At 40.5% G+C, this 252494-nt stretch overlaps 12 protein-coding genes across 16 annotated transcripts; 3 read left to right on the top strand and 9 right to left on the bottom strand.

Moving 5' to 3' along the window:
- Nucleotides 1-1180: 1180 nt before the first annotated feature.
- Nucleotides 1181-18826, bottom strand: LOC114446584 (uncharacterized). The gene is made up of 21 exons (XM_028422238.1): nt 18746-18826; nt 14709-14765; nt 14265-14388; nt 12973-13029; nt 12594-12813; nt 12219-12464; nt 11943-12098; nt 11580-11858; nt 9008-11460; nt 8804-8930; nt 8159-8264; nt 7294-7499; nt 7011-7135; nt 6859-6927; nt 6621-6769; nt 6407-6521; nt 6137-6324; nt 5858-5999; nt 5649-5775; nt 5400-5570; nt 1181-4159 (listed from the first exon to the last, which is right to left on the bottom strand). The coding sequence occupies exons 3-21, from the start codon at nt 14381-14383 to the stop codon at nt 4136-4138; spliced, it is 5079 nt and encodes a 1692-aa protein (XP_028278039.1). The 5' UTR covers nt 14384-14388; nt 14709-14765; nt 18746-18826; the 3' UTR covers nt 1181-4135.
- A 3665-nt stretch (nt 18827-22491) lies between these two features.
- LOC114446347 (endonuclease domain-containing 1 protein) lies at nt 22492-23604 on the top strand. The gene is made up of 2 exons (XM_028421895.1): nt 22492-22789; nt 22996-23604. Exons 1-2 carry the CDS (start codon nt 22496-22498, stop codon nt 23602-23604), a joined length of 903 nt encoding a protein of 300 aa, XP_028277696.1. The 5' UTR covers nt 22492-22495.
- Nucleotides 23605-29423: 5819 nt separating this feature from the next.
- Nucleotides 29424-81480, bottom strand: nlgn2b (neuroligin 2b). 3 transcript variants are annotated; one of them, XM_028420985.1, is made up of 9 exons: nt 81378-81480; nt 62420-63166; nt 55894-55947; nt 51518-51667; nt 36490-36675; nt 33904-34169; nt 33622-33775; nt 32463-32823; nt 29424-31781 (listed from the first exon to the last, which is right to left on the bottom strand). In XM_028420985.1, exons 2-9 carry the CDS (start codon nt 62934-62936, stop codon nt 30851-30853), a joined length of 2619 nt encoding a protein of 872 aa, XP_028276786.1. In that variant the 5' UTR covers nt 62937-63166; nt 81378-81480; the 3' UTR covers nt 29424-30850. The 3 variants fall into 3 exon arrangements, with proteins under 3 accessions (XP_028276786.1, XP_028276785.1, XP_028276784.1); XM_028420983.1 differs by having other exon boundaries at nt 30851-31781; nt 32463-32829; XM_028420984.1 differs by lacking the exon at nt 81378-81480 and having other exon boundaries at nt 32463-32829; nt 62420-62936.
- A 25029-nt stretch (nt 81481-106509) lies between these two features.
- fgf11b (fibroblast growth factor 11b) lies at nt 106510-128507 on the top strand. Of its 2 annotated transcripts, XM_028421363.1 has the most exons (7): nt 106510-106716; nt 108839-108853; nt 118404-118422; nt 118955-119065; nt 120016-120119; nt 128096-128294; nt 128371-128507. In XM_028421363.1, the coding sequence occupies exons 1-7, from the start codon at nt 106510-106512 to the stop codon at nt 128505-128507; spliced, it is 792 nt and encodes a 263-aa protein (XP_028277164.1). The 2 variants fall into 2 exon arrangements, with proteins under 2 accessions (XP_028277164.1, XP_028277165.1); XM_028421364.1 differs by lacking the exons at nt 108839-108853; nt 118404-118422 and having other exon boundaries at nt 106510-106702.
- An 11730-nt stretch (nt 128508-140237) lies between these two features.
- Nucleotides 140238-144029, top strand: LOC114445826 (claudin-7-B-like). The gene is made up of 4 exons (XM_028421074.1): nt 140238-140747; nt 142611-142775; nt 142859-142943; nt 143077-144029. The coding sequence occupies exons 1-4, from the start codon at nt 140525-140527 to the stop codon at nt 143222-143224; spliced, it is 621 nt and encodes a 206-aa protein (XP_028276875.1). The 5' UTR covers nt 140238-140524; the 3' UTR covers nt 143225-144029.
- Nucleotides 144030-145401: 1372 nt separating this feature from the next.
- npm1a (nucleophosmin 1a) lies at nt 145402-151193 on the bottom strand. The gene is made up of 11 exons (XM_028421073.1): nt 151055-151193; nt 150002-150081; nt 149758-149877; nt 149564-149657; nt 149316-149428; nt 149143-149222; nt 148703-148751; nt 148559-148624; nt 148364-148474; nt 148163-148237; nt 145402-146974 (listed from the first exon to the last, which is right to left on the bottom strand). The coding sequence occupies exons 1-11, from the start codon at nt 151101-151103 to the stop codon at nt 146924-146926; spliced, it is 888 nt and encodes a 295-aa protein (XP_028276874.1). The 5' UTR covers nt 151104-151193; the 3' UTR covers nt 145402-146923.
- Nucleotides 151194-152004: 811 nt separating this feature from the next.
- On the bottom strand, nt 152005-159191 carry kcnip1b (Kv channel interacting protein 1 b). The gene is made up of 8 exons (XM_028421191.1): nt 158860-159191; nt 155315-155439; nt 154609-154678; nt 154458-154528; nt 154268-154375; nt 154093-154197; nt 153662-153724; nt 152005-153416 (listed from the first exon to the last, which is right to left on the bottom strand). Exons 1-8 carry the CDS (start codon nt 158915-158917, stop codon nt 153369-153371), a joined length of 648 nt encoding a protein of 215 aa, XP_028276992.1. The 5' UTR covers nt 158918-159191; the 3' UTR covers nt 152005-153368.
- A 17197-nt stretch (nt 159192-176388) lies between these two features.
- hrh2b (histamine receptor H2b) lies at nt 176389-177508 on the bottom strand. Its single transcript, XM_028421901.1, has 2 exons — nt 176888-177508; nt 176389-176802 (listed from the first exon to the last, which is right to left on the bottom strand). The coding sequence occupies exons 1-2, from the start codon at nt 177506-177508 to the stop codon at nt 176389-176391; spliced, it is 1035 nt and encodes a 344-aa protein (XP_028277702.1).
- A 13878-nt stretch (nt 177509-191386) lies between these two features.
- On the bottom strand, nt 191387-199948 carry LOC114446558 (mucin-5AC). The gene is made up of 4 exons (XM_028422208.1): nt 199522-199948; nt 195261-198467; nt 193619-193693; nt 191387-191686 (listed from the first exon to the last, which is right to left on the bottom strand). Exons 2-4 carry the CDS (start codon nt 198401-198403, stop codon nt 191467-191469), a joined length of 3438 nt encoding a protein of 1145 aa, XP_028278009.1. The 5' UTR covers nt 198404-198467; nt 199522-199948; the 3' UTR covers nt 191387-191466.
- A 6522-nt stretch (nt 199949-206470) lies between these two features.
- LOC114445776 (protocadherin alpha-C2-like) lies at nt 206471-221096 on the bottom strand. Its single transcript, XM_028420981.1, has 4 exons — nt 218313-221096; nt 216210-216268; nt 213498-213583; nt 206471-208600 (listed from the first exon to the last, which is right to left on the bottom strand). Exons 1-4 carry the CDS (start codon nt 220851-220853, stop codon nt 208293-208295), a joined length of 2994 nt encoding a protein of 997 aa, XP_028276782.1. The 5' UTR covers nt 220854-221096; the 3' UTR covers nt 206471-208292.
- Nucleotides 221097-227269: 6173 nt separating this feature from the next.
- Nucleotides 227270-234546, bottom strand: LOC114446330 (protocadherin alpha-C2-like). Of its 2 annotated transcripts, XM_028421865.1 has the most exons (3): nt 231995-234546; nt 230742-230778; nt 227270-229933 (listed from the first exon to the last, which is right to left on the bottom strand). In XM_028421865.1, the coding sequence occupies exons 1-2, from the start codon at nt 234425-234427 to the stop codon at nt 230767-230769; spliced, it is 2445 nt and encodes an 814-aa protein (XP_028277666.1). In that variant the 5' UTR covers nt 234428-234546; the 3' UTR covers nt 227270-229933; nt 230742-230766. The 2 variants fall into 2 exon arrangements, with proteins under 2 accessions (XP_028277666.1, XP_028277665.1); XM_028421864.1 differs by lacking the exon at nt 230742-230778.
- Nucleotides 234547-238849: 4303 nt separating this feature from the next.
- Nucleotides 238850-242955, bottom strand: LOC114445924 (protocadherin beta-15-like). The gene is made up of 4 exons (XM_028421246.1): nt 240427-242955; nt 239637-239698; nt 239430-239542; nt 238850-239124 (listed from the first exon to the last, which is right to left on the bottom strand). The coding sequence occupies exons 1-4, from the start codon at nt 242953-242955 to the stop codon at nt 238850-238852; spliced, it is 2979 nt and encodes a 992-aa protein (XP_028277047.1).
- Nucleotides 242956-252494: the final 9539 nt, after the last annotated feature.

Raw genomic sequence — 252494 nt, 5'->3', positions numbered from 1 at the left:
ACAGAAATGCAGCTGGCACATGTAAACACTGAGTGAGGTCAGTCTGACTCACCTTGTATACATGCAGCTACTATTAAACAAACAGATTTATGTGACAATAAGGATAATTACAAAACTGCAAACACTGTCCTTCTGTAACACAATAAATACTAAGATGACACATATTTAAGCCTGGTAGAAACTAATGTAGGCTATACACAGAGCCCTTTTTGACCCAGCAGGTAACATTTACACAGACCCTCCCTCCTCCTGCCCCTCCTACAACATTTTAAACCATCACATCAAAGCACAAGATGAATCTGTGGGCATGCAAGCAGCTCTGTGAGGCAGATATGCACATAACTGTGAGCTACATGCTAATGTAAACACCCTAACCCATGCATGCACGGTGACGCTAAACAGGTATTGACCATTAAAATCACTGTAGTTTGTGGTAGTTTATGCACACACTGACATTTTGAACATGTGGTTTTCAATGATCTTTATAGCCTTTTAAAGGCTTTTTCTTGGAGCATCATACAAATGTAATGTTTAGCAAAGTGATTCATAAAACAGATGCTTTAATATTTACAAAAAAAAAACACTTTAACATGAAGTGAAGCTATATTTCAGTTTTCTTTTCTAGGCTAATTTGGAAAATGTGAAAAAAGTTTTACAATTATTTTTAGATTTCTGCATAATTATGACCCAAAACATCAGACAAGCTTCACACAAATCCTCAAAGTAGAAAAAAAAAGAATCTTAATAACAGCATTGTATGTGAAATGCACATGTGCAACGAGCATAGCTAAAAACCAGAAGTACTGGTGCACACTTAACAAGACCTTTCAAAAAATGATCAAGCCTCTAGATGGACACACTTCAAAGTCTTTTTAGAGTGTTTATCCAGGGATCAGAGTCCCTGTCATGCTAATCAGACAGTAGTAATATACTGCACACGTATACATATACACAAAATGAGACAATACAAAGAAAACATTCAGCTTGTAGTGAGTCTATTATTTTCTGTTCTTTCCATTCATGCATGTGTAAAACCAGAGCAGCAGTAAAAAAGACTACAAATAGGAAAACAAAGACAAAAAGTCACTGTTAAATAATTTATCAAAACATTTTATTTGTTTGAACAACAATACAATATGTCACAGAAAAATCACAGAGGGATTTAAGACAGGTCTGGCTCAGGTTTTTCTTCTATGTGAGTTCTTTTTGAAACAATAAGTGCAGCATAAATCAAACAAGAGGGGGGGGCATTATTACATCCTCAAATGATACTAATAATGAGGACAAGACACAAAAAAACCTCGACGCCATCAAAAGTCACATCCCTAAAAGTCTCTGCAAAAGTGTCAAGAATTACAACTACTGCTAATGCTCATCATAAAACCACTAATGCCTCACGAGATTATGAATTTCATACAATGGAAAAAAAAGGTTACAAAAGATCTGGTATTTATTATCTGTTAGATACAGTACAAAGACATCATTCCATTTCTGTTACCAGTAAACTGTGGTGAAATGGTTCTAAGCACCCAAAACGGTTGGTGTAAAATGTACCACTGCCTTATGTTCATACATCGTTATATGCTGTTTAATGAGGGGGCACTGAGGCAAGGAGGGGTCTAGCACCATGAAAATTACACCGCCCCCCTGATTGCACTTCCCCTGTCCACATATTGTGATCATACTACATTTTTTTTAAATACCTTGTAGCCCCTTATCAAGTGAAGTATCCTTTGATATGCAATAAATATATAAGAAAAACAACAATTTACAGTATAAATAATGTCACAATTTACAATTTTCTCTGTAATTCAAAAAACAGAAACTGACAACAAAAAGAGGTATAAAAGTGGGAGGAAACTCCCATTGCAGTATTTTAAAGTAGAGTGAAACGGGATATTTTATTAAGGGCGTGTTATAATATAGTAGCAATAAAAAAAAGTGAGGTGGGCAATTTTTTTTTACCATATACAAATTAGATTTCTGATTGAGAAAAAAAACTACATAAGTCTTCTATTAAACCTTCAAACAGATACAGTATGTACATGACATGGTGTGCACAGACTAATGAGGGCAGAGCTGCGATCGGACACACGCTTTTGATTTGACTGAAATGCTTGTTAACAGCAGTGACGCTGACCTGCTGTCTGAATTCCAGAACAGGCCCATGCCTGTTCAATACAGTGCAGTGAGTCACCAAGAGGAGCTACGCTGATGCAACTTAGCTGCAGTGGAGAACGACATGTGAGGTAACATAGAAACAGTGTCGCTATTACAGAGTTTGAAAGCACCGAGTTTTACAGTACAATGTCACACTTTATAAAAAAAAACAAAAAAAAACACAGACTTTGGGGAAATGACTAAATTGTTTTGTTTGTAGTGTATTTGATGAATTGCTCCTAGTTGATATGGTGATATTAATTTGGCCATATCACATGATGATGTCATGTCAGGGAGTGAGACTTCTAGTGTAGACAGCAGATCAGGGTGCAGCTCGGTGTTTGAGCTGACAGGAGACATCTATGACTGGATAATTGTACCGGTTTTAAACCACTTGGACAGCTTTCTTATTCTACCTGCTGGTTTGCCTGCAGACAGGGTATGTCAGGTGATCTGGCTCTATTGCTCACAGCACAGACGTTTGTTTTTGCTTTCATGCAACAAAGCTCAAAGGTGGTACTCAGACTAACAACCAGACATCCTCTCCCTTCTGCATATATTTACACAAATCTGTATCAACCTAAAAGAGTCCTGTGGAGCTGCAACTAATTGTCGTCATTACAAATAAATAAAAGGTGAATGCAATTTTTTTTTATGAAGAGAGGGACAGTTAATGTCATAAATTTATAAAATGACACCTGGGCCTTTTTTGTGACATTTGAGTTCATGTGCTCTTCATCATGTTAATCTGTAAATAGACTATGTGGCAGTGCGTGCAGCTGAACCTCATCAGGACGGATGTTTGGAGGAAAAATGGCAACAGAGAGGTGCCCTGCAGATTTCTTGCTGTTTTTGCATTATAAGATCATGATTGTATTGTCTCTTTGGACATTGTGGGCACTTCACTGAAACAAACATCAGTAGTGACTACCCCCTCCCTGTCTCTCTCTCTCTCTGTGTGTGCACACCACTGTGTATCCAATAAATTCATTCACAATTTACAATTCTTTATTTTCTCTGTCTAGAAACAAAAGAGGTATAAAACTGGAACTGTTTTCCCATTTCAAAAATAAAAAAGGACACCATGTCTGTTTCCTCAGTGTATTATAGAAACCACAGCAACCGCCATTTTTAGCTGGACTTGTGAAAAAGCAAAGACGCACTTAATTCCTATCTAAGGATGAAACTATATTAGTCCTCTAGTAAACCCGTATTTTAGAGAAACTAATTTTTTTGTTTTTTTAAACACGTAAAACCTTATTTGTGTCTTCTAATTACCTCTGCTCTAAATACAGTTCACAAGGCCAATGTGGTGTACTTCTAGGCTGGTAAAACATTTTTTTTTTAAAGTATCTAACGAGAATAAATAAGATTGGAATAGCACCTCAAAGAGATTACAGACAGGAATTACAAATGTCAGCGTTTACCTGAATACCAAACAAAAACAGGAACCAATATGATGCCAAATGTGACAATCAGCTACTTCTCCTGTGAAGCGATTCCCCTGCTGGTACAATAGAATCACAGCAAATTCGTGGACATGTAGAATAACTAGATTGGTGTAAAAAAGTTCTACTGAATTTGCATAAAAGTACCTGAATCAATACACAGAACTGGCTACTTGATGCTTTTGAATCACAGCAGTGTCCGTTGAACATATATAACCTGATTTTCAGTGCTAGCAGTGCTCACATTGTGTTTTTTTTTCTTTTTCATCTGAAATACTTTTCATGAGAAGTACCAGTCTAGTCATTCTATTTCAAACACACGTCCAATCAGCAGCTTGTGTGGGGAAGACAGTGAGCTATTGTTGGACTGGCTGAGTATCCATACCTTATTGTGTGATGTAAACAATACTGAGTAAACGTGGTTGGCTGATTGAGAAAGTGTTTGCAGGAACAATCTTGCCTTGAAGACAACGTTTGTGCTGCCGTTAGAGTTTTGGTTATGGCTGAAAGACACCGTCGAGGAGTCGTCACTTTGAGAAAGGTGATGGAGTCTGAAGGAGGGGAAAAGAAGAGGAAGAGACAGAGCTGAGCACAATGTCCTAACACAAAGCATGCAGCAAACACAAATATTTAGTCATATTTTCAGAGGCAGTCATGATTATTTGATTATTTGAAGTCTTTGTTTATTCATTCTTTTGAACCGTGTTTGAGACTGGTTGTGCTAACAATATTACAATATCAGCTTTTCATTACACAATTATTCTTTCTCAAAGAAAAAAAAGATATTGACCACCTAAAAAAAATCAACAAAAGGAGATATTTGTGTAATTTGTCCTTAACTGTAGTTTGTTTTTTTGCCAGAGGAATTACACTAAAAAAATACAAGAGTACATGTTGCTGAGTTGTGTCAACCAGATATGCTGGTGATGGATTATTTAAGATACTATTGTGTGTGTGGGTTGAAAGTATTTTCTTTTAGATGCAGGACAATGATAAGTGTTTGTGCTAATGTGGAATGACTGTGGATCACCTTTAAAGGCAGATGTTAAAATATAAATCATGCAGTGAATGTCTGTAGCAGATTTTGCTGCAGACACTACATCAAGCATTCAACCTTGTTGCCTAGACAGGACACATATTTCTATAATAACTGACCTTTTCCCAGAGAAAAGTGTATTTTTTTATATTCTCAATATTCAGGTAGTTTTGCCTGAGATGTGCCATGAGAAATGTAAACAGTGGACAATTAGCAGTGCCTTCTGAATGTCATATTATTATTTCCCTGTACTGAGCAGAGACGGTCTCAGAGCGGAACATAAGGGCTTTTAACAAGTCTGGCAGATGACAGGAAATGAGGGGAGAGAAAAACACGTCTTACGAAGGACACTGCAATTCATGGTGCAATTGAAAAGAAAGGCTGTTTAGAAAATTCTTTCACAGTGTTTTTTGTTTGTTGCTGAAACTCAGGCAATAATAAGTTTGTTTTACCACTGTAACTATGGTAAAAAGCCATATAAACAGGAAGCAAGTGTCTTATCATAACTTAACTTATTCTTAACCTAGAAAATCTGAGCAGGTCCAACTAAAAAGAAGTAATGTAAACACATTCTCCTTTTATATTGTGTTGCTATTAAGATTAGGATTAAGAAACCCTTTCTTTGTCTCACAATAGGGAAGTTGCTTTGAAGACTAAAATATGATCTGAGAAAGTAAGTGTGTTGTTTCCTGTCTAAGAAGAACTGTGAACTGTGCCTCTTAAGTGATTGTAATAGGTTAAAAAATGATACTCACTAGCACAAAACTGTCAAAAATTCTCATTAGCTCCTCTATTCGATACTGTTCCAGCACCACCACTCCTGCCAGTGATGGGGTCTTAGCCCGGGCACAATCCTCACAGTGCACCACGTAGGTCTTCTTACTGCTGTTCTCACTTGTCACGAAGAGCAGGTTAAACACCTCCACCTGCACAAACACAGTTAGTCCTGCAGTCATCTGGCATTAAAATGGATCTACAACAGGAGAGAACGAGGAGGGACTCACATCACATTCGTTGCAGTAGTAGGCTGGCTCGTCCTTCACACGGCTCTGGTAACAGATTTTTTTCCCTGCAGCCACCAGCTGGTCTCTCAGAATCTGGATGTGCTTGATGGACTGCAACAGGCAGTGTCTGAGAGAGACAGGGGAGCAGACAGTGAAAGAATTAAACGAACACTCACTCAAACACAGATTGGTGCAGATAGATGTCTTACTTGATCATCTTGAAGGTATCCTGATCGGTGATCTTGATGGTACGTGCCACGTTCCAGGAAACATGGATCATGGGAACAATTGACTTAACCTTCTTCACTTTGTTCCACTCGAAGCGCTCCAGGGCGAGCTGATACTGGTACGCTGGGAGAATGAAAACACCAAAAGTGGCGTGGCACAGTTAACAGCATATTTAGTTTGTAATTTGAGACAAAGAACAACAATGTCAATCAAATTTACTCTACTGACGTGGGTCTTTTTGGGTCTTTGTTGTTACTTACAGTTGAGTGGTCCCACATTCCAGGCGATGTTGTTGCACCAGCCCACTGCTTGGACCCAGTGCACAGTCCCTGCATTGATCCACACCAGATCTCCCGGCCTCTGAATGAAACGGTACACTGGGATGTTGGAGCTGTAGAGGTCTTCCAGGACAGGCCACCAGGACCCCGTAAGGTAGTCTACTCCATGCCTGTGGGAGGCAATTTGCAGCTTAGTTTACACAGATAGCTCATTGGTACAAACGTCTTTAAAGATGCTCACTCTTCACTCACTTCTCACAGAATGTGTTGATAGCTTCCCAGTAGTTCTCATGGACAGCAAACCACTCACAGTCACCAGGGCCGATATTGATGTTGACTGAAGAGAAATTGTTGTTCTCTTGATGACCTGGTGAGAAAAATATTCCAAAACTGTTTCATGTGAAACACTAAAACAGACATGCTCCCACTTCTGAGCATCGCCAGCTACAAAATCGAACACACTGACCTGGCGTGCGGCTGCCTGGAACCTTCATGTAGAGCTGGACAGTGTTCATGCCGAGGATGGTGTGGCCGACTTGACTGAGCATGTTGTTGTTGGATTCCACTCTCATGAAAGCTGGCAGCTTCAGCAACTCCTGCAGCTGGGGCTTCCACCTGGTAAAAAAGAAGCAGGTAATGTGAAACTGTGAGGCACCTTCAGTGAGTTCACCTCAAGTTGGTGGAATTCAGAAACATAATCTCACCTTTTAGGGTCAGACAGATCGATGTTGGTCCCAAATTTGATGACCTTTCCAACAATTTTTTGTTCTGGGCTATAGGAAAAAAAATCACACCTGTTGTTTATACAGTAAAACTGATTTTTTTCACACAAACAAATCATGATTTTTGTGCTGACCTAGTCGTGCTGGTGGAGTGAACAGGGTGGCCTTTACTGTTGGCGAACGTCAGACTGGCTTTTATGTTGGGTGATGGATCTGAGGTCTGCTCTTCTTCCTCCTCATTTTCACTCTCCTTCTCCTCCTATAACACATCTACATGAGCTTAGCTGACAGCTAAGAACAATCGCATCATCAGATAGTTAACATTTTAAGTCTTGGCGACTGGGATTTCCTTAGACCAGATTGATAAAAGCAACATACACACTTTAAAATGTGTGTGATATGAGAGAAAATGTCTACCTGCAGGCTCTCCTGGAAGCTGGAGGCCTGGTACTGGGCATATTTGGCAATGGTGGTGTGTGATCGGCTGCTTTCACAGGGCCACGTCTGCGACGAGCCGCTTAAATCCCAGTTCTCATCAGCAGGCTGCTGAACCTGTGTCCTCACTTCCACTGCATGGTCTGAATTGGCCTCCACTAGAGACTTGGTGGAGAACAGACCAAGATCTTACATAGGAAAAAAGACAGCAGAGACCAAGGGTATATATTAGACAAATACAAATCCACAAACTCATTTGGAATTTGAAAAAACTCAAAAGGTGTTTAAAAACAAATAATATATCTCTGTAAACAAACATACTGAAATATGTAAATGCTTTAAAAGCAACAATCCTTCATCAGTGAACTGCTTTCCAGTTGCCAAGATTATGACAATTATGTCAGCCTACATGATCTGCACTCAAATGTGGAAGTTGAAGAGTGATATGACTGACACCGAAAATGTGACACCGAGTGCTGCCTTATTTTTTTTATTTTTTAGTTTCATGACACAGCACTTCTCTTTTGTTAACTTTTTCTCACTTTTTGCCTAGTTTGTGGAATTTTCCTCGCAGCCCTCTCACTGTGTTTGTGTAAGGGAATGTAGGATATTATACAAATATACAAATTTCATTTTCAAATAGCCCACTTTTATAATAAGCTATAGTTGTATGTGAATAATATATGCTTCTTTCCCTTTTCCTGCTGCTTGCATGATATTTTTCACAAAATAGTTACGGTTAAAAGCTTTAATTAATGGTATATTATTAATCTCATTTAGAATAAAGGGGAAGTGGAATGGATGGGTTTCCATTTGAATAAATAAACTGTGCGGTGTATAAACTTACTAAGGCGCAGAGATCCAGCAAGGCCTCTGATGACTGTAACAGCATTTTTGGGATCGGTACAGAACTGAAGCAGAACAGGTGAGAAAGCGTCCCTCTTGCTCTCCAACTGCCGAAACAGCATAATGCATTTATGAATAACTCAACACAGCAAAATGATAAATGTGTCATGAAGGCAAACAAAAATACTGACAGTGGGTTGTAAATAAGTGAGGATAAGAGGTCTAAAAACAGAGTTCAAGAGTTGATGATTATATGTTTGGCACAGTGGTGCCTACGGGAAACGTCATCATGACAATCCTGATGTTATATTAACATTTTACAATGCTACAACTACACTTACCATTTATTCACAAATCAAAACACTGTATGTTCAAATTTACATTTGGCGTCATAAAATTTCTGAGGGGCCATCACACCAACTTGTCAAGTTGTTTATACACTTATGAACTAGTCAGTGAATCAGCTAACACAGTGGTAACTATGTGGGTCTGGTTAAATTCATCTAATAGTTTAGACTGGATGAGTGCTGTGCATTGACTTAATTAGGTGAGACTCCACATTCCTGCTTTAGAACTGTGATTCTAAGCTCCTGCACCTGATGATAATTTTATGTTGAGTTTGACTGAATACTTTGTGTGCACTCACATAGATGCTTGGTGTGGGAGGGTTCAGCTTTTCCCGAGGAATTGGTGTCTCAACGGACAAGGCCGGTTTAACAGAGAGGGTGGGAAGCAAGTATGACTCCTTGAATTTTCCTTTAATTTTTATCCCCCTGAAATAACAGATCAATTAAAGTCATTACCAGATGTGAATGAAGCACAGACTAGCAGCATCTTTGTCAGTACCCACTTGCATGCTCTGATCACTTCAGTGGCCGTGTTGTTGATGCTGATCTTGGAAAGTGGTATTCTCTGCTCCTCCAGCTCTGATATGTTGAATGTTTGCCTTCCGTCACTCTCCATTTTAATCAAGAGGATCCTCAGCTCTTTTGACAAGCCCATGGACAATGCTTTCAGTTTCAAAGGGTCCACTGGAGCTAATGAGCAGCGAGGTTTACTTGCTGGTGTTTGAGCCCCTGATCTGGATGCACTGATTGTTAGAGCTGACTCTGAGTTTGAGGTGCTGGTATCCGAATTTCCAGCTGCTGATGTTGCCTTATTTTCTAGCTTATTGATCTCTTCTTGCTTCTCTTTTTCTGTCTTTACATCAGCGTCCATTTTTTCTGCCTCAATGTCTTTGCCATGTGGAGGTTGATTTTCCTGAGGAATCTGGCCCTTCGTACTATCTTTGAGAGGTCTGGGTGAGTTTCTGGACATGACTGGCACAGAGGATGGAACATCCCGCTCTTTCAAATCCTTTAATGTATTTGATTTATTTTTAGAACACACAACTTTGCTTTCCTCTGTCTTTATCTTAGTCTTGATTTCTCCCTCTCCGCTCCCATCCTTTGTCTTGTGTCTTCTCTTTCTGTCTGTACCTGTGTGTTCAGTTCCTCTCTCTTCCATTGTAGAGACAGTAATGAGGCTGGTGTAAGAGGTTGTATGTGTTGTGGTCAGTCTCAGCTCTGCACTCAGTGATTCATCCAAAAGAGATGACTCCATTTTCTCTGGGAGGATCTCTGTCTCCATGCCCTCGTGTTTCACTTTTTTGTCATTCTCAATTTCTTGCTGCTTTTCCTGCCCTGGAGAATCTGTGAAAGGCTCAGTCACATCTGTCAAACTGGGGGATTTTAAAAGTGTGTCTGAGGTAGTGTGAGTTGGTGATTGATTACCAGGTTCAGACGTTGCTGCAGGGGGGGATTCGAGGGAGAAATCCTGATTTGACTGGATGTCTGGCCCTAACGCAAGAGAAGAAGAGTACTTCACCCCTTTTGTGGCACTAGTAGGAGGCCTGCCGAACGGACCGCCTCGACACGTTACCCTCTGACCTCCGAGGAAAGTGGCCAGGCTCTTGAAGACATCATCCAAACCTGTGTTGTGGTGATGGAGCTCATGAAGAAGAGACTCAGATGTTTCCTCCTCTTCTTTTTCTTCCTCAGCAACTTGTTTGGTTGTACACGGTTGATCACAGAGATCAGACACACCACTGTGAGAAAAATCCCCCAGAGTACTTTCACAAGGTCTCTTAATAATGTCATCATTACTTTCACTGTCTAGAGCAGAAGGTGAGAAGCACTGAGTAGGGCTGGGCTGAAGGACAGGTCTACTTATCACTCCCTTTTCCAGCTCCTCCTCATCCTCTCCCACTGATACTGGGGAGCCCTGCCAGCTGAGAACGGGAGGAGTGTTGGCAATATTGTCTCCAATTTCTCTCAGATTTCCCAGCACAGCCACAGGCTGAAGGTCTGGGGCACTGAGAACTCCACCCTGCCCACATTCTTTACCATGGACAGGCTGTTCAAAGCTAACAGAGCATGCTGTACTGAGAGGGGCTAAGGCTTTAAATAAGAGGGAATGGAGTGTGTCATTAGCGTTTGTATTTGGTCCGTCTTTTGATTGGGATGGGTTGATGGTGGGCTTCTTAGGGCTGGTGTTTTTGGAGAGAGGTGCCTTAACAGGGTGTTTTGGGGTGTTGTGGTTCTTTTTGGGCATTTTGTGGTGTGATTTTGATGACATCTGTTGTGATGTCCTCTCTCCTTTTTCACTCCTCTTCCTGTGCTTGTTTTTTGGTAGTGAATGGCCTTGACTTTTTGGGGTAAAAGTAGTTTTGACGTCTTCTAAGTTGGAAGAAGTAGAAATGGAAGGAAACTTTTCTATTTGTGTGACTTTAGTTTGCAAGCCTAATTTTCTGTCCTTTTTAACTGTCTTATCTCTTTTCCCTTTCTTTTCTCCTAACCTTTTTTCCTCTTTCTTCTTCCGCCTTTTTCTGTCCTCACACTTTGTCTTTTGAACTCCACCTTTTCTCTCTTTTTTCACCAGCTTATCTTTTTGTATGTACTCAGATTTTTTGTTTTCTTCTAGCTCCTTCTCAGCTCTCGGCCTGCCATGAGGGGACTGTCGTGATGAGTGGGGCTGTGAGGTCTTTCTGTGTTTAATGTCTGAAAACCTGCATTTTGAACCAGAGTGTAGTTTGGGAGAAATGGTAAGTCTTAGGGAGTCATTGGGGCTTTCATGGAGTTTGATAGATGGATCTTTTCTGCCACTGGCTGCTGTGTGTAAAGAGGGACTGGAAGGAGCAACTGGACTGCTGGAAGTACAACCTCCATCTTTAGGACTGCAGAGGACAGATGGATAGGAGGGAGATTCTACAGCAGGTGTCTTGGAGAGGACCGGATCCCTTGAAGTTCCTCTGTGATGAGTTTCCTGCAGATTTAAAGATTTATCTCTTTGGACTTTTTTTTAAGGGGATAATATAATAATGTTTAATAAAAAAAATAACATAAAAAAATCTTATCTTCAAATTATAAAAGTTTATTTCTTACTGTGCTTGGTTTGTGGTGATGGCTCCGTGAATCCTTCTCCTCCAGAGCGCGTAGCTGGACATTGTGCTGTGGGGCTCTAGGGTGGCCTGTGTGCCGCTGATGGTGGTAATGATGATTTTGGTGGCTGTAAGGCACACGGGTGTGGTCTGCTGGTGAAGACGAGATTTTCCGGTCCACCTTCCCTCTGCTTCCATGATGTGGTAGCCTGTTGCCGCAGCTCTGGTTTGGGCTTGGTAGATGACTAAAGCCATGTCCTCCAGCTCGCAGTTTAGAGGTTTCCTGCAAAGTCCAATAAAGGAAAAGCAGTGATGTTTTTGACAGTTTTTAGAAACCATAATTAACTGAATACACAGCCTACACTACCTGTTGCTGTGGTGTTGAGGTCCTGTGGTCAGAGTGGTGGCAAGGACCTGCCCTGTCATTAAGATGTTTCCAGTCTTCTTGATTGCAGCGGTGGTGGCGAGGTGGTGATGGGGCATGGGCAACTAATTGTAAATGCCTTGAACCAGGATGAGATGACTGAACACAGAAAGGAGACCATCAGTCGTACTACACCTGTCAATAGGTGGTGCTGTTGCACAACAATAAAAAAAACGCATTTACAGATTGATAAATTCAAAGTTTGCAGAACATAATCACCTGATCCGGGCCTGAGTCCCTCCTTCTCTTGATTGGACACTCATCCCTGGAGGATAAAGGGTGCTGTGGGGGTGGACTGTGCTGGTGCAGTTGCTCTCGCCTTTGGTGAATGGCTGGTCGCTTCCAGGGTCCAGGTCTGTTGTTTATCATCCTGCCTGGGAAGCTCCTGCGGCAGTCTGAGGGGGCCCATCTTTCTGGTGGGGACTGGAGTTCCCTGTTGTTGCGATGCAAGCGAGGAACCCCATGCTTAACAGAGAGAGAGAAGAGAGAGTTATGTTAAAAACATCAAATGCTAAGAATGCTAAGACACTTTCAGATTTAATTATGATATAATGACCTTTGAAAATATTAGTGTTCCAAATGAGCGAGTCTCACCAAAGAGTTGCTGACACTGTTGTCCCAGTCTGTGTAGCGCTCTCCTGGTCCCGTCGGATAACCGCTGTTAGTGCCAGCTCGGTTGTGGAATGAGCGTGTGGAATTGTGATGCCAGTTCTGGGACTCAAACGGCTGCTCTTTACCATCCCAAATTCTTAGCAGCTGTCGATGCCCCATTGCGATATTCTTGTCCTGAACATGACTGACTGTTCTTTCCCCCCTAAAAAACAAGTATCAGGTTGCTAATAAGGAACACAGTTATGACATTAAACATTACAATAAATTAATGTTCATTCTAATAATGGCATCAGGTGTTTGGTGTTGCTCAACAACATTTGCAATGAATACTGTAACTGTAAATATGTACTATTTTACTCACCTATTATAAAGACGACTAGTGAGTGGGTTATGTGATTGATTGCGCCCTCCTTGGCATCTGCTGGAATGGAAGATACACAAAAACTCTATATTGGGCCAAGAGTACAGCACAGTTCATGCGGAAATATCGCAAATCCAGGGATATTTGCCAGTGGCTGGAAGTTGTGTCGAAACCAAACCAACTTCATTTTCTTCATTGACTGAACCTGCCATAATTTTTCCCTTTTCAAATGTCTCCTTTTCCCCCTAAATGTCGTAATGAAGAATATACCTCACTGCTAAAAGTGACATTGTATACTCATAAATGACATGTTACTTGCTTAATAGTAGTTCTGATGATCTATGACATTTTTATAAGAAACACATCCACATCTGCAGCAATAAAGCTACAAAGTGATCTTCAGCAAGGATCCTTTCAGCCACTGAAGGAGAGTTATCAGTGACCCAGCAGAACTTAAGGAAACTGCATATCAGCAATATTATTACATATGTTTGTTAGTTTTCCTCACTTTCCTCATGCACAGTGAAGTTGGACTAAATCAGCCTTGTTGGAATAATGTTGTTATCAGACACATTTCACTGTGACACGTTTGCTCAATAAAGTATTTAAAAGTGTTTATGTCCCACAATGAGGGTTGTAGTTGTTTGTCGTTGGTTCTGAGCCAAAGTCAAAGACAAACTGTTGCAGTTAAATTCAGCAGTGCTTCAACTGCTGCAACTGAATATTTATACTGGGGCTTCTGTCAGCTGAAGATGTTACAGTTTCATTCAGTCCTGCTTGTTTAAACTGCAGATGGGTTAATTCTCACAGCTGCAGCTGAAATAACAGCATTTCATTAATATTCTCACCAGAGTTTCAGTTAATCAGTCCCCCTCATAAAGTGGTGCTTATCTTCAATCAACAACCAGACAACAAAAGCTGAGGTGCCACCTGCTGGACTGAACCTCGTTGAGGAAGTCCAAGTCTCAAGTTGTTCAACTATCAGCTCCCACTGAGTTTAAAATCTTTGCAGCAGTGCTGTATTTATGTCTGCTTTCTTAACTGTTGCAGCCAACAATCTCCCCTTTGATAATGAAGGTTGCTGTAGTGGGAGTTTTGGCTGACGTTCATGGCATGTGTTTATATCAGCACAATGAGCACCGAATGAGAAATACTACAGCACAGAACAGTCTACATCCACTGCATGATCCAAGATCATATGTGTGCCCTCTGTTAATGGAAAACTGTCTTTTTGACTAAGAAAAGGTTAAAGGGCAGAAGGAGTATATCATTTTGTGTGTTGTGCTGCTGACCTTTGTGTGTGGCTCCAGGGGCGGTTGTTTGCAGGAGCCCATTGTCCTCGGTTAGGTCCTCCAGCTGGATAGGAGTCCCATGTGTTGCGGCCAGAATAGAGCTCTGCTGGGTGATACATGCAGCCTGGAACACAGACGATGAATACGCAACATTCATTGTCTAATCAGAAGAAGCTGATTAATGGAATAACATACAAAGTGCTAGCATTAACTCAACTCATCGAAACAACATCTATCTCTCTAAATCATACAGTTGCTTAAATTTGCAATTATTTATAAAGGTAAACTTTCCTAGCTTCATCCCTGTACCATAGGTTTATTAGCTAATTACTGTAAACCTTTAATGCACCAATCACCTTTATGAACAGTAATAAAATAGCCTGGACTGGTGCACATGTGTATAGTGTTTGCATTTGTGCAAAGTACAAATGTTTTTGTGCTTACCACTCTTGATCTGTGTTTGGGAGGCCCTCCACTTCACACCTGAGAGCAAAAAGCAATCTGTGGACAAAACACACAGCAGGGTGATAGATTCTGTTAAACAGAGAAACAGGCCAACACAATGGTTGCATTTGTTGAGGATTAATATAAAATAAGCTTGTTCGTATGGATGACTGATCATCACCACACTGTCACTTTGTGTGTCTCCAGTAGATTCCTCATCCCTCCTGCTGTATTTTCAGCTGCACTGTATCTGTTCAGCAGTCATATCATCAGTCAGCCAGAGCTGCATTGTGCACTCTGCCTCTCTCTAACCACTGCTACCCAGCAGACACCACAGCCAGTGGCCATCCAGAGAAAAAATGGCATCTGCAGTTTAAAAAGACCAAAGACCATGGCATCCCTCCCCTTAAGAACAGAAAATTATGGCGGACTCATGTAGGTTTGCTCCCATTCTCCTTTTTAAGATACAGTATCAGTTCATAAATTACTGACTGAAGTGGTGGTAGATGTGGCTCAGCTCAAGAGACCATTATGCACACCCAGTCTCATCCAGGGGCTTGTTCAGATGATTTATAAATCCAAGTATGTACTGAACCATCACTGTATACCTGTACCAGTAGTGGCGGGTTGTGTTTCTGCAAAATTTTAATTTACATATATATATATATAAAGCTTTTTCCTGTCTAAACCAAATTGTCTTATTTGTCTCTACATATTTAACACACTGGCATTTCTAACCTTGCATACTAGCATTGCACTGTACTAGTGAGAATTTGCACTTCTATATGCATTCATCTCCCACAGTTATTTATACATACATACGTATGAAGAACCACTGTGCAACATTTTACCACTTCGCTAGTGGTACTACACATTTTTTCCACAGGCTTGTTTGTAGTGAGGCTGTTGCAGCTGTGCTATCTTAACCTTACTGTGTGTGCTGAATGAGCAAAGTAAAAGTAAGGAGCCTCTATGAGAGTCCATTTCCAACCAGTTGCTAGAGCAACTGAAGCCAGACAGTTCTTTCTGCTGTGGCTTTAGGCTTTTTTAGACACACGTTCATGTATTTTTAGAGCAACAGGGGTACACAACAGGACTTTATGCATATGATGTTATACTGCTTACAATACAGCACTGTATGCCATCAGTTGCTGCATGGAGCTGTATAGCAGATATGTCTGAAATATGCTGCTTTAGATACCACATTTTACCATCATTAATGCAGCATTAAAAGTTTCTTTACTAGGGCCCTTGTGCGGGTATGTTCATTATTTTGAGACTTACCTACCTGTTGTGTTATACATTGTTGTTATAACATTCATGTGCATTAGCTGTTGGGGGGAGGGGGTGTCTGTCAGTCAACAGCAGCTTACATTTAGCTCTATACAACAATGGCTCTGTGCTTCAAGTATTAAACCCATGTGTGCAGGGTTAATTCAAGACATCTGGATCTTAGCTTGGAGGCCAAATGATGTCACAGCGTTGCTTTTGGGTAAACTCTTTCTTTCACACTGACATAACCTTAAAGACAGAATGCAAATAGTGCAGTATGTCAAAGTATTATACTAAACTGCAGTTTTATAAATAAGTGCTTTACTCTTAAGCAGTTTTGTTCCTGATACGTAAACTGCAAAATATTTGTGCACATATAGCCAACTGTCTGCACAGCCTGCATCCCTGGTCCTTCTCACAACATAGCATAGCAACATAGCACCACGTTAATCAAAATGGTAAGTGTCCAATGCAGACATTTATTCGAGACCTTATTCAGAGACTATGTGTGAATGTGTGTGCTCCCCTGTAACTAATCTTACCTTGCAAAGAGTACTAAGAGGAAAGGGGCAGACAGACTTTCTGGTCCAATTTTGATGAAGCTGTCAGTCAGGAATAGAAATACAGCAGACCCGTGCTGTCTCAGATCTCTTTAAATAGACATGCTCACCCTCTGCTAGCTGGCAAAAACACACACAGACACACATAGTAGAACTGAGGAAATACCATGGCCAGTTGGTGCACAGATGTACAAGACAGGAAGATTTTATTGTTTTAAGGCCAGGATCTCTCCTCCAGCCCACAGGTTTAACTGCCATTCACTTTCTTTCTATTCTTGTCTCTTACTTCCTACAACATCTGCACGCTGCAAATCTGACTCTCTCTAGACAAAGAAAGAGTGAAATGAGATGTAGGAAGGGATAGAGAGGAAACATAGGCCAGCAACCTTTGACAAGCTTGGAGGATTCTTTTCTCTTCTTTTCCTCCTCATGGCCCTGCCCTATAGCCTTTGCTATCTTCACTACTTGCTTCAACAAGGCTCTTTCTCTCCTGATATCCAATATCCCAGCCTCCTGCTTTCTCTTTCAGGCTATGTGTATGGCTTTGCCTATGCCTCACCCTCCCTTTTCTCTGCACGCTGTGTCCTTGTATCCCTGGCAACCGATGATATCATTTAGTCCAGAGCTAGGAGGAAGGCCCCAAGCAAGGAGGGGAGTGTTTGCATTTGTGTGTGATTTTGGCACTGAGAGAGTGGGGTGGGGGTGGAGACGGTCCATAGGATTTAATGTATACATCCACATTTCCAATGTCTGCAGTGTTGAATAAAAGCAGCTCTGAATAAAAAAACTGTATCAGCTGCACTGTACCACTGCAGATGTGCATTTCTTGTGTGGCATTATCTCTGCATGTGTGTGTGCATGTAGGAGAGATGCTGCTCCTATACCATAAAAGGAAGGATGGGCTGCAACAGAACCGGCCTGTCTCTGGTGACTCCTAAGCTAGCTAACACAAGAAGCAGAGACTTGGGGTGAACAGATGGAGGGGAATGGAGAGGTAACAATGTACAGATAGACACAAGATGGACAGGCAACCCATCCTTAACACATACATGTGTATAATTTTACTGGACAAGGCCCTGAAATAGCATCACAATTACAGAGAAAGAACATACAGTACGAGCCGAATATCAATCACATTTCTAAAAATAACATCCCTGCAGCCCCGCTTCCCTCTGCTCTATCCCCTTTCTCCCTTTCTATAATAGCAGCTTCTCCCGGTGTATGCTCCATAAAGCACAGCCCTCTGAGGGGTGCTGGAATGTACCAAGGCAAGGTCAAGAACAAGAAAGAGGGGTGTCTTTGGCAAACAATACAAAATGTACTGCTTGTTGTGAACAAAGACAATAAGGCAGTTTAACAGGTTTGAAAACACTGGATGCATGTGTGTATGTGTGTACGTGCACGTCAGACAGCTGCGCTGAGTGGGGAATGGTAACCTAGAAATGCACATCCAGGTGGTTGCCTAGACTAACAATCATATCAACTGAAAGAATTCACTGGGTTCATGCTGTAAATTAGTAGCAGTAACCTGAAATGTCATTTCATGAGTCTAGTTATATATAAATATATGTGTGAATTGTATGCAAATGTATTAAATATGAGCCACCTATAATATTAAAACTGCTGCATGCATTCGTGTAAAACGTGCTTATCAAACTAAACTTAACTTTCGGTGGAGCCAAGTGCGGTACAGTGAGTGACACACTTCAGGCATTACTTTAAATGAAGGTTAATTATGCCACTTGGTCACACTGTAGCTTCTTACTACTCTACACCGCACACACACACACACACACACACACACACACAAACAGATATTCAACAGTTAAATTTTCCACAAAGCATAAATCTAACCACAACACAAGTGAGACTGCAACACTTCTTCCTCACTACATTCATCATTTCCCATTTGTGCTCTTGCTCTCGCTGTGTCTGCACGTGAGCATTGCATGTGTGCATTAGTGTGTATGTGTGTGTGTGAGAGCTTCATGCATGAATGTGCAGCAGTCAGTCTGCAGACACACACTGCAGCATGTTCATCCAAGACAGATCATTCATAAACAACTGAAGAGAAAATACATGCATAAAAATGAACAAGTGGAACACCAAAAAGAATACAAACAACACACACATATGCGTTCAGTGCATGCAGTATATTTCTATTCAGCCATTATAGCAAATCATTTTGCTGTAGTCTTGCTTTACCTCTTTTTTGTGTTGGTCCTCTTTGGTCCACACGCCCCTCTGCTCCCCTTTTCCTCCCTTTCACTCCTCGCCACCTTGTCTCACCCGATCCTCTCCTCTGTCTCCTTTCTTCCCCTCTCCAGCTCTTCCTGTTTCCACTCCACTCTCTGATGCTCGGGCTCTCATAGCAGACCGATCCACGTGCAGAGACCGACAGGGCGGGCTGACAAGCTGCCAATCACAAGGCAGGGGCCAATGAGAAACAAGAATTCTCTTATCTATTATATTTTGCAGCGAACAAGAGGAGGCAGGGGGAGGGTCAAACAGCAGACAGAAAGAAATAAAGAGGGCTTCTTTATTTCTCTTCCTCAGTGTGTGTGTATACAGTACATGTCTGTGTGTGTGTGTGTGCTGGAACACAGCCAGTACAGTAGAGGAGATATTTTAAATCTCCCCACAGCTGTAAAAGAATCTTTGGGAGCTGATACAGACATATTTGTGTCGAGTATCACTGCATGTAGAGACTTGTTTTACTTACTAAAAAGATAGATACACATAATAATTTCACTATCTTGTTACTTTTTTTTACAAATGAAAAAATAATGTTTAATGACTTAAAGATAGAAAAGAGAATATCAACACAAAACCGAATATCATGTATAAACGGTGGACAGGTTTCTCCCATTTGTGCAGCTCTTGGTGTATCTGAACACTCTGGTGTGTTTTTGGATGAAGTGGGGCAGTGAAATGGTGACAGAGGGGCTGCCAGTGCTGGCTGAGCTCAAATGTCAAGTGACAGGATAACTGGGGGGAGGTGGGGCTTACAGCTCTTGCTTCGTGAGGGAGGGTCTAATAGTCTTTGTGGCTCACAATGCAAAACAACCATTCACCCCCTCTGCTCATTTCACCAATCACTGGCCAATAAAAAGCATGCAGAGGCTTTGGCTCTGAGAGCTCATGCAGTGAGCGGTGGAGACAGAGGAAGAGCTGATGAGGAGCCAGACGAGTGTAAGAGTGAAATGGTGGCAGCTGACTTTTTTTCTACCCCTAAAATGCCTTAGCAACAGCCCCTGATCAGCACAAACTCCATTGGTCAGGACTCAACCACATGTGGGTATTCGGACCAATCAGCAAGCTTTGGTGCAGAACTAAGTAGGTACAGCTTGATAGGCCAGTATAATCTGCTAAATTATGCCCCCTGGTGGCTCAGAGAAGGCCTACAATCTGTCCTCGTAGTTTACATGTAAAAGGAAGCATCTGTTATGTGCTGGGGGATCAAATCCTTAAAGCTTCCATGCTAGGGATCAACTGGTACAGTAAAGATACAGTGTTCTGCAGTGTGGCCTTTGAGCCATTCAGAGGCAATTATTAATATTATATTAATATGAATTTATGGAAAGATTGTCCTAATGTATTATGTATTAACCTGTGGCCTAATGACTCAATTAAAGAAGAGTTTACATGTGGAGCTCATTCCACTGAACACAAATACAACTAAGACTAATTCACAATCCATGTTATACTGTGACAAACTTAAGCCTGCATGAGCAGGAAGTGGTAGCAAGCAGCAAACAAGTTCTACACTGGCACCATGTGGACGATGTATAACACTGCATGCATGGTATACTGTGTGCATCTTCTGTCAGGTACAATGTGATACCCACAAAGTAAATTTGGTCACATGTATTTTTAAGAACACAGTGATTTTCATAATGCATTATATTTTTTAATTTTTTTTAATTTTAGATACTGTATTAATCCCAGAGGGAAATTCCTTACGGCTGCTGCCAAGCAGTGTCATACAATGACTAGCAAGGCGCGTGTCTTGCCCAAGAACACACAACAGTGACTAGGGAGGAGTTGGGATCGAACCACCAACCTTTACTAGACAACCCTGCTATACCACAACGCCACTGTTGTCCCCCTATATTATACATTAATAATATGAGTGTCCTGTACTCATTACTCCTCATCTCTCCTCTTTAGTGATGACCATTATGTAAAAAAACATTCTCTTGCATGGACTATCTTGACAAGAAGGCAAATAACAGGCTATCGTTAAGTGCAACAGCAGTAAAACTAGCAGCAGAGGGCAGCTAAGCTGGGTTTTTACTTTGTGTAAATTTATAATTATAATTGGTAAAAATGCTGACAGCTGAAAAATGTCTGTTCACATAACTGCATCATCAGCCCCAGCTACATAAGTTATGATTGTCATAACTCAAGATTAGATCGGAGAGGCAAGCTGGCTCCTCGATGAATAACAACACTCAGTCACTCAAACTGACTTATTAGGGCAGTGAAAGATTGTAGCTCCAGCTAATCTGACAGCCTCCATTTACATAAGGCAGACTTTAGCAGAGGGCAGTATAGGACAGCTCCAGCCATTGATACTGCAGCACATTTTATGTGCATTTCTTAAATATTTTTTACATGTTTTTGTAATTAGATAGGCATAGATGTCATTTTAACCACACATTAAGTTTTTATCTACACATTTCTAAAGACTGTTCATCACTTTCAGCAATATTAATCAATCAATAACTTAAGCTATTATAAGCTATTCATACATACCTATTACAAATAGTATAGTTATCACACCTGATGCTTATGTACAGCTACTATTTTTACATTGCCTAGGAAGCGCAGATGTATCATATATATATATATATATATTGAGATCAACATTTAGCCACTGTTCCCAACACTGCAAGTTGCAGAGTAGGGTGAGTCCAGTGCCAGAAAAAATGCTCAACTCGATCATCAGATATTGTTGGGTAATGAGTATAATGAGAAAAATGGAGAACTTGTAATTTAACACTCCAAAAGAGTTATGAAACGCTGGGGAGAAAAAAACACTCAGGAAGATGGTTTCAGATGGAATAATTGCTCTGTACACAGTGAGCAGCCAAATTAGGTCAAGAACCCATTTTGGCAGAACAGTGAGCCATTTGGTAGGAAATACTTTACTTCAGTGCAAATGAAGTTACTTCATTCGCTGAGTTATTTCTACTGGTTTATGTTGTTACTTAATATTCATCTGTATCATGCTTCATAACATCAGGAAACATGAGTGTGTATTAATGCACTGACCTTGCCTTTAAAATACACTCTTTGTCACTACGTAGTTAAATTTTTTGCTTTATCTCTCCTTTGCTTACTGGCTTATCCACCATACTATTCACACTGAGTGGAATAGTATCTCCGAACCACACTGGTCACTGTGGGCCTTCTGTTCATCACTCAGACAGATTAGTGAGTTTTGCATTTTACAATTACACTGGCAGCACATTCCTGATTATGACATCCTAAAGTACTGTATTTCATCCTCACATCAACACTCAGCGAAACTAAATTTGAAAAACATAGCAGGTTAAAAATATAACACAAGGTAAGGTAAAATAGCAAGTGAATAAAATAAGATAAAAATTCCAAACTATAAAAAATACTCAAGTCACAAATTGTAGTCATATATAATATAACTGGAACATTGCAAGCAGGTAAAGTATAACAGTACTATAATAACATCCAATATGGATATACTAGCTTAAATGGCTGTTTGACTGTATCAAATTATTCAAGATGAGCCACGCTGCAACAACCTGCACATTAACGCCCACACATGTTAGGAGGCCTGTCTTTTAGTCACACACTCCTCACTTTGCATATCTGCTATGTGACATTTAAATTATAACTGCATTACATTCTCTGTCATTGTTTCACAGAAGGTGCAGTTTGACACACTGAGCAGACTGAGGAGACGTTTTGACCATGATCATATTTAGGACTTTAGTTTTTGCTCTTATAATCAATTTTTTTACATCAGCAACAGTTGTTCTAGATTTTAATCATGTAGAGAGGTGCAAGGACTCACTGTATATGGGAACTCCACCCCGAGGGTTCATCGATACCAAGCTGAAGAAGATCTGCCAACGCTATGCGGACAAACCTCGGTATGTGACCCTATACGACCCTCAGAAGAGAATCCCTGTTTACTCAGCTTACACTTTCAAGAAAACAGAGGGTGACAGACGCGTGGACTACCCATGGATGTATGAACCACAGGTCAGACTCTTTCACTGGTTATTACATTCATTTATTCTCTAATTTTTTCTAAAGTAATTCACACTGAAATAAAGCTGAAAGAAGCCAAGATATATGACATGTTTGCACCATGCAGAAGGCCTGGAAGATGATATTGATATTTTTTATCGTGTTGCATTGTTGGTGTTTAAAAACAATACTCTGGGTTTTCCTTTGTGTCTCTGTAGCTGGCAGAAATCGATGGAAATGGAAACATGATGCCCTTCCCCACAGGTTACCTGCATATGAAGTTCGAGGACAGCCAGGCAGTGCTGAATGACTATTCTGATGTAGTTCTTTATGAAAGAGGTCACCTGAACCCAGACCAGCACCAGTCCACCCCACACGACCGTGCTGCCACTTACACACTGACCAACGTGGTCCCAGAGATACGGGAATTCAACATCGGGCCTTGGCGTGAGTATGAGGAGCAGATTCGAATCCGCCTCAACAACTTTTGCCGCGGCACTGCCTACATTGTCACTGGTGTGACCACCAGGGGTAACATGATCCGTCGCAACAACCAGGACCGCGTGGCCATCCCTGAAGACGTGTGGTCTGCATACTGCTGCACCGAATATGACCGCAACGCGCCCCACGATGTGCGCATTCGCTTCCCAACTTACGCAGCTCTGGCCAAAAATTCCAAAGATGGAAACCGTGTTCATGAGATGTCTGTGCAAGAGCTTGAAATCTTTCTAAAAAACAACATGGATGTGGATCAGAACCTGCAGCTTTTCTATGACAACTGCATCTCTCCCTCACCCCTTCCTCTTTACCTGCAGCACACCATCTGAAAGCGCTTTCAGTTTCACCTTTTGTGTGAATTTTCTGTCATCAATAATATAACATATTTATGCTTGTTTGGCAAAACCCTGATAAAATTATCTAATTAAAAAGAAAATAGCTGACAATGCTAAACTAACTTTTCCAAAAATATTGTCCAGATGCTGTTCTCTGTGGTCTTTCCCTATATTTTACAGTAGAACTGGAGTTCTTTGGGATAATATTACTTGGAATACTTTGGGAATTGGTTCATTTAATAAAATATTCTAATTTACTTGCCTGCATTGTGTTTGTTATTTATATGAAAGCATTTGTATGCAAAATACTGAGCGTCATCTTTGCAGTAAATGAAGAAAAGTTTTATACTTACGGAAACAAAAACACCTAAAACAGACACCTCCTCCAGTCATTTTCTTCTTAAAAATGTCAATAAAAAAGCTGTGTGGACATGAGACATAGCTTCTAATAATTATAGTTTCAATGTTTAGCCAGTTGCAAAATTTGAATGAATGTGACTTTTATTGCTGCATAATGGGTGCTAGTGTCTTGAATCATTTAGTCAATCAACAAGTAATAAAAAACATTTGTATATCATAGAAATTCAGATAGTCGCACTTCCTTTTAAACAGAACAAGATTTGAGAAAATGCTGAAACATCTAATCAAACAAAAATGATACCTGAGTGAATTAATTTTATGTGATGGCAAAGGCATCTACCATATATTTGCAAAGGGCTTTTTAAAGCAGGTTTTTAACAGAAGGTTAACTTTACACTATTAAGTAGCAGCAGTCATTTTGTGATCCTGCAGTCCTGCTTCTTATGAACAGTTTCACTCTGCCACCTAGTGGAGGAAAGATACTGAAGCCAACATCCAGTATCATTTCTCTGCAGAGGTAATTGCGTTGAGCACAAAAGAAAAGCGCTATGACATTACAATGTGCATCAGTCATCTGAACAACTGTGGTATCTATTCAGGATGAATCTTATTATACCTAGCACACTCTAATAACCTGAATTTTATTGCAGCAATAACTCAATGCAGTTATTCTGAACCAAGAATAAGGATTTGCTATTTCAGATAAGAAGTATAAAAAGTAATAAAAATGGATGTACCATAAACCTGTTAGAAACTACTGCAAACTGTACTACACTACATATTTTTAAAGGAAATCCTCAAATATTAAAATAATCTATCTATATTGTTTTCCTGCCCTGTCCACCTGCATTATTTATAGTGCTAAATGTGTAATTGACTTAATGATCGCTGCAGGAAGAGCAATGCAGTCTAAAAATAGTTAGATAGCGCAGGAATAAATGTATCTGCAGCTCCATTATGTCCACACCGGAGCTTAAATGTTAAGGTCGTTAGCAGAAATGCTCCAACAGAACCAGTGCATCAGTATATTTGCTGTAATAATAATTTACTGTGTACAACAGCTGAACAAACACAGATCAGAGGATGGGTCCCCTCATAAAACGTACTGCCAAGTTATTTTAGGCTTCGAAATGAAAACTGTTTGTACATGAATTATGGGAAAGGCAATCAGAGCATAGGTTGTGAAGCTTTCTATGTAATTTAATGTAATGGCTACAGCCAACTACTCTGCTGCAAGTGAGCTGCATTTACTGTAGACTGGCAGAGAGTATGGAGGCATTTGCAGCTAAACAGAAATGACTTTTTTTTTTTACATTATTGTAACTTTTACTTGATGATCAGGATATCACCGAAGCCAGTATTGCTCTGTGATGAGCACAAGAACAAGCCTACAACATGCAATGTTTTTACTTGCCCGTGTGTGCTGGACAAATATTTGTCTTCCCTCTGAATACATGGAATTGACTGAAACCAAATAAACCATCAGCCACCTCCACAGCTCAGATCCTGTAGCTCTGTCCTGCATTCTGTTTGTTCATGTGGTCGACACAAGTCACAAGCTTGACAGAGCCAAAGCAGCACACAAACCTTTTTTAACCAAGTCAGAAACCAATTGTTGTTTTATCGTTTCATTACTTGCTAAGCTAAAGGGTCCGATATCAGACTCAACTGTGAGCTTTCACCGCCTATCGTTGTGTATAAATGTTTTCTCAGGCTGATGCTAGGCAAGTACGCCTGCCATTTAATCAATCCAACTATTAAGATTATATGTAATTAGGGAAAAACATCATCTAGTTATCTATTTAAAGCAAATGCCATTACAGCAAAATAAGTCTAAAGTACAAGCTCTGTCAGGTATAGAGATAAGATAAATGGGCACCAGTGGAGAGGCACAGCAGTATAGAGAAAGTGACATCCTATACAATACCAAACATTCCCAGAGGACTAAAAGTGCTGCAGTGCCATCTAAGGTGCCCCCACAATGGAGCAAAATAACAAAAAAAGCTCTTCATGAAGCAAAACAAGAAGAAAAACAAAGCTTGGACTGGGACTGTGAAAATCATCATTACACAGTCTGCCTATATGCAGTATGTTATGATTGCTGGTTTGCTCAGCCACACTGTTTAAAACCTGTTTTCAAATTTAACATATTTTAATATTACAAAATCCAAATCAGCCCTGCTGTGCCCTCTCCTGCCCGAAACACTGCACTGACCTCTGCTTTGCACCTTTATGGCATCAGGACCATACAGCCCCTCCTCTCAACATCACTTCCCCTCACAAGGGACCATGAGACGTGTGTGCTTCTGCAATGGGCTGTAGCAAGAAGAAGCTGAGCCATAAAGCAAGAATCCCCTAAAGACCGGCACCTCGGTGGCCCTGACCTATGGGCAATGCTCAATAGAACAAGATTGTGAATATAAGCGGCTAAAATGAGCTTCCTCTATTTCAGAAAAACGCTCTTAATATACCTGCTGTTGTTCAGTGAGAGGAGCCAGTTTGGGCACCAGGTGAGGATGTGACACTTTAGCAGTCAGTCAGGCGAGGCCAGCAGGGTGGAGGCCATGGGTCTGGGGTCATAGAGAGACTAGAAAGAAAATTAAATGTGTAACATCTGTAAAAAAAAAAAAAAAGAAAAAGAAAAAGAAAAAAAAAGCCGGAAACAGCGCCGCTCAGTACTGTGTAGGTCACTGTCGCAGTTATCGCTGTATGGCTAGTCATAGAGTGTTTAAAACACACCTAACACACCTTGTTAGCTCTATCAGCTTAACTTTCTCCATTGTCTAAATTTTTTACATCTGCAGTTGTTTTTGCTATAAACAAACTCCACCAAACAACAAAGTTAGCAACTAAGCTAGCTAGCTAGCTAACGAGCTAGGTGGAGGACAGTTTATCACACAGATAACTCACAAAAACCGTGCATTTACACAAAACGACAATATTAAAAACGTACATAAATATACGACTTACATTCAGCCAGAGGCCTTTTTTTGGAAAGTAAAGCTAAATTTACTATCTCGACGACATCGTCCTGATTATTAGTTAGCTTACAGCTACAGGTGCCGTCTGGCTTCTTTTTGGGCCTTCTTCTGCCCCCCAGTGGCCAACCTGTGTCCTACAGGACATACCTGTTGTGTAATACAAATAATAGGAAATCATTTGTTTAAGAATGTCTTTTAATGTTTTCCAGTTCAGATACACAACATACAGTGTGTAATAGCCTCTATTTGAAATAGAAATATTAACTTTAATTCTTTCAACCCCTTCTGATCATTATGCTCTCTCACAGTATCTTGAGCCTCAAGCAGGTTACTGAATCAAGACTAAATGAAACAGACAAACAGGTGCAAGCCTTCACTTTACCATTAAATGTTAGAAGAAGAATATTTGGATCTGCGTTTTTTTTTTCTCCCTCTCTCCCCCCACTTTAACCTTAAGCCAACATCAAAACTGTAGTGTAAACATGTAAACTTGGTGAGTGTGCTTCCATTGTCTGTTGGCTGGTCCAAACCCTTGTTTCAAAAATAATAAAAAAAAATGTAATGCTGCTTTTGGAAACATGGGCAACTGAATCTCACATCAAACAGCTGAGTCAATGAACCCATAAACAGAATGTGCAGATAGAATTTAAAAATATAGCAACCATCAAGAGTAATCAAAGTACAGAGGATTTCTCAGCCTCCTGGTTGTACTGTATGATAATGCTCAAGACAATGTGAGACACTAACAATAAAAAACCCAACAGCATCACAAGTATAAATTCCTTGATTTGTGGTTTACTTTGAGCACATGTGAAACATCCACCTGATCAGTTGTTTCCCTCCTCGCCTCCCCTCCTCTTCCCACTTGTCTCTTCTCCTTCTCTGCAGCTGTTCTTTGTTTTTTAGCCAATGAAAAGACTCATTTCAATCAAAAGCTGCCTCTATCATTGATGGGATAGTGCCAGGTGAGTACGGTATGCTTTAGACAACCATATATGCAGTAAGAAGAACATCATTGTATCACAATATCTAGGCTAACCTGAGCTGTAAGCATTCCTTCTCATGTTTATGGTGACCTCAACCATGCTGTGACTTTTTTTTTTATCATTCATATATGTTGACAGATGTACTCATGTGCCCCATAATCCTATTGGGATTTTAACCCTTGAGATCAAGGAAATAAAGAAAACATACTGTACGCATGAGTGCTTAAAAAAATCACTGAAGTCTTCTAAACTTGCACCTGCTGTCAACAAATAAAAGATCCGGCCAATTCACTCAAACCAAACGACAAACATAATATTTACAAATTTCCAGTTTGTTCTCTTACACTTAAAAAATGTACAGTTTGTTGTTTTAATGTTGTTTCTTTTGTCCTCGCAGCTCGCTCCAGGTCCAGCGTGAGGGATGGCAGTCTGGCTCCGGAAGTGTCCTCATCCTCACAGCAGACAGGAGAAACAGGACAGGTAGGACCTTGCCTTTTTGTTTGTGGTGTATGGTGTGTGAGTAATGTCTGCTTTTTTTTTTATAGAATGCATCCTCTGTGCATTGACAGATCATACCGTTGACGAGTTAATTCGCCATCACCACAGTGGTGGCGTTGTTGTCCAGTGTTGTCCTAATGTCACTGGGAATTCTTTTTCTTTTTTTTTTTTGTCCAAGAGTGTGTGTGACCCGTCTCTGTGTTCAAATTGTGCGAAAGATGTGAAACGCAAGGCTCTCCCACCTTTTTTTTTTTGACCATAAATATATCTCATCCTTTAATCCCACTTTTGCAGAAGCAGGAATCATGAAACAAAAAAAAAGATAACCGTCAGGCAGTCTTCAAACACTTGAAGCATGTGGTTAATGTCAGTCACAGACAAAAACCTTATTTAGACTATTCATGTAGTCATCTGTTTTTTTTTGTAAAAAGTGCTATCTTCAGGTGAGCTTGAGAGACAGTGACTGTGCAAAAGATAAAGAGAAACAGCAAAAAGCAAAAAGAGGAGGGGGGGGGGGGCGGAGAAATAATAACAAAAAAGGCTTTCATCAGTCTTTCTGGTAGTTTTTGCGGCACAGCCTCAGTGTTAGGAAATGAAAAAAAAATAAAGAGGAAATATTTACTCTCTTTGTTATAATCATAGTTTTACACAATATTCATCTCTTAATACTTTAATACTTTCCGAAGTACCACAAAGTGCAGATGATTTTAAAATAGATGATTTTTAAAATGAAAAAAAAGTGAACAAGGCAAATCATTAAATCAAAACTTGCTTTAGAAAATAAAATAAAATAAAAAAACATCATGCAGATATCCCACACAGCGAAATAGTTAATAAAACGTTATATTCTTTTTTTTTATATGAGGATATATTGAATCTGATTTCCCTTTTAAAGAAGAGACCAGCCACAGTGCAACATTGAATGTAATAATAATAATAATATTAAAAGAAAAGTGTGAGGTTTAAAAAGAAAGATGAAGGGGTTGGCACTTTTTTTTTATGAATGGTAATTCCTTTTGTAAGATACAGTCAGGATGGACCTCTCCCGGCAGTCCACTGGATGCCGGCAAAAAGAGGAACTTTATCACAGTACTTGGCACCAAGAATGCTGGTAAAAACGAGATATCAGAATATCTTTTTTTTTTCATTCATATCCTTACAATTTATTAATAATACATCATTTACATTTGTGTTTTTGTATAAAAGACTCCAAAAGGAAAAAAGAGTCTAGAAGTGATTTGCGGAGAAAGAAGTGGAGATGGAAAATGCTTTATGTCAATGGTTTAATAAAAAGAGCTACAAGGGCAGATGAGGCGCCAGAGAAAGAGTGTGAGTGTGTGTGTGTGTGTGTGTGTGTGTGTGAGGCAGCGAGAAGACAGAAGCGGTTAAATGAGCTGAGATATGGGGATACAGACAGAGAGATAATGAGCGAGAAACAAATAAAGAAATGGACGTGATTAGAGTCTGTGAGGCAGAGATGCAGCAATTTCTAATGGGCAGCCTGGATTCCAGGTTGCATCCCACAGACTGTGTAGGATTTGATTATTTCCTGTCAGTAGGAGCCCCCAATCTGGAAATGTTGTTGAAAGCAGCAGTGAGTTTACAGGTTGGATGATGTGTTTAGGTAGTGTCATAACTGGAAAACAGGTACATACACGTGTAAATAGAAGAAAATTAGACTTTTAAAATGAAAAACTCATGCTTTTGCCTTCCAATAGTAGCTCCGTCAACACATATCACGCTAAACGGTAACCTCCGAAATCACAATGCAGAGACAGCTGTTGGGACATGGTGCTCAACATGGGGTGCCAAATTTCACTTCCAGATTGGGCCTTTAAAGCTGCAATTTGTAAGTTTCCAGAAATCAGCGCTTTATGACAGACAGCTTGCCGGGACATATGTTGCCTCACAAAGCTGCTCACTACTGAGTTATCCTCTCACTAAATGAATGCGAATGAATATTTGTATTCTATGTTAAACATAGTTATACACTGACACAACAACACATGCGCAAAAACAACCAATCTACACTTCTAAATGTCTTGAATGATTGTGTTTAGCTGGATCCCTTTTGGAGAGAGCTACGAGCTTAAAGCTGCGTGTTTTGGTGGCTGTCCTAAGCACCAGATATTGAAAGAGCTTTAACAAGGAGAAGCAGTATGTATATAAGATGGCAGGCTTTTGGCAAAAGGAGCTTTTCAGTCAAGTCCCCCTCCTTATGTTATGATTATAGTTTAGAGGTATTTCACTGCTTCAAATCTTACAAACTGCAGCTTTAATTGAGGGCTTAATGAGAAAAGACAAAAAAGACAGTAAAGAAGAAGAGACGGTGGTGAGGGTGAAGTTTGTATGGAGCAGTTTGTGTGGTGCATCTCTGTAAGCCCAGAGTGGGGGTAGCAGAGCTTGTGCCTGGTCCTATACACGGGTGGTGGAGTGTTGGTGCGGCAGCGCATTGTTGCTGTGGCTGGGGACAGGTGTAGTAGAAGGGGCCGGGACAGGGGGATAAGTGTTGAAGGGGTGGAGGGGCTGCATGCTGCTGATGGTGCTGGGGATCATGGTTATGGTGTTGGCTGTCATCAGTGGCACATCCTCCGGTGCCCGCCGTAGGGCCAGCGTGTAGTCAGGTGGGCACACGGGAGGCCGCAGTGGTTCCAGATCACCATGGACACCACGGGAAGGGAGGGGTGTCCCGTGCTCTAGCTCCACCCTCTGCTGCTTCATCTGCAGTGACATCAGCTCCTCCTCCTGACTCAGCGCCAGGTCATTGTGCGGCGGGGCCCCTACGACACCCATGCCTACGCCCATGCCCATTGTTGTGCCTCGCTGCGGGGAGAGTCGGCGGTGTCGCCTCTGCATGAGTTCATGCCGCTTGTCGCGTTTGTAGTAGAGCGCGGCAAAGGCTAGCACGTTCAAGAAAAGAAGGGAGGCGCCGACAGCTACGGTGACACTCAGCTCGGTAGAGTAGTCCCTGGTCTCGGTGGGGAAGGGAGAATAGCGTGGCCTCTCTGAACTCTCGGGGTCAGGATCTGGTGGAGAGGTGGAGATCACCGGGTGTCGTGTGGAACGGGTGCCAGGATTAGGGCCCTTCCAGCGACCGGTACCTCCGGGTGGCAGTCGAGTGGTGATGGAGCTAATGATTTCCTCGTGTAGACTGTGCAGATGTGGCACCAGCTCCAGCCAAAAGGCCACCTTGTTAGCACGGTAGTTATCTCTGACACGAGGCTTCAGGCCAATATGCAAGTACTGCTTGTCTTTGGAGCTGAACTTGGTCCAGATGACTTCCTCAAACCGGTTAGGCTTAGTGTGAATGAAAGTGGTGTCCTGAGGAACAGGCAGGTTAGGATCCCTGAGGGAGAGAAAGAGTTGTGTTTTAATGGTGTAAATACACAAACAGATGCCTTTAGCCTGTAGGTTGTGTGATTACTCAGACTTTTTGCACCATTCTGAGTAAACTCTATGGACCACCGTGCAATAATGAATCCCATGGGATCCTATGGGATCAGCAGTTTCAGAAACACTCCAACCAGCCTGTCATGTTTGAAGTGAACATTAAATGAAACCTGCATCTGCATGATTTCCTGCAGTGCACCACTGCCACATGACTGGCTGATTGGATGTCTGCATGAATAAGCAGGTGCACACGTTCTCACAATCAAACCATTTCTATCCACTGAGAAATGATCCATAACGCTGCATTCACACAGAAAACATCCCAGCTGCACTTTTTACTCATTCGCCTCACATGCGCCTGATGCAACAAATACACACCTATTTTAGGCTGATGCTCACATTTTACCTGCGCAATAGGCCTTTTTGCAGTCTACATATTCCCACATTCACATGCGACTAGAATCATCAGGCTGTAATGATACTGTGTAGACACCAGAGCTTACTATTTGTGGATGTGAAGGCATTTCAGGCTTTTCAGAATACATTGACATTTCTAACTAGGAAAATAGACAGGCAATGACGGGGTTTAATATGCACACAGTGCCTAAACGTGCTTGAAATTCTTCTTTACACTCACCCAGTCTTGGCAAAGTTGGTCCAGTATGTCATGACGACAGCACTCAGCATCACATCGTTCTTGGAGAAGTTGCAGGGAAACAGGTCAGTGGCTCCCACCATGGGAATCCCAAAAACATAGGGGATCTCATCTCCATGGGCAGCGTCGGCCCAGTCCGGCCTTGCCTCGGTCTGACAGTGGTGGTGGAAGGTATAGAAGTAGACAGGTGACTGGAACTCAGCGTGCAGTTTGGCAGTGGCAACGGCCGGGGCCACCCACTGATGATCTGTGAACAGGGCCAGGAGGGTCTTCCTACGCATGTCACTGTTGTCTCTGTCAGCCCAGTCAGTGTACATGAACTTTATGGTTTCCCTCAGGATATCTTTACCTTAGAAGAAGCACAGAGGAATGTGAATGTGCACGTTTATCTGCGACATTAAGTGGAATAAAGTGGAAGGATTTAAAGCTGAAATCTGAACCTCGTTACACAGGAAGAATTATTAACATAATTAGCATGAGCATTGACTTTATACTGCGAAATCTATTTAAACTTATTCTGCTTTGGTGTATAAAATAGAAGTCACCTGTTTCTGTGCTAGACCGCTGTTAACAGAGGTGATACAATGTTACAAGCTACAGACTTAATCGAGAAAGACAGGCAAAGACATCAGCAGGGTAGTTTTGAGTAGCTGGTCTACTTACAGCTAAGTTGCTGCATTGCTTTATTCATTCACCTCTATTTATTTTTGACCGAGCAGTCAAATCAGATCAGATTTTAAAAGCTTTTGTGGATTACAGTTCTATTATCACAGGATTTTGCCTCAAATTCTTTAATACTTGTCACCCAACAAAAGACTTCCACTAACTCTAGTTCAGATGACTCTGATTGAAAAAGGGAGAGAAAAGAGATTCCTCCTAAAATGTATCTGTTGTAACGAGAAAGAGGAGCCCTCTGCATGTGATACCTACAAGATAAAATTGTAACGATGGCAAGGGAACAATATGTCAAGCGATTAGCTTGTCAGCCCTGACCCTTGCCTTTATAGGCTGCCGTTTCCAGATTAGAGTCTCCAGTCACAAGCACATATTCTGTCATCATTGTCTACAGCATGAGGCGATGTACAGATTTCAGCTTTAATTCAGTGAGTAATAATCTTAAGGTATAAGGTTAGGATCTGACCATCTGGGTATCCATACAGATTGTCCACAAAGTTGGAGATAGTGTAATCAAATGTGGCGGCTGATATTCCATCTTCCCCTTCGCTGTCATCCACAAACTTCAGGCCCTCTCCCTGGTTGACACCCAGCAGTATGTCATAGTTGAGGAACTCGCCCTGACATGACAAAACACACAAACAGCATGACATCCTCCTTATGACGTTTTTTAAAGTGTGAGATCTTTTAGATGTGACTTTACAGCTTAATTATTCACTGCATGGTGGCCAAGAAAATGAACGCTAACCTGCTGCATGAGGATCTCGGGGTCGTCCGGCACCACGTCCCCATCTACCACAGGCCCAAAAGCTATGTGGTAGCGCGCAGGCTGGATGTCTTGGTCCACCAGCTCCCGAAAACTTTTCCTCCGCAGGCAGTCCACCAGCTCCGCCATGTCCCCCAGAGTGCAGCCGACCTTCTTCGCCAGGATCTTGGTGTACATCAAAGGTCGATAGTTGACGGACCAGCTGGAGATGGCCGAGCCACTCTGAGCTATGGCCCTCTGGAACAGGCCTACGCAAAGCAGATAGCAGAAATGTTCTATTCTCGTCTGGCACTGTGTTTTTTTTTCTTATTCTTCTGACACACTTTTGCTAGCAGCTGATGGGGCCTTCAAGGCCTTACAGTGTGAGTGCTTTAAATAATGCATATGCTGGAGGAGGAGCAATTGTAGTGTGTCACATGAAGAAGCAGGACCAAGTAGATATTCAGTTGCTTTTCATAGCTGGAGAAAAATCTTAAATGGACATTAGGGTAAGAAAATCAAGTGCTCCCATTACATACAGGGAGAGACAGCAGCAAGAAAGATGGTGACAACTGTGCACGCAGCAGTGGGCTAGTTGGAGAGAGACAGAAAGAGACAGAAAAAGAAAGAAAACTGTTCGCACTGTTGCACCGCAGCACTGTTATGTAAAGTGGCTTGCTGTCCCTCTGTTTTATCTGCAGATTCTGTCATTAATAATTAAGCCCCCCCATATTCTGCATGTGCCCCACCCCCGCTCCTCTCCCTGTGAAATCAATTAAGAAGCCTCTCAGCTGCAGCTCCAGCTCTACTCTTCATCTCATCTCTCCTCAGCACACACACACACACACACACACATATGCATACCCACACACAGCACCTTAAAAAGCAGCTCATCCTCTAACTTTTTCAGCACTTTGTGCTGTTACACCCTGTCTTCAAAATGGAGTGCCTGTTTCATACACTAGCTGCAAAAACCTAATAATCATGACTGAAATAATCCAGCAGTTCACAAATTAAAGATCTAAACAATACTACACAATCAGTAAATTGAAAGTTGTTCTGCCTTCTGACAGACTAACATGTGTGTGTTTCTCATCCAGTTTTTCATATGACCAAGGTCAGTCAGACAGTGTGAAGGTTAACAGTTTAGTAATAACATAATCTGAATTCTTGGTAAAGTTTAAAATGCCAGTCACCTTCTCAGCTCTACCAAATAAGATCAGAGGATTTGCAATAAAGCATCTGCTGGGTATTTTAGACATCTGCCATTCAAAATCATGCACAAAAAACAACAGCATGCTGCACTTGTCCCCAAGAAGACAGACCGAGATGTAGCTTTATTATTTACTGTACCTTTTTAGTGTCCTTTCATAACGTAAAATAATCATATAATGTTTTTTATTCCCATCAAACTAAGGAATAACATCAAAAAATGCTGTATTAAAAATCGGGTTAAATGTGATGTAAGGACCTCTCATGAATGCCAGTTGTCATAGAAACATGACACCTAACTTCAGCTTTTCAGGTGCCCAGCCTGCAGAAATAATGGCTGATAAAGTTGTTACCGAATACAGCTTATAGCCATTGGTCAGTCCCCCATCTGAATCCCTTATCTGCAGAGAAAAACTGTCAAATGCAGAAGGCGTGCCAGAGAAGCCTCCTGAGACAAAACCCTCTCTTTTGCCAGCATAGATACTGAATACATCAAGTCGCTTAGTCACATCAGGGGATTAAGAGCCATAAATAAGCAACAGAATCAGTGCATGATGTCATATCTGTTTTTCTTGGCTATAAATAGAGGCACATTTAGCTCATCAGAACATCTGAATGAGAAAAGAATAATAATAATAGACTTTTAAAAAGAATGTTCTCCACATGCTGCTGTAATGTAACTTTGAAGTAGTGGCACCTGGCTGTGACAAAAACACCTGACATGTGACCCTGTAATATAGCTTTTAGGAGCCTAAATTGTATTGTATTGTAAGATTAAAAGACCAAAAGAGCCAGCGCTCATCTGTTTAAAGGAAAAACAGCAAAGCCACCTAATACATCTGCAAACATCTGCACAATAATACATATGTATATGCTTATCTTTGTCTGCGGTCTGATATTAAAACAACATATACACTGCATCTGTTCCTAATGCCTTGCCCAGACAGGATTATTGGAGAAGTGTGATATTGTCAGTGCAGTTGAGTGATCTTAGCCCCATGTGGAATGACGTTATTTTGAGATTATTACAGGCTTTGCATCCCAAGGTGAGTAATGGTTTTACAGCAAAAAAAAAATCCTACTGTTTTCATCCATCTGTCCACTCAATTGACATTCTGGGTTTCTTTCAAATTATGCAATCTTTGGAGAAATACTATAATACTCAAATAGTGACTGACTCATTTCTGAATATTGCATCCCTACCCTTGGGGGAAAAATAATATTGCTATATGTCTTTATCTGGTTTAGGATGTTCATTGAAATTACCAACATGCTCTGTAAAGGCATACACTACCCCACACCGTCCTGAATTGTTAATCCCCCCTTTGAGCAGGGTATATGACTACTAATGTGGCGATGACAGTGAAAGAACCTTACCCTCAGAGTGGTGGGAGAGGATGAGAAGGTTCACACAGGCGGCACCGGCTCCCGAGCCAAAGATGGTGATTCTTTCTGGGTCCCCTCCAAAGTGGCCAATGTTTTCATTGAGCCAGCGCAGGGCCTGGATCTGGTCCAACAAGCCATAGTTCCCCTTAGCAGACTGGTCCCCTGTGCTCAGAAACCCTGCGGGGTAAAATAGAACAAACACAAAGAGGAAAGTGAAATAAAAATACAGATAATGTGCACAGGAGCGGGGTAAAAATTCAGGTGCACAGGATAACAGTCTGTTTTTAAAAAATGTCCCACACAAACAGGAGATGGCATGCTGTCTTTGTCAGGAACTTCTCAGCCTCCAACTCTCTGCAAGTCTGAGGAGATTTCACACCAAAAGCTTGCCAAATTACTCATTTTTTAATACCCACGCTGAAAATACAGCACAGTTAAGAGAACTTGTCAGCAGAGAGAGGAGGAGAGCAACAGAAGGCATGTTTCACCTACTTCCAGGACACACATTTACACAGTAGGTGCACACCCACAACAAGACAAAATAAATTGAACAAAATGCCACACACACACACACAAAGCTTTGTTCTTATGAGAGTGAATTACAGTACTTGACGTGTTTCAAGCAGCACCGAGCTATTTCACCCTGCAGCAAATTTTACAATTTTTTCCACTGTTTGGATGACTTCAAAAGTCGCAAAACATCTAAAATGATTTCAGTAAGCCGCACACTCCTCAGAGCAGTGGCTGGAGGGGTGGTGAGGATGTGATGGAAAATAAAATCGCGTTCAAGCATGTTGGCCCATCTTTGATTTTGGCCAGCTCACCTCTTGATTTTCTTATATTGACAGGGCTGCCGCACCTCTTGTGTCACTTCCTGTGAGTGAAGAGAATTTCGCAGTCTTATTGTATCTAATAACCGTTAGTTTAGAAGTAGTAGGTCAGAAGTACAAAGCTGTTTTATTCTCAGTCGTGTCCAGTAGGGCCAATTTGACATGAATTCTGAGTGAAATAATGGCTGACCATGCAAGTCAGAATCCTGTAACAAGTGCCTCTGCTGTCCAGGTCCACCAGGTTACCATGGTACATCTCTTTCAGAACTGATGAAGCTGCTTGAATGAGCAGCGACACGTGTTCAAGAAAACTACATGTCCAGGTGCCTTGCTTCAACCATCTAAATGAAAATGACCTGGATGACTGAGAATCTTAATCAACACTCTGTTCCTATTGTTTCCACATTGTTATCAAACTATAGATTTGTTTCAATCCATACACTAGTATCTGTAAATCTAATCATATGACATGAACATCAGGTATATATCAAAAAATATATAAACAAAAAAATGTTTAGCAAATGAATCAGTGCTTCCTAATATAAGATTAGAATAATATTTATGTAATAGCACAGGTCAGCGCTGGCTTACATAATGTGTATTGTTTAAAGATTGCACACATTATTTCAAGAAGTAAACCTCAGACTGTTGAATTAGCTTCCAGCTCATCTGCATGGACTTCATGAAGGCAGGTGGATGTTTTTTTTTTTGTGCTAAAACTGGAGCATGAATGTTCAATTCATGGTAGAAGAGCTGACCTGTTCATCAGACTGCTCAGTGAGGCAATGAGAAGCAACAGTACTCATCTTTAATAGGCTATAGCATAACACATATGGCATACTAAGAGAAAACAGCCGGATTTTAACTATATATATATATATATATATATATATATATATATATCAAAAAAATGTAGTCATCAATAAAAAGTTTCTGGGTGGATGAAGGTCTTCTTCTAAATACTGTTAATATTCATTATTAAGCACCGATGACATTGTAGCAGTGTGTTCTTTTCCTCCCTGCTGCACACGTATCCTTTATTGTTTGTACACTACGTCGCCTAAATGTGCATTGGTTGAATAAATGTTTACTTCTGCAGGGCTGTGCACCATATAACCTTGTGTATGCGGCACAGACCACTATACACAAGGTCATGGCCACAGTGTTGTCAGCACAAGTTGTTATTGTTTCCCTACAAAGACACATTTTTTGAGTGGAGAAAGTAGTTTGGAATAATGCTGGAATGTAAAAAACACACATAAATGAATAAGGGAATTATGCATTGTTTTTTTTTAAAGGGCAGTTAGACACATGTGAGGCAGCTGCAAAGCACAGTACACAGATGGTGGGTCAGACAGTCAGCATGTTTTCTGAGTGTGCCGAACAGCAAATTAAGTTTTATTGATGACACTGTTAAGTGATTGTGATGACAGTGATGATAGAAACAGTAGCGGTGATGATGGTGGTGATGATAACCTGCCAAATTGACCTTTCTACAACAGTCAGTGTAACACAACACGCGTCTCATTCCACACTCTTCACTGTACTTACACTACAGTTAACAGCACTCGAAGCCTGGAGTGTTTTGATGGGTTAACCTGGCCTAATATGATTCACAGGACAGAGATTCCAAATATTTTGCTGCATTTTTTTTTTGGCTAAATGCTTTATCCCACATATGGACAAAATGACATGCTGTCTGAGTCTGGTACGTGCAAAATATGCAACCATAAACTTTGTCTTGGGGTTAAATTGTGATCTGGACATAAATTGGATGGATATTAAAAACAGAAATCTTGTTACTTGTAATCAGATCAATGCTGTGGCAGAAACATTCCCCTGAAAGGATTACTCCTCGTAATCAAGATACAGTTAGCATGTTACCATGTAATTGTGTTATCCCCCCAGATCATCCCAGCAATTGACTGGCTCTTAGCCTGATATGACTCTGACCTGGTAACATATCAGCGCTGACCTGCGCCTGCTTATCAAAACCACGGGCATGTGGAAATGTCTGCTGCCCAGTGGAGTGCTGAGCTGCCTGCCACAGTTGCCTGGCAACTGTCCAGGGCTTCAGGCAAAAATCATATGGACGGACACTCATGAAAGCACTTGCATTCACACATGCAGGCTGCTTCCAGTATTTCAAGTGCACAAACAGGCAGAACACATGTGCACGTGAACTCAAAAGTCAATGCACACATGCAGCCGAGCTGAGAGTATATGCACTAGCATGCTAGCTTGAGCTAGCGCCTCCTGCAGCTCTCTTTACAAGGACAACATGAAGAGAGAAAATCTGGTTTATCTTTCACTATTGAAGATAAGTCAAACTGCTTCCTCACCTCCTCTCTTCTCTTCCACTAAGTTTTCTCCACCCCCTCCTCATCTGCTGAGTTGGGCTTCCTACTGACTTTAGCGCTGAGAACAGCAGTTTATGAGGCTGAACTCATGCATATTCAACACTTGCTTTAGGTAACGGCCAAGGAACTGTGAGGAGAGTCATCAACCTCTAAGTAAAGATGCAGGATGAAGTCAGTGGAATGGATGGATGAGAGAGTAGTGAGCAACTAATGGAGGGAAATTTAAACCAGCATATGGCATCCATCGAGAAAGCACTGTAATCTTAACTGCAGCATTTACTGTTATCGTTAGAAGCATATTTCTAAAAGTTGTCTTTATGAAATCAAAAAAATCATAATGGCTGCTCCCACAGAGTGAAAAAGGCAGCAGATCGCACTTCCAGTAGTCTTTCTAATGTACACTGATGAGTAAAGGCACTGCAAAAGCCATTATCCCCTATTGATATTGTATTGCATCCACAAAAAGATGATATATGTGTGTGTGTGTGTGTGTGTGTGTGTGGCCCACATGAACAGTATATTTAGTTTCCTATAATAAACAGCTTTATTCAGTGCATGCTCTGTTGCAATAATCGCTGTTCACAAATTCAAAACTAAATTGCGGCCAGTCATCTGTCTGCTTGACAACTGAGACAGGAACACACGTCTGCAGAGTAATTTTTAGGACTGAACAGAATGGCTGTATTGGGTCACTGAACATATTTCTGTGAACAGACAAGAAAGAACAAGAGAAGAGGGAGGGGTATGGAGTCGAGGGTAGAGGATTAAAAAAAAAAAAAAAATCAGAGACATCAAACTGGTATTAAACTGAATATTGCCCAAAGCTTTTTGTCAGATCTTAACTGACAGAGAGGTGAAAGGAATATAGTGAAGGACATATTATATAATTTCACTGTGACATCACACAGGAGATAATGAGAGATGTCAAGATTCTGTGAAAAGATGGTGATTGGAGAAGCTTTCCCCTTTTCTGTATGTGTAAATCGGTACATGTAAATTAATCAAGCACAGGTGGAGGCCCTGTTATAAAAAAAAAGAGAGAGAAAAAACCTTAGCAGATGGTTGCTGTCTCCTGCACGCTGAAGATGATTGGAATAGAGTGGATTTGATCATTCAATACTGGGCGGCAAAGTTGGGGATTATCTGCTGTGTGTGAATGTAACGCTGGATGAATATGACAGGAGGAAATCACAATGACTCAAAGATCTGCTGTTAGACTTCACCTCTTGCACATTCTTTTTGGATTATTAATTTTTTTTCCCCATACAAATCTGTTAAGTCCCCTTGTTGGCACTGCAGGTTCAATCCAAGGACCTGCTGGCAGGTCCATTTCAATTATGTATCATTCTGTATGTCAAGTATACCCCGAAATGAAATTATACTGTAATTGAGCTTCCTCCTGCTGAACTAATGTGATTTTAGTACATCGCCCATAGGCCTCTGATGTCATTGTATTTAGTACCTTACTTATCACATCTAGTTTTTATGTCCAATCGCATGGCAGCAAACTGTGCAATAAAACCAGGGACGCAATGAAAATTAAAAAAAAAAAAGCAATGCTTCAAACGTCACACTGACACAGAGACACCTCAAAGACAGTTCTGATCAATGATGAAAAGCACAGCCTGCCAGAACAAGGAAGCAGATCATAGCAATGCATACATTTAATCTCTACACAAAATGCAATTTTAATCCCTCTTTAATCCCAATTTTAATTAATGGACATAAAATTTTAATTAATCATATATACCCATTAATTGGACTTGTAGTCACATGTATCCATTTCAAACAGTAGTTAAGTGTGTAATTGTACATGTACACATCAGCAGCTCATTTAAAAACACACACAGATATTAGGGCAATCAGTGGTTACACTTAAGTTGGTCATATTAGGAATTTAACCGTGTGTGGCAGAGCCATGACTGATGTTTGAATAGATTATCATCTTATTTAGTCAACTAAGGTTCTGGCATTAAGCAGATATCACAGGTTGAAAAAAATAAAATGTGTTCAACGGTTAAATTGATCAGTCCATCAAACAAAGATGGACGACAACTTACAGTACCTTGATCTATTTGAAACAGGTGAACTTTGAAATATGCAATTCACTAGTAATATCAAAATATGAGCATCATGTCTTTTGATGCTCTCTGAGTTATGAATCCCAGAAGACTTAATTTTACTCAATTTGCCTCACCTTCCTCCCACTGTATGTCTCCCCCCCTGGGGAGATGCGCCGCACAGTTTGAAAACCGCTGATCTAAATTAACCACAGTAGACAAAGACTTTTATCAGATCTTATATACAAAATAATAGTAATAAACAGACACTTTTAGGGACTTGGTTCATACGGCTGATATTTGAGCGAGACACTTTATGTGATGTGTATAAGAATTGTGGCATCAGTTATTAGAAGCTGCATAAATTATGCTGTGTATTTGGCTGTCAGCCTAGAAGGCAGGGTGGTGTCTGATTTGCTCAATATGCCTATAAGTCATTGCTTCTCTATTTGAACAGTGCCTACATAAAGAAAGCAACTGTTCTGGCTACTGCATCAAACACACAATAATAACCGAGGCCCAGACAGCAGGTTTAAGTATTAAACATGCTGCGGCTACACTTTATTTCTGCAAAGGAAACAGCTCCTGTCTAATATGTGGGGGGAAAAAGAAGGGTGTGAGGACTGTGTCTCTACACAAAGAGTGGGAGGTGTGTTTTATCTGTATTTAGAGACAGCTGAGTTGTGAAAAGGCAGCTGACTGAAATTAATTGACAGCACCAGCTAAAAATACTGTTTATGTCATATTTTAAAAGGATGATTTTGAGAACAACAGGCAACACAATGCGAGCTGCTTCCCAAGCCTGACTGAGCTAAGAAGTATTTGTGGATGCACCGACATTGTTCGACTTACTGTATGCAAAGAATGATGTTTCCATGCATGACACTGTCAAATTATATGTATTAAAAAATGGATAAAACACTGTTTGGTAGAGTGTTACAAAGTAAATGATTGGCTACATCATTTTGTTAATCTCATCTCTCATGTCAGGCACAATAACATTCTACATACTGTTGGGTGAAAGAATTTATTCTGCATGGTGTTAACATGCAGTGTGTTCAGATATATAAGTATTCATGTTTATATGTGTTTATCGCTTAATAATGTGATTTTCATTTTCAAGTGATTTTCAAGTGTTTATGTGTTAGGAAGTTTTATAGAAAATCAAAGTAATTTGCGGATACTGAATGTATTAATAAGTAATTTCATAGTATGTCATATAACGTTGTTTTCTGCAGTTCAGGCTGTGGCAGATGAGATCAGTTGTTTTTCTGTTCTCTGGAGAGAGCTCCGGTTGGTACGAGATGGTCATAAATTTAGACTAAGGACAGCAGCACCTTTGACCTGATAAAAGCCAGATTCTAAAGGAATGTGTTTTTCTCCTGAGTACCCAGTTTTATGGTCACCCCCAGATCGGACTCACAACCTATGAGATTTGAGGAATTGAAGTTTTACCTTATTTGGCAGTAAACACTAATGGTCTAGTTGCTGTATGAACCAGGGTCTGCAGGGGGGCGGTAGATGCCCCTGTGGGCCGGCAGGCAGGAACGCCCATGGGGTATATCAATGTGTGAATCCCATGTCCAGTTGTTGTTGCATTGTTCGTTGTTGCTGTGTGGTTGTTTGTTCTTGTTGGTTGTCCTGTTCTTGTGTTGTTCTTGTTTGGTTCTGTGTGTGCAACAACCCAGAGCTCTGCGACTCAGAATTTGCCTCATTGTTTAATAAATTATAATTTTGAGACCAGAATTTATCCGCTCCTTCCTTACAAACTAATTCAGGGGGTGATCAGAAGGAAACAAGGGGATTTTCACCCCGACAATACTGCTTAAGAATAGTAGAAGTAAGTAATAATTCATGTCCTCTACCTGACTTCAGAGTGCTTTGCTTAGGTTTAGAGAGTAAAACCACATGGCTAGGTGTAGTAAGAGGTCATTTTTTGAGACAGATTCACTCACAAAACATTTCCAATTTGCAGCAAGCCTCTTTTGTTCTTTTTGGTGATGAGCGCCACCATGCAGTTTTGACATGCACTGCATTCACATGATCACAGGAGGGCATCAGTTATGCAATGTCAGTGACTCCAACCCGCTCTCGGCCCCTTTGGTCACAGTGGATTAAATCATAACAAGAGGTTGCAGTTATGAATTACCACACAACACTGCAGTGACACAACATTCTACATTTAGCATCTTTCAGCTCCTTATTTTGGTTTTACAGTACAGCCTGTACACTGACTACATTCAGGTACTGCAAAAATCTGGGAGACAACGTTTAGGTAACTGAAATACTATCAAAGTTGCATCCAGCAAAACTGTAATATAATATACATCAAAATAAGCAGATTTTAGAATAATATAATGTGGTTGTTCAACTTGGTGGCATTTACTCCTACACAGGTTTCTTGCTAAAAAGCAGAAAATGTGAAGAAAGTGCAGAGAAACGTTTCCAGAAGAAGCGTTTCATCTCTCTTCCTGAGGTGAAAAATGTTCTCTCACTCTCAGAGACCACGATGGTAGGCCTTTCCCCAGAGTTCATTAATTAGTTAATTAGTTAATTAGTCTGAACAGATGGCTATGCAACACAAATCAGAAGGCTCTCTCTGGGCCTGGAGCAGGAGGAAGGTAGAAGAAGGTGAGCAGAGAAGCGATCTGAAATCACAACTGTCACCAAACCTCTGAACCGGGGCCGTGTGCAGCAGACATTTTCTCCTCATTCACCCCTTTTACTCCACAACGACAGGGCGTATCATAAATTGATGAGAAAATTCTATAAAGTGTGTCATTTGCTGGAAAATTACACGTGTATGTGTCGTAGTGGAGTGAAGGCATGAAGCGTTAAGCCATATGCGAGGGTGCTGCGGTCACACTGCAGGAGCATTTATTCGAATGAATACTTTGCATCACTGCAGATTTAAAAAAGCATTTCTGAGGGTTTATTTTTAGACTGCTCCCATCTCCCCCCCTTCTGTTTCCTTTTTCCCTCACTGTCTCTCTTCGATTCCCCCTCGCTCATCTGTCTCTATTCCCCACTCTCTCTTCCTCCCTTATTCCCGACTTCCTATCACTCTCTTAAAGGCGCACGCATTGTATGAAATGAGGTTGGCGTGCGTAAGCTCCTGTGTGTGTAAGTACAGGATAATACTAAAGATTAGAACATAAAACTATTAAAATTTGGTTTGCCTCTATTTCTCACTTTGACTAAGATTCACAGTGTCAGAGAGGAGCGCTATTAAAAATTCACACAGATGGTGCATTATTCATATATATATATTTTACGCACGGCACGCAACCAATTACTGCGCACACACACTTTATCACATGCACAAGAAGGAATTGGTGTGTGCATGCATGTGACACACAGAACATGCAAACACACACACATGGATAATCGCCTTAGTACAGTAACCCATTTAAAGCACATCTGAGAGTGAGAGTGTGAGAGAACACGTTCGCCCACATACCAAAATTTCCAACAATGTTAAAGGAATCGAGGACACTGCGTCATCCCTCATAATCACTCAGTGGGATCTATCTCCATCTCAATGTATGTGTACCTAGTGTGCGTTACAATGACTGTGTGTGTGTGTGTGTGTGTGTGTGTAGGTTCAGGGTTATAAACATACTGTACGATGCATGAGTGCACTTCAAACATCTCTTACATGAATCACACAGTTGATGTTGATGTAAATCCGCCACCTTCAGCGTCTAGGAACAAGGTCGAGGTGAGTGTGGAGGGAGCAAACAAAGACGCCATTCAGCAGCGTTTGGAGCAGAGTGATCAATCTTTTAAATTTGTGAGCTAAAATATATTGCTTTGGAAATGGTGACGATTTCTCTGACAGCTTTGAAAGAGACCACATACAAATCTGAATGTGAGCCGCATACAGCAGCAGGTCCAGGTCCACACATTTCACTATCTCTCAGTTTGTCCTTGCCCCCCTCCCCCCACCCCCACCCGTGCCTTTGCGCTGACACTGTCAATAAAAGTCTGGATCATGTTACCCTCTGTTAATACTCGCTTGCAACTCTTGGACGCCATCCTAAACTACTCCCATTTCTCTGTTTATCATTATTCTGATATGTTGAAACAGGCGTGATGCAATAAACAAGATCTGATTACCCAACCTGGCAACCACAATGACTGACACAGATAGACTGTGTGCAAACACCTCTGAAAAGATGACGCTGAATGTAAATACTTGACTCCACAGATATCCAGCGGCGCAGAGGCCAGTCACACACACACACACACGTGCCACCGCACAAAAAAACACACACCGCTCACCCCGCACACTCACAGGGCCAGGCAAGCACCGCAAAAGCTCCAACAGAATGAACAAACAGAACACTTCTTAATCCAAAAATACACTGACAGCAACAAACATACATTCCAGGTCTGTTTTCAGTCAAATGTACAGTACACCAAAGGCACTGGGCTGTTAGTGGTGTCTCCAAAGTGTCAGATCCTGCCTCAGGTGTATATTATACAATAAATAATCCATCCATCCATCTTCTACCGCTTATCCGGGGCCGGGTCGCGGGGGCAGCAGTCTAAGCAGGGACACCCAAACTTCCCTCTCACCAGACACTTCTTCCAGCTCCTCTGGGGGAATCCCGAGGCGTTCCCAGGCCAGCCGAGAGACATAGTCTCTCCACCGCGTCCTGGGTCTTCCCCGGGGCCTCCTCCCAGTGGGACATGCCCGGAACACCTCCCCAGGGAGGCGTCCAGGAGGCATCCGAACCAGATGCCCGAGCCACCTCAGCTGGCTCCTCTCGATGTGGAGGAGCAGCGGCTCTACTCCGAGCTCCTCTCGGGTGACTGAGCTTCTCACCCTATCTCTAAGGGAGCGCCCAGCCACCCTTCGAAGGAAACTCATTTCGGCCGCCTGTATTCGCGATCTCATTCTTTCGGTCACTACCCAAAGCTCATGACCATAGGTGAGGGTAGGAACGTAGATTGACCGGTAAATCGAGAGCTTCGCCTTCCGGCTCAGCTCCTTCTTCACCACAACAGACCGGTACAGCGACCGCATTACTGCGGAAGCTGCACCGATCCGTCTGTCAATCTCCCGCTCCATTTTCCCCTCACTCGTGAACGAGACCCCGAGATACACAAACTCCTCCACTTGGGGCAGGAACTCTCCTCCGACCCAGAGAGGACAGACTACCTTTTTCCGGTCGAGAACCATGGCCTCAGACTTGGAGGTGCTGATTCTCATCCCAGCCGCTTCACACTCGGCTGCAAACCGTCCCAGTGCACACTGGAGGTCCCGGCTCGATGAAGCCAACAGGACAACATCATCTGCAAAAAGCAGAGATGAAATCCTATGGTTCCCGAACCAGATCCCCTCCGGTCCCTCGCTGCGCCTAGAAATTCTGTCCATAAAAATTATGAACAGAACCGGTGACAAAGGGCAGCCCTGCCGGAGTCCAACATGCACTGGGAACAGGTCTGACTTACTGCCGGCAATACGAACCAAACTCCTGCTCCGGCCATACAGGGACCTAACGGCCCTCAGCAGAGGGCCACGGACCCCATACTCCCAGAGCACCTCCCACAAGATGCCGCGAGGGACACGGTCGAACGCCTTCTCCAAGTCCACAAAACACATGTGGACTGGTTGGGCGAACTCCCATGAACCCTCCAGCACCCTGCGGAGGGTATAGAGCTGGTCCAGTGTTCCGCGGCCAGGACGAAAACCACATTGCTCCTCCTTAATCCGAGGTTCGACTATAGGCCTAATTCTCCTCTCCAGTACCCTGGCGTAGACCTTCCCAGGGAGGCTGAGGAGTGTGATCCCCCTGTAGTTGGAGCACACCCTCCGGTCCCCCTTTTTAAAAAGAGGGACCACCACCCCGGTCTGCCAGTCCAGCGGCACTGCCCCCGATTGCCACGCGATGTTGCAGAGGCGTGTCAACCAAGACAGCCCCACAACATCCAGAGACTTAAGGTACCCAGGGCGAATCTCATCCACCCCCGGTGCCTTGCCGCCGGGGAGCTTTTTGACTACCTCGGCAACTTCAGCACAGGTGATGAACGAGTCCACCACTGAGTCATCAGCCTCCGCTTCCATAATGGAAGGCGTGTTGGTGGGATTGAGGAGGCCCTCAAAGTACTCTTTCCACCGTCCAACCACCCCCTCAGTCGAGGTCAACAGCTCCCCACCTCCACTGAATACAGTGTTGGCAGAGTACTGCTTCCCCCTCCTGAGGCGCCGGACGGTTTGCCAGAATCTCTTTGAGGCTGACCGATAGTCCTCCTCCATGGCCTCCCCGAACTCCTCCCAGGCCCGAGTTTTTGCCTCTACAACTGCTCTTGCTGCAGCACGCTTGGCCTGCCGATACCCATCAGCTGCTTCAGGAGTCCCACAAGCCAACCAGGCCCGATAGGACTCCTTCTTCAGCTTGACGGCATCCCTGACCTCCGGTGTCCACCACCGGGTCCGGGGATTGCCGCCACGACAGGCACCAGAGGCCTTGCGGCCGCAGCTTCGGACAGCTGCATCGACAATGGAGGTGGAAAACATAGTCCACTCCGACTCAATGTCTCCAGCCTCCCTCGGAATCTGGGTGAAGCTCTCCCGGAGGTGGGAGTTGAAGATCTCCCTAGCGGAGGGTTCGGCCAAACGCTCCCAGCAGACCCGCACAGTACGTTTGGGCCTGCCGGGCCCGTCCAGCCTCTTCCCCCGCCAACGGATCCAACTCACCACCAGGTAGTGATCAGTTGACAGCTCAGCCCCTCTCTTCACCCGAGTGTCCAAAACACAAGGTCGAAGGTCGGCTGACACGATTACAAAATCGATCATCGACCTCCGGCCTAGGGTGTCCTGGTGCCAGGTGCACCGATGGACAACCTTGTGCTCGAACATGGTGTTCGTTATGGACAAACCATGCCCAGCACAGAAGTCCAATAACAAAACACCACTCGGGTTCAGATCGGGGAGGCCGTTCCTCCCAATCACGCCTCTCCAGGTGTTACTGTCACTGCCCACGTGGGCGTTGAAGTCTCCCAGCAAGATGACAGAGTCCCCGGTTGGGGTGCCATCCAGCACCCCTTCCAGAGACTGTAAGAAGGTCAAGTACTCTACACTGCTGTTCGGCGCATACGCCGAAACCACAGTGAGAGACCTCTCCCCAACCCGGAGGCGCAGGGAGGCGACCCTCTCACATACTGGGGAAAACTCCAACACATGGCAGCTAAGCTGTGGGGCTATAAGCAAGCCCACACCAGCCCGCCGCCTCTCACCATGGGCAACTCCAGAATAGAAGAGAGTCCAACCCCTCTCAAGGAGTTGAGTTCCAGAACCCAAGCTGCGCGTGGAGGCGAGCCCGACTATATCTAGTCGGTACCGCTCGGCCTCCCGCACAAGCTCAGGCTCCTTCCCCCCCAGCGAGGTGACATTCCATGTCCCCAGAGCCAGTTTCTGTGTCCGGTGATCAGGTCGCCGAGGCCCCCGCCTTCGACTGCCACCCAATCCACTCTGCACCGGCCCCTTACGGTTCCTCCCACCGGTGGTGGGCCCATGGGAGGTCGGCCCCACGTCGCTGCTTCGGGCTAAGCCCGGCCGGGCCCCGTGGGGAAAGGCCCGGCCACCAGGCGCTCGCATTCGAGCCCCAACCCCGGGCCTGGCTCCAGGGTGGGGCCCCGGCTGCGCCATACCGGGCGACGTCACGGTCCTTGATTTTACTTGCCTCATAAGGGGGTTTTTGGACCGCTCTTAGTCTGGCCCATCACCCAGGACCTGTTTGCCTTGGGAGACCCTGCTGGGGGCATTAAGCCCCCGACAACATAGCTCCTAGGATCATCTGGGCACTCAAACCCCTCCACCACAGTAAGGTGGCGGTCCATGGAGGGGCAATAAATAATGAATGTAAATAAAAAGTAAATACACCTGTTTATGCTTTTTTTGCTGCACACATAACAATGAGTGGACAGATAATGTTGGTGAAATACTACTTAGTAGCAGAAATGATAACTCAACATTAACTAGACCTCATGTGTGTGTGATTTCAAGGCTGGGAGAAAACTCCATAGCATATGACTGTTCAGGGACACAAGCTCCCATATCGGTGATAGCGTAGTCTGGTACAGTATATTAGGTAGGAAGGTCCTGTCAGGGCTGTAGAAAGCAAACAGGTTTAGGTATTTTAAAATAAAATGTATTAAAAAGTGCCTCATCTGCATCTATCCCTGTCATTAGTAGTCACAACATTACATTAGCAATGAAATCTAATCATTAGCAATGGAAGGAATTAAACTTATGTTGTGAGACCTGGATCAGATTCAGACCTGGATCAGATTCAGACCTGGATCAGATTCAGGCCCAACTGGCCCGACACCAAACAACTGGGCAACACTACACTAATAGCTTCACACCCAAGGAACTACAGTTCTATAAATTAGCTTTGGTTTGGATTTCATTGAACTGTTTTGTGTTAGAAGGGGAAACATATGGTTTTTGAGGCTACACATCAACTGTAGGTTCATCCTATCAGCCTCCTTGCGTGTTTCCTTAATGCATCAGAACACTGTTTAAAGGGACTTCAAATTAGCGAGCACCTCCTACACACTCCCAGATGGCTGAGAGCAATTTAAGAAGCTCCAGCACCTGCAGGAGTAACAAAACAGGACGTGTTTTGCTTTTGTTGTTTATAGCTTTTATTTCTTAGTATTTATATGACTGTTAAAAGATATTTCTAAACCTTTTTTTTGTTTTGTTTCTTTGTTATTCTGCCATATCTTGCATCATGTTCTTGCCATTAGTCAAAAAACATCTTCATGTTACATAATTATCTCTGCAGCAATGCAAATAAAATCTGAATAAAACATTTAAAATAACAATCTGAGACTATAAACCTTTAAGCGATGCATAATGTAAAAGCACTTATGATGCTGAAATTATCAAAGACAAAACTAAAACGCACACATACATCGCCTTTTTCTCATTTCAGTGTCAGAAGGAACAATAACATTTGATGTGCATTTTCATAACATTAAAAGGAAACATTGATGCTTTACTTTAGCTCAAATTTGAATTTATATCCTAAAAGAATGCATAAAACATCCTTTTGATCCATTTGGTGATTTGGGGTATTTTTTGCACATAGAGCACTAACTAAAGACACTCTCAGTAATGCAAATGCAGTGTTTATCTCAAGTGTATTCATTACTGCACGCATGTGCACTTCATCATAAGAGTTGTATTGGGAAACGTGTATAGAAAGTTAAGAGTCTTTTTCAGAAGTGGTGTTTGGGTTTCAGCTTCAGTTCCTTTTTCATGATATTATGATATTATCAGAAGACAATATAGGCACAATAACAGATCGAAAATGGTGCTTTAATTCTTTCTGCCTGTCTTTGATGGGACAGTAATTCTCCTGAGATATTCTCCGTTTATAGCCGCCTCTCTTTTATACCTGCTGCTGACACTTTCTCTTACATGTCCTTTCTGCCGTAATCTGTCAACACTGTTGAAATTATTTGAAGAGCTACTTTATCCTGAAAGTCTAATAGCATTTTTTTCCAGTGCTTTTCATTACTGCCATAAACTGACAAGCACACACCTTATGATGTTAGCGTAGAGTAAGTGAGCATCAAAGTTACTTTGGACTCCAGAAGGCTGAAGATGGAGGAGATTTTTCATTCTTGTGTCTTCATACAATAGGCTTTTACATGTGATGTCAAACATTTTGTCATCAGCTCTCAGACACATACTGGGACTGGACAAGATTGCATCTGGCTCAGATATTACATATTATATGCGACTTACCGAGCACACCAAGCCGATAGTTCATGGTGACCACAATAACGTTTCCGTAGGAAGCAAGGACACTGCCGTCAAACATGTTCCCTGAGCCCTCCATGTAGGAGCCTCCGTGGATGAACAGCATCACAGGCTTCTTACGACGATCCCGAATATCTGCATAACACAGATTAACAAATTAACAACATTACCAAAAATGTTTTTATTATTTTGGTAAAATCTATTAACACAAACTCGTGTTTAGAGTTGTGTACACAAGCAACAGGTAGTTTACTGAGTTTGCACTGAGTAGCAACTTTAGGTACAACATTTGGTTTTTATTTTGTCATGTCTGTGTCCCCTGTCCTGTGCAGTTGTCCCAAACTGTTATTCCCCTCCATGTATGAAGCAAATGGTGCAGCCAGTTCTGATGCCCTTTCTGTTATTGGTGTCTTTGTGCCCATCAATGTGTTGCTATGGTTCACTCTGTCAGCACCCCCCCCTTCCATTTCGAACCCCCCCTCCTATGCCAGCGTCTGTGGTATGGTCTGAGTGTCTGAGTGTGGATAAGGCTGAGAGAGCTGCCAGAGCAGCCCAGTTAGGCTGAGCGTCTGCACTGTGCAGGGCCTGTGGATAATTTGTATGAAAGCCAGACCAAGTGGAAACATAAATAACAGCCACAGCATCTGTTTACCCTGATGAGCTTCAGCACTCAGAGATGGGGGAGACGAGGAGATAAGAGGAGAGAAAGAGAGATAAGGGAGGGGGAGAAAAAGGAGAGAGAGGAAGGATATGAAAATAGGGCAGCATGAGAGAACTGACAGGAGTAGAGAGATGGGAGGTTCACACAAACACACACAAACACACACACACATACACACCATGAAAAATATATGAAATGTTACAAAGCAAGTCACATAGCAAGGTACGCTAATGAACACTCAAATTCACACAGGATTCACACCGTATTCACACACACGCACACAGACACACACAAACTCTTGCATAGGCAGCTGCGATGTTGAGTCGCTATGGAAACTGCTTCTTGCTAATAGAACTGCACCAGCCATTCCATTGCACCGAATCACTGAATGCCTGTTGCCGTGGTAACAAATTCTACTCACGTATTTGCACACCCGCCTGCATCACCACCTGAATCTCAGGTTACACATGCACTTGGGTGCGTCACTCACAGTCGCGCATGCACACACACACACACACACACAAGTAAATGTGGAAAAAAGGCGCATATGGCTTCACACATGCAGACATCTTTTATAGATCATATGACACAAGCAGACTGGCTGTAAAAAAAAAATCAGTCGCACACTGGACTGATTTCCCGGAGGATATGTAAACAAGCTCAATTATCTCGGCATTACCAGGACAGTATAGAAGAGTGATGTAACAGCAGGCGTCATCAGCTGCGCTCACAGCGACACACACACACACCAAAATTTAAATCCTCAGAGAGAGGGAACATAAGCCATGACATGTATCTGTACATTTAGAAGCCCAATCAGCGTTTTTCTTTTTGCTGTGAAACTGATGTGCATATAAAGACTCTCTATTTGCTCTCCATCAATGGTCAGACCCACAATGGAAACAAACTGCTGACAGTTCAGTCAGACATTTGGCTGTGTTACATCAGCTTTAAGCCACTAGCCTTGAGTAGCGGTGAGAAGCAGGCTACAGAGTTCTGGGAAACTTCATTGATTTTTTTCTTTCGCTTGAGCAAATCTAACTCATGTGACCTAAGGGGAGGCTAGTTTTTAGAGTTAGATTTCTAGCTATTCAATCTTGTGTTCAGAATCAGAACTCCGAATCCTCCTTGAGGGTAATCAGCTACATAGTGTGATATATAAATACAGTTAAATAGTGACAGGATTGTTAACATGGTTATGGTCACAGACAGCAGCCAATACATACAAGTTTTCCTGATACGGATAACAATATTTTTATTGGAGAGGTCAGTCACCTCTCGATAGTCAAAAATGTTCTACTTCAATTACTGAATAATTGCTATTAAACACATTCGGAAAGATGAGGTGTATTTTTATTAGAAATCTGAGGTTGACAACAATGAGACACTGGAAACATTTACACAGGTATTCATTTTTCACGCAGTAATGGGTTATGATGATTTGAATGGCAATTTTTATTCTCAATTTTTATCACTTTGCTGCTGTTAATTTTCTTTTGCCTTAGGTTGAAACATCTTTCGGAGGGCACACTAAAAATTTCTCTGCGTAAGAAAAATAGTCAAGGATCTGCTGCTGTGGTGCATGTTGCAGTTTCAATTGTTAAAGACCAACAAACAGGTTCAACATGAATGGCTCATTACTGCATACACAGTGTTAGACCTGAAAAAAACACACACACACCACATTCAGAAACGTTTGTAATATTGCACCAAAACAGAACCATTAAACTGAAGTAAAAAATAAAATAAATAAATGCTAAAAATAAAACATTTGCTAATCACAATAAAAAAAGGTCAATGGACTATATTCATTTAGCATAGAAGATAAAAAGCTCATGCATACCTACAATGAGTTAATGTGAAAAGAGTAGATAGGAAATAGTCCCGGTGGTGTGAAAGTAAAAAAAAAAAAAAACTAATTTATAATTCTGACAATATTTGGGGGACATTCTGGAACATTTATCTACTTTAATAACACATGCATGGTGCAGGTGTTTTGCATGATGCACATAAGATTGACTAGTTTAATAAAGACGTTAATAAAGATATGTAGTTAGGGGTACAATGATGGTAAAGGGCTTCAGCACAAACAGAGAGGTGATGGGGGGGGGGGGGGAACAGGGAGCTCACTGTCTCTCCTGCCTGCCTCCAAAAACACTGCCACATTATTCACTCCTCTCATTTCCACCTAACCTGATGCCTATCCTCCACAAAATTCCCCTCCCTCTTGCAAATCCCATTCTCAAAGCAATGTCTCACCTCCCAATAGAAACTTCTGACTTTCTACTCTTCTTGCATCCCTCTGGTCTCTTCTCATTCACCCTCTCATGGAAATCTCCATTGATTTGGGGCGTAAAAAGTTTTCAGCCTGACTCAGCATTTGAATATTTTTCACACCCAAATGATGCACTTCTTCACAAATTGCTTTCCAAAAAAAAAAATAAGATGCTAATGTTGCTGTTTTCCAACAATGTTTCAGAACCCGTGTCCAATTGATACCTGAGCAATTAAGTGAGGAATTCAGCTGTACCCCAGCACCTCCTGATCCTGTCAGGATCCATCAGGTGTCAGCATAAATGTCAAGCTCCACCAGTCTCTCCTCATCCACCCTCTCTTTCTCCACATCTCTCTCTCACTTTCAAAGCTCCATAAATGTCATTTCATCATGCACTTGTCTTCATTATGACTATTTTTCCCCCTCCGCTCTCTGCCCCCCCCCAATCTTTGTTGCCCTCCCCAGTGCTCTCACAGTCTTCAGCTTTTCCCTTTCTTTCATCTCTATTCTAGCATCATTCTGCTCCACTCCTCTACAATCCGGCATGAATCCTTCCTTGTGTTTTCTCCGTTAAGAAACCACACAATTGGATTAGCTACATCTGTCTCTTTTTAAACCATAGCAATTAGAGATGCAAGGAAGAGAGAATTCAATACTCAAATAGCACAGAGCCCAAAATACAAAAAACACACACACACACAGGCACAAATTAGAGCACATGCAATCATGTAGATTTGCACATGCGCTGTGCTCAAGTAGACACATGGACAAATGGAAATGTAACGCACTGTATGTGTGCATAATGTAATGTTGTATACAGTGTGCGTCTGGGCACGTGTACAGGAACAGATGCACAGGTTTTTGGCTGCATCAGTAAAGAGTAGTGAGAGCATCTCCCTTCAGCTGCAGTGTGATCAAGACAATGTATACAGCAGCAGCAGAAATATGCAGAAATACTCCACATAATAAGGTAAAACTAAAGAACTGGGTAAAGCTTGCTAACATTATACAATAGCAGACCATTTTACAAAAAAAAACCTTAGTGGCAGAATAAAAGTGCAGGAGAAAAAAGAGCTGAGTATTGATTTGCAGTGATGCATCACATAGAATAGGCAGAACATCAGCGTGCGGTTGATCAACCACGTAGCAACCAAGAAAGGAAAGTAAATTAGCTCTACCCCCAAAAAGCTGCATGGGTGACAAAGGTGGGCAAATGAGAAACAACTACCTTTTATTTAGCTGAACGTATATATACTGTATATATATGCCTGTGAGAGGAGACTGACAGGTTTGTATGCAGTTAAAAAAACGGACAACATATTGTGCATGTAGAGTGATGGTTATTAATTCGGATGCAAACACCACATTTCCCAACGGAGTTTGAAAAATAGAGCATGAGGAAAGGAAAACATGCAATTAAAATACCTTCATCCCTGGGTCTGTTCATTGTAGACTCGTCCTGTTTTTTTGTGAGCGGACCTGAAGTTGAGAAAAAAAAAGAAGGAGAAAAAATTTTAAAAAGAGCGCAGTTACAGAAAAATGTAAAACAGAAAAACAAGAGAGGATTAAAAGAGAAAAATATTTCCCTTTGATGGCTGTGTACAAGGATTACACATTGTTTCCTAAAAAGATAACCCAAAACATCATCTGTTTTAGCTGCTTAGGATCTAGTCAAGGACTGCCTCATAAATGACCCCAGAGACCAATTCCTCCTCAACCCCTTCTTCCCAATCAGTCCTGACACACTGCTGCTTTGTAAAGGAAAAAAAAATCGATGAGCAGAATCAAGCCATCAGTCTTTTTGGTCAGAAAAAGCAATGCCAAGATACTGTGTGTCCTGCTCTAGCTCAGGACAGTGTGACAGCCGAGGAGCACCACAAACACACACACACACACACACACACACACATTACTAGCATGAGAGGGAGCTGTTTTTGATATTTACACCGACTGTGAAGGCCTGTGACAGGATTTCCCCTCACGAAGGTCAAAGAGGAGCCCCACATTAAGCTTTAATGGTAGTGCCAGTTAAATGCTCCATAGGGCAGAGCCAATAACAAGCTTTTATCACAGTGACCAGCTGACACCCTGCCATGTCAACCTCTGTAAGTCTTAACTGATAAGGATTCTGTTAATTTGTTGGTTTTTTTTCTGGGTTTCCGTCAGTGGAGCTTTCCATCAGCAACAATTATCACTGCACTGGTTTTCTTCTCAGCCATTGTTTCCTTTAGAAAGTCATTAAATACATTCAGCCCCACACACGTTAGTTCACACAGCATACAAAGCACGATAACAGCGTCCTTATCATCTGTTGCCGTCTTCCTCGTACCCACCCAGCAGCACGTGGCCTGCTCTTTGGTGAGGAGGAGTTGCAGTCTTATATTTAAAAAAAAAACAAAACATTGGGTTGCCAAGAGGTTTATCACTCTGCCGGTGCGCTGCTGACATGTCTGTTTCTACCCTGTAAGAAACCTCACGGTGAAGTGATGGCATATACCCTTTTGAAGAAGAAGACACACAGCTTTGCCGCACTCCACCATTATAATGCTGCATTTCCACCCATCCATCTATATAAATATGGTTTCCTGATGTAAAATGTTTATCTTCCGTCTAAAGTGGACAGAATCAATGCAGAATGGATTTGCTGCATCCCTCGGAGTACCAACCACACAGGCGCCTAAACCAGAGAGCACTTAGTGCCATAGCAGGAGATGGTAGAGACTGGAGATGGTTGGTCCTGGGCTACAGAGCAGACAGGTAGTGGACCGGTAATGGATAGAAAGGCACATTAGTTCTCTGTCTTGTCAGCACTTCCTTACTACTTAGCACCACTCTAAAACCACACCTTTTTTTTTAATGGAGACTGCTCTGATTTCAGTTGGGTTCCTAATGCCTAATAAAGATCTAAATTATATGTGAGGATAAACGCCACTCAAACAATCGCACATTGTAACAAGAGCATCACCTTAGAACTTCACACCAGGAACTCGTTTGTCTAAAAAAAACTGAAAATGACATAGAAGCAGTACTTTCTACTGTAATCTTTATTATGAAAATTAAGATAACAGTTTCTAAGACCCTGTGTTTATCAGGTCTATCAGATACACCATTTATATTTTGAAATATGGCACACTATTGTCAGCTCGTTTTTGCCATTAACTTAAATTTCTAAGGGTAAATGTCAGAGCATTACCACAGTAGATATCATTTATTCTCATGAGAACACATCTGAACAACATATGATGGCAATCCATGCTGTAATTGGGACAGTTTTCACAAATGTCAAACACAGACTCAAGACATCACCCAAGACAGTATTGTACAGTGCACGTATTGTAGATGTTATTTTCACAAAGGATTAAAACCAAACACCATGGAAATCCAGCCCACAGTTCTTGAGATACATGCTTGACCACAGCATTGTTTAAAAAAAAAAAGATTTTTACGTTATTGAAACTAATAATCATCTATCCTTCCACCCATTTTGTCCTTATATCTGGAGTCAGGCTACAGTAGCTGCAGGCTGAGCAGGGTATTCCAGACTGTGTGTCTTACTAGCAATGTTTTCTACAGGAGGTGTTTGATGCCAGATGAGATATGAAACTCCCTCCTGGGAGTTTTGGGTCTATCCTGGGACCCAGCTGGGTGTGCCTAGTAAACTAACACATGCAAAGCGTCTCAATCAAATGCTGGAATTACCTTAATTGAGCAGCAGCCGCTCTGCTCTAACTGCGTTATGTCCAGACTTCCAAACACTAAGACTGAGCCCAGCCACCCTACAAACAAAACTCTGATTCTCTAATTCACTGCACAGAGCTCATGACCACAGATGTGGCCTGATCTATTTAATCTTCGCTCATAAACATCATCTCTGGAGGGAGATATTTAATGTTTTTCTGTGATTTGGAGGTGCTTTTCATTCTCTTCACCTGGTGCAAATTGCACAATTTTTTATTTTTAGTTGGTTTACTGATAGACTAACATTGCATTACATAACATATGTTATTATCTAGGTCTTCATGGACGTTTGAAGAAACACTACTATGCATTAGACAGGACAAAATGTAAGATGTAGCCAAAAGGGAAAACACACACTTAAGGGTCATCTTTCCCATCTGCCTCGGCACAAGAAGCAGCCCGGTAGCCTGACTACCACATGAAATGGGCCACTGGTCTCTAAAATGCGATGGCCTATGTGCTTGAGCATTTAGCTCGGGCTGTCCCAGTACTGTTTGACCAAATGCAGCCCCATCTCTCAGTCAACAGCGTTTCTGTTCGGTTCAGTGAGCTAGTGGCCGGAACGCAAGCTGTCTCCCGTCCCTCTCCATTTCCTCAGTGCAGTAAACGGGATGAAGCTGCAGTATGTCATGTCTGTGGTGGCCTGTCTGCTTGACAAGGTGTCAGACACAGCTTCAGTTCAACTGCCTCTCTCCACCCAGGCAGCGGCTGCCCAGCACATGCGGTCCTATCCTTATGCTCTCCATCTCCTCTACTGCGCCCCCAGCCTCCAGCTCCATCCTTGCCTCCACTGTCCTGGCTCCTGAAATATGGTTTTTAATAAAGAGCACTGTAAATGCCTGCTCTAGCGGTAATAAAAATGAAGGATCTGTGGGCCCTTGGCTGAGAGTGTCTTCAGGAAATAGGGATGCAGTGAGACAGTGTCTTTGCTTCACAGTCTGACCACACATGAGAGTAGGGGTGAACACAAGAGAGGGAGGTAGAAGGCACAAAAAGAGCTAAAAGAGGAGTGTAAAAGTTACAGTTCAGTCCAAGGGAACATTTGGGTTATTTACATTTTTTCTAAGTTATTTGAATTCCCTTTGAGTTGAAGAAGTCGTGGGCTACATAGTGGCCTGCTGGGGAAGGGCACTAAGCTCATTAGCATTCGAAACACTGACCATTCTACCGCCATCTGCATAAAGATGGAGGAGTGAGGAGAGTAGAGAGGAGAAGAGGCAGGGATGGTTTCAGGGTGGAGAGAGCAGGAGGGGTGAACAGATGCAGGAAGAAAAGACGACTGTGCATTTCTTTTTGTCCAAAGTATAAGATGGAGAACATGTTCAGTGGGAATATTTGAGAAATGGATTTAGCAGGCAGAGGGTGCATGACTTAGCCTTGTATGGGAATAATACCTAACATCACACTCTGGAGATGAAATGTGTCAAAAGTCGTGCTGGACAAATCTGGCACCAAAACATTCTGATCAAAGCTGTGTACGATTATGTGCTGCCAATTGATTTTGGCCCACTGACATCCGCTGTGAGTGGGAATGTAACTCCACAGTGCCAGAAACGGCACAACACAACTCCCAACATACACCCTTTATGCATGGCAGACTGTCACCTTAGAAAACCTATCTACAAATGCAGCCAAAACAGGGTAGTCTAACTGAAACACCGCTAGTTGATCATTGAGGTTACAGTTTGGCACAGTAGGGCTAAATGTTAAGATTAACATATTCTAAACAAAAAGTCATTTAGCAGGTATGATTTTAGCATGCTAACATTTTCATATATAGTCTGAAGCCATCAAAGAAAATAAGTACATCATCTAGTTATAACAATCAATCCTGGACTTGTTCACACATTTCACATACAAACAAATATCAACTTGTTAGTGACACCATGAACGTAACATACAAATATACTAATAACCAAATGCACAAGAGGGTTTGCTCTTCCAAACATGAAAACATCAGCTGCTAGTGGGTAGACAACTATTAGGTCGAGCTGCCTCGCTTTAACTCTTTGAGGAAGCTGTATTTTTAAATGGTTACCTAACCTTTACCTTTTAAATTTTAATGTCCTAGAGACATGCTTAAGCAAGTGTTCAAGTGCTTTGGAGCCAGCCCATCTGACACAGCCACCAGTTTAACACCATGTAAACAATCTGAGAGATTGTGACAACGATAATATGTGAAAAATGTATTTGATTTCAGGGGCACTTCGCTCTCCTCCCATCTCTATTTCTCTCTCTCTCACACACACACAAGGCAAAACATACCCTTGGGGACAGCATTGGCCTTGTGTAAGCACTGACCCCTGACAGTAAGTGACAGATCCTGACAAGCAGACAGGGCTACATGTAAAATCTGTCTCACTCATTTGCACACCTTTTCCCCTGGGAATAACACAGGAGACTCTACATCATCCTCCCTGTGAGTATCTGACGTGTGGTAGTGTACAGCATGCATACTGTACAAATGTAGACGCCTCATTCTAATCATGTAATCACAATGCATTCTCATGTCTGCCCTGGTTTGTATTTCTATTTGTTAGGAATATAGGCTTTAGCTTCAGCACTAAAATACAACAAAGCTACAGATTGCTGCAGACTACCATTCAACCGAATGTATTTCCACCAGCAGGAATGCATAAACATGTGTTTTCTTACTCCCAGGCAACTCTCAGGTGAGCCTATTAATCATGGGCCTTTTAACATTTTATCATTAGCCTTGCTTACTATCATCAGTAGCATATGCCTTGCCTCCAAAGTTACACTTTGATCCAATGTTCTTTTAACTGTTTTTTTTTTTAAACTAATTTTTCCCCAAGAGGTGTAAACAAGGTTGTGCTAGACAACGTATTGTACTTGTTTTAGGTGCTAATCACCTAAGAAATACCACATTACCTGTCAACACTTACTGTAAATGTTAACTGCTTGAAGCTAATAGTTGAAGGACAAAGTGTTTGCTGCCAGTTACTACATACTCTAAGCATCCATCCATTCTTATAGAGTCACAAGGGGGCTGAAGCCTGTCCCGGCTGTCAATGGGCAAGGAGCAGGGTACGATGCGGACAGATTTTCAGTTTATCATAGGTCTGACTATAAGCAGTCCTATATTTTAAAAGGAGCTTTTTGCTACAATGATATTGAAGTGTGTGATGTAGTATGGATGTCTGCCAGGCAACAGACTGTCCTTTTAATAAATGAATTTGAGGAGAAATTTAGTAATAAAATACAGAAATCAGATTTTTTTATTGCAGGGATTTCTTAAATGTAGTTTTCCTTAAATCTTTTGAGAAAGTTATGTAAAATTCATAAAGGGCATAACGTCATTTACTGAAGGGCAGTTTGTTCTTACCCTCAAAAAGGTCCTGTTTAAGTGCATTGGTTTATCAGAACTAAAACAAGGTGAAAGGAAACATGGCAGATTGATTGTTTCTACTACATTTTTTTTCTTTTATCTTTTTTTCATTGTAATACTTTGAATCTTACTTTAGATGTAAGGAAATAAGGTACAAAACAAATGAAATGCATTTGAGAAAATGTGCTGATTATTTCTATCAATAAATTAACAGATTACAAAATATTGGACAAATATGCAGCAGCCACGTTATTACCTACTGCTTCTATAGCAAGCACTGACTGTTTGACAAAGGTATTAACAGACAATCTACAAACTTGTGTCAGTGATTTATCGAACTGAAGTAACCAAATGTCAAAGGTGTCAGGGGAGAGTTCAGCTACATTACTCATGCAAAAGGTTGATATTAGCAAGCTAAAACATGCTGAAGCTAAAATCAGTAAAAAATAATGTGTTATTTTTTAATGTGAGCAACAAATGAGCATCTATATGTTTAACAGCTATCAAGACTGGATATATATGTACACTTACAAATGATCAGACTCAATAATCAATAGTAATTAGGATGTGCATTAGTGCAAGCTTGCAAAAACTATCAGAATATATTCTTTAGCTATCTCCTGGGTGTCTTTTGGCATCCTTTTTTTTTACAGAATCCTGACTAACTGATCAAAATAACACCATTCCAGTGAGTACTGACACAAATATGTAACATGATTAGAAAAGTACAAGCTGTTCTTACACTGCGAAACAGCTGTGACACAATCAAAATCTCTAAGCCTGATGCAAAATCATCTAAAAACATTCTGAGTGGCCGAGGCAGGATGTCAATCATAGAGCTCCTTTTCACAGATATAGACTTACCGTCTTCAGTAGGTACATAAACGTTGAGGTAAAGGCAGTCCTCGCTCTGATTCTGTACATAGGTCGCGGCAGCGTCCAGGTTGTCTGTGAACCACACTGGCAGCATGATCTCAGGTAAAACCCCGTGCACATTCTGGGGGCACACAGGCGCGAACTGTGTGGCGTTACGGATCTCTTGCCAGGAGCCCGGAGCTTCAGGTGGTTGGAATCGCCGCTCACCGATTGGTGCGGTGGCATATGGCACGCCTAAATACTGTTCCACCGGGCCCAAGATCTCATTATTCAGCTCCTTCCTGATACCACGGACTTTTCCGTAGCCTGTGGACACTATAGGGTGTTTCAGGTCAACTCGTTGACAGGAGGAAAGGGTCAGGTGCAGCACTAGTCCCACAAGCCACACCAGACAGTGATTAGCAACTTGCTGAGAAGTGTAGTGACGCTTTCCACCATAGCCGTGGTGGCTGGCAGCACTGAATGGGAAAAACAACATGTCCAAAATAAAAGCTTTTGTACTCATATCACAGGGACTTAGCTGGGTGCAGAGAGGGATCACAAACTCAGTGGGATATGGGAGATGACAAAGGCAAAAAGAGGACCAGAGGAAGGGGACAGGTTAACAGCGCTCCTAGGGCGACATGGTGAGGCAGAGGGGCAGGTAGCATTCTCAGGTAGACTCTGTAGTCTCATCCGTCTTGTTCCACGGAGCTCCAGATGGGTCCAGAGCTGTGGTCAGGACACCAATTAAACCTGGAAAACACAGACAGGTAGCAGGTTTGAGTAAGTATATGTGAATAGATGACGTACATACTCTGTCAGTCATGTTTTGCATCTTCAGAAGCACACTTTGAATCTATCTATCTATCTGTAGATAACTACTGTATATAGCAAGCAGCTATTTGCTTAAAAATAGGTACCATGAAGCACAGTAGAATGTAGAGTGCATTGTGACAACACAAAATTTCTCAATTTCAGCTTCCACTTTTTTTGGATCCTCACAGAAAATACAAATAATCATGTTCATGACATCTGCAAAAATAAAAACATGACACATATACAGCCAAAAACGTAATGGAAACACTCTGCCAAATTAAAAGCTCAAAAATACATGAAACTGGAAAGTGCAGGGGTTTTTACAATTACTGCTTAACACAGCTTACGAACAGCATGTGAAGGCAGGGGTAAATGTCTAACAACACTGGCTGTGGTTGCACAAATGTTATTTGCAGTCCAAAGGGAAACTTTATCAATCACTGTGGTGTAGTGTTTGTGTGGCCCCTGCTTAATTTTTTATCTTCCAGATAATTACAGAACTTTGAAGTGTGATACAAGTCTTGTCTTGTAATTTAACCTCAGCACAGAAAGAACACAAAATAAATAAATACATGTTCACACATCATTCTGAGAAGTGAACAAACAAAAGCACCACTGGCCCCGCACCCTTGTCCTCCATCCACACTGTGTCAGAGTTAGCCTTTCCCTCTCAACTCAGTTCAGTTGCTTCTTGCTTCCACATCATTACAGATGAATGGGCAGTGCTTATCTCACTCTGGCTTTGGGAGACGGAGCCATTTAGGTGTGATAAAGGCTTTATGTGGTGCTAACTGTTGGTTGAATGCCACCTCATCTCTCCACCCTCAGCCCTGCAGTATCCACATTCCACTGCCAGTCAGCAGACACAAGGAAAGACAGCTGAATACAGCTGGAAGATGGTGTGCAACATCATAGAGGGTTTAAAGTTGGTAATGTGAGCAGTATTCTGCTTCACGAGGACTACATATCCGCTTCATTAAAGGCATCTGAGTGACTCCATCTTATGACAAGTCTACACATTTTAAAGAGGAGATAAGCTGCGCGAGGACACCCCGAATCCTTGTTGCAAAAGTTGCTGTGCCTACATAGCGAAGCTGAAAATCCAACTTAAAAAAGATTAATGTGAATTATACACAGTACATGACTCGAAAACTGTGCTGTGAAGCAGTCATTGTGAGGGGGTAAAACTGTGTGATATGGAGAAGCCCCTAGATTTGTTTGGAATAAAAAGCAAAGAAAGGAAGAAATCGAAGAGTTGGTCATTTTAGAAAGATGGTTAAATTGGATTGATACCTCATATTAGGTGAGAGTTTGCTTAACCTTCCATGAAGACTGAAAAAAAAAGTGGAAAACTGCAATCATGCCTCTGGGCACACATTTCAAAGGCTCAGCTAACACATTTAATCTAGGAAGTCACGACTCCAGGCCAAGGAACGCTTAAAACACCATGAAAGTACAACTTCACCACATTAAACAAATGAGAAGCAGCTCGCTACAGTCTCTTCACTGTAAACCAGAATAACAATGGATGGTTCAAATCAATGCAGGATCACAATTTGGCACATGAGACGCAGAGATACTTTTATATTCCTTGCTTCCTTTTTTTCAGTTAAAACCTGACAACTGCACTAACCAGAGAGCAACAAAAAGTTCAGTTAGAAATGCTGGTGAGCTGGTGGCAGCTAATGTAAACTCAAGCCCCCAAGTAGAGATGAGAGAGGGATACACAAGTCTGCACTCACAGATGTTCCATCTATATATTTTACTTCAGACCCAAATCACACAGATTCACATTCATTTTGTATAGCTCCAGTTGTAGCCATAAAGTGTTTTGTTACTATTTTTGTCATATACAGTACACTGTTGTGGTCACTATGACCTCCAGTCATCTATGTGTAAAAACAGTGTAGTGTTTGTTTAATTTTGGAGCTTTAAAGCAGTGAGAAGGTGGATTTTGTTACTTTAAAACTGTTCAAAACATCAGATTCGTCCTTCAAAAGCACCGCCCCAAATGGGAATATGGAAATAAGCAACAAAGAGTGACAGTGATTAATTATTAAACATTTTCCTTACAAAATACCAAGAGTCAATAGTATTGAAGCACACATACCCAAAAAACTCAATACACACTAAAGGCTATGATTTCAAAGGGTGTTCGATCACAAACCAGCTGCTGTCACTGCTCATTGCTTACATTTGCTGCATTTATGTACACATTTTGATTTTAGAACATCCATCTGTGTTTGTGTTTCTGCTGATAAACGGGACTGAACCTACATCACCAAGCCCAAGGTCAGAGCACCTTTAGTATGCGCAGTACTCGCAGGGATGCACGCATGTATGTATGCATGTATGTCCTCTCTGACTATAGAACAGTATAGGCGTGGGTCAGTTGTTTGTAGCCTGTCAAGATTATTCTCCGCATCCCTCGCCTTCCTGCCCGCACTCGCAATGATGTACACACACATGCGTAAAATCCGATGAGGCATCAGATGTTGCATGTGAGTAGAGACTCTCCTGTAAGCACAAATCGGTCTGTTCTCAACCTCTCACATGTGACTTGCAAATGGTTAGTATCCTAACATCCCTAACATCTGTTCACGTCAACCATCTGTGAGCAGGAACGGCGCTGCGAACGTGCATCTCCACACATAAAATAGGATAAATTGACACACAAATCACCAGGCTGATGTAAGTTGTGTTTTTTTTCTGTTCTGTTTTATTTAATTGGTATTCCTGTCAGCTAAAGCTGTTTAAAAAGGTAATGCCTCCCTGCCAGTGGGAAGCTTTTACGGGTATGTTTAAAGGAAATGGTCAGAGTGGCTTGTGAAAACTTTCACAGAATAGAGAATAGAAGGTGTTTGATGAAAATGCTTAGGTTTTCTTTTACGTGGCTTTATTTCATACTTTGACTGTTAAAACTACACACACTACTTGACTCAGACTGCTCTCCTCTGCTAGTCAACATCTGTGGATGACAAGCAGCTTAGCAAGCCAGAAACAAGAGTGCTGAGTTTTAGACTTGCTCATTTGCTTTTTTTCGTCACTTCACTGGAAAAAAAACAAACCTCTGGTGGCTGCAGTCATTTTGTGTCATAACCAGCAATCCATTGTTTTTATGTATTAGTTAAAACAAACAGCAAACAATCTTAAAACACGAGTGACTTCTGACATCTTAGATTGGATAACACAACTTTATGTACGTGGTTCTGTTGATAAGACAAAAGTTTCTTTATTAAGGGAAGAGAACCTCTCCGTCTCTAAGAAGACAGAAAGTCTCACAGTCCCAGGTCATCACTCAGCGTATGCTAAGATAACTTAATTTGTTGGTACAGTCTGCAAATGTGTTAATCCAATTTCTTGCAAAGTGTCAGATGAGAAGATGGACACCGCTCTGATGTCTTTATGGTGAATTATGACGCCATCAGCCTGTTAGCACGGATTGGTGGCAGTTACTGTGTCTCTATCTTATGGTAGTTTTTTTTCCAGCAAGCAACTTTGACAGTGTGGAGTATTGAATTAAAGTGCTAAATTAACCCAATAAAATCAGTGCTTCTGTTTACCAGTTACGACAGTGATGAAAAAATACATACATCTTTAACATGAAATTTGTATGGTATGTTGTAAGATATTTACAAAATTGCCCAGCTGCAACATTAAATATGAAAAGCTTTGTTGCAAGTGGTGGCAAAAATATCACTCTCAGACTATTTCTGCTTTCTTTTAGCAGGTACAGCAACGATGATTTACACCGTTTTGATTAAAACAGATGATTAGACGCTGTAATGTTTCCTTAAACCTCTAATGGAGCAGGAAAGATGAATAAGTCGTCTTGTTGATGAAGTGAGAGGCTAACAGATTAGACTTGTCAGGCTGCATATGTGGTCTCAGCCAAAGGGCCTCATCCTCTTTTCACATCAGACATTGAAGCATTCCAGAATCCACCCAAGTGCCTCTGTGCACAGCCTGCCAGGGTGCACTGGGCGATTCAGGAATGGAGATGGGAAAGGGGATGGGGAAGGGAGAAATGGCTGCCACTCCTGGAAAGTGCAACATATCACAATTCATTTACTCAAAAGAAACCACTAGAGAGGTCTGTTCTTCTCTTTTGTAATCTGTAACAACCATAATAATGCCGTGATTATGCTGAGGCAACGAGGCAGCTAAACATATTAAAAAGCAGCCCTGACAGGTGAGTTTGAGCTTCGTGTCACTTAGATAAATTAGTGATTCATCTGCTTTGAAACTCCAAGTAATAGAAATTAAAACAATCCCACGTAGTCTTCATTCAATTTTAGATCAGAACCCTTGAATATATTCAGTAAAAATAACATCAGTAACTGCCTATAACTAACTTTAAAAGGGGGTCTTTTAATTAGATAAAGCAGCAAAGCCCCTAAAACATTTTGACTTCAACTACGTGACATATCTTATAATGAAGAATGAAGCCCCTGAAGACGGAGGGAAGGCTACAGAGGGTAACAGGCAGCGATTCTGCAGACTTTATGTCAGTCGAGCTTTTTAAACCACATAAGGATTACTGCAATAGGATCACTGTTGAAACTTCTGAGAAGATACATATTTATTTGTCATATGTGCTTTCAGAGACACAGAGTTAAATGAAAGCTGTAACTGCATATATGAGTGAATATACATCTACAACATGTTTAAAAATAGGATACCTGACTTTGATAGGAAAAAAAATAAATATATAATACAAATCCTATTAAAATACTATATTATTAGAACTTTATGTGCCAGGTAGTTATAATGTGTATTCAAAAAATACAGGTCCATGATTACTGATTTTTTTTTTACACATATACCAGAGATACTTAACAATAAAAACGAGTTGCAGCAACAGGTGTGCTGCGATTTGCACGTTTTTTTTGCTGCTGCTGCTCCTGACATAAGCTGGGTATAGATTGTAGCTTTAGTAAGCTATACCACTGTGAACATCAGTACTAGTGTGTGTTGGTATATTGCGTGTGTCGCATATATTTTGTGTGAGAGATATGTGGAAATATGTTTACTGATGATATCTTCCAGTGTCACATTTGCAGTGCAGAATATTGGTGTTCATTTTACCAACAAGGTACTGGTATTTTGACAGTTCTATTTTAATAATGTAATATAAGATGTCAGTGTTATATATTCAGACAGCTTAGTAAACAAAGTCAAATCCCCACAGTGTTCAGCCTGTGACTTGTGCCTCTTGTGACAACATATTGTCTCATCGACAAACAAAAGCTGAGCATTCAAGTGAGTGTCTTTAGATGTCAGATGATGCACACATTTTACAAAATGCAAAAACTTGATTTTTTTAAAATTAAATTAACAGATTGTCCAACCTCATGTTTGTGATAAATTAAAAATGGATGTCAAATTATCTCTGTTATCTCTGATTCTTTACAATTTAACCAGGCATCAAGGATCTTATGCATGCTCACCTGAGGATAAACTCTTCATTTTGGACTCTACATAAGGTTCACTCTTCATTCACTCTTAAGCCAAATGACAACTCAGAAATCCAGCTAATGGCAAAAGAAATAAACCTTTTCCCTTTCTTCTGAACAAATATTTTAAGGAAAATGCAAATCAACACTGTTGTTATGTTCATTGCAGTAGCCAAAAATGTGTAATAATGTATCAGACTTTTAGTTTTATATATTATTATGACACAGTGATGGAAACAGTAACACATTCTCATGCAAACACCTTCCCTTATTGCTTGTATACACACACATGAATATACATATATTCTCCTGGGCTGTCTGTCTCTAATTCGCTCTGAACCAGTGCATCAGTTCTGCAGAGCAAATTTCAAATAAAGGTTAATCTGTCTAAGAAATATTTTAGGTTGCAAGCTCTTGTCACTGTGTTAATTTTTATGGCGACCCCATAATTACAAAGAACCGCTGCATTGTTAGCGCTGATGAAGCCTTTGAGCTTCATCCCACAATTTATTCTATTTACCATAAGCTCTCCACACTCCAAGAGCAGCTCAATCAGATACCGTAGCCACTCCATCTGCCGCCGCGTTCCCATCCCCTTCACACCGCAGCCAGAAAAATGTGGGAATATCCACAAGGAAATATCACTTTACGCTTATTATAATTGCAATTAACCCAAGAAATGACTGCACACATCTCATTCAAAAGGGGGGATAAAGGGATTTCTGGACAGTTCCTGACCGAGCAGTAGAGGCCATGCTAAATTTATATCGGAGGTCAAAACAAATTAAATGTCATTATTTTTCCTTAGCTCCACTATACTGCATGGTTCATCCACATAATTAAGAACATGAAAACACAAGTTCAGTTGGGGAAAAAAGTTCATAAATGATCAAGTAGTAGTCAATTAAAGGGGCCTTAATGAAGCATCACTGCAGGTTATTAAAGCAGCAGCGGGGATCATAAAGCAGCAGGCAGCGGGAGCAGATAGGAGATGTTAGACAAAAGGCCCTCTGTCACTGCTGGACCAGAAAATCAATACCTTGCTGTTGGTCACCGCTGTTTTTTTCCACTTAACACCTGTGGATCACATGGAAACCCCTTTATCTTACCCCTCTTCACAACCAACACACACGAACAGCGTGATACCCTGACAGCTAGTGGCCGGGCATCCTTTGAAATGCAGTACTGTTGAGCGTTGCTGCCTCTAGGGGTCTGTTACTTTTTATTTACCTGCTTTCTTTAACATGTTTGCTAATTGTGATCAGAAGAGTGTGTCCTAATGAAGCCAAACAGTGTGCACAATCTGGTGACACGCTAATTAGCCGTGATCTAGGTGAAATGCTAGCTGTGTTAGCGTGTGTATAGGTGTCTGTGCACGATATACTCACAGTTTGAGGGAGCCGCCTGACAGCTGCCTCGCCCCAAGCTTGGAGCTAATTTAGGATAAGAATGACCCACTAAGATAAACAGAGAAGTCTGCTTAGCCATGATTGTCCATCCTTAATGATACAGTGCAGTGCGTGTGAACATCTAATAATAATAATAATAATAATAATGGTAATTTTTCTAGAGGTAGGAAAAACTAAATAGAGAAAACAGCTTACTGAATGCAGTACATAAAATAGTGTCTAGAGGGGTACAATTTAAAAAGAGATTTATAGGATAACATTGAATTAACTAGCTTAAGTTCCTTAGGCAGGCACATTCAACACTAAGCATCCCCCCAGCAAAACTACAATCAGCTTCATTCTTGATTCTAGACTGAAGGAGATTCAAGAGCCTGAGAACCGCAGGCTGACAGGAAACTGAAAAATACTCAAACTCTGAATGTCATCGCGTGCCAGACACAGCTTTAGCTAAGACCACGACAGAGTAACCTTCTGCAATCGTGTGTGAGTTTACATTATGAGATATACAAGCATGTTGCTTTACAATCACACATTTAAGTGTTTTCAAAAGGAGGCCTATTCCGTTTGTCTGAGGACTCCACATGCTGTCAATGCACGTCTCATGTTCTTGATGTGGGAGTGTTATGAACATTCTGCTGGCATCGCGCAAGTCTGACTAATTCATTACCTTCTGTGACAGGCACATCCAACTGACGAGCAAATCCCTCTCCCGTCATTTGGTAGAATGTCTGGATAGGATGTGTAGTAAGTTGGTGACATAAAATATCCTTAAACTCACAAAAATAGACCACACAAATCACACATAATCACATGGCATACAATATCATGCACCTCACCCATTCTCGCCATTGAGAGTAATAAATAAAATCCAGTTCATCCTAAAGAGCTACATTAGAATAGCTCTGATGCTATTTCTGCACATGTACATTTTGGCACATGATGTACCACTCAACCTGCATCCAATAAATCTGAAGGAGGAGGAAGAGGGAAAAAAAAAGCACACAATTGCGAGGGTGGAAGGAAGAAAGCAAAGAGCGAGGTCAAAATCAGGAAGAAGAGGAGGACGTTTTTAAAAAAAAAAGCAAGGAGATGAGAGCGATGGCTGGAAACGAGAAGGGAAAAGGGTCATGGCTAAAATAGAGGCAGGTGTGGGCAGCAGGGGCGACATATGTGGTTAAGTGGCTTGCTGGATGTCAAGTTGCAGCTCGTCCTGTAATCCCCTTCCTTAAAGCTCTGCCATGCTGATAGTGTGTGAAGAAGCAGCTGCTGCTAGCGTGTTATGCTAGAGCATAACATATTGTGAGTTAGTAAAACACTTATAGTAATGCTGTAAGATATCTTTTTGCATGTTCAAGACACTTTAAACAGATGGTGTGATTAAGATGATCTAAACTTACCCACTTGTGTTTTTTTGAGGGTTTTTTCGTCGGTAGTGTAGTGGGATGTGGACAAGTCGTTTTTTTTTCTCACATTCACTTACTCTTGCTTTTAGTAGAACATGTATAGCACAAGCCCTGATATGGTGTAAATACCTCAGATACCTCAGTCTACTAAACTCCATCTGTTCTGCTAGCAGATCTCAAAGAAACAACAACAAAAAAGTGAAATGGAGAGGGCTGACATTTTCCAGTAATTCCATGTCTCTGTAAACTGCCCCCGGTCTAATCAAACATACCCCTGCTGGGTGAAATCACTTTAATTTGAACTGTGCATATGCTTAATTGAACTATTACTGCAATCTCTGTTGTCACAGTAACAAGCATGCCCTTGCATTGTTCCTATCATATAATCAAAACAAATCCGGGCCACTTATGTTCTTGAAAATTACATCCATGTGCCTGTTTGAATTTTTTCTCTCTTTAATGTCTACTTGTGTAAATGTGGTCGGCGATATATTGGGCATTTATTTTCCAGTTTTCTCCCTATTCTTGAGAAGAATGTGCAATTCTCTTTAAGGAGCACACTGAGGGGGTGTATGACTGAGAGGCACATGTCAGCCACACCTGCTTGTTTTTTTGTGTGTGTGTAAGCTCATGTTAGGAAAAACTGGTGTGCAGAAAGCACACATGGATGACATTGTATAGCACATTTACACAATAATACTGATTATTACAGAAGTGTGCAGTCAGAGGAGAAAAGAAAGGAAGGGGGTGGGGGTAGGGGGGCAGCTGCAGTCTGGATCCTGCACCAGTGTGGGCAGATAAGGGCTACACACTGGAGAACTGATGCGAGGTTTCAAATGAAGTGACATGGAATGCAACGGAAAAGCGGGAACACAGAGCTGTATTAGAGCAGCAGAGTGATGTGTAGATGTAATGAGACAATAAGACAGTACACTTTGCAGATGTATCTGTAAGGGTGCATGGATACTGACAGATGAGAGGTGGGAATGAGGGGGAGAGGGCCGGTCAGGCTTTTAAAATGATCATTTCAATGGTATCACTCACAGGAGGAATGCTTTGTTGGTTTAAACTGTGGGTAATTCCCTCATGCTTAATGGCATGTTGAACAACAGCAAACTGTCCAGTACTGGGCCCAGCACAGATGTAATGATGTGAGAGCTGAATCTAAAATCAAAGAAGCTACCATAAAGTTTATGCTCTTCTTTGGTAGCTTTAAAACCGGGACATGAGTCCTAATTTTGGTACCATAAACGTGTAAACGTGAGCTGGTATGACAATAAAAGTTCCTTGAATCCTTGAATCTCTGAATAAAGTCACCTTCATATTAAATTAACAGGTCTTGAACATCTTATTGAAGCTTTAGAGACAATAATCAATGGTACAAATAAGTGTTATGAATAAAACATGTAAAATCCAATTACTGACTACGAGCTAGTAGTTAGCTAATAGTGAGCAAGTTAAAAAGTTTTTTTTCTATGGTAATGGTTAAATTAGAACGTGATGTACAGATGTACTAAAGTACAGAAAAAATAAAATCGTGCACTGAACAAGTGTTAGCTGCAACATTTTTATGACATATGCTAAAATCATAAACAGTAATTTGAAAGTGTGTTGCTGTGAAACAAGCAAGACCTTAGCTCCTGCTATGACTGTAGCAGCCACAACCTGGGTTCCTATAATTATCAGCCTTTTCAAACCCAGGAGTTATCAGTAAGGCTTTTCAGTCTGTGCTGAATAATGAGTCCTTCACATCAGAGGTGATGCTTGTTATGTTACGCAGAAAAACACACACAAAAGATTAAGAACTTGAAGAAGACCCCATGTTTTCAATAATATTGCATATGAATATTAAATGGAAGTCTGGCTTATGTAATCCTTTGTCAAATCCATCATTATTATGAGAAGACAATTTGTAAAGTGATGAATGAAAAGCAGATCCCATTATTATCCATTTCAGAGGTGGTCCCATTAACCTTACAGACTTTGTTGTTTCTCAACAATATGAATAATTTGGATAAATATTTTGTATGCTTTCACAGAAAGGTGATCGTTGAGAGAAAGTGTTTCCTTTTTTTCCCCCTATTGTGATCGTATTTCTTTAAGAACATGGCATCAATTTGGGTTGTTTGTTTTTGTTTAGCGCGTGTCCTTCTACCACTGCTGAAACCCAGCTCTTTAACTGTTGTGGTAATGCACTGTAGTCCAGCTGTGTTCTGAGTATCCGAACAAATTAATAATTTAAATGTTTTCAGAAAGGCTGGGATAACCTGCATGGTGTTTTTTTCTCTCTCTAACTCTTTGGCAGCACACCACTCTTTTTTTCTGAAAATAAACCAGAAGAGCTCTATATGTGTAAATGCAGTTACTCCTGCGGTATCGGCAGGGGATCCCAAGAATAACAAATTAACTTTTTTTGTGTTGTTTTTTTTTTCGTTCCATTGTGTATTTAGAAAAGGGAAACAGCCTTGTTGCAGTGAAACATCAGCTCAGACAACAGCAGTCCCTGACATTTTTTTTTCTACAATTGAAACAATTTCTTAAATGAAAGCTTTGATTTGAAACCACCTTTATATCATTACAGTGTGGGATGTTACACAGACAGATTCTGCCTTCACTTGGCAGCTGAAACTAAGTTAGAGCTGCCTTGCTTTTGGATTAAGTTACACAAGCATGTGGAACATTTACCATGTATTATAATAATATATGGTCCTTTTTGAGGGCAGAAGGCTGACAAACTCCTGCACATGGTGGCGTGATCAATTTGCAAATTGTTTTAACCGACTGTATGGGCTGTAAGTTTGTTGACAAAATCATCTGTTGAGTTATAAAATATCCCTTTAAAAGATTGGGAATTACAGATCTTCTTATCATGAGGCAAATTGGTATGTCTACTGATACTGGCCGTATTAAGCGGATTTAACATATGGTATAGGATTATTATCTGCATGATATTCTGAGGATGAATCCAGCTGTGTATCCCTACAAACCACACTGAATGATGGACTTCAATTCAATGCAGAGGAACATAAAAGACACAATACTCCCTTAACTTTGCTTTAGTTGAACAGCCTTAACTGCAACTTAAGTGAAAACGTTAAACAAATGACAACTGCCAACAGAGAAGCTGAACAGACTTTCTTCTTGTTCCATTAAATTCGTTTCGTAAGATGTACTCTGATGAACATAAGCCATCAATGCTAAACTCACTGATTAACATATTGTGTTTTCTGTGGCTTCGACCGGCTGCACTTGTTCTGCAAGTTCATTGCTTGATGTAAATCTTTCCCATAGCCATGTGCAGACTTAAGGGTTTGTCAAGGTTGTGTATCAGTAATGGAAAAGTGAAAAATTGTGAAATTGTTGATCATATGTGTTACTTTCTCTTTTTCATGAAGACCTGCAGCCAGGGAACTCAGCCATACTGTTTGAGATGCAAATGCATACTGTAGATCAAGTGTTATTACACTCTGGCATAAATCAATGCATACACCGGGGCAAATCAATATTATAATAATAATTTGTCCACTGCCATAATAAAGGCCGTTTTAACCTCATATAATATAGTTGGGAACATTGCATAAATGAGATAAGGAGGGAGCTGCCTGTGTCACTTGGTTAATGCTGATGCACACCATACTGGAAGTGTGGCAGATTTTAAAATAGAGGTTCAATCTCAAATGGAAGCTATAAGAAAATCATATGCTATACTGTATGTGTGGGAGAGCAGGTGCACTATGTTTGACCACAAACAATCATAATAATGGGTAATACGATCCTCTGCAAGTCACACAGCTGGTACTGTACTATTGTAGGCTGCCTCCTTTTTCCAGCAACATGGAAAATAAATCCTCATCACTGTCTTACACTGGGGGCCTTTTGACTCGTGATCATCATTCATTTAAGTAAATACATACAGTTTACTTTGTGACAAGAAACAGCTGCTGAAATTCAAATGTCGCCTTAAGAGGACCATCACGTTTGGCGGGACGTGTACCTTGACAGATGGGCTGGCTGCACTGATGATGTGTAAGTTGGCTTAAGTAGAGCACTGAGACCTGCTGTATGTGATGTATTCTGCTGAAATGATTTGTATGCTCACAAGTGCGGAGAGGTTTCCTGTACTCCAAAGGTACTGCTCCGAGGTCAGCTGAATAAAAGATGGTGGCTGTAATTTGGGTTTCAGTGATCATGCTGGCTATATTTTCAATGACTTATCATTCAAAATATAGAGTAGTTACCAAGTAACCATCAATTTTGAATTTATAAATCGCATTTCTGCTACACCTCCATTAGCCAACGCACCTTTACATCCCATATAGGGTCACAGAACAAATATGGTATCTCTTTAATGTAATAACAGTTCATTTCCTATTTGATTTGACAGAACAAAACCAATATGAGGAAGAGTTCAGGTTGAGCACTGGGTTACTGCATATCATCAGCTGATCAGAGTCTTACAATCACCTGTCAGATTAAAAATAAAGTAATTAGTGGTCTTGATAATCAGGCAGATTCACACTTCTACTCCACTGATCCTGTTCTCCTCTTCTGTAGTCTGTCGTGCTGCTCAGACTCACAGAGCACCTTCAAATGCAGAGTGCATCCGGACATCTATTTTCAATACATCGTCCTGAATCCTTTTATGTGAGTGTCTCACTGAACTACCTGACATTTTGCAAGAGTGCTGTGCAGTGTAGAGGGGGTTTCGGTTAGTGGCAGATCACACTGTAGCACATTGGTTGTGTTCATATGACCCTGTGTATCTATTTGGTGTAAAAGACTTCACTATAGCAAATTACATTTCAATTATATTTGCCATCTTAAGGACACTAGGAGATTATATTTCTATTGGACATTTATTTACTATTAAAAGAACATATGTTTACAGCCACGGGTACTTTTACTGAGAGTACTCCCAACTTTGACATGCCAATTTGTTAATTTGATAATTAGCATACTGTCCAAGTGTTGACCACTGAGAACATGAGAACGTTTTTACTTTTTTATGTACAATCAAATTGATTTAAATAAACAAAGAGGGTCATTTGAATGTGTAGGAAAACTGTGTTCTTATTTCTAACATATCTCCATGGCTATTTTCCTTTCTTTTGTCACTGTGATTCATCCTGTTCCTCTGCAATGCCACAACATTAGGTTTTCAAACTAGGTGACTTGGCCTTGTACGGTAACCTCAGTACATCTGGAATGATATGAAATTACTGTAACGCCACAACCATCTATCAGACATTTTTAAACTAGCAAGGATGGGCAATAAAGGTCTACTGAGATGACTGAAAAAACTCAGAGCTCCAATTATCAGAATGTACAGTACAACCTAGTGTAATAAATAAAGGTTTGAACCTTCTGAACAGTTTAGAAACAACACTGTGCCACATTGTGTAATGTAAAGCTGTGCTTACATACAGCATAGCAGACGCTCTACATCTGTATCTACACAGGAGATGTTCAGACACTAAACCGAAAGTGATGCGTCAAGGTCTCAGACTGTCCAAAACCCACCCAGGTCCTCAAAAACGATGTGCGGGTTTGACTTCTACTGCTATATATCTGCTTACAGCGTTTAATGCAAATCCATGCTATAGAATAACCTTGCCGAGTCTGACAGCTGTTCTGACATGGATTGCACTACAGCAGACTGTAATTCTGTCATTAGCAACATAATGAGTATATACAGCACTTCTCCATGGCAATGGTGTTACAAAGGATTACAAAAAAACACAACACACACACACACAGTATGCTGACCATTTCTGATGTCAGATGTTAAGAAAATCTTTCCAGGTACTATTATTTGGAGTATCATTCAGTGCTAGTAGTTGTTGTTTAACTCTTCATTTGAGTTGCAGTGGACTCCCACAATGCACCAGACACAGAACACATATGGAGTGCTCTTTATACTGAGTATAACTTCATAAGGCAACTGACATTTACATAATAGCAAGTAGGCTCCATCCTAATATATCATGAAAGCTACATGTCATACAGGCTGTGTCTCACTCCGGCAAACCTGCTGCCTCCATTGATACATTGCCACTGCTTGAAATAAATACTTTTTCAAGGAATACATGCCATGTTTGAATGCCAGCTCCAGATTTTGCATCACTGACCAAAAAATATCAGAGAATTAAAGGTTACATCTGCTTAATGGATCATGTCTGATGAATTGAAGGGTGCAACTTTGTGATTCAGGAAAGGTCACATGTCCCGCTTTAATGGGCTTGTGCCTCTGCTGCTAATAAAAGACACATTAAATTAGCAGATATTTTAATGGGGCTTGGTGTGATGTTCTTCCCAGACAGCATGAGACAGGATGGCACTTATCCTGGCTTATCTTAAGGATGACTGTTATGTGATATTGTTCAAAAGGAGGTTACACAAGATGGTTACCATGGCATTTACACAGGCGTTTCTCTTGCTTTACTTTACTTGCTTTACTCACGGATAATGGGTCAGGTCAAGCTATTCTATTGCTTCTCTCCTCTGTGGTCGTGACGTGACTGAGAGCTGGGTCATTTTAACCTTCCTTTTCTATGACTTGACATCTTCACACAGAAATTAAAATCTCAGAGCCTCCATTACAGCAGCTACATCATTAACCCAGCAGCATACAGTAAATGTTTTATGCAAAGATGCTGTAAACTGGTGAGAAGCACGGCTAGAACGATGGTGAAAGGATGTATGGAAACTAACAGCTGCCATGTGTCTGACTTACTCGAATGTAAAGAAATGTCAGGATGGGTTTTAAGGCAGATTTGTGCTCGTGATAACGTTACAAACCTTAAAAACCACAGCATGAGAGTGTGAGAGCGCTGTGGGGCACTAGGGGTAACATCCAATTCCAAACCGACCTCTCAGTCCAACAGAAACCACAGATATTTGAAGAATATTTTTGATAGATCTCCGAGTACTCAGGCCAATCCTACTGTTAAGTGCATAAGGGCTCTCTATTCAACTTTCTGAACCCTTGATACACACTTTCTGTAAGTGCACATTCCTGCAGGCTCTCCTTAAGGGACTGACACACAATTCATAGTGCTGCGATATTTTAGAAAATGGTTCTGACAGGGGAACCCCGCAAGCATTTCAGACAAGATAGTTAAAAACAGTTACTCCTCCTGCCCTGAGATGCGTGCATATTCATGCATTTGCTGCACAAATTGCATCAATTAAATTCTTTGGGGGTCAATGCTTTGGCACTTGAGTGCACATTGAGATTGGGTCAGTAAACTACCATATGGCACACCCTTCATTAGGACAGTTTCAAACACGAATGGACTCATAAGGGCTCTCTCTCTAATGATCACACATTGGCTGGCTTAAATACTACATTGACTTCAGCAGTGATACCTGAAAAGATAATGTTTGGCCTGGAAGAGAAAACCCCTCCCACCTCCACTAATGACAGCAACAGCAACAAATTCTATGAGATTCAGCATTGACTGGAGTAAAAGTCTGCAGTGCAAAGTTAAGGACTGTTGAACTTTTGAAATCTCATTAAGCTCATCAACGTCAATTCTCTGTAAGTGACCAATCACATCAACAAATAGGTGGGAATTACGATATCTGCTCTGCACCAGCCACTGATACTCTTCCTGTTCTTTTTTCCGTCTTTTTGCTAAATTTAATGTGGCTACCTCAATCCCAGGATACTATTTTTTCCCATCGTCTTAGCTAATCTTTCTAAAGTAACTATGGAGAGACTTGATGTTCAAAACTAAGGAAAAAGTGCTAGAAGACGAGTTTTGTAACCTAGCAACAAGAGGCGCTTGAGAGGAGTCCTCTGAAAATTAGGTCATGGACGCATCTAATGCAAAAAAAAAGCTGTCTGTGAACACAGACCCTATTTATTAGAAACAGAAGCAATCAAGCTTGAGTAAAACATAGACTTATAATCGACAACCTTGATGCTAGTAGCCTGCATGGTCAGTGAGCCAGTGGGCTGTTGCCTGTAGGTTTTTTATCTGACCCATAATATCCCAGATATCAGATAGCATCATCAGTCTTAATATGTAAAATTGCTTCATTTGTTTTATGTGCTTAGATCCCTAATCACTTTCAAATTTCCATTAAAAAACAAATACAAAAACCAAAACACATTGCCACACAAAGTGAGAGGGTACAATCGTCTTCCTACATGTGCTATTGTATATAGAATTAAGCACACTCATGTGACAGGGTTGTTCTATCTCAAATCAAACAACCAGACATCAGCTGTGTGCTTCTTCTAAAAAAGCCCTGGAGAGCAGAGAAATCCACATTGACCATTTTTCGACACCTCACCTTACTCACCCAAACATAGTTCATTAAACATTAAGAGTTAACGCGCTTTGTTCTGGATTGTAAGCATCCAACTCATGTGGTCATCCAATCCATTAAGCAGCTATTCTTTCCTTTTTTTCCATTTATCTTCACTTATCTTCTATTTTCTGACACTGTCTGACACTGCCCACCACAATAATATCTTTATTGGCCCTTTAGTGTAGTTTATTGGGTAGAGTGCTATGGGAATGGTAGCAATTGCATTCTTCTTCTTGAAGATTAAAAAAAATAGATGAGAACCAGTTTTTTAAGTGGAAGTTGTTTGGTTAATAACAGCAGGTGTGTGATGTCACTGCAAATACATTTGCCACCAAATCTTCTAGGCCCACTTACTAGAGAGTAACTGGAGACAAAATGGATCACTTTCAGAAATCAAATAATTAGTTTGAAAGAAATAAAGGTTACCCTGAGAGCTTTAAATGTGAGGCTCTGGGTCTACTTCTGACAAATACTGGGAGAATACTTGGTCTAAAGTGATTGCTCTACACTGTGTTCTTCTTTTAAAAAGAAAGATATGAACAAGTCTCCAGCCATAATCTGGTAAGTGAACACCAGGCTGACATGATGCCGGCCTTAGAATGCATTTGCAGCTATTTTACCGGCACAACAACACAACAGAAAAATCTGCAAAACTCTAAAAAAAAAAACAAAAAAAACACTTTATTGGTTTTCTGATGGGTTTTAAATGTCACTTCTCCATAGCTACAGGCACTGTATCTGTGAGAGGAAAGAAAACAACACACATCCATTCCCTAAAAATGAAAATATACCATTCCTCATCCATGACCTGTCAGAACAGAGGTCCTGTTGTCTGCCATTAACTGAGCACTGCCCAACCACCACTGAATATTAATGGAGCCTTCCCCTGGATCATCAGAGTGTGTGCATTTAATTCGCAATCCTATCTGCATCTTCTAGGGCACAGGCTGTGTGTGTGTCTGTGTGTGTAGTCTATATGTGACAGAGCTGTTGTGAGTTTGTTCATTAGAGAGGACATCTTCTGAGTTCAAGGCCTGTCACACACTCTGCTTGAGATTAGTTATATTGCACCACAGAAGCATGTGGGTCTAATTAAGCTGTCATCAATAAGGTGTAATAAAAAAAAAGCTTATCAGGATAATCTATAGCTCCACAAGCAGGAGAAATGGGAAAGGAGCAGGGAGTCTGATTGACGGTCTACATGATGAGCTGATTCCAATTAGACCACACTAATATCTTTCTTGTTAGCAGCACTGTTCAAACCGGCTGGATGTTGGACACACAAAAGTAGACTGATCATGTTAAGATGTGATGGCTTATCAACAGGCAAGGCCAATCGAAGGCTCCCACTGAAAGGAAGAAAATATGTGCTATAGCAACAAAGTGGAGCGAGGATTTACATTGAAATCTCATTCCCTAATTGTGACAGTGCGTCAAGATGGGTTAACGTGCGCAATGTGGGAAGTCACCAAAGCGTACATATTGCGCACACATAAAACCCATGATGGACAGAAAATCTCTAGTCACGTTTAGGAGGTGGTGGGGGGGACATATGGCTTACCTAAAAGACGCGATGCAAGCACCGGAATTAAGATGATGATGATGACGATGATGATGGCCCGTCCATCTAAACACGATTCTTCTCTTCAATCCTCTGTCGGTGTGTCGATGGGGGTTTTTAACTAGGCCATTTCTTTCCCGGATCGCAATTTATTTCTCAGGAGGGCAACGCGTCGCAGGCTTTCGCACATCAGTACACCTTCTTGGTGTCCGTCTTTCTCCGGCTTTTCCAAAAAAAGCACACCTCATACTGCCCCCTCCTCCTCTCATCCCCTCTCTGACAACACCCTGCTCTGTTCCTTATCCACAGATATTTGACTTTTACAAGATTGAGATGCAGCAGCGAGTACAAGTCAAACAGAGGGAAAAGAGAGAGAGAGGGGGGGGGATAAAACACTCACAGTAAAATAAATGCGTAACGCTATAGCGTCAAGGCTGTGCGCGCTGCTTCAAAAGTCAACGCAGTGATCTGTCCTCTTTTCTCCATTTGTCCACGCTGATAATAATCCACGGCATCTGCCCCGCTGCACCGACGGGGCCTTTAAAACAGGGCTTGTTTGACTTAAAATGGGAAATAGCGCTCTAAAAGACACCCCACGAAATCAGGTGTCCAATCTCTTCTTTACGCGCTTGCGTGGTGCTTCCTCTCTCTCTCTCTCTCTCTCTCTCTCTCTCTCTTTCACTTGGGTATCTGATGCTCTTCACAGAAAATAGAGGCTTAGCGCAGGGATCTTCCGTTTATCCTTCCTGCTTTTAGAACAGCACCATGATATAAGGGTGGTGCAGTTGTATTAATTTGAAGCCCGATGTCTGCACTGAAAAAAAATCCCACGGTTTGCGCTCTCTCTCTCTCTCTCTCTCTCTCTCTCTCTCTCTCTCTCTCTCTCTCTCTCTCTGTCCCTCACTCAGTGCGGTCTCGCTTATAGGACACCACTTGCAATATTTCAATCTCACGGCTGGTTGTCATGACGAGGAGGCGCGACGCGTAATTCAGTGACCAGGCGCTCACTTTGCAGTTCATGCTGAAAACAAAATGTGCACTTTACACAGGGGGAGTGCTTTGATTTTTTTTATTTTTTTTTTTTAAGTGGGGATCTGCACCATGCTGACGTCAGATTTGTATTATTTATTTACTTATTTATTTACTTGCAAGGGGTCGTGTGTTAGTAAATTCATACTATTAAACACACCAATAATACGCACAATAATACAATTAAAGGGATGTGGTTATGGAGACCGCGTTCAGTTTGTGCACTTTTACTTCACCCTGCATTGATTTGTCCACGTGGGGGCATCATAAACAAGCTGTAAACACAACATGAGTAACACAACCATCAGTCATGTTGGCGATCAATCGTCTGTTGAATCTAAGTTCGATAATTACTCTCTATTAAGCTTTGCTTTGTTCACCAAGGTCCTCTGGGAAATTTCTGACCCTTTAGCTGCTAAATACATTCTCTCTCTCTCATTTGGAGCTTTTTACGTGGAAATGCTTTACGGTTTTCACCATTTCACATGAATATACTGATGCCTGAAAGCCAGATTATGATGGTTTCTGTGTGTCAAAGGATGAATACAGACCAGCTACTGAATGTGCCTGTACTGTATGTTGAATAGACCTAGTTAGGGTAGCTCTACCATCTGATCAAGTTAGACCTAATGATTCCTCCCTCCAGGGTCCTTTGGGCACCTGAACAAGATCTGAGGGAAAAATAAAAACTCACTACAGAGATGGAGTTTCATTTGGCCTGTGAATACCAGAGAAAAGAAGGATGTGGCTAAGGGGAAGGGTGACTGGGATGCTTACCAACCCCAGCCACTGTATGCGGCAGGAAAAGAATGGATGAACGGACAGATAAATACACACTAGACTATGCTTCGATTATTATGGCTATTAGTTTGATTGGATTCACAATGCAGGCGCTGAAGAACTGCACTTTTACCCTGCAATTTATTGTCTAATTTCCTGACGATAATTATGGATTAAAAAGTGTTTTTGAAATTAAAGGCAATCTCTTGTATTATAATATTAACATTATATCATCTGAACTTCCATTTGAAAAACAAAGGGCACAAAACAATGTGAACTCTGAACATATCTAATTTAACTGAGTAATACTAATCTGATTTATCTTGTAGACATATTGAGTTATGTGCATCCTTTTGAGAATGAATGCTTAATCTGGGAATTACTATCATGAGTCTTAATTCAGTTTTTATTGTTTGCATTAGTTTTCAAGCCATGTTCAGAAAAAAATGACTTATTGGCTCTTTCCCTGTTGAGTAGCCACTTATTTTCTTTCTTTAATTACTCAATTGGATCTTCATTGTAAAAAATAAGAAACACAGTTTCTTCTTCCTGTATCTTACTGTATGTGTTTTGAATAATTATGCTATATTCACTAAAGGGGATTAAAGTATTGATTCTTCCAATTAATATGAAGAAGAATCAGTATTTCAGCATGGACATTTTTTTCAAAAGAAAATATGAATAGCAAATGTTTGAGACAGAAGAGTCTGCACAAATCAAATGTGTCATCATCATTTACAAAGCAGGAGGAAATAATAAAAAGGGTGTAACTATTATATTTGCACTTACACAGTTGTGTCGACAGAATAAGCTCCATCATGAAAACTGAAAAACTATAGTGGCTGAATCTGAATTAAAATGAAAGGTGTTTAACATAACAGTGCTGCATACTGCAGAATTTTTACCACAGTGCTCTTGTTTAACAGCATGTGTTTAACATTTTGAAAAGGTCTGTTTTGACCTAAAGCCTGATCTTTTCCTGTCAAGCTGCAACAGTGAGGGAAACTGGGGTCCGTGCAGAGTAACAAAAATCCCTGTGCAGGGGGTGGACCTCAGGTGTCATGTTAAAATCAGAAGGGAGAAAGCTGCAGGTGCTTTGGTCCCTGGGGCTCTAAAAGCAGATCAAAAAGAGACAGCAGATACAGAAGTATCATCTGCATACTGAGTATTATTTATGGCAACAACAACAATGACAATTGGAGCATTTGACCAGACCAATGCTGGAGTGTTTCTGTCTGTGAGTGGAAGTCTCTTTTTCTTGCATTGCATCACTAGACTTTCATGGGAGAATAGTGAAACTTTTCTGCTGAAGCACTGCTGAATTAATTTGTGGGCTGGCTTGGCTGGCATTCAGCTGGTATATAAGCCTGTATTATAGTTTCCTATAGATCAAGTGTGTGGATGCTGTTCGCATCCTGGAAGAGTTGTCATGGAGCAAGAGGTGGACTGAAAGAGTGGGAGAGGTCTTTCTAAACACACACTGTGATTCTTTGGCCCCCTCTTTATTTTAATGCTAATTTTTACATACATGACTGCAGCCCTGAGGCTACTAATTTGTCATCAAAATGCATGCATGCAATAAAGTTACATTAACGCCAGAATAACAGGTATTAGTAAAGGCAGTGTTGCTGCTGTAAATGAAGGCAACACATGTATGCATCAACAGACTGAGCCACAAGATCAGGGTCAGAAATTCAGAAACAGGCAATGTATTTCTAGTATTCAGTTGTTGGAGAACAGCTCCCTCTGCTGGTTAAATGCTGCTGTTGCATTTCCTATCATTAGTAGTCTGCAAGCTATAAGCCACAACATCAACAGAATTTTAATGGATGCTTGCAATTGTATAAGAAAACTCAAACCTTTTGATTTTTTAACCACACCAGCCGCAGAGTAAACTGTGAAGGGAAGCTACAGTAGCAGTGTCCTGCAGCAGTATAGAGTCCATAAAATTCTGGACAGGTTGTTAAATCAACAAGCTAAGTACAGTTAAAGGATTTATACAACTGCACAGTTAAAATATAACCTTCTGTTTTAATATGTACTTTAATTTGCAGTGGCCGTTCTCATTAACCTGACAGCTGTGCTGACCCAGGAAGGATATAGTGACAGAGCTTAACTGAACATATGAAAACATGAACTGCCGCAGAGGTCAGAGCGGTCAGTGAACAAAATTCAGAGCTATCACGACCGTTAAATACAGTGGCAGCAGAAAGAAGGCAAAAGATTTCATCTGTCTCATTATTATTTCCATGTCCTGCTCTGATGTGTATTCACCTATTAGATCACAAATGCTGTATTATAGACCAATGATATTGGATATTTGCTCATTCAGTGTGACATTGCGTTCACATTAGCTGTCCTCTTTCACTGTTTTCACTGTTTGATTTTCCATACCCATCATCTAATGACCTGATTTTTTAGTAGATACCATCAAAGCATAAGCGTGACCAATGACCATGGATGTTGGTAATGTGAATGTATTGTGGCTAGCTACTGTATAAACATGGGCTGTTCAGGTAACAGCTTTCTTCCACTGAAAAACAGTAAAGGAGTTCTATTATCATCATTTTAACAGCCATGTGATATTGTATTCAACTAGGCTCTGTATTCAAATATACATCAAATATGCATGAGTAGGAATGCAATAGTATGTAATACTATAAGCTCACTGCTTATGGTTATAACGCAACTGAAGGCCCTGCAGCGTATTAAATCTAACATATATTAATTAGCTACAGTTTCTGCCCTGTATCTCTCCCCATTTACATCAGTACAGATACACACCTATTGTGTAGTGCAACATTATAGATGCAGAATTTCTGTTCTGGCATCAACTGGTAAAGGATGGTGCACAAGTGACGTCATTTTGCTATCATCCCCATTTGATGTGACCTCAGTTGGTGCACCCACTGATAGTCAGGTCTATGAAGATTTCCTGTCTATCATGACAGTCACCTTGACAGCTGAATATTCTTTAAAAATGTACTCTCGGGCCATTAGAGCTCTATTTGTGGACTCTGCTGTATTCTCCTAAAAAAAAGATTCCAACTGTCACAATGAATCTTGGGATATATTGGGCCACTAAGGATCTACCAATTGGATTCTTCACTAAAAGGGAAAGGAAAGCATATCTGAAGAAGCCTTCCAAATAGAAATGGACTTCAACTGCAGCCAATGAATTAAAATGTAGCTTCTGATCCAAATGGATCACAAATACTATAGCTATTGCATTATTCTGTGCAATAGCACAGGCCAATAGACACAGTCAACACATCCTCATACGTAAATATCAAAGTCCACAAAAGGGTTAAATGGATCCTAACTCCATGTGGTTCATTTTTCGAGTCTTTGTTAGAAACTTCTTCACTTAACAACAAGCTTTGACCACTGCTGTTTCCCTGGTAAGGTCAAGGATATAATTCCTCCTCCCTAAACTGAAATGAATGCATAAAAAATGACAGCCACAAAAAAAAACAAAAAAAATACCACATCCAATTTTTCTACAAGGACGTATAAACTGTGAAATTTCTTCGACACTCTTTTTATTCAGCTGACAGTACTTCAAAAACCTTTCCTTTCCATGTCTTCCAGACCCAAAGCAGCATAAATATTGACATGTTGTCAACCACATGAAGGAGCTTCTTTGTAGACAAAAAGGTTGACATTGCTCTGATCAGAACTCATATTTTTCATGCTTTGCGGTACAGAAAAACCACTGGTGTCTGTACAAAAAGCTAAAGATACATTCAACATATAATCCCTAACCTAAGGAAAAAAAATGACGTCCATGCAAAGAAGAAATGATATTCAAATAGGGCAGATAATTAAAGGTCATCCAACCCAATCTACAAGACTTGATAGGAGAACATTTAGAAGCCTGATTGCAGATAGAGATGGGTCTGGAATGATGATTTGTTCCCTATATTTAATACCCATTTAATCTCTCTCCCTCTCACTTTCCCTTTCTCTCCTTCTCACTCAGTCCCCCTCCCTCCTGTACGCAATACTTTACAGTCTCTCTATCCATAGCTATGTCTTTAATAGGATGAGGGAAATCATGTTAAAGGATTTAAAACCTCTGCAGTGAAACGCTGTAGCTTTGCCAAGCTCACTCTCTGTCGTTCAGCTTCTCATTCTCTGTCTCCCCTCAAACACTCTTCCCTCTCTGAATTACTTAGCAGTGGTTCACACTCTTCACTCCCACAGACTCCTGCCTAATAACAGAGGTCCAGCAAGGACACTGCAATAAAAAATGGAGCAATTTGACTATTTGTGTCAGTGTGCTTTCACGCTGTACAGAACCTGCTCCATGGGAAGCTGAACATTTTAAGAGACCTCTGAGGGCTCTCAGAGAGCATTAAATATTGGAGACAAGCCTCTGCTGTATCAATCTTTGGAGAGCAAAAAAAAAAAAAAAGTCTAGTCTAGTTTTTTAACAGCACGACTTAAGGCTGCTGTTGGAATCCAAATTGTGAAACACAGTGGGTACAGCGTGTGCTGCCGTGTCCCACTTTCTGGTATTGTATCCAAATTTGCCAGAGACCTTTTAAATCAGCTGAAGCCCATTCTGACTGGATTAAACATGGATATTGAAATTACATTACAATATGACGCTCTGGGAGGAACCATGTGTTATATTTAAAGGATGTTTTAAAATAACCGAGATGGGAAACAGGGCATGTCACCTGTCTATTTAGTCTAGTAGATGACACATTTGATTAAAACAATTTGCTGTAGCCAGAAAATCATAATGTGCTCTTTTTATAACAATATTACTTTTATTTTTTTATAGTTGATTCAACATGTGACTAGAAAAGTTAGTCACCACCAAGAGACCACAGTTTAGACAGATATTCTTATAGAGACATGACTGAATGACAAGTATTTTAGTAAATTTTTACTTGATTTTACAATGTAATATTAACAGATTCAACAATTCAAAAGTCCAATTTTCAGGACTCCACAGTCAGATGTGGGTATTTCATAATACTGTGAGGATTATCATAATACAGATGCTAAGCAGGGATATTGTTTATTGTGCACAGTAGATACTGCCAATATAAAATTACAGTAATTACTTCATATTAAATTTTTCTCTGTTTTTCCATCGGCTCTGCACGCTCTCAGGCTTGCGGTCACGTGTCCGACAGTTTATTGTGAAAACCATCTGTGAATGAACGAACCAGCCGGTGCCTGAATGGAGAGATGCCCTTGCTGTGTTTTTCAAGGATGCAGCCAACCCACGAGTCAGTTGCGTTCAGTGTACAGCAGGAGGTGCTGGCTGACTGCGCTTGGCGTTCTCCGTCTTTCTATAATCCTGTAGCAGCTCTGTCAGTGGGAGATAGTCACGGTCTGTGAGTAAGACTATCAAGGAGGAGAGGGAACCCAGGATCGCAAAGGAAGATGGGAGGATACACGGGGACCGGCAAGGCAAATGGTGCTTTAGTAAGGTGTTAAGATGAAAAGTGGGGCTATAGGTGTTGTGAGTACATACACAGGTGTGTGTGTTTCTAGAGCTGGATGGGTGATCCTTAAGGACGTGGTTAGTAGAGCCACTTTACTTCTCAGTGGCTGCCTCTCCTCTTTCAGTCCTCTTTCTCTGTCTTCCCTGACTGGCTTCAGACCTAACCTTGTTCTAATGTTACATCCCCTCCCATACCCCCCTCTGTCCACCTTCTCTCATCCCTACCTCTTGCTCTCTGTTTTCTTCTTATCACTCTGTGAAATACTTCCTTATCCTATTCTCTCCCTCAGGCCTTTGTCTCTCAGAGTTGCAGGTGAAATTAGAGGGTATAATTTCCTACAATCAGCAGAATCTGGTCCACAGAGCCCGCCACCCCCTCCCCTTCCCAGCCGCCCTTCCGCCATCCAACCACCCCCTTCTCACACGAATCCCCACCATGGCCAGGGGCAGAGGAACACCAGTAGTCTCAGTGAGAAACCTCCCTTCGTTCTGCCTTCTACACAGGGTCACTTTCATCTCCTGAACACGGGGAAAGAATCAACCTACGCAGAGGAAAAGAGGCACTAATGAGGATGAAAAAAAAAAATAGATGAGCGCATTTTAGTCCGGTGTGTGTGATGAAATTGAATGAATGTGTAAAGAAGGGCGGAGAAGGTTAGAAAGAAAAAAGAAAGCATGTGAAGGACAAGGAAGAATAAGAGGAGTGGCAGTGACATGGAGGAGGACAAACAAACCTCCCGTGCACAAACACACAGACACATGCATGTGCACATCACATATTCTAACCAATCTGCTACGGATAAGAAGATTATGCCTCTGAGTTTCCTGGAATGTTCTCTGCTGTACCCCCTCAACTACAGCCACCCATCCCCCCCAACCCAACCTAACCCAACCCACCCACACAAAAACACTGTCTGTCTGTCTGTCTCTCTTTTTCAGGCTGTGGCCTGGACTCTGGCACGGATGTCCCGATCTTCCACTGCTGAACTTATATAAGTGCAGCCCCATCCTCCTCCTGTGTCCCCAAAGCCGCTCACGGAGCACACCATCCCGGGTTGCATCATTCAAACACTGTCTGCTGTTACCCAGTCTGCAGGAGAGCATGTCTGAAGTCAATACAGCATCTTAGCTGCTAAACACAATCAGCTTTTCAAGTCAATGTTTTACCTTTTAGCTACTTGTGTTCCCTTTTTTCTAATGTCATCTAAAGCAGAACAATTAGTAAGTTCTCTTATTGTCTGCTGTATGTTGTGTTACACACAGTCCTGATCACCCTCCAACACTAAAGGTGACAGAAAACTGTAATAATGTAATAACAGCGTGCATCCAAAGGTGTTTCTCACCTCAGAACTTCAGTGTTATTTTTTCCTCTACCTAGTAAACTCTATCTATCTTTCAGTCTGTCCTACTCAGAGCACCGTGCACCCCCTCCTCCAGCACTCATGAAGCTTTTTTTCTTTTGCTCTTCCATGCCTGTTTGTTGCCGGTACCCATTAATCTCCATTAACACAGAGAGAATATTAATAGATTCAAGGGGGTAAAAAGCTGCTGGGGCAAATTACAGTGGTCAGTGAACAGCTGATTTACATTTAAGGCATACTTGGTATTCATACGTGTGTCTACACGTGTGATTGTCCTCTTCATTCCTGCCACTTTCTTATTAAAACTGCTGAATTGTAAGGTTATTGCTGCAGCTGCTGCTACTCGCATTATGCGAAATGTTCTACATCGCTGACTTTTTTATTTATTGAATTTTTATTTAATAGTTCTGGTTGTCAAGTCACACATTATAAAAAATAGTGTTGTCTGAGAACTGGTAACAAAAAAGCAGAAAATAACTAGTCAAACTATAGGGTCAGTGTAACATAAAGCTGCTGTCAGCTGGCAATATTTCATATGCTGTCAGAAGAAATGACGAGTGACGAGTGTTTTAAAGGACAGATACGTCAGATTTATGTAGTTGGATACTATATAGTTTAGTTACTGTGTAATGACCTATAACAGTACTTGTGTTGTAAAAATACATGTTGAGCCACTATGTCTCTGAGAAAAACAGACCAAACAAACACTTGGCACTACCCAAAATTAAGGGAGAATAATTTTCTCATGGTTTTGTCTGGGATTTTTCCAGGATGCTTGGCTTCTGCGTGTCTTCTGCATTGTCAAAATATCCAGAATCCTTTGTAAATATACAACTATAGCGCACGATAGAAAAGGGCAGGACCTTTTTTTGAACCATGCACTCACACCAAGACTGATTTGTCATGTGTGTCTTCAATTAATAGGATGATGTCTTGCTGGCATCCAAATGATCTGATTTGGAAGGACGTATCATTGCCGTTGAGTAATTAGCCTGACGTGTCAGATGATTTGTTACACAGAACCATCTGATTCATCCCTCTATAAAAATAGTTGCACCAGTCATACAGTATCTATGACAGGATAACTTCAACTAATCACAAAAGAGAGGGAGGTGAGCAGCAGTGGTAAGACTAATGCTTGGCAGGCAGAAATGAACAAGAGATTCTGATTCAAACGGCTAGAGTTCAGGAAGGCTAACTGGATTCCAAGATGAATGTCAGAGTAACGTGTGTGAGAAGAAGTAATCAAAGCCTTTTCTGTTAAGATTACATAGTAACCCCATCTGTAACCACGGTGACTGTACACAACAGTAATGATGAAAACTCCCCTCAAAATGCATATTACAGAAAATCTGAAATGCATGTTGATAATGAAAAGGCTAAAGGCTTTTATATGTTTTAACTTCACCATTGCATTTATATTAAAAGATAAACACTAGATCAAAATGCCCAGAATGGCATTTTTAAGCATGTTGACTATCAAACTGAATTTTCAAAAAGCCTCAATGGTTTGTAAGGAATAAAACTGAAAAAAGTATGGATTGGATGGTCCCTAGAACAAAGCAACAGCAAAAATCATGACAGTGACCATCCTGTGCAGTGTTTGTGTGAATAAGCTGGACCTGTCCATCCTTTTCAAGGCTGACACTGAATAGCATATATTCAGGTTTGCTAACCAGTTAAAAGATTTATTTTCTGGCTCCGACTTGACTTGTTTAATTAGTATTCTCTTTGACTACATTTTTTTTTCAGTTTGAGAAGGAACTCTTGGATGCAACATAATTGGCCATGGCTCAAAACCTTTGAAGTAAAATTGCCTGGGTGAAGTCGACTATTGTAAACTGGATTAAGAGTCAAGGGGGTAATAAGTAATCAGTTTTTCATTCTCTATCAACTTTCACTCTCTTGCTCCAACTCCATTTTCCCTCTCTTGGCTTGCGTCATCTTTTACTCAGTCACGCTTCTTTACCAATCCTTCCTGCTCAGAGTCTATAGTATAACATATCGCACCACTACATTAACAAAAGTGCACATCCAGAAATAGACAGATGCAAATACCTTGTGTGAGCACTGTTTCAATTTCCCAAACTTACTGGACTGTGATTACCAAATAGTTCTTTATAAGTCGCATCCTTGACTGCAAGATTACAGTAACACACAGACGTAAAGTAAAGTAAATAAGATGCACACAGTGAATGACGCATTGACAGATGAAGAGAGAATAAGAGCGACAGAAAACTTGGGGGGAAAAAAGATGCCTAGTGGGGTGTGACAAATTATTCCTTAAGCCATGACGCACGAAATGGGCTGCAGTCTGGAAACAAGGGCAGTAATTATACGAGAAAAGGCCTCTCCCTCTTTCCCGACATAATCCAGTAAAAGCGCTGTGGTTCTAAATGAGAATTTAGTCAGCAATAGTTAAGAGAAGACAAAAACTGAGGGCATATAGAGTATGCTGCGGCTGTGAAGGAGGCTGTAAAGCAGAGTGGAGAGGGAACAAGCAGACATTTATGTTGTGATTATTCTACAGGTGCACCGAATCACTACATTACGTATTTGTCACACACAGACATGGTTTTTATGGAGAACATCCTTCCTGTCTATAAAGTCCACTGAATAGTTTTCAGTGTAATGAACTTTATGGATTCTCTTTCCTGCAAACCGTCACTTGAGATTCTTCGCAGCTTATAGAATTTATTGCCGAAAGCTTTTTTGCTCTACTTTAGAGACGGATTCAGTATGTTATTAAACCTCAGTGTTGGCAGGATGTACGTTTTCACTGGTCAGTTTTAAAGCAGGAGCAGGTCTCTAAAATAACATCTGCTACACAGACAGCAGGGACAAAGATTCAAGGTATTCATTTTTAACTTGGGCAAAGGTTGGGTGAAATCAGTCTCCAACAAGCCTCAAATACTCTGATATTACAACCATTGTGTAGCATAGAGTAGTTTTACATTGCAGAGATGGAGGTGAGCAAGTATGCTGGAGCTGTAGGCAAGTGGCAGAGGGATGGGTGGAGAGAGAAGCAGGGGCTAATTTGCATATTGAAAGATCTACACATTTTAAATGAAGCAAAGGTGTATAGCCACATCAAAGCCATTTTTTGTAATGGAGGGGGATTCCTTAATGATGAAAAACTGTGCAAATATGTATTCAACAGAGATGAGTTTAAGGGATTAAATCAATGTTATGAGAGGAACTTTAAAATCCAATGATGCGTATTCTGTATGGTTTTAAAAAGGTATTCAAACAACAAAAACAACATGCAATAGCACTGTGGATTCAAGTGTCAATGAGAGATGTTTAGGAGTTGCACATCCACAAAAATAATCCCCTCTGATAAACTGAAATAAAAATCCACTTGATCTGCATGTGTGTGTGTGTGTGTGTGTGTGTGTGGGTGCACAGTAGAACATCTGCACTTTGAAGGCACTCATCACACACCCACTTGCCAGTGTGATAGAGAAGCATCTGTGGGGATATTGCTGCATATCTAATGTCAGTAAAAGGTATCATATTAATATTTTAATTACAGGCAGTGTCGGGGCTTCTGTTGAGAGATGGGCTTAATGTGCTGACAGATGAGGGTTAGGGGTAAACAAGGATTTGGCTGTCCTCCACAGGAATTGAGAGGACAGAGTTGGTAGATTAAACGGTGGTTTTGGCTAGAAAGGCACCTAGCCTGCAGTAGCACGAATGAAAATCCAACAGCTGGGGCATCAGACACCATATACTAAATCATAATGTCAACATATTTTCGTGACATGTTTTTCCATCGGCAGTCTACAGCACAGGTGTTAATTAAGCTGCATTTGAAACTATTTAGACCATCATGGTGGGCCGCTGATTTACTCTGCTGCCTCACAGCATGAAGATGCTGTTTCCTCAGAGGTGAGAATGTGACTGTGCTGGTGTTAATCTGTTTTATCCTTGTGATGAACTGCCAACCTATCAAATGCATGCTGGGATAAGCTCTTACCCTCTGTGAGCTAGAGCAGCCAATTGTCTAATGTGATAAACAGCACAGCAGAAGTTAAAAACAATGACCAGTGTATTCAGCTGTATAAAAGGTATTGCACAACCATAAATCATCATTTGCTACACTGGGCTTTAGGACAATACCCAAGCACACACACCACACACCATATATATATACACTCAACAAAAATATAAACGCAACACTTTTGTTTTTGCTCCCATGTTTCATGAGATGGACTTGAAGATCTAAACTTCATTCCAGATACACAATATTACCATTCCTCTCAAACATTGTTCACAAATCTGTCTAAATGTGTGATAGTGAGCACTTCTGCTTTGCTGAGATAATCCATCCCACCTCACAGGTGTGCCACATCAAGATGCTGATCTGACATCATGATTAGTGCACAGGTGTACCTCAAACTGCCCACAATAAAAGGCCACCCTGAAATGTGCAGTTTTGTCTCACAGCAAAATGCCACAGATGCCACAAGCATTGAGGGAGCGTGCAATTGGCATGCTGACAGCAGGAATGTCAACCAGATCTGTTGCTCGTGCATTGAATGTTCATTTCTCCACCATAAGCCGTCTCCAAAGGCGTTTCAGAGAATATGGCAGTACATCCAACCGGCCTCACAACCGCAGACCACGAGTAACCACACCAGCCCAGGACCTCCACATCCAGCAGGTTCACCTCCGAGATCGTCTGAGACCAGCCACTCAGCTGCTGAAACAATTGGTTTGCATAACCAAACAATTTCTGCACAAACTGTCAGAAACCGTCTCAGGGAAGCTCAACTGCATGCTCGTCGTCCTCATCGGGGTCTTAACCTGACTCCAGATCGTCGCCGTAACAGACTTGAGTGGGCAAATGCTCACATTCGATGGCGTCTAGCACGTTGGAGAGGTGTTCTCTTTACGGATGAATCTCGGTTTACATTGTTCAGGGCAGATGGCAGACAGCGTGTGTGGCGTCGTGTGGGTGAGCGCTTTGCTGATGTCAATGTTGTGGATCGAGTGGCCCATGGTGGTGGTGGGGTCATGGTATGGGCAGGCATCTGTTATGGACGAAGAACACAGGTGCATTTTATTGATGGCATTTTGAATGCACAGAGATGCCGTGATGAGATCCTGAGGCCCATTGTTGTGCCATACATCCATGAACATCACCTCATGTTTCAGCAAGATAATGCACGGCCCCATGTTGCAAGGATCTGTACACAATTCTTGGAAGCTGAAAATGTCCCAGTTCTTGCATGGCCAGCATACTCACCGGACATGTCACCCATTGAACATGTTTGGGATGTGCTTGACCGGCGTATACGACAGCGTGCACCAGTTCCCACTAATATCCAGCAACTTCGCACAGCCATTGAAGAGGAGTGGACCAACATTCCACAGGCCACAATAGACAATCTGATAAACTCTATGCGAAGAAGATGTGTTGCACTGCATGAGGCAAATGGTGGTCACACCAGATACTGACTGGTTCTGAGTCCCCAGACCGCCAATAAAGCAGAAACAAAATGCACATTTCAGGGTGGCCTTTTATTGTGGGCAGTTTAAGGTACACCTGTGCACTAATCATGATGTCAGATCAGCATCTTGATGTGGCACACCTGTGAGGTGGGATGGATTATCTCAGCAAAGCAGAAGTGCTCACTATCACACATTTAGACAGATTTGTGAACAATGTTTGAGAGGAATGGTAATATTGTGTATCTGGAATGAAGTTTAGATCTTCAAGTCCATCTCATGAAACATGGGAGCAAAAACAAAAGTGTTGCGTTTATATTTTTGTTGAGTATATATATATATATATATATATATATATATATATATATATATATATATATATATATATATATATATATATATATATATATATATATATATATATATATATATATATATATATATATATATACACTGCATCAACACACATACAGTCATGTTCAATTTATGCCCTGGCATGTACTTCACTGCACCTAAAGCGGATTTAAAGTTGGTTCACGTGAGATAAACAGGAAGCTCTGACCAGTAAATTAAACTTACCCTACACTACACTGTAGTGCTACAGTGCACATCTCTGAGCTCTGAATTCTTAAACTAAATAAAACCTGGCACTTATTTTATGATCAGAAATATTCCTAGCTAATCTTAAACCATGAAAGCCTAAAAATACCCTCAGTGACACATCTAAACACGCTGAATATGAGACATGTTTCTGAGGTAGAAAACTTTCTACCTTCCTGATATGTAGTGGCACTCATTAGGCTTTGTCTTGCATGTCATTCAATTGTGCTTCACAGGTGGGACAGTCTTTGTTCACTGGCTTGCTCGGTAGATCTGACAGAGCAAACAAAAAAAACTATTTTTACTCTGGATCTGCGTGTGTGTGTGTGTGACAGTGCATGTGTGCTTGTCTTCATATCACAGCAGGTAATTAACTATCATATGCCAGCCAATTTGTTTTTGAAAATCTGACAGTGACTTAAAAAAAGAGAGAAAAAGAGAGACACACAACATGCACGGATGCATTTTCCAAAATGCACGCATATGCACTTCTAGTGCCACATTGTCTATCAATAGTTTGAAAGTAATCTGTATTTTTTTGGTAGCAACTGTCTCCTCAGCACAGACATGTCATGTCACAACCCTTTTTATAACATGGTGAAAAACAAACATCAGGTCCCCTGGTGGTGCCTCTGGCTGGGCCGTATGCAGGACATGACTTGTGATAAGTTGATAATAACACAATAGCGCAAGCAAGCCCCCAGCAAGAGACTTGACGGCAATATCTATTAATCCACTGCAGTTTCCCACTAGTTCAAAGGCTGTCTTGCAGCGGAGCTCTACAACATCAAAGAGTGCTCTCTTATGAAGGGTAGAACTGAAATGTGGAACTCTTAGCTCAGCTATCTACCAAGCTGCAGAGGAGTCTTTGGAATTCACCAAAAGACACAATTACAGCTGGTTTGATTGGAATGACCTCTGAATTGAAGACATGCCAAAGGTGAAGACAGTTATTTGCTTTTTGCTTCGAGCCCTTTGATGATATCACCAGCCATTAACTGTTTTTCATTAAATGCTCTTGTCCCTAAACTCTGTGGTGTATAAAGCTCCCAGTCATTATGAACAGAGATTTCTGTCACAATATGTTGATGAAGATTCTCAGTCACCCAGGTCGTTATTATCCAAGAGCTTGAAGTGATGCAACTGGACCTGTAGAGTTTCTTGAAGCTGTTTCACTGCTTTTGAATTTCTGTCACAACTATTTCTGGATATTTCCGTCTGTCAGTTTGACTTTGTGCTTGATTCTACACACAAAAAAATACTCATAAACACCTGCAGCTACAGAAATTGCCGTGCTTGCAAATTCAAAATCAGTTGCAAGAAAATAAGCAAAACAAAGGGTAAAGTGAGTAAACCTTGTAATAATTGATTTGGTTATTCCCTATAGAATAATCTATAGCTTCCTCCCAGCATGTGCTTCCCTAACACGCATGCAGTCCTATAGCCATTTTTAACAGAGAAAAGTTAATCATTTGTTTTAATGACTCATCTGGGTGTATTATGTATTGTGTAGACTTACTCTACCTGTGAGTCTCTTTCCACATAAGTTGTCTTCCTCGTGAACATTAGTCATATGCCGCTAGAGAAATCTATCTGATAGTGCTGACTTAGACATTTTACAATATTTTGTATGTATATACTGCTGTCTGCTGACTGCTCCTACCTTTCAATGACAGATATCAGTTTTCTTGCTGATTCAGCCCAAAAACTTGAATTCAACAATAGTTTATATTAAACCACAAAAAAAAAAATAAAATTTAAATTTTAAACTGACACCTGAAATTCACTATTCTCCAGATGATTACCGTCTTGGAAAAAGGTCATGCCTGCTCATTAGTCCTCCATTATTCCTCTTAGTTTTATTTCCTCCTAACATTGCCATGACCTTATAGCTGTCCACATGTGTAAAGGTCATGTTTGTTTCACAGAACTTCTTGAGCTTTCAATCTGTTTACAGCTCTCTGCCTTACCATAATCCTTCATCGACCATGTCACTGTGAACACATTATGTTTCCCACTGTAATCTGACTAAACATGTCTGTTGCACTAAGCCTGGCAGCCACTAAGGCTTTTACATAAAGCTCTCAATATATATTTAATTAAAAGAAAAAGTGACTGTGGTTCCTGCATATGCAGAATGTGGTACACAAACTGCCGCTACCTTCAGAGCACTCTTGCTGAAAGGTTTATTATCACTTATTGAGTTAGTGTAGGTGTTTGCTTGTTAAATAAGAGCCACAGAGGAAGAGAGAGTGGAAAAAAACACACTTACCTTTCCTGCTGAAATGGCTTTGAGCAAGGCTCTCCACCCTCATCTTCTCTAAGCTGATCAGTGGTCAGCAGTTAAGACTGGATCAGCCTCCACTGATCTAAGTTTCTTCTAGCGCCATCCTAAACACATCAAAACATCACAATTTATGTGAGTAACTTAATAGTCTCAGACACTCAATCAAAGTTGTATTTTGTTTTGTATTTTCAAAGTACTGATGGAACAAGATGGAATTATTTCCATCAATGCAGGTTCATCAGCAGCTTTCAATGCCTTGGCTGCTGTGACCATCTGAAATAACAGTGACCACAGACTCTAGTGACCATAAACACACATCATTTTTTACAGTCTATAGGTAAAATAGCTTAGCTGTAGTTTAGCTGAATTGCAGCTAAACTGACATACCTCTTTTTCAAAAGCTGGCACCACTCTGGTATATTCTAGTGTGATTTTACATTCACAGAATTTAAAATACCACTGACTGATATTAAAATCCCTTTGGTCATGCAGCTATCAAGTCTAAAACAGCACTTAAAACAAGCATCCCTTCAAATTCATTTAATACTTGTTTCCTGAGGGGTATTGAAAAGAAGGGATCCTCACAGAGGCCAAGGGGATATGACCAAGAGGGAGTGTGACCCACCCTCACATAGATGACACATACTGTAAATAGTACATTAGCAGAACAGCAGCAGCTGCAGTGCTCCATGTGTGTCTGCTCGGGATGTTCAGGAACACTAGGTCACCTGTGTGTTGGTAGACTTCAGGGACCAATACATAATCACTGTGGTCATCTTTGTAAGAAGCAACAAAACTAAGCAGTTGCATAGTTTTGTAGATATCTAGGCTTCTTTCAATATGAGCAAAAACTTTTCCATAATATGTGTGAGACTGAGCACTAAGATGATTTTTTTGTATTTTCTGGCTGTCAGTCTTTCAGCTTGCTGCCTAAGCTCTGGAATTTTGTCATGGATTTGGCATATTTGCACGAAATCTTTGTTTAAAAAATGCTAAGCTAGACTAACACACAAAATTTCAAAACCTTAAGCACTGGAGAAGGTTCAAAAATGAATTGAGCAAAAGCTTTGCTAACCTGACTGTGTAACATAAATCTTTAAACTAAAAAGGCGGCAGCAAAAACATCAATGGAACCAGCTGACTTTACATTGGCACACAAATTTGTAATAATAACAGGAACAATCCAAGAAACTGTGTTAGAAGCAGGTGGGGGTAGTTTTGATGCCAAAAGTTAGTTTTGAGCCTTCCTGAGGTGTTCTGATCCTAATTCAGCAGAACATCTGCGATGGGAGGTACCCATCTGATAACCCCAAGGACATGCCAGCTTTCACATACCTCTTCTCTCCTCCGCCACCAAGCTGGATTTCTGCACCACGCTTTCGTGGCAAAATGGAAAAATCACTGTGTGTGTGTACAGAAGCACAAACAGCCATTTATTTATATTATTTTTTGTGACTCCTAAACAAATCACTTTGAGTGAGTTATTCTGAGAATCTGCAGTAAGTATCAGGAAGTGAAATGCCAAAAAGACTGATGGGACACTTGAGAGACTCCCACACAAAATCAATATTTATATTGAATACACAGCCAATCTCAAAACCCACTTATGTGACCTCATTTTGCTGGCATCGTTTCTGTATTCCTGCTATGCTTTGATTCTCCATGGATGTACTTCATATATACAAGAATCCATCATAAACTGAAAAAAATCTGCAGTATTATAGGTTAATGCACACTGAACACAAACATGTAAACATACTTTTATTTTTACATTTCTGAACTATTTGTACTGAGAAAACTCTTGGATGGATCATGAGTATCTTTTGTAGCTAGATTAGAGTCATTATTTGAATCCCAAACATTTCATTTCCATTGCTAATCCATGGAATGGAAGGTCATTCTAATCTGACATAGACCTATTTCATTTTCATAGAAATGAAGGATGAAGACTGTAGAGCAAAAGGGGGGAAAGAGATTGAAGAGCAGAGATCATCCCTGGTTTGTATTAATCAGACAAAAACATTAATGTTGCATCTGAGTATACAGTTAATCTTGTATTCAACACTTATCCATGGACTTTAAACAAAACAGATGAAAGGATTTGGGAATTTAGAGGCAGTTTTATAAGTGGCATGGCCTAGAAAATAGTTACACAGACTGCATTCACTTGTTAATCCTAAATGACACACAATTACTGTTTGAAAATCAAGAAAACAACAACCACTGGTGGTAGATGCTGGCTGGAGGAATGAATAGACAGTGTGACTTCCATCACGCTGGTGTCAACAGTGTAATATTTTCAAATTACCAGCCTGCATTGTGTTGTAATTTGTAACCCACGAAATGTGAAGATACAACCTTTATAATCCAAATGAGGGAAAACGTTCAAGACACCTGTGAAGATGCGTAAATAAAAAACCAGCAGCTATCACATCAGCCTCTGCTAGGTCAGAATAGAGGGTTGATATGATGATGGTGGGTTGACAGCGGGCTTTAATAGCACCTACACTTCCTGAAATCTGCATTCACCAAGGAATCTTTACTTAACCTGAAAAAAGCAAGTTTAATCTTGCAGATTTACTTGCTAAAACTACACCTCAGGCAAAAGGATGGATAAAAGTGATGAGAAAAAAAATCCTCATTCTTATGGTTTACTGATGCATAGCCCTGGAACTTCAGAAGGGTTGCGTGTCACTAGTTGTATATTAGAACAATTAAAAGTACAATGTACTTGTTTGTGATTAGACTAGATGCATCGTAGCACATTTCAGGAGAACTTCCAGGAGTAACCACCACTCAGTTTGACAAAAAATACTTCACAATGGCCAGGATGTCAGCTACTAAAACAAATTGTGTGGAACCTCTCAGTCACATTTCCTGAACAAGGACCAAATACCAGCAGTTGAGATATAAAGAATATGACTTGCAATGCTCTCAGTGTGTTTGCCTCGATTTTACCTTGACCTAAACTTAACCTTGTTTTCATAAAGTCATAATACATTAAAAATAGTCCAACAGAGGACACAAACTGAGTCTCATGGGTTAAAGTCTGGATCATTTATATCTGTAAATTATAGCTCTAACTCCATTGCCACAGGCTGAAATGTCAGATGGGTTTCCCTGAAAAACCAGACCAAACAACCATGCTAGTGACACTGGCACAGATGGTGCTTTAAACATCACCATGCTAAAAACCCTAAATGTCAAACTTAAAGCATTAAACCCCCAGACTCAGAGACAGTCAAACCCAAGACCTGTTGTATACAGGGTACAAAAAGTACATCTGTCTAAAACATATAGAATAATTTTTACAATTAAAACCTAATTACCAGACTCTGATGTGAACAGGGCTAAATAAAGAATGAAACTGAGTGATATGTGCTGCTCAAAGCTAATGAGCAACTCACCCAAGGGTCATGGACACTGGAAATATTATTTCTGTATGCATGAAGCGGGCCTCTGATTCCACATGGTCGCATAATAGAGGGGGATTAACGAAGAATACCTCCTGTCATCTGTGGACAGTGTGATGAGCTGAGAGGGGATTGAAGGAGAGAGAGAGTGATGAAGAGAGGAGGGGGAAAGAGACAGAACTAGGCCAATTGTTTTGATGTGCTTAACTCTTTCTGGCTTTGTGTGTGCATTTCTGTGTTTACATAAACATGGCTGCAAGTAGCTTCAGTACATCACAGCGCACTGGACAAACACACTCAAGGACACCATGCCGCAAACACACTGCATGCATTATTGAATTTGTTTTTGTTGGTAATATACAGCTTTTCATTATTGATTAATCATTCGATTGTTTTCAGGCAGCGCTTTGGGTGCTTTCACTTCCCTTCTAAATCCAAAGGGACGTTAAAGCGTTAGAGCACAGACAGTGTAACTCAAACATTCATCTTTGAGAAAAATACTGAGACAGAGATGTGCTGAAATTATGGCTATTTTTGCTATTAATAGTCAACATATCCTCATAATTCATACATAGTGAATCACAAAGTATATTAGGGTTAGGCGAGTGGTGCTGAAAAGCCTTTCCTATTCATTAGTCACCTTCTAACTACACTAAACCAGTGATGTTGTGCATCTTTATTATCTATTCACTGCACAAATATATCAGCAATAGACATTTGATGCAATGATCACAGCTGATTGGTTACTTTAAAATAGCGGCCAGCCCTACAGCATGTTGTTGTTCGACTGTCACAGACTGACTATGAAAAACAGACAATGTCCACAAACAGTCATAGTTCAGCTATAGGAGAAGATGGTGATTTTTAGATTATACAACGCAACAAGCTTCTCTGCTATTTTTCTGAGACCCACCTTAACCACCACATTTTACATTTCCTGGGAAAACTACTGCCAGTCAAACAGGAGAATAAATACTATCAGGTCCAGCTCTAATCAACGCAACTTAAAAATATTTGCAATTTGTTTGTGTATGATTTCTGACAGAAGAAATGAGACAGAAGACTCATTTTCCACGCACAGGGCTCGGTTTGTGCCATATACTGTAACCAGCCAGGTGGTGAACAAGATATATTGGCTTTGACTTTTGGGAAACTGCCACATTATTCATCTTTATACATGTAGAACCCATATTTATTAATACGTATTATATGCAAGCCAATCGGGTCAATCCATTCAATGCAAATGAGCTAATTCAACATTTGGACATTGTAAATTTTCTTTATAGTGAATTTTGAATAAATATTGAAACATATTATGAAACAACATATTCAAACATAAATCCTTGGTATTATAATCAAACTGAAGCAAATTCTGGTATACAATGGAAAAGGTACCTCAAAACACAAGCAAAAGCACTTTGCACCTCTTCACCACTAAAGTGAATGAAAAAACAAAATCAACCAGCGTATCTAGTAAAGATTATAAAAGTCTTTGTTAGGTAACACAGAATCCAACAAAGCATGGGAATCATTATCCTGGGGAAAACATTTCGACGTGAGGCCCATTAAAAAAGGATATTCTGTTAATACCCCTGGCTTCCATGTAAATTGATGTGCATGCAGGGATTGTGGAATGAATTGTTTTTAGCAAAAAAAAAACATCTGCCTTTAATCCCCTTTTGTGTATTATACAGATGATGAGAATTCATATAAGGACATGCTTATTTGCTATTTTTATTTTTCTGACTTTTTTATTTATGCTGTATTTTTTTCCTGCATCAAAGAAGTTTCTAATGACACTGGAGCTGAGAGAGCCTACACACTAAATCCTGAATGCAATCAGCTGTGGGTGTCGGAACCATGTTGAAAAGTGAACACAAATTATATCTGAGCAAGACAAAAGTCTATTAATATGGTAATAAATTGAAAAATAAATGTGGGTAACACAGAGTCCTGCCATAATGGGTGTTTTAGTTGTTAGCTGGGGATGTGCTTACTAAGGTGATGGCTCTTGGGATGAAATGTTTGTGGTTTTAGTCTTAATTAGTTGACTTGTTTTTTGTATGGAACTTCATTAGAATGATGGAAACATTTCTTAACCTTCAGCCTGTCTAATGTCCAGAGGACTTGGCTTTCTTTTGGTGTAACTTGGCATGTACTTGTGACTGTAAAAGAAAGAAGCAAAAAGTCAAAGAACCTTTGGCAATGTGTGTAATGCGACGTCCATTAGGAGATTGATTCTTAACCCAAAGTAAGAAGATGGGTGCGGATGGCTGAGGATGGCTTGAGAACACAGGAGGAGTAAATCATTAGAATAGAGAAAAATATCTTTCCTGTTTTTTTTTTTTTTTAATGTCAATACAAATTGCATTATCTCATCTGTGATTCCCTCCTCTCCGCCCCTGCTGTGCCATCTCCAGTCCGTGGGGACCAAACATCTGCTGTCAGCTGTCAATCAAGCCCTGACAGACAGTGACCTTGCTCTGCATTGTTAGAAATGTTTTGAATCGACCTTGCATTTTCAAGTCGCCTCCAGCTGCTGGTTTCCCCGGCAATTGGCTTGTAAAAGAGGTGCCATGCCAAATAAAATTGGATTGATTGGTGCTTGGGTTAGTTGATTTATCAGGTCTGAGTCGAAGGAGGCAAAGATGTTCATAACATTAGTATGTACAGTTGCACGGCTGACTCAGTGATGAGCTTTTAGATTTATGGCCCAGATGAAACACATTTCCTGCAGAGATTTAACAATTTGTTCTTCAAATATCCACTTCAAATGTAGTCAATAGTTTATTTTCCTACAAACATATTACTCAGGATCTCTGGCTGAACGAAAGCAGTAAGCGTAAACATTGTTTTTGTTGCAGCTAAATAAGATGAAAAATGCCTGACTGCAGGGCACTGTCATTTACCAGCATCTGCTATTTTGTGCAAATGTATGTCAGTATGGTTTGTTCTCTCAACAGACAGTTCTAGAAGTTTGTTTTTTCCCACAATATTGGGGAAATCTCAGCAAGTGCATGTTTGTTGTTGTTGTATCAGTATTTTCCAGGTGGTGGGAAGCTGAGGGAGAACAGGGACTATATGAGTTTGTGTTGGCAATGTTGGCTGTCTAACTCAATCTGTCCGAGCTCATGTTTCTGTCAGGGTTAGTGTAAGCCAGCAGCCAGCTCTGTCAGACATTAAATGTCAGTTCAGGGAACCCAGTTACTTTATTTCTTACTCTTTTTTTGAGGTGGCTCTATTTCATATGTGGAGCTCAAGGAAACAAATCACAGTGACTGTGAGGTAACTGGTGCAAAGGAGAGAAATGAAGATGAATACTACATATATGCACACATAATATACAGTTGAAGTGGAGGGGGTACCACTACAAAATATGCTGATTTTCAATGTGTGTGTGTGCATGTGACAGGAAGGTAGTACATGGGGATGCTGTTCCTCTCAAGGAGATGGAGAACTGTCACAATCTGCACCTCAAGCACTCTCTCTCTTTCCAGCCCATCTCTCTCTCTCTCTCTCGCTCTGTGTTTCTGTGAGACAGGCACAATGACTGAGTTTTTGTGGGGACATTTCAGTAAAAATAACAAAATCGTAGCAAGTGGCTCTTACCCATCTCTCTCCCGGATTTTCCCTCCTTTTCCCAGCCAAGCTCATTCTCACACATCACAGCCTCTGCCTCCCCCTCCCTCACTCTTTTTTGCTCTCTCTCTCTCTCTCTTTCTCTGTCTCTGTCTCTCGCTCCCTCTCTCTCTCATGAATGTCACCTCTACTGATGGTGGCTGCTGCTGGAATTCACACACACATACTCTCACAACCACTCGCTGACTTTGGATGGGAGGAGGAGGAAGAGGAGGAAAGGAAGGAGGAGGAGGAGGAGGAGGGAGGGGGAGTTCAGTGAGGACTGTGGGAAAGGAGCGTGCAATTGGAGGCAGAAGAGGAATCTCTGTCTGTCTGTGTCCATGTCTCCGCTCCGTTCCCGGCTTCATTCCGACAAAGACACTCAATGTCCCGCCTGCTGCTCTACCTCTGGATTTAAGTCGGCTGGATTACAGCTCGGACTCTCAGCTCATTATTCCTCGCTGCCACATTTAAATGGGAGGCAAAGTTGGACCTCCGTGGACTGCACAAATGGTGACAAACAGTTTGATTTTTTTTCATGCGCTTTTACGAGCTTCCTAGCATTCAAAATGTCACTGTCACTTTTCTTCAAAGAAAGTGTTTTTATATGTAAAGCAATTTGAGCTTTGTCTCTTTGATAGTGACTATTTAGAGTAGATTTTGCAATATAACACTTTGAACTTTGCTGTTTAGGTGCATTTTGATGCGAAGATGAGTGGGGAGGAGGGATAGATGTATGTTCCCCTCTTCCCCTTTTAAAAAGTCATTCTAACCTTGATCTTAGTTTAAAACTAAAAATGTGACTGTAGCACTTTTTTCCTGTGCTCTGCTAGTGTCAGATTTTTTTATTTTCGGTCAGAGTGGAGGTTTTACCTTGGACTGCAGGTGAACTTGCATCTCTTTTAGTTCCTCCCTCTCTAAGGGAACCCTCAAACTTAACTCTTCCCTGTTAACCCACTTAGACGCTCGATCTCCCCTGAGGGGGCTTCTCTTAAGAGTTTAGCCTACTGTAGTTTTTTTTTAATATTATTGTTATTATTATTTTTGGAAGAAAGCAAAAGCCAAGCCAGCAAAGGGGGTAGTTGTCAGGAAGACACCCCCCTCCCAAAGGTGAGAGGGGGGGAAGATGGCAGCTCTTGCCAGCTCTCTCATTAGACAGAAACGGGCGGTCAAGGACGACCAAGCCAACCGACCGGTAGCCAACAAGCGGAGGCCCTGTCCTAAGAGCAACAAGTCCCTGTGCCAGAAACAGATCCTGGTCCTGATCTCCAAAGTACGACTATGTGGGGGTCGAAAAGGTCGAAACGACAAAAGACCAGGTGAGTCACTGCCAGTTTGTTTTGTATTTTCTGCTTCCTCCTCTCCTTGCTCATATATTTGTACATGTTGGTGGAAATGAAAGCTAAATTACTTACATTAAAGTTAAACATTGGTCCACATGATTCTTAGATTTAACCAAGGTATCACCCAGCAGGACAGTGGTTTTCTATGCACTGTTAATCAGTAACAATCGATTTAAACACTAACAATAAAACCCTAGCAGCTGATTAAACCTAAAACTTTAATTAGCGGATGTTACACTTGATGCTCTAATGTACTTGCTCTTTGAAAACAAAACTTTAACCCTAGAACTTCTTAATGTCACTTCTTAAATTGTCAGAAATTCATATACTATACAATGTTTTCTTTCCAATGTGTATGTTTTTTCTATATTTGCTTTTTTTACCCTGACTGACTGACTTGCTTACTTAATAAGAACAAATAATGTAATTTTCTTCATTTGTTATGTAGCCTTTTCTCCTTTGGTGTGACTGCTAGACTGCTGAATTATTTAATTCATGACTGAGAAATGTTTTGCCTTATTCATGCACAATTAGTGAGAGTAGTATGCTTAGGTTAAATTATGCATATTACAGAAATGTCGCTGAACAAAACATCCTTCATAAAGAGGTCATAGCTGATAGGAAAAGAGAAACCGTGAATTTAGAGTGTTGTCTGCTCCCCGGAGCTGCAGACTGCATCTAAGCAGCTTGAACGTGAGAGTGATGAGCGATGAGCAGAGCTTTGTGCTTGATGAGGACTTTCATTTCATTCTGCAGCACTGTTTACTATGAAACTGAATTGTAATTCTAAAACTCTCAACCTCACTTAATGACCAAATCACTGATGTACTGTAGATATGATGCAGTACAGCATACTGAATTTGCTCTGGCTCGAACTGTTCGTGGTATGCTTAGACATTTTCTGACTTAATGCGTTAAAGTCCTCTCTGTGATTTAGAGAAATGGCTTCCATTATGTTGTTAACACAACATTCTAATCATCAAACATGGCAAACGCGGCGTAAAAAAAGGAATGAGACATGAATAGTGCTGCTGTATTTTGTAGAACAAATGTATTAGGACCAAAGCTTCGTATAGACTAGACAATCCCTGGTTTTTATGAAACTGGCCTTAAGTTGTTTACATAATAACACCAGATGTTCAGCTGATGTTGCAGTGGCAATGGGGGAATGGTCTGTGTGACAAGCATTGGCTTTTGGGGTTTAGAAAGATACTGAAGAATATTTGTGTTCTACTAAAAAGAGCTTGTGGTTGTTGATGTGCTGAACACAGTTATAGGAATTGCATGCCATGACATGTTTTATAATTAAAGCTGCAAAATGGAAAAATGAGAACATTTCATTGCCTGGTGGATCTATTAGACCGTACGAATGCCAATTTTAGCACAAGAAATGCTAACAATTCCAATAAAATTGTTACAATAATATATATATATATATATATATATATATATATATATATATATATATATATATATATATATATATATAACTAAGATAAATGTTAATTAATGTAATATGTACATAAATCATGCTCATCAGACTAATTTTGCTAATCAAACACAAATGAAAGCTGAGGCTGATAGGTATGTCATCAGTTACTAATGTATTTGTATTGAAATCAAACATTGAACAAACTGGATTTTAGAAGGAGTCCTAGGATCACAACAGCCAGTAGAATTTATGAAAGGATGCGCTAATTGTTGGGGTGAACCATTTGGACCAAAATGGCGGAAACACCAACAGAAACAATGCACTTCTGCAACAACAATTATTGAAAATAGACTCTAATGTTGGTATCCACAATGGAGTATGAACTTGTTAGGGTTAGTTGCCACCTATAGAAGGAAAGTAATAACTTCTATAGTTTAAACATATGTAAATAGACAGTAGAGGACAGAAAATAATAACTGCCCTTCATGCCAGAGTGTGAAGAAGGACTGACAGGATATACATATTATAAAAAGTTCTGTGGGTTCAAATCTGGCAAAGACATTAGAGATTATGTTTCCATGTTATGCAACACAAGTGCATATATACATTACAACATAACAGTTTGTCATTTGCACAAGTTAATACCGGAGAAAAAAAAATATTTTTTTCATGCAGTAAAGCCACCACAGGATTCTGTCCAATCTCTACCAGCTGATTTTCGAAAAGTCGAAAGTTTAATGCTGTCACATTAGCATCACACATAAACTATATGTATTACCGCCATAAAGTGATGGGCTACTAAAATGATTGAGATGGACATAATCCCCACTGCTTGCACATGTTGCTGGCACAAATATAAAACAGGATTTATATGTTTTCTGATTTTACCTCTGTCTATCCTCTTCATGTCATTCCTCTTGAACCCCCTGTATGGGCACGTGCTTATACAAGGGACCTGTGCTGATGCCCCTTTTTCAGATCTATTTGGCTAATTAATTTCTAGTGATTAATCAATCTCCCTCTTGGTTTGTTCAAGGTAGAATCTTACTTAAAAATGGAGGATTATTGACTTGCCTGTCATGCATCACCTTTAGTACCTTTCTCTAAGTTAGATAAAATAGGCACAGAAAGTATCATCTTAATAACTATCTAGACTTTGGCAGAAAGAAATGTCACCGTAAAATATACGGATTAAAAATAGCAACACTATTAGCTGAGTCTTTACTAATGCATGCAAATATAGTGCAGACATAGACATCTTCTAGCATTGAGTGTGCTGTTTGGCATGGAGGTGCAGTAGTATGTTGTAAGAGTAAGCATCCGCGAGGCCAGTCGACAGTTGGAGCACAAATGTAGGCCCCGGCTGGCGGGCAGCAGACCGGGTTACAAGGAGAGATCCAGCAGAGGATAGCATTAAGCTGACCCCAAGAGATCAGGGCTGCAAACTCGCTTACTCAACAACACCTGATCAGACAATGCAGTGTTAGGTAGCTTCTCATCAGAACTTTACTGACTGTGACAGGGGTCAGAGAGAGAGAGAAAGAGAGAGACAGAAAGAGAGAGAGAGGGTGAGCCTGCAGAGGTAAACACAAGCTTATAAAGAGAAGTAAAGATATTACTGATGCCAGAGAAAGCTGGATCAAAAGGTGCATGTGGATGGCATTGATGGGGGTGGATGCAGATAAAGAGGTAATCAAACATACAGGAAGAGAAGTAGGGAGCGATAGCAGTGGAGATTAAAGGGAAGGTAGGTGGGACTGCTAAGAGGTGTGAATCAGCCTGTCATAGAGCAGCCTGTGGCGAAGAAGATGAGATGGGGAACTTTGAGGCTGGATATTAAGTGTCACTGCAAAGTAGCTTACCATCATTTAATTTTTTTTGTTAATGTTTGTTGTCAGTAGTTGTAAAAGCGTTTCTTTAGTTGAATCAATGATGCTTGCTTAAACATATCTATATAAACCTGCAGATGCTTAACTACAGTTCAGAGCAACAAAAGATGACAAAAGTCAATATTTGAAAGATGGAGGGAATGGTGACTCAGACACAAGTTTGCTTTCTGTGTGGGACACTACTTTTCAAGGAACTTTTATAAGTTACTTTTTACAGTTAGGTTTTGTTTTCACATACTCTTTAGTTAGCTTTTATTAAAAAGATTTTGTGTTAGGTTAAAATACCACCTTGTTACAATCCTATCCAGCCACTTTTTGAGGTTGCCAGGGTGACAAGTCCGGGCCCAAAATATGCCTTAAAATCTATTACAATCTATGTACCCACATAGCTGTCACACATTTTAGAAAGGACACACAGTGTAATCAAACTATTGTACAAATTAGTATCACACATAGGTAATTTCTATTCAACAGAGCTTTGCACTCCTGTATTGCATACAGTACTAATGTTAATAGAATCTGTTACCAATTCTATATGAACATTGTCAAATGCTGATGTCAAATGTGTCAGATATCTAATCTTATATTATGAATTTAATCAAACTTAAACTAGCAGGACTAGCAGTCATCCAAATTTGATGGTTTTGACTAACAACATCTAGACGAGACAAACAAAAGATTAGTGGTTGATTGCTGTTGAGACCATCCTACCAACATCTGGGGATTTTCAGCTTTGAATAACCCAAAGAGATCTAAAATATCCGGTACCAAATTGTGTTGACGGCGAGACGGTGCAGCTGTTCTTGTGCAGAACTTTGCCCAAGATGCCCTCATCAGATTAACACCACAAAGGAACTGAAAGTTCAGAGCTTTAATCTTTTTTAAAGTGAAACCCACCAGAGATTAAAAAGTATTTGTTATGTATTTATTTTAATTTTGAAGGTTTATCTAACTTCAGGGGATCAGTGGTGTCTTTTGATTTCTGTGAGTATTACTGTAGAGTTTCAAAGTTGGCTAAAAAGTCAACATAATCATTTGCACAGAGCCTTTTGACAATAGCCCCTGAGTCTTATTCAAAATGAGACGAGTGGAAGGAGGAGGTGTGTACACAAGAACACCCTTTTGTTTCCTGTCCTCCCGAATATGCCACCTCAACCTCCAACATACACCTGCTAAATCTGTGCATGCTTTGATTGAAGCTGACAAAGATAGATTGGATTTACCTCTAACAAGGAAAACGCAGTGAGAATGAAGGGCACCTATAGAGGTAATAATGAAAGGACAAGGAGAGGGAACTGTAGAGTGTGAGAGAAATGAAGTCATGAATAGGAGATACAATAAGAGGGAAGCCAAGGTTTAATATTATTCAAATATTGTGCGCTCAAAATAAATAAGCACCCATAACCGTAGATTCTTTAAAACTGAACTTATGCAATCTGGCAAGGTCATCACTTTTTATGCACTGTTTGGGAAGGCAACTGGAATGGACACTAATATAAAAAAGGCACATGTTCAGTACAATACCAGTATATTTTTGATACATCAATACCAGTCAATAAAACCAGCCAACTGAGACTAAATATACAAACTATAAACTGTCATACTTTCCAGACCTGCACAGATTCCACAATGGAAATAGACAAAAGCATAACAATAGCATATAATTCTATGTAGTATGTAGTATGTTTATTTTTTTATTTTTTGCATCCTGCATGATCTAAAAACTTGATCTATTGATAAGCCAGTTTTTATTTTCTCTTCATATCATAAATTTGATTTGATGCTTTTGCTGTAAACTTGTTCGATGAAGCATCTAGTTTGTGATGCTGTCATTCACATGCACATTTGCATATGTGTACTGCTGCATACAAATGTGTACAATTTTTTGTTCTTGCATATTTATGTTGCTACTTCTATAAGTGTCTTTGCATTGCTATTCAAATGCAGATAAATATATGTTTCAAAAGTGTGTCAGCGAAACTTAATCTCAGACATTGTATGACTGAAAACCTACAATGGGTTCCCTCCTCCAGTAAGAAGCTGCCCCTAAGCATCTCTACTCCTTTGTGGGGAAAAGCCCACTGTGTAAGGACTACGTACATCTGAGAGGCTCAGCACGTAAATCAATGCAAGTTCAAATCTGAATCCTTTGTTGTCCGTCATTGTGCCGTTTAGCTTCGTTATGTGCTCACTGGTGTGATCATCACACATTCTGACAGAGGTCTGGACCCCTGTGGGAGTGCAGAGGATGTTTGTCTTTGGATGTTCTGCATATATTAAAGTGCCTATTTGTGTCCTTGCTAGAGGGTCTATGGGATAAAAAGGATAGGTGAGGGGTGTTGGGGTGTGAGGCTTGCCAGTCTTCTGCCTGTTTCTATGTAGCTCATATGAGGGCGGAGTGGAGAAAGAAGAGTGAAGATGAAGCATGGAAACCGCACTATGCTGCTGCCCCACATCACTCTGAATCCCCAGAGCTGACCATGCTGTTAACTGTCACTGATATGTTCTTGTCATAATGCTAATTAAGCACATATGTGACTATTGAATGTGTGTCAGGGAAGCAGTGTGAGTCCTATTTGCTCCTGCTCGTGTTTGACATGCTCTTGTCAGCACCGTTAATAGGCAGCAATAATGCTGCCACACTTATGTGAACTGCTGCCATTGTCACATAAAATGATTTATGAAGCCCTGAATTCAAATTAAGAGGCCACTGTTGAAGCTGCAGGTGATGTGATACACCTCATTCATTTCCATTCTTTCTTTAACCTCTCCCCTCTCCTGCTATCCCTCTTCCTCTCCCTCCTCCTCTACAGCATCCCTCTTCTATGTGTCTTTCCCTATCTCCTCTCCTTGCCTCTCATGCTGGTCATACTCCGTATCTTTGCATCACTCTATCGCTCTATCATTGCCCTTTTCTCTTGCTCCCGCTGTCCTTCCCATTTTGTTTTATTTCTGGAAAAAAAGGGAGAATTCCACAGTCTTGCCTCCAAGTTGTTAGCTACATTTCACAACTTCATTCCTGCCCTGCTCTTCTCCTTCTCTCCCCCTCTATCTTCCCACAAGGTTGATAATTACTAGCAGCACTGTAGAGCTCATGGCCCAGTTTAGAGAAGGAAAAAAAGGAGTAAGAGTGTTCTCCTTTTATTAGACGCAGAATCAAACACTACACAAGAGACAAACTCTTTCATTTTTGCAATATGCCACAGCAATGCCCATATGTGCATGCATGCACACAAACTCACAGACACTATGCATGCACAGAGAAGGAGAGGTAAAGAGAGAGCAGCTGAAATTGATAGAGAGTGCGATGAGATTGGGAGGGGAGAGTCCAGGAGTCCTAAAAATATAAGGCAAGGAAAACCCCTGTTGTTTGGTGCGGTCAAAGCAGAAGAAGAAGAAATGCCCTTGGCTGCTCAGTCATGCAAACCCCCTCTGTAATTACCTCCAACCTTATCAAGAGGAGCTCAACTATAGGGGGATCAGCCAGTGACATACTGAGCTCAAATCAAGCCAGATAAATACATTAGTGTAATGATAATCAACATTGAGCCATACACTACGCTGATTAGCGATAAACCTCAACCACTGCTTTTTTTCCAGACCAATTACATAGCAGTGGAGGGTTTAAGTGTCCTTGATGGCAGCTGTGATGCATGAAGTGATTACCTTGGGTTCTTATGTGCATTGACCTCATTTATTCAGAGACACACATAATTGCTATGTGAATGGTTGTACTGTAGGGTGAGGCTGGAGTCTCCCCCAGGTGATTTTCAAAATGATTATCAGCACTGAATATAAATTGATGAGGGGCATCCCTATGTAAACCTTCTATTGGTTTTTGCTGGGATCACAGAGGCAAACTTACTTTAATAAACAAATTATTTCATAACTATGATCTGTCATCTGGCTTCTACAAATCTTAACACTTAATGATCAATTTATATATAATGACATATATATATAATGAAATAATAATGACATAATCAGAAGTAGCACAGATGTGGGACTACTATTACATTTACATGCATGACAAATGTAATTTTGACATTCAGTACAGTGCATGTACAGTATTTTTTTTTTTACATCATCATCCCTTCAGGCACTGCTTGTCAACTGCTAGTCATATGTCCCTTCATGTGTGGAGAGGTCACTTGAAAATGGGCCTGCTGATGAGTCAACATGTTGTCGAGCGTGCTGACAACACCTGTGTGCTGATGTACATAAACAGACAGGGAGCTCTCTTTGACCCACACTCCACTGACCTGGATCAGCGAATGTTTTCTGTCACTCAAGCCCACACGTGTCCCAAGAGTGATGAATGTAGTCATACACCTCCTCTCTGCGGGAAATACCCAGGACAGAGGGAGCTACACGGTGCTTTTCCTGGCATATTTAGCAAAAATAGTGTGAGGCAGATGTAGGTGCACTCACCCTGAATGGTAATGTGCAGTCCCTGCTGTTCTTGTAACTACAGAACAAGGTTGCACCCTAGATAACTCACAGCACAATGGAGTAATAATAATGATCATAAGTGGATGCAACTGGATCGGGAGTTTTTGTTTTGTTTTTTTCAGTAAGATTAAGAATACCTTTATTAGTCCCATAATGGGGAAATTGCATGATGATACATTTGTTTTAGGTCATGTGATCATGGCTCACATTTTGCCTCAAAAACTGTCCCCTCCACATTATGCTATACTTTTTTTATACAGGGTTCATCACAACTGCTAGCCTTACAGCTAACAAGAGCCAGCCAAACAATAATGCAAACAATGCATGGAAGTGGGCAATCTTTCCTTGGCTGTTTACTATAAAATTCGTTCCTTCATCCAGGGGCACTGCAAAAGTCACCCTCTCACTCACCATCTCATATCGGTTTTAAGCTTGGTAGTCACTGTCAAAGCCGTCACTGTTAGATAGCAAATCCCTACAGCTGTTTGACTTTCACACCATTCAATCACTGACATCTGAGTTTTTGCTAGGACAACATGCCATGACACAAGTTGGAAGAGATCACTCAACTAGTCAGTAGTAAGTCATAATAAATTAATTTAAATAAATTGATAAAGAGGACTGGTGACCTGTCCAGGGTGTACACCACCTCTCACCTGTAGATACAGTAGCTGGGATAGGCTCCAGCCCCCTGTGACCCCCGCGGGTTCAGATAATGGATGGATGGATGGATATTGATAAAGAATAATTATAAGTTGCAGCACTGCCTAAACTGTGGGGGATTATAGAAGTTAGGGCAAACTATTCACATACCGGTACTTTATACACAGAGATACGTAAAATCATCTAAAAATTTAACTTGTAAATAGGATCACAGATATATATGATACGGCAATAACACATTGGTAATACTGATGTAACCATGTGTAAGCAGCACTATGATGCTGGACGCAAAGCTAGTTACAACAATTTGAAATTCAGTTTGGTGTTGGTTAGGTAACTGTGTACGTCACTGTATATATCTGTCTATATGTCCCTGCTTTCCCATTTCCCATGCAAACACAGGTTTTGTTCTTAGATTTCTCTCTAGTCTATACAAAAAGTCAGTGGATTCACTATGCGAGAAGATAGTTTGTCTCCAGTCACTGTGGACAATTCCCTTGGTTCTACATCAACAACAGTTGCTTTCAAACAAGCATTCTTGCCCTGAGTTGTTTTTTTTTTTTTTGCTTCAAGTTAGGCACTTATGGTTTTTCTTTTTAATTTGAATTTCCCTCTTTCCCACTGAACTGTAAGGAGCAAAAAGTAAATAAAGTTTGTCAAATAATGCTATTTCTTACATTGGATTACAAGATGCACCACCTCACCATTAAATCTGTTTTGGTTAAGGTCTCCTCACCCCCTGCCAGATTCAATATTCTCTCACTGTTTGAATACAAGGATGCCCTAACATACCAAAATCACTAAACATGACCTTTGAGTCAGTAGCTCTTCGAGTTATCATCTGCTCTATTTACCCCTGTGGAGCAGTGGAGGCTGCGTGCGTGCACTACGCATCCTTGTGATACAAACACAGGCTTTTTGCTCATGTAAACAACTCTTGTGTGCTTTGCTAATCCAACCAGAGGTAGACTGCTGTCACAGTGTGTCACTATCAGTCAGTGTGCTCCTCTGGGGCTTATAAAGGGAAAAGAAAGTTGACTTGCCTAATAATGTGTGCTCTATGTGCTGTGGCTTGGACACAAACCATTGGGTTTAAAGGTGTACTGCAACAATTTTAATACCTGTATTTTCAGTGGGCTTGGGCCTTAAATATTTAAAGAGAGAGCCTGTGTTCTAAATTAAGGTGGGGTGTGTGGGTGTGTGCGTGTGTATGTAGACACTTATGCTGTCAACGTAGTGAGAGGGGGACCACTTAGCAGAATATGTGTGGGGACGTAGTGTGCATCTCTGTTATTTGATGGAAGCATGAATCAGTGTTATGATTATGCAAAGATTTGTTTATTTGCATGTTTGCTAAGAGCCTTGTTGCTGTGCTGAACTTTTAGAGGCACAAAGAAAAGAGCCTCAGAGTTGCACTAATGTAATACTAATACTACACTAATCAAGTCAAGGCTGCAAATAATGGTTACTGTCATTGATTTTTTTCTCAAATAAATAATGAGAAAAAAGGTGAAAAAATATGTTTGTAAGATCTTTCTTTCCTTGGAGGAAGCTTTTATTCTGCGGTTCAGAATGTATTGTGTGTTGGCGTTGGATGGGGGTTGTGAAGTTATAGTCAGCTCTGCTAAGCAAAACATTTGTTTTAGTACTCAAGCTTGGGAGTTTTGATTGCAGCCATATTGCAGCCATATTGCACTAGCTGTCAACTAAAATTTCTGCCCAAACGTGCTCTTTCTCTAGCACATACAGCCGTCACTCTTAATGAAAGGACAGTGTCATCTCTTTCACTCTGCTCCCCTGCTGTCCCTCTGCTCATTTCTCTCCTCCCCGATCCTCCCATTTCCCTTTCTTTCCCTCTTTCTCATCGTTCCCTTTTGCATCTGTGGGGACGAGTAATGAACGGCTTCCCTGCACTGATTGGCTGATGTATAATGTTATTAGGTGGGATGAAAGCAAACATAACTCAAAGGGTATTAAATGAAAAAGTAGAGAAAGAAAAAAAGGAAGTGGGAGAGTGGAGATACTGAAATGTTTTGACAGGCAGCTTTTTAAAGAGAGAGGACGGTGAGTGCTGCAGATGCACGCGTGTAACAGTAGGAGTAGGTCACAGTTTCACTGATGTTTCAACCCTGGCACACTTCCTTTGGGAAATAGCCGTACAGATCTAATCCCTGTGTCCTTTGCCACTCTCTGGCTCCCTGTGCAGGTCCGAAGAAGACAGGGAGATTGCGCAGTGACCTAGGTTGCCCTCTGGGGAGCATGTGTGAAGGCATGGGAGGAGTTGGGTGGAGGGGAAACTCCCAGATCTCTCCCAGTCCTCTAGAGGCTCTATCATAAACTGCTTCTTCATCCATGTTTCATTTGCTTATTAAAACTGCAAGTAGTAACTTCACTGGGTCTAACCAGACTAAATGAGTAGTGTTTTAAGCTAAGTCAAGGGACCTGCAGGGGTTTATTAAAAAAGGTTTTGAGGTAGCGAGGTGCTAAGCTCTGGAGACAACTTAGATTCTGGCAGCATGGAGACTGGTTCATGTAGCTGAGCAGGGCTACTTGTGATATCTGAGTGCTGCAGCAAAAATTCTGTCTGTTTCTTAAATAAACGCAAAGTAGGCTGCAGGGACTCCTAGCTCATGAAACATTCAACCACTATTCACCCCTCCGTCCTGTCCTCCAGCACCTAGCCTTCTTGATTATATATCTTTTATTTAGCAAGAGACAGGCTAACTCTCTCACTTGACTCCATCCTCTGGTGCCGCTTGCTAAAATGCTAAAAATAACAGAAGGAGAAACACAAAGGACTGAATTTAAGTTATACCTGCATTCAGTAAGTTGAATTATAGCTAACAGAATTGTGTTTTATTATGTGTTAAATATTCCCAGTGTTAGGTGAATTAGTCCAAAGCACTACACTGGATAAACCACTAATTAACACACATGAAATACTGGTACTGAAAACTAAAAGCCTAAACTCTTGTTTCCTATGTTGTTAGCTTTCATATTTCCTTCTCTAGAGACACGTTTTTAAGAAAAAGAAGATAGATATAGCTGAACTGACTGTTTCAATGTTGGATAAATGTTTCTCTGTTCTATTTTCTTTCTGCTAAAACTGCACTGCTGTGCATATGTTCAGGACCATACATTACACTGACAGTGTCTTATTTCTAAACCAGATCACTATATTGTTGGTGTGATACAGTCATGCTGGCAGTTCTAGAAAGGCTGTAGACATGCTAATGTTTAGCAGATGGGTATTAGGATTAGTATGTTCACTCACTTGGCTGATTTAATTCAGCTAAGAAATATTGCAAGTTTTTCTAAACCACTATGTTGTCAAAAAACTTAAATTATTTCAGGTACAATACCAGGATGGTCTATTTGCTGGTCTTACCCAACAATCCAATATTAAAGTATAATCAATGCTGCCAGAATGAGAGGCCCGATTTTAGACAAAAAACTTTTGTGGTTCTTAATGGCTTGGAATTAGGCTACACTGCTAATTCTTTGTCACTTTTTTAATCCTTCACAGCCTCTTAGCTGCACTTTTTAATACACAGTGCAGTACAAGTAAAGAAATCATCAGCTCTGCGTTCTTGAACTAAGCACCAAAACCATGAAATCTGTGGGAAGTTTTAACTGGAAATGGAAACACAGTGACACTCATGTGGTGTGTATTTAAACAAAGCCACAGGAGTTGACTAACCTGCTCTTTTTTCATGTTCTGTAAATCAGTGGATGTGGTTCTGCTAATAATTTCTACTGTCTAATGGTATACTTTTTTGCCCTTCCTCCCAGAGCCACAGCTAAAAGGCATTGTTACCCGGCTATACAGCCAACATGGATACTACCTGCAGATGCAGCCTGATGGAACCATGGACAGCACAAGGGATGAAAACAGCTCTTTCTGTGAGTCTCTAACACAAGCAGTCCTTATCATCATACAGCTTGACAATGGAGCAGCTCATGGCAAAATTGGGAGCCAAACCTCCAAATGTAATGCTGTACTGTTCACACTGAACTAAATAGAAACACATCAGGTGTTGTGCTGTGCTATAGGGACCCTGTAAGTGAGGAGTTGAAAAGATCTGGATTTTGCCAGCTTACCTGTCAAATTTGCTCCAATTTGTTATTTTTGTCTTTCAATAGGAAGAAACATTGTGTCATATAACTATCTTGGAAATTTTGGCAATTTAGTGTCTTTCTTTCCCTTATGTACAGAAACATTTACTTTAAGCTTTACTTGTAGTCATTCTGACTGGATCTCACCATTTGAAGTGAATAAACCACAGAAAACGATTTTAAGATGATGTAAATGTTCTTCCCGACCTTTAGCAAACTAAATTTGGTCTCCAGACTATGCAGTGTTCTTTTCCAAGTATCATTATCTTGTGTTTGCCTATTTGACCTTCAAGACTCAGACATACACAGACCCATTTTTAGAGAGTGGCTTAAATATGCCACTTTATTTACTTGCCAACTTAGATTATTTCTTGGCAGAATTGTTATTGTTTGTTTTTTAGCACTATTTTAATCAACTGTATCAACAATTGCACTTTTGTCTTTGCTCTGAGCTGCAGTTAGTAAGACAGAACATGTCCATTGTCATCCAGGTTTAGAGGCAATCTAAAGCAAGGTGACATGGTGTTTCCATAAACATAAACTCTAAGTCACAGTAGGTCACAGTATTTGGGCTTAATAGAGATATAGCATATATATATGCAGCAGTGAGTCTGCAGCCATTTAGCCTGCAACAATGAAGACTGAAAAGCAGGCTGTGTTGTTGTACAGTATTGCAGGTTGATTTCACAACTATGTTTTTCTTCTCCCTTTCTCTCCTACTTTATTTCCCAATTTAGCACAGTTCAACTTAATTCCAGTGGGACTGCGGATTGTGGCAATTCAGGGAGCAAAGACTGGGTTATACCTTGCCATGAATAGTGAAGGATACCTCTATACCTCGGTATGTACACACTACAGATCAACCAACATACAGTGCATCCAGAAAGTATTCACAGCGCTTTACTTTTTCCACATTTTGTCATGTTACAGCCCTTATTTCAAATTGCATTAAATTAATATCTTACCTCAAAATTATACACACAATACCCCATTAGGACAATGTTACATGACATTTTTTTGAATTTATTAAAAAAAGTACAGCCTTTGCTTAGTACTTTGTTGATCAACCTTTAGCAGCAATTACAGCCTCAAGTCTTTTTCAATATGATGCCACAAGCTTAGCACACCTATCTTTAGGCAGTTTTGCCCATTCTTCTTTGCAGTAATTCTAAAGCTCCATCAGGTCGGATGGGAGACCTCTGTGCACAGCCATTTTCAAGTCTCTCCAGAGATGTTCAATCGGATTCAAGTCTGGACTCCAGCTGGGCCACTCCAGGACATTCAGAGTGGTTCTGAAGCCAATTCTTTGAGATCTTGGCTATGTGCTTCGGGTCGTTGTCCTGCTGAAAAATTATCCTTCGCCCCAGTCTGAGGTCATGAGCGCTCTGGAGCAGGTTTTCATCCAGGATATCTCTGTATATTGCTGAATTCATTTTCCTTCTATTGTGACTAGTCTGCCAGTTCCTGCTGCTGAAAAACATCCCCATAGCATGATGCTGCCACCACCATGCTTCACTGTAGGGATGGTATTGGCCTTGTGATGAGTGGTGCCTGGTTTCCTCCAAACATGACGCCTGGCATTCACACCAAAGATAATTTTGTTCCTCATGGTCTGGGAGTCATTCAGGTGCCTTTTGGCAAATTCCAGACAGGCTGCCATGTTTCTTTTACTAAGGAGTGGCTTTCATCTGGCCACTCTACCATACAGGCCTGATTGGTAGATTGCTGCAGAGATGATTGTCCTTCTGGAAGGCCACAGAGGAACGCTGGAGCTCTGACAGAGTGAGCATCAGGTTCTCAGTCAACTCCCTGACTAAATCCCTTCTCCCACAATTGCTCAGTTTAGATGGCCGGCCAGCTCTAAGAAGAGTGCTAGTGGTTCCAAACGTTTCCATTTATGAATAATGGAGGCCACTGTGCTCATTGGGACATTCAAAGCAGCAGAAATTTTTCTGTGTCCTTCCCCAGATTTGTGCCTCAAGACAATCCTGTCTCGCAGGTCTATAGACAATTCCTTTGACTTCATGCTTGGTGACATGCATGGTCAATCAACTGTGGGACCTTATATAGACAGGTGTGTGCCTTTCCAAATCATGTCCAACCAACTGAATTTACCCCAGGTGGACTCTAATTAATCTGTAGAATTATCTCAAGGATGATCAGTGGAAAAAAGAATGCAACTGAGCTCAATTTTGAGCTTCATTGCAAAGGGTGTGAATACTTATGCAAAAGTGATTTACTAGTTTTCTATTTTTAATAAATTCAAAAAATGTGGAAAAAGTGAAGCGCTGTAAATACTTTCCGGATGCACTGAATGTGACAGAAAACCCCCTGTAAAAACACAAACATTTCTGCTTATAACAATTAGGTTTAGGTATGTTTGTCTTGCTGTGCATGGTTCATATAACTTCTAATCTATAGCCTGGTGACATGGAGGGCTTTGTCACATACTGTCAATTTGGATTTAAAGCTTCAGCTGGCTGTCAGTTAGACTTAATTTTGTCTTTTTAATTGGAGCTAATATGGATGCTATGGATAATGGTACAGTGTGATATAAACTACTAAGGCAGTAATCTAACAAAAGGAGGGAATGAGAAATGAGCTGCTGTAGCTTAAGTAGCAGTAAAGGTTAGCAATTTTGAATAAAAGGGGAAAATGGAAATACACGTAATGTGTGGTAGTGGTGGTGACAACATGTCAAAATGTCGTCAAGAAAGCAGAAATGATGGCAGAAAACCAAGTTTGTTCAGAACCTTAGACAGTGTCAACATCCATGTCAGCACCATAGACAGTTCTGATTGTACTGCTTACACTACCAGTCAAAAGTTTGGGGTCACTTGGAAATGTCTTTTATTTAATTAAAAAAGATGTTTGTTTTTTTTTTAATGAAGATAACATTAAAGTAATTAGACATACAGTCTAGACATTGTTAATGTGGTAAATGACTATTCTAGTTAGAAAAGGCTGATTTTTAATGGAATATATACAAAGGTATACAGAGGCCCTTTTCTAGCAACCATCATTTCTATGTTCTAATGGTACATTGTGTTAGCTAATAGTGTTAAAAACATTAATTGATGATTAGAAAACTCATGTGGAATTATGTTAGCACAGATGAACTGCTGATCAGAAAAGCTAGAATTGGCCTGGTGACCCCAAACTTTTAAACTGTAGTGTAAGATTAGCTCATTTCATCTTAGCTACATGGTATATGTGGTTATAGCATTAGAAGTCTTATTTCATTATTGCTTGTGACAAGCATTGTTTAAAAATGTGATAATGTTGTATGTGCTGCTATAGATGACTATAAATGAGCTCCAAAAGCTGTACCTACAGGTGCACATATTGTGTCATACAAGTATGAAAATGATTCCTGCAGTATGTTGTATAGTTTTCATCTCTAGTGGCCGTGTGGTTTCAACAGAACGCTTGGGAATTTATATGCAAAATCATTTACTGCAAGTGCAGTATTATGCATATAAGGAGGAGTGCATAATACGTGCGTGTGAGAGTTAAATCTTGAATTATGGCATATGGACTACACCCACTCCTATTATCTTCTCAGCCCCTGATTAGCATGCATTAGACTTTGGTGCCTTGCCTCTGTGAACAGAGAAGAGAAGGGATTTCCTCAGCAGCAGTCAATAGCTGTACTGCATTCCACACTGACCTCTTTCAGAGAATTTCCTCTCTCTTGGACATACAAACACAGTTAAAGGAGTGGGTTTAAGAGACCAGCTGTCTTGTTGTGATATTACGCAGGTTTAATTGTATAACCCCTTATTATTCTTCCTCATGTACCAATTTGCTGGTGTAAGAAAGGAGTACAGGTGGCATTATACGGCCATATCTTTGTGTTCTAACAGCACATTCATATTACTTTTACATTTAAAAGCATTCCAAGAGAGTATGTGAACCAGACAAGGAATGGTTTTGTTTATGATAAATAGGCTCATCACTGTCACTTTCAGAGGAGCCAAGATGACTGACAGAGAGACTAGTCTGTTCCCTCTAGCAATTTTCTCTTATTCTTCCATATACTACCCTTTTTTGCTGCTTACTGATGGTTATTATGCCGTTTTCTGATGCAGCTTGCTCACATACTTTGGGCAGGATATTGAGCCGGGCTCTGTAACAAGCAGAAAAGTCCACTGTTGCCTTGTCTTGCACATAAATCTCAGCCTCACTACCTGTAGGTGACAACAGGAAATGGCTGATCCTGATACAAAAATAGAGCTTGGCTTGTTCCTGCCCCATTTTATAATCTATGTGCTCTGGAAAACTCCTCATGGAGAGAGAATGTGAGTGTGTGTGAGGGAGAGAGAGGGAGAAAACTGGTGTTGTGTTCTTGAAGACTAACATGACATGAAGTTTGTTATTTGTGCCACAAGAAGTTACATTTTGATAAATCATTTTGATAAATCTTTGAATGCGACCTGGATCAGGTTTAAACAAAAAATGAGCCATTAAAAAATCAAACCATTTATTGCATTGAATGGTAAATAAAGGTTGAACTGTGTAGTCTGACAGAGAGTAAGAAAGATAGACAGACAGGGGAGGGATAGAGAGAGTGAAAGAGTGTTAAAGGGTATTGATAAAAAGCTATGTCCTTTCTATTCTTTTCATGAAAGGATTACATTGAGATGCAGGACAACACCAGCAGGTAGATAGCATCGCTTTTTATCACGGGACAGGAGAAAATGTGGACATTAGAAAAAGTAGAGGAGAGGATATTTGGCCAGAGCTGGAGAAAAGAGATGAAGTGCAGAAATGCAATGATCAAAAAAGACATTTTGCCAGACAGCCAATTAAAACCGCGTAGGAGAGCCAAAACCTATTGTTTCTGATAGATTGGTGATCTTAGAGCAATTCTCCCCTTCAAAAAATGTCCCAGGGAGAATGTAGCCCTTGTGATTTGCAAAGATATGAAATAGCAATCAACCGCTAATCTCTGCCCTCGATTTTTGATAAAGGCAGCAGGGAGTGTGGAGCCAGTCACCTCTGTCACTGAGGGTTGAAGTGGGGAATGTCAGCTCGAGCTCTGCTCTCAGCTGCATAATATTGACAAGGCCCTTCCAGCTGTCAATCACCACTGTGGAACCACAAGTCCCTGCACAATATCATCCACTCTGTTTGTGTCATATGAGCATCATGCCTCCCTGAACTATCATAAAGCATTAGGGACAGACTATACATGTGTGGTGCTAGACAGTATTAACTGCCAGTCTCATCCTCTGTAAAATCCCTCTTAATAAACACGTCTATGCCCTATTGACTTACGTAACGTGGTGTGTCACAGTGCATCTACATCTGGCTCGACATCAACATCATCAACATGCCCTGCCGGTGGCTTCCTGTGCTGCAAACAGTCCACACACATACACACAGAGGATTGTTGTGAATGAGCTTAACAATTCACGTTCTCATGTGAGTGAGTTGCTGCAGCAGTAATGCAGCACTATGGGAATGTGGTGAGATTACTGCAGCTGGGCAGATTTCACTGCCTCTCATAGATTACCCAAGGAGTAGACGGGGCAGTCAATAGATGCAGGAAGGCTGTATGACACTGTGACCCCTGCTGTCTACACAGGGGACTGCACATCACACTACTTAAACATGTTTTGAATTCCATATGAAGTGCTGTATTTTCAGAGGCATTATTTTTTAATTTAATGCATGTACAAGCATGATGACTTGAAAGCAGAAAATACAGTTCAAGGGTTTGCGATTATGTTAGTCACAACTCTTTTAACTTAATTATATATAGGAAAAAATGTGAGGTAGGGTTAAGGAACTCCAGCCTGTGAGTGTGTGTTATTAGTACTTCACTGTCCTTGTGTGGGGCTAAGTGCACTTCCAGTGTATGGTAGCATGGAGGGTAAAGCTTCTTGAAGCAAGTAGAACAGATCTAATCAGACACCAGGAATGAAGAAGGAGCTGGCGTGTGTGGGCGGGGAGGGTCAGGATGATACTCTGCATCATAAAAAGGTTCTCCCCGAGCTTAGGGATTCTCAGCACAGTAGCTACATATTACCTTTCTCATTTGCTTTCATTTAAATTCCTTTTTGGCTTGAGACACGCGGAAAGGCAGGCTAGCTACACAAGTCAGAATAAATCACAGTTGAAGAAGTTTTTTTTAAATTGCTAATTCCTTCATCACTTTTAAAAATGTGCTACACTCAACACATCGTCAGCAGTTATTTATCTGGTGGTTTGAATGATATTGTCGGTAAGGGCACCTTTCCGTCTAGAGGTTAACTCAAGGTGAGCCACAGAAGGGGGACAATTACAGCAACATATCTGCATCAGGATCCTGGCCATTGTACCTTATCATGAAAAATCACTTTATTATGAGGACATTATTTCCCGGTCTTACCTGCTCTCACACAATGTTTTTGTTAGACCTTAGGAGAGAATGACATACAGATGTAGGTTCTTTTATCATTAGTTGAATTTCCAGGGGAGTTTAATGAATTTAATGAATGTAATTTCATAGGATGACTTGGGAGAGTCATCCTTGGGTCATCATTGGCGTCAATTCAGAGGTTAAGCTGAAGGGTATTGTGTTGGAGGGATGGGTTCTTTTTTCCAGAGGGACATGGCTGTCAGATTGTGGGGTACTAGTGTCTGAAGCCCTTGTCAGCCTGATGTTCCCGCTTAAGGTCCTGAGGGAGAAGCAGGTCTTTCCCTTTTCTGTTTCTAAACTCTGTTATTACCCAGCAACCCCTGTGTCCTCTCTGAGTGATCTTCTGCTCTCTTTCCTGTCTCTCCTACCTTTCCCCTTCTGTCTCCCGCACTTCCCACCCTTCTTGCTCTCTGGCCTGATTAATAATGAATGAAGCGGATCATCTATCGATTCCATCCTCTGTGTTAGCACAGCAGAAGATATCAAACCTGTCAGTGGATCTTAAAATAGCCCTGCAATATGCTGGTGATGGTAGTGGGAGTATTTGTTAAGTTAAGGGTAGGTGCTTTTTTACAGAGAGATGATAGTAGTAAAATGAGAACAAACTGTAGCAGAGCTGAAGGGCAGGAGAGGATGCAGAAAAGTCCTGAATTGCCTGTTCAGCTAAAGGACGACCCCTCCCTGTGAAGGGGAAAGGTGATGATCTGTGATAAGTGTGAAACTAGAGGTCTCTTATACCTTCTCAGTCTATGTCTGGTTCTTTATTAAAACTTGTCTATGCCAAGCTGTGATCCTTTGGCCCTCTTCTGTCGTACCGAGTTGCAGAGAAATTCTCCACTCAGCCATTTCTGCCCTGCTGCTCTCACTTAATCAATCCAGCAGATTGGCTTTGCTCTCTGACAGAGGAAGGACCCTGTCGAGACCCTGATGGAGACTAAGAGAGATGTATATCTGTCGCCACTGGTTAATATCACCAGTCAACATTATGCAGGGTTCAGTAGTCCTTATGTTGAGGACGGAGAGGGAGGGGAAGTGCTACGGGAACATGATCATTTACAACGACTGGTTGAACTGTTGGATTTGATCCAAGTTCCACTAATTTGATTTTGTAACGTGTATTCAGATTCATCCAGTCATGGACAATTCACAGTACAAGAGTGGTTAATATTAAAGCCATAATTCAGGGGAGTTAATAAAATGTTTCTCCAGACAATCCTAACATTTGAAAGTGTCTTATTTTAAGCCGCTAATCACAGGTCACAGTGCATCTTCTGCATGTAGAAAGGTAAGACCAATAAAGTCACTGCAGTTGCAGTGACACAGCCTTGGTGACACACTGGTGAAATCATTTTAAACAATATAAGGAGATCTGTGGTTTCCCAAATCATAGCTGTGCTTGGTTAGTGATGCTTGGATGTAGGCTGAGGTAAGTCAACTAACTGGCAAACCGACTCAACAGACAGCAGAATTCTCCCATTGATTACTTATTGCATCCTAATAACCACTATCTACTCACCAGGTTTGATTAGATGAATCATCTTCCAATCACCATTTATAACAGGCTAACCTTTGGCCATTCAGATAAATTAATTGTAGGTGAGCAAACACAGTAGGTTGGTGAGGATCATTGAAAAAACTGAAAGTAGCAGTTAATATGGTAGTCCTCTTTCTAAGATGGTAGCAGGTCATTGTATCAGGCCAATTGTGTCGACTACACAACCTTTAACCCTTCTATTCATATCTGGCTGTGTAATAGACTTAATCAGCTTGACTTCATGACTCGACATTGGTGTCTTATTAGATGAGGTTGTGAATCTAACGTTCCTGAGCATTGTTAACTGACTCTAATTTCAAGAGTCATTTCAATCTCTTGCAGCCATATATCACAAGATGGTTCAGTTTAAAAAAATTCTAAGGCCAATGAGAGAAAGCTGCATTTGTGTTTTGTATATTATAAGCAATTATTTTTGTAGAATAATTTTGCAGTCATGTGTCAGTTTTGGTGCTAAGCTTTGTCTGAGCAGGTGGTTGATGTGGGTTTGCAAAAATTGACTTATGTAGGACCTTGGTTTAATATCATCGGTTCCACAGGAACAGTATCCATGTATTTGTTGTTGTGTCAATGTCAGAGTTTCAGTTCCTTTCATCTTTTTTCCTATCTCAGCATCTTCCTCTGGGAATTTGTTATGTTTAGAATGAATGTTTTTTTTTTCACTTATAGTATGCATTCTTGTCTTGCTGTTCACCAGGGACCAGGATGTTTATGCTTTCAAAGAAACACAAGTCCAGATATGAAGTTCGTGTTCAAAGGCTCATGAAAATGTTTTTTCATGACATTTGCACATTATTTTTCGATGCTTTGTTTGCTAATATGAATGTGCCTCTGCCCCCTTTTCCATATTTCATTTTAGGAGCACTTCACTCCTGAGTGCAAGTTCAAGGAGAGTGTGTTTGAGAACTACTACGTTACATACTCCTCCATGCTATATCGCCAGACCCAGTCTGGCCGCTCCTGGTATATCGGTATCAACCGTGATGGCCAGGTCATGAAGGGCAACCGGGTAAAAAAGACCAAGGGAGCCGCACACTTCCTGCCTAAAGTTATAGAAGGTTTGTTTTCTATATGTCACTTTTTTAAATGGTTTATTCTTCATTATTAACCAATGCTTCTATTTTTGTCAAACAGTTGCAATGTATAAGGAGCCATCGCTACACGAGCTTGCCAGTGAACCAGTGAGTCCTCCTCGGAAAACAGTGAAGACGTCAGATTCGCCGTCCCTAAAGAATGGACGGAAAGAAGCTCCAAAGGCTGATGCCTCATAGCACAGGAGACTGAGGGTGGGACAAAGGGCAGCAGTGACATTGGGAACACAGTTGTTCCACTACGCACTGAGGGTGGCTGAGGGAATGGCCTTCACTGGTCACCACATTCCAGAAGTGCACTACAAGATGCTGAGGGATAAAGAGTCAGCAGTCTATCAGCAACCAACAAGGCCTGAGAGAGGAGTCCCCCCCTCAACTGAGATCACAGAAGGTTCCAAGCCAGAACTACTACTAACCATCCACCTCCTATAATGTCAGTGTCCCCTCATGACTCCCTAATACACAGACTCCTTCATCTTCTCTGTCAAACTCGAGCTTCTTTGTCCTGCTGACAGTTTCAGCTTTTCTCACATGCCTACCCGCCTTCTGCTCTATTGTACTGTATATTCACCACTCTCGCATTTTCTGGCGCCGACTGCATCATAATCCTAACCCATGGGCCCTCCTCTTGAGCCCTAAAGTTGGTGACAGTGTGGCTCAGCCAGCTTTCCCCCATCATCTGTCTACCAGCTAAGCTAATCACAAAGGTCAACTAAAGCTCAAAGCAAGATGAAACAACTCAGAGAGGAAAGATATCTGCAGGAAGTCTGGGGTCAGGTCAGGTCAACAGGGCAAGGCAAGTGCATGAGAGAGTGTAAGGATAAAATTATTAAAAAGTAGTTTATCACAGTAGTTTCCTTGATAGTATGAATAATTGGCAATATTAATGCTAAAATATCAAAATCAATGGAAATAAAATAAATATCCTTTTAGGGAAGATGAGCCATAAAATAACAGTAATGGAATAATGCATAAATTCCTGAGCAATATAGTTAACAACAAGCCACAACAACACAAATCTTAGTAACAAATATAAAAATGAATGAGTGAGAGAGTGAGCAACACCATGTGATCCATACTAGGTGTTCACTAATTATTGCACTAGCTCATTAAAGGCCCCAAATGAATAACTGGGTTGCCTTTTAAAATCCAGGGTGCATCTAAACTCAGTCACCTGAAAAGAAGCCGTAGTGTACACTTCACTCAGCATCTGCTGTCAGAAAAAAGCCAGGTTTGAAGCCCAACATCAAAGCCAGAGGAGCCTCTGAGCTAGAGCACTTGTTATTCTGAGGATGTCTGGCAGCTTATCCACTCACTAGCTTTATCAAATCACCTTGGAAGAATTGCCCTCAAAAATGTAGTTGTCTGAGTGGATGTGTTTGGTGTGACTGTGTTTTAACCCCGCGCGTGGATGTCTTTTAGAGAATGGATGTACTGTGATTCTGTGTGTGAATGAGAGTCTACACAGAGGATAGACAGAGGTAACCTCTGCTGTGTCCTTCAGACAGACCACGACACTGTGTCTTTGATATATCCGTGTTGGTGAATAGATCCTTCATCTTTTTTTGTGCACCTCTTTTACCAACTTTACTTTTAAAACAGCATGACAAAAGATTTCTGGCCGACCTCATGGTGACATTAATGTAACATTTTATGAAAACAAAAACGTTTTACAAAATATACATTGACCTGATGTACGGTAAGTTAAGGCATCTACATGGAAAGTGTTCGTCCCAGGTGCTGTTGGGTGCTGTCTGCTCTAGTAATGGACTGAGGGAGGTGAACATGTCACCATAATGTTTAGTCAAACTCAATGTATAACATGGAAAGAAGCTATGTCAGGAAGTCTGAAGGTATAAGATGCAGAAGGCAAAGAGTAAAATTGCTGATCATGTGCTGGTTAAAAATCACAGATAAATCTGAGGAAGTTCTGTGCATTGGCAAGTGTGTCAAGATGGGTTAGAGAAAGTGAAATAGGGGCTTTAGGAATGTGCTATTGAGGGTGAAAGTAAGTCTGAAATTGTGTGTGGAATTGTAAAGAGGTCATCACAGGAAGGCAGTTATTTAGAAAGAGTGAAGGATTAGCAGGTGTATTCTTGAGGAATGTTGATAAGGAATTTCGGCAGCAATGTGAGCAAGAATCATGGCAGGGTTGCATGCAGCATGTGGATATGATAATGAATGTTAGACAAAGAGGCACGTAAGGCACTGAGCGCTGTTTATGACGGGGTCTATGGAGGACATTAGTTGGAAGGCTTTGTTTTTTTTCCCATTAAGTCTTTTTAATTTCCTAGGCTTTTCCAGAGGGAATATTACTCAGTTCAAATTTGGATAGTCTGTCCTTGTAGCGGATTTTATATTGTACACCTGTAGAAAAATCTCTATTTTGTCAAATTTTCAGTAAGCCTTGTACGGTTTCCAGCTCTGCATTATATCAAAGTGCTTGCACAGCAGGTTGCATCTGTGTACTGCATTTTGAAGCTGATCACAAGCCCACTTCATGAAAGGAAAGCACTTGAAGGCGCAAAGCAGTGACTGAGTGGTGGAAAAGGATTTTTGCATTACAAGATTTCTCCCCTCATGTCTACAGCATGGCTGCAGCTAAACAGAAAAGGTATCAAATCGTCATAAATGTGTAATTTTGGTGGTAAACTGTGAAAATAGTGTTGTATATTTACAAAATTAACTCTTACCATAATTCCTTTTCCACCATTAACATCAGGGATTGAAATTCCTCCATAGATTTCTTGTCCGAAAGGCAGCCAGTCCTTACTTTTGTAGGAAGTAGAAGGCCAGAGCAAGTTGTTCGATAGCAAAACTGCAAGTAGACAGGCAACAATAGATACAGTTAAGTAGTAAAAAATTTGCAACTGTAAATTGTGAAACCAGTGATGCTGTTAAACGTAAAAGTTAAGGAAGGACAAGCAGCTGAAGGTCTGTGAAGAAGGTCATCCAATTAAGAGGATTTCTATGTGTTCTGTTGGAGAGAATGGGATGTCAGGTCTTGAAAAGCTAATGACGAGGTGGTAACACGGAAAATAAAAACTCAGATATACTTTATGTGCCCACGCATCAAGAGGTTTAAAGTCGTAATCCCTGTCCTACACACACCCTCTTTGTATCTACAGCCCATTAACTTTCTTTTCTACATTATGTTGCTTGTGTAGGTGTACGCTTACAGTGTCTTTATGAGGTCCGTGTGTGTATGTGTGTGTGCGCATCTATGACTAAGAGTAAGGTAAGACAAGACAGAGAAGCAAGGAGAAAAAGAAAGGGCATGAAACAATGATCGATAGACTCAATAAAACACACAGAGAACAGCCACCCTGAGATGGGCGCAAAAAAAAAATCCCCCAAGGTCTGCCAAAGACAGTAAAATCAATTTGTTCATAATGAACTCAGAGGTATGTTGTTTGATTTCTACCTATAACCTCAACAAAGAAGCCACTCAGACAACAGCAGGAGAAAAAGTTTGTATTATTTCCTCAGGGCATGTACACACCGGCCCCACAAATACCGTACTTTCCTTTAAAAACCCGAGCAGTAATCACACATCAACTGCCCACAAAGTCTGGGCACAGAACAAAGTTAACGCACTGTCTAGGTATGGTCTTAAAACATTCAGCAAAGTTAGCAGGACTAACAGGCCGTAATTAATGCTAATTCCATCACGATTGTTTGAGGATGTAAAGTTTTATTGCACTGTATATCAACTACCAACATCCAGGGGAAATCTTTGGAACAAATCCAGGAAACACTTGATCTGAAGTGTGTTTATGAAGAACCAACAAAGCATTTTTGATCACACTGATGGCTGTATAATATTACTGTGTTACACTGGTGTTCACTGGTGCACCAAAATCTGAGCTATGCATCTTTTGATTGGCATGTTATCATATATGTTTAATTAAAACCTTCTATCTTTATTTGGTGGATTATCCACATTAAATTCAATACAACTGAACTGCAGATAGATACTTTTCAGTACATAGCTGCAGCTGTTTGCAGTAAGTATCAATATATCAATTCAAATGCTGCCATGTCCTCAAACTATTAAAATGCGCATTATGCAGGTTGTCAATTTGTAGACACAAATCTATGTATAACTAGCACCCTCTAATGGACGTACTTGGCTGCTAAAAGATACTTGTGTTGATAAGGCGGACACGGTTCAGTTTGAGAGCAGAATTCATTAAGTGCAGTGAAGTGTTCTTACATTTGTGACTGAGAATTTGATAAACAAATACCAAAGTGTTGGGTCCTGTCTGTGGCAAGTAAACATGCCTGTCAAAAATAAATTAAATAAAGGTAATGTACAGCAGATGGACGTGTGCCATGCTCGCTGTTTTAAAATATTCAAAGAAAGACACTTCAACAGAAGCTGCAACGCTGTCTTTGAATATTCCTAATTAAATAAGCATTTGTTTAAAGTGCAGAAGCCATTAATGTTGAACCTGTAGAGTGTTTTTGCTGATATGTGAGTGGCTTCTTTGAGAAATAATGTGAGGGGAAATAATGTGTTTCCAGGCAACAAAATCCATCTGGATGACCAGTTTACATGTATGTCTATAAAACAATTATTGTATATCTGATGTACTATGTCAGGTTTTCTCAGAAATATACTTAAATAATATGTGTTGATGTTTTTTTAATTGATTTTCAGTGTTTCTATCTTGTCATGTTTCCTTTCTGATTCAAATGTCAAATGCCTCAGACAAAGGCAAAACTTCTGTTCCTATTTGGTGTTCTTTTGTTTGTCAGTACTGTTGTATTCACTCTGAAGTGACCCTTGAGTTAAAAAAAAAAAATCACCTAAACTGATTCCCCACTGTGCGACAGAGTTGCGTGATACAAGTGGAGAAGCCTCTCCTACAGCCTACAGTGTGTATTCTGTGTCATGCCCAGCAATGACCCTGGTGGTCCTAAGCATTATGATCATGCAAGTCTTCCGGAGAGTTCCCACAGTCGCTTCCTCTTACTCTTACAGACTATTTGACTTCTCTCGCTGATCACCCTGTCTTCCGAAAACTCACAAAAAAAAACAAAAAAATGTAAAAGAACCAAAAAAAAAAGCCATAAATAAAAACAGGCCTTGGCACTGATAAGCCACAGAGAGCAGGCCTGACTTTCTCAGGCACCTCCTGAGTGTTATGTTTGGATTCTGGACTCCTTACAATAAGAGCCAAAAGAAGAAGCAGCAGGAACATACTGGCTTTTCTAAAGCAGCAAGAAGACCAGCAATATGCAATGAGAAAAACCAACCTGCACTCAAGGAGGGGAAACAAATCCAATGGGCTAACGGCATTCAGGATTTGCAGGCTACAAAGGCAATCAGTGGTCTGCAATAATAACTACTAATCGTCCAGAATGACATGGGATTTGTTCCTCTTTTTTTTTTTGCACAGCATGCATACATCAGTGTTCTTTGGCTCTTTATGGATGACTCCCTCTGAGTATCTACATGACACAAGCCCTCGATTCACCCTCTCTCCATGTTTGCCATCAGACCTGTGTATATTTCTACAATAACTCCTACATGAATTGAAAGGAGATGTCTTATTCTGAAATATTATTCAATAAAATAACATATATTTGTATGATTGTAAGGGGTGCCATTCGATGCTTTGTCTGTCAATTTTGTCTTCCCAGTCCTTTTAAAATACAGTATTGAGTTTCCACTCAAGGTGATGTAGGTTATCTACATTTTTTTTGTTCCCTTTATGTGTCCTTGCAGTCACCTACTATGCTGCGCACTTTTAGAAATCAATAGTCGGGTCAATTTAGCATGACAAAAACATTCAGATAGGGAAAAGTAAATCAGAGATATGTAACGGAAGAAAAAAATGAAATTAATTAAAAGTATATTTGTTTAAAAACTGTCAAATTGTCCAATCCCGGTTTAGCTTTAAGAGAATGTGACATCAAGGGTACGTGAGCGAGCATCCCTCTGTGACACAATACAACACAACTCTGTGTTGAACAGGACTGCAGGTTTGTACGCTGTGTCAGATAAACTGCAACCATACCTGGTTGGTTAGTTATGGTTAGTTTCTGGTCTGGATCTACACCTTAATGAACCAGGATGTTCTTAGGAGCGCACACACAGCACACTGCAGTAGTTTTTCAGGCTGTTGTGACTGCATCTGCTTTATTACATACACCTGTGCAATCTAATTCAACCCAATACCACAGATGTGCCATTCATTCAGCATTAATGAGGCGCACTGTCAGCTCAGACACTGTCAACAATCAATCCTACTTTATTATTATCTTAGGGTGGGAGAGCAAAATGAGCAGCAGAGCTGTTTTTGGATTGCGCCAGACATGCAGTCCTAAAGTGATATACTTCTGTTTTTAAAAATAGCTCTACTGGTGTATTTTGTTTGGGACAAACTCCAAAATTATCTTGTTGAAAATAATCAACATGGCGGTGACTTGGCCACACCTGCAATGTAAACCAGCAGCCTGCTGTCACAGAAAACATAGAGCAGCTTTTCATATGTCATACAAGACGTTAGGTGCAGTAAACGCGCTGTAATGCCTGACACCTTCATGTTACTTCCAAACAAAAATACGTCCATCTTTTTTACGTCTAGTTCTATGTGGCTGATATCAAACTTGAATACACTTACCAGCATCTCATATATATATTAAAGTGCTCACAAAGCGGCAGAAAGAATATAAAAATAAATACCTGTTGTGCAATTAAGAAGTTATACTATTAGAATCCAATAATGTTAGCATAGCATCTGTCTTACCTTAAACTAGCTGTTATTCTGTGGGGAACTCCGGCATGGACGCTCAAACCTTACACTAGCTAAACTATCTAAACAGTTAGCTAATAGTTTGCTAGCTAGTTTCCCCTGTAGAGTTAACCAGCGTGCGTGCCTGCCAGTGCCACCCTCTGGTGGAGAGGAGAAGTGCAAGGAGAGCGCCAGATTAACAAGTCATTAAGTAAGCAAGTAAATTAATTAATTAATTAATAATTAAAAAACAGAAATGCATCTTTACACATCCTTTATTGCTTTTATATTTATAAACATTTGCTTACTTGTAGCTGCTAGTATTGTACACATTACAATAGAAAAACAAAAACTCTTTCTCAAGTTTAATTTTTCTTTATTTGTTATCAATATAAGCAGGCTACGTTGTAGCGAGTATTGTTGTGAGGATCCTAATTTACATTCTGAATATGCAAATATTCAGAATGTGAAACAAAGACACATGTGTCTGTAGTACTACACTGGTCTCAAATGTAAACGGCTGATGTCCGTTTACATTTGTTATTCTGTCCTTCATACACCTTTGCTTCATCATCCCTGCTATCAACTGTACAGCTTTGAAACTACCAATGAAAAGTGACATTATGATAACAGATAATGCATGATATGCTTCCATAATATTGATATGAATCTGCAGAACTGAACAAACCAACCATCAGTCTAAGATGCTGCAAAATTAACAACCTAATCTGACTAATCTACTGAAGAGTGATGTGACTCTTACAACACAAAATGTATCATAATGATAGATGAATATAGCTCCAATTATGGCCGCCGTTTGTAACCCACAGTCAATTAGACATCACAATCGCTCAGTGATTACTGTGTCTCTCAGACTTCCATAATCAAGCTACAAGTCATCGTCCAGAACAAGCTGAACTTGAGCAGCATCTGATCTGTCAGATTACTGTGTGCTCTGTGCTGTCGCTGGCTTTCACAGTTCCCCCTTTGAGACATGACCTCATTCAAGGGTCGGGCAGCCCTCTTTCCTCCTCTGATCCTCCTTGTGCTTTACTGGGGCATCTCAAATCTCATGGAAGCATGACTTGTGCATTTATATAAGATTATTCTGCATAAACCCACACGGAGCAGTGCAGTCAGCTCTCAGACTGAATGGAGCTTTATATTTCTTAATGCAGCAAATAAGGATTAAGGCATTAAACCAAATATAGTTCTCACGATAGCTGGAGGAACCAATTACCCTCAGCATGTGCATGTTTCCATTATAGGAATCTACATGCTAAATTTGAACAAACGTGGGAAAATCTCAACCTTGTCTTACATTTAATTATGTTGTTTTTTTATTTCAGGAAGCATCAAATGCTGATGTTTTTCTGACATACAATTCAGCTGTTCTTTCACTGGTATTAAAATCAATAGCGGAGCATCAAAATCTCAACACGATTAATGAAGTCACCAGAAGTGCATCTGAACAATTTTGTTCATGATGTGCAGCAAAACTGCAGTCCTAAAGAAAAACAGATGTCGGGAAGGGTTAAATAATGGAAATTTAAAAAGCAAATTCTTTGTTGTCAGCGTAGTCTGTTCTCCAGTTAAGTATTAGGCCATAAACCAGTCAGCTGGTTAAAACAGACAATAACACTCATGTGTGTTTGAGGAGAATAAAAGATGCCAGGGCGTCACAGTTGCTGTGCTTTACTCCGAAAATGAGTGAACTTCCTCACAGCTGCAGCTAAAATAAAGCCGTCACAGAATCGAATTCACTTTTAGTTAAGGAACACTGTTACATGTCCAATTGGATACAACACTTCTAACTGTGTAATCACTGTTAATTGCAGTATGTGCTGCAGTCTTTATTACATCATGGCAGCTATTTCATCCACCACTGTCTCAAATATGTAAAACAGGGATGCTGCTGTTTTTGTGCATTATTATTATTATAAATCTTATTTATTTATTTATTGTTTAAACTGGCAATTATTGTTTAATTATACCACATTCATGCAAATAAAATTGAAATGTAATTGAAAGAACAAAAGCCATTCATTTACTGTGTGTAGCCACATGACATGAGTGCTGCAGTTTTTTTTTTAATTATTCCTAATAATGTAACAAAATATTATGGATGAATACAAAAGCAGCTCTTTCTAGATGTGTTTAATATCCACAGTGACCATTAGATGGCAGCATTGCACTTCACAGATCAGTTTGTTTTCCTTGTGTAACCTCATGTCCTCCTTGCTGGGAGTGATGGTACAACATGCATATACTCCTGGTAAAAGGATTACAGTGAGTCATTACGGTCAGGTCAACACAGCAGTGGGGTTCAATCCCAAATGGAAACATGTCATCAAAGCAATTAAAGTGCACAAAATTCATGACTCAAAACATCAAAGGAGGAAGATTTTCAGGCAGGTAATATATTCAACATTTATATCAAAAGAAAAATTTAAACCATGTAATTATAAACTCAAACTAGTAACAGAGATACATTAGCATGAAAAACTCCACCTGCTCCAGGGCAGAGGAAGCCATTATGTCATGAGGACTGAGAAGGCTGAATGAGAGTGGACACACCCTTCCAGGAAGGATAACTCTGTTGTCTGTTTCTGCTGAGATGACTCATTTGACTGGTCAAGAAACATGTGACAGTCAAAAATATTTACTGCATACTTCCTGTGTCTGTTTACCTGTACTGTGACTCAGACAGTGACTGTTAGTATCAACCTGACAAAATCTCAATGTTGCGTAATCATCATGAAACTCACGGTGTATGTTTTTATCCTGCAGCCCAGTAAAAGTGGGACTAAATGGCTTCACACGCCTCTGCCTGAGTGCTGCGGCACATTTAGTGTTTCCTAAGAAAAGCTACCACCGGCAGGTGGGAAGAGAAACCTGTTCAACCTGTGAAGTAGCTAACTGAAGTCAACCCCACTGTAACTTTGAAGTTACAAAAGCCAAACAATAACACGTCTCCTACACAGATGAAAGTAAAATGAGAAACAGGGTTTATCCATCTAAATCCCAGGGGTTTCCATGTCTGCTCCTGTGATGTCATAGTAGTCAGAGTGAAAAACTCCTTCTGTTTCAATCCCTTGTTTAGTTGTCTTGGTTTTCATGGTAACCCTTTATTTCCCTGGCCTTTGCTTTTAATTCCTCATTTATTTTGATGTTCCCTCTTTCCTTGTGTCTTCCTGTTTGTTTTACTTCCTCCTGTGCTCCCTACATTTTTGATTGCCTGCCCCGCCCTGATTGTGTTCACCTGTGTCCTATTAACCCTGTGTTTTCTGAGCCTTGTGTTTCTCTTTGTCGTTGTCGTTCGTCTGCGATGCTACCCCTGTGTCTGTCCTCCGAGCTCCTAGTGTTTCACCTTGGTTTTTTCCAGTTCTTTTGGACTTTGTTTTGAGTGTTTTGGATTCGTTTTTTTCATCGACTTTATTTATTAAAGTTTTTTGAAGTTATCAGTCTGCTAAGTCTGTCTGCATTTGGGTCCACCTTACACACGGCCAGCCTGCACTTCCTGGATTCCATCTTTTAGATGTTCACCTTTTTATGCAAGTGTGTCAGGAAGAAGGCGTATACTGATAAAGGATTCTAGGAAAATGTTTTGAACCAACGGTTGTGACCATACATGCTATAAAGACAGCTTCTGAACTGATATTACACATTGGCATGGGTAATAAAATATCCAAGATGATCATGGGATTTAACAGTCCAACGGAGAGGGGGAAGGAGAAGTTACAGTTAAAAAAAAACACAAAGTGATTATTACTGATTATTACCAAGTCCATATAATATAAAACAAAAACAATTCGTATCACAGCTAGGCCAGACTGCTAGATTCCAGGAATTATCCTGCTTTCTAATAATGGCAATAGACACTGAAAAGCTTTAATGAAAGTTTGGTATAAAATAGATTAAATAGATAATCTGTCATAACTACAGGTTTCATTATTGCATGATTGCATTGTAGGTGTGTACATAATGCTATCTTGATTCTCATTTAGCTTTAGCTGTCAGAGCCAATGAGTCACTTCTTCCCCTCTGGTTTTCCTAGTGTACCTGTTCCACAGCAGCCACTTAGATTTCTCTGCTAACATATATGACAGATATAGAAGCGTACAGTGAGCCACTAATTAATTAGTGTGCTAATGCACCCAACACACACATACATAACACGTAAAACTACAAAAACATTTGACTGTATTATTCTAATAAGGACTGGAGTGTCAGTACAAACACGCAAATAGTGTGATATTTGCATGAAAAATACAAACATTCAAATATTCTATTATACATATATACAGTACAGCAACATAAATTGGATGAAAAACCAATCAAGTAATCAAAATGATTTATAGGAGGCCAAATTAATGCTGGTATTGGATGTAATTTATTTTAATTTTTTTGCATGAGTGTTTTTTAGACACTTAAATTAGTTTAAGGTTAAATCTCTATGAGTCATGTTAGGGAGTAGTTCTATAAATAGATGGTAAAAACATCTTGTAAAAACATAGTGTTACTCATAGCTGTCATTTGTTTTTAAATTGCATTATTATTTCCCCCATGACTATTTTACCTAATTACCTTCTGATTTTAAACATAAAGACCTGGATAATCAGTGATTCTGTCAAAATGTGTATAGGCCTACAACAAATACGATTATCAATAGGCTATTTACATACAGGATGTTTATCTTAGAATTTACTTTAAGACACAAGAACAATTTACATAACAATATAACAATAATAATAACTTACAATAAATATGTTACAAATATATTATGTAACATATTATGACAGCAACTTGTTGTGAAATGTTGTGGTTTTAATTTTTGTAAGCTGTTTTTGCTTACCAGACAACTTGCAGTGGTCACAGGATTGTGACTAACCTACTATCTTTTTTAATAATAAGTCTATTGTGCTTTAGTATTCATATTCAGAAGTAAATAAAACAAAGTATTTTAAATGTTAAAATGTCTGTAGGTTGTCAGTGTTTTTGTTTTTGTTTAGTGTATCAGATGTATCGCCTCTGCCTCAGCACAGGGGTCTGTTTCAGGAAACACTTACATCACGAAACTTTCAAGGTGTGCGCACATACGCCGGATGAGTCGAAACTACGTGCGCGTCCCCGCCCACCTGCCACAGAAACCGCCTAAAAAAGCTCGCTCACGCTACCCCTTTCTCATTGAAGGTGCGGCTGAGGAACAGGTGCGCGAGGAGTCACTCAGAGGATTTCCATTCAAATAGCTTGGTTTTCTGGTTAACTTATTTTCTGAAAAGCAAAGGAATTCGCATATATACAAGAGAGGAACCTGCTTCTAAAGCAAACTTAGCTGAAAAAGGTCTTTAAGTTTTTAGCAGTGGGACTTCTACCTTCGAAGTAGGTGGACTTTTGCAGAGTCTCATCGACAAAGGACAAAGAAGAAGAAAATAAGAGAAGCGAGAAGTGGAAATGGCCAACTCGGGTCTTCAGATTTTGGGGTTCGCCCTGTCTCTTCTGGGCATAATTGGACTGATTGTTGGTACCATTTTGCCTCAGTGGAAGATGTCCGCTTATGTCGGGGACAACATCATCACGGCGATAGCCATGTATGAGGGACTGTGGATGTCCTGTGCGTTCCAGAGCACAGGCCAGATCCAGTGCAAGGTGTACGACTCGATCCTGCAGCTCAACAGTAAGTAACAGACTTGATACTCTGTCTCCTTTGTCTGTGGAGAGTAGAATTTTTTTACGTCGTATTATTGTTGGTTAGAAGCTCTCGAAAAACTGCTTTTATATTTGCCTCTGTCTTACCTGGTCCCCCACCCCCACACCCCGACACCCTTTTTCTTCAAGTGTCACCTGAAATTAAACACTAACAAAAAATTTGAACACTGAAAGCTTTGGAACAAACAGGTTTTATTTATATATATATATATAATCCGGTTATAGTAATCAATTGTTTGACAAAAACTGCAGTTTTGCGAGACAGGAAGTGACGTAACGCTGACTTGCACCTGTGGGAATAAAGACTGGTCTCCCTTCAGGCTTTTTTTTTTTTTTTTTAATGGATGACTTTAGCGCGGTTGGATGCCTGTGGCCTGGCATAACCGGTTTTATCGCCACCTAACTCTCCCTTTATTCTCTCACAATAAGATTAGTAGTAGTAGCTTATTTCTACAGTTGAGTAGTTTGAGATACTTCCCACTTGATAAACAGGAATGTGTGTAGCGCAGTCAGTACACCTGGGCAATCATTATCCTGCAGCCATTGTCCAGCACAGCTTCCCCCTCCCCCAACCTCTTACATGGAAATCTCCATAGTGCCTTTACACTGCATTGGTAGTTAAAGGTTAAAGAACACCTGTATGAGCCACTGTTTAGTCAACAGGCCTGCTTTGTGTTTCAGGCCCAAAAACAACTCAACTGTTGCAGATTGCAGCTGAAGCGCTTCAGGGGAAGTTAATCAGATTGTTTGTCACATAGATCTCAGCTTGAATGAGGAAGTTTAGCACATTTCAGTTTTTTTTTTTAAAGCCTAAAATCCTCCCTATAGATCAAGGTGCCTTAACTGTTGCAACTCTTTATGACACTTATCAGTGATCATAAATCGGTGGCTAAATGGGTCAAATGGTAGCACGGAAGTTACTTCACTTCTGTTTCATCTGATTGCTGAGTGCGCTCGGACGTAATCTGCCTAAATGTCACAGTGAAATGTTCTGTGTAGTTTTACATGGGTCCCTCCCTGTGCATTAACCTAGATTAACATTTGCTGACATGTGGTTAGAGCTTTAGAGTACCTGTTGACATGGCGGAAGAGGGATTCATGACCTGGACATGGCCTATACATTATTTTATTTATTTTTTGTTTCACTTATTAAAACATCTGATAAATTATCTGTAGCACAATATGCCTTATCACCTGATCAAACATGAAACCAGTCCAACTTTGATAAACGGTGTGTGACTGTGGTTAGATATGGAGCAAGTGAATAAATAATGACTCATTGTTCAGAAATATCTGGTCACATTCTACTAACGTCTGTTTTTAGCTGCACCAAAACTGGGAAAAGTTTTACTGTACGACTTTTTCATCAGTATCTTTTCAGACAGCAAAATGTCCACCTGCTGAAAAGCAGGCTCTGAGATTGGGAGTGTCTTCCTGATAATGAAACCTGAAACCTTGTTAGACCTGTTTGAGACTTGGCAGGCACACACACACTCCCCCAACCCCCTCTAGAGTTTGTGCGCCTTCCGTGTATAGTCAGTTTCTGTGGTGCGTTGTTATAGGGAGCGGCACAGGTGACACACAGCAGACAGAGGCTGCTCTGTTGCATGTGATGCATTTGCACAAAAGGGGGAAAAACCCCTTACAACATTATTTTAAAGCTTTTTATTTGTTATCACCACAAATGCTACTAATTGATGTTTAGCTTTACTCCAGTAAAGCCCGCTGCTTCTCCCCACACCCTGAAATACATGTACGTCTATGTTCCATTGTAAAGGTGTCACACTCACAATGAATCGTGTATTAACCCCCATCCTGTCCTCTTATCCAGGTGCCCTCCAGGCAACCCGTGCCCTCATGATTGTGAGCATTCTCGTAACAGCTGCTGGCCTGGGTGTAGCTTGCATGGGAATGAAGTGCACCACCTGTGGGGGAGATGACAAAACACGCAAGTCCCGCATTGCCATGACTGGTGGCATTATCATCTTGATTGGATGTAATGAGTCTTCTCATCTTGTTATTTCCCTTTTTCCCCCCCTTAACAGTTTCAGTAACGTTGTGGTGTTTACTTTTCCACAGCTCTGTGCTCCATTGTTGCCTGCTCTTGGTATGCTCACGACATCATCCGAGCCTTCTACAACCCTTTCACACCAGTCAATACCAAGTAGGTACCTTAAGTGAAAGTATAGAAACGGTAACGTGTTGTTTGCAGTTTTGCTGCTTTGACATGAACGTGTAATGTTACCTCTTTGCAGTCGTTTTCCCCATTCTTAATAACTGTAACTTCTCTTGTTTAGGTATGAGTTTGGCTCTGCTATCTTCATTGCCTGGGCTGGTGCGTTCCTGGCTGTAGTGGGAGGCGGCATGTTGGCAGCATCCTGCCCAAGAGGCAAATCTACACAAAAGTATCCATCCAGACCCCCCACCAGCAAGGAGTACGTTTGAAGAGGACAAGACTTAGAGGCTGAAAGAACTCATGACATTCATTCTAGTTGAACTCAGAGGTTGAGATGTATCAATGGAAGCAATTGGTGTTCGTCTTTTAATGTGTGTTTTAGTTTGTACGGGGCGACCCCTTTAATGTTACTGTAACATTATTTTAACAGGCTTATTAAAGTTTTTAAATTGCAGCTGTTTACTCCAAAGAAAGATCTGATCAATCTTGGCTTGTCTGAAACTAGTCAGTGCTTACTTTGTAATGTATACTATATAGCACACTCAGTCAACACCTGTAAAGTTAAATTAAGGAAGATTAGATAAAGTGTTTTTCTACACACTGCATGGTACAGGCCAGGTGATTGTACAGTGTATTGATTGCATTTGAATGCACTGAGTAGACATGAGGCAGTGGACCACTCTTCACACTGTTTGATTACTCTGTAGGTTGAAGCGCCTCCATTGTTTCCATGTATATGTGCCTTATTTAAACAGCACTAATTATTCAGCAACACCCCAGGCTTTTTCTTTTCTAATCAAATACCGGCATGAGATTGTAACTATATATAAATGATAATACACCGATTCCATCAGCTCAGATTGCCAAAGTTTCTTGCAGACATTACATACAACATGCTGTGACCTACTTGTTGACTTATTCTGTAATAACTGTTTATTTGAATAGGTTTATGCATATTTTTGTAGTCACAATAATGGTTACACTCATAAGATTTTCACTTTTTTTTAAAAAAAACAAAAACTTCTGATTTGCAATGTTTGTGTTGTACATACAATAAATGTTGAAAATTTACTATTTCTGGTTTTGGAAATACTGTGGTTTATGTCACATATCCTTTTTTACAAGAAGCACTAAAAGAAATTTAAACATGCCTGAATTGAGATCAAAATCTGTACAAAAAAGATATACACAAGCAACTTATTACAGTGTTTTCTTGATGTAGCAGTGCAAAAAATGCATCCTACAATACACAGCTGACTTGGAAATGTGGAAAAATGTAATTTCTAACACTTTCCCCTCAAACAGCCATTCAGAAAGCTGCTGAGCAGACATGACAGTTTCTGGTTGCAGATAATTTTCCCACTGAGGCAGAGGCTAAAATCATCAGGGCCACACTCCTCTCCCTCTCTTGCTGGAAGCCATCTTCCTTCAGGTGAATTGAGTACACAGCCTCATAATGGCCAACAAAATGAAAGTTGCTGTACTTTTACTGCCACCTGGTGGTGTACAAGAGTACAAGTACTTTATGTACATACATACAGTATGTGCGATAAACTATATGGATATATGCATTGTATGAATAATGTCACATTGTGTTAGCTGGCTTTGTATACATTTGAATCAGTTATAATGTGTGGTATAGGAGGAATAATATATTTCCATCCTTTTCCTCCTGTGTTTTTTTAGTGTCCTTTTTCTTTTTTAAATGTTAGGACTTCTGAGGTTATAATTCTTTTTCTTTTTTTCTTCTCTCGTTTCATTCATTAACAGCCTGAAGTGTCTTGCTCTACTTTTTGTTCTCATTCCGCCTGCCTTTGTCTAATCATTACTCTTCCCTTCCTCAGGTCTGATCATAAAACTAATAATGATAATGATTTTTGCTTCTAAGCGATTTAAACCCTCTGACCCTAGTCTGCTTCTGTCTAACGAACTCACAAAAAGAAACCTAGAAGAGAGTTTTGTCTGCTCTAAGTGTGGCTTAACATTTAATTATGTCATATATTCTTTTCTCACACTCTATATTTAAAGAGCCATTTCCTTATCTTCTGCAAGGCAACTGAAAAACATGCAATTGTGCATAACTTCTGACCACAATGGCTCTGTGGGCTCCTTAATCTTATCAGCAGTGTGGATGTTTATCAGAGACCACAGGTCATGACATTTCTCAGCTGAATCGGTGAATAACAGCTTGACTGCAAACAAAGCACTATTTAACAAAGAGCATCATTACTGATGCAACAATCTAAACTATTACATCAACACATGCATGTACATCATTTGTTTTAAAAATGTTTGCAATGGAAATATTAGTTACATCCTTACCATATATTTCAACATAATTTTAGAATGTTTACATTTATTTTATAAAGTATGTGTGTTCACGTTGGTCTGAGTGTGAAGAGCTAACAACAAGCTTCCTCGTAGGAACCAGTGTAGTTCTGTCAAATGACTTCTTGGATATACAGTTATTTGATCAAGGATCACAAAATGCAAACAGTGCAATAAATGCTGCTGTCTTTGTTCTACAATGCATTATAGAAAATACCTGATGAGATGGTAACATTAGAAATTAATAAAAGGTCAGAAAAAGCTCTGGAGCCATGGTGCTTTAATTCTCACATATATGCCCAATTTACTCTGCAGTCTGCAGGTATGCGGACCTAAATAAAAAGCTACACTGTTGGACTGCTCATACTTTCTTTTACATTCTGTCCAAAAAGATAGCAACTTACACTTCCACAAAGTGGAACGTTGTCTTGGATTCACAAGTCAGGTCTGTAACTTAGTAAGTTCAAAAGTAAAATGCTACATATAAAAAACAATTTAGGGATATAATTCTATAACTTGGACATTCTAAGTGAAAAACAAAGAAGGGGAAACATCCACTTTTGTTTTTTTATTTAATCCATTTTAGGATTGTTCACTAATCCCCAGAGCATATTCAAAGTCATAAAAAATGATATTTGTATATTGACAACATGGAATGGTCTACTTTAACCGGCCTCATGCACTAACATTTACATTTTCAACAACTTGAACTGGCCAAATGAGCCCAGAGTGTGTGGTGTGTCCAAACCTAACAGGTTGGAATTTCTAAGAAACATTACAACTCATTTGCAAATTCCTTCATGCATAGTCACTCATACAGTACACAACCTTTAGGGCCATCAGTAGTCGTAACACTCTGCTATTAGATCTCCAGCAGATGTGAACTGAAATGTGTCGGGTGCTTTACTTCTTAAAGCTAATACAGCAAACTACATGGGCCCAAGTGACTGAAGCTGATAAATACCAAATGACTTACTTTCTCTGGACGGTAAAAGACAGAAAAAACTATATGAATGCTTGCATTATGATGGGTTTTATGGGGAATCTCACACTGGCATAAACATTCAAAAAAAAACACCAGTCGTGTTTTTTAAAAAAGTGCCAAGTGTTTGTTGTTGATGGTACCACACAAACCAGTACCAAGTGAATTGTGTCAAAAGTACATGTTTACATAAACTGGCAAACAATGTGACCATAGTTAGTATTTAAGTTTTCATGGCTATCAAAAAAAATTGACCTGAAAGTTAAGTTTCTGGATCTGCAACTGGTTATGTGCTTTTAAAGTGAGTAACAGGTTTATTCTTATTGTTCTAAATGAGGCCAAATCAACCTTTACACCTACATTAAAAACCACACATCTATAAATAATCCAATCTGTCTAGCAAGAACATACATACAGCTGTGCAAATATTTGAGTTGTGAAGTTGGTTTCTCCGCCCTTATGAGGGGGTGATGGAGGTGGACTGAGACTAAACCATCACCATTCATCACCACCTCCCCTCATCCAGGAGGGCAGGAGGACTAGATGTAAGACTGATTAAATGGTAAGTGTGAGGCACTGAGTTTGGCTTCAGGGGGCTTTGAGGAGGTGCTATGGGCACAAACATGTCATAAAAATAGATAAAACTACCAAGATGTAATTATTTAGCGTCCTTCAGTGTCTGTCTCCACTTCCACAGCTCTGCAATAGTCTAAAGACAAAAACAAAAGAAGTTTGTTAGTATGGTGAAAGCAGGAAGCAACTCAAGTTCGCTTTTACTGCATGCATGGACATTGGTGCCACCTGGTGGTGACACCAGTACGTGGTTTAACCCCCAGAGACACAAACTTGAGATTTTTTTGGACCATTTAGATGTTGCTGATTTTGTTTTTAACTTTTGATATTTTAGTATGGTTTAGGGAAACATCGTAATATTACGTTAGGCCTGAAGGGGAGCAGGATTTCAGCGATATCGCTGCTCCTCCAAGCAGCTTCATCAGTTCCTGACCAGGACTCTACAACTCCAGCTGCCTTGATTCAGCTTTTAGAACATTAGTTCCAGGCTAAATAATTTTAGTGCACATTTATAACTAATCTTACAACCAGAATCCACACATTCCAGAGGTCGGACGGTACTGTCTGACAGAGCTATTGATCAGTCTATTATCATGCTATGAGCCCTTACACACCTACCTCCCTGAACATCATCACCTCGTTATCAAATGCCATTCAGAGATCAGATATTTGGACAAACAAGTTAAACCCTGAAAATTTTTTTTGAAATTTTTTTGAAAATTTTAAATACAAAAATCCATCAATATCTTCAAATAGATAACTATTGGAACTTACTTTTTAATCACTAGTGTGATATATTATATTATCTATATGCTGTCTAGGTATTTAGATATGTATTTTATATATATTTATATATATATATATTTCTATTTCAATTATCTTTTCTTCTATTTGTCTGTAACAAACCAGAATTTCCCCTTGGGGATAACTAAAGTAATTTCTGATTCTGATCTAGGCATTTTACTAATTACAGAAAAAAAATAATTTTACTTACTTTAGTCTTATTTTATACAGTCACAAAAACCATGGTGCTGAACTTCACGGCAAGTTCATGGCCATGTAACTACACCTACTTACACAATCACTTAACTACATTACAAACCTAAACAATTGAACTCATTGTGGTTTGAGGAAAAAAAAAACTTGTTTAGTTTTTATTTTTGTGAGGTTAAATGTAGTACATGTAGTAGTATACATGTAGTAGTACAACAGTGGGCCACTGAGGGTTAAAAGCAAGTCAAAGCCATGTTTTTCACCCAGCTATTTAATTCCATTTTATAGTTCTATCAGATGAAAAAGTGCAGCCACTGCACATGTACTATACCTTGGCATCTGTGATATTCTGACCGTGCTTCAAAAAGTTCTCAAATTTGGGCTGGGCTTTGGGCATATTCACTCCCTATAAAACAACAAACAGTTACAACAAATGAGCATGCCATATATTTCAAAAAGGAAAGAACAGTGATAATATGAATACATTTATAAAAAAAAAAACAAAAAAAAAAAAAACTTTCAGGACACCAACCTTGCTCACCGCCTCCATCAGCTTGCCTTTAATCTCAGGAAGTGTTAAGTTTCCTTTGGGAGTTGGTGGGGTTTTAGGTGACTTCTCACCTTTTCCTTTAGGGGTCCTTTGCTACATTAAATAAAGTTTGGGTGTTAGAAGTGACATTGACATATTACATGCCGCAACGGTCAACAAGAGTGCCCACAATGTTACCTGGTTAGCAGCTGGAGTGCTAGGCTTAGAACTCTTGCCATTCTGAGCAGAGGCCTTTGGTTTGGTCTGGAACAAAAAGGCAACAATTAGTCACGAGTTTACATTAGTTCAACTTGCAAAAGTGTATGTAGTTTTTTTGCTTGCCTTAACAGGCGATTCCTCTTCCTCGATCTCTTCAACATCATCATCATCCCTGGAGAAAAAAGTTATCGAACAAAAGGTTAAGACATGTTGTGCCATGAAATAAAAAGTTGCCCTTGGCCTCTGTGTATGCCACGTCAGCTGGCAGTAAGCTGAGCAGAAGTGATACACGCACATCCTGTGAAGCTCTCCCTTTAAGTCCAGGGATGTTTTTTCACTTTAACTTTCTCTACTCAGTACAAATGCTGCTACATGAATGCAAAGGCTAATGCTATTATTTCTAGAACTTTTCATACCGTTTTGGTGATATTACTAAACTGAACTTCTCAATTGAGGCTAAATCTGTTTTTATACCATGCTGTAAACATTTATTTCTGCTTTTTTTGTTGCCCATTTTAACATGGGAGCCTAATAACTATTGCAATTTTTAAAATGATACTCACTCATCCTCATCATCATCATCGTCGTCGTCGTCATCATCGTCATCATCATCATCCAATTCCATGTCCATTTTCTGTTTTTTCTATGTAAAAAAAAAAAATAAAACTAAACACATTACATACATGTAACATTACCAAATTTAATTTAAAGAAGTTTTGGGAGGAAATAAACAAACCTGAGCCTTAGCAGCAGGAGAGGAAGCAGGTCTTTTCTTTGATGTTTTCACCTCTTCTTCCTCCTCCTCCTCCTCATCATCATCTTCATCAAAAGACTGGTCAGCCTCCATCACTGTATGAACAAATTTGAAATATTATCCAACAGACACTATGCAGTGGCATCAAAAGATTTGCTCACATAAATGTCAGAGCAATGTTCATCAGAAAGACAAAACCTCATTAATTTCTGTAAACATTAAATACTCACTGACAAGGTGTTGACCACTGAGATGGATCGGACCAGAACCAGCCTTGAGACGGAAAATTGCTGGGGGTGCGATTGTGAAACCTCCGAGACACACCTGCAACAGTACTCCGATTAAAAAACTGCCTGTGATTTATATTGCACAGAGCGAAAAGACTGTTAGTGTGTCTGTACACAGGAGCGAGTGGTTTACTTACACTTGGCAGGGTAGAGGGCTTAAGTGAAACAAGTGCTGCCTTGATTTTCTGACCCTCTGTGTCCTGTCCCTCCACCTCCACCATGTGAAGTTCATCTTTGGTGCTGGGGTCCACACAGGCCTGAGGGAGCAAGAGATTGTATTAGATTTATTTTTTAGGTTAAACTCTGTTCATTAGAACCTGCAAGCTCTCATTATCTCACCCAGTTGTTCTGAAAGTGAAACTTGGATTTCTGTGCACTTACCATCCTGAGATCTAACTGATGCTCCAAATCATCATCATCAGGATTGAACACCACCTCCTTCCCAGCTTCCAGCACACACCCTAAAGACAAGATCACAGTTAAAAATCCAGAAAGCTAAAGCAGTTTGAAGTAATGTATTGTATTAAAAAGCAGAAAGTGACTTCACTAACTTATGCTCCAACAAGATTTGCCTGCTATATTCATTTATGCACAAGAGGGAGCTATACAATCTACTAATATGAGTGTTCTCTCACATGGCACCAGCAGGAATTCCCCCATGAAAGTGATTTTTAAACGTTTGCCGTTTAGTAAGCACGTATTAAGGGTATTTTATTAAATGTCTAACACTTTCTACCAAAAGTATTTATGTGCATTTAAGTAACACTGGTTGTGTTTCACTGGAACCCACATGGATCATTTTACTGATTGATCTGACACAGATAAATGAACAGATTAATGATAACAAGGTTTAAGTGTATGTATGAGTGCCAATAACCGGGCTCTAATTAAAAGTCAATGATTAGAAGTCTGAATTGTTAGCCAAAAACTAGGAGAGGAGCTCGGCGTGCCCCGCGTGTGTGTGTGAACCCACGTTGAGACCACTTCCACAGATGTAAAGCTAAAAATCTGCCAGGTCAACCCCCACCTTTAAATTTGTAGCTCACAGAAACGCGGTGTAAATTAAAATACACAACAGTTTCAGCCTCAAGAGGAGAAAAGCGAACATAGCAACACTGTTCCATTAAAACATGGGCGCCGCCATGTTGATAATGAAACACGTGTATGGCAGACTGGTTCGAAACTGCGCTGCTTATTCAGCCTCTCGCTGCGAAATTATAACAACCAACAACATAGAGAGGTATATTTTCTATCCGTTTTAAAATACTAACAACAACATATTTTTTTCTATTTTAATAACACGCAGCTAAACAGCGAAACATTGCCTTTTGTTTTCTGTTGCTTTTTTGCTGATACTACAAGAAGACGCAGAGAATTAAACAGCTAGGACAGCTGAAACAAAATGCAAGACACAAAACGGAGGAGTTATCTCACCATAAAGAAAGGTTTGTGGGGACAAGGGTTCCTCGCTTAAGCCGTTCATTTTTCAGAAGAGACGCTGACGACCTGCTGCTTGTCTTTAGTGGAAGAAGTACTACTAGTCACCGCCTTTCTCGTGCTACTTTGCTTCCGCTTCTTCTACGTTGAATAAAGAGTCCTATAAGTAACACCGCCCTCTACAGGACGAGTGTGGTAGAGCTCAGGGTTACACAGAGAATTAAAGAAGTATATGTATTTTTTCTACCTTACAATGCTCATAGAATTAAATCAGTTTTACATAAATATCACATAAATTCATACATTTTTGTACATTTGTGCAGGTAAAGAAAAACCTTTTGGACATATAGTTTTGTTTATAAATAAAATTGTTGTACACATAGAATAGAATAGAATAGAATAGAATAGAATAGAATAGAATAGAATAGAATAGAATAGAATAGAATAGAATAGAATATACTTTATTAATCCCTTTGGGAAGGTCCCTCATGGAAATTTGCGTATTTAAATTATTATTACTTAATAATAATTTATTTATTTAAATTTACATATAACCTACATTTAGGATGCTTTCTTTACACATATTATAGTGGAAGCAAAATAGTCTAAGCTGTCATGTCTCAGCCTTAATACACTCATCTCGTATTTTAACTAAATCTATGAGAAGTTTCAGTAGATAAACAATAATATATGTATTTTACTCCTGGATCAAAATAACTTTAGAGGAGATAATGGAGCCTATAGCTGGCTAATCCATGACTTGTTGATTTAATTAATCAGGAAGCTGTGATTTCCATTGGGATAGCTGATCCTAACCTGTATGCATGCATGTACACACACACACACACACACACACACACACACACACACACAAACTTCAGCAGCAATTTCCATTAATTAATTCAATTCAAACCATTGACATAATGTATATGAAACACCACTCAGAGTAAGAATTGACATATTTATTCTCATGGTTTAGAATTAATCTTCTTTTTTGTGAGATTTTACAGCCTTATTTCAAACCTTATCACCCAGGTGCTGTGATGTCACACAGATGTAACATACTGCAAAAAGCTGCTCCACTGACTGCAAAAAGAACAATGATTAATATTTCAGTGCAGCTATAGCCTAGTGGCTTTTCTCTCATGGTGGTGCTTGGTCAAATGCACCAGCACTTGCAGAAAAACAGCCAACAAATCCGGTTTTTTCATCATCAGTGTGATACCACAGTCCTGGTTCGAATGGAGGAGGCAGTGCCAAATGTTAATGAATACAGATGGAGATGTCCTGATGTCAACGAAATATCACATTCCAAAGCTGACATTCAGTGGTATTTCCCTGCAAGATTATAACAAACTTTCTCATACTGAGATTCCATTAGAAAGGCCCAGCAGATCTCAAACTCATGTGCAAATATATTGTGTTTTATGAGCTTACTGTTTATTCAACACCTTAATTTTTGTGGGCACTTTGTAATGATATCCTAAATGTATGCATGTTTTTCCACACTTTTCTTTTTATAGAATTTTTAACAACACACTAATTTGACCACAAGAAGCAAAGCAGCATGTGAAAATAAAAAAGAATGAATCTGTTTTTTTCTTTTCTAAAAACCTAAGTCTCAACACATACACACCAAATAAGACCCATGACTCTCTACTGTAAGCTTTAGACAGACTAACAACAGGCATGTAGACAGACTCTGCACACAAAGGGGCTGCCAGGTCAACACAACAAGTACAGGGGCCACTGCATCACTGAAGCCAAAACATGACATCTGAAATGTTTCACATCCGTCAACCATCAAATGCGTGAGATAAATATATGATGTCCTGATGGCCAAATTCCCATAACAAACTCGCTTGGAGATCAATCAAAAGCTATTGCAAAAAGCATGCAGTTATATTTTGGCAATAAAGGAGCATCTTTTGGCAAAAAATAGTCCAGCTCGTTGAACCTCTTCAGTGGTCGGGAGCAGCCTTGTCATGTAGGAACATCTTTATCTTTAGTGGGCCGATGTGTTAATGTCCAAGTCTGTCACATCAGTCATTTTGTGTTGTCTAGCAGAACTTGGCAGGAAGGCTAAAAGCATTCCAGTCCCAGTCCCTTCGTTCAAAACATTCCAGGGGATTCTTCTTTGCTGTAGCCAGGCCACAGCTGGATACGAGGAATGAAGACAGAAGGGGGAGGAGGAGGAGGAGGAGGAGGAGGAGGAGAGACTGAATGTATTGCAAATATGCATCCACACACACGCACTCACACCAAGCCCTCTGGTTTTTCCATGACTTTGTCTCCGTCTTCTCCACAGGTCCTACATCACGTTTTCAAACAGCTGCATGGATCTCATCATAGTTTCATCCTAGAGACAGAGCATACATGTTTATGGTAGAATGCTGCATTTAACTGTCAGCTTCTGTATTGTGTCACTGTATAACACTGTGTGTGCAGTAACACTAGCTGTATACAGGGATCCCAGTATTTTCTGATGTACTTACTACTCGCATTTACTTATTTATAAAACTGCATGTTCTACAAACAATAAAATGGCCATCTTATTCCATTTATTATTTGACACTTCACTTATTTGTTCCACACAGTACATACCTCTTGACACGCCATAATAAATTCCTCCAGTGTCACTACTCCATCTTTATTCTTATCCATTTTCTGCAGAAAAACATATGTGTTTTATCATTTTATTAGGATATTACTGAATGTTTAACTCAAGTGGTTGGATGCCTTAAAAATAGGCTTGGGGTGGAAAGGGTTAACTTGCTTACTTGCAGAGATTTTCAAAAACAAAGCCCAAAAAAAATCACCCTAGAGTTGCTGCCAGGAATGGCATCACCTCTTATATAAAACTTTATAAGCTTCATCACTAGTATGCAAAGTCACTAGTAAAAGTAGCAGAGAGGTTCATTTAGGATTGTCATAAGATACATTAAAAGCCATCATTTCCCCCTTCATGCTGTGTAAAGTCAATGTGTTTGAAATGATCTTCCACTTCTGACTTACCCCATCATTAAGAAACTGACCTGAAAAAAGGCGTCCACATGCTGCTGTGGGACGTCTCCCTTTAGCGCGGGGTATGTGTATTTCCCCATCATGTCATAAATGGCTCTCACGATCTCTGTCATTTCCTGAAACACACGTATTGTGCTGTCACAGTGTTGTGAGATACTATTTAAAACACTGCGAGCACAATCCCACCTCTCTGTTTATGTATCCATCTCTGTTGATGTCGTAAAGGTGAAACGTCCACTCCAGCTTTTCCCTCAGCGTCCCCCTCAGCAGAATAGACAGCCCCGTTACAAAGTCCTATAAAAATAAAACAGCAAGAAAGTAATACATAACTGCACAAGACAGTGAAGACACAAATGTTTTTTTATGTTTTATTTACCTTAAACTTAATGGAGCCATTATTTGTGGTGTCAAATGCATTGAAAAGATAATGTGCATACATGCTTGCATCTGCAACACAAAAATTAAAGTGTACAGTAACAATGTAAATGTTACAGAGCAATTAATGATATTAAAAGTAGGCACCTTACCTCCATGAGGGAAAAACTGCGCATAAATGTGTTTAAATGTCTCCTCGTTTACGACTCCACTTGGACATTCCTGTAAGGGTGAAATCATTTTAATTTAAATTGTAATCTATTTGTCAGTGGATCATCTGACACAAGCATATTAAAGTTGATCATTAGTTCCTAAGAATTAAGGTAGAAGGAGAAGAGTCATATAGCTACATTTATACAGCATGCATTTTAATAGGTTGACGTTTTTGGGTTGGATAAATAAAAACTTTATACTGTAGAAACTGGATGATGGCCTAGCCATCTGGGCCAAGGACATGGTGGTAACACAGGAGGATGAAGCTTTTAGAAACTCAATTCAAACATGGCAGAGATAGATGAGACAGGTGAGCCCAGTCCTGAAATGCTGGTCACGGTCGTCACTTGAGAGACTGACAAGTAACACAAATGTATGTATGTGTATGTGTAAAATCCCTGCACCGTGACACTCCTTGGATCTCATGAGAAGCAAATTTGGCACAACGTGTCAAGAAACATCATCATTCTCATCATTTAAGCCAACTACTGACAGCAACTACAGATGAAGTCATCCGCCACTGGATCATTCCAGCCCTTTAGTCCAGTTTCACTTTGTGCAGCCTTACACAACACTAGAAACCAATGTGTCACAGCACCTATTACATTTGAGCCATGCGCTTCATTGAAGCTGAAAGTTGCTTACATTCTTAAAACCACGATAGAGAATCTGCAGCTCCTGTTTGGTGAAGTTCGTTTGAGCTTCCAGTTGGTCGAGACCTTCTGGCCTGTGACAAACCATCGTCATCTCAAGCTCATCATCTGTTTTATCTACAGGGAGGGGAAAGGAAAAAGGGGGACAGAAAGAGATCCATGTATTACAGCCAAGATTGCTTTAATGCCTGTGTAACAAAAAAAATGTACAATAGTGCAACACACAGGAAAGACACAAGTCAGCGAAGCTTAAAAATGTTAAGGCAGCAGGAAACCTATCAAAAAATCTGATGAGACAGCAGAAAAGAAGGTAACAAGTGAAGCATAAGGGAATAAGGCAGAACAAGAGAAAAAGATGGATTGGAGAAGACTGACAATTTAGGTTTCCCCTTAGGTGCTGGAAGCATGATAATAATGGAAACGTGGCGCTCAGTATCGGCCGCTGTGGAGACGGATGGTGGTTAATGATGTGAGGAGATGCTTCTGCTGCGGGCGAGTGTTTGTCTCTGTGACTGTCCTCAGCGGCAGGCCAGCGCTAACATCCCAACATCCGACAGTGGGCACAAACTAATGAGTTCGCTAACAAGAACAAACATTCAAAAGGAAACAGCCACTGGCAGCTGCAGACGGCGGTGAAGGGATTAAATCTAAAAGCCTGAAGCCTTATGGCAGGATGGCTTGTTTACACAGGGTGGCCTGTAACTTGTTGATTAAATATCTCAACTGGGGCAGAGATGTGTGCAACGTTTTTGCTCTAATATTAGGTGCTCTGTCCTGGAATGAACACAAAATTGTGCACATTAAAAATGCATGCATGAGTCAGAGAATGAGGAAAGTTGATTAAAAATAATATATTGTTCATTCTTTGCTTTTTGAATGGGAGTGATGACTCATTCATTTCAAACCAAAACTGCATCTATTATTATGTATCATCTGTCATCTTCATATAAATCTTACATCAAACATCCTGTTCCAACACTGCAGTAACAACAAATGCATTTGTTTCTTTGCACATTTGTTACTTATTGATCTTATTATTATTATTTACATACACACAGCATTTGTTATAATTCATGTTTTCTAACATCTGTGGGTGGTGCGGTGTCATCTGAACATGCATGTTTATGTATCATTCCCTCAATCTTCCCTCCATCTTCCTCTGAGCTCCAGTTGCCATCCCACCGACTCTTGTTGTCATGGAGATAGACAGCCATGATAAATGTGAGCAGTGGTTTGGTATACTGGATGAACTGATAAAAAAAAGGCATCAAGTATAATTTGTACATTTATTTTCCTGTCTTGTGTAACATGACAACAAAACAAGGAGGTGTTGTTTTCACACTGTGGCAGCGCTTTGCTCTGCTGCGAACGCAACAGTGTGATAAGGAGCAGATGAAACGAAATGAGGATGTGAAAGGGAAGCAGGCAGGGGGTGTTGATTAGAGGAAGGGGTGAAATATAGAGGGGTGAGGTGAGAGGGAGGACAACACACTATCACACTGCCTCTTCCCTGTTTCAAATCAGTTTTGAGGTGCAAAGCCAACTTTTAAAGCTGTAACATTATGAAATACTTTGGTAAACAACTCAAAAGCTATTGGCTGACTGTCAATGGAAACCGCTGTAACAGATTCAGGCTTGTTTAAACTTCTGTCTTGGCTGTCCTGTTATCACAAAATGTAAGCTCATAGTGTTGTTGGTGATCTCAAAGTCTCACTCTGTCCGCTCTGCTTCACACACCTAGAGTTTAATGGGAAGATTGTCCCTTGTGCTGTAGATATGACAGGCTATAGCATATAGGTCTTGGCTGGTGGTCAATTAAAATCCATTCAAACTTTAACTTTACTTTAAATCTTGTCTCTTGTCTTACACCATCCCTTGTCATATCATTTATCTGGTTGGTCACATCAACAACATAATTACATTTCTTGGAAACAAGGAAACACACCAGCACTTACTTAAGGAGTAATGTGGAGTGACTTTCGACACCCTGAGGGCCGGTGGGTTGGTTTATACATAGCATAGGTGTGATGCTCAGAAATAATCAACAGATTACATAGTGCTGCTCCCGACCAATCACAATCAAGTTAGTCTGTGATTCTCCTTACATTCAACGCCAGCTGATGTTGGTTGAAGTGAGACAGATGAAATTGTATTATTATTAGCCTCCTTATATAGCATGTTGACAAAAAAACGTAAAAATTATGTTTACCGTAGGTGGTATGTCATCGCAAAATGAAGATTGACATAATGAAGCAATTTACCCCCTGAAATAAATAAAGGATTTCTGATTCCTGGCAGAGAAGACAGCACAGATGTATCCACCAATCTGGTAAAACACACACCAGCTGCACTGTTGGCAATGATACAAACAACAGGTTTTCTTGTTCTTGCCTGGTTTTGTATGTATGTATGTATGTATGTATGTATGTATGTATGTGTATGTGTGTGTGTGTAAGCATACAATTTTGTCATATAGAAAATATTTTTGTATCCTGCTGTGAGCTGCCTCAGTGTCCTATTTCTTGTGCTGCTGTTATACTTATGAGAATCTTATCCATCTTATCTCCTCTGCACAGCTGTCACCATGGCACACTTTTAAATGGACAACTTTAACTGAGCTAGAAAAAACACTGAGATGACCTGCTTTGTTACAGTGTTCCTAAAAAGATATAACCAAAACAAGGGTAAATGATTATATCTCATATCTGTGTGAAAACAAATGCCTTGTGGGGTGTTCCATCTGTGTGAGGCAGTAATCGCTTTGTTTGTGGCATTCTCCTCTTTTTTTTTCAATCTTTTTCATTCTGCTATAAATTCATCATTCACCCTGGTGGAGTATGTGTGTGTGTGTGTGTGTGTGTTCACACTCTTCCTTTTTTATGCCCCTACAACCCAGTCTCCATGACAACGGGCTTCTCAAGCATAAGGCCAGGGAGAGGTATGATATGTGAGCTGCGTGTTAATTCACATGCTCCGCCATGTTTCTCTTTCACTCACTCACACATTTGACAAGCATGAACGAAAACACACACACACACACACACATGAACACACATGCACACACACAATTATAGAGTCAGGGGCAGTGATTTTCTTTTCAAGGGCATTCTAATTTAATGCATCCTAATATAGCGTCACCCCATCATTATTACAGTACATGTGTTAGACCTTACAATTAAACATCACCTAAGACTTGAATCACATTTTTGTTGCCACTTTTTGGAGAGAAAATTCAGTTTGCATTTAAGAATTTTATTTTTTTCCCCCACACACAAAAACACATTATAGCATCAGTGTCATTTATTGTTTGTCTAACTTCTTAGTTTCATTATTTATATCCCACTACAGAAAATGGATAAAGTGTTTCACTTGTCTTTGTTGTGCATAAAAAATAACAAATGAAAACAAACAAACTGAATTGGCACAGGTCTAAGTTATTATCATCATCCCCTCCTCTCTGCACACTCTCTTCCTCACTTTAGCCTTCTGTTGCTCATTTGCCTTCTCTCCGTCTCTTTCTGACTAATGTTGACGTACCTCTGGACGGTCTCCTCTGTTTGGTTTGCATGGTCAAAGTGCCCACCACTGCACCCATGTTGTCACCGTGGAAACCAGCCTGGTCAAACAACCCAGAGAGTAATAGTCCTCTTATTTATTTTCGCGATTTTTTTTCTGTCAGCCTGTCGTCCCCGGCTCTGTCTCCCTTCCACAGCTCTGCCTCTTAAAGGGGTTTTGCCCCTGTTATGTCTTCTCACTGATTTCAGATCTGTCACCAAGGGACGACTCTCTCTCTCTCCTTTGAGCTCTTGAATTTCTGATCCCCTCCTTCAAACACATACACACACAGGCACAGAGAAGCTGCTCCTGCCTTTCTGCGCCACTCCCTCTGTTCTGTTCCTCCTCACTACTCATCTGTCAGCCTTTCCCCCCCTCTTTTCGAGCTCCCTGCCTCCTCATTCACCTCGAGTTGTTGTGGAGGGGATGTGATAACACTAACTGACAAGTGAGTGGAGGGAGGTGAAGAACTGTACGTTTTATCCATCTATTTTTTCTTTTTCTATTCTAAATCAGTACATATTTTCCTCTCTGTTGCTCAGCTCAGCTCAGTGGTTAATGATGACTTCCATTTGATACTACTTCAAATTAGCGCTCTGCTCACCGAAGTGTGTACAATAATGAGCATGTAGCTCTGAAGCTGTTGGTTTGTGCTCGCCATAGTGCAGACATGTCTCTGTCTCTCTGGAAACTTAACTGAGTGTTGGATTTTTTTTTGTACTGTGGTACAAACAAGAACATTAGTGTTTAATAGTGTCAATGAATATTCATTAAGCAGACTGTGTGCACCGAGTGATTTCACTCTAAACGCTAAGCATTACGAGGAACCATGGATACACATGTGTTTATAGACAATAGGATTTTTAATTGTGATTAAAAACAGCTAAGAGTAAAATGTCATGATTTTTATGCAGGATCATTCAAATTATTTTTTTTAATACAAAGAAAGACATTTTAAACCTCAGCTGCTGTGTGTAAAGGTGTAAAGGCATGGAGTGGAAACAGAAAATGTGAATGTGAAATATTCCAGTCTCTGCTTCACGCTGACTACACTGCGTGAGTGTACGTATGTGTACACATATATATGTGTATGTGTGTGTGTGTATGTAACTGCTTCAGAAACTGCTCTTAGCTTAAAAAATTCATGGAGTGCCACTTTTTTTTTCAATGCTGCTCCAGCTTTCCTGTTTCTTGAAAGTTTCGTACTACATCCTCTGGACTGAGCATTAAAAAAAAAAGTATAAAATGAAATAAAAACAATAACAAAAACAAGAAACAAGACATCACAGCTTTAACACCAATAAGTGTATAATAACAATATTTAATTTCCTGTCATTATGCAGACTTAAAAACCTATCCTTGCTAGACTACAATATATTTGCAGGCATTTAAATGAGTTGCATGTGTCTGTGTGGCCCAGGTGGAGCTGTGGTAAGAGCACATGCACTAATAAATTCAAACATAAAGTTCTAATACATTTACACTCCTCTCATGCTACATTTTTATTTTACAATCCCTTGTTAGCAACAGTGTTGCATTTCCTGCCATGTTTTTTTATTCAAACATGCACCACTTTTACTTACTTTACTTACTCAGGAAGCCTAAATAAACATTGTAAGTGATCTCACAGATGCTTTTAATTTGCCCCTTGTCATTGCAAATAGAAGCAAGCCCCCTGATGCACAACGATATACACACACACAAGCACACACACACTTGCAGATGGGAAATTAAGTATTCCTTAACCCTAAGTAATCCTAGTGACAGATGTTTGCCATCTGGAGCTGTATTTCTGCACCACATCACCCTACACTGTGTCAAGCACCAAGGACACACGCGCTGCAGTTTCGCTTAATCTCTTCATTGTCGCCTCACCAGTTCATTCATACGCCGCGCAAGCCAGACAGGCCCCACAGGCAGCAGAAAGGACTCACATCAACATACCATGCTTGAGGAAAATATAAAAAAAAACAAATGACAGAACAAATACATCTTAATATCACAGACACTTAAGTTTTCTCACTCAAAAATATTCAAACAAAGATCCACAAATGACCTCAGACAGTCTGAAGAAAATTACTTTCCCTTCAGATGGCCAGCATCAGATGGCCGGTTCAGACCTGATGGAGTATCTCTCTCTCGCTCTCTATCTCTCTCTCTCTGCTCTGGTTATGCGTCATTAAAATATTCCATCTCTGCTTCTGTCTGTTCTTCACCTTAACATTACCCCGCCAATGACATAGTCCGCATTAGATATTGCTGAGCTTCATGAGATCACTTAGCTGTGAAGGAATCTCAGAGTTACATGACCTTTTAAGTAGGCGATGCTTATATGAGAGCACGTATTATGAGACGATCTTTAATATTTAGAGGGTTTTCTTGCAATTGAACATATTGGATATCAATTTGAATATCATTAATAACACTGTGACATTGCTTTTTGTCACCCATTGTGACAACATATTTGTTACAACCTTATCAATACAAGTAACAGCAGAACACACAATATATAGTTGTATAGATTTTTCATATTGTGTGGCACATTATTGACAATATATAATAAAAAAGTATGAATTGTGAATTGTTTTGTGAAGTTGTAGTGTTACTTGTTGAACAACAGATGGCAGCAGAGTACTCTTATTCCTGATAGAAGCAGCAGCTCGTGTCACAACTGCAAAAGCATTTTGCTTTTCAGTAAATATGCAACATACAAACATAATTATATAAGAGTATGTGATCAGGAATTTGTAGACATTCACTCATTACACAACCATCATCAACACGTTCCATTGCTACAAATGCTTGTCTATCTAAAGGTGATTCTTTGTGTATGTCAAGTAGTAAAACAACTTGACTGGACAGCATTAATGTGGTGAATGAAACTCGGACACACACACAGAGAGGAGGCAAGAGCAAAGGATAAAAATAAATCGAGAAGAAGGCGGTTACATAAAAGTGTGTAGTGAGGTGATGTAAAAAATTAAAAGCAGAGACACACACTCTGTCAACTCTAATCCACTGCTTTTACAGCCAGCAGGAAAGAGAGAGTGAGCGGAGAAGGAAGGAAGGGAGAGTTGTTGTGGAGGACAGTTCACAGATGAAGGGCTAGCTCTGCTGAAGCTGTGGTCAAAAAAGATGCTACATTAGACAGGCTTGGATGGATCTGGATCTGTCTGCAGTGTGGGGTGATGCAACTCATACTGCAAGGTTATGCACTTAGCGGACACGTGTGACTGGTAATAGCCAGAGACAGGTGCAGCATGGGTGGGAGGAGTGGAATTCTGTCTTCACCAAGAGTCCAACTCCTTCCAATAGAACACAGATAGTGTCAACATTACATACAAAAATATATACAGTGCTGCTAGCAGTGTTTTAGTTTCCCTAGCTGAACCTGTTCTAATTTAAATGAGAGGTCAGGTGTTTTTTTTAGAAACTAATAAGTTAGGTCCTCTGGGCTCCTCCATGTAATTCAAATCCACACTTATCAGTCAGACATGTTATTAGGCACATCCCATAATGAATCCAGAAGCTTTGAACATTGTATACCAGACAATTGTTTTGATCAGTTTTACAAGCAAAACAATGTGAAACACAGGTATAAGGTACAGTCTGATTCCTGCTCCTAAGAATAGAAAGTAGTCCCAGCCAGTTTCAGGCCTGAGGCGTATCATCACCCCCTTTTTTTATATCTCAGTACTCTCAGCTTGCGAAACGTCTGAAGATGAATATACATGTGCTGCTGAGTTTGTAAGTAGAGCATCTTAAAGGTGAACAGGGGGAGTTTTACACTTCATTTCACTATGTATATGAAGTGTGTGCAGCCAAATATGCATAACAAATCAAACTAGTGATACGTGTGTTGAAAACGAAGGGCTGCACACACGCATGCTTGCGTGTCTGATGGTGAATGTGCCTGTGTGTGCATAATTCTTTATGTTATCTTCTCCCATGCATATGATAGCATGTGCTGTTCTGATGCAGTCTGTACAGGTGGAGCTGTGAGACACGATTATGGGTAAATTGTGCAGAGAATAGTAAAAAAGAGTCTGGAACGCAATCACAGGGACTATTTCCTTGCGTGCCATAACCCTACATTAACTCTTTCCATGTGACTGCTAAAAATAAAATAAAACCAACCTTGCGGGGTTTTATGAAACACTATGAATATTATTATTTAATGATTTTTTTTAATTTACAATTCAATTAAAAGTTAAGGTTGAATTTAGTCTTATGCTTTTTGTAGCTTACTACGTACAGCCTTATACGTACCAACACATCAGCATCTTAACCTTAACTCAGGAAAGGTCGCTACCATTCTGCAATCAGCAAAGCATGAAAGAACATTGGGAGAAAGGCTGCAAACAAGGGCAGAGGCATAATATCGAGGGAATAGAGGTTCAATACAATTCACACTCCATTTCACCAACTACTCATCCAGAGAGGACGCAGAGGGCACGATAACTGACAACTACAAATAATGACAGGGGAACAGGGATCATCCAGACAAAAGATTTACTTCTTCTAAAGCCGTATTACATGACTTTGGTAATTAGTCAAAGCAGTTTAAGATTAGTTCCTCACTGTGAAAGTAGGTTTGAAATGTCAGCATTTAGACACCACAGATATGTGCTTGAATCGCTTGACCTAGATTGTCCACACACGCAGCTATGAGTAGGCTGTATTATCTCTAGAGTAGCACAATAGCTGAATAAGCCACCAGTTTAACATAGTCTCTCAATCTCTCTTTGTACAGCTGTTATTGCATTCCATTCATCTTTTTCTGCTGGACCACAATGTTGAAGTTTGGTACTGTTGATTAGTACTATTGAAATTTGATTGATTCTTAGAAGCAGTCATATTGCTGCTTGATTAAATTCCACATTTACATCATCAAGAGAAACTGTTAAAAATGTTTGTGTTTGTTTGCTTCTTTGACCTCCGAGAAATGAAATTCTTAGCAGTGGGCAAGCTTGCAAATAATTTAGTGGTAGATAGTAAGAGTATCCAAATGTTTCTGGATGGAAAAAAGCAAGTCCAAAGTGGATGTTTAAATGATGCATCTGCACACATATGCCGTGTGAGTTTAATTTAAAATCTATATCTGACTGAAAGTTAGAGCAGAGCCGTGCGTGTTATTCGTCGTGACTGCCTTGCAGCTGCACTCTGACTTGGTGACTCAGCATTGGGTGTTTGCTGCCTAGGTGAAAAAAACTTTCAACCACTGGATGAGAGGCGCAGTGCTTTTAACACAACGATAATGAAGAAGACTAGCGGTTTAGAGTGCATCACAACTGTCACTGAGATGATGCTTACATGACCTCACCATTGTGCATTAAAGATCATGAGCACTTTTGGCTAAGTGTGCACAGGTTGAAGACGTGTCCATTTTGCATTCTAGAGTGAAAGTAAAGAAACTCTTTTTAATGTTTCTGGTGACATTTGGAAAAATAAAATGTCTTTCCTCCTAAATATCGGGTCAGTGTAAGTGCTAAAATGACATGCTTAAATGTTAACCCCCTAACGGCTATTATTTTAAATTCCACTTGAAAAACATCCCTAATTTCACTCAGCAACAGCTGCAAAATCATAAGACCTCAGGCTCTGTGAATAAGAGATGTTTGGGTTGATTTTTCCTCCTTTTCCCTATCAGCAGACCAACTCTGTTCTATACATAGATTGTCGAGTAACAGTCTTATAGCAATAAGTATATGATGTAGTATGCTGAGGTTCACAAGATCAGAAGCAGAAGTATTATTATATAATTGTGTAGGTTCTTTTTTCCTCGCTCTACAGATGAAGACCTATTCTGTTCTCTGTTTGCCTTGAAACTTGGAAGTTGATGTTTTGGAATATGTGCCACACCCAACAGTGCTCAAATACAACAAGTAAGATGAGCCATTGTTAGAAGTGCCAATGCATTACACAAAATTGTTTACAGCTTTTACTCCTGTTGCCATCTTGGACTTAGTGTTCAAGGTTATCAAGAGACTTTGTATGTTTATCTAGTTCAGTTTCAGAAAATTTGATCCACACATGGTATCATTCATTACACATCCACACAAGTACACTCAGTAAGACCAAACTAATTGGTGCCACAACCTCTGCTTGCTGCTGCATTGAGGTTACATTACCTATCAAACTATATTGAGCCTCACAAAATGTGAGTTTTTTGGGTTTACCGTAATTTCTTAAAGCAAAGCAAAAGCTCAGAGTTTTGCTCAAGGACACTGACAGGACGCATGGTTGCTGATGAATAGACTACTTTATGGCTAATGGAGGAACTCTAGCCTGATCTTGACCACATTGATGCATCACATTCCACGAATATAAAAGAACTCAGTTATAGAAAAGCTTGACTTGTGTTAAAATATTGGTGGATGAGGTGAGGTTTTGGGTAAAGGTTTAAGGCTAATGGCGTGCCATTGGTGGCTGTTAATGCTCTCTTGTTTTTTTTATACATTACTCTATTACAAGAAAACACCATCAGTTGCTATTTTATAGACTGTAACATGCAGTCGAGTCTGTGTTAAACTGACAAAGACTGTGTCAAGCAGTTGTAAGACTTTCAATAGAAAGCTACAGTACCTTTTGCGAGGGATCCTGAGACCAATCTTCGCAAGGACTGGATTAACTTGAGCACTCCCTGCCTGCAGCGGCTGGTGCAGCCAGCCATCCTGAGGTTGAGGCAGGTGCGGATGGGACAAGTTTCCTCCGATATATATATCTAAAGAAAAACCCTTTGGTCTTATGTAACGTTGGATCCAACCCTTGTGGCAGACAAGAATGTGCGTCAGTTGTTTTTGTGATGCGACATCGTAAGGTCCTTGTGGAGACAAAAAGTATAAAAGGGTGTGTGTAAATAATACATTTATGGCTTAAAGTACAGCTTCGAAAGATTCATTGACACATCATGCAATTACACCCTGTTAACTTGCTCAGGTACATTTCACTCACTCATTCAGAAAGACATGCTCACACACACACACCTCCATAAGAAACACACACACTGTGGTAAAGTTTACAGGCAGGTATTAGAGTTGCTATAATGGAGACAGACATACATAAAATCTGTCCAGAAAAGAGTAAATTATGTCCTAATTAATAAAATGAGAGAAAAAATAAATTATTAAATGGACTCCAGAAGTAGAACATGCAGAGCTTCGTCCCTCTGGAAGTTCTGATCATCCAGCAAACAGCAGTTATCAGTTCATCTCACCTCCTCCTCTTGTCTGTGTTTCCCTTCTCCTTGTCCTGGCTGCTGTGTTGAAGTCTTGTGAGGTATTAGCTGAATGAGGTTTTCCTCTGAACTGCGGTGAGACCCCTGCGGCTGTGGTCTGTGGAAGTGCTCCGCTCTGGTGCTCTCAGCAGATCTGTACTGCAGAGAGCTCTGGCAGCAGCCACCACTGTACCCGCCCTCCCTCTTCGAAGCTCCCTCCTCCTGCCTTGTATTTGTTCTTCCTCACTCTTAGGCTCTTTTTCTTCTTCTTCTTCTACCTTTTACTTGAGCTGATATGCACAGCTGCATGAACCAGTAAAGAAAATAGGGTTCAGGTTGGTGGGTGTGTTGTGTGAGTGGAAGGTAGGTGTGTGTATTACAAGTGTCTACTTTGCAGTGCCTCACTAATTTATAATTACCATATTACCTGTAATAAAGTTGCATCGGAAAATATTTTTTTGTGATTTAATACAAGTTAGTTTATCTATGCCAGATACATTTTGCAGGTTATTTTGTGCACTGCATTCACGTCTTCTGTTACTCTGGTGATCAAACACCCACCTGGGCTGATACAGACCCACACTCACCAAAATTCTTAAGCAAATCGCCCCATAAATACAGTACAGTACTCTGTCTGGATCTGACTTTGAAACAGGTTATGTAAGTCTGCAATTTGCTTGTGAAGACAGAGTTTTTTGTTTCTCACTCCAGTGAACTGGGCAAATACTCAGTGAGAGCATGACGCAGTGCTTCCTCTGTCTATTTTTCGCCCCCTCATCCTGTCTTGTCTATATTTAATGCTTATAGATTCTATTTATTTTCTCATAGTTGCATTTTGGGAGGTCTCTGCCCAACAGTATCCTGTATCCTAAATGTCAACGACAGCAGGGAGGCCGTAGCTTTCGTGACTTAAGGTGGCTGTTCACACAATCCAGTTTATATCCCTGGAGAGGAGCACTTAACTCAAAGAATGGCACAGTAAAAATAGCAGCACAGTGCAAGCCACACTGTTGAAAAGAGCATGTGCAGAATATTTATTTTGATTACTGCAAGGCAATCAAACTCTTGTTCTTCACCCTCTTTCTTCTTCTTCTTTCATTTTATTCTTCCGTACGTTTTTTTGGCGCAGCGTATCTTCAGCATACATTGACCGATTTCAGCCATACAACTATCAAAATGTTCATCTCATAGAGGACTTTCCACCTCAACTTCAAGTTTTTTTCAAACATTATAATTTTTTCAAATATTAAACAATTTATGCCATTTTTAACATGGGAATCTATGGAGAAGCCTCCAAAACTACCTTCTTCTTTGACATGTAACTAGTTTCACATGCTTTCTGTAGTGTGTGTTAGACTTCGTTGCCCCCTAGGGGCCTTTTGTGTGTATTAGCTGGTCTGTATTTTCCTTTTGCTCTCTTTCAGGTGTACAGGTCTGCAGGTTCTGCTGGGAGGAGTCTGGTTCATTGGTTTCACCTGTTCCTCGTTGCTCCGCCTCTGGCTCACCACTCTGAAGCCGGACCTTCTTCCTCCCTCGTCGTCAGTTCTTCAGCTCTTTAAGTGCAGTAAGATGGAAAGCATTATTCTCATTGCTTTAGTTTTGATCTGTGGTTTAGGCCCTGTTCACACTGGAGAAAGTCATTCCAGCTAGAGTAGGATTGAGCCCAGACAGCCTTTAAGCTGGATGCGTTCAGACCTATTTTCAAATCTGCTTAGCACACAGTTGTGTCCGCACTCAATCCGGCTTCATCCAGCGTGTTTGCTGTTCTCCAAACCACTAGGTGGCGCCTCGTAATATGGCTAATAATGTGGCTAGCTGGATTCGCTAGCCACATTTGCGTTCACACCTGAGCCACATTTGAGCCAATCCTGCTAGATTCACCTCTCGAGGGTGGATCTAGCCGGACTGGATTGGAGGTGTTCACACTCGGAAAAAAACACATCTGGATTGATCTGGATGCGGCCAAATCCTGCTTAAGCCACATTTTTTCCCCAGTGTGAACGGGGCCTTACTCACCTGTCTTTGCCTCTCCGAAATCCTCGTGCCTGGTGAGACCAAGCAGACCTGCTTGGCTCATACACTTCAGCGTTTTTCCTGCCCTGTGGATGTTGTTTGTTCCTTTTATTTTGTAATAAAAGATTCTTACCTTGTGATCTGCGAGTGGAACCCTTCCTTTAACCTCACATAACACTTTCAGCTACAAAAACCATTCAAGCATTATTCTGTTCAGCTCTTCAAGGGCTATTAAACTTGTATTCAGAATTTTTTAATTCCTCATCGTTTCCACATGCCAGGCTCTCAAAGTTGGAGTGTTTTAAGCCTGTTTCTGAGTTCAGCATTGGTGTGTATTGCATGGCTCAGAGCGGATGATGTCACACGCAGTGTGCCGGAGCGAAAAAACTAAACCAGTTTCTGTGTCACTATCCTGCTGCCACGCACCTTCTGTCTGGCTGAGATCATTTTTACACCATTTTGAAGGAAAAATGGTTCAAGTTTTGACGGGGTGACTCTTGAAACCAAGAAGCAAACTGTTTTGCTTGCAGAGCCAATTGTTCTGGGAAAGTGCCGGTCTTTTCCTCATTAAGAGCCCATATAAACAGTGAAGCGACTGGAAAAGAGAAAACCTATTTTCTAACTCGCTGCCATCTCCACATCTTTTGCGGGATTAAAATGAAATCGCCCACATTTGTAGAGCAAATGCTTGTGATGCTCATGGTTTTTACATTTTTTGTCTGAGTGCTTCGGTTTGGACACACAAAGCAGTTGTTCTGAGGGTGCAACCCCCATTAAAATACATGGGATCTGCCCTGAGAGGAGTAAAAGGAGAATCACACAGGTGTCTTAATTAGGGCTTAATTAGGCAGGCAGAGCTGTTACCATGGTGACAGGCTGAAACACAAGAAGCATACACAGCAGCCATAGAGCTTCATCTTTTCAAATTCTTAACCGTGTTTCAGCAAATTAAATTCAGATTGCAGATTCTCCATCAAACTTGCATTTTTTTAGGAAATGCAAAAAACCACCTGTTATTATTTATATTGTTGTATCTTATATCTTATTATTTATATTGTTATATCTTAAACTATATCAAATATTCAACATTCAGGGACTGAAGGCTAGTTTAAATTTTTATTTTTCCATCCATCCATCTTCTAACTGCTTATCCAGGGCCGGGTTGCAGGGTCAGCAGTCTAAGCAGGGACACCCAGACTTCCCTCTCACTGGACACTTCCTCCAGCTCCTCCGGGGGGACGTTCCCAGTCCAGCTGAGACACATAGTCTCTCCACCACATCCTGGGTCTTCCCCGGGGCCTCTTCCCGGTGGGACATGCCCAGAACACCTCACCAGGGAGGTGTCCATGAGGCTGAAACATCTGAAACAGATGCCTGAGCCATCTCAGCTGACAACCACCGCCCTCCCCCTAAAAAGTCAGCCCCACGATGCTCACCGGGAGCTCGCTTTCGAGCCCCAACCCCGGGCCTGCCTCCAGGGTGGGGCCCCCAGCTGTGCCGTACCGGGCGACGCCACAGTCTTTGTTCTTATTTTTGCCATAAGGGGTTTTAGGACCGCATTTAGTCTAGCCCGTCACCCAGTCCTCCTTCTGTCTGAGCAGTCCTGTGAGCTGCCTCAGTGCTTCGTTTTCAGCACTGAGTTGTTGGACAAGGCTCTTCTGTTCTGCCAGTTCTGTGTGGATCTGACTGTCAGTGGCTCTGAGGAGTTACAGCTCTTCTTGCCGAGTTCTTCTCCTCTGCCAGACTGGTCAGCAGGCTGGTTGCTTCCAGGACAGTTTGGTTAGCAGTTTCTAGCTGGCTTTGCAGGGAGCAAAGTTCAGAGGCCAGCTCCTCATACTTGGAAGGACGCTTCTGTGTTTGTTTCTTCTTTTTTTGCTGCCTCCTTACATGAAGGAAGAGAGTGAAGGTCCAGTAGTGAGGCTCTTGTGGTGAGATAGCAGAAAACATGTTTTTATTGTTCAGTGTTTGTCGCTGAAGCATTGCCAATTCAGTAAATGTAATTTTAATTTTCACAGTTGAAAGGTCTCTGTCTCACATCCCTTTGTTCTGAACTGTGTTTGTTGTGTTTCACTCGAGGAGACACATTTGACTAGGAATGAGGGGAAAAGCTGCCTTATTTTTAGGACTTATACCAGGCTGATAAATAAAAATACATCATTCAGATCTGAGATATTTCATCATGTTTTGTTCAACGGCATCCTGTTGTTGTTTATACATGCTGTGTGTGTGTGTGTGCAGGAGCTGCCTTGGCAAAGCTGTGATAAGATAACCCCTGGAACACAGAACAGTGTTTCTCCAACTACAGCCTGACTGACACCACCAACCTGACCAGCGCTGTCACCGAGTTCTGGGAGTAAGTCAGTAAGATGTAGACACATCCCTGTGTGTGTGTGTGTACAAGGTGCTTTTGATAAGAATGTGTGAAGAAGCTATTCCTGGAAGCTCCTTGTTTTTCTACAGGTGTAACATGCACCAGTTGTCCAATGGCCTGGAGGAGACAGGAGAGCTGTGCTGGCCCTTAGTGGGCTTTGAGTTAATTATATTAAACCACCAGGAGCAGTCAAACACAGATCATTCACATTGCACGTGGTTCCTACAAGTACAAAAGCAGCATTGTGTTTCTGTTCAGTTTGTCATGTTGATCCAACAATTGATGTAGTCCACCTATTACCTATACACCTATGATGTATGAGAGGACATTTATCTGTGATGTTGAAGGACTACCACCCTGTTGCAGTAACCTCCACCATTATGAAGTGATTTGGGCGCCTAGTCAGGACACACATCTGCTCCTCTCTTCCTGACTTCTTGGACTCTTTCTAGTTTGCTTACAGGACAGACCTGTGGTCACTCAGTCTGACCGTGTTTCAAATGGAAAGTGGGCGGGGCTTTGTTTCAGTCTGTTTCCATGGTGAATCGTGTTATGGGGGCTTCATCGATGAACTCAGTCTGCTGAGCCCTCTTCAAAATATGAGCTTCATTTTTTTCTTAACCATGTTTCAGCAAATTAAATTCAGATTGCAGATTCTCCAGCAATTCAGAGCAATCCTTCACGTCAGCGTTCAAAGCAATACTTCAGCTGCTGCTCTTAGTAAAATGTAAAGGGTGGACACCCGAGCCCTGGTTTGTTAAGCCTTAAATTTAGCTTATATAATAATTAATTAATAATAATTTGCTGCTTGTGTTTTGGTCTTTCACTGCTCTTTTACTTCTTGGGGAATAATTTATGTTTATTTGTAGTTGATTATTGATTTTTTTTGTATATTTCAGTCATTAAATTATGATGAAAGTGAGGGTTAGAGAAATTATATTATCCAGCATCTCTGAAGCTTGTGTGTCGAAGGCCATTATATGCATTTTATGTATTCTCTACCAGTTTTTAAACACATATTTTACATAGAAAATTGACAGCATATAGATTGCTTTTGTCGCTTCAAATCATTGATGGTGGTTTGTTCATATCCTACAATAAGATAAGATAAGATAAGATAAAACTTTATTAATCCCGAAGGAAATTCTTGTGCCAGAGGTATCAAGTCACAATGACAATGACAGTAAGAATGTAAGAACGTAGAAGTGGAGACATGCTGTTAGCAAGATGCACTCAAATTAAGTTACCATTATTCATTCTGGTTTTTGGTTATTGGTTGCTGACATGACATCAGTGACTGAGATTTATACGTATTTGGTCAGTGGTTTCCTCCTGAAGATACTTGATTTAATGTATATTCCACCATTGCTGCAGAGCACCATGTTAATGCCCAGAAAGTAATTAGCTGGCATTCACATTTGTCCCATCTACAATCATGTCTGCCCTTAGGAAACCATTAGCAGCCATGTTAATGTCAAAGCACGTATAACCTGGATAATTCACTGGTCTAAATTCTGCATGACTACTGGGGTCTTCTGTCTGTGCCACTTTCAAGTTATTTATGTAGCCTATTATCACAAGCATGACCCAAAGACTTAACACATCATGTCATGTCATATCATGCAGCATGTTATACCACCAACTAAATAAGGCTAATCATGGATCCGTTGGGCAATATAAACTATTTTCCTATTTGCATTTGAATGTGACAGAACATTGCTGCTCCTGTGATTTAAAAACATCTCACACCATGCTAAACATAACAGGTTTTTATTAGTCCTGTTGGCAGTGATATCCTACAGCATTTATGTCAACATCACTAAAAAGCCAATAGAAAGAAGTGAAGAGGAGGAAAGAACTGGTGATTGTGTCCATGGTGATATGATGATATTTATAAATCAATCCACAAAAAGAAACACTTTAGGACCTCAAGGAAAATTTTTTTGTTGCCATAGTGAAGTGCATTTTGGAAGAAGATCGTGGTTAAGACAAGATTAAAATTATCTGCTTATGTTTTAAGATACAGGCTTGCTGAAAGTCAAAGCCCATTCTGGTTAACCTCACATTTTCCATTCCCTCAGGGTTATCTGCTCAGTGCTGTCACTATAAAAACAACTGCTGCTGGATGCATTCAGCTATGCCACTGACCCCTGCAGCAGCTTTGCCTTGCCTTGCCTTGCCTTGCCTCCCACACTCAGATGTTAAGCCATCCAATCCCCCGCACTGAGCATGCTCAGACAAACCTGCTCCTGGATCTCTATACAGGACTTCAGCAGTGATCTGCCCATGGAACGATGAGAAGTGACAGGAGCAGAGAAGCCATGGAGCTCAGATATGTGGCAGAATGGGGCAAGAACAAGTGATACACCCACACACACACATAAATACACACTGTCCTGGCTCATCATCATACATTGCAAGTTTAATGTGCTAGTACATGCAGACCTATTTTAACTTAAAGCATAGCATACAATAGCAGAGCATTAAAGAAAAGCATTAAGAGGATGCTTTTGTCATATCATAGCAAAGTACAATCACTTCAATTTTGAATACACTTTTTAATGTTGAATCATAGAAATACGAGTAACAAAATGCATCTACTTAAAGAATAGGACAAATGCATTGTCTTGTGTTTATTCTCATCAAGTGGCAAACGTCCACAAAATCTGTTCCACCGTGCAGCTTGCAGAAGAAATTTGTTTAATTATCCATGGCAACGGCTGTCCTGTTCAGGTCCACTGGGGACAATTAGCATGTGTGACTTAACAAACACCAGCCAGCACTCTAATCAAGAGCAGGAGCAGCATAGAGTGGTAAGGAAACCAGATAAAAAAAATAAATATTAAAGTTTTACACCTCACTGCCCACCATTAACTCCTACTCAGTTGCATAATGTGTGAAGATATTTAAACACTCTAATCTCATCTGATCACAACATGGATAGCAAATAAAAAGTAATTAGAATTAATTAGATTACTTTATAATAGACTGGACATACATAAATGACAGAAATACTTTAAAATAGTGAACTGGAAATAATGTGACTGCTGCCCTTTTCTGGCATTCAGTGTTGATTTTATGGTTCTGTCTCACACTTCACCAAATACAGTGTCTTCAGAACCCTGTGTTTGTTCACATGTTGTTGTTCTAAAACACAGCAAATGGTTTCAGCAGAGAATACGGCTCTGTGAAGGGAGAGTTTGCTAAGTGAAAGCAGGTTTTTACTGCCATCTGGTGGAAATACCAGAATTTTATCTTTGAAACTTTGCTTTTTTTGGCATTTCCAGGTGAATATGATACCCTTAAACTAAACTGAATTCTTTGTTCATACTGGATAACTTGGCTCTAGTGTCTATGTGAAGGAATATCTAAATTGAGGTCAGAGTTCACTGACCAATAAATACACATATGATGTCATAGGTGTAGTATACAGTGTGCGTACTTGCAGATAACAATTCTAACCTTTAAGTCACTCAGTATACTGTTTATATTATGCATACTATGGCCAAACAAAAAGAACAGATCATAAGGAGGCCAACATGGATCTTAACAGTGTTTGAATTGAATTTTATTATTCTGTGCAAATCAATAGCAATAAAGGTTTTCTCAAGGTAAATGCTGTGGTAATCTTTGTTTTTCTCTTTTAAACATAGTCAATGGAGACCAACAAAAGTATGGAGACATTTAGAGCTATTGTTTGTGAGTTTCACACAGACCTACCCCCTGAGGTCCTCCACTAAATGGAACCCCATACTCCACCACATATAAACTATGCTTCCTCATCAAACAGATAGAAGTGAAGAAGCTGCTTGGAGGAGCAGCGAAACATCTTCAAGAAAACTCAACACAAGTCCAGAAGCCTTGCCTCAACCCTTTGAAAGCAAATACTGAATGACTGAGAATCTTCATTGTTGATGAAGATTCTCAGTCATCATCATCATCATCAACAGTTTGTTGCACTAACTATAATGACTTATTATGTGGTAAATGATGATGCTGATTCTATTTCATGCTGTGCAATCTCACACCACAATCACAGTAATTACTGTGACAGCACTATTTGTCTTGCCTTGTTTTTTTAACCCTGCACTTCAGCTCATATACTGTTGACAGGCAAATGTCTTATTAAAGTCTACTGAAGCTGAAATAATGAACCTCAAATCACACTCCATTCCTGTTCCTGAAACACTGTCAACCCCATTCTCGTTGTCTATGTTCCATTATCATGTATAAATAATTGTTTACATGCCTAACAATTAACAATGAAAAGATTGACACTGAGATAAAAGCGCTGCTCTTTGTACAGCAACAGGATTTTATTTATCTTTGAGCCACAGAGATGCAGCACAGGAAATGATGATGTACCAGTAAACAGAGAGGACCACAGTGGAACTACTCAACACCTGATATTACACGGGTATCTCTGCATCATGCCCTGTATAAACAATGAGACAATATTGGATTAGCACACTTTTGAGGCAGCAATAAATTTTTATAAAGCACAGGATGACGCACTCAACATGGCACAGTCTGGAAATTTACTGAAAGCACAGTTTAGTCCCGTTATGTAACAGTTACAGAGACCTGATCTGATTTGGATCAGTTATTTAATCTGTCCAGGTTAAGTTACAGCACTTTATTGTTGTCAAATATTTACAGAGGGACACATATAGTGAGAAGATAGAGACATGAATCAGTATTTTCTTTTTTTAGCAACCAAGGAATGTTTTGCACACTCACAAAAATAAAACTTGCATTGCTACCTTATCACAGTGGTCAGAAGTTCAATAGTGTTTATAATTATGTTTCTGTCAGTTTATACTGTAATTGTAAGACTATTATGAACATTAGTCATTTTGACTGTTGTTAATCTGAGTGCCATGATTGCCAATTAAGCAGGAGACAGCATAATAAAGTCACAACAGAGTTTTGCAAAACAGAAACCAACAATGATATGAGCATGAGGGTCAAAGGTCGATGTGCCATCTTGTGATGTCATAGTGTGTAGTAACTGTACTCAAACTGCTTGTGCACCAGTCTGTGAGAGCAAACTGTAGCATGTACTAAAAGTATGAACTGAACGCAGCACTGGAACTGTTTTTTTATATTACAATCTCACCACTAGATGGCACTAAATAGCTGATAGCAAACCCCATGGTCTGCTGAATTTATGCAGTACACATTTGTGTTTTTGGTAATCAGACAGGGGTGCCCGAACTTACACTGTAGAGTACCCCTGTGATGGATACTAGCATGTTTTATAAACCATCACACTGTTGCATATGCAATATTGAAGTTCATCCAGTTTCTGACAGAATAATGGCCATTTTTTAAGCAAAAGAATAGAATATACTTTATTATAAAAGCATCCTTTTAAAAGCATCTGGTTGGCACTGAAAAAAATCCTTCAGGTTTTCCTGCTTGGCTCAAGTCAAGCATACACATATTGTAGGCCTACATATCAAATCATCTTGCTGGTCACTTGTTCACTTTCACTGGCGGCCTGAAGAATGGAAAAACAAGTAATCTGCAAACTTTTAACTGCCCCTGTCTTCATGCGGCTTGCTAGAAAACTAATAACAGGGTCATCTATTCTTTGTTTTCAAGAAAAAAAAGGTGCAATAGGTATTTCATTCCTGCATGCTTTAAAATAAAAGACCTAATCAACAAAATAGCGGACAGCTTTTAATTAAGAATTTGTCCTCTTTTACCACCAAAAGTTACATAACATTCCTAGTGTGAATCTGGTGAAAGGTTGTACAATGAACCTCTCTAAGACTTTAAGATTACCTAATCTGGTACTAAGATTATTTAAGCAAGTTTGTAACATTTTACACTGTATCCATCATCACCTGGGCTCATCAGGGACACCGTTTCTTTCAGATATAGTGAGGTTTTTCTGCCCAGGTTCTTACTTAACTGTGTCTATATGTTTCTGAGACTGTTTGGAGACCCTTTGTCCATGAGTAAAGGTCAGTCGTTTATGCAGGGATGCCCGAGTAAGCTGCAGTTTTCTGTGATACGGTCCTCTGCAGCGAAGCAGCTCACCATAGGCCTTTCGGAAATCCCTGTTGAAGGCTGGGTACAGGATGGGATTAAGAGTTGAGTTAAAATAGCCCAACCATAGGACTATAGAGTGGATGGTGTTAGGGGGGTTTGTCTTTTCCTTTATGCCCATGCAGGTGAAGAAGGTGAAGTAAGGGAACCAGCAGATGACAAAAGCCCCCAGTACTGCTGCTAGAGTCACTGTAGCTTTATGTTCTCGGAATATGGCTGCTGTCGTGGTGCGGGCAAAGGATGGCGTGGCAGCCCGAATACGTCGCACCTGAAAAGATTGAAATTTTATTTTGTCTTAATTTTCATCATCCCTTAGACAGAAACAATGTTACAAAATCACCATAAACACTGACCTGTTCTCGAGCTATTCTGAATATGCAAAGATACATTCCACACATAATCAGAAGAGGCAGGTAGAATGAGCCAAAGGTATAAAGAGCAACATAGTTGTTATTCCATTCAAACTGGCAGTAGCGTCCCTCCTCGTCCTCATCCTCCATGCCCCAGTCCAAGTGCTGCACTCTGTAGTCTATTGTGTTCCAGCCCAGGTGGATAGGCACGAAGGACAGAGCTAATGACAGTGTCCAGATGGCAAAGATGACCAGTGTAACCCTTCTTGGGGTAACTCTCCGGGAGTAGCTAAGGGGGGCTGAAATGGCCAAGTATCGGTCAACACTGATTGCCAGAAGGGTCATGATGGATGATGTACACAGCATGACATCCAGTGAGATGTAGATGTTGCACAGGGCTCCTCCAAAGGGCCATTTCCCACTGCGCAGCTCCACAGTGGCAGACAAGGGCAGCACCAGCAGGCCCAGTAGGAGGTCAGTCACTGCCAGTGACACCACAAAGCAGTTAGCGATTCGCCACAGCCGACGACTGAGCCCCACAGCCAGGCACACCAGCACGTTACCACCAATGGTCAGAATGATAAAACCCACCAGGATCAGCCACCGGAAAGCTGTGGAGATCATGCTGCACTCCTCCTCAAGCACTCAGGCACCGAAACAGTGCTACAGTTGGCGTTTCAGTGGCAAATGACTCATCCACTTAACTCTCAATTTGCTTTTCCATCAGACAGTCATTTTCTTTGTACATCTGTGGAGAGGTTATCAGGTTCAGAAGTAGATCACTGAGTGGAAAGCACTTCCTGGCCATCAGTCCCTTTTGGTACATATGTACATATGTTCCTGATGAAAAACCTAAAACGGTAACAGAAAATTATTAGAAAGAACCAAAACAGTACATATAAATAAACTCAGAAAATCAGCCATTTCTATTACATGTCTTGATTTATGTAATAAATACCAGCTGTTCTAATGCGGCTGCCTGCCCACCTCAGCTCTAGTCGCTCCCCTCTGCTTTGCCCATATTTGTATAACAAGAAGTAATGTGGACTCTGACACTAAGATGATAATGGTCAGAGGTTGTTACACAGGTCTGCCTTTATTTACATGTCTGTGGCTGTGTCATGCTTCTTAGCGACGATGCATGCAAACGTGACATTATGCTTGGCTTTTAGGGTGACCATAATCTCAAATGTCATATTCTGGATTATAACAAAATGTGACTCACCCCAAAACTGTTTGTTTATTTACCCCCATCGTTCTTATGCTTATTTATCCATTGTAATGTTTAACAAGGTGTTTGGACATCAAACATTTATGGTAAGATTCTTCTCGTCTTGAGTTTCAGTCAGTATATTGTACCTAACTTTGACTGGAAATGGGTACATTATATTAAAAAACTATCCTCTTGATCGGAATCTGGCAATAATCTGTAGACGTGGAATAAGTCATGTACTTGGATGATTTGCAATCCAGAGAGAGATAAAGAGTATGCGCCTTTGTTTACAGATGTAGTATGCTGAGGTTAGAGAGTGCGTCCCTAGAGATGGGAATATTTACTGGAGAGAGAGAGAAAGCGTGGGCTGCTCTATATTGTGCATCACCATCAGGGTGATACAACATCTTCAAAACAAGCATAAAACATTCTGTCATGGTTGGAGGAGTCATATAAACAATTCTAAGGCTCTAAGATTTGACAAAAGAAAGAAGTTTTTGGAGACGATGTTAGAATGTCAAAGACGGATACACCGCATATCAAAGACATGTCTCGTTTATCTGTAGCTTTTCTCCTTTATCTTCTGCACTGACAGTTCTGCAACTACAAATGTCACATAAAGCTGTTTTTTTTGCTTTTTAGAAAGTTGGACATCAAACAAAAAAATGTGTAACTGATGTAAGTGTGATCAGAGTGAACTTGTTCAGCTTCTCTTTGAGCTGTTCTTTCACAGCCCCATCTGTCCTGGCTTTGTAGTGAGAAGAGTGAAGAGTGATGTCTGGCTTATTTAATAATAAAGGAACTAAACTAATTTGCAGTAGCAGCTAATTTAATTTGATGGAAGTAATCCATCTGTTTTCTGCATGACTCAGGCTTTAAGTATCATCGTTCGTTCAGTAAATTCAAACCTGATGCGTTTATACAGGATCTAAGCTCAAACTACTAAGCAGTGTTAGGCTGTGGTTATTATAATAGTGTTTCCTTTATTATAGTGATGTACTCTGGCCTAATGTGCTACCATGATAAACAGATTTTCTTATTAGGATTTGATTAATCTACTGTAAAACAGACAAAGCTTTTATAGCAGCAGAGTATGTAAACATCATCTATTGCTGATGATGACTTTGCACTAATTCACTAATTTAGTCAACCCTTTTCTAATTGAATTCATAAAGTTATGTGAAACTTCCTGGAGAATGTGTCATTATCTGTATTCCTCAGAGATATATGAAAACACTCTGATCCCACACACACACACAGGAGGCCACACACATTGGTCAAGTTAGTTTGATTGACAGATGTTACAGCAAATCACAGCGAAGTGCGTTAGCCAGTTAGCGAGTTAGGAGGCAAACATGAATGAATCGCTTCGCTAACACGTAGGACGGAGACGGCTGAGGAGACTTTATCTGGAAAGGAGCGGTCTGAAGGTGAGGCAGTAAGTGTGAAGAACACTGCACCACAGTGAATTAATAAAGCCAGCCTCTCTGTCACAATAGAATATCTGCTGCTGATACATGTTCGTCATGTTCCCGGTTCACGTCGGCAGCTAGTGTTACGTTGTTAGAGGGAGCTGCATGATGCTAGCATGTAGGCTAGCTAGCAGTTTCACAGCCCTGTCAGACCTAGCTCCCACTCACCACCGTGTTTTTACCACGCGGTGTTAAGATGCAGCGAAGGGAACTGCAGCAGGGGATTGATGCTGTTTCAAGAGACCTCTTGTAAGTGACATTAATTGAGGGAGGCTTTTGTAGGAGTCAGTTACCAGAAACTTGAGTTATTTCAGAGGCACAGGGAGGTTCACAGGTGAGCAGGATTAAAATGCCTCATACTGTTTTTCTGAAGTTACAGTTTTATTTAAGGAATACATGCTGTGTGGTTGAGCGTATTACTGGTGGATGGATGTAAAATTTCACATTTTTCTTTCAAATGTTCTGATTGGGATGTAGGTGAGGAAGACAAAAATAATGAAAAAGCCAGATGAGGACAAAGCAGTTATAAAGAATGCAAACATAACCATAAACAATGCTTTCAGCTACTGCATCAGTTTATTGTTAAAATATTTAAAAATATATACACAAGAGTTTCAATTTGTGACTGACCTTGTTATTCAGAATAGCTATGGAGAATGTATTTTAACTTAAGAATCAGAGGCAAGGTGGTAAATTGTAACAATATGAGAGCGGGATTAATGGCTCTTACAGTTTAAGGCATAGTGTAAGGCATATTGGAAATGTAAATAATGCAGTGTGATCCAGAAACACTGAACTATAACTGCACTGATATTGATAGCCAGCAGAATATTGAATATCCTGCTTGAATTTGGCGCATAAACTCTACTTAGAGGTTGGTAAATGTCACAAGTATGAGGTATGTAAAACACATTTAGTTGTGTTCAGCTTCAGTCTTGCTAAGCCCCACCTCAGTCAAACCTCATCCCCCACACTTTTAAAAAGCCTACTACGCCCCTCCAGGAACTGCTTTGTTGTTTGTTTTGTGACTCTGATCAGGGCTTTCCTATATAATCCTTGCTGTTATGACAGATATGACAATATGGCGAGATGACAGTTGCAATGATAATACAGCGGATATAGGGTTATAATATTTATGTTATGGTGGAGGATATTATGATGGTGTTCAAACAATAATCATCAGAATCACCTTTTGTGTGCTTAATCTTAGTCACCATCATTCATGGCTGACTAAGATTAAGTTAAGTCACTGCTGCTATGGCTAATATTTTGTGAAAAAATACATATAAAAATGCCAGAATTAGACATAACCTTCCTTGTGATTAAATAACATGGAGCCTAACTGTGAAAGGAAGGGAACTCTACTAGGTAGGTACAACGAAACAAAGTTTCACTTATAGCTTTAGTTACAATAAGTTTTATATAAACTACATATAATGTCATAATATTATCACCATGTGCAAACATGTTGTGGGTAATTGACAGGGATGTTCCCTCTTAAGGGATCTGGTTGTGCTGCAATAAGGATATAATAAATAATTAATTTGAATAATAATTCACTTTACCATACCAAATAAGATGTTTCCTCTTAATGTCTCAATCGATGTCAATCGATTTCTCCTCTCAGAAATCTATCACTGATCCATTTTGATGGTGCCCCGACCACATATCATGGTTACTATGAAGCTAAAAATATCATTGTTTTACAGCATGTCAAATCTACCTGTGTTTTTGTCTTTTTGAGCAGTAGCCTGCTGGATAGTTGTTGTTTCATTGCTAGTTGTTTGTTTTCTACCACAACTTATCACTGTGCTTGTATGATTGCTCTTTAACAACTCTGACATCATTGTAGTCAGTCGTGTATTGCCATACAGTGCAGTCTCATCGTAAATAGTACCATGTGTCTGTTTCTCCCACGTATGAGCTTTAGACTTTGAGAACATTTGAATAAATGGAATATGCAGATCACATGCAAAACTATCTTATAATATATATATATACACACACACACATCATCAGATCTGTCTGTTGGTCTAATCACATCTTGCATATATCATATGTTAAAGGTAGGATAGGAGATTTTGAAAACTCAGTGAGAGTCAGCCAGATTTCTAAAGTAAGAGCAGGAAGAGAGTGACAACCAGCCAATACTCCGCACAGGGTCCACCCTGAGGATTGGCTGATGTTTTTAGCGTTTTATATCTTCCACAGATGATTCATATTCTTCGTTTTAATGCGAAACTACTGGTTGCTAATTTAACAAAAAGTGCATCAGAATGGAATCTCCTACCCTTCCTTTAAACAAGATGATGACAAGCTATCACAAAATTACAATACAATGTGTTCCGCTGAGTTTCAGTGAGTTCACCTTCAGGAAAGAGGATTGTTTGCTCTAAGGCTTGACTTGTTAGAGAACAGCTGCAGACTAAACCAGCAACCTACAGATATTGCACTATCCTGTGAATGTGTAACTAACAAAAACAAGACATAAATGACTCACATCCATACATTTATATACACCTGCACCTGCACACATGCTTATGTCTCTAGATAAGATCCTTTAAAATGTGATAAAAAGCTTGTTAACTCACCCCACATGGTTTGTCTCAAGTTGCCCAATCCTTACTCCAAAACTGTGAATGTTCTCCTCCGCTTTCTGGTTCCTGCCTATGAGGAAACTTATTTCTCTCTTGCTCTTGCCCTCTTCTCTCTTGTTCGCTCTCTCTCTCTCTCATCCTCCCTCTCCTCCTACTTGTAGACATGTTATCAGCATAGGCACTCCCCCCAGCACATCCATTTAACATTATCACATGAGCATTTTCTCTAATGCCATAAAAAATCTATTTTAACTTCATATCTCTTGAATTGGATGCGCAACTTCCACTGATATACTGATTCATAGCCTCCATAGTTTGGTAATGAATACAGCAAAGACATCTAAGAGAGCATAAATCCCAGCTAGCTGTTAGGTCACAGTTTATGTATCTGATTTATGAATTTATTGCATGTGGGTATGATGAACACAAATGCCATGAGCAATATTCAGTTTTAGAAACTCAGCGATGATTATCAAGTAGTTAGAAACAGCTCTAAGCTATAAGCTAACCTTGACATGATGGTAATAATGTTTAGCAGCTAATGTCTACAGTCTTGGCTTGTTATCACACTGTGGCTGAAGGCGATTAGTTTGTGTGTTTTTTACATAACTTGCAACAATATGTCTTCTCAGTGTTCCAATTTAGAAAAACTCAGTAAGCTTGTGTGGCCAATTTCCTTAAAAGGATTTTCAGCTGTAACTTTAGAGCACTGGCTATTTGTGTTACACATGATATCAATTGACTATTGTGTGTGCTGGATAATTAAAAAAAATGACTTCTACTCACCTTACACTGCTTCCCCATATCACCTTGTTGCTGAATACAAGTTAACAATTAAAGTACCTGAATAATCTTGCAGATAAAACAGATTAAACAATAACTTGTAAACTGTGTTACCCAGGTCTGTGCTGATGTGGCAGAGAGTCTGCATGTTTCGAATGCACCCTGCAAGCCAGTGCATTTAAGGATAAGTCACACACTTAATAACACACTCCTATACATGTGTGCCATGTGCAGATATTGAACAGATTTTTGTCTCTGTTGCTTTATAAGCATGATTGAACAGGGGTTAAGAAAGATTATCGACAGGAAGATTAGAGTGTTGCTGGGAATGTTAATGTCCGTAACCCAGCGATAAAACATGTAGACTCTCTGAGGAGGAGGAGAAAGCCTGAGAATCACAGCGTATATAGAAATACCAGCACTGTGCTTCCTCAAACTGACCAGGTCAATGGAGGGGAACAGAAATACATTTTCCAACTTCATAATGTCAAGTTAAGGGGGAATGGGGGAGGTGCTTTGTATGTGCTCATGTCTTTTTCATCCAAACTTGATTTATTCAATCGACTTGGTGCTTTATAGTCACCAAATAATGCTTAGCTGAAATTATATGGCAGATAAATAAACAATACATGAGTCAGGTTGTCTCCAGATGTGAATCTGTAGCTTAAGGATCTTCAGTTCTCTCTTCAGCCTTAAAGTACAGTTTGAGCAAGTCTTTTCTCCCACCTGCTGGACATACGTGGATACTGCATTGGAATGTTAACAGAATTGGAGGCAGAAGCCCATTTTTAACAAAAATATGTATTATTTTTCCTTTAAAAGAAAAGAACAATCTTTTTTTTTTTATTTCTTCTCAGTGGACTTTGGATCAAACTAATAATTTCATGCCATTAATTTATGTGGGTATTGTAATTTAAAGCCACAGAATCCTTCTGATTTAAAAGATTCTGCATGAAAATATGGGGTTATTAATTATATATTAGACAGTTGGAGTTATAACAATCACATAATGGTGTATGGAATTTATTGACAAAATATGACATGTCCATTCAACATATGGAAATACATATAGGATCCCACTTACTCCAAGTTTCATATGAAGTTTTTATAGTACTTACAGTAAGATAAAGAACACTGTTGCTCCTCATTGTTATTCAGCGTCCCGCCCGTCCCTGTATATAACTGGCTGTAATGAATGTCTTTACATATGCATTTCAGGAGAGAAGCCACTGTTAGATTATTCTGCTTCTTCTTGACCAATAATATGAATTAAAAAGGTTTTCCAGCTGTGTTTTCTGTCCATCATCATCATTCACACTGCTGTGCTAACAAGATGTGAGTAAGCCTGAAGTGTTATTTCTGACTAACAAGCTTTTTCTCACTGTTTCAAGGCCGCTGGTCTGACCTGCGTAGTGTTGCTGCTGCACTTCCATACCAGAGCTTTCTTCCATCATCAAAGCTCTCGGCTAAATCAAATAAAAAATACCGAGCAGCATTTCTTCAACTCCAGACAAGCTTTACCACACGTACACTGCAGGTCCAAATTAAGCGCTCAAGTGCTGTTCGGGTAGTGCTGATGTTTTTAATTTGCTGCTGATTTTGTGTTTGCTTCTGAAGTAACATTTGGACTGGAATATAAACAAAACCCTGGAGACACTTATTAAAAAAATAATTTGTAAGCATTTATATTGTGTTTATACTAGCTTATGGACCTCCACCAGAGGCCACACCACAGAACGCAGACTGTAGCTTATTACCCACATCCTTTTGTGGATAATTGTGGTGTCAGTAAACTGATGATTGATGAAATTATTTATCCCATTCTGGACTTCACTCCTCACTCTTATTTATTCATGCAATATTTGTGTGAGTGTACAGATACAGATACGTGCTCGACGCGTTGGGTTTGTTTTTGCACGCATCTGAAACTACATAGACTTTGACTATGACACATTGTGCAGGCTTAATCTCCCATCATTCCAAGTCCATATTTCATATTGTTTTTAGCAGTAATATTTAATAGCTTTTCTGAAATTGTGACCATATATCTCTCCAGATTAGACTGTTGATGTCTGTACATGAATAATGATCAACAAAATTATCAAATTATTTTTTTCACCCCCCTCGGCACAATTAATGATTGCGCAAAATGAGTTACTTGGGGCTTAACTAACAGGCAAACAGAGCAACACTTCAATTCCCAGAGACATGTTGCTAAATTATTTATCATAACAGCCATAGTTAGATGATGAAGTACCGGTACTTGTTTTTTTGTTTACATTTGGATTATGCACTGTACTTTGAGGACTAAGGAAGTAGGGTTGAAAAAATGCACACATGTGGCGTGAGAACATACAGCTGATGATGCGGTCCATAAGTCAGTAGTGTGAAAAATGCAACACAAAATCTGCTGCCTTGGTTGTCAAGCTATTTATGAATATCTTCGGTGGTTTAATCAGTTACTTTGTTTATGCCAGTCGTATGCTTTGTGGGCGCTGTCATTACACAAGCTAAATAAATTATCCTCATGGGGCCAATATGGATGTGGATTCATCTTTGTCTTTAAAAGAAATATTACAAACAAGACCTCTTTATGTTGATTAAAGGAAGCGACACTAAACTGCCCTAAATATAAAGTGATGTGCACCAGTGTCATTCATTCTCACTGCTTTTTGTGGAATATGACGGAGGGAGGTCAGGAAACAGACAGACTAAAAGTGCAAATCATCGCGTTTGTTACGGAGGATTATTAAACCCAAATTACGTTACATGTAAGGGCATATAAAAGCCCCATGGCAATTGCCTGGTCTCTTGTATGGAAATTCAGCCAGTACTCTCTCCTTCCTCATTGTTGTTCTGTCATATTACATTTCCATCCCAGGGGAAAGCCAATCTCTCACATCTCAGTGGATTAGTGCTCCTCTAAAGCCCCTCTGGAGGACACTCGACCCTGAGAGGAGTGAGAGTAAACCCCAATCTGCCCTTCTCTGCCCTGTTCCACTCCTTGTTGTCCCCAAGGAACACTGCCAGTGAGTCTCCACGTCAAAATGAGTCATTAGTTCTGTCTGTGAATCAAACCGGCAGCAGTGTTTCCATATATAGAGGAGGACCAGGGAAAAGTCAGGGATGTTTATGTTTAGTGGATATAATAGAAAGTAGGCTACATAGAAGCTGATGTAGATGGACAAATAAAAACTGACATCACCTTCACACTCTTACTAGAAACTTAGCATCAGGTTAGAGATATGTATTTCATAATGCAGTTCATAATGACTCATGATGCATCTGCAACGAGAATTTATACTGATTTAATGTTATTGACGTGATTCCCAATCCAAGTTGCCATAGTGGAGGTTATTGTAACACTGAACCAAAATAACTCAAGGTAACTTGGCAGACATGCTTTGAGTAGTGCAGACATGGTAATGAAGTTATTTTTGGTTCTGTGCAAGGACAAAATAATGAGCACTTTATGTTAAATTTGTCTCAACACTCATGTGCATTATGACCAGGGACAGGTCAGGTGAATCACACTGATCATCAGGGTTACCATGGCACCTATCAGTGGATAGGGTAGAACGTTCACTTATAACCTAAGTGAACTTTTTCTTATTAAAGCTGGGAGAAAAATAGGCTGAACTTTGATGGGGAGGTCAGACCCTTTTCCAAAAACTCTTTTTGGCGTGTTTCCAGTCATCCTATCAATAGTTGTCCAAGGAAGGCAAGTAGGTGAAGTCCTCGGGGGAATGAGGGCTGGCCTGTGTGGTCCCATCCAACAGACCTAGAGCTAGCATTGGACAAATGACTAAAAAGTTAATAGTGGTTCTAATAGGAAAGTGTTAGAGCACACAGTGCATCACTGTTTATTGCTTATGGGGCTGTGTGGCTGCAGAACAGTCAGTTCTTGGTCATGTTGTTGTGGTAAAAACAGAGGAAGATAGATACCATTATATGACTATACACAATTAAATGTTGTAAAATAACCTAAAAAATATTTTTTCTTTAAAATGTTTAATGTAAATGTGTTGCTTCCAAGATAAAGCCATTTATTTGCATCAAAGTATGACTTCCTGTCTGCTGTAATTCACAAGGTTTCTTGATATAAAATTAACCAATTAACACTCTAGGTGTGAGAGCAAGTTTAGGGTTGCATCTCATCATGTAAAACATAATTATCATGACACCGTCAAAGTTAATTTGCGCAAAGAAACCCATTTTCACCCTAACTGTTAAGATTGAGAAGTTTCAACTCCATTCATATTATAAGTGAAAAATATATCCATCATAGCATCCTGTAGGTGTAGTTCACAGTTCAGTGTGTCGAAAAAAAAAGGAGAATAACAGGGCAATTTGCACACATTTCAGTTCAGATGTCTGCCAGTCTATAGCAGGCTGCCCTGGGAGCAAAGCACTGCAATGGGAATGTCTGTCCTCTCTGAAAGTGTCTCATACAGGACAGACACAACATAAAAAGGACATCAAATATTAGACCCTCACTGCCAAAAGGGCTCTATGAAAAATAACCGTGCTACTCTCTGAAACATTTTGTGCTGTGCTGCTTTGTCAAATGATTAGCATATGTTTTACTGGATTTAAAGCATGCATGAATCATTTGTGCCACATGAAGATTAGGGGTGGTGCAGAAATGCCAAAAAATGCAAATTAACACCAGTGGCCTTTTCAGGAGTGTGTGGGTGTTTGTGACATGCTTTCAGTCTGTGGAGGGTATAGTTAACCCATTTAAACAGAAAACAAAACAGTTAACATTATTAAGGGAAAAATGATCAATATTAAAACATTAAACACAAGTCAAAACTGTCAGGGGAGAGCTTTGATTATGAGTACAAAGCTAATTGGGGTAAAAGGGTTGTCATGTTTGTATTGCCATTAGATGTGGAGAGGAATGTTTCTGTTGTTGTCACTAACCAGTAAAAGAGTACCAGTATGTACTTTTAAGCACAACCACTCTGACCATTGTTAAAAATCATAGCTGCTCCTTGCAGCTAACATCTGGATTATTGCTGAAGAAATGTTTCTTATGTTAGGTTAGCGTCCATCTGTTGGTCCTGTGATCTCCCCATCTTGCATATGGCAGCAGCCTCTAGCTGTTTCACCTTCACTCTGTATTATCTTCCCAGGTTCAGACTGCTGCAATAATAGTTAAAAATGCACTTCATTCTTAATGCCACTGTTAGGTTTGTTTATTCACATCTGCGTCCCTGAGAAAAAGCTGCATGGTTTGCTGTGTGTTCAGCCACTCAGTTACTGCATACAGCTGCTTTTTTTAGTGCACAGGTACAGCTTGTTTGAGCTGTGAGCTGGCAGCTGCCCATTTTTTTTTTTAAATGCTGGGCTGGTGAAAGCCATTGGACCTCAACCAGATGGACCAGTGAACCAAATTAATGAGCTGAAAGTGGCTGAAGGCTGCAGGCCAGGGTGTTACTTTTCACTGGAGCTGGCGGCACTAGTAATAGCCTACTTTCACCTTACATGGAGACGTTATTCAAAGTTAATGTCGGCAATGTCATTACATTGGAGGCAGAAGTTTTCATGGCAGGTTTTATGAAACGGCTATAAAAGACCGACCCGTGCTTGGTTTGTATTAATTTTATATTATTATTATATCTAAAAACTGCCCCATGCAACATAGCAACAGGAACTCTCCCATAGTCATAGTTTAGGTCCAAATGTCTGTGTGACATATTGTATACTGATCCTAAATGCCCTCTGAATTTCTGATGAACTCATTAACAAATGGACTGGAAACGAAACCCCAGACTTCGTGGGAGGATAATGAAGACAAATATATATTGTTAAACGGACACAAGTAGATAAAGAGAAACAGACAGACCACATTTTAAGAGAAAATTGCTGCTTAAATAGCTGCTTTGTTTGTGCACTTCTGCAGAGAAGTCTGCGTTTCTAAAGTGCACCAGCACAACAGCTCATTGCCTGACTGGTTCTGAATGATTTCCTGAGGCACAGCAGACATGTTAGTATTGATTAGGTAATTTTCCTCAATATCTGCCCCCAGCTCTTCCCAGTTATGACACTTCAAAGGAGGCAATACAATTTTGTAGTGATTACATAACTGAGACACAGAAAATTGTCCTGTTCTCTCAGTTTGTGAGTTTATTTGCAAGCATATGGAGAGTTGGAAGTGATACAGTAGAACTGATGTTACCATTTTAAAATGTAACACTTTAATCTTCACAGAGATCATTTCATTCACAGTGAAAGATATTCTCTGATATTGAGAGTAATAGAAGTGCTGTGCTGATATTGCTTGGCCAGTTGGTGCTTTGGTTTATGGACCCATTTGTCTTTGCTTCTAGGAACTGGGACTTGCTGTTGCTGCAGTATCGTTCAGCAGCACCACTTTTCAAAATTAGCAGAAAACTGCAGAAGTCTCTAAGCAGTCTTTGCTAAAGTTTAAAAACATTTGCTTTCCTTTAGTCTTTTAAAATTACACACAAAGGCACATCTGATATCACTACTAGCTTCAGCTGATAAATCAGTAAACTCATTAAATATATATTAAAAAGTAAAATGCAGTAATTTTAAACAATACCTTTATAACCCTTTCTAAAAAACAGTGAAAAGGGACAGAAGTGGTGGGGCAGAACCAGGACTACTGACTTTGATACTTGTGCCTATATGACACATAATGCAACTTATTAACGTCCATTCACCTCAGACGTTGGGGAAGAAATTAGTTGACAACGTCCCGTTTCAAGTTGCATAATCTACACATTACTGACTAGCTAGGTTAGCCATTGTAAATTGATTGTGATAAATTTGACTGTACTTTGTCTGCATAACCACTGCGGCAGCATAACCACAGACAATACTGTCGGATTTAATTACACAAAAAATGGACAGGAGTGCTAAGAAGTACCATGTATTACTAGGGATGTCACGATCAGGTTTTTTTGCCCCCGAGTCTGAGACGAGTCAAGATCTTGAGTATCTTCTGATACTTTTGTGCTATTTTGCTGTAATCATGGGGCATATAAATGTTACTGAAATGAATTGTGCAATACTGTGCCCTTATACATACACATATACATTACTACAGCTTTTAAAAGTGTTGCTGCATGGAGCGGCCATCTTGATTTTGGCTTCTTCTGGCCACATGATAGAATTTTGTACTGGCTGTTCTAACCGAATTTACAGAATTTAACTTGAATATTCAGACTTTATGTTTGGTCTATTGTGCTATTACTTATTAGCTGATGGATCATTGTGAAATGGATCAGAAAAACAAAGTTCGCGGTGACAGTAAGTATGCAGATTCTTTTACTCTTTTGACAGCTATTACATACCTATAATTTTAGATAATAAGTGAACACTTGTATTTGCAAAACCCATGATAGCTTACAATAACGTACCTTATAGCAGATCTGGGTTTCCTGCATCAGGCTGTAAGGCTACCACAGTTGCTTTGAGCACCATATTTCCCACTAGTGCCATTGCTTGAAGAATTTCATTTCGGTATGCCATTATTTCTTCGTGGAGGAGTTGTAATTAAAGTGTATCAAAAATTTAATATCGCAATCTTAGCTTGACTGTTTGCTCAAATAAACTGTCAGTGTGTGTTCCTTCCTCAAAAGCTTTTATCCTAAATTCTTCAGCCCCTTGCACTGATAAAATATGAATACTTCTGTGAAACCCTCTGCAGGGGTTTTTCCTGACGTTTGCTTTTCTCATGTCTCTGCGTCTCTGTCAACGAGCATGCTCATGGACGTGTGCATAGTGTGCAATTGCTTGGCCATTTTTGATTGTGACTCATGCTTCATTGCAGCCTTTCGTCATGTCATTGTTTTACCCAGAAACCTTTTATGAAGTTCAGATTGATTGGGGATTTGGAGACCATCGGCACAATTGGCAAAGGGATAATGAATGCTTCTCTATTTTCAGCACCCCTGTGGCCAGTTTGCATATGTAAAAAGGTTAAGATGCATTCAGGGCTGTTTGAGAAAAAAAACCTTTATTTCATTCGTAAATAATCAAGTTCAGCAAGGGATCAAAAGTTCACAAATTAGCAGATGTACAGGCAACTGTATCAGTCATACAGTCATCAAAAATGGTTGTATACATAACATTTATTCTTATAGGAAGCAGGTAATCGAAGGGTGGTGTAAAACCAACTACATCAATCCTAACAGTGCAAAGAGAATAGAATCTCATATAAAATTAGGTATAGAAATCTATGGTTGTGGTTAGTCACACATTTTAAGCAGGCACACCAACAACAAAATAGTATTGACTTTCAAAAGTGAAATTCCTTGTAGACGACGGTAGCTGAAGGTCAAAGATATGGGGCAAATTCCAGTACAAAATCCCACTTATAAGCTTTGACAGTGTGCAGGAGAGTGGAACTCCACCGCATAAGAGCCTAATTCAGCGTCATTCTATGGACAAGGAGGGAATAGTAAGAATCCGCTGCAAAAAAAAAGGCTTTTGCAGGTCACAGGCTGATGGTTATTAAACAGTACACAGGTGTTCTCCAGAGGTTTAAACTTGCTGAATTTTCCTTGGAAGCCATTTAAGCAGGGTCTTGCAGAGCTTTTTGCTTTTCACCTTTGTCTTTGTTAAATTCTTAATGACGACACTTCGGAGCAGGCTGAAGTTTATGGGCTGGGACACGGGCACGGAGTAGGTATTGGTGCCACTTATGGAACAATTCAGAACCTCCAAGAAGCGTCTTTCCTGCTGCCTAAAGTCATACTCCACACTGAACAGAGACAGGCAGCATAACATTACTAAACCTTCACCCCCCCCTCCATAAAAAAAAAAAACACACACAATGTATCAAAATCAGCCCTCGCCGAAGATGCAAATGAATGCTCTCTGTGTGTCAGATCAGCATTTGCAGCTCATTTTTCTATGATGAAAATGGCTTTTTATGCTATAAACTGCGATGCTACACTTTTCCTTTGTGTGGTACCCCTAATGTGGGAAGCCCTGTGCTTGTCAGACTTTAGACTGGCTGATTGGTTTGGGCAGGGAGACATTTCCCAGCAGGGTATCCCTTATTTTATTTTATTTTTTTTCTAAAGGTACACACTTGATGTCTGAATATCCTTATTTCCACTTGCCCTTTCAGGACCAGATGCCAACACACACCAGTCAACAAATCAACTTATGTAACATCTTTTTGTCATACAAATGCAGTTTTGAAAATAAGTAGATGAAGAGGCATGTTTTGAATTTTTCACAATACAAGACAGTTTTAGGTTGTGCTTTGTAGAGCATGAGGCTTTTTTTTTGAAAGGATGATGAGAAGCCTTTTAGATTTCGTAGCCTCTTTTCCACGTACAATAATATCTGGAACAATTGCTGAGGTTTTTACTACTGCTTCAGCCTGATGCAACACTTCGGCAAATGGGTGCAAAACATCATCAAAGTCTGAATATGAGAACTGTATATCATATTAAGCCTCGAGACTCTGCATTTCCAACAAAATGTGAGGTGTACAGTATGTATTACAAGCTCTTCTCATAGCACAGTCTAACAACACCTGGCAGAGATAGGTCCTCTCTCTTAATATGGCACCATCACAAAATCTGTTCAGTAGTCAAAAACAAATTAGAATCTCAAACTAATGCCTCACTGTAAACCTTGACCTTCTGGCAGTGAAAGTAATTATACAAACACTGTCCACACATATGACATAATGCTTGCAAGTGAACTTTTTAATCTGAAGGGTCAGGCCTAAGCTACGATGGCTAAGAGCAATGCATCATTAGCACACATTAAAAAGTGCATTGCAGTGATTGCACGACACACAAATACTCTGATAATTAATATTATATATGATGTTTTTTTGGTCAAGCTTGGACGCCTCCTAGATTTTTCTGCCAGTCCCTGTCATACTCCTAGATTTACTCCACACCTACAGGCTTAGTCAACATTGTGTGTACTTGTTTTAGCTGGGGCTTCATTTGACTTTGACTCCACATGAATTGACCTCAACTGACCTCATCTGCTAAAACTTATAAGATAAATATAAGTCATATATATGTCACATTTATCATCATGTGACATGAATTCACTTTGTCTGCAATTTAACATTTTACCTTTTACAACGACCTCTGCAGTGATCTGTGTAAATCATTCACACAGGCAGCTTGGGCCTGACTAGTTCCTCCTTGCCTCTCATCTCAATCATTATAAATCTACAATAAAGTCTGAATGCTCTGCACCGTGTACAGTAAGTGCTAAAATTTGACAGTTGTTCCAAAAGATTGATGGTGTGCTCAGAGGGGAAAATGTTATTTTTTTTCTGTGTATTCTAAGAAAGATACAAATGAGTATAGTACAGGGATTTTCATTTGGTAAGCTGCCCATACAGTAAGTTATTAATTTTCAGTGAAGTGAGCTGGATGCCAGAGAACTGGCGACCGCAGTGACCCATGAATTAAATTGTGTCTGAAACTGTAAATAAAATTGCGTAGGATGAAATTGACCTTGAGTAAGCTGATGCATTTTCCGGTCGTCTCGCATGCCTTGCACATTAATTATTGTTTTCTTAATCTCCTTAATCTTATAAAGGCTTCCTATGATAACTGAGTAACACAAGCAGTAGATACTCTGACCCCAACAGAGTGAGGTTACAGTATCTATTCAAACATTGACAAAATAGGTTATTTCACAGATATCTCACCTGTATACAATACACGCAGTCTTCTGGCAGGTGGAGCAGTTTTTGAGGTCTTGTCCAGTTTGGTAGCATCGCCGACTAGAATAAACAAAAAAATAAAACACCCACTGAATAACTTCCAAGACTCTCATCCTATTAGATTTGCAATTCAATATTCTTTCCAGTCATCCTGTCCATCTGATATTCATTCAGACTACTGTTGGCACTGATGAGCTGTCTGCCTTGCATTATGTTAGGCATCAGTTGGTTATTAGTAGTTGGTTATTCTGAAACATGACCTCAGAGGCAGTCACAGCTTATTAGCACACCACAGTGGATGAGAATGATTGACAGAGACACATTGCCAGAAGGCCGCTTTAATTCCTGTTATTTGTCCCAGAAGAGTTACGCGGCTAAATAAATCTCTCGGAGACGTGCGCGCCCTGCTGAAACGCCCAAGTAGGTTTCTGTCACACTCAGGAACATGATTGTAGACCTGTTTGCGAACTTGTAACTATGTTCCAGCGTTGCATCATCATAAAACAGTTCCCGATTTATAGTTGTAATGGCAACGAAGCTAGCTTCATAACAGAATAGAATCAAAATGTATTTGTGCAACATGTTACATCATTAGCTGTCATTTAGGGGCTGCATCCTCAGGCTAAGATAGTGCTCCCTCGCGGATGCAGACAATGACACCACTGCTTGCAATTGCTTTCATTATACTTCGTGCTCGGAGGAGGCATTCTATCCACACACAGCTAATTGGTGTTGAATCTATATATTTTTAAAGGAAAAATGGTTAAGTTGGAGGTGGCAACAGACATCTTCACATAGCTTCACTCTCTCATAGCTGTAGCTGCACGGGCACAGCAAATTGGTGGGAAGTCCATGCTGAGCCTCTGAACACTCTCTGATGATGGTAATTAGCGTCACGCAGACATTTACGTGCTTGAGGATGCCACGTATCACTGGCACGCAAAGGATCCGTTGCCTGTCTCAACTGAGAAGAGAGGGCTGCAGTTCTACACACCAACTGAAAGACCCTAAGTCGTAGGACAGCTCCTGAACTGAGACATACGTCTACAATAATTTGCACAAATTGTACTTTATACTGTGGTATTTGGTTGATCAAAGTTGACAACAGTTTTTTTTTTCTTTACTGATTTATTTGTTTCTTTAATATATCAAATTGTTGACAAGTTGTGCTGCCATCATTTGTTACATGCTAGTTATTAATAAGTGAAACTGATCTGTTTGCACCAGATAGCAAAAGCCTAAAGCTGATGAATAATCATACACCTAATTAGTAAAACACACACATATACTGTTTCCAGACTGTTTTTCAAAGTCACTGAGTGGTCCCAGTAAATTCAGGTGATGACTCACTGGAAGCCAAAGATCACTTGGTGCGATGCTTTTAAAGTAATAACCTGAATCAAATTCTGGCAGCTGTATCTGTACTGGACTAAATGCTATAAATTAATTATTTAAAAGTCATATCTGACCCTGCAATGTAATATTTATTATTCAAAAATGTTGAAAGCAAGCTTAAATTTGGAATATTCTCTTGCAGTTCTCTATGCGACACAAGTAGTGTTACTGTGTTTTGCTGTCTGTCCCCACTCACTTACACCGACACACACACCGACATGCATGCTCTTACCCACTGGTGGGAGTGTGACAGGTCTCCAGGTCATGGATAATGTTAAGCAGAGTGGTGATCCTGTCCTTGTTGGCTGCCAGGCTGGCCTCCACAGTCTCCAGCCTCTGCTGTAGAGCTGCTGATTTGCAGCACTGTGGGGAGGGCGGCAGCAACAGGGCTGCATCAGCTGGGTGGGAGTGTGCCAGGCTGGTGTCCTCTGAGCCTGGCTGAGGGGGAGCAGGGCTAAACTTCGTAGCAGGCCTGACTATTCCCTCCAATTTGTTGGACCGGAGGAGGGGACGCGATGCCAAGTGCATTGTTGATGATGGCAATATGGAATTACAGTCAGGGCCTGTGTGTGTGTTGAGCTCTGCCTCACTGAGGGATGGGGCTGCATCAGTGAAAGAAAGTTCTGGACTTGTGTGTGCTTGAGGTTGTAATGATACATCAAAATCCAAGTTTTGTTGAAGTGAAGTTTCAGCCATGGTTTTGACATGTGTGCTTGAGATAATGGGCTCACCGTTTGTTTGTGCTGTGACAGGGAATGCTGGGTAATTGGGATGTGTCTGTTTGTCGCCTTCGGATTTAAGTTTAATATTTGCGTGCCTGGATGATGTACCCAGGGGGAACTGTTGTGTATTTGAATCCGTCTGCTGGGCTGTTTTTACTGGTGGGCGTGCTGCACAGTGTCCCTCGTGTTCTGTTTCTGTGTATCCTTGATAATGTGCAATGCTTTGTTGTTCTGTGTTTATGCAACCCTGCAGACAAGAGCTGCTTGACTTAATTAGGGAAATGTAATTCTGAAGGTTAGTGACCTGTGATGGATCAGAATTTTTATGATCTTTTGACTCATGCACTGCTAATTCATTGATTAAATTATCATTGAATTTCCTTTTATCGGAACTCAGGTCCTCATTGGGATGAGCGGTTGATTTAGGATTGTGAGTGGTTGCATCACTGCCTCTGCTGAAATGATCTGACACATGTTGTGGCTCGGATATTGTGTGCGGAGGTGTTCTGGAGTTGTTTTCCTGATTGGGAACAACACCGCAGACACCAGATTCATTACTGGTTTGAGTTCTGATGTCTGTTTCTTTCCTGTGATGATGTTTGTCTGTATCTAGGGCTTCATTACAGCTAAGCACTCGTGTTGTGTCTGTTGATTGAAGAAATGTACTTGAAACAGTGACATTTTTTTGTTTTTCTTTCAGCGCAGACAACAGGGAACCCTTAGTGGATGCAGATTCTTTCAAATTAAATGTGGTGTTCCTGAGGGCTATATTCTTGTATAGAGTGCCTTTACATGTAAGCGTGAGGCTGGGAGTTGTACTTGTAGGCAACCTAGTTTTTGAGTCAAGGGGTTTAGATGCACTAGATGACATGTGGAGAGAAGACGTGGAGACATTCTGATCTGACATCTGATCTGAATTAGCTTCATGTTTCAAAATGCTCTGTGAGACAGCAGCACTCATAAGTGAATGCGGTGTAGTTTGTGGCGGATTAGCAAAAGCAGAGAATCTAAGTAGGGTTTCAGTAAAGGTCATTTTACGTGGTGATGTTCTGACAGTGCTTGAAGATAGTGTTTCTTTTGGTTTATGAGGATCTGGTGATGCACTTGTTTGCATAAGGTTTGCAGATGATTCTGACCTATGAATTGGTTCTGATGCTTTGTCTGCCAATGATAATGTGAGGCGTTTAGGGATCATTAGTGGGCTATTAGTCGTGTTTGTCCCTATACTTATTTGTCCTGTGTGCATTGATTGCACGGTTTCATGTTGAGCATTGGTTTTAGAGGCTGTACTTGCATTGGACATCAATGGAGAGCTAATGGTTGTGGTTGCATTTTGAGTTGATATGTTTCCAGGCCCTGTGGCTAGAGTATACAAATGAGAAGGTGGCGGCAGAGTGTTCTCAGGCGCGGCATGAACAGATACGCATACATTTTGTGATATGTTATGTTGTATAGAGCTGAGTTGTGTTGTTTTGATGAGCTTAGGGTAAGTGTGTGAGTGTGGGTTGTTTGGTTTGGTGGCTGTGGCCATCTGAGGAGTCAAAGTTAGACTTGTTGGTCTTTGGATCTTACGGGAATCAGTTTCAATAGTTGCTGTGACGGTGGTGGTTTTAGCATGGACAGTGGGTGTTGCATCACTAGCAAGATGTGTGTGTGACAGATTGCCTTTGGAGTGCACTGGGCATGCGGGGTGTGGAGTTTTTCTGAACCTTATTTCTTCGTTAAGGTATAGTATTTGTGGATGGACTGTAATTTGTGTCCTTTTGTCTGTCTTTGTGAGGCTCTCAGAGATTTGCTGGCTTGGCTGTAGATGTTTTTCAGCAGTGGAGAGTGCAGTAAGGGCTGTCTTTAACGGTTTCTCTCCAAGGAAACCATCAGCAGAAGCAGTGGCAGCAGAAGCAGCAGCAGTGCTTTTCTCCCCCAAAGTGACAGCTCGGGTGGTTATAGATTGTCTCCCACCGCAGAGGTTGCATATTTTTTGTGACACGCCGAAAGGTCGGGCAGGAGATAACGGCTGCGCCTTTCCACACTGATCTGCATAATGACCTTGGTCTCTTTCACAAGAGGTTGCACTCTTCACAGGCTCAGCATCGCCATTATCGATGCTAATTCCTCCTATCGCCTCTGAATCCACCACACTGCCATTGGTGTAACGAGTAGCAGGTTTTAGTTTAGGCCTGCCGTTGGGTGCGTTCAATGCAATATGTGGATTGGTCTTGATTGCCCTGGCATAGCAATAATTCCCACCACTGTTCCGTTGACAGCAGGCCACATCCTTAGAGGCCTCACCTCCAAGAGCTTTGAAAGTCACTTCCTTTTTGGTCTTGGATTCCCCACTTTTCTGTTTTAAAATAGCCCTTTTCTCTTTGTCACCCTTTGTTAGCAGCACTACCTCCTTGTAGTCCGTTTCCTTGGTAATATAGCTGTCGGATGTTTGTGTAACGCTATCTGAAAGTGTATCTGTTAACTGGGTAGGTGGTCTGCGTATCCCAGGGGACGTCTGAACACCAACGCTGCAATGAAGTCCCAGTGTCTGCAGCAGGGTTCCACCGCTTCTGTCTCCTCCTGTTGTCTTCCAACCACGTACACCAACCAAGGCAGGGACGCCTAAAACTGGAACCGGAGTCGTCAGGTCGGCCGCTCGTCTCCCCATCCCTCGTGAATCAAATGTTTGATAATACAAGGGAGCGACAGTGTTTCTGCACCATTACATCCATCTAAAAAAAAGTTAGAAAAGAACAAGTTTACACTGAGAGGCATTTGAGATGTGAAGGAAATCCATGAGTAAGCAGGATTAGTTGAAACAATGCACAGAGCTACAACTGAGACAAGAAACTGCTTCAGTACTGCAGAAATTAGGGATAACTGGAGCTGTCAAAAGTCAATTGCAGATTTGAGATAAGGCAGAAAAGAATTGTATTCTCACTTTCCAACTTTTTCTGACAGAGTGGATAAAAAAAGGAATGGCAATCTGTTAATACTGATAACAAGAGGAGGCAGTTGCTGTGAAGTGTTCTATATTATATTAGCATTTCTATCATGCTGCACAGATCTACCCTCTGTGTCTGACAGCACACAGAATAATTTATTTGTGAGAAGAAAAAAAATTCATAAAGACAGTTGCTGTCTTGAACTCTCTGGTTGTAATGTCTGTCAGGCTTCACTCTTCACTGTTGTCATCCTCCACATTCAGCTCACCTTGGAAAGCAGCCATAATGTATACACTGATACTACAGTACAGACTTCATTAAGCTTGGTGTGCATCTAACTGGAACACCCTTTCATAAAGGGGATTGCGTGTGTGGTTGTGTGTGTGTGTGTGCATGCCACTCATAAATTCACAACTCTGTTGTGCAAGAGGTCATATTAATGATTTAAGCACCAACAGTTCAATAACAACAGGGCGATAATGTACAGTATTGCGTGTGTGTGTGCTCGCAAGTGTTGATTCATAACAAAATATCATGCAAACACATTCTGACAAGGCTACCTTCTTCCTCTTCATCATCCTCCATGCAGAGATGTCTAAATTGCAAAAAGACATTTAGTCATGCGTACCTGTAGGGACCATTATTTTGGTTGTGTGTTAGTTGAGCTCAGTCTAGTGACCTATGTCTGTCGTCACTGTCTAATGATAAGTGACAACTGTCCTGCCTTATTAATTCACCATTAAACCCCCTTTTGCTGAGTTATAAAACAACAACAAAAACAACAAAGACAACTAATAGAGCTGTCGGTAGTGTTTTTGTGATTCAAGTTTAAAAGTCATACCTGAGTATTGGTGATTTCCTTTGTCCTTAACTCCAAATGTTTTCCACTCTTTCTGTTTTTTTACATCCTCATTCAGCTTTGGAGTGACTTTGTCTTGATATTTTCCAATCGTTTAGTGGCAGAATTCAAACTCAAAAAGGAGTCCGCAGGCAAGCCACTCTGCAAAAGCAATGCTGCTAAATGATCCCCCTTCTCTTCTGCAGCAATTCTGAACTAATCTACCTTTTTATTGATCAGACATCAAGCCGATCTGTGTCCTCATTACATTCACTTCTGCTCTTTGTTTTGGTCCGGTCGCTTCACTCTCACTCCATGATCACAACACACAGCAGTATGCTACAGTATGCTGCCCTACAACACAGTCTGCACTACTACTGTATGCCCTCTCCTCTCTCCCTCTTCTCTTCTTTCAGCTACTGTCCTCCTTCCCAGCGTTCATGTATCCTGATCTACAGCTGGGTGGAGAAAGAGACCAAGGGAGAGAGAGAAAGAGAGAGAGTGAGAGAGAGAGAGGAAGTGACTTGCATCAGTGGGGTAGGGACTGTGTGTAAATTACCAGCCATGTTAAAAAGCAGGAAAATGAACTGATATCTATATATGTATATACAATTTGTTCTAATCTGGTAAGTGCCAAGCCGTTTTTAATCATGACTCAAGATTATTAAATATTATTTTTTATGATATGTGTATAAACAAGTAATATCTGTATGAGTTTTATGTTTTAGTGACTCATTTTATGTTATACTTGTCCTGTATGCCTTCCAATAACTGTAATATGTCCTTGGTAACATTGTTATCAGAAGGACCTTTGTTATTGCGCATATGTTTTTACACACTCTGTCACACACAAGGAGCTGTAGTCAGTGTGTGTGAGCAGTTGGGGGTTAAATGCTTTGCTCAAGGGTAATTCAGTTGATGCAGGAGTGTGACACTGCTCATTAATCTCCCCACCCATCCTGCATGGTCCAGGATCCTTCAGTCCAAAGCCCCATTTTTCTATCCTCTAGGCTGCACACGTAGGACATAATCAGAGGTGTGCCGTTGTGTTGGTGCTTAGCGTATAGTGTGTTCTGCTGCGCTTGCTCACCCTTTCACACAGCTGTCAATTCAGCTGTATGACTAACTCTCCCAAATGCTCAAAGGCGCCACCAAAAATCCCACTTGCAAATCTCTCAGACAGGATTGGTGAGGCGCAATGAAGTTGCAGCAGTCTGTGTCAAAGGTGCTGCTGTAAAAGGGTCAGCTGGGTCAGAACCAAAAAGTTTGGGTTCTGAACTATGACTAAAACCTTAAGTAATATGTTTGTGAAAGAAAAATAATTAATTAGAGTAACTGTCAGTCAACCTTTTGCCTTCACCATCACATGCCATCACATTTCAGAAGAATAAGCAGTCCTCCACTCCACACCACAGCCTGAGATAATGATTTTTAAAGTTAAATTGCAGACAAAAAGTCAATAATACAAACTATGATCACCTAATAAATAATGATCTATAAAATGTTTTTTTAATATTCATAAATTCTCTGTCAATTTAAGGCTAACAAATTCTGCTCTATACCAGTGTGCTGACCATTATATACTTTTGCATTAGTATTTATTTAATATGTTTTATACTTAAAATATCTGACTGTCAAAAGTGTATAGAATGTCATGTGACTGAAAGAAAATGATGAACACCATCAATATAAAGCAGCACATAGGAATTCTTTTTGTATAGCAGTTCCTTTAAAAAATAAATGTGCTGCAGTGCTTGTAAGTGCACAGGCCTGTATGCAGTGAAAAGTAGCTTCTAAGTACCCATGACAGTTTTGTTTATAGTGATCAGCTGCCCTGCCAAACTGTCCCATGCCTGGCGAGCTCTGTCACACCGATTTCTTGCTTTAAAAGCAAAGAGTTGCAGAGCAATGTTTGAGAACTTGTGCTAAAATGACAATCTGGGCAGATTAAAGTCAAAGCCATGGTCTTCAGTTTAATGTGAAATCCCAGTGCAGGCCAATGTACATGTCAAAGTGCATACATCAACTTCTGTTCATAAAATCCTTCTATGACTCAACCTCTTTGGCCTCAGATCAAAGAGACAGAAGTGTGTTCTCAATGGAAATCTATCTGTTAACCGCAGACTTAAAACTTCAAACATGTGGATCACAAAATGTGAGACGACAGCATCATGGTTTAACAACGCTACTATGTGGAAAATCGGTCTGTGGGTTGACTGCATTCAGTAGATTGCACTCAAATTCCATCAGTGCAGCCCTGAGGGAACATGCAGCTGACTTTGTGAATAGAATATCATCCTGTAGCCTCAAGGTGATTACGCAATATTGTATCAGTGAAATTGCCTGCAGTGAAAACACTTTTACTGTCACTGCCAGGGTTTTGTATGGTTTGCATTTATCCAAGATAACAGTGGGTTCTTCTTTGAGAAGAATTTAAATATTAAGTAAACATCTTAAAAATTCAACTTTTAGAGAGTGTGTAGAATGATAAAGAAGTTATGGCTATAATGATTGTGATAAGTTGTATTCATTCAATTTTACTGTGGTACAACAGGAGAGAGACAAACAATGACTCAGACAACAATTTATGTCTCTGTACTTGGAATTTTCTAGTGCATTAATATATTCATAAGGTGTGAAGAGGCTGAATGAAATGATACACATCTTCTGGGCTCTTGCTGGGTGGATCAGAAGGTAGTAGCATTGCAAAGATGAGTGCTCACGAGCTGCTGGTCTAAATAACATCATTTTAGTACCAGGATGTTTTATGTAACAATAAATATTTTTTCCCAAGATTTGTATCTTAGGAACAATGTTCAAACCCATGTGATACAGTTACAGGAAACAACTCTTTCAGTGTGCTGTTCCTGTTCTTTAACCATCTGTGGCTTAACAGATTCCTGCAGCCAACAAGCTTTTACTTAAAGTGTTTTTTTTCTTTACTCTGTGCATTTGCAGTGATGCTAGTGTAATTAAAAAAATCTGATTTTCCTTTAAAGCTGCACTTTATAAAACTACCACTAGGAGGCAGGTGAACATCAAGGATGCTCCCCGACTGTCCAGTTTCTCATTAAATTGTTGAAGGAAATGGTTGTGCCAGTGTTTTAAGGATGAATAGCAATGTTCAGTGTGATATTTTAAGACACTCGGTCACAAAATAATCCTCTGGTAATTACTGTGTTTGTCATTAATGCATGGTATGCCCTCTTCTTACACACAAACAGACTAATTGTTGGCTCAGCAGCCTGCCTTGGCTTTTATCAATAGGTGTCAGCACAGCTGAAAAGATGGAGTAGGGAGGGAGGTGTGTGTTAATAATTTCCTCCAGTCTGCAGACAGATGGAGCCAGTGATGCATACATCAAGAGCTCCTTCCTAGACAGCTTTAAACATGTATTCATTGCTTAGAGGCAGAATCTCTGCTAAGTTTAACCCTGCAGACGTGCTGCTGACCCCTCACTCACCTCCAGCTCCACAGAAAAGGTTTTCTGTGGCATGTCTGTGTGTCAGAGTTCTTGCAGTTTGCACTGTTTGTTCTGGGCTGCTTGACTTGTATATGATCCACTTCCCATGTTAACTTCTGTTTACATTTCAGTTAAGAAAGAACACTTTTGTTTGGCAGTTTGACAAAATAGACGTGTATGAGCAAACCTCCCCACTAAGTGGTTTTAAAACAAAATGCTCAGGTTTCCAGGAAGACATTGGAAAGGTGCCCACAATACTCTTCCTGTTTTTCCACTGTGATGAAATAAAGACAGGGAAAACAACACTTTGTGGTATTCATTTCAGTAGTTATGTGTATTTCCCACATTATCTTATGAATCATTAAAGTGTGAACTGCTGACTAAGGGCAAGACATTGTTTTTTTTATACACTTCCCAGTTTTGAGATTTAGATTTAGGCTTTTGTTTCTCCCTTGTCTGTTTTTTTTTTTTTTGCGGTTATTGCAGTTATCTTTTTGGGTCAAAAATAATGAGCAACTCTCATTAGCTTGCTGGCACATTGGCATTTATTTATTGGAGAGTTTGAAAAAGGAGGTTTGACTGAGGGCAGACAGGAATGTTGCCTCATAGTAGTGGCCTAATTTTCTAACTTAAGTGTTTACTTAAATTTCTTGGAACAATGACAGATTGTGTAATTTCTGTACACAAGTCTGAGCTTTGTATATGTTGTCCCTGCCAAGTGTTTCTTGAAGAGCCACACTGTGCTTGCTACAGCCTACTCTGTTGACTAGTTCACATTTTGATATACTTAAAAAGATAAGATAAGATAAGATAAGATAAAACTTTATTAATCCCGAAGGAAATTCTTGTGCCAGAGGTATCAAGTCACAATAAATGCAGTTAAGTACAGAGTATAAGTATAAGTGTCACTATAATCCAAAATCAGAGTACAGTACGCAGTATGAGCACAATATATGATACATGGATACAAATATGGAGATGTAAGGTGCTAAGTAAACATAATATAGACAAGTGGAGGGAATGACAGTGATGCCTGACATGATTATCTAGCGCTTCTCCCTACAGAAAGGGGAGGAGTTATACAGTCTGATGGCCACTGGCAGGAAGGACCTCCTGTGGCGTTCTGTGCTGCTCCTCGGTAGTCTCAGTCTACCGCTGAATGTGCTCCTGTAGGACAGCAGTGTGTCTTGCAGGGGGTGAGACGTGTTGTTACGAATACTGAGGAGTTTCCTCAGTATCCTCCTCTCCGTCACCTCCACCACAGACTCCAGCTCCACTCCCAGCACCGAGCCAGCCTTCCTAATGAGCTTGTTGAGTCTGTTGGTGTCGGCCGTCTTCATCCTGCTGCCCCAGCACACTACAGCGTAGAAGATGACGCTGGAGACCACCGAGTGGTAAAACAAAAACTCCACTATAAAACAATAATAACTAAATAAGAAACATAATGCTAACAAAAATTTAAGTAATGAGCTGGAATCTTTTGTGGATGGTGAATTTATGTGAAAATCTTTGTCCCTGTTGTGTCTTACCTAAAGCCTAGTGAATATGGAGCCCTTAGTGAAAGGTGAAAAATTGAAGCCTTAACACGTTTTAAGATATTTAAGAAAAAAACTTTATTTGTGACTTGTTAACAAAACACATTACCAGATTGATTAAATCATAAGAATCACTATTATCACCTTTACAATGATGAGCAGGTGTACAAAAAAGTTATTAACAGATCTGCACTGTCACAGTCGACTGGCATGTGCCACTCACTGCCACACCCAGCGACTGAGGAACATTCACTATACACAAGCAGAGAATACATCAACTTTTTTTTTTATTGCCATTTCTTTATTTTTTTTAATTTTTTTTCTGCCTTTTTCTCTACTAGGAAGGGAATAGCTATGAAGGGGTGAGTAAATGAGTCACAATAGTGTTTGTTTGATCATCATTTTTCAGCTTAACACAAGTTTAAGGACTTTGAAAATCAATATAGGGTAAAAACAGAAAGAAGGCATTTCATAGCATAACACAATGGCATTATGTACTGTATATCTAGAAGATTAAATTTATTTTCAACAGGATAAAAAATGTGATTCTTTTAGGATTTTCCACAAATTACTGTTTTGCAATGGTGTATCTGTATATGTACTTGTATGTATGTGTATATGCACGGAAGTGTGTGTGGGTCTTTTTGAGAATGTGTATCAGAGGTATATGTATTCCAATACGCATTTCCCAGTGGAAAAAACATATCTATGTATATATATATAGTATCTGTATAGTATCTATTTTCCTTTGCGTATAACATGCAAACAGCCACTTGGTGATCTGACAGCACAGAAGTACACCTGGAGAAGGGAGGGAGGGGCTGGAAGGTGGGGGGGGGGTGTGTGCATGGGAGGGATTCAGCAGGATAGCATCACCCTTACAGTGATAGGTAATACGATGGTCTTACAGAGGAAACACTGAGGTGAGATTTTATGACACTCTTATTTATCCCGATGCTGTTCCCGTTTTTATCGTTTGCAGTAAACTTTACTCGACCGTGCCTGGTGTCACAGGGCTTAATATAGCTCAGCATTGATTTGGTACCTTCCCAGCAGCTTTGTTTCTGATGTCTATGTGCCGCAGCCAAGCAAAGCAAAGTCTTGCCATGTGTGCTGATCTCCTCTCACTGGTGTCATTTTTTTGCCTGTAATTTTTAACAGAGTATTTCACCCACCTCCCCCACTTAATCATAACAGGGCTCCCCCCTCTTTTAACTGCCACTCTCTTTCCAGTACTACTGCTGCTGCTACTGAACTGCACTGTACTTGCAAGTAGCTTTTGTCAGCCCAATTTTGACTAATGGCTGACACCAGGGATAACTGCAACACCTCTGCTCTCGCAAAAGAGGAACGACTTGCCCATTAATTTCTCCTACACTAGACCAACACACTGCACTTACAATGACTGCAAGTGTCTGACTTTCTCTTCCATTCAGTGTGACATCGTCTCAGTTTCTGCTTAACCTGTCAGGCGTCCTCACGAACGCGATGCGTGTGACCCGTGCGGGAGATGACAGAGCTGTCGACAATGAGCAATCAAAAGGAGACACTCTGGCTGAAGCGCTCGGTGGATGCTGAGCCTAACAAGGATGTATATATATATATATATTTCTATATATATTTATGTGAGTGTGTGTGTGTGTGTGTGTGTGTGTGTGTGTGCGTGTGTAGTATGCGTATACACAAATGTTAACTGCACAGCTCATTGAAGGAGAGTGACTTCAACAGAAGATGTCATCGAAACATTTTTGATCTGAAGATACAAGAGTTAGAGGGAGGAAACAGGCAGCAGGGCAAGCGAATCCTACAAGCACTGAAGCAGTCTAGGCAGTGGTGCAGGGCTTGAAGAACAACTACTTAACATTCAAAGACAGAAGTAGAGGGATCAAGCTTGAACAGAAATGAAGCGACGAGCAACGCTCCTGCAGTCCCAGCCATATAATACACTCCCATAGTAAGGATGGCCTTCAGTTTTCAGAAAGGGGTGTGTATCTGTTCAGTATATGTATGTGTGTATGTGTGTGTGTGTGTGTTTGCTTGTTTGTAAGTGTAAGCGAGAGGCTGAAAGTTTGTGTGCAGTAATGTGTGTGTCAAGACTGGGTGTGCTGATACACAGTGGAATTAAGCCCCCCCTCCTCTCCATTGACCTGTGCCATATTCCAAGAGGAGAGGCAAAAAGTCATGGGGCCGGTTGCATCAGCTGCATGTAGGTTCCCTTGTTATTTCCTAGCAGAAGTAGCCACTAGTTTCCAAAGTTCACGCATCCCTAATTTACAAGCGGTAACACCACCACGAAAATCTGTCATAACGTAACCTTAAGTAACAACTAAGCAAGCGATAAAGCAGGTGCAAATGATACAAAGTCACACGACCGCACTCACTAACAGTAAAGCTGGGTGTTTTCTTTTTTTCTGCACACAGCGTAATTTTTTTTCTTTTAATAATTACACGCCATTTTGTAACTCGAAGGGCCATAACAGCAAATTTGAATGTTTCCGTCCATTTTCTACCCACTTCACAATACTGCAGGATGTTTTCCACTTCATTTCTTAAGTTAACTTTCCTTTAATGTGAAAATTTATATTGGCTACGGTTACATAGACAGAGTGAAAATGAAAACTAGATGCTGAGCTCACACTGATGTGTTTGAAATAGTCTCAGTCTTTCCAATAGTCTTTTTTGTCAGAGTACAGTTCAAAAATAGCAAGCAAGAAAAATCCAACAAAAATATACTGATGTGCTTTTAGAAGATGTTTCGCACGGATTTGTAGAGAGTGGACTAAAACATTCAAAGACTAGTATTGTCCTTTAGGAGTCAAATATTCTATTTACCGATTTTTATGCCAATCAAGTCAATCTATGTGGTTTGCACCCATCAGCAACATACAGTACTGCTATTCCCGACCAGCTATTCATTGTAAAATCTTAACGTTACAAACTAGCTCAACCCCTTAACACCCACGGTACAATTGCAAACAAACTAGCACTCAAGAAGCTGCTACTTTATAAACTAACCTGGGAACAAACTTGCGCATAGTTGGTGCAACCCAGTCCAGGTCCTCAGCCTCTGCAATGTGCTATATTACACTGAAACAGAGCTCTTTATTCGAGTGTGGTCCAGCTTCTCTCAGACACCTCATCCTCATAAAAGGTGCTAATTATAGAGTATGTTGTTACTTTTTCTTTTTTTTTTTGTTATTTTTTAAAAAGACCACTTTTTCAGAATTTCTACAAGGCCTCCATAAGACAAAAGCCCATGTCTTATTATTATTATTATTATTATTATTATTATTCTGTTTGGCTTTTACTCAGCCAAAAAGGGAATTGGGCCAGAAATGTCACAGGCAGCCTTAGCTGACAATGGTCAGATACAAATAGCACAGCTTTATGTTTTTATTATACAAACTGGAGGGGAGAGTGGTTTGAGGAGGTTGGGCAGCAAATCACAGAAAGGGTTAATTTAAGTCAATAAATTCCTTTCTGTTTGAATTTGGTCCAGTTTTTTTTATATAAAGGATGTTTGTTTAGCACAAACTTTAACTTTTATTGGCCAAAGTTGTGAACCAGGAAAGTGAGAGAAACATTTGTTTAGCAAGTTCGCATGATGTGAAGAGCCAGGCCTGGTCTAATGAGGATTTGGCCACTGTACAATGTCTATGCAAATCGGGTGCAAGAGGCTCCATTGGTTCTACAAAACGCATTTGGCTTATTTTTCTGGCTCTGTAATTGGGTTGGTAGTTATCGGTGGCTCTGCTTTCAAGTCACCCCTTTCTCTTCTAGTCATCACCCCCGTCATCCTTTCCTTTATCCTTCTTGTCCTTCTTGTCCTTCTTCTTCTTTTTCTTCTTCTTGGCCTCCTCCTTCTTGCCGAAGCTTATGAATTCACCTTTGTCGTCCACAGGGCCTGGGTCGTGGCGGATGGAGATGATGGCTGGAGATCCAGGGATGATGAAGGCTTCAGGGGGGATCTCTCCAGGTTTCAGGGCCTGAGGAGGGCCGTAGCTTTGGCCATATCTGAAGTGCCAGCTGTTGCTGTTGACTCCAGCACCTACTGGGGGTGAGAGCTCTCCACCACCCTCACCATCTGCAGGTAACAATGAAAGGAGATTATGTCATATAGCTTATTGCTAAAGGATCAAACCCTTAAAAAGCTAAAACATGTATTGCCTTAACATTGAGCATAGGTTGCAAGCTAAGCTAATGGGCTAGCCCTATTTTTACTATGCAGAAAGATATGTATATGGGTCATAATATGGCAAGCTAGCCAACTATTATATTGACTTATGGTATTTTGTGAGTGATGACATTACACTGCAGCCTGCATGTGTCCGGCATTAGTTACTTTGGAACATTAGCTGATAACGTAGCAGATCATCCTCAGGATTTTGAATGGGTTGACACATTATCCACTTCAGGCAGATTTGCATTAGGCTAGATGTCAGGCAATGCATAAACATCATGTCTTTGCATCCACATCAACCAAAAATGTCTGGAAAAGATTTATTTCCTTTGCAATCTGTTCATATGCCGCCATTAAAAATAAGTTTATTAATGTCTTACATATAGAAACTTTAAGTATTAAATCCACGTAATACTGATTACAGCACAGTCTATCCTGGTGTGGATTTTATAAAAGCTTTTGTTGTTGTATTGTCCTTTTTTTCTATTTGGTGAACAGCCTGACGATGACCACAAGGAGTGAATATTTTCAGGACAGCAATAATTCAGCCAAGATCACAGAGGAGAACAGTGGAGGGGGATAACCTTTAACCACAGGGATGTTTAACTTGGCCATGTGATTTGTATTTGAATGATGGCAGCAGAATAATCTCACTCTCACAGGGCTCCAGCAGGAGGGATTCAACCTTCAGTTGCACTAGCGTGGATGTGATAGAGGGAGGAACCTTGATAGCAAGCAGCAAGCATAGAAAAAAATATGATGGAATGGATCTATATGCTTAAGAATTTTGATAAAAGTGAAAATAAGACTTAGATATTGAGGTCAAAAGGGTATATGTGCCAGAATGAAAGGGAAAGAGGATGTTAGATGAGATGAAGAGAGAAAGAGAGAGAGAGTGAGAGAGAGTGAGAGAGCGGCAGTAAGGAAGATGGGGATGGGCGGGCTTTGCAGACACGGTGCTCTCAGGCCAACACCAGTTCCCTCTGCGCTGACCTACTTTCCGTCTGGATTTTATTTAGATCAAACACAAGCCCTGGCAAAAAAGATTCTGTTTGATTTTTCTTTGTAGGCTATTTATGACGTTGCTGGAGTGCTGAATTGGTTCCAACTACTGTCCCATTGGGAAGTATGCTATTTTGAAAATATGTGTCTATCTGTACACACACTGTCCCACTGTGTCCCCACAATGAGTTCATCCAGTCTGAGAATGAATTACATGCACGGGCTATAATAAGAGCAGAGGTAATGGACGCTATTAAACTGCTCCATAGATAGCTGCATAAAAAATAGTGGACACATATAAGACCGGGCTGATATACTGAGGCATGATTCATTAGATATTGACTCAGAATGCCCAAATGAAGCGCTGATTACTATATACCAGGAAAGCACATATATAGAAACACAGCAACATATCATTGTGATCACAAGACAGAACAGACACATAAATTATTTGTTCTCTACATGCAAAAATAGAAGTGTTAATTTTTAACTACATGAAATAATTAGTATGAAGTTAGGTACCAAATAAACCATAAGGTGCAGCTGCAGAGGATTCATTTGATTTATATTATTTCATTTGACATAATTTTCACATCAGCAGCTTGCTTTGATCAACATAATTGAGCTTGTTTCATAATTCAAGTCAGATGTTACCCATTAATGGTGTTACTGCTTTAATACTGTAATGTAGTCTGTTTCGGGATTAAGACATTTGACAGTGTGTATTTAATCTGGGTATTAAACCCAGGAAGAGGTTGTGGTGTTTAAATATTTTACTGGTTTCAATAGCCCAGAAGCTATATATATATATATATATATATAGCTTCTTGTGTAAGGGAAGACGAACACTTTCAGCTTCATATGAAGTGAAAAAATGAGAAAAGACAGGTGACGTAAAAAATGTAGAACCTTCTGAGTGATGCAGCCTAGGAGCTATAAACAAAAAGCAGCTCCTTTCTATTTAAATGACACTATTTCCTGAACCTGATGTTAAAATAAATGTGGTTTGAGGCTGAGATTTTTTATATAATACCTAAAGATACAGTTCATCATCTAATTTTGACCAATACAGATTAAGCTAAAATAATAATAATCTTGTGGAGATTACACATGTGTGTAAAATCCCTGGATTGCAAGTAGCACTGCACTATAATTAGCACACTGTAACAATATAACTAACCTGCTGTGGCATATCCACACCTGACAGGGGTTAAAGCAGTTCACATTCCTATGCATGAGCAGCTAGAGTTAAAATGTCAACTGACTTGCTGCCTCTAATCAAGCGAATATTGTGTCAGTGTCTTGGGACATCCCTGTGCCTCCTGCACCGCTGTGACAAATCCTAACCCTTGACATTGTTAATTAAAGCGTTAACTTAGGTATTAATCAGAAATATCCTGTGTGTGTGTGTGTATGAGAAAAATGAATTTGTAATAACCAACTCATGTGGCAGATCGGTACGATTATAAATAGCTTCCACAGTGCTGCTCCGTCTCTAATGTTCCTCTGCCGTTTCTTTATATTAGCCTATATTTCACAGCATATGTGTGTTGGAAGAGGATTACGGTGTAACTACTGGTAAGCAGGTCAGTATAGCTTCTTGTGAGGAGGTTGCCATGACACCTGATGTGGGTATGTGGGTGTTCGAAGCCTCATTTCTTGTAACCTGATTTCCTACATTTAAAATAGGCAATGTTATTTTCTGTCAAGCCCGAGATATGATTCCATCTGAAACAAATCTCCCCGGTTGGTTTGTGGCAAATTCACAAATCTGACAGGCTGTCTGTATAAATATATGTGGCTTCTGCGCATCTACATGAACAATATATTCTGACATTGTTTCTTGTCGTCTGCCCTTTGTTTTTCTTTAAAACCTGCCCTTGCTGAGTCTCCTTCCTTTTCCTGCTTCCCACTCCTTCCTTTTTTTCTGTCTCTAAATATTCCATTCAGAGATATGACCGGTTGCCATGGAAACTGCCTTCGCCCACTCCCTGCTGATGGAGGGTGCGGCTGCTGCAGCAATCTCTCAGTTAGACAGTGTTGCCAGGCAACAGGTCACATGGCGTTCCCTAGCAACAACACTACTGCAGGAACCTGCCAATCCTCTTAACCTTTTTCTCCCTCCATCCCCCTACACCTCGCTCCCCCCCCACCCTCCACCCCCCTGCATATTTCCTCTGCACTTCTTCTTTCCAAAAATTGCTTTTAATGTAACTGGATGTCTTTTTTTTGTCATGGCACCCTCCTATCACAGATAATAGCCCGTCTCCCCCCTCTGGCATTAGACAAATGTCTCCTCATTCTGCACCATGGGTCACTTACATAAACACAGTTTTGAGGGTGCTGCATTTACATGCATCACAGCAACTTCATCATGATAACAATTCACTGCAGACATGAAAATGTGTCACAAAAATAGGCTCCACCTCTTGATGCATAATAAAGAGGACCAACCTGCAGTCTAATACAGACCTATGGCTTAAACATTACTAAAAAAAAAACCCCTGAAATGCCTGAAATGACTGCCGTATGCTGTGCCCTCTACTTAAAAATAATATTTACGTAACCAGATAGGCAGCTTTCCATCTACTCTAAGAAAAAAACACATTTCTCTGCTGCAGTTGTTACAGCTGGTATCTCAAACAATTCCCCAGGCGTTTTTTAGAAACCTTCAAATATACTGAGGTGCTTACTGACACACAGTAAAACATTCTGTCACTGACTTGTGAGTGATTGACCGTGATGCTACCCTTCATCCTCAAGCCTCTACGTATGTTCTAATTCCTGCAGCAAGACAGAAAATCAATGAATGGGAGCTGGGCTGAAGATGGAGGGAAGGAATGTACCACAATGTTCCAAACACTTAGTTTTAACCTTGGTAACAACAGTCTTTAAGCTTTTGTTATTATTATTATTGTGGTTTTCAGTAATACTCCTGAGTTTTCTGAGCTCTCATTAGTTCTGAGCCTCACAGTCTGATGATGATGTACCACAGGTCATCTCTAAGACCAGCTTTATTTGCACTTATGTTGTGTTGCTACATGTTTTCATGTCACCACCCACTCAGGACGACTCATTTCTTATTAAAAACAGCAGCCCTTTTCAGTCTGTAGCACATGCTGCTGGCTGCTTTCATGGGAGGATACAGTTGTTTATCTGTAGCTCTTGCATAAAGGCCTGAGGCTTTTGGCATCAGCCATGCACTAGAATTCAAGATTACGCAGATATTTAAAGGACACTTCTGCTAAATTCCCAGAAAACCAAAGAAACAATTTAAGTGAATGTCGCACATACTGTGTTACTTGCTCTATGGAACATTGTTGGAACAGAGACAGACTTTTTTTTTTCGGTGGGGGTGGGGGGGGTGGGGGGTCACAGTCATTCTTATTTCATCATCAAAGCAATAGGGTGTCAAGCAAATACAAGATTTGGTGGCATATCAATCAGTGTATGAAGTAACTCACTTTTGTGTTTTTTGTATTTAGTACCACCACCTTTAATTATGTTTTTATTGCCTGGAAAGCAGTGGTGTTAAAAGTTTCATTTTACATTTGTCTTAGCACAGACAAATGAGGAGCCAGTACACAATAGACCTTAAACAGAACTAGGTTGTTTCAGCATAACTTTTCTTATAATGATCTTTATGGCATTTAGCCCAATAATACTCAGGTCAGTATAGGTGTTTAATCATTTACAAAATCAATCAGATTATCTCATTATTAGCATTATTATTATCTCTTATCTCTTACTAAATTATCTCGAAGAATTCTTTTTATCCTGCATCCTGACATCCACTCACCTGCAGCGCTGGACACGGTAGGCCAGTTCTGAACCAGCATCCCCTGGGCTCCTTGCATCACAGAGGACTCCTCCATGTGGACAGAACTGAAAGGCAGGAAACATTCAATCAGCACAAGATATACTGCCTATTTATTCAATTATTCAAAGATTAGATGGTTACTAATTATTTTCTTCCAACTCTTAACTCAGTTTTGAAGGATTTGGCAATTAAGAACTGGAGCCTGTTTCTGTTGAGTTTATGCTGTGTTTATCATGTTATGCTGCACTCATTTGTATTTTCACAACAGGGGGTTACCACTGCCATGTTAACAGTTGCTGTTTCAATAGCTGTGACTTTGTAGTGACTAGGAAATGTTCCACTTGGAGCTGACCACTTTTCACTTCTCAGTGTACCCAGTACATGTCAGTAACTCTGTAGCTTCTGTATATTATAGGACATTGTTATCTATCTTTTTTTTCTCAAATATATTGTAACACATATACATATATTTCAGACTGCAAGTAAAGATCAGTGACAAAGGGATTTCAGCAGGTGGAGTTACATAACTCCAGCCACATTTACTTTAATAATATACAGTAACAGTAACATACAGTGTATACTATGTATGCTTTATACCATTACTTTCCATGTTTAATTTCTTTGTACTTTAGATGACCTTTCTTCACATTTTTAGTTGGTATACAAAGCATATTTACTGCAATCAAAGCGTGGTGTACCTTTTTTGAGCTAATCTTACTTACATTTTAATGTATGCTAATAATGTGTATAAAAAGTAGGTCATCTCTACCATATGAATCTATAAACTTATTAAAAATGCAGACTACAAGCATAAGGACTGCACCAAAGCAGAGTTTGTGAGGCTTCAAATTATTATTAATATTTTTTTTTCAGTAGATATAAACTTTTCTACTTTTCTAGGGCCTGCTTTATAAATTCTGCTTAGCTGCTGGTGGGCAGAAATATAATTTGTCCAAAAGCAGTCACTTCCTAATGAGTTTTATCTTGACCTTGATGTTGCCTAGCAACCAGGGGAAATGGCAGTAAGAGTTAGATCCAAGTCAATAAATGGTCCTAAATGTGTTTTAGTGAGCTCTTTTCCCTTTTAATGCAGCTTGGTTCATATTCCAGTCTTATTCAATAATAATAATAATTAAATTTTGGAAAAATATCTTTAAGTATGCTAATGTAAGTGTGTTTTTGTTAATACTGGTTTGACATACAGACACTGATTAGGATTTAACCCTTCATCCATTCATAACGAACATGGAGCTTATTGTATGGGAAGGCCTAAGCTGTCTGGGGCCTCTGCAATGCAGTACGCCACTCCTATCTTAAACACTTGTGTTGATTTCTAATGAATATGTAATGTCCATGTACATTCTGAGCAAGCTTTTACGAAGGTGCTGGTTTAATGTGCGAAAATCTGACACCAATAGGACTGCTGTATTCTACATTGACTGACTACACCAGGAATATGGGTCAGTATGGTTGGTGCTACATGCTGTGTGCAGTGTGATACATTACAGCGTGCCTGTGTTGGGGTTAAGTGTTAATGTGAACCATCTCTGTGTCTGTGCGAGTTACAGGGGCTGTCATTTTAGAGATGGCAGCGGGAAATTGCACTGATGATTTGTGTTAATCCATGTCATGTTACAGTGACTTGATGACAGAATGCACATTAATATCCCCTGCACAACATAGAAATTAACACTAATATCCAATTATATCAAACTTAGCCGAGCAGAGGACTGCACGACCAAGCGGTAAGCATTGTTAGCATGAAATTATGAAAATTTAGTACAAATCGTAAGCATGTAGAAGGAAAACCCATTAGTCTCTGATCTTCCAGCTGTCCTCATATCAAATTAGAAAGGCTCTTAATTTCATGTTTGAATGCAACTTTTGTGACTTCATCATTACAAAGCCGAAGTAATAGACGGTCTGTTTTATTCCAGTTACTACAGGAGCCTCTTCATTTCAGTATGGTTTAATGAGAATGCTTAGATGTGTTTACAGCCATAACAACTATTCTTGGAACAGCAGGCAAACAGATAGTAATTTACTGTGTATGAATTTGCCTTAGCTGGGATTTGGTCCAGCAGTGGCACTTTATGATGCTATAGTGAGGGGGAAAAAAAGCACAAGCACGTCCAAAATGTCTTCTGCTATCTGTGTTCACAGCTTCTCTCCTCATCTCCAGACCAAAAATACACCACAGGATGCACACACGTGTGCGTGTGGTGGTAGTTGATGCATGTGTGCATCTGATAATCTGAGAAAGGTCATTGTCAGCTCATTTGTCCTTCATGCTTCCTGCTTAAAGACTGCAAGTGGGGGAAGCGATGCTCAGAATGTAGATGACCTATATAGTATTACACTGCAGAGGAAGAGGGCTATGCGTCCAACTGATGGAGCTGCCGTCTCCCAAAGGAAGGGTACAGGTTCAAACGAACACTTAAGGGCCCACTAGCAGCAGTCACTTCTGAAAAGTGAAGCAAAGTGGGCATCAGTATTGTGCTACAGTTTTCATAAGGGTCATTCTTCGGAGCAGGGATCTGTGGGATTAATGTGCCGATAAATATTTTATACTACAGCTGCAAGAGCAACATGAAGGGTCACTGTAATGGACAGACAGGGTATAGAGGTTGATGAAGTGATCTAACTTTTTTTTAAGATGATCACAACTTGCAAAAGATGGAAAATGCTTACCTCTGCACCCCTGCCCTCAAAGATGCAGAATATCGCCAGTCAGCATTCGGGGCTTTTGGCTGAGCGAGCAGGAGGTAGAGAGAGAAAGAGAGAGAGAGAGAGAGGACAGGAGAAAAAAAAGAGAGACAGTAACGGAGAAAGAGAGAGAGAGAGAGAGAGAGGGGTTAGTTTGATCTCATACAGTGAAGAACCAGGCCGGGCCATGGTCTCATCAATTAATCATGATACACATCCTAGCTCAGGACGTGATAGGAACACTGCAGTTGTGTCCCCCATTCCACACACACACACAGATACATATCCACACAAGGATTTTAAAAAGGGCATTGACTGAGCAGACTGAGCATTGACTTTTTGGACAGTCCCCTCACTGTCTAGCTCTATAAATGTGAGAGCTGGGAGAGCTATGCCCTTTTCCCTGAGTGCATGGGGTGTTTGTACAGACTGGTGTATGTATGCGTTAGTGTGTAACTGGAGTAAATCTGTCTGCTCAGTGATGAACCAGGGCTGAGTGCTTGAAATTCCCAGCAGGGTTCTGGTAAATTATGGCCTTTAAAATCCAATAAGCAGGAGCTTTCATCGCCGGGGCAACCGCATCCTATATCTCTGACCTGTACAAGGCCAGCGTTAGATACAAATATGGTACTGCGATTGATAGTGTTTAGTGATGTGTAATGCATGAGAAATTTTCAACAGCACACTCGCTCACACTTTAACTGATTTCATTTGTCTGTGTGATCACCTGTTTTGACATATTTGCACTAAAAAAATATAGCATGCAATTCAAATAATATTTAAGCATTATAGTTAAGTCTGAACAACCATATGAATTTCATACAGAGAAAAAAACGTCGTATTTTTAATGAGCCAATCCTTCACGGTCATTAATTATGTCCTACTCTTTCATAATTATTTTCCGCATGAGCAAGTTCTATGGCCATGCCGAACATGAAACCATTGTGTGCAATGCTAAAACCTGTTAGCATCATGTGGGTTGCAGCCTTGGACCTCAATAACACTGCATAAGAACTTCAGCTATGTTTCAGAGACAGAAACCTGCTCAGGCAGCAGCAAGTGTCCCAGATAAAGATGGCACATTATGTTCCTCAGTACAATTCAGAGGGGAGTGTTTTCTGCTGGTGGACCCAACCTCTTTGAGTAAATCTAATTTGCAAAGGCTGAGGAACAGAGGCTGGAGGTTAATTTAATTTACACTGGTACAAGATTTTTTTCAACGCACAAGTGACTGGCATCTAATAATAAAAGATGATACATGCAGGTGACCTCCTAACCTTAGCAGCATTTGCTTTAGCAATTATATGACATCACCCTAATCCTTATAAAAGCTGAATCTTTGCAGGACTTAAAAAAAACAGATAAAGCAACTAAAATGCATTTTGCAAACTGCAGTTAATACATTAGTAATCTAGGCACAGCTATGTAGATAAAGGGGTTAAAAAACTGCACAAAAAAGGCAAACATCTACACTTAAATCATCCTGCAGATGCAACTGCTAGTCTACTGTGGTAGCTTTAATCAAGCCAATTAACCCCAACTGCTCCAGTGTAGATGTTCAGTTTTACTCACTCACACCCACACACAGGCAGACAACTCAACCCCACATGCAAAGTCAGTGAGCCAGTAGTAGGGACGCAACATGACCTGTTCTTGTTGTGGATGTGATGACAATCTCACACTGAAACAGAAATCTCTGAATCATCAGAAATAACATGGGGCCCTTGAAAAGCATCAGGACTGACACTAATTCAGTATGAGTGCTGAGCTGGGCTGGACTGAGTGACTGAGTGCACAGCGCAAGTGAGAAGTGAACAAAGAGAATGAAGGTTGTGAGGATTCAGTTCACTGCAGGAGGGGATCAAACTTGACATGCAGGAATGTCAACTCCCTGCAGCAACATAGTAACACTGACAAAAATATGGCAATAGTGCAATAATTCTAATGAAGTGTGGTTTGATTTAAGTCTCTAATACTGTTTAGATTTCTAAATGAAATTTCATTACAAAGCCTCTGACATGTATACATGATGATTCATGACCTTCCAGTTACGTGGACAAAGGTAAACATTAAATATTAATGACACACCTCTGGGCAGATTTGCAGTGAGGCGTCGGGCATGCTCAGTCTGCGTACAAATCCACTCCCACTGGTGAAGAAGCGGTCTGCGCCGCTGCCCCAGGTGCCACTGATGGGCCGTCCTGTGTTGTAGAACATGAAAGTGTCACTGCCAGAGGTGGCTGTCAGACAGGTCTTGTAGCAGTAGGTCTTCGTTAGAGAGCCATTCCCGCGCACTTCGATGTAGTGAGGCTCCACTTTAAGGTCTCTCCGAAGCACCACGTTGTTATTAGGCTGTCCTGCGGCTCCACCGCCGCCTCCCCCACCAGCACTCACGCTGCTGCTCCCACCATCTGGAGGGGGTTTCTGTGACACACAGCAAGGGGAGCAGGACCCTGGCTGGGTGCAGTAGGCGTGACAACGGACGATGGCCAGGACCACCACGGTGACCAGGAAAACAAAGGTTGTGGCACTCAAGGCCACGATCAAATAGAGGGTCACATTGGAGAAAAGCAGGGCATTATGAGGTCTGATGATTCTCTTGGGGTCAGGGACTACTTTTGGAGGCACCTCCATGACAGCCACATTGATGGTGGCGGTGGAGGAGAGCGCAGGTTCCCCATGATCTTTCACAAGAACAGTCAGGCTGAAGGAGGTAGAGTTGTCCTCCAGGATTCTCCGGGTGGTCCTGATCTCACCGGTGTGTTCGTGCACTTTGAACAAGTCCAGGTCAGTGGCGGTCTCCAGCATGTACACGAGCCAAGCGTTTGGACCAGCGTCTGCATCATAAGCCACCACTTTGGTCACCATGGCACCAGGCTCAGCGTTCTTTTGTACCGTCTCCAAGGAGCGCGTGCCATTGCCAGGAGGGTTGACTATCAGTGGTGCATGGTCATTCTGATCCATTATGTAGATGTAGACAGTGGCGACACGGCTGAGTGGAGGAATGCCCCCATCTTGGGCTTTGACCTGGAAATGAAACTCTCTCAGTGACTCATAGTCAAAGGCTCGCAGGGCATAAGCCTCCCCTGTATCGGCCTTCACAGACACATAGGAGGTGACAGGAATGCCATGGTTGTTGTCATTGAGCACTGTGTAGGTGATGCGTGCGTTCTCCTTGATGTCTGCGTCTTGAGCTTTCACGGTACACAAAGAGGCCCCGGGGGCATTGTTCTCAGTCACGTAGACTGTATATGAAGTCTGCTCAAATCGTGGTGGGTTGTCATTAACATCAGCCACATCCACCTGTATGGTCTTCTGGGAGGAGAGGGGAGGGTTCCCTCCATCTGTGGCACTCAGAGTGACATTGTAGGCATCAGTGGTCTCGCGGTCCAGGAAGGCTGAGGTAACCAGAGTGTAGTAGTTTCTAAATGATTTGATCTTGAAGGGAAGGCCTGCTGGGATCTCTAAGCTCACCTGCTTGTTAGCCCCGGAGTCCCGATCGGTGACACTAATGAGGGCCACGACTGTGTCTGCACGGGCGTCCTCCCTCACAGGGCTCGACAGAGATGACAGCACTATCTGAGGGACGTTGTCATTCACGTCCACCACCTCCACCACCACCTTACAGTGCGCTGCAACGGCCCCAGGGCCCTTGTCCATGGCTTGAATGTACATCTCATATGAGTTGGTCTCTTCATAGTCAACATTGCTCCTCACTCTTATTTCTCCTGTGTGAGTGTCCATGCTGAACATCTGCCTCACTCGTTCAGGAGTGTAGCTGCTGAAAGAGTAGTAGACCTCTCCATTTGTGCCCTCATCCAGGTCAGTTGCATTCAGTTTAATCACCAAGGTGTCTTTGGGTGAGTTTTCCAACAGTTTCACCTTATACACTGAGCTGTCAAACAAGGGAACATTGTCATTTGAGTCCAGGACCCGGACATTGATTTTAGCCGTCCCTGTTTTCTCTGGTGTCCCACCATCCACAGCACTTAGAATTAATTGATGGTAAGGCGTCTGCTCGCGATCAAGGGGCTTTTTGAGCACAAGCTCGATGTGCTTTGTGTTGAGGGAAGGTTTGTTAGATACCAGCGCGAAATGGTCGTTTGTGCTAAGCTGATAAATGCGAACAGAATTGGAACCAATGTCTGGATCTTGAGCATTTTCAATCGGGTAACGAGACCCCGGTAAAGCAGATTCTGTGATTTCCAGTTGATACTCGTCTCTGGGGAACTGCGGCGCATTGTCATTGGCATCCACAATCTCCACCTCGACGTGGTGCACTTCAGTGGGATTTTCAACCAGCACCTCCAGATTAATGAGGCATGTGTTGGATAAATCGCACAGTGCCTCCCTGTCGATCCTCTCGTTGACAAGTAATTTGCCATTTTTAGGGTTGACAATCACGTAGCGTTTGCCACTGTTGGAGGTTACTCTGATTTTTCGGGTGGCGAGCCTTCGAATATCCAGCCCCAAGTCATGCGCCAGATCACCGACAAGCGCCCCATTTTCCAGTTCTTCTGTAATCGAATATCGCAACTGTCCAAACGAAAGGCCACAAAATAAGGAAAATATCACAAAATAAAAAGGCACATTATTCCCTATCCAGTTGCATATCCCCGCCACAGCCATTGCAAGCTCATAGGATCCGCAGACGGATTAAACGCAGCCTTCCGCCTTTTCAGCTTGCAGTATCTTGCATCCCAGCACCTCATTAAGGTGGGCTAATTGGTCTCCCGGTAAATGAAACAGAAGCGGCTCATCCATTGTGTTAACCGGCTGAGGTGAATTCTCTCCAGCGCGCCCATATTTCCTTTGTCCGTGATGCGCCTTTTTTTTCTCCCTGTCTCCAATGCGCGCTGCTGACGGGTGTGTTTCCCTGCCGCTGGAGCTGTGAGATAGTCAAGACAGTGAAAATATGCACTCAGGAAACCGGAAATGAAAAATGTACCTGTCACATTAAACTGGCAACAACACTCATTTCTTTGCTCAAGAGCTGAAAACTAAACACAGCTGGACTTGTTTGAAATCTTAGATTAGATTTAAAGAGTCTAAATGCATTGAAAATGCAATGATTTGAAGGCAATCATCTTTTCTTAATGTTGTTTATGTAGTATAATTACAAGGAATAAAATAAAGGATACATTGGCTGTATGCTGTTGTCAGTTAAAATAGAAGTCTCAGCAATTCTTCATTTTTCATTACATTAACAAATATTTGTTGTAAGAGCCCACTTACAAGTACATTCACAAAATGTTTCATTAAAAATGTTTTTATAAAGATCTATTTTGAAAGGGTAACCGGATGTTATTTGAGTGTGTTTAGCTGACTTGACCTTGGAAGGACAGTATCCCACCCTAGCGCGCACTCAGACTCCAGCTCTCTCCTCTCCGCTGTGGCGCAGCTCCCCTCCTCCCTCCTCCCCACCCATTTCTCTCCTCTCATCCCTCCATTGCGATGTCGGTTTAAGGTCTGGGGAGCTAACAGACGACCAACACATTAAAGCCTTCAGAAAAAAAAAAGAATGGCGACCTCAAAAAACGTTTAAACATTCAGTCCAACATCTAGTGTCATTCCATCTGTAGTTCATATTTTATGTGCAGCACGTGATTGTAAAGTGAATTGGAGAATATTACCGATTTATTGACTCAAATATTGTATTTGTTTGATTTTTTTGACTGATTGCTCGGACTGTTGCTCATGGAGGTGAGGTCATGGGTAATCTGCCTCCTACTCTCTTCAAATATCAGACAGAGGGGGGGAAACTGCGGTCACAGACGCAGACACATGTTTGGGGACTGGCTTATGTTTGTCCTCTTTTGTCTGCACACTGGAGTCGCAAGGATGGTTAATTTGCCGGTAGCGATTCTGCAGCGCAGCGTACCGCATGGCGAGCATTTGGGCAAGGCGCAGCAGAAAGGAAGCATTGCACTGACAATCACAACCTTCCCTCCACATGGATCACTGTCAGTAGACCCCAGACTGTCAGGTCACATAATCGTATTTAAGAAGCCCGTGGTGGACCCCCCCCCCCCCCCCTTATAGCAGACGTCTCATTTCCTCTCCATAGAATAAAAAGAGGAATATGATTGGCTATAGCATTTTATATATAGGCACGGAAAGGAGGAGGGGGGATAGTGTGAAAAAAAATACAGAGGTTGTCTTAATCCACATATGGAAAAATATATATATACTTATGTAACCTGAGCTGATGGGAATTAGCCCACCACACCTATACAGCCAGCATGCAAACCTTACTCCTTAAAAGGAGATAATAAAGTAAGGTTGGCATGTTCTTCTGGGAGATTGATGTATGTGTGGCTGTGATTATCTTTGTCTGCAACAGCACCAGGGTGTTCACTACACTCTGTATGTGTAGTGTGCAGGGTAGGATCAGATCCAGCCCCTTGAAACATAGCTCACAAACAGACATGTACAAGAAATAACTACAGTAAAGTAGTGAATGCAGCAGAGCACCAACTTAGACAGCTATGTGCATATCTAACACAAAGCAAAAGGAAATATCAATTGTCTAAATTTGCATACTTCACATCAAAATTTCATCAGATCTTTGTGTATCACTGTAAGTGGGAGACCTGCAAAACAGGGATAGTATATGGGTATTCCTGTTACCTTTTCTGGTTATGATAAAAGTTTTCAACACAAATGGACCACTATCCCAATTAAAACTTTAATTGTGGCAGTAATTTTGAAGTGTTATTTGTTGAAAACAAACCCATACTGAGCGATATGTTTATACACTTTTGAGCCTAATTACTAAATTCATCTTGTAGCAATAGCAGTGGTGGTCATTATTTATATATTGTAATATTAAAATGAGTTTCTTGATCAGGCTTGCTACGTGATGTTTAAGGAATACCCCTGTATGAATCATGCCTCTGTTTAAAACAGGCTTTGTAACGGAAACACACTGAAGGAGTAAGTGAATCATAACAAATGACAGACTAAGGAGGGATTGCTAGGTCAGTAACCATGGCTCTCTTGTGTAAAATTTGGGATAGAGCCTAGAGATAACAGCAATCAGACTGTGAATGAAGTAGCAGCATGTCTTTGTGTACCAAAAAAGAAGAGGGATGCCACGGAATAATAAGCACATAGCTTTTAGTCCTGTAACAAGAAAACAGCAGCTGTGAACCGGGGGAAAATGAAGTCTCAGTATTAACATGTCAATGTGAAATGCAAGCCACATTGCTAAGGTCTGGGAAATCCATCCAAAAACAGATAAGCAAAGTCGGTCACAACAGCTGGCAAGGGTAAGGCTGTCCTGATAGCCTTAAGCAGAATAGATCACTAGATGAATTCATCTAATGGAGAAGAGCCATAATGGCTGCTTTGAATAATCTATGCACAAGGAGCTGGGCCATTTTAAGGTGTTGTCATAGTAATAAACCTTATAACTTTTTAACAAATGTCATTTTATGTTGTGATTTTACAGTAAAAGTACAAAACTGAAGGTGAATGTCTGTGCCTTTCCTGTCTGTACCACAGAAATATATTATTGCTTTGATAATGGACATTTTCTAGAGGGATTCACTTTTGGAGCCAATATTAAGTAGGCATTCCAGGCATTGCTGTTGTACATTTAGAAAATTGGAACTTAAGAATTAGCTTCACTTTTGGCTGCCATTTGGCTCAGACACAAAACAGAAATTTTGCACACTATGTTCTATTTAAATGTTCCAAAACCTTAAGGCATAGTATCGACTCATAGTACAGGGAAGCTGATACTCTTCTAGGGTTAAACCTCCATTTTTGAAACTTACCCTGAACACACATATCTGCACACTGGCTGGACAGCAGTTATGCAAAGATGACAAAAAAAACAGAAATCTAAATATGCTGCTGATTGTTCACCTGCCTGGTTATATGAATCATTTTGCATCTGTTGCATAAGACTTGTGTTTCTATGGAAACAGCAATTTGATGAATGTGTGAGCTGTGATCTAAATTTGATTTAGGTGCTCTCCCCACACAAAACTATACTGCAGATGCCAGCATAATGAGAGGTGGAAGGAAGCCATGTTAGGCATACTAACAAAGAAGAGACAATTCTATTCATTTTTTTTAGTTTAACTACTTTTTATTTGGAGTTAAGATTCAGGACTCTCTGTGTGTCTATTCATCTGTGCATGATTTACCTTTCTGTAAGTTTTCAGGCTCGTTTTGATTCTTGCATGTGCACAGTTATCTAAAACCTACCAGTGCAGTGTGTCCAACACAAACTAGTGCAGCAGTGACCCCATGGCAAGGGCAGCCATGCACATAAATAACCTGCCACAGGCATCACTCAAGATGGAGCCCAAACCATACTGCACTTAACTCCATCATAGTACTCCTCCATCAGCTCAGCCCCTAGATCTGCATCCACTATTTCAGTGACCGGTTCCCCCTGCTAGTGCAGTTTCTGTTTGTTATTCACTCCTTTTGCATGTAAATAATCAAGATATGAACTCTCTCTAATCTACAGCATCACTTTCCTCATCAAACGGAGAACTTACTGATGTAATATAAAGGCAACAAGACAGATGTTGTCTGTGGAGATCTAGCATTTTCTATGGTAGATTTTGCAGATGCAGTAACAGATTTGTATCCTTGTCTTTCCCTGCATGCGTTTCTAAATCAGAATGACAACCTGTTCATATTAATTTCTACAGCAATGCAATAACTGTTTCATCTTTTCAAACAACCCCATCACAAAATCAGACAGATGACACATCAATCCACTCCTGTTCCGGTCGCACATTAGTGGACACTTTGCTGGAGACCTCTTCAGTTTTTCCTTCCAACTGTCATGCAAAGCAAAAGCTTTAGGTGATAAGACTGATGACCCCATTGTGCATGGGCTCCAGCCAGGGTATCTTTGCTGCTGATCTGACTCACTCACACAAATGGGTCAAGCATTCACAGCCTCTCTGACACTTTGACTGATAATGCTGCAATTCTAACAGTAACATGGACTTTTTTGTTGAAACTGTCTGTTTCTGTAAAGCTGCTTTGACATGACCTAATTAATACAAAATATTACAATATGTTGCTAAAAAACACATAACAGTGGAGAAACCCTGTTTCACACTCATTATTTTGGCTCTAATGTCTTTTCTATACACATTAATGCAACACATAGGTCTAAATTCAGGCCTGCTACATTTCCCCACATGCCAAAGCATGAATTGACCGTTGCCATCTGGAGCCTTAAAGGGACAGTCCACCCAAAAATTCACTTATCAGTCATTATTTTGCATTTGCACTTAGACCTTACTCATGAATGTGTTTTCACATTGCAGACTGTTGTTTATGGAGTATTGTTTGATAAAATTGTTTCTACATTAAATTTCTCACAGCAACATTTCTGGATCTTCCTGAGTTCCTGCATCTCATTCTCAAATGTATTTTTGTTTTGGTGCTTCCATTATAGTGACTAGAAATAGGAAATATCTCCAGGAAACTAAACTAAACTAAACTAAATAATCTAGATGGATAAACAGCACTACAGGCCACAGAAAAAAACATTCTATGCCAAATTTAATCTGGCATAGAAATCTCTGCATACACTGAAACTGATCTAAAATGGAATTCTAAAATTCCAGTGACCAAAATCTAGATAATACTTTGCAAATCTGCATAATCTGGTTAAAATAACTAAGCAGCTTATACTTTAAAAAATCTGCACAGTACTTAAAAAATAACATACAGTACTCTATGGTGAAACACACTTAACTGGATCAATACAACATTTTTTTAACTTTAGAGAGACAAAAATGAATTATAATATAGCTCAAAGGCTAGACATAAAAGCGCTGCAGCACTGCACAAAGAAATGATGTATAATGGGGTGCCTAATTGCTTCCAGACCTCAAATAATCATCTGAGAAAGCTTTACGGTGCATGGAGAAGGGAATGTTTCTTTGTGAAGTGGCTGCTATTTCTGTGATTGCTATATATACTTTAAGTGCACTGGAGCAATTATACTGTTGTTGCCACCTAACAAAAAACAATGATAGTTGATGCGTGACATGCATGGTCTGTTCACTATTGACTTTCCAGATTGGCCTCAAACACTGCATGCATGGGTTTGAGAGGATTGATTGTCTTTCCATTCAAACATGTCCCACAAACTACATTTATTTAAAGCAGAGGAAAATCTAGTATAATAAAAATGTTCTAAGGCTACAGTAGAGAAGAAGCAGAAACTACTTCCAAGTAAACACTGTAATAAAAAGTGCACTTGTGCACCTCCGTGTCCTGGTTTATCACAGCTGGGCTGTTTTTCAGCAACCAAGGACTGCACCGGTTCTGAGAGTGCACCCCACTGGGGGGAAAGGACTGATGGCAGCAGCACTCTGTAGCCACAGGTGCACTGCTTTTTTCCACCGACCTACTTCAGTTTTTTTTTAAAGAACCTCAAGGCTTTAACAGTGGTAGTATTGCCTGCAAAGAGTTATAGTGCTAACTGGTAACTAATCGTTTAATATGTGAGTGAGCTACATTTTTTTGATTGCTGCCACAATGCATTTTAACAATACAATAAAACACATGTATTGCTGTTGATATCAAGACATCTACTATTTTATTATTACTGATCCACACAGGCCTCCTGCTCTGACTGCATTGATTACAATGGCAATAGTCTGCTATCCATATTCAGAGGACCCTCATACATCAGCTGGCTGTAGGACTACAGAATGAAAGCCCTGTGTGGTCACAGCACAGCACAGACTACTGCAATTTGGCTCAAGGCTTTCACTAATCCTGACAAAGCTATTATTTGTCTGCTTCTGCGATTTGAACTGCAGGCACATCTCCTTTATTTAGTTTTCAATTTCCAAGAATTAGTACAGAGCGTTATAAAGAGAAACTGGGTCAAAATGTGTATGTGAGTGCATTTTGGAGAGAGAGGGAAAGAGAGAGAAGTGGAGAGCATGAGTGTCATTTTCAAGAAGTCACTTTTGATCATTTCATTCTCCAACACAGACACCAACAGAGAGAGATTAAAAAGCTTTATTCAAACTAGCATGATCAGGCAGAACATTTAAGCCAAATAAGCAACATCAAAATCCGACAATTAACTAGAGTTGAAAATAAAGCAAGACCATTCTCACCCATAATGTCTTTGATCCACTAAGTGGGATTGGAACTGGATTACTTCTGACGCCACTCTCGAAGCATACTGTACAATCTGACTGGCAAATTAGCCGCAGAAAGAAAAGAAAATGATCAGTGTACACAAATGAGAACACTTTTACTATACCGAGAACAAGCACCTCCTGGTGCCATTCGATCACAGTGAATACATGAGATATCAAAAAGGTCTACTGTATAAAAAAACACAAAGTATAAAGCAGTTCCATTTACAGTAAATGCATCTAGAATATCTGCTCAGAATCCCGAAGGCAGAGCCCCCCTTTCCAACAAGCTATTCAAAGTACTGTATCATGGGAGTTACTGTAATTTGTAATACTATACGGAATGCCATTGTTTCATTCATCAACAGTCACATATCGTTTACAATGCAGAAGGCACGCAAGGAGCTCATCATATGTGCAGTTTATTAAATTCTGTGTTGGAATTGGGCGGTTTAGGCAACGATTGCACATATAACTCCACAGCAAGAGATCCCTCATTAAGAAGTGACATCTTTAGTCTGACAGCTGTGTTTATGTCTGACTGTAACAGTGAGAGAGAGAGAGAGAGAGAGGGAGCAAGAGAGAGGTTCGATTTCACTGACTAAGAATATGGAGTCTGATACTTCCACAAGTATCCCATTTTCACTGCGTTACTGAGGGAGCGCCGCGATCACATTTTTCAGTGCACGTATTAAATTCAAAGTGCTGTCATCTGCTTTATACTTTTTTTTTAAATGTCTAGAGTTGCAGCAGTTTTTGTCTTTTTTTCTGCAGAGCCAGCACTGCAATTAACACTATGTTCTTCTACTTTTCCTTGTACACCAATCTTCTTACTTCATGCAATTACATTTGACCAATTAGCACCCTAATGAGTTATTCTAAAGAGAAATAAAAAAGCTCCTTGTTTCTGAGAAAATTAAAAGTCCTGGGTCTTACAGTAGTGCAACAGCGCTACCTTCGAGGTCAAGAAACGTATGCTTAGTCCTAAAAATTATTTACACTATCAAAACAACATCATATGCACTAAACTACAAATATGCAACACAAAATGCCCTTGAAGAAGCTCACAGAAAGCAGCATTAAAAGTCAATACATAAAATAGATATAAAAACAGGACTATTCATAAAACAACACCTTGCCCATACCTTATTGTTGTACAAAACCTCAGAGTGGCAATAAAGACAAATATACACGTATATATATTTGTACTGTATATCAAGGCAAAGTTTTACACTGAAGAGAATTTCCATGTTTTTATAATCACATTTGTTATAATTATATGTATAAGTAGAAAAGCACTGTAAGTGTCCAGCACTTTATGCTTTGTGAAGAAAGGCTGGTCTGCAGTGCTGCCTCTAGTAATAATCAAAACAAAGGAACAAATTGCATTCAGTGAAATTTCAGCTTGATATATATTTATATATACATATAATTTCTCATCATGGTCACTCTGTGGCTTTGTAATATCCCTTTGTACCCTGGTAAAGATAAATACATTTTAATATTTTTACTATCTTCTTTAATAAACAGAGTATTTGTTGTTATAAAATATTTTTTTCATTTTTTTCCATTTTCAATGTATTTTGTGTATAATTGACTATTATAAATTTGCACTGTTCGCAATGAATGACTGCAGTTGATATTTGAATATCGTTACCAGCTTTTAGAGTAATGTGAGCAAGAATTACTGTAGATTGGGAAGATAGTGTTCTTATACAGATAAAGACATTTGACTGAAAAAGTACTGTTCATTGTCACCTCTCACTCCAATTAGTGCAATTCATGTCTGTCATCAGGTTATGAATCAAGAATCTGAAGTTATATTTTTGTTTTATCTTTACAGTGTCTATAATCAAATAAGAGAAATTGTATTTAATGGATTTTTTTTCATTTTTAAGTTCTTTCATTCTTTTTTCATTATTTTCACACATTCTGTGCACAACAAAGAGTTAAAAAAGGTTCTATATGTGTTATTTTTTGTCTGAATGACCCTTTTAGCTTGAGACTCATAACACAGTAAAAATAGAATAGAAAATAAAAACATAAAGAAAAATAGAAAAACACAAAAACAAGTGCAAAGCCTTAATCAGTGACATAATCAGCTACAGTTATGTTTTTATCAGATTTATGGAAGAAGCATATTCACCCTGATTCATATGATGATTAAGATTAGGCGTGTTTAGAGCTTTTACTTAAAAAAAAAAAAGTTGCACAATGGTCACTTAAATACTGATGGTTTCTAGAACTACAGCGTACACCCTGGAGAGAAGGCAGAAAAGTCCTTTGATAGGTTTCAAAAAGCTTTTAAGGAGAAGATGATTTACTATGCGAGGCCTCTTCAGTTCATACACACCTCAAACCTCAATTCACTGTTTGAATACTTTTGAACAGAATCATGCAGATTCATGCTTGAAAGAATAAAGATGGTAGAAAGCTGAGGTGATTAGTGTGTGTGTGTGGGATTGGAGGAGCGGAGGGAACGAGGGGGGATGGTTCCTTTAGATCTTCTGTAAGGAAGGTTCCCGTGAAGAGATGATTATATCATGGCAGTCCTCTTCTGGGCTCCGACTAAGAGACAGAACACAGAGTTAGCTACAATGGAAAGTCATTATAAACTTGTAGAAAGTCCTCACTCATGCAACATTGGATTGTGACTGGTTACTGCCACCATCGTTGACTTGTCATTTAAAAGGGGGGAGGAGGGCTTGTTTTTACTGTATATTTGGGTACATGATTATTTCAAATCAGTGTTTTTGGAGATAAAATCAATCAGACTAGCAAACACAACTAAAATGAAATAAGACAAAGCTACAATAGGGAAGCAGAAGGTGTGATTAAAGCATGCACAAGCAGGCATCACAACGTGCTATTTGGTATTTTGGTGGGCCAAGATCACAGTTATCGAAACAATATTATAGTTTCCACGTTATTGTGTGTTAATAGAGCTCAGGTATGTCGCACACTGACACCATATTCAGGACAATTCATTTCCTAATCCAAATTTTTTTTTTCCTATCTGTGCCATCATTTTGTCCCGAATCTCTCCTAAAGCCAGACAGATGTGCACAACACAAATCTGACCGGCGGCCAACTTTATTCTAATCGCAGCTCTCAGTATAAGCTGATAGGTTTTCTCACCAGAGAGAGAGAGAGAGAGAGAGAGAGAGAGAGAGAGAGCAGCCAATTTACATTTTGGTGCTCACAGCAGCATTGGATTGGTTTTTTATATTTGTGAGGGACAGTCTGACTGGAGACAAATGGAAATATTTGATTCTGCTCTGCCAAACCAAACAAGTATACCAAATAGGAAAAAAAGGAGAGGAAATGTCTACACACTCATAGTGGCTCTACAGAACGTAGTTAGCAACCAGCATACCTCCAGTTGTAGAATGGACTTCCTTTCATTTTGAGTACTTAAGAATAGAAAAAAGAGACAAGTTCAGTGAAATGTGTGAAGCTCAGAACACATACACATCATACACATCCGTGTGCCTCTCTATCCCCCTCCATGTGCACCTGTGCATTATGCATATTGTTGAATCTATTTTACTCCTGCAGGTCCAGCTGTACAAACACAAACAACATCTGGATCATTTTTTTCAGCTGTTGTTCATTGACAACAACCTCCTGCACGCCAGAGTGCTGTTTGAGAGTTTGATAATGCATCTCCGTTATAGCGCGGTGGTTTCTCTTGTCCTTGAAGAGAATCCTCCCATGTCAGGGTTTCTTTGTAGTATAATTCCCCACCCTCTTGCGCCTACTGGTTCTGCTGTGCTTGTGTGTTATGCATCTGCAATACATGACCTACATATGGCATAAGACATCAAACAGTGGCACATTTTTGAGAGGGGGGTGGTGGTGGTGGTGGTGGAGTGTTTGTTTGGCCTAATTATGCAATAAAAGTGCAGATAGTTTCCTCTAGATCATAGTAGTAACTAATTCCTGCCTTCTTTAGTTTTTGAAAACAGGTGCATATTATTATGAGTAGTAAATGTTGCACTCAATAATAAAAATGTATCCTCAAATATCCTCTTCTGGATTTTTTCTAACATTTTCTGACATTTCTACACAGGGAAAAAGTTCAGCTGCCTTCCGAGTGATCAGACTCCAGACCTCAGATTTAAAATGCAGACACACAAACTAAATAATAAAGAGCTGTGCTATGCTTTGATTTTTTTCAGTCAGTGGTGTCAACCTGAATCCATTTCAAAGTACGTGAGAAAGAGAGTTCACATCCTATCACAGTAAAAGTGCATTTGTATTTTAGCAAAAAAAAAAAGAGCATCTGTTCTACAGAAGGAAATGCTCATTTGATGTAAAATGACACTAATACGTGTAACACTGTTGCATCAGTGTGCATTTGCACTTAGAATCACATCATACTGTGTATGACATATATATTTAAATGCAGCATTTGAGGAACTTTCCACCTTTTTGTAGTGGTGTAATGTGATGGTACAACTTTGAATTTTCTAGTGGAGTGTTTTGTTTACTTTTGTGTAAATTTGTAGGATATATACATAGTGAGAGTATGAACAACAACATCAATACAGCAGTATTTACTCCCTCGTGCTGCTTATGAATTCTTACTACTTAACCTCAACCTGACCCGCTCCCATTTCAACGTACCTCCAGTGTGGATGCTCTGGAGTCTGTGGTCTCACTGGGCCCTATGCTCCTTGGTATACTGGACACAAAATACCCGGCTCCTTTGGGAATTATGGGCTGTCTCACGACCACCTTGCCCTTCCTGGTCTCTGCGAGGAACAAGCTGTACCAGTAGGCATCGCTAGAGATCAGGGTGGAATCTGCAATGGTGGAGCTCCTCTGGCTGATCACGCTGTTCCTGCTGATGACGCTGTTTCTGTTGGCCGGCGGGATCTTGATGGCCTTTGGCTTTGGTTTCTGACACTTGAGAACGATGATAACCAAGATGGTTATCAGCAGTAGAAATGACACAGCTCCCAAGCCTATCACTAAGTAGAGGTTTAGGTCTGTGAAGACATCATACTCGAGTGGTAACTCTGTAGTCTCTGAAAAGGGCATGGCATGCTCCACGGTTGATATCTTTATGGTGACAGTGGCAGACAGAGCAGGTTCACCGTTATCTTTGGCGACTATAACCAGTCTCTGTTGTCTCGGGTCTCTGTAGCTGAACATCCTTGTTGTCCGGATCTCGCCGTTGTACTGATCCAGGCTGAAGAGGGTGGAGTCACTGACCTGCAGGAGCTGGTATGTGACCCTGGCATTCTGCTCTGAGTCTGCATCGATTGCAATCACTTTAGCTATCAAGTGCCCTTTATCTGTTGACCTGGGTATCACCTCCTCTACAACAGAGCCCTGCGCCCGCCACGGAGACACAATGAGAGGTTTGTTGTCATTTTGATCCAAGATGATGATGTGAACTGTCACATTGCTGCTCAGAGGGGGAACACCAGAGTCTCTTGCCTCAATGTGGAAGAGGAAGTTCCTCTCTCTCTCGTAGTCGAAGGTCTTCAGAGCATAAAGATCACCGTTCTCAGGATTGATGGAGAACAGCATCGACATAGATGTGTTGACAATTTCTTTCTCCATTATGAAATAAACCAAGTACTGGTTCTCACTCAGGTCTGGGTCAAACGCACTGAGAGATGTCAATAACGCCCCTGGTGGATTATTCTCCACAACATGGATCGTGTAGAATGATTGTGGGAATGTGGGCGCATTGTCATTGACATCAAGGATCTCCAAAGTGATCGTCTCATTCTCAGATAAGGGCGGCTGGCCTTTGTCTGTCACTCTTAGCGTGATGTCATATTTGCTAATGATCTCTCTGTCCAGCGGCTTGGACACCAGCAGCTCAAAGTAGCCCTCTGAGGATTTGTTCAAGAGGAAGGGGAGGATTTCCTGCTGATTCAAAGTCAGCTCCACTTCTCCATTGACTCCGGAGTCCCTGTCACTGACGCTGACCACTGCGATTAGCGTCCCCACAGAGACATCTTCGGACAGCGCACGCTTCACAGACTTGATGGTCACTTCAGGGTAGTTATCATTCATATCTGTGATGAAGACCATGACTTTGCAGTGTCCCGACAAAGGGTTGGCCCCTCTGTCCTGAGCCTGTATGTGCATCTCAAAACTTTGACTCTCTTCATAATCAATCACCCCCTTCACCTTGATCTCACCTGAGTTTGGATCAAGTGAGAACAGCTCCTGCGTCTTCTCTGAGGTGTAGAGGGTGTACGAGTATATCAGTTCTGCGTTTGTCCCTTCATCTAAGTCTGTTGCGTTTAAGGTCATAACCACTGTGCCTGCTACCGCGTTCTCTGAGACGTTGACGGCAAATACCGGCTGACTGAACAGGGGGGCGTTGTCATTGATATCCAGCACATTAATAATTATGCTGGCTGTTCCGGAGCGGGGGGGCACGCCTCCATCCACAGCGGTTAAAATCAAATTATGTAGTGAATGCTCCTCTCTGTCTAAATTACCACTGAGCACCAAATCAACATATTTGGAGCCATCGCTGCCAGTCTGGATGTCTATGTTGAAGTATTTGCTTTCACTGAGATAGTAGGTCTTGATTGAATTCGCCCCCACATCCGCATCCACGGCGTTTGTCAGTGAGAACCTCTCACCGGGAGGGGTTGCCTCTGAAATGTCCAAATGCATTGTCCTTCTACGAAAGACCGGCGCGTTGTCATTAATGTCCATGATTTCCAGCTCGATGTTGAAGATGCGCACGGGGTTTGAAAGTATGACATCCATTTTCATAAAGCACGAGGTTGTTTTAGTCATGCATATGCTCTCCCGGTCTATCTTCTCTCGGATTATCAGCTCGCCGGTGTCTTTGTTAATGTCAAGGTAATTTTTGCTGTTAATGACATCGAGCTTTGCGTTGCGCTCCTCCAAACTGCGAACATCCAGACCTAGATCTGTGGCCAGATTAGCAACAAAGGAACCCTCTTCCATTTCCTCCGGAATAGAATACCGAGTGATAGACAGCGCGTATCCCCACAGTGCAATGAACGTGAAAACAGCCACGACTAATCGTGTCCGTAAAGGTGCAATCAAACGCGCCATTGTTTGTTTTTTGTAAATAGATAGAAATGAAAGAAATCCGTCCTTACGCACAGGTCGTCTTGATGCAGGGGAGCGCCGGTGTCATTCTTGCCCTCCACGAGTTGTAGCTGCAGCAGGCCATTCACAGCACAGTGCCGCCGGAGGAGCCGAGCTCTCACAGCAGCGCTGCGCAGGGGCGGACGCAGCATCTGAGGGGGGCTGGGCCGGGGTGGAGTGGGGGCTCAGGCTCACTGACAGCAAGGGGGTGCTATTATATCTACTTGAATTCAGAAAATAGATTTTGTTTCAAATATCAATAACATAGAAGTTCTGTTTGCAGCAGCAAATCCTGCTTTATTGCTAATTTTCAATGTCAAGTCATTTTAATCATTTGCATTATTAATACAATAATAATTAAGTGAATTAATATATTATACCTTATGTGTTTATTATATAAAATTAACTCGAATAAACATTTATAGCGAAGTAAAACAATACCATAATAATAATATAATAAATAATATCTTATATATATATATATATATATATATATATATATATATTATCTTGCAGCCCGAGTCTGCCTCTGATCCACACACAAGTTTGTTGCTTTTCTGTTCGCAGTAAAGAAGCTTAGATGTGTGTCCTTGTAGTATTTATTTATTAATACTAAATTAACAATAATACAAACAACAGGTTCACTGTTTACTGCCACAATGCAAGAGGCTCCAGCTCTTTTCACACATGCACATTTCACTCCTGCTCTCAGATTCTGCAAACAACCTGGCAGAGAAGAATATCTGAATATCTGACATCGCTCTCTACACTTCCCATTACAAATTCTGTGTAACTGATCTCCCGTTTGATCAGTGTAGGTAATTAGTCTAATAAATTAACAGTGAGTGAGTGGGTGAGCAGTGACTTTCCGATGGTGAGAAAATGTCTGCTACAAGTGTGATAGGGCAACTCCAGATATAGACCAAACACTGATTGTTGGGACAGGAGTTAATGTGTGACAGTGTCTTCAGAACAAGGTAATTACATGACTAACAAAGGTCAATTAAGGTTAATTTATCTCATTAGCATCACTGTACCTCACATCCAATAATTCTAACACCTTATATTCACAGTCCAGGGGGACTCAGATAAAAAGAGATAAAAAGGACATACATACACTACAAAGTTCTTCAATAGTTGCCCTCATGGAAAAAATGATAAAAATGGTGCCAACACAGAAGAAGACAACAAAGTCATGTAATGGCTGTTTTGAGTAAATCAGAATGAAGTGCTTTTATTTATGCTATTTGATTTTAAATTACTTTAAATGACCAATAGGGTTTGTAATGGATGTTAGTAACTCTATGGCATCCTTCTGGTTAATCCAAAGAAATGGATTAAAGGCCGACTTTGATGAAAATAATGCACAGTTCAGTTCAGTACAGCTGTGCAGCAAAGTTTTTGTTGTAATTAAAACAAGCATCTTGATTTAAAATGTATAAAAGCTCTATAAAAAGCTCCATTACTAATGTATGTAAACTTTACTGTCTAAACTGGCTTTATATGTGAGCCTGTCCAGAGATGGAGATTTGCACATAGTGATTACAGAATGCCAAGCAAAGAGAGGAAGCTGTCAATACAAAGGGATCTACATAATGCAGTTAGAAGCCGTTCAAAGCTGCAAATGGAGGAGATCAGACAGATAAGGGTTTGTGTGAGCCAGCAGTAATCAGTAGCAATAATCATTTTAAAATGAAATAATAATGAATATCACACTTTCATCACAGACTTATTAACCCGTGTTTTGTTCTCTGTTCTCCCCTGTGCCTCTTGCAGCCTGAGTCTGCCTATGATCCACACACAAGTTTGTTGCTTCTTTGTTCCCAGTAAAGAAGCTTAGATGTGTGTCCTGTGCCACAATTTATGCAGATATTCATTTTCTTTGTGTCTGATTTGCCAGCAAAGAGACAAGATGAGCATGGTTCTAAATCATTTCTTTACTTCTGCACCACCTGCTGGCAATGCAGAGAATTACATGAATTACATTATTTTGTTCCATTTAAAGTGGCTGCTCTCCCTGTGTGTCAGGTCTGAGTACAAAGAAAATACATTTCACTTGAACTGTATTCATTATTCTGCATAGCAAAATAACTTGAACAGCTTTCAGGTGTTTTTCAGTGCTTTAATAGGTACATTACTGATTATATAATATATGGCATATTTCTTTCTAGGATTGTGAAAAAGAGTGGAAGAGAGGGCAGGGAGAACGAAAGGGAAAATAAGACATACTGTAAGTTACAGAAGGTGAACCATTCAATAAATAAAAACAAGTAGGTTTTATCTGTATCTTTATTTTAAGCATACAGATATTAAAAAAAAAAACTTTATCCCATTTTTGCTTGTTCCACTGACAAAAGTATCTTCTATTTACATTTCTGGGTATTTTAAAGAGCAAAAACCATTCATTGTCACCTTGTATGAAATGATGCTTGATCTTAATGCTGATCTGATTTCTTCCATAAAGAAGGGGGACATTGACATCAGAGTGATTCAGTATTTCAAGAAAATACATAAAGGCTTGGCTTAAATATTGAGCTGCAAACATGAATACATTCATGAAAATAATAAAAAAAACTTTAATAATTAATTTTGATGTATAATGTAACAACATTTTGACGTGTGTACACACATACTTAAGTATCAGATGATTAATAAAAGAGGTCATAAACATTTAATACTAATACAGCACTCTGGGCATTTAGTGTTGGGGTGGTTGGTCTCCTCCACCCTGATGTACAGGCGCCCTCTAGCGGGTAGTAAAATGACAACTCAGCTCTCAGCCAGTGTTGTGGAAGCTATGGATTGTTGTGAGGGTATCTAGGAAGATAAGAGAAATACAGCAGCACAGATTGAAATCTGAATAGATGTTACATGGCACAGAAGCTGGACATATGCTATCTATCCCTGCTTATAGCTCATGGGACGTATAACAACTGCTAAGCTTGGCTGATTTTGGTTGTGATACAGTCAAAGATAAATCTTGGCTTGATTATCTGTAATTATTGGCAGGATGTAGATGAGGGTCTGGATTTGTGTTTTAAATTCCTGGTTGTATCTAAATAACAGGATAAGAAAGATGCATTTATGTATTTTTTTGGTTATCTGTGGTCTTTTTTTTATCCATCTGACTTTTTTGACCTCATTTTTTTTAACATGAAGCAGTTCACTGAGGCAGTCAGACCCAAGCCCAAGATTAACCCACTGGTCGGCAATAGCTCAGGCGATGGATCTTGAGGATAATCTTAATCTCCACAGTGGTAGTATAAAATCCTGGTTTTACTGACCAGAATGTCAAGGGAGAGGCTAAAAGTCATGTCACAGACGTAAGACATAGTACAACACATTTTCCCCTCTGCAAAGACATTCATATGATAGGTGTCTACTTGGACATTTGTTCTATATTTATCAGGAGGGATTAGCTTTATTTACTACCTCAACAGGGTACTGGGACAAACTGGGAACTGGCTCAAAGTGGGCACAGTCTCATTGTCATTTTTATTTTCAAGTAATAGGCGTTTCACTCTTTGTTGTCTGACATCCAGTTGGTAACTGGGCTCCTGTCCACCTTGAAATCAGTTTTGGCTCTTATAAATGTGCGCACAGCTCCCTTGTAACACTATGTTGGATCACATTCATAACGTTAGGCTGCGCAACCAAAACATTTCAGCTGTATGTTAAAAACACAACCCACTACAGATGAGAACACATTTATTGACATTAATATATACTTGGCATATACAGAGTTATCAGTCCTACTGAGCAAAACTATGTAATGAACTGTCAGTATGTAAATCACAACCAATAATTAATAGAAATCCAGAATACAGATAATCTATGAACTGTATACATCAGATTATTGCTGTCATTGCTGTAACTTTTCAGGTCCTTGTAAAGGTGTTATTGTGATATTAAATGGGTCAAATTATAGCTATGTCTGTAAGGAACAATAAGGTCAATAAAGCAAGATGCACAGTCATCTTACATTGTCTTTCTCCTCCATCTACGTCTAGAAATCTCTCTAATTTCTATACTATTTTGCATTTTTGTGCCTGAATGACAGTCTTATTGGAAATGACCTGTCACTTCATTAAATGCACTCAGGCATGATTTCAGTCTGAGTGACAGGAGCTTTCCACACCTTGATCATCCATGTGAATAACAAAGACTATAGCAAGACTATAACAGTTACTTTTTTTAATTAAAAAAATATCTTAAATGTATTTATTAATAGAAACCTCTACTTTCAAGGCTAGAAATCAGAAGGTTTATTGCTAGCACAGTGCGTTGTTTCACTGCCTTGACACAGCTGTACCAATAAGACAGAAAAGGTGGAGCTACAGATATTTTACAAACACACACGTCTCTCACATCCTCGCCAAACCAGCATTATTTAAAGATAGAATTGCTTATGATAGTGTCATCTGTGTCAAAAGATTGTTCATAGTTTGAGATGAATCTTTTTTTCTTCCCAAAAGTAGAGAAGGTGTTGTACACGTCCAGGTGGTCTCCTCGAGGGGGCAGCTTCAGAGTGCTGTAGCCGGACGTGGTGCCAGGAATGTAGACGTTGTGTTGGTAGTCTGGTGGATCAGAATGAGGCTGAGTGTACTTTGGAGTCCATGAGTAGTTAGGAAGCGTCGCCTCCTGAAGAGACATCCTGCAGTCTGTTAAGAAAAATGCACATAAATTACAGCTTGTATCTGGAGATTATTTCTGAAATGACCTCAAAAATATGAGCTGAATGAGGTGGGTTTAAAGGCACCTCCTTAATTTCATCTTTTTATAAATAATACTCCTTGCAGGGCCTTAAATAATCCCAATGTTGATGCATTAAACCCCCCCCCCTCACACACGCAGAGTTTTAGGGCTAGTATTATCTTCTTTTTGGTTTGCCGTTTTACAGTTTAGACTAAATCCTTAGACACCAACCCCCCCTTCCTTCATTTGAACAGTAACAGCTGCCACCCACCCTTCATATGGTTCCCCCAGGTCCAGTACTGCGGCGCCACAGTGCAGGAATACCTATCCGCATCATGTTTTTGTGGACGTGAGAGCGTGCCCTCCATATTTGCTGAGCTATATCTGAAAAAGATAAAAAACAAGGCAGGAGCTTACTATTACTGGAACACATACTGCAAGTCTGTGACGTGAGTAAGCTGTTCTACAATCTATTCACCTCTTGTATGCTGAGTTGCGCTGGTTCTTGGTCCATGTCCAGTCCTTGTTTGAGTGCTTAAGCTGCACAGCAGGAGCAACAAAGAAACTAAATTAGTGAAAGCGTGCAGCAGAACAGCTGGATTGCAACTTAACTGAGTTCACTGGCAACAATGGATACATTCAATAGAGAGACAAGCACACAAATAGTGAATTGGTGCTGAAACTTAAAAAGGGACGATTCAACTTTGACTTCACTGTTGTACACGTTTCTAAAAATGGCATACAAATGCATCATATTGTGAAACAGTTCGAGGATGCTTGTCTAACCTTCTGAAGTGTGACGCTTCATATCGATAGAGAAGCTTGTCTGGTGCACAAATACAGCAGTGTTAACATCAAGAGACAGCTTCAAGTCTGTGATAAAAATGTGTATCTCTTTTATCTTTACAACACCTTCCGTTCATGTGTCAAGCTCGCTGCCACGCTATGACTGCGGGTTATGATGTTACAATGCATGGGCAGGTTGAATCTGCATTTTCCTTTTGATTGTTTACATAAAAGCACATTAAGTGCAAAGGAGTGCAAACTTTTCAAACTATGGCCATTATGTTTTTTTTACGCTAAACATGTATCTTATGTCACAGCGTTGTCTTGTGTGTGTGTGTGTTGTGCCACTTGCCCTCAGTGTTAAACCTTTCTGTCAGGTTTAACTGAGGTGAGGCAGCAGGAGCACCAGTGAGAGACATGCCTGAGTGGACTTAAAGTGGACGATAAGAGAATTGTTGATTCGCTACATTTCAGTATATTACCTCGTTGGGGGTTGCTGCTCTGTTGTTGGACAGCTCATTACGGTCCAGCGCGCTCCAGCCAGAAGTCAAGTAATCTGTGCTCTTGGCGTTATTCTGTTGAACTGACATTACCGGGCTGCACGGCTTGAGGAACATAAAGTCACTTTTGGATGACTCTGGTGTCAGGCACATTTTGTAGCAGTACACCTGAGGGAGCGCGCCGTTGCTGTTTGCCTCTGCGCACCCGGACGCGCCTGTGGACATCCGAAGGTTTAAGTTGGACTTTGTGAACACCTCTGTTGTGGTGGATATTTCAGAGCGGGAGCAGCAACAGCAGCATCCGGTGATAGGGCGGAAGTTGGACTCTTTGTTGGACGGCCTACCCCTCAGTCTCCTGACTGCAACGAGGACAATAATAGCCACCAGAAATGTGAAGGAGATTGCGCCCAGAGACACGATTAAGTACAGGGTGAAGTTAGAGCTGTGATGTGGGCTTAGTGACAGGTCACCCAAATCGGGCTGTGAATCTGGCAGGCTGTCAACCACTGACAGGATGATGGAAACTGTGGCCGAGAGGGGTGGCTGACCATTGTCCTTCACCAGAATGACCAGTCTGTGCCTCGTGGGGTCTCTCTCCACAAACTGGCGTATCGTCCTGATTTCGCCCGTGTACAGAGCGATGCTGAACAAGGTCGGGTCTGTCGTTTGGAGCATTTGATAGAAAAGACGCGAGTTTTGACCTGCGTCAGGGTCTGACGCGCTGATTTTGGTGACAAGGTAACCGGCATCAACTGATCTGGGCACCACTTCGCTGGGTGCCGTGCCGTTTTGCGGAACAGGTGACACAATCACAGGTGCATTGTCGTTTTGGTCCAAAATGAAGATATTGACTGAAACGTTGCTGTTGAGAGGCGGAAACCCCGCGTCTTGTGCTTGAACTGTGATCTGAAAGTTTTTAAGTTGTTCATGGTCAAAGGATCGCAGCGCGTAAATGTTCCCGTTGTCTGAGTTTATGGACACATACGTGGACACGGGCATACCCTGTATATCACCATCTAGTATAGAGTAGGACAAATATGCATTTTGACCAGAGTCTGGATCCAGCGCAGTCACTGCGCAAATGGATGCTCCTGGCGCGTTATTCTCGGTTAAATACACCGTGTATGAAGGCTGTTTGAAGTGAGGCGCGTTATCATTCACATCAGACACTTGGACTAAAATAGTTTTCCTGGTAAACAGAGGTGGAGAGCCCATATCTCGAGCAGTGAGCGTGATGTTGTACTCTGTCACCGTCTCTCTGTCCAGAAAATCACAAGTTACTAAAGTATAGTAGTTCTTAAAGGAGGAGTGGAGCTGAAACGGCACGTGATGAGGGATCTCACAGTCCACGTTCCCGTTTTCACCCGAGTCTTTGTCCATTACACTGATGACGGCTATCACCGTTCCCGGTGGCGCGTCCTCCTGCACAGGTGTAGACACTGAAGTCAAGATCACCTCAGGAAGGTTGTCATTTTTATCCAAAACGTTCACCAGCACTTTGCAGTGAACCGCCACAGCTGAGGGGCCTTTATCTTTAGCCTGGACATAGATTTCATGCATCCTTGCTTTTTCATAATCTATCACTCCTTTGACTTTGATTTCTCCCGTGTGCGAGTCCACACTGAATAGCTGGCGCACTTTGATGGGAGCGTGGCCACTGAATGAGTAGGTGATATCAGCATTGGGACCCTCGTCTAAGTCGGATGCGTTGAGTTTTATGACAACTGTCCCTTTAGGTGCGTTTTCAGCAAGCCTCACTCTGTAGAAGGACTGATCAAACACAGGCGCGTTATCGTTTGCATCCAAAACGGTGATATCAATTTGCGCAGTGCCCGATCTCTCCGGCGCGCCTCCATCCACTGCCGTCAGGACCATCTGATGCGCACTTTGTTGCTCTCTGTCCAGTGGGGTTTGGAGGACGAGTTCTGCAAATTTGCTCCCATCACTGCGTGTCTGTATGTCCAAAAAGAAATGCTCGTTTACGCTAAGCAAATAGGTGCGAAGGGAGTTAGACCCCACGTCTAAGTCCTGTGCGCTCTCAAGTGGGAAACGTGATCCTGGCGCAGCAGACTCTGAAATATCCAGATTAAACTCGGTCCACGGGAAACTAGGAGAGTTATCATTAACGTCCAAAATTTCCACCTCTACCCTGTAGAGCTCTAGAGGGTTTTCTATGACCACTTGCAAGTGAAAAGAACAGGACAAACTCTGCTCGCATAGTTCTTCACGGTCAATTCTTTCATTAACAAATAAAACTCCATTTTCCAAATTCACCTCCACATATTGTTTTTTGGCACCGGATACTATTCGGAATCTGCGCGCAGACAGCTTGTCCAAGTCCAAGCCTAGGTCCTCTGCAATGTTGCCAACAAATGCTCCGTGCTCTAGTTCCTCTGGGATTGAATATCGTATCTGTCCCCAGACTGCATCCAAGAAACAAGTGAACAGCGCAAAACGGTACAGCACATGCCATCTCCCACACAGTCTTTTCCTCGCTTCTTGTGTGTCCATCTGGAAAGTGGAAAAAGCTCAAAAAACAAGCACTGTCTGTAGAGATGATAGGATCAGAGGTGTGCAAAATACAGTCTGGAAAAACTTGACATTATAGTGGGACTGGAGCTGCGACTGCCTGCATGAGAGAGAAGAGAGGACAGAGAGAGAGAGAGTGAGAGAGAGAGAGAGAGAGAGAGATGTGCAAGGTACTAGCCTCTCACAGATTAGGGTGCGTTGTGTGTGTGTGTTTAATATTGGCCCTACTGTTCCAATAGAGGCGAAACGACATCTGCTAGGATAATCTTTTCTGCCTACTAGCCCGATCAAAATACATGTCACCGTCTCCAGGCTCTGACCGCAGGTCAAACGTACAACATTCGATTTCTTCTCATCGGTTAATCATTTTCAATATAAAGGTATAATCGGATATCATCACACATTCCTGAAATATGTCAGAGCAAGAACAAGCTACTTATTTATTATTTTTTGTATTTATTTTTATATTGCTGATTACACTGCAAGTCAGTAGAAAACTGTCTCTCTAGAGACATGGTTTCATTGTGAACTTTTTTAATAAACTTTGTTTTTGTAACAAACTTGAACTGTGAGAGGAAAACAGTAAAAACAACACATTCCTCTTGTTTATGAATGAAGCAAGAACACTGGAACCTTTATTAAAATCTGAAACAAATGGGAGGTGCTGTGCATTTCTTTTCACCATTTAGCGTACCATAAACAGCTACATATTCTCCAAAGAGTAACTATAATAAGGTTGAAAAAGGATTATAAGAAGCTGGGAGTTATCATCACAGTACCCTGGCAGTGTTTGCCTCTGTTTAGAACTGTTGTTTTTCCCCAGTCTGTTTCAGTGCATTAATAGTCAAATAGAGCAGTTGTATCTGTTTACCATCCACCTCAATGCACGCTCCACCCGTTTGCTCTGAAAAACCCAGTTCCCTTGGTTCGAAACTGAAAACACAATCTGTCTGCAGAAATGAAACTGCAGCAGATGGTGAGGTTTTCCATGGGCTCATGCTCTTTTTAATTAATGGAATGGAGATTAGAGGGCATTTTCCCTGGATCATTAGTGAACAGAGGAATTAAGACATTTTGTGAGGAATAATCCCAAGGCTATCCATGTGATGCACACATGTGGTTTTCTCTCAGTGGTCATATTGACCTGCTTTTCACAGCCTAAGTGCATGGCATCACTTACCCACTGCAGAAACTTAAGTAGCTGGGATAAGGGGACACAACCACCACATTTAGGGATCAAAAATACAAAAGAGATTATCACTCTGTCACCACCCCTCCTCTCTCTCCCTCTCTCCACACACACACACTCTCTCTCTCTCTCTCTTCCACCCTCTTTCCATCACTCAAGGGCAAAAGTAGAGTATCAATCCCTTTGTCTTTAACTACTTTTCAGCTTTAAAAATGATTATTATAGGTTAGCCTATAGTCTGCAGCTTTTAACACTTAAGCTCTTTTATCTGGAAACTGTGTTATGCATTCTGCTTGACTGGCAAAATGCCTGTCATGTAACATACAACTAATTATTTTGAATTTTTTATTTAACCCCTTTGTGAGATGAGCTCCAGATGTTATGCACCACCTGGTACTAGAAGCCCACAGCAAACTAACAGAGATGTCTTTTCACACACTTCTGCCGTCCAGGCTCTCTTGCCACGCAGTGCATAACTATACATGCGTAGGCTAAATAGAGACATTATATGTGAGTCTTCACACAGTGTGAATTTTCACAGTCTGGTGAGCAGGGGAAGGTCATGAAGAGATGCTGGCCAGGTGTGCATCATGGATTCACATGTGGGTTATGTAGGAAAATAGTGATGGTTTGAATTAATAAAAGACATTTATAATTTATAATAACAAGAAAAATACTGCAGGAAAACAATGTAATTTAACAGTCTGTTCTCTCCTGCCTTTCTTTAGGGGCCCATTTGTTTTACACAGAATGGAGACAGTGTCTCCACCATATTTACTATGTTCACACAAGCATATTAAAATTGTAGCTTGACAGTTTTATAGGAAACTTCTGTCTGCTCCATTTTTAAAGCAACGCACGTTCTCATCACCTGCAGTATTAAACTTGGCTGTGCGTGTTACTTGGAAGGAATGTTGCGAAGAAAAAACAAAAAGAAGGACAGGTGAGCCGTGACTGTCACATGGGAGTCTCCTGACACTCAGAGTTAGTACACTTGCTTCACCTACGCTAAATTTTCATGACATGTTGTTGTAACAGCATCCCCAGTCGTGTCATGTGTGCAGTGCACAGAAGGAACAAGGAAGCCAGTTGACAGTAGCATATGATAACAGCACGCATTGACTTTCAGGTTTTCCTCGTTGATAGGGTACTTCATGTCCTCTAACTACCTCAAAAATAGATTAGCCCTTTTTTTTAATAATAAGCCACAGCCTGTAATTGGTTTTTAGGTTTTAATTATTTAATTATAAGCCATTAATGAGAACAATTTTTGGGGGTTGCCAGGTTGTGGATTAAAGCTAGATTTTAATTCAACAGCACAAACCGTCAAAATGGACTGCCTGATCATTTACAAACACCATTTAAGAGTCTAAATGAGACTCTTTATTGAGTATTTATTAACATTTATATAAGCTGGAGTTCTCCTCCTTCTGCTTTCTCTGTCCCACTTTTTTAAAAATCACTTACAGAGGCAGGGCTGTGTAGAATGATAAGATCTTGTTTTCAGCCCACACACAGAATGTATATAAAAGAAATACTTGTGTATTGGATTAGAGTGAAGTTTTTGCTAATTTCAAAAGTTGCATCATTCTTACCATCTGCCTTATTTGATCTAAATACTAGCAGTTTTTTTTTCAAAGAAACATGCTGCACATCAACGGCAGACAAACGAGAGCAATTTTGCCTATGGAGAAAAAAGGGCTCTGAAAACTCAGACTCAAGAGATTATAGAGTAATTCAGGTCACTAGTGGATATGGAGAGACTACAATTACCCCACCAACAAGCAGATGTCTCTGCATACACAATGCTCCACCAAGCATCAACAGAAAGACTGCTCAGCCTGTGTAGCAGGGTATCCTTCCCTGAGAGGACAGACTGTTAGACAGCCAATTTGAGAAGCTTCTCCTCTCTTGCTGTGATCATTACTTTTGCAGGGATGGAGAAACGGAGTGCAGACCTGAGTCAAGACTTTTTTTTGACTGAGTTTGACCTGCTGTGTTGACCCAACATAACAGCTTGGCTTTCATATTTGAGATGTTGTCACATTCTCTTTTATGATTGCAAAATAGAGAAATGGGAGGTTTCAAGGTAATATTTTCTTTTAGCGGCACAGTGCTATGCAGCGTTCTAACTCCAATATTAAAGTTCATGCATGTACTATGGGCTACTATGGGTTTTAATTTGTGTGCACAGATAAGCCATGATGCAACAAATACTAAAGCTACTGACCACTTAGACCTCTGTCCTTCCCATGCTTTGCACACTCTTGTGCATTATACACATTTGTTATGTGTATAATTGTTAGTTGTTAAAACACTTATTTTGGTGTCCAAAAGTAGAGACAGGATTTTTCACAGAAGGACACGTCAAGGCAATAAAAGCACAGGATTAAATATTCTCTAAATCCTGTAGAGAATGAAGTGCTGCTTTTCATTGGTCATGGTGTTCATTTAGTGCAAGATGTCAAACTTGAATGAAACACCCTGTGAGTTTGATATACAATAGTGTCCTCCTTCGTCTTCTTCTCCTTACATACCATACATCTCTTGCCTGCATTCATGACTAAATAGGACTTTTGCATTCATGACTGTGAAATGCTGTTTGGCCTTGCTCCCCTTCATGAGAAGTGGCTTAGAGACGATACTTGTCCTCAGAGACCACTTCTAGACGGCCTCCTTCCGACAATACTTGGGAAGAATGGAGTCTTACTTTCTTTATTTAGCAAATTCTGTATCCGTGATGAAGTTGCTTTTCTTTCTCTCAGTGAACAAAGCTCGATGTATTGATTTTGTGGTGGTGTATTCACTTTAGGTCTGCCTGATTGTGCTTTTTACTGTCCTCACTGAAACAAGCCTCAAGTCTATTTCACTTATTTCTGATGCCATGATTTCCAGAAAGGCACTTCATTGAGCAATATTTTGAGTTAGAATCTACATGTGCTTCAATTAAAGCATAAAGAAAGAAAATTATAGTGTGCCTAAGTCTCACCCCTGAAAAATACATACATAGATGTGCCAATGTGACAGCCATGTTTGTGTCAAAAAGTGTGGTCCACAATCCATAGATCACCATTTTTCTACTTCTAAAAAAATATATTATTGAAAAGGGCATGACTTAGCGACTCTGTGACAGCCGAACAACTGACCAGAGTAGTCAGGATCCTTTAGGCAGTAATCCTGGCAGTGTCTGTCAATGAACAGCCTGTCCACTTAAAGCCAGTGTCAAAAAATGCAACAATTCATAGAGAGGGCACTCAAGACGTCTTCATTAATAAATATGAATGAATCGATAGAGATCACTCATACACACCTGCTTCCAGGCCAAAAAAACAAACAAAAGATAAACATAATGCTGATCATCATACCTGAAATGAAAACCTATTCAGGTGACCAAGCTGTCTAAATGCATCTAAAACAATGCCTCATTAGTAAAAGATACAGTCTGCACTTGTTTTCATTCCATGTAGACAGGAGTTTAAACAGTAGAGTGTGTGTAACTTTCATGTGAAATTGTGCTACATAAATTTTCTGTGACACACCAGCACTAGATATGCAGAATCACCCGAGCACCCAGGTGGGTCAGAGAAAGTGAGGAAAGCTGTCTGACTACATAGATAAAACTGTGCCAGGGAAGCTAACTCCTCAGCGGCTGGCTTAAACCAGGTCAGACCACACTGGTTAACCCCTCTCCCACCTTCCCACATGCTGCTTCTGCTGTTCAGCTGTGCTGCTGTTGAGGCTCTAGGTTACTTGGAAGCCAACTAGATGTATTTACACCATCGACAAGTCATTAAACGCAGTGCTAAAACAGGCATCATTTGGACTGCACTGTGTAAAGAAAGAACCCAGCCACTGTGGATGCTGCATAAAGATGTTCTGCCTGTATAATGATCTCAGTGACATTACTTCTGGAGCTGCTGCAGTGGACCTACACTTCATTGCAATTCATTCAAATGTGCAATAAATACCACGTCTAAAAGTGTCTTTTTCTTTTACGTTTCTGTACTTTCTTTCAAAATAGAAAGAACTGTGCTCCGGCCATGAAAGGCTCCCTTTGTGCAGGTAAACCTCAAGAGAAATGGTGGACTAATGGCCTGAAGGATGAGATATTATCCTGAGATTTCCTACATCCACACAGAGACCCTTGGTTATTTTAGGAGCAGTAAAGTGTCCTTTTTGATGATGATTCATAGCACTGTCGCTGTCCGTGGTGCTGATTTGCACTGTGAAATGTTGACAGTAATTTGGTAGCTTATTCCAATTTGTTTGCATCACAGCAGTCTTGACTGATAGAGCACTGTGGAAAATGTCCTTGCCCAAAAAGTTGAAATCTTTTGAAAACTTTGTTCCACACTCTGCTGCTGTGTTTTTTTTTTTTGACCTGTTTTTTTCTGGTACCTGTGTGTGCCTAATATACCGACTCTTCTATTTGCCTATTTGCTTCAAACTGTGCTTCCCCCCTCAGTCACTTTCAATCTATTTATTACTAAATGTCTGCATTTTAGTCCACCAAATCAACCCTGAATATGGACTCTGCTGTGCTGGTCTATTAAGTTCATGGTTTTTGTTACATGCCGGTTTATTTTCAGCAATTAAATTTCATCTGCCTTTAACATTCTGCCTTTTTGATTTCTCTTAACCAGTCCTCAATCAACCCAGGGCTATTATTAAAATAACCTTCAGCCGTGCACACTTTTCTGTTTGACAATCACTATGTGACAATATTCACCAAGCATACATTCTTTTCAGTGTTTTATTTTTTTCCAGGCTTCTTTTGATTGTGCTTAACATTATCATTCCTTCAGCAGCACATTGTTCATGTCTCTGAATTTAACTGTCCAATGTGACTCGTTTATAACAGCACTTTAAAGCACATTGTGTGCAAGGTTGGACAGGTAAGACATTCACACAACACATCGGTTCCTCTGCTCTGAGTAATTGCTTTGATGAACATCATATAATAGAAACGATAAGTACATACTGGCAATAATAACAATAGAGACTGCATGGCTGTATAGGAATCCATGCAGTGACACATTTCATGCTTCCACATTCAATCCCATTCTATTTAATGCAATATCACAGGGGTGCTTAGAAGGGATATAATTAAATTTGACCCAATGATTCACTTGAAAATTAAAAAAATAGGTTTTGGTGGTGTGCAGGTCATCTGCATGTGCATATAAATATTAAACACATTGCATTATGGTACATGTTGCTAATGTATTGATTATCAATTGTAACACTACTTTTTGCAATGCATTGTGGGAGTTCATAACACGGGGCACTACATAGTGAGTACAGAAGTTCTCTTATCATCTAAAACTACACTATCTGAGTTCATAAATATGATATGATTGAGAGACTGGGTACCATACTTACAGCATCATGTTGTCTGGGTATTTTATATGAACTAATGTTTTTCTTGTCTGCAAGAACAAACAGCCAAAGCCTTATATTGTATTCTGTTTGTGATTTTTTTGTTTTAATGTTAAGCAAGGTCTTGAACAATTGGCCAAAAACAATCAGCAAAACAATGTGTTTTTGACCCCTGCTTTCATCAGTGATTCAGTTAGCACTTGTGATAAGAAGGAAAAACTCGGCAAGCTTTGAAGAAAATTGCAGTCTGGAAGATGGTCTGTCTGTGATAAAAATGTTACATTAATACAGCAGAGAACAACAAGACAATAAACAATCTTAAGAGACGGACAATTCAAGTTTGCACAATTTACATACAATGCATCATAAATATAAAGAGTACGTTGAACAGTATGGAAATTTAAATGAAAAAAAATTAAATAATTAGTCAAGGTTAAAGAATTTTCTCTTGCTGGCAGCTTGGCTGTTTAATGCAGTCTCACCATAGCTTCTCCATTACCTGGTTGATTCAGCTAGAGAATTAATTTACACCATATATGTGATAAGATGTAGTTGGGTATTCTTCATGCATGTACATTTTTATCATTTCTTGTAGTTTTTCAAGTTTCTAGTATTTTTTCAAATGTCTGCAGCTAATACAGTAGGAAAGCTTATACATTTCAGAACAGGTCTGGGGCCCACATGTCTTCAAATATTAGACATTTTTTTTAGTTGCTCTTTAAACATAGTGTGTGGTAATTCATAGGTTGGAGGATTACACCAGTATCCCCTGACATATATCAAACTCTTTCAGCATTAGTGCGGTGTAATTTATTTGAGTCCTGTTGGTATAAGAATTAACTGACCATCCATCAGTTTCACAGCTAGATGCCTTCAACTGTGTGTGTGTGCAACCCCCGACCTGCTCCCGATAATTGACAGTAGTGAAAAAGTACAAACAAAAATCTTTAACTTTCCTTATCTAAGTTAAACTTAAAAATCAGCGCAGTGAAATATCATTATCTACTCCTCGGTTGACCAGTAATCAGCAGGTTGCAGCCTGAGAGGACCTTGTGAATGAGACCCCTGTGTCTGTCTTTAGCCCATGTGCCAGTCACCATTAATGCTTGTTGCAACCAGCATGGCTTTTCCCTCTGCCTGACACTCACTTGTACTCAGTCTACCCTCAATTGCTGTCACTTGTGTCCTAAAGGCTGTCATCTCCACTTTGTGCTCCATTGCCACCATGTCTTCTCCACCGCTCTATTTTTCCCAGTTCAGTCAAGCTTGTGGCTGTTTGTCAGTAGAGGCTGATAGCCCAGTTATTTGGTTTAGCTGTCTGCCTTCCCTGTTGCTCAGCCACTACATTTTGACTCCAGTGAGACATTTCATTATCTATCAGTGCCTCAGCGAGACCACATTTCTTACAGTGGCTCCTTATTTTGCTCAATTTAATGAAGTATTGTCATCCTATCTTGAAACATCTAATACATACAACCATGCATGCCTACAAGCATCGCTTATAGTAAGAGTCTGTGAATTGTAAATAATGGCAGTTCATTCCAGTGAGAGAGAAGCACCCTTATTGTGCTTCATAATATGAAGTGATGTCTATCAAGAATGCAAGGCAGAATCATACCTGTAGAGGTCAGCATCTGTCTAATTTTTTTTCTAATGGAATATGGATATTATGTGCCCACACTTTTATCAACCTTCAACTGCTAAACAGTATTTTCACTGGGATAATACTAAGAGAATCATCTTAGCTGTAGAAAGAACAAGAAATAGCAATCTAAAATAAATGAGAATAGTTTCCTGGCTCCCTGATGAACAGAAGCAAATCTACTACTGTGTTGATTCTACTGGCAATGTTGTATTTTAAAAATGATCCAGGCTTTTCCACCTGGATTTAATTCATAATATTTATTTCAGCATATCACACAGGTTTACCTATGATTCAGCAGTCCCATTTTGGGTTATTGCAAGAAAAATATAATAATATAATATTTTCTTCTACTAATATCAGTTCACAAACAAACAAACAGCACACAGCACAAGTTAATGTAGGCAATTTAAAACACTTGGACAGGTGAGGAAATATTCATAATGTTAGTTAAAATGCAGCCGCACGCCAAAAATAATTATTATTTACGTGCCAGCACTCGTTAGTGTCCACTTCATAACAGGGCCGTTCCTCAACATGCTGTCATAATTCAAAGGCCTGACAGTTATTAGGCAAAAACTAAAAACTAAAATGCTCTCCAGCAAATTTTCAGAATAAAATTCCTTAGTTCATTAAAACAAAATGTGAATCATTTAAATATCCGAAACACAGACACAAATGTATATGTACAAGTTCCTCTATTCTACATAACTTCACCCACACTACAACATTTTTATTTTTATTCTCTTCTCTCTGCTTCATCTAAGCAATTATAATTAGCTGCAATCCCTCAATGTCAAAACATGCCAAAATGGATTAATATCTAAATTTGTAAATGTTCAATGCCTCAGGTAAAGCCTGTAACACATAAATTAATTACCACTCTTTGCAATTTAATTTGCACCAAAAAAAAAAAAAAAGTGGCACATTGTCCTGGCTGAACGCCAAGCTTGTATATTTTTTTTCGGTTTGAGGGGCTAGATGAACATTACATTGTCTGTCCGGCTCTGATTAATAAGAACATCCCTCATAGATACGCGTGTGTGCATAATTGGAAAGGTCAGAGAGCAGGATTGTCAGCGAGCTGGATTGCCTCAGCGCATCTACCCGCAGTTTGTGCTTTAGCATCACGTTCAAAGGGATTCTTCAGTGTCTAATGGAGATGTTGTATCACTCACCCTCTAGTTACTAGCACAGTGCACCTACAGGTTGCTACTACGAGAAAATCAAAACAGCAACCTACCAGTCATCAGTCAGCATCCCTTCCTCTGGGCCAGTCTCTGCTGCCCCAGGAGAGCTTTCAGTGCCGTG

Source organism: Parambassis ranga, chromosome 14 (genome assembly GCF_900634625.1).
Source record: "Parambassis ranga chromosome 14, fParRan2.1, whole genome shotgun sequence".
In the NCBI taxonomy this organism is placed as follows: Eukaryota; Metazoa; Chordata; class Actinopteri; family Ambassidae; genus Parambassis; species Parambassis ranga.
This window is presented reverse-complemented; position numbering and strand designations above follow the sequence as displayed.

Excerpts from the sequence above, each read along its gene's own strand:
- LOC114446347 (XM_028421895.1), top strand. The coding sequence starts at position 22,496 with ATGATCATATTTAGGACTTTAGTTTTTGCTCTTATAATCAATTTTTTT. Across the intron at positions 22,790-22,995 it reads CATGGATGTATGAACCACAG|CTGGCAGAAATCGATGGAAA; the intron begins GTCAGACTCTTT and ends GTGTCTCTGTAG.
- kcnip1b (XM_028421191.1), bottom strand. The coding sequence starts at position 158,917 with ATGGGTGCAGTGGTGGGCACTTTGACCATGCAAACCAAACAGAGGAGA. Across the intron at positions 154,679-155,314 it reads TCTATCGTGGTTTTAAGAAT|GAATGTCCAAGTGGAGTCGT; the intron begins GTAAGCAACTTT and ends TCACCCTTACAG. Across the intron at positions 154,376-154,457 it reads ATGGCTCCATTAAGTTTAAG|GACTTTGTAACGGGGCTGTC; the intron begins GTAAATAAAACA and ends TTATTTTTATAG.
- hrh2b (XM_028421901.1), bottom strand. The coding sequence starts at position 177,508 with ATGATCTCCACAGCTTTCCGGTGGCTGATCCTGGTGGGTTTTATCATT. Across the intron at positions 176,803-176,887 it reads TCAGAATAGCTCGAGAACAG|GTGCGACGTATTCGGGCTGC; the intron begins GTCAGTGTTTAT and ends CAATCTTTTCAG.
- LOC114446330 (XM_028421864.1), bottom strand. The coding sequence starts at position 234,427 with ATGGCGCGTTTGATTGCACCTTTACGGACACGATTAGTCGTGGCTGTT. Across the intron at positions 229,934-231,994 it reads CCAGAGCATCCACACTGGAG|TCGGAGCCCAGAAGAGGACT; the intron begins GTACGTTGAAAT and ends TCTGTCTCTTAG.
- LOC114445924 (XM_028421246.1), bottom strand. The coding sequence starts at position 242,955 with ATGGACACACAAGAAGCGAGGAAAAGACTGTGTGGGAGATGGCATGTG. Across the intron at positions 239,699-240,426 it reads GAGCAGCAACCCCCAACGAG|CTTAAGCACTCAAACAAGGA; the intron begins GTAATATACTGA and ends CCTGCTGTGCAG. Across the intron at positions 239,543-239,636 it reads CGCAACTCAGCATACAAGAG|ATATAGCTCAGCAAATATGG; the intron begins GTGAATAGATTG and ends TATCTTTTTCAG.
- LOC114445826 (XM_028421074.1), top strand. The coding sequence starts at position 140,525 with ATGGCCAACTCGGGTCTTCAGATTTTGGGGTTCGCCCTGTCTCTTCTG. Across the intron at positions 140,748-142,610 it reads CTCGATCCTGCAGCTCAACA|GTGCCCTCCAGGCAACCCGT; the intron begins GTAAGTAACAGA and ends CCTCTTATCCAG. Across the intron at positions 142,944-143,076 it reads TTCACACCAGTCAATACCAA|GTATGAGTTTGGCTCTGCTA; the intron begins GTAGGTACCTTA and ends TCTCTTGTTTAG.
- fgf11b (XM_028421363.1), top strand. The coding sequence starts at position 106,510 with ATGGCAGCTCTTGCCAGCTCTCTCATTAGACAGAAACGGGCGGTCAAG. Across the intron at positions 120,120-128,095 it reads AAGGATACCTCTATACCTCG|GAGCACTTCACTCCTGAGTG; the intron begins GTATGTACACAC and ends ATTTCATTTTAG. Across the intron at positions 128,295-128,370 it reads CCTGCCTAAAGTTATAGAAG|TTGCAATGTATAAGGAGCCA; the intron begins GTTTGTTTTCTA and ends TTTGTCAAACAG.
- npm1a (XM_028421073.1), bottom strand. The coding sequence starts at position 151,103 with ATGAACGGCTTAAGCGAGGAACCCTTGTCCCCACAAACCTTTCTTTAT. Across the intron at positions 149,223-149,315 it reads CTCCTGCTGCTAAGGCTCAG|AAAAAACAGAAAATGGACAT; the intron begins GTTTGTTTATTT and ends TTTTTTACATAG. Across the intron at positions 148,752-149,142 it reads GATGATGATGATGAGGATGA|GGATGATGATGATGTTGAAG; the intron begins GTGAGTATCATT and ends TTTTTTCTCCAG.
- LOC114445776 (XM_028420981.1), bottom strand. The coding sequence starts at position 220,853 with ATGGCTGTGGCGGGGATATGCAACTGGATAGGGAATAATGTGCCTTTT. Across the intron at positions 216,269-218,312 it reads CACTGCAAATCTGCCCAGAG|CCAAAAGCCCCGAATGCTGA; the intron begins GTGTGTCATTAA and ends CTGCTCGCTCAG. Across the intron at positions 213,584-216,209 it reads TTGAGGGCAGGGGTGCAGAG|TTCTGTCCACATGGAGGAGT; the intron begins GTAAGCATTTTC and ends CCTGCCTTTCAG.
- LOC114446558 (XM_028422208.1), bottom strand. The coding sequence starts at position 198,403 with ATGGGGAGACGAGCGGCCGACCTGACGACTCCGGTTCCAGTTTTAGGC. Across the intron at positions 193,694-195,260 it reads TGTCACACTCCCACCAGTGG|TCGGCGATGCTACCAAACTG; the intron begins GTAAGAGCATGC and ends TGTTTATTCTAG. Across the intron at positions 191,687-193,618 it reads ACTGCGTGTATTGTATACAG|TGTGGAGTATGACTTTAGGC; the intron begins GTGAGATATCTG and ends GTCTCTGTTCAG.
- LOC114446584 (XM_028422238.1), bottom strand. The coding sequence starts at position 14,383 with ATGTATCACCCAGCAGAGCTCTATTCTGGCCGCAACACATGGGACTCC. Across the intron at positions 11,859-11,942 it reads CCTCAACACCACAGCAACAG|GAAACCTCTAAACTGCGAGC; the intron begins GTAGTGTAGGCT and ends TGGACTTTGCAG. Across the intron at positions 6,000-6,136 it reads GAATGTGGGACCACTCAACT|CGTACCAGTATCAGCTCGCC; the intron begins GTAAGTAACAAC and ends TCATTCTCCCAG.
- nlgn2b (XM_028420983.1), bottom strand. The coding sequence starts at position 62,936 with ATGAGTACAAAAGCTTTTATTTTGGACATGTTGTTTTTCCCATTCAGT. Across the intron at positions 55,948-62,419 it reads TTATGTACCTACTGAAGACG|GTCCGCTCACAAAAAAACAG; the intron begins GTAAGTCTATAT and ends TCTCAACTTCAG. Across the intron at positions 36,676-51,517 it reads CTATCGGCTTGGTGTGCTCG|GGTTTCTGAGCACAGGGGAC; the intron begins GTAAGTCGCATA and ends TTTACCCCGCAG.